The 207,331-nt window shown below is 41.7% G+C and overlaps 1 protein-coding gene across 1 annotated transcript; it reads right to left on the bottom strand.

The window, feature by feature from the left end:
• Positions 1-17,393: 17,393 nt before the first annotated feature.
• ARHGAP28 (Rho GTPase activating protein 28) lies at positions 17,394-151,697 on the bottom strand. The gene is made up of 18 exons (XM_068993659.1): positions 151,576-151,697; positions 75,750-75,952; positions 70,289-70,506; positions 57,880-57,972; positions 52,439-52,528; positions 47,961-48,045; positions 45,459-45,601; positions 44,835-45,000; positions 44,645-44,736; positions 41,904-41,981; positions 36,767-36,929; positions 31,494-31,576; positions 28,475-28,672; positions 28,010-28,123; positions 23,584-23,640; positions 21,493-21,617; positions 19,798-19,862; positions 17,394-17,488 (listed from the first exon to the last, which is right to left on the bottom strand). Exons 1-18 carry the CDS (start codon positions 151,695-151,697, stop codon positions 17,394-17,396), a joined length of 2,190 nt encoding a protein of 729 aa, XP_068849760.1.
• Between the last annotated feature and the right edge of the window lie 55,634 nt (positions 151,698-207,331).

Genomic DNA, 207,331 nt, shown 5'->3' with positions numbered 1-207,331 from the left:
AGACAGAGCCTGGTCTAGAAAAAGCTTTGTTCTGAGAGGACCTAAACTAACAGAGAATTTTGCAAGATTAAAAAGAGAAGTGGCATCATAACTAGATAGCTAGTTAGCCCTTACTATTTTAACTGTTTTTAAGTGTACAGTTCTCTGCATGAGGTACATTCACGCTGTTGTACAACCGTCACCACCATCCAGTTCCAAGACTCACTCCATCTTGCAAAACAAGCTCTGTACCTACTAAATACTAATTCCCAGCTGCCCTCTCTCCCCAGCTCCTGGCATCCACCATTTTTCTTCCTGTGTGCATGGGTCTGACGACTTGAGTCACTAGAATCATTCAGCATTGGTCAGTCTGTGACTGGCTTATTTTTCATGGCATAAGGTCCTGTAGGATCATCCATGATGGAGTATGTCCTTTCTTAAGGCTAATTTCCATATTTTTAATTTATTTTTTATTGAAGGATAATTGCTTTATAGAACTTTATTGTTTTCTGTCAGACCTCAACATGAATCAGCCATAGGTATACATAAATCCCCTCCCTTTTGAATCTCCCTCCTAGCTCCCTCCCCACGCCATCCCTCTCGGTTGATACAGAACCCCTGTTTAAGTTCCCTGAGCCATACAGCAAATTCCCATTGGCAATCTATTTTACATATGGTAATGTAAGTTTCCATGTTGGTCTCTCCACACATCTCACCCTCTCCTCCCCTCTCCCCATGTCCATAAGTCTATTCTCTATGTCTGTTTCTCCATTGCTGCCCTGAAAATAAATTCTTCAGAACCGTTTTTCTAGATTCCATGTATGTGCGTTGGAATATGATATTTATCTTTCTCTTTCTGACTCACTTCACTCTGTATAATAGGTTCTAGGTTCATCCACCTCATTAGAACTGACTCAAATGCATTCCTTTTTATGGCTGAGTAATATTCCATTGTGTATATGGACCACAACTTCATCCATTCATCTGTCAATGGGCGTCTAGGTTGCTTCCATGTTCTAGCTATTATAAATAGTGCTGCAATGAACAATGGGATAGATGTGTATTTTTCAACCCTGTTTTCTTCAGGGTATATGCCTAAGTGAAAGAAAGAAAGTAAAGTTACTCAGTCATGTCTGACTCTTTGCAACCCCATGGACTGTAGCCTACCAGGCTCCTCCATCCATGAGATTTTCCAGGCAATAGTACTGGAATGGGTTGCCATTTCCTTCTCCAGGTAATCTTCCCAACCCAGGGATCGAACCCAGGCCTCCTGCATTGTAGATAGATGCTTTACCGTCTGAGCCACCAGGGTATATGCCTAGGAGTGGGATTGATTGCTGGGTCGTATGGTGGTTTTATTCTTAGTTTTTTAAGGACTCTCCGTACCATCTTCCATAGTGACTGTATCAATTTACATTCCCACCAACAATGCAAGAGCATTCCCTTTTCTCCACACCCTCTCCAGCATTTATTGTTTGTCGACTCATGTACCATATTTTTGTTTATTCATTCATCCATCAATGGACATGGGGTTCCTTCTACCTTTTGGCTATTGTGGATAATGCTCCTGCGAATATGAGCATACAAATAGTTCTTTGAGTCCCTAATTTCACCATTTTAGGGTAGAGACCCAGAAGTGGAATTACTGGATCACACAATAAGTCTATTTTTAATTTTTTGAGGAAGCTCCATACGTTTCTCCCCATAGTATCCAGTGCAATTTTTAAGCTTCAGTTTTCCACCTGTAAAATGTGGTTATGCCAACAACCGCAAAAAGGTCTTTATTTGGAAATATTATTAAAATTGACTTAGAGAACATCTGGATAAACCAATAACATCGACCTTAGTGAAATTTAATCCTCAGTCACATTTGCCAGCAGAAGGTACAAAAATCAGTTGGTTTAAAGACATGCTTTATTAAACACCAGGAACAAGAATAAGAAAACTAACCAATGCATTTAACACAGCTGGTATAACCTTTCTGAGAGGCCTGATTTATATAACACCTTATTCATTTTCCTGTATTGTGTGTCTGTGCCACCACCTCTAAAAGGATGCATCGTAATTAGGAATGATACACTCGTGGCTGGATATGGAACAACCACATCCAACACAGGCTTAGGAATTAAGGGCCAATTTAGTGTCCAAATCAGAAATTGCAATGAAAATGATTAAATGCTCTGTTAGAAATGCTGGACCAGAAGGCACATGTATTCTCACCTTAGAACACTATAAATCAAGGGCTAAATTGTGGTACCAAGTGAAAGACAGATCTGGGAAGGTTGACAGAGGCAGCTAGAACTAGGCTTTGCAGAATACACAGTAGTAGCAGCCAGCGTACTAAGTGCTTTCCTACGCACAGGCTTCCCTGGTGGCTCAGACAGTAAAGAATCTGCCTGCAATGTGAGAGACCCAGGTTCGATCCCTGCATCAGGAATATCCCTTGGAGAAGGGAATGGCTACTCGCTCCAGTATTCTTGCCTGGAGAATCCCCGTGGACAGAGGAGCCTGGCAGGCTATAGTCTATTGGGTTGCAAAGAATCAGACATGACAGCAATGAACACTTCTTATGCAAGGTGGTGTTCAAAGCTAGAGGGGCAGTATGGAGGCATGACACATGGGTCCAAGCCGCCCTGCTGAAGGAAAGTGGACTGATGGGAATATTAGGAGGTGGGTGGGGGAACGAGCAGGTGGAGAGAGAACAGAGTGGATTGGGTCTAACCTTGGAGAGTAGAACATTTAAGCTGGTAGGAAGGAGATTGGATGCCATGCCTTATGAAGCATCTGGGCTTTCCATTAGGAGCGTGTTGTGATGAAATGGTGCATTTGAAATCATAAGCTAGCTGGAAAGGGCAGCCCGAGTCTGCCAGTTGAGCAGCACTGATTGAGTGGCAACCGATTCCACAGCAGGGATAAAGACAAGATAATTGTATAGGAATGTTGGAGGCTCCAGCAACGCGTTAGCTTTAGGCAGTAAAAGATTATGAGACTCAAGCAGGGAGCTTGGACAATGAGAATGCAGTTCCACAGATAGGCGGTAAACACAAGCTCTGAATGTATTGAATTTGAGAGACTGGTGAGACAGTCTGAAGAGAGGTGTTTCAACTGGCTGGCTGGATTATGGACTGGCCTGGGACTCTTCTCACAATGCAAGCTATGTTGTTTATCTATCAAACAGTATTTGTCTTTCTCTGTCTGACTTATTTCACTAAGCATAATACCCTCTAATTCCACTCATGCTGTGCAAAGGGCAGGTTTTCATTCTTTTTCAACGGCTGAATAGTTTTGCGTTGGGGTTTCCCTGGTGGCTCAGATGGTAAAGAATCTGCCTGTAATGCGGGAGACCTGGGTTTGATCCCTGGGATGGGAAGATCCCCTGGAGGAGGCATGGCAATCCACTCTACTATTCTTGCTTGGAGAATCCCATAGACAGAGGAGCCTGGCGAGCTATGGTCCATAGGGTGACAAAGAATTGGCTATGATGGCGACTAAGCACAGCACAGTATTGTGCTGTATATATATCAGTTCAGTTCAGTTCAGTTCAGTTGCTCAGTCGTGTCCGACTCTTTGTGATCCCATGGACTGCAGCACACCAGGCCTCCCTGTCCATCACCAACTCCCAGAGCCTACTCAAACTCATGTCCATTTACTTGGTGATGCCATCCAACCATCTCATCCTCTGTTTTCCCCTTCTCCTCCTCCCTCAATCTTTCCCAGCATCAGGATGTTTTCCAATGAGTCAGATCTTTGCATCAGGTGGCCAAAGTATTGGAGTTTCAGCTTCAACATCAGTCCTTCCAATGAACACCCAGGACTGATCTCCTTTAGGATGGACTGGTTGGATCTCCTTGCAGTCCAAGGGACTCTCAAGAGTCTTCTCCAACACCACAGTTCAAAAGCATCAATTCTTCAGCACTCAGCTTTCTTTATAGTCTAACTCTCACATCCATACATGATTACTGGAAAAACCATAGCCTTGACTAGACGGACCTTTGTTAGCAAAGTAATGTCTCTGCTTTTGAATATGCTGTCTAGGTTGTTCATAACTTTCCTTCCAAGGAGTAAGTGTCTTTTAATTTCATGGCTGCAATCACCATCTGCAGTGATTTTGGAGCCCCCCAAAATAAAGTCAGCCTCTATTTTCACTGTTTCCCTATCAGGTCCCTATATGTGATGGGACCTGATGCCTTGATCTTCGTTTTCTGAATGTTGAACTTTAAACCAACTTTTTCACTCTCCTCTTTCACTTTCATCAAGAGGCTCTTTAGTTCTTCTTCACTTTCTGCCATAAGGGTGGTGTCATCTGCATATCTGAGGTTACTGATATTTCTCCTGGCAATCTTGATTCCAGCTTGTGTTTCTCCCAGTCCAGCGTTTCTCATGATGTACTCTGCATATAAGTTAAATAAGCAGAGTGACAATATACAGCCGTGACGTACTCCTTTTCCTATTTGGAACCAGTCTGTTGTTCCATGTCCTGTTATAACTTGCTTCCTGACTTGCATACAGATTTCTCAAAAAGCAGGTCAAGTGGTCTGGTATTCTCATCTCTTTCAGAATTTTCCACAGTTTATTGTGATCCACACAGTCGAAGGCTTTGGCGTAGTCGATAAAGCAGAAATAGATGTTTTTCTGGAACTCTCTTTTTCAATGATCCAGCGGATGTTGGTGACTTGATCTCTGGTTCCTCTGCCTTTTAAAATCCAGCTTGAACATCTGGAAGTTCATGGTTCACGTATTGCTTAAGCCTGGCTTGGAGAATTTTGAGCATTACTTTAATAGTGTGTGAGATGAGTGCAGTTGTGTGGTAGTTTGAGCATTCTTTGGCATTGCCTTTCTTAGGGATTGGAGTGAAAACTGATCTGTTCCTGTCCTGTGGCCACTGCTGAGTTTCCCAAATTTGTTGGCATGTTGAATGCAGCACTTTCACAGAATCCTCTTTTAGGATTTTAAACAGCTCAGCTGGGATTCTATCACCTCCACTAGCTTTGTTCGTTGTGATGCTTTCTAAGGGCCACTTGACTTCACATTCCAGGATGTCTGGCTCTAGGTGAGTGATCACACCATCGTGATTATCTGGGTCGTGAAGATCTTTTTTGTATAGTTCTTCTGTGTATTCTTGCCACCTCTTCTTAATATCTTCTGCTTCTATTAGGTCCATACCATTTCTGTCCTTTATTGAGCCCGTCTTTGCATGAAATATTCCCTTGGTGTCTCTAATTTTCTTGAAGAGATCTCTAGTCTTTCCCATTCTATTGTTTGCCTCTATTTCTTTGCACTGATCTCTGAGGAAGGCTTTCTTATCTCTCCTTGCTATTCTTTGGAACTCTGCACTCAAGTGGATGTATCTTTCATTTTCTCCTTTGCTTTTTGCTTCTCTTGTTTTCACAGCTATTTGTAAGGCCTCCTCAGACAGCTATTTTGCTTTTTTGCATTTCTTTTTCTTGGAGATGGTCTTGATCCCTGTCTCCCGTACAATGTCATGAATCTTCATCCATAGTTCATCAGGCACTCTGTCTATCAGATCTAGTCCCTTAAATCTATTTCTCACTTCCACTGTACAATCGTTAGGGATTTGATTTAGGTCATATTTGAATGGTCTAGTGGTTTTCCCTACTTTCTTCAATTTAAGTCTGAATTTGGCAATAAGGAGCTCATGATCTGAGCCACAGTCAGCTCCCAGTCTTGTTTTTGCTGACTGTATAGCGCTTCTCCATCTTTGGCTGCAAAGAATATAAGCAATCTGATTTTGGTGTTGACCATCTGGTGATGTCCATGTGTACAGTCTTTTCTTTTGTTGGAAGAGGGTGTTTGCTATGACCAGTGCGTTCTCTTGGCAAAACTCCATTAGCCTTTGCCCTGCTTCATTCTGTACTCCAAGGCCTAATTTGCCTGTTACTCCAAGTGTTTCTTGACTTCCTACTTTTTACTTTTTTTTACTTTCCTATTTTTAACTTTTTCTGTATGTTGGATATTGTAAATGATGGTGCTACATCGCTGTATTGCAATGCTGTAGAGGAGTGCATATATCTTTTCAAATTAGTGGTTTTGGTTTTAGTGGTTCTTATTTATGCTCATTTCCCCCCTCAGACAGCATGTGCATCTCAACAATCTAATTGGCCCACAACTCCTGTAAGAGCTATATCGTGTCAGATATTTCTTGGGCATTTCTCTCAAAGCTAACATAATTAGGGCTTATGGGAGATTATTAGTAGATAATTGTTGAGTTGAATATTAGTTTGTCATTTTTTCTAAAAATACATCAGCAGTGTAGCCCTTCATATAAATTTCAAAAGTTCTTTGCAAACGTAATTCCTCTGAGCCATCTAATAAGCATAAAACAAATGGTGGAGTAAGCCTCTTTTCCAAGATATTCCCAAAAGAAGTTCTATAGGCTTAACAGTTTTCATAATATGTAGTGAAATGTTCAGCATAATATACTCTGATATGCCAAAAATATCAGGATTTTTTTTTTCAAATGGTGACAAAGGCATAGCTCATGTTCCTTTCAAACTCTTTCAGTGTCCAGCAAAGGGACCCATTGCTGCTGTCTGAAGCAAGGACTTGAGTAAAAACATAATGGAGAGAATTTTTTTCTGAGTAACAAAATTTAGAAATGATACTTTGTTCTCAGATTATATGGTGTAATAATTATAAAGTATTACAAGACAAACTCCATCTTCAATATTGAAAAGCTGTGGTTTCTGTTTACATAATTAGAAGAATTTCATAAACATGAAAGAGTAAAGTTTATGGCAGTTTGTTTTAGCCCGAACCGTTATAAGCATCCAGCATTTCATCAATAATTTAATTTTTAGCATGTGTCCAAAATCCAAATGTGATTGTCTGTTATGAATAAAAAGACAGTAAAAGCTTTGATAAAAATGGAAGAGCATTGCGCTGTGTCCCCATTAGGTGGTCAGAAGAGGAGATTTAGGGAAAGAACGTCAGTCAGTCGAGCAGATGGGAGCTTGTGAAGTACAGACACAGCAGAGGTTACAACGGGGGCTTTGCAACCAGCCTAGAAAGGTAAACAGGATTTAGGTGTGGTGAGGAAGTCAGTGGGGCTTCCCGAGTGGCTCAGTGGGTAAAGATTCTGCCTGCAATGCAGGCAATGTAGGAGACTTGGGTTCGATCCCTGGGTTGGGAAAATTCCCCTGGAGGAGGAAATGGCAACCCACTCCAGTATTCTTGCCTGGAGAATCCCACGGACAGAGAAGCCTGTGTGTGATTTAAATGTAATTGTGTGTTCTTGAAGTTTGATTAAATTGATCGTGGAGTTTAAGAAGAAATATGAGTGAGAAGGGCAAAAAGTAGAAAATCATCTGGCACGTTAACACTCACTAAGTCTGGCTGGAAAAAAATGTTCAAACTTGGAAAACTGCGAAAGTCTCTCAGTCTTCTAGGTGAGATCAGAAGTAAACTGAAGAAAGCACTTCTTAACAGGCTAACCTAAGAGAGAATACTTTTTCCTCCTTTCACTGTTATATTAGAATTGAGTAATGTTGGGAGTGGGGAGAAAGGAGAGGAATCCTGAACTGACAAAATGAGAAGGCAAATCAATGAATTATTGCTGACTCTTATAGCAGTTCCCAAAGTCAACTGAAAGGTATGCATCCATGTGTGTGTTTTAATTGCTATAACCAACAGAAAATGGGAGAGAACTTATGGTCTGAACACAACCTAGTCAATTTCTTACCAAAATCCAAAACATCAACAATTCCTCAGTGACTTATAATAGGACCCAGAATCTACAGCACATTCACAATATCCAGGATACGATTCAAAATCTTTCTACACACATCCAACCAGGAAAATAGGACCAATTCTCAAGGGGAAAAGATGCCAACCTCAAAATGAAATTATTAGACAAAGACCTCAAAGCAGTGATTATATCTATGCTACATAAGGTCAGAGTAAACACATTTGAAATGAATGTAATGACAAAAAAAAATTCTCAGCCGATAAATGGAAAATAGAAAAAGGAACCAACTGAAAATTACTGAACTGAAAAATACAATATCGGAAGTGAAAAAAAAAATCACTGGATGGACTCAAGATCAGAATGTAGATAATAAAGGAAGGGTTGAGTAAACCTGAAAACAAAATAATGAAAATTATTCAGCAAATTAAATAGAGATGAAAGACTGAAAAATAAAAACAAAAACAAAACACCAGTGTCAGGTAGATAACTTCTAAACTCTAACATAGAATAATAGGAGTCCCATATGGAGAAGAGAGAGAGGCTGGAACAAAAAAATTTTTTTTGCATTAAGACATGGCTGCAGATGCCCCTGGCATGCTGGGCCATCTCCCAAGAGGGAGGCCGGGACTATGTCTAGCAGCGCTACCCAAGGTGACATGCAGGAGAACACAAAATGGGAAAACTCCCTTGCCCGCCCCACCCCGCCCCACCTACTTTTCAGTTCAGTTCAGTTCATTCACTCAGTCGTGTCCGACTCTTTGCGACCCCATGAATCGCAGCACGCCAGGCCTCCCTGTCCATCACCAACCCCCGGAGTTCACTCAGACTCATGTCCATCGAGTCGGTGATGCCATCCAGCCATCTCATCCTCTGTCGTCCCCTTCTCCTCCTGCCCCCAATCCCTCCCAGCATCAGGGTCTTTTCCAATGAGTCAACTCTTCGCATGAGGTGGCCAAAGTACTGGAGTTTCAGCTTCAGCATCATTCCCTCCAAAGAAATCCCAGGGCTGATCTCCTTCAGAATGGACTGGTTGGAGCTCCTTGCAGTCCAAGGGACTCTCAAGAGTCCTCCAACACCACAGTTCAAAAGCATCAATTCTTTGGCGCTCAGCTTTCTTCACAGTCAAACTCTCACATCCATACATGACCACTGGAAAAACCATTTTTAAAAGTATGAAAGCTGATTTTTATCTGGGAAACATTGTTGAGAGATTAGCCTTCTTGGGGCCTGAAGTTTGTCAAGGTGGCTCAAGCTCTCCAGCAAGCCATCCTGGCAGTTGGGAGCCATTATCTCCAAAGAGCACTTTGAACCCTGAGTCACTTTGCAAGGAGACTGTGCTTTTGCTGTTATTTCCTGAAGGTTGCAAGGCACCTGTCCAGTGACCTTACCCAACAGGGTAATTTCTCAAGAATTGTGGCAATAATCAGAAGCCCTCTCTAGGCATCAAATGTAACAGAAATTTCCTCTCCTTTGACACTTCCATCACTGCAGGCAGATCAGACGAGGGTTCTTTCTCTCTGGCATTTCATCCCCACTTTATATTACTGAAGCTGCTTTGATAATTCTTCTTACAGAACCTGGGGCTTGTGACTTCAGATCATTAGTGCTCCAGAGAGGAACCCTGGCCCAGTGGTTCCATTCATCTGGGACCCCAGGGAAGGCTTAAGTAAAACTTCTTTTCCCCTATCATGTCCCAACAGGCTGTGGGTCCAAGGACTCCAGAAACCTCTGTGAACCATTTCTGTTACTGCTACTGTCCAGTGTTGGCTATGATGCGGCCCCTGGAATCCCAGCCACGGCCCACTCAAGAGATGAGGTGGCATGCGCTCCTTCACACTGACCTTGGAGTCATTGACTGGGGAACCGTGGGGGCTCTGGCCTCCTGGGCAGTTTCACAGGAAGACTCAGTCTCCTTCCAGGAATTTCTCCAGTGAAAATCATCATTTTTGCACAGGAGATATTCTTGACTGTCCTTCTGGGCAGCCTCACAATTTAAATGTCATCCCCACATTTCCTGCTGGGTACCACTTTCCAGGCATGGGCAGCAGGGGTGAGGCCTAGCTGTCTCCTAGGGTCCAGTCCCTGGGGAAACTGGGGCACACGTGTGGGAACCCAAGCTCAGAGCCTAGGCCTGAGTGTATGTCGCTGTGTTGGTTTTTTTTTTTTTTTTTTTACAGGTTCATTGAGGTGTCACTGACATATGATAAACTTGATAGCACATATTAATATTTAAAGCGTACAGCCTGATGACCTTGATTGTATGTATCCATCCTCGTAATCATCACCTCATTCAGGATAAGTAACACACCCACTACCCCTGAAGTTTCCCCCTGCCCCTTTGCAGCCCCTCCCGCCCACCCCTCCCTGAAACACGTCACACACTGTTACAAAGTTGAAGACAAAAACAGGAAACAGGAAAGCGACTCTACCCATTGGGCAAGTCAGCCGTAACTCCGGCTCCAAAACAAGGTAAGGAAATTATAAGACAATTTACAGGCCAATTTTTCTTTTGGACCTAGATGTGAAAATCTTCAATAAAATGCTGGTTAGTTGAATTCCTCAATTAGGGGAAAAACATATGACCAATTACAATTGCACCCCAGACTCCCTTTCCTTTTTTTAAAATTCTCCTGTGTGTTACATATTTTTCACCGAATCTTTGTTCATTTTCGTTTTCCTTCCCATTTCCCTGCAGTAGTCAATTTGGCTGATACTCTCATTTTATCCTGACATTGCCCGAGCAGCTTGGCTGTTTTCTCATAAGCTCCTGGAGGGGAAATGTGTCCTGGAGGAAGAAAGGATGCTGGTGGGTGGCAATCACCCAGATTTCAAAATGAAAGGAGCAGAGGAGGAGGGAGGTTGCGTTCAATTCCAGTTTTCTTAGGTCCTTTTATTGCTTGTCAATCTTGTGAATGGGTCTCAAGAAATACCACTAAAGGACCTGGTATAACTGGTATAACTTTGTGTCAAAGCTCCAGAATACAAAGGCTGCTTCTTTGATCTGGAGGTTAGGGCCCAACAATTCGGGTTTCTAGGGTAAGGCATTCATTTTCTGTTCCCTCAGTCTGGGCAGCTGTCTTTAACACGACTCATGGTATTGAGGACATAACACATGGTGAAATGTCGAACATCCATTTATCAACAAATATTTATCAATTAAGTGTGAACTCAATTAAGTGTGAACAGTTTGTGAAGATGAAAATGAAGACAATGCTCTATTAAAATTGTTTGCATCAAGAAGCACACGTGTACCTTGTTTGCTATGTGTGTGCTCAGTCATGTGCAAGTCTTTGCAACCCCATGGACTGTAGCCCACCAGGCTCCTCTGTCCATGGGATTTCCCAGGCAGGAGTACTGGAGGGGGTTGCCATTTCCTACTCTAGTTAAAACACTATAAAAGCAAGGGCTATGTTGGGGTGCAGTGGGGTAGAAAGGGATGAGAAGGCTTTAAGATCTTTGCAGGATCTGCCACGGCAGCACTTGAGGAATGACAGCCCAGCTTGCAAAGTGCTTTCACTGTGGTAAGGGGCAGGCTGGAGATGGGGTGGGTGGGGCGTGGGCACAGCTGTCCTAAGTTGCCTATGGAAACAAAGGGGCTCCAGTGTGGAGTACCAGGAAAGCCTGCAAAGTGGGCTGGGCCTTCTCATGGAGAACCCAGAAAGCTACCTCATGCCCGTCTCCAGCCAATCCCAAGAGGCCACCACTGTGGTGTCTGTGGCCACATAAGGTAAGTGTGTGATTGATTATCCTTGTACTATTCTACCAGTTTTGCAAAGTGGTTCTCCCATTTCACACGCCCACCAGCAATGAGAATGCCAGTTATTAACAGGGATATTCTTGTGTTTACATAGTGCTATTACATTGTAGTTTAATTATCATTTTCCTGAGGGCTGATAGTGTTGAGTACCTTGCCAGGTATAGCGACCATTTCTATACTTTGGCAGAATGTTAGTTCAAGTCTTTCGGCCATTTAAAAACGAGTTGTCTTTTATTTTTAAGTATTTGCTGCGTCAGGTCTCAGTTGCAGCACGTGGGGTCTTCACTGGGTCATGCAGGGTCTTTCCTTGCAGTGCATGGACTCTCCAGTTGTGGCGCTCTAGCTTAGTTGCTCTGCAGCATTTGGGATCTTAGTTCCCGAACAAGGGATCGAACCTGTGTCCCTCGCAATGTGGCTTCCTAACCACCGGGGAAGTACCCGCCTCCTCCCACTTTTTTCTTTTTTACTCTTGAGCTTTGGCAGTGTATGTTAAGAATTCTTTACATAGCCTGGGTGTCACATGTGCATTTGACATACACACACACAATTTTCTCTCAATATGTGGCTTGCCATTTCATTAACGGTTGTTGTTTCGTCGCTCAGTCGTGTCCAACTCTTTGCGACCCCATGGCTTGCAGCACGCCAGGCTTCCGTTTTGTTCACTGTCTCCCAGAGTTTGCTCAAACTCATGTTCATTGAGTCGACGATGCCATCCAACCATCTTCATTCTCTGTCTCCCCCTTCTCTTCCTGCCCTCAATCTTTCCCCGCACCAGGGTCTTTCCTAATGAGTCGGCTCTTCGCATCAGGTGGCCAAAATAATGATATATTTGCTTAAAACCTCGTGGATCCAGATGATCAATTATTTCCTTCTATGGCTAAGTGTTTGCTATCCCATTGTACTGTGATGTGGTGAGGGTTACGTGGTAGAAAAGCCTGTTCCCAGTTTGTCATCTGAGTACATGGAGCCAAGAACCACAGCAAAGCCCACTGCTGTGCCGTAATAAACACGTTGTACAAATGCAGAGCAACTGCTGACAATGAACTGTTATGGCATTAAAGTTCGTGAATAAGATGACAATGTGTAGAGTCCACATGTGATTATTAGTTGATAAAACTCAGATGAACCTTTGGCGATGCCCCCCCTCCCCGCCCCACCAAGATCTGTCTGGCCTGTCAGGAAAGGTGTCATTTCTTGCTGGGAAGATGAGACAAGCAGATCTGGGGGGCCCCCAGCACCCCAGGAACTCCAGATTCTTTTCCATCTGCTCGTGTGCTCTGCTGTCAAAGCCTATTTGGCAGAGATCTTTGGAACGGAGCTAATGTACTTCGTCACTTGTTACAGCCAGCCAGATTCCAAATTGATCTAGTGGAAGAGATGGCAGCTGGGCTCAGGCAGGGTGAGAACCTTCCAGGACGGCCAGCAGAGAGAGCACACACTCCCCAGTCGAGAGCCATGGGAAGGGAGGGTCCTCGGAGCAACTAACCGGGGGCCTGGGATGACAGCTTCATCAGCCATGGAGCAGGAGGTGTGGATTTAATCTGCATCCCCCAGTGGCACACGATGCTGAGCATTTTAAACACGTGGTTACTGGCGATTTGTATATTTTCATTCGTGAAGCATCTATTCAAATCTTCCCCCATTTAAAGAAATTAGGCTGCCCGCCTTTTTTTTTTTTAATGAGTTCTTAATATAGCCTGAATATCAGTCCTTTGTTAAATATATGCTTTACAATTATATTTTTCCCAACCTGATTTTTATATAATAATCTTGTACGCCATGACCTTGCTAAATCATCTTATTAGTTCTAATAGTTGAAGATACCTTAGGCTTTTGTATATAAATGATCATATTATTTGCAGATGGAGACTATTTTATCTCTTCTAATCTTTATGCCTTTTTATTGCTATTTTTCTTGCCTTTGGTATATGGTAAAATGTTAAGTATAAAAAAAATGAATGAGTCAAATATTCTTTTCTGTATCTATTGAAACTATATATATATTTTAAAAAGCACATATTAAAAGGCAGTAACTCAAACAAGTTTAGTAAATAGCTTTGCACAAACATCCACCATTACCCCAGTGCCTATAACATCACAATTTATGATAGATGGCAGAGACTGGGGTCAAAACACAAACCTTCTGACTTTAAGGCTCTTTATCTTTCACCAGCACCATGGTGTCTTCGGACTAGTTGAACATAAGAAATCTCATGATAATGCTTTTGTTTTTTTCCTCTTTATTTTTATGAATAAAATGCAACATACATATTATACTTGGCAATGAAACTGACAGGATGAAAGAACATTAACTCTTGAGATGGGAGACAACATAAAAATTGGCATCCTAGGGACAACATGACTTTTCAATCAAATCACATCATTTCCAAGAACAGCTGGAAAATACCTGAAAGAAAAGATGTCATTTTAAAATTAAGGTAGTGTGTGTATGTGTACAACTGTTGAAAAATGTCTGAAACATTTTAATCCATGTCATATTATTTTTTATTAAGTGACATGTTTATGAAAAAAAAACCAAACAAACAAACAGCTGAAAGTACCAGACAGAAAACAGAAACTACAGAGCCCCAGAATATATATTCCTTTCACATGTGTAATACATTTCTGTAAAACAGTTGAAATATGTTTGATAGAAAGAAGGGGCACTTTAATCTCACGTGACTTTCAGTCAAGTGCAATGTGGGGAAAACAGTTGAAAATGCATGAAATTTGATGAAGTAAATTCCTACATTTGAAAACCTGTGACTCCACTGGGTTAAACACACGAGACGACGACTAAAGGACAGATTCTCTCAGCCTCTACAACACACATCACAATTACAGAGTATTTTTGGTTTACAGAGTATTTTTGGTATTTAAAGCTTTTGCTAAAAATATTTTACATCATTAAATGCATATTATTAAATGTACATTGAAAGCTAACTGAAGTGACTTAAATAATAAGATCAGGGACCATTTGTAACAACAGTTGTTAACGTCTGTCATTTTTCCCCCTCCAGGAAAGACGAGTGAGGTAGTTTATACTGTATAGACATTGTAAAGAGATTAATATTCCAGTTTGTTCAAAGATCTCCCCTTGAACTCACTGAATTCACTGTTCAGTGACCTGAAGAATCATATCCTCAAGGGAGTTGTTTAACAAAGGAATCTTCTTTTACAGACTGGAGGCAAGAAGGAGCCCGTTCTAGGGTCTTTTTCTGAATAAGCATTCCTAAAACGTTAACTTTCTCTAACGCTCTCCTAGATTTTATTTTCCTAACTGCACACCAAGAGCGCATGAGACAAGGTGAGGTGGAAGCTTCCAAGAACAGAATTTAGAAGCCCAAGGTGTGACTCTTCTTTTGCTTGCAGACACACTATTCATGTCTGCCTTAACACTATTCGTTTTTACAGATGACTGTAACTATTGCAAAAACAACTCTTCATAAGGCGAAGATCGTTTTCTCAACACTTAGGTGACTAGCATTTTTGAGTTTTAGATGTATGGGTTTGTTTATTCACTAAGAATAAACTTAAGTTTAAAAAAAAAGTAATAAAATCAGTAAAAAGAACTTTTTTAACCTCAGAAAAATTAGTTTGTGTCTGTCTACCAGAAATTCTTCTCTGATCAGATAGTTAATTCTATGACTAAGAAGTCAAGTTACATCCAATATATTGGTACTGACATGGGCTTCCATATTTTATAGTTAAGATTATTGACTGGGCTGAGCCTTTGATATCTAAATGGTGTCACATCTTACCCATATCAAAGGATAAGAAGTTCAGAAACTTGTTAGCCATTTATTTAAAACTAATGACTAATGGGGTAAATTTTAAAACTTTTAGAAGTCTTCCACCAGTACTAATGTGCTTTCAGTCAAAAGAAATAAAAATTCTGAAATGAAAAATTAAACATAAAAATTGGCTAGGTCGGTGAATTTTCTAAACACAACAGTATTTATTCTAAAGGAAATTCAGTTCGAAAAACCAGTCATTGTTTTAATATATACACAGAAGTGTAAGGCACCTAATTTGAAGAACTTCCTTGTATGTGTGCATCAGTTACAGCCATCTTTTGTCTTGGAACTTAGCAACTAATACACGGAGTAAAATGCTTACTCCTGTTGTTTGAATTGCAAGAATGATAGCTGCATTTTCTTAGACCCTCAAAGTTCATTATGCAAACTCACATGCTGTCAATTAGCCATACGTTGAAAACTGATGAAATATAGGAATAAATATAAACCAAGAGAATGCATGTTTTTCTTCCACTGGGTTTTCAAGCAAAGGAAATAAAAACTCTCAAATAAACAAAATGAATGGATATTAGCTCTCCACAAAAATATAACATAGCTCCAATGGCCGGGAACGTTGAATATAAATCAAGGTTTTATAGATATCAAGGCATAATGAACATGGAAAAGATTTCTTCTATAATATAGGCTTAAATTATCATCACATTATGTTCTGAGACTTGGTAAGAAGATAAAGGGCTTCCCAGGTGGCACTAGTGGTAAAGAACCCACCTACCAATGCAAGTAGATAAAATGTTTTCTGCCTTTGTGAGCAACTTTGTCTATTGTTTGAACTGCAAGGGAGAGTCATTTGGATGTTAAATTTCATTAAAACTCACATAAGCTCGTCAAAATCTCAAGCTGTAGATTCTAATCCAAAGCACACATGTGGGATCAGCGAGACCTTTATCCCCGTTTCTCCATGCTGCAGTCCCCAGAGAAAAGGCAGGGCTCCCTGACCTCTCAGCACCTGTTAGATCTGCTCTCAGAATCGTGGAGAACTGTGCTTTCTCACCAACTGCAGGCCTGGAAAAATGGCTCTGTGGGCTTCTGGAAGCGAGGCAGTTTTCAGGTCACCCAACATGCATCTGATTCTAAAGCCTGATCCTAATCCACGGGGCCTGGCCAAGTCTATGATGGATGAACACAAACAAAATCTGTTTTTATAGCATAGGAAGTCTGGATGGAATGGTATTTTTCAGAACTCTTGGATAAAGAGCAGTTGGATAAAGGCAGTTCTGCATTTGAACACTGGGGCTGCAGAAGTGATTATCTACAGTCATGAAACTTAAAAAATGATCTGTTTGGGGAGGAAAGACAATCTGGGCCTGGCACATGGAGAGCTATTCACTGAGCACCATCATCATGATGAGAAACAGAAGCTCCAGGACTGCTGACTACACTGAACATTATGGAAGCACAAGAAAATCCTTTGTAAATCTGACCTTAACTATGTGTTCATAACAGAGTAAGCTTTACAAGTATCCGTTTTCAATAGTCCATGATGGAGAAATGTTCACTTGCACCAGAAAGCAGACAGTCACAGCATGCTACAGCATACGTAACAATACAGTGGTCTGCAGACAGAAGTTCCTCCTCCTCCAATTCAGGAGCAAGCCAGAGCATCAATACTGTATGTGTGACTTCGGAAACAGATTCTCTTTGGAAAGGAGATCTAAATTACTGTTCAGAGAAGAAATTTTTTTTTTTCTGGCATTCTCGTTCAAAAAGGTCAAAATATATATATATATATAAAACATAGGTATAAAAAAAGTCTCTTCCACCTCTTGTGTTTGGCAGCATTTGCTACATCGAGAAGTGCCTCTTATCCCCAGGTGTAAAGACCAAGCTCATTTCTGTTGTGAGTCAAAGTATCAGAAATGATGAGAGCTCCATATTCTATGCTGGCCTTTCTTCTGGAAGGATCACACCCTCTTTCCTTCACTCTTACCAAGGAACCACCATGAGATGGCTTCAGCTCAGATGGTCAACCAGCTCCTCTTCCACGATTCATGCTGGCAATTCCGGGAGACACCAGCTGGGCTGAGAAACACCGAGAGGGCCTAGGGACAGACATGTCAGAAGCTTGTTTTTTCCCTACTGAATGTAGGACTCCTTGGTGTGTAATACATGATAGCTGCCATCTTGGGGGGTGATTTCAAACACTCTGTTGGGGTTTAATCACCCATTCTGCCTGGGGATTCACATGATAAACATCCAATATATAAGCATCCGGATCCAAGCAGTGCTGTCCTAAAAGAAATGAAAATCGGAGAATGTTTTCAAAAGGCCACACTTCTGTGCATGGGCCTATTTGTGTGTGTGGGTGTTTCGAGTCTCAAATAAGGCCAACATCATTCTCTCAGCCAAAAGCAGATTCAGTTTAAAGTTTCCAGCACAGCCAACCTACCTTCCTTCCCTCTTTATTTCTTTCTGACTGTGAAGTACTCCAAATAAACCCCATGTGACACTGTGGAAAAAAACAGACTAAGCCCAGGAAAACTGCTCCCCAGATTCTACACCAATTAGAACAACATGGCAAGAACCTGTTTCAGGCATTTACTCATTTATCTGATGATGATCACTGATGATCATTTATGAGATAATACATGTCCTCTAAATTTTTTTTTTAACAGATTGTACCTTGACTAAGGATGAACATGAAATTTTATTCTAGGAGTGGTCATTTCATTTCTCTCCTATGGGCAGAAGATCTGGAATAACAACAGAAAGGGGCAAATGCATTTGAAAATTCTTATGTACAGTGTGTTTGAAATGTGCACTAAAGTCTCAAAAAAAAATACCAAGATTACATTGCTTGCTTGACTCATTCATTCAGTTTCAAGTATTTCTTGAGCCATTATGGTGTCGAGCATTATTCTAAGGGCGAGGCCACAGCAATGCATCAGACAGGTAAAAATATCTGCCCTCTTGCTTATATTCTGAAAGTGGTAAAAGGCAACTAGCAAATAAGAAAGTATGATGGGAAGTAAGCCCGATGATGATAAGGATGTGAGAGAACAAGAAAGCCAGGAAAGCAGAAAGAGGATCCCGTCCAGGAAGCTCTCCGTGAGAAGCTGATACAGCAGCAAACACCTGCCAGGTGAGGGAGTGAGGAGAGGGCCATCCGAGGGAGGGTGCTCTGGGCCCAAGTCAGAGCAGAGGCGAAGGCCCAGGACAAGATGCGCTGGTGACCAGACGTGAAGGTGGGTGTCGAGGTGAGTCTGGACGTTAACCTGAGAGACGGCACCCAGATGCCTCCAGAGCAGGGAGACAGACGAGCTCACCACGGAGACAAGTGCAGAGAGAACCATCCCCCGCGCTCAGAGGGCGAGAGGATGAGGAGTAACAGGCAGAGGACACGCAGAAGGAGCGGCCTGTGAAGCGGGGCTGGAGGGTGGGGGAGCCAGGCGCCCAGGGGCCCTGGACACCAGCGGAAGAGGGCACTGTTTCCAAAGGAGGGAAGGATCAACTCGGGTGATTATGAAGACAGAAGGAGGCCCTGCATTTCACACCTGAGAGTCCTCTGGTGACCTGGACGAAAGAGCAATTCTGGTGAAGTGTCGAGGGGTAAAGCCTGAGTGGAGCGGCTTCAGGAGAGAAGGAGGGGGACAGACTGGAGCACAGACGACCAGTTCAAGGAGCCGTTGCAGAGAAATGGGAGTCGACGAGATGGGCGGAGTTACAGAAATGTTTATGCAGAGAGAAATGGTGGGCTTGGGAGGGGAAAGCTGACCACAGAGGGGACGATGACCACAGCCCTCATCAGCAGGAGGGACGCGCCGGCCACGAACAGCAGCACGAGGATGTCATCCCAACCATGAGGGGCAAGAGGGAGCTAAGGGCACACGCGCGGGGACGGAATTTTCTTTTTATTCCTTCCCGTCCCCTCAGGGGGAGAGGATGAACCTGGACTGAGAGCTGAACAGCGAACTTCAACCAAAAGGATGTCAAGACTCTGAAAGCGCCACAGCTTTTCCTTTCATTTGCCCGAATCTCCAGAGACACTCTAACTTTCAGAGTCATCTTTAAAAGACTCAGAAACCTACTCCATGTCAACTACAATATTTACATGTAAATTTTGAAAATATTTTAGGAACACTTTTTTAGGAAAGTTACACTATTCTTATGTGAAATTAAAAAAAAACAGACACTTTGATTTTGATTTTATATCTAAGAAACTTGTAAAATATGCTTTTATTAACACAATTGTTCAGTGGCTCAGTCGTGTCTGACTCTTTGCGACCCCATTGGACGGCAGCACACCAGGCTTCCCTGTCCTTCACTATCTCCCAGAATTTGCTCAAACTCATGTCCATTGAGTCAGTGATGCCATCCTACCATCTCTTATTAACACGATAATAGCATCCTGTTTCCTTTAGAGCATTACTCAGAGTAATCAGTAGATTATTCAGTTTCTCCGCTCCAGGAGATGGTGAAGGACAGGGAAGCCTGGTGTGCTGCAGTCTATGGGGTCACAAAGAGTGGGACATGACTTAGTGACGGAACAACAACAGAGTAATCAGAGCCTGTAGGAGTAAAAATCACCGACAAATGCTTACCTATATTACCTCCGATTTCATATAGCCTTTGGTTCTGGATCTTAATGCATTCTGATGAACCATGACTGAGAAAAGAAGAAAGCGATATAATTTCAACCCTCTTCAGAGATTCTTAGGTACACCTGTGGATTAAGTATCATAGCAGCAAACAATTCATTCTGCCTTGAGTGGAATACACCCCACAAATCATGCTGATGACTGAAGGGAGGATAAAAGCTTTTTTTGGTCTGTTTGACACAGCGAAGCATCTGAGGCAGAGAGGAAGAAGGATGCAGCTGGGCTCCACAGCCGCCCCAGCCTTTCCATCCACAACTGTCACACTGTCAGCTCCACTCGAGAGGGGACACTGTTGCTGGCACATCAAGGCTGGCCAAGGAGCAGCTGGGGGCTTCACACTGCCTTGTCGTGGGCCGCATTACTCTCAGTTCAAAGGCAGTCCAGCCTCATTTCTGCAGTTGTCAAAAATCGAATGGGGCTCTCTCCTTAGCCCATGCCACATTTCTAAGCCTGCCCAGGGCTTTGCAAACTAAGGCTGACTTTGTTGTATGTCTCTGCCTGATAACGAAAGCAAGTTGGAGCAAATAATTGGCAAATTTTAATTTTCTACCCTGGACTAGGCTGCCAGGATAGAAGAGTCTGAAAAGGCCACTGCTGAGCTCCAGTTCCTTGAACTGTCAGCCTGGTTACTTACAGATATGGTTACAGACTATCCTCTCTCTGCCCTGTGAGGGAGAAGGATATGCACCCTCTTTGTTTAATTAAACATTTTATTTGCGATAGTTGTAGATCTGTATGTAGATATAAGAAAACATACAGACACATCCTGTGTACTTCTTCCCATCTTGCAATGTCTGAGTGCAATGTCACAACAGAAGGGCCCCATGGATTCAATCAAGCTACAGTGTTTCCTTCCCCACGTGGTCCCCCTAGTTCCCACTGATAGCCCCACACCCCGCCCTTGTCCTTATCCTCCAACATTTACCATGACTTAATGTTCCTTAGGGTGACTTAAGGCAGACATGGCTCAGACAGTAAAGAATCTGCCTGCAATGCAGGGGACCTGGGTTTGACCCCTGGGTCAGGAAGATCCCCTGGAGAAGGGAATGGCAATCCACTCCAGTATTCTTACCTGGAGAATTCCATGGACAGAGGAGCCTGGCGGGCTACAGTCCATGGGGTCACAAAGAGTCGGACATGACTGAGCAACTAACATCTTCACACTTTCAAGGTGGTCATGCAAAAATATATTGTCAACATCACTCTGATCCTAAGGTTCATTGATAGTAGGTTTTATGACGTTCACTCCACTACATAAACTGTACTTGTTACAGTCATGTTAAAGCCCAATGGAGCCTGGAATAACAATATTCCTGGAAATCTATCAAGATATATAAAAAGTAACTTGCTAAAATTTTTATCCAAATAAAAAGTAAAGCTCAATGAGTAAATGAAGCCACCAACACAGAAAATCTACCTATTTAAGAATCTCAATTGTAGAAGTTCCTTGGGAAAAAAAAGCTTTTGTTATTGATAATTCTACGGTATATTTCTTTCTCTACTTTTGATTCTTCAGTTACTGGTGAAGTCCTTAAAGTAACAGGTTCTAATTTTTCGAAAAGGTCAAATTTTCAAATAAAAGATTTGCTCATCAGATAAAAGCCCATCTGCCTTACAGAGACTCTCACATCTACTCACCTGTTCTCACACTGAAATTTCGCCAGTATGTCTTTGACTTTGGTTTGACTGTTGAGTTGAATGGCCATGGACACCTTGGAGAGAAGCGGCGCGTGGACCCTTATGACGCCCTCTGGCACGTCGGACTGCCAGGGAGGAAAAAGGCAGCACGTTCTGTCAAACTCAGCGATTGCACTTAAGAGACGCAGAAATCAGTGGCGTTCCAAAAGAGGGAAACGTGGGAACATGACGGGGCATGAGCCAGAACAGAACACTGCTTCCTTTCTTACAGGAGATTCGCTAATGACTAAACTTAACCTGGGGTTTTACTTTTGTTACAGGCTTAGGTCTCACTATAACGCCTTAAAGTCACAAGAGAGGGGGCTTCCCTGGTGGTCTGGTGGCCAAGACTCTGCGCTCCCAATGCTGAAGGCCCACATTCGATCCTTGGTCAGGGAACTGGATCCCACCTGCTGCAACTGAAGATCCCATGTGCTCCAATGAAGACTAAGAGCCTGCGTGCCACCGCTAAGACCCAGTGCAGCCAGATAAACAGATGGATATTTTTTATAAGTCACGAGGGAAGTGAGACTGGATTGTGACAGAGATCTAATGTTTCTATCCGTGCATTTTCTTGAACAATGTCCTGAATAGGCCTACTTGAAGCAGGATTCTGTATTTCAATTTTTTTAAGAAAGTCAACCTTCTGAAAATTTAAGGATCTATTTGAAAATGTGCCTTTCAAATATACCTGTTTCTTTAGTCAGCAGCAATGAATGGTCATCCCAGATTACATTCCAGATGGGCACCGAACTCGACCCCTCGAAGTGTGCTAGGAACACTGTGAAGGACGGGGTGTGGATGGCTGGGGAGGGTGTGCGGCTCTCATGGGCCCTGGGACCTCAGAGCTCCCGTCTGCATGAAATATTCGAAGAATGGTGCTGTCTACTGGACAGTAAAGTCTGTTCTGTTCTAACTGGATGGAAAATTCCCATTGTTTCAAAATTTTGAGTGTTTTAAATATTAATTATCTATTTAGAGATGGACAGAAATAAATAAATTTCTGAGGATGTGGCTATACCTCAGGTAATTGTTTTAAATAATCTGTGCATTATCAAAGGATGGTATTGTTGATGTAGAAGGTTCATGTGAATTGACTCACTATATCCCCTAGAGGAAATATGGGTTGAATTGTGTCCTCCTAACCCCATCAAATACGTAGAAGTTCTAAGCCCCAGGACCTCAAAATGTGACCTTGTGGAAACAGGAGTACAATGTGCCCTTAATCCAAGGACCGGTATACTCTAGTGACCAGCCACTGTACTCCGGTGACCGCTGTCCTTATAAGAGGAGAACACACATACACGTGCACACACTCACATGCACGCAGGGTGAATGCCAAGTGAGGACAGAAGCAGAGATTGGATGATGCCTCATCCACAGCTAAAGAAGGCCCAGGACTCCCGGCATCGCCGAAAGCTAAGAATGACGTCAGAATCACATCCTCCTTTCACAGCCTTCAGAAGGAACCAACCAAACAACACCTTGGTTTCGGAGTTTCAGCCTCCAGAACTGTGGGAAAGTAAATTCTATCACTTCAATCCACCCTGTTTGTGGCACTGTTACTGCAGCACTAGGAAGCCATTCTTAAAGGGTCAATTCTTACAATACATTTCTACTATTACCAGCGAGAACCAGGAGAGCATGCAGGAATGGCCAGTGCCAGGGTTCGGGAGCTGGGAGGGGGCAGGGAGCTAAGAGCACCCTCCTAAAACACTCTTTGGGGCATTTGATGTCCCTCCCCTACCAGTGGCCCCCAGAAGCCTCTTAAGATGAATTCCACACTCCTGACATTATTGAGACTGTTATAATGATCACAGGCTCCCTCTAACTTTCGAGAGTATTCACTCTTGTGAACAGAACCCCTAGCCACAAACTCCAAGTCATCAGTTAGTTGAGTCCCTATACCATTCCTTCACATGCTACACTGAAAATGTGAAGTGTGAAGGGATATCATGACCAAAATTAGATACAGATAAGGTAGATACAGCCAAAGAATACTACGTAAGGAGTTAATAATTAGGGAGGAGAGGGAATAATTTATTTTCTTACCATTCTTCTTGTAGAGGCTGATTTTTGCAGTACCTTTGATGTCTTGGGGCTTGTAACCTAAAAAAAAAGAAAAACCAACACATTTAATCTTTAGAATTGATGTTGAGAAAACAAACACACACTGGTGCTAGAAGTGTAAACTGGTACAACCTTTATGGAAAACATTTTGGCAATATTTACCAATTATAAAACATATTCACTCTGACCCAACAATTCCACATCTATAACTTCATCCTACAAACAGTCTTCCTTTGTGAGAAATGACATATGTGCAAGTTTATTCACTGATGCATAAACTTTAATAGCAAAAGGTTGGACACAATCTAACTATTCAACCGTCTGGGAATATTTAAATAAGTCAGTGTGCCTTTGGAATATCATGCAAAAGGAGCAAAGGGGAAGGCTTTGTGGACTGATGTGGAATAACCACTATGATTCCATAAGTCATTAAAGATGGTGCGGGAGAGCTTCACCTACATTACCATTCGTGTGAAAAAGGTGAAGACCACGTCCTCATGTTTGCTTGTATGTCACAGCACCTTTCTACAAGTAAATATACCTGTGTGTTCCCGTGCACACATGCTGTCATTGGTTATATTACTTGTTCTCAGGAGGGGAAGTCAGAGCTGACCAACTTTTTTCTATAGTTTCTCCCCTTCCAATCTTTTGAATTTTGTAAACTGTCAATCAACTATCAGTCTAAGTCAAGAAGTAAAACTACGATATAGTATAAGAGAACCAAAGAAAGACTATTTCTTCATCTTTAGGGGCTGGCTTCCATGGTATGTATAACCTTTTAAAATTCTACTTAGTTCTACTTATAATTAAAACACTAACGCAACTGACTTGCATAAAGCATCACACAGTTCTTTACACCCACATTATATGTGAGTTGATGCTGATGACAACTCAGTGAAATAGGTAGGTATCATTACTTTTCCCCCCAAAGTGAAAATGTAAGAAAATTGAGGCTCAGAGATAGACTTAAACTTGCGTGGGCTCGCAAAGCCTGACCTGACCTCAGATTCAGCTCCACAAACATCATACTAACATTAAAATTTTCCAGAATGAAAATAGCAAAGAGTAAGAAGTCTGTCCCTCCATAAAAGCAATGAACAAACTGGAAAAACCTGTCACTGTCAACTTCTTCAGAACTCTAGAAAGTGGCAACCAGGGGAGGTGCTTAAGTAAGAAAAACAACTGAGTCTTGATCAGAATGGTGAACTCAGTGGCATCTTAGTTTACACTTTCCCATCTCTGCTCCACAGCTCAGTGACAGCCTTGAAAATAACCGCCTGCATTCCTGGTGCAGGTACCAAAGGGCGTGGAAGGGACCTCATTCACAAGGAATTCTAGTTATTTGTTCCCTGGAAGACTGGCTAGCCTTTATCTTGTCTGACTTGGAACCTGACCAGTGCTAAAGCGGTGTGATGTTGAAAATATTTATAGGCAAATGTTTTACTCACTGCTGCCTGATGCAGTGCCTAAGAGCAGGGGAAAATATAAACTAACTAAAAATCTTGGGAGGCAAGCCTAGGGAACTAGATGCTTTGGGGAGTAAGGTCTTTGAAAAGCTCCAACATATTCTTGAGAACCTAGAAGGTCATGTGCATGCTCAGGGCTGTGCACATATTCAGGAAAGACCTAAAAAGAACCTAAGTGCTCACCTCTGGCTGACCTTTACTGTCCAAACAGGAACTAAAGTTCAGGCCAAGTTGTAAGCTGCCTGGCTGAATGCTGAAGGTGTCTCAAGCACACAAACACACAGAGCTCATCTGCAAAGACTGGGAGATATTTTTCACTCCAGGTATCTAAGAAAATCTCTGTGCAAACACCAGCAAACCACTAGGCTAATGGAACAGAGATTTGAGCAGCCACAGAAAACACAGAGACATAAGAAAATTAGTTCAGCAGCAAAGTCATTAACAAATATATAACAGCTATAACAGACAGCAACCCTGGGGAGGGGGAAGAACCTGAAGTTGATCTAGGAGACATCTGTAGGACAGTGACAGCAGAATCCATTCTTAAGCACATATAAAACACTGTCCAGGATAGACAGTATGTTAGACCACAAAACAGGTCTCAGTCAAGTTTAAAATATCAAAATAATACAACACATGCTACATAGCCACCATGGAATAAAATTAGAAATCAATAACAAAAGGAAATTTAGAAAGTTTATGCCTAAATAACCAATGGGTCCAAGGGAAATTAGAAAATACCTTGAAATGAACCATAATGAAACGCAGTACACCAAAACTTACTGGATGGAGCCAAAAGTACCCAGAGGAAAATTTACAGAAGTACATGCTGACTTTAAAATAAAACCTCAAACTAGTTGCCTAACTTTCCATCTTATGAAAGTGAAAAAAGCCAGCCAAACTCAAAACAAGCATAAAGAAGGAAAAAATAAAGATCTGAGTTTTAATAAGGGCTAGAGAAAAACAAAAAATAGAGAAAATCAATGAAACAAAAGTTGGCTCTTCAAAAAGACCAAACAAATTGACAAACCTTTGGCTAGATTCACCAAGAAAAAAGAAAAGATTCAAATTATTAATCAAGAGTATGAGAGGGAACATTAATACAAACCTAAAAAAGATTATAATATAATATAATATTTATAGTATTTCAACAAATTAGATAACCTAGATGATATAAAGTCCTAGAAACACGCTGACTATCAATACTGACTCAAAAAGAAACAGAAAATCTTGAATGGAGCTATAACAAGAACTTTAGTAATAAAAAAATTCTTACAGGGAAAAGTCCAGGACCAGGTGACTTCACTGGTGAATTTTACCACATGTTTAAAGAAACAACACTAATAATTTCTCAAACTCTTCCAAAAAATAGAAGGAGGAACCACTTTCTAACTCATTCTGTAAGGCTATTATTTCCCTAATACCAAATTCAGACAAAGGCATAACAAGAACAAAAAACTAAAGGCCAATATCCCTTATAAAAGTTGGTGCAAAAATCCTCAACAAATAGAGTTGCCATATGACCCAACAGATGTCCAAGAGAAATGCAAAACAAACAAACAAAAAAAGTGAAGTAGTGATACATGCTACCACAGGATGAGCCTTGCAGTCATGATGCTAAGTGACAGAAGTCACGCACACAACAGGCCACATATTGTATGAGTCCAGTTACATGAAAGGTCCAGGTAGATAAATTCATAGAGATAGAAAGTAGAGGAGAGTTTGTCAGGGATCGTGGGGAGGGGCGTAGTGAGGAGTGAATGCTTAACTGGTACGGGGTTTTTTTGAGGATGGTAAAGATATTCTGAAATTAGATAGTGGTGATGTTGTACAATACTGCGAATTATACTAGAAATAGATACTAAAAATTACACATTTTGAAATAGTTAAAATGGCAAATTTTATATTACGTGAATTTTTTCTCAATGAAAACAAAAAATTTCCCCCAAATTTAGTATGTTGGTTCTACTGAAATCCCTTTACCTGTATATAGTGAGGGAACGCAGCCATCCATCCGGACTGTGATAGATCAGTTAGCAATACCTCTACCTTACTGCCTCGGGATTCACTATTTCTTTCCTTGAATGAACTCTCCTCTCCTTGTTCCCTTTAAAATGCTGTCCATCCTTCAAGGTGCAGTTCAAATGCCACTTTCTCCACGAAGCCTCCACACGCTCCACATTGGACACACTTCCTTCTCCTCTGTGTGAGCCCCAGGCCGCTATCTGCATAGCACGCCTGACACGGAATGCGTATCCATGGCTCTTGTGTACACTTCTCTATCAGATTATCTCTCTGCTGGATACACATTCCTTTAAGGACAAAGTGAGTTTCCTGTACTCTCCATCCTCCTCAAGGCCAAATGCTATGCAATCGTCCTCAGAGATCTTTAAAGCAGTAAAGATAATTCTTCTAAAGCCTGTTCCCATTATGCATCTCCACACAAACAACTGTGCTAAGGCAAAAATTCTTTGAAGTGCAACAAATTTACACTAAATGACTTGAGGATTAGATATCCTTTCAGCATCCACTCACCATGGAAATCTCAGTCTCTAGCTATTAGATACACTGACAGCTGGACCACCCTTAAATCCAGTTCACAGGGATTAAAATGTTGACTCTCAGCATCCGTAAGAACCATTTGCCCTTCAGTACTTGAGAGAATATTAACGGAATTATCTTTATTAATATTAATGAATTATCTCTCATGATGACAGACGGAATTCAAAAACTTCAAGCAAAAAGCACCTAATTCAACAAAATGGAAATACCATAGCACTCTGTCATGAATGCAATTTCCACAGTGTTCACAGTCACAAGAGTGACACTTTGTGAGAACATAACAATTCTGCTTCATGATTACAAGCTACTTTGTGCATCACTTTGAGACAGAAGAGCCTGGGTGGTCATGACATTCGTGCATTTATTTATTGTCTCATTACCCCTCGCTCTATGGTCTTCCTCCTTAGCAGCTTTTTGACACTTGGGAGCGGCTTCTTTAACAACATGGTGGCTTCATTCATTCTTCTGACTTGAGCGATTAAGAAAGACGGAACCTGAAGAAGAAACAGAGCCTGAATAGAAGGAAAACATGTGGGTTGACCCGCCCTGGTAGAGTCTGTCTTCAGTTATGTTTACTCCTTCTGGCCACTCAGTATCCAGGAACCAGGAACTGTGGTTCTGTCCTCATAAAGATTAGGAAAATCTATTAGGATTCCTGTTTAAAAGAAAATAAGTTTGGGAGCGGGTAGCCCTGTGGAATGCGAAAGATGCCACCAGGAACTCGGGATCATGTCTCCTATCTCCCCCTGTGACTGAGGGCACTGCTTGCTAACCAGCCTCTATGTTTCCTGGGTGGGTGCCGGTAGACGCAAGAGGAACATCCAGGTCGTCACATTGGTACTCACTGTCCATAACATCTCCTGGTACTTGAGCATCAGACGGATGATGTGGGCAGCAGTGTTCGCTAAGAGTAATTCTTCACAGTCAGAATGTTTGCTTCTACTGAAGAAAAGATTCGGTGCCATGATGGTAGAAATGTTCCATATACTCATGCGGTTTTTTGATTCATTGGCAATGACTTTATTGAAGAATGTCATGAGGGCCTAATAAGAAGCAGCACGGTGTCACATTAGTTGTAAATCATAAAAAGGCATCGCTGATTACTGTCATTCATTTCTATACTCATTCACCAGGCCTCTAGAAAATGGTCAGAACTACAGAATGGCTAAACATGTCACGTTTCTTCTTTAACTGCTTGAAAGTGTGAATGAGAAATGTGAAGAATTTATTTATTTCTTTGCTTCATAACAGCTCCATTTTTTATGGAATTTGTCATATTGGGATCGCTATAAATAATAGTTTGCGTTTTCTTATTTTCTTTTATCTTAAGGAAGTTTGACAGATATTAAAATTAAACAATAAACAAGGGAGAAAAAACACTACAGCTCAAATAAACATGAAATGCAGTTTTGTTGTGAAGGAGGAAAAGTAACTCACTCTTAATTTAATTATTGTTTAAAATATTTTCTGTTTCCTTGGGAAAGAAAAACACATTTTAAAAAACTGAGCTTTAAAATAAATAAGTTATGAAGTAAATAAGTTATGGGGATATAGCACATAGCATGATAACTGTAGTCAATAATATTGTATTGCATATTTGAAAATTACTAAGAGAGTAAATCTTAATAGTTCTCTCAAGAAAAAAAGATTTTCTGTAATGGTGATGGAGGGTAACAAGACTTAGTATGGTGACTGCTCTGCAGTACATACTAATATCAAAACATCATGCTGTATATTTGAAATCAATATGTTATGTCAAAAGTGAAGGTCACTCAGTCAACCCCTGGACTGTATAGGGGTCCAGACTGTATAGATTCTCTAGCCATTCCCTTCTCCAAAGGATCTCCCCAACCCAGGGATGGAACCCATGTCTCCCACATGGCAGGCGGATCCTTTACCATCTGAGCCACCAGGGAAGCCCCAGAATACTGGAGTGGGGAGCCAGCCCCTTCTCCAGAGGAGTGTATGTCAATAACTCAACAAAAATTTTAAAAACAAAGAGATTAAAACAGTTTAAAGAACAGCAACAACAAAATGAGTATCTAATTCCTCAGTTCACAAATATGTCAGTCGAAAAGCAGAAAACTTTTATTTCGGGGGTGTCATTTTTCTGCTGCTTTTCAATTTTGGAGTGTTCAGCAGACCAAAGGGAAATGCTTATATGCAGTTGCTCTCACTATCGAAAAAAAAAAAGAGAGCTTGATAAAAGTTTGGCGGGGCCACCAACATATAATAGCCCATCAGAACTTTCTGAAATTCACCAAGAGGGTTGAAATCCTAAAAGGAGATGCTCTTCGGTTTTCCAAGTTTGATTTCTGTACAGTATCTGTGACATATGCACATACTAGTGATCACAGCTACCGTTTATTTGTGGGTTAACTGAGAGCCAGGTATTATTTTTAGTACTTTACATACATCCACTCATTTCATCATCACCTCAAAGCCTGGGAGGTAGGTACTATTATTTAATATTAATATTATTTTACAGTTACAGAAAGTAGGGCGGGGAGGGACTGAGTAGCTTTGTCCAGTGTTATGTAAGTAAATGGCAGAGCCAGGACTTGCCCAAAGAAGCCTAACTCCTCAGCCAGAGCTCTTGATCTGCACAACGCACTAGCTTCATCTTCATTCCAGTCACAATTCACAGTGGAAGAGAGCGAGTGAAGAGGGTGTTCTATTAGAAATGGGCTGAATTCTTCAGTCATTGCTCCATCCTTGGTGATATGAAAGGGGAGATGACATTCTGACCCAGATATCTGATACCAAATTAATTTTTTTGGAAAGATAAAAATTGTTCAGATAAAGGAAAGAAAACAAAGCTACTAAATTTCTAGCTTTTGAAAAATTACCAAATTGTACTAGAAACAGACATTTGTATGCCTCTGCCTATTCCTTGTCTTGGGTGGAGGATGTAATACAATTGGCAGATGGTTTCACCGGAGGAGAAAAGGTCCTCATCAAGCTGAAACGTCTGACAGGAGGCAGCACGAAGGATCAGCTTTGTTTTCAGCATCGTGTTTACTGGCCCCCAAATGATGGGCTCTTTCCAATTCATCCTCATCTCACCTCAATTCACTTAAAAGAGCCTGAGCAGCTGCTGTACTTATAACTGATTTCCTAATGTATGCAGAATCAGGATCAAAACAGCAACAGAAACCCTGATCTTTGCAAACATAAATAAATGAATCTGAAAGCAAAGGAGGAATATTTTGGGTGGAGATCTGTGGAATATAACTCTATGAAATGTTCTAATGTTTTAATAAAGGAGAAATAACTTTTCTCAGCTTAATTTTCTTAATCTGGAAAAGGTCAAGGTCCAATCAGGAGATCTCTAAAAACCTGATTCTATCATTCTTTAAATTGAATTATGGTAAGACATGAACATTCTAGAAACTTCATTTAAATCAGGGTTTCATTTACTTCTGATGTTATTCCATTTAAGCCTTCCATCTTGGCTTCTTCCTACTCCTAACCCTAGCCCAGTGCCTGGCACATCATAGACACTCAGTTTCTCTTGATAGATTGAATGAATGAATGAAATGGAAATGTTCAAAGATTCTGGGACTCACATTCTTTCCTGGCTTCCTCTGGAGAACAGGAGTGGGTGTCAGGAAAGGCAAAGGGCTTGCGGCAGGCTCGACTGGTTGATAAAAGTTTGGCTGGGCCACCAACGTATAAATGCCTATTAGAACTTTCTGAAATTCACCGAGAAGGTTGAACTCCTAAAAGGAGATGCTCTTTGGTTTTCCAAGTTTGAATTCTGTACAGTATGTGTGACATACACACAGTTTTCATTTTTCCACCTGGGCCATTTCTTCTGACCAGTAAGAGTTGATGGCAGATCGTGAGGTTGATACAACCTACCTGGGCTGTGTCCCTGTTGGCATCAGGCAGTGCCATGACCATGAGGTGTAAGGCTTGAAACTGTACTCGGATGTGAGGCCCTCCTGACAAGAAAACAGAAATAACCACGTGTTGAGTAACGCTAATGCATCCCGACAGCGTCTCTTGCTAACTAACGCCTAGTGGCACAGGAGGGCCCTGACAGCTTTCAGTGGTAAAGACTTGGGTTTTGTGACCAAGAACGTGAGTCTGTTCACTTGGAGAGGAGACGGGCTCTATCAACTCCCTTTTAGCATCCCAGAATTCCAGTGCTGGGGCAGGTGGCCAATGAGACCCTCAAAATAGTTCTAGATCAGTGTGACAGTTCCCTTTTCAAAGCACTTGCACAGACCTTGCTTTTACTTTGATGCTATGAACAGTTGGCCTAAAGCTCGATTCAAGACAACATAAATCTTATTTCCACATAATGAGACAGCCAGGCACAATTATTAGGAACACAGATTCTAGAATCAGATTCAAACTCTGCATCGACTACTAAGTCCCTGAGTGACCTTGGGCAAGCTATTCAACCCCTATGCTTCTATCTTATCACCTGTAAAATGGGGATTGTCATCATTCTTACCTCACTGGGCCCTTACCAAGGTTAAACGAGTTACTGCATAGAGTGTTCACATCAGTGCCTGCACAGTTACCTCTGTAGGTGTCATTCTGATCAGTGACACTGACTTCAGATCTTAAAGGGATGTGGATGGAAAGTGAAGTGAAAGTCACTCAGTCGTGTCCGACTCTTTGTGACCCCATTATGGACTATACAGGCCAGAATATTGGAGTGGGTAGCCTTTCCCTCCTTCAGGGTATCTTCCCAACCCAGGGACTGAACCCAGGTCTCCCGTACTGCAGGCAAGTTCTTTACCAGCTGAGCCACAAGGGAAGGTGACCACAGCTGGATCGCTGGAGATTCTTGACTATTTTATTCCTCGGCAGTGACAGAAGGTGTCGCCAGAGGGTTGGCGTCCTACTTCTGTGTGCTCTCAATACTGGCTCTTTCCCTGTTTTGGGGAAAGGATTTTAGAAAAATCCATCCAACAACGGGAAAATCCACAACCCGCTGTGCTGAAAACGGAGGGTAAGCTGGAGCATCCAGCTTTGCCCGGTTCTCTCTATTTTCTCCTTGAAGTGGTCTCTTGGTGGGGAGGCCCTGGAGGGAAGTGTGCAGTTCTGTAATCCCTGGGGAGCTCTCAACTTGCAGGAAAATCTATCAATTTACGGCTCAGTGGATAAAGGCAGTCAGCTGCCTACAGTTACTTGGCTTTACAGTAGTGGAAACACTCTTGCGACAAGTTCCTAGGTCACAGGAGGTTATGGGCACCCGAGTCAGGAGTGGATGACTGATGTGAGTAACCACAAAATGAAGGAACAGTTGGCAGGAGTATTTATAGGCTCATGTCATATTGCCCAGCAAATCCTCATGTGGATTTTTAAAAATTTATGTCAGATTTGTAAACAAAAATGACACAGGTCCAGGTTGTTTTAAAAATGGCTAATGCATGCTGACGTGACTTTGTCTGAATCACAGGCACCATCGGGAGTATGTCTCAGTATAAATGTTTGGGGACAGAGAAGACATGATTTTAATGCAGATCTTGCAGGCTATAGGCTGTCTATAATTTTCTAATGCAACCCAGAAAACCTCTGGAGGAAAACAATAGATGCAGATGCATGCTCTGTATTTCCATCAATTCCAGATAAATTACGAAATCCCCTTTAAGATTAAAAATCTAAACTGGCAAATAATCCATTTTCATTTCCCTTAGGAAACCTGGCCCTGCACTGTTTTGTGGTTAATCGTTTTGCAGTTAATTCATTTATGGCATCCTAGTTGAGTCTTTTTTCCCCCCTGCCCTGAGGTCATTATTTTCCCAGAAAGTTATTAAAGTTTTCATGAAAGTATCTAAGGTTTGATTGATCCTTAGTCTTCTAATTTTATGGAAAATTTTTGGACCAGGTTTGAAAAGAGAAAATACAAAGTGGAAAAGACTATATTTTAGAGTAAAACTAGGGGTGGCTTAAACACACAGATGTTCACTGTTCTTCCCTTCAGAAATCTCATTAAAACTAGAGCTTACCCCAGGTGGGAAAAAGGCCATTTTCCCTGCTGGTCACAGCCCAGAACTCTGGGTTCCCTGCAGGGTTGGCTGGTATCAAATTAATCACTGCAATCTAGTATTTTCCACTTTCAAAGTCACATAGAGAAAACTGGACCCTCCTGTGAACCTTCTCAGGATCTTTTCCAGATTCTCTCCTTTCCCTGAAGCACACTGGCTTCAACATCTGAATAGAAGTATGAAGAAGGACTAAATATGATTTCCTTCTTAAACACAATTCTCTGAACAGATCTTACATGGGAGACTGATTCCTCCTTGCATAATTTCCTGAGACCAAAAGGAAAAAAAAAAACAAAACTAGAACAAAAAATCCCTCTGTGGCACCATTTGTTTTGATGAACTGTTCAGTATATAAGCTGTAGATCAAGGTGAAGCTAAGACTTCTGTAGCCCATTTTCCAGGACAGCAAACTTTACAGAAACTCCTGTGTTTCTGACTTACAAATAAAGACTTTCTGCTTCTGCCATGGCTAAGTAAGCTCCTTGCCAATCAACTCTCCCTAAGATAACTATAAACTCTGGGCAAAGTACAAAAAGCAGCCACACAAGGCAGTGGAGAATGAACAAAAGCAGGCAGATTCAGGACAGGACTGGACACTTAGAATTAGGGAATAGCGGAGGGAGAGTGTCCAATTGCCTGGGTTTTAGTCTGAGGTCAGGCCAAAGAGAGCAAGGCATGAGGTGGCTAAAATTCCAAAAGAAAGCCCCAGTCTTTCTGGCCTGAACAATGAGAGGGCGGGGTTCAGGATGACCACACTGGGGAGTTATGGGGAATCCCAGAAAGGTCAAGAGGTAGAATGCCCCGATTCTGGTTTAAAATCCACCCAAATCTTGGCTCACCCCAGAAATCGTGCATATGTGGAGTAGCACAGGTAAAGATTAAATAACAAACTGTCTGCCTAAATACAAACAAAAAGCAAAACCGACCAAAAAACCCCATTCTCTGGAGAAATATTACAGAGTTCAGGGTCTCCAAAAAAAAAGCCACCATGTTACAGATACAGTTTAAAGTTACTTGACATAAACAATAGCCCATTTTCAAGAGAAGAGACAATCAACAGAGACCAACCCTCAGATGACCCAGATGTTAAAACTAGTTATGAAGTAGCTATCATACTGACAGAACTAGTAAAGTAGTTATCATATTGATAACTATGCTCAAGGATGTGAAAGAAAGCTATGCTCAAGGAAAACATACTTACAATGAATGAAAAGACAGGTAAGGTCAGTAAATAGAAAACAGGTGTAAAGTAGCCACTGGAAATTCTAGAACTGGGAATATATTGGGTTGGCCAAAAACTTGGTTCAGATTTTCTATAAGGCGTTATGGAAAAAACCTGAACTAACTTTTTGGCCAACTCAATACAATATCTGAAATTAAAAAAAAGAAAGAATAAGAGAAATAGTCCTCTCTGTCATAAAACAAAAACGCTACATCTTACAAAGAACAGAGACACTGGTCACAGCATGTCAATTAAAGCTTAGAAAAGTCTCTAATCATAGTCTCTTCTCTGAAGACATAAAGCATTGTTTTATGAATCTGGTTTAGTTAAACATTTTAAAGATTGAGAACCAACTAATTTTCAGGACAAGTTTTGTCAAAAAACTTCAGATGTTGTTATTATTTTCTTTCATCGTGGTTTTAAGGATTTGATGGTTCTGGCCAACCTGCAGAAGGTTGTAAGCTGGAAGATACCGTTAATACTTGTTATGCTCGTGTAGTGTTTTAAAATGTCAATTTTTGGCTCATGTTCTCAAATTACTAATAAGACTTTCATCATTAAGGCCTGCATTTTGGCTCTCACTCCTGTGTGGTAACCTCTTCGATAACTGAGCAGTGGCCAACCCCTTTATATGGATATATCTTCTCAATCTGGCCACGGCCTCTTTCTGTCCAAACAGAATCACCATTTACTTAGCAAGCTTATACATATGTAGGCTGTGAACCCTGAATTCCTCAGGTTAGTGGTCAAAGCCCACACTATGTAACCCCTTTCTACTTTTCTAAATTTCTCTCATCACACCTTCTTGAATGTTTAACACTTAGGATGAAATTACTTTCTTACTGCCAAATACAACACATGCTGTCCAGTTTCTATACTTTTTTTATCCAAATACCTCAGCTAAGAGCTTCCCAGGTGGTGCTAATGGTAAAGAACCCACTTGCCAATGCAGGAGACCTAAGAGACACAGGTTCAGATCCCTGGCTCAGGAAGATCCTCTAGCGGAGGGCATGGCAACCCACTCTAGTGTTTTTGCCTGGGAAATTCCATGGACAGAGGAGCCTGTTGGGCTAGTCCATGGGGTTGCAACGGGGTCGCAAAGAGTTGGACATAACTGAAGCAACTTAGCATGCATGCACGCATGCATCTCAGCTAAGGCCTCATCTATGTGACTTCATAAGTTTCAGAAACACTATGCTATATAGTAATTTTCAGAGACAAACACTTTCTTGTTTCATGCTACATCATCGGATCTAGGACACTGGATTTAAAGAAGGGAGAGATCTTATATTTCTTGAAGGACTGTTATATACCAGTCACTATCTTAGATGTCTTCATTCAATATTCACAACAACTTTGACAAGTAGTTATTATCTGTAATCTATAGGGGCAGCCATAAAGCTCAGAAAGGCTGACTGCATGGTTAACAGATGTTTGAGCAGGAATTCATATCTCAAGACCTTGGTCCTACTACATCCCTCTCCGCCTTTTAATGATTATGAAGTCACTCAGTCATGTCCAACTCTTTGCAATCCCATGGACTGTAGCTCACCAGTCTCCTCTGTCCATGAAATTCTCCAGGCAAGAACACAGGAGAGGGTGGCCATTCCCTTCTTCAGGGGATCTTCCTGACCCAGGGATAGAACCAGGGTTTCCTGCATGGCAGGCAGATTCTTTATCATCTGAGCCACCATTATAAAACTCTCTAAATCCTAATGACCAGACTTTAAATATAAACATGCAAAGAGATGACAGTTTACCATCAAACTCAATACTTCGCCAAGCATTACCAGGAAGCAGCAAATGTATACACTTATGATCACATCTGATTATGCATCTTTATTCTGCTCTGTGCCACTTCATTGACCTTGTATCTTATCCATTCACATGTAACTTCTTCCACCTACTTTCCATTAGCGTGATGAAGGCAGGTATATATTCCACGGGAAAGAGAGAGGTGGGCAGTTCTCTGAAAAAGGCTTTCAGCATTACTGCAGCTTCTCTATGGCACATTTTCTCCCACTTAAACTTGTCAGCATTAAACTTGGCATCCAGTTCTTCACGGTATTGCTGAAAATCAAGGAAAACAGTGAGTTTACAACCTGATCCCCCTCTCTTCCCCTTTAAAAACTGTCATTACACAAACTATTTTTGTAATTAGATTGAAATGCCAGTATCTACTAAGCTCCTCTTTTTCAACACGATTGAAGAACTGAAATAGCTCTTTCTGAATGTATTTTTTTAAAAAAACATTCTCTAAAATCCTTTTAGAATAATGCTAATCTTAAAGTAATTTGCCATCTGTACAAATACAAAAGTTCTTTCCTCAGATCATAGCTTCATTTATGTCATTTTGGCAGAATACTGTCTATCCCCACATGATAAATGCACTGCTAGATTTTGACAAAGCCTCTATTTCCTTTTTTCCCCCCCAATGATTCCTTCCTTCTGCCACCTCATCTTGTACTAATATTTCTAAATACAATGAAGGATGTATGCCTCTTGAAGGATGTATGCCTCTTGGCTGGTTTACATACAGAATGAAAACTAACCCAACAAAGGAACTCTGACCTCACTCCAACATGCATACCCATGACATCTTCCTGGAGCAAATACAGATGTTTCATGCCAAGATGGACACATGTCTTCCACATGCCTGCATGCTTGCCCGGTCCTTTGTAAGGCTTGGAACACTGTGTTAATACTTTTTTAAAAAATCACTAAATGTCCTTAAGTTGATTTGGGTTATCCATTTTAGATTATTAACTCATTTGATGGCCAGTACCCTCCGGGCATTCTACTGCTCCCTGAACTACAGAGTTTACCAATAACACTAGGCAGTTATAGTCAGCTCCCCAACTGACAATAACTGCTTCAAAAAGGATGCTTTAAAAAAGAAAACTGTGAACAATCCTTAAGGCCTTTGCTTTATTCTCACGAGAAGCCTAAGTCTTCCAGCCTTGAACGTGCAAGAGAAGCTAGAGGATGACAAGGTGAGATTTATATATCTTTTCTGGTGGCCGGGTGGAAAAGTGATCTGGGTCGGGCGGGGTGGCGGCGGGTGAGGGGCTCGGTGCTGGTGGGGATCAGGCTGGGGAAATGGAAAGCAGCCATTGGCATTTCTGGTGACGGATAATCCACGACTAATCTGGGTGAGCAGCTGCAGGACAGAATGAAGAGGCGGCATTTAAGAAACGCCCAGGAGGGAAAATTCTCAAGGAGAGGCGATGGGTTGAATACGAGACTCAGAGGGAGAGAGACAAGTCCAGGATGGCCCTCAGATTGCAGGCTGGGGTAATGGGCAGAAGGAGGTGCTGTTGGCAAGAAGTGGAGGGGGAGGAGTCAACGTTTCCCTGTCCCACTGCCCGGAAGCCAAGGGGAAACTGGTTTTCAGGAAGCACTGGCAAGAGCAGGATAATTCAGATCCATTTCCACAGACCTATGCCACAAGAGGCTGGCTGAAACTCTAGGTTACCGTCGTTGAAACCTGCCAGTGCTTCCCTGTCACCTATGGGGAAACATGGCCCCAGGGTCAAGGGCAGGCTCTAGAACGACGCTCATTAAGAGCTTTTTTTTTTTTTTTTACTGTGGTAAAAGTCACGTAATATAAAGCACACTATTTTAACCATGTCTAACTGTGCAGTCCTGTGGCACCAACCACATTCACATCGTTGTGCAGCTCTCACCATCACCCACCTCCCGAATGTTTCATCTTCCTAAACTGAAACTCTGTCCCCAGTAAACACTAAGCCCCCTGCTCCCTGCCCCATCTTCCAACCGCCCCTCCCCCAAACCCCGGCATCTACCAAGGTATTTTCTGACTCTAGGAATCTGACTCTTAGGTACCTCGTATAAGTGGAATCAAGCGGCATTTGTTTGCACCTACTGTATACTGGAATGCATTTTATAACCACATTCTTTAGGTGTTTATCCCAGTTCCACAACAGTCTAGTTGAAGGCCTGTGAAGTTTCCCACTGCATAACAGGGATAGTCAAACAATCTCGCAGAGATTAAACTGGATAACACAGAGCTCAGGGGGCGGGACGTGCACACAGAGAGTGCTCAGTAAGTGCTGGCTGCATTTACCCACCTCGTCTCTGCTACAACCTCTACTGTTATTACCACGGGAAACCTATGTGTATGTGGAGTGCTATTTTTGCACCTCATTCTGTCTGGAGGGCCAACAGAAAGGAGAGGAAGGACGCCCTCCCTGAGTTTGGAGCAGAGCACAGAGGAAGCTGGTGCAGAGCTCCACGGTGTCCTAAACAAGGGACCAGTGTCCTAAACAAGGGACCGGATGAACCAAGGGCTGACTCTTCCTCACCAGAGACAGGTGGATGTTTAAACTGTTAATGAGGATGCTAGGCAAGGATCAGGAGCCAGGTCCTTAAAACCTCATCTGAGCAAATATCCAACCCGCTTCTCCTCCAGAGGTAATTTTACAAAAATGCAAATAACCCACCTTCAGCCTCAAAAAACCAGTTCAGGGTGGGAAACCAGCAGACCAGGTAACATCCTCACAAAACATTTAGAGCAGCCTCTGAATAACTGAAAGGAGTCAAAAAAAGAAAGCCGTGCACGTCAAAGCAGTCTGCTTTCTTCCATAAAATATATTCCCTGGTGTTTGGCTCAAATTTCTGTCATTTGTGGAAAAGAAAATTACTGGAAACACCGAGCCATTAAATTGGTTCCAAATGAACAAGGCCTCACGTCCAGGATGGGCTCGGCGGTTGGTGCCCTGTGAGGCTAAACCCGCAGCGTCCCCCAAGGTTGCTTCCCTGTGAGTCCAACCAGGCTCTGAAAGTGCAACCCACAGTGATACCTGAGGGTTAGAGTCGCTACTTGGCACAACTTGACGATAATTATGAGGGAGATTTTTTTTAAAAAAACTTTCTTTCCCCAAGCACATTTCTGGAAAAAAACAGTCTAACCGATGAAAACATTTTTTTAAGTTTCAAGTTTGAACAAAGGGAAGAAATAAAGACCCCTCGGCTGTATCAAGTTGCAATGCCTTTCTAACTGCAGTATTCCCTTGTTTCTGTTCACTGACCCAGGGTTCTTCCACACTGGTTTTCCTGGAGCTCAAACCACGAAAACATCTGGAATACATTTTTCGGACGGACAAGAAATGGAATAAATAGGCTGAAACTACGTAAAACCGATTAAGGGCCAAAAGAGACTTTTACCTAGTGTGGTTCAGGAATGCATGCGTCTATTAGAACACGTTAAAGGAATTACTGGCCTTTGATAAGTGCTTTTCAGTCAAAGATTAGCTAGAGAAAAGCAACGTGTGCTATGATGTTAAACTTCATACACACAAGAAACATTGTGTAATGTTTTCTCCTTTGAATTATTTTCAAAAATAGAAAATTTAAATCATATCCATTATGTCCCACTCTTCCTTACTAATGTGTGCACACACACATGCACACACACACACACACACAGAATAAGTCAGTAAGAACATGTACAAATACAGCTTCCCTACTATGGAGGGAAGTTTAGAGGGATGGAGTCTGATTCGGTTTAGGAAACTTATTCTCCTGACTTCATTTTGGTTTTCTGACTCTACAGATATAACCACAAAGACTTAACCAAAAAGTGATAGCTTTTGTTCTTGGATTTAGGACACATTTATTTAGAAGCATATGTAAAAACTGTTCCTGTGAGAACCTAAAACAAAAACCAGATCCCATTTAGCAAGTATTAACCTTAAGGAGCCATTAGGAATCTTCCTGCCTTTCAAGTGAACCTGTACCAGGATTTAGTAATCTCTACTCCCAAGGAAGTCACGGGTCCCGGAGACATGCAGTGACAAAGTGTGGACCACCACTCAGGTCTCCCTTCAAAACAGAACTGGCTGTTCATCTGCAAAAACTCCAGGCGGACGACTCCCCAGCTGCTGGCACCTTCTGCTCAGCCTCAGGCCCTTCCCCAGGGTGGGGGCTGACGGGGCACAGGGTGATGGTCCCGCCTGCACCACGTCTGAGGCTTGACACCCCCAAGTCCGCCTCCCCCGACCCTCGATCCTTGAGAAGCTAGGTCCCCCTGTAATCCTCTTCTCCTCCTAACTTGGTCCCAGCACCTGCCTTCTGGAGCTTCCAATAGATACAGCCTACTGATTCTTAGTTTCCACCTTGAAAAATATCTCATCATGCTTCTAAATAAGACTGAAATTTCTGATACAAATAGAATCTCCCAAAGCATATGCCAAAATGAATTAGGGAAGAGATGCTTTCCCGCCCCTACACAATTCCTTTTAATAGTTCTGAACACAGTCAAGTTCCCTTTTCCCTCTCCTTGAGGTTTTTTCCCTTAAGGATTCATTATTGACAACTGCTCATGTCTCCAAGTCCACCCACCAGGGAGTGATCCAGGGCAGAGAGGGACTCTTCATCTGTGCACCAGGAGAGCAAGTGGGATGTCTTGCTGGCAACTGATGAGCAAAGCTTTCCTTTAATTCTTTTCTTTGCTGAACTGAAGACTTAGCCTCCATACAGAGGGAAGAAAGCAAAAGAATTCCCACTGCACGGTGGTTTTAGATGTAGACGCTAACATTACCTTAAATGGAACTGGGTTTCAGAACTGCTGAGGGAGTATTTTAGTGGTTACAGCCATTCCTACAAATTCCTATAAGGATGTCCATTAAAAGGAAAGCCAGAGAATGTCTCTAAGTTTAAAACAACTGACAATAGATACCAGGGGTCATCTAATACTGGCTCAGTGAATTCTATGACGTAGAGTTAACATAAAAAAACTGAAGCATTTAACCCCCAAAATAAGGGTGGGACAAGACAAGCGGCGGTTTCTGAGAGTGAATCGATGTGTTCTTTCACTGTTGTTTGCTTTTTATTGTTGTTGTTTTAATTTAAAAGAATGCACAACTCAGGATCATGGAATAACATTTAGTCATAGGTGTTGAGGAATGCTCTACAGCGCCAAGTGATAGAATCAGCAGTGATGACACCACCACACACAATGCCTGCAGGAACTGACCTAGCTAGCTGAGATCTCTAACAAGGAAGAGAGACAATGTTTGGTACCTTGACTTTGGCAGTACATCCTGAAAGTCGAAAGATCCCTTCGGATTCCAGACCCGATTCCTCAACTTTCTCAAAGAACTAGAAAGCAATGATACAAGACAGAAGTAAATACCTCCATATGATTATGAGCATTTAAAATAACAACGATGATGAAAACGATACATTACCAAGCATACAGACATGCCAGGTACTTGAATACCTAGTTAAACATTCACATGCTCCCAGGAGGTCAACACTAGCCTCCGATTGGCAAATGAGGAAATAGAGACTTAGGGTTGTTTTTCACTTTCCCAGGGTCATCCTCAAAAGTGACGGCACCAACTCTGTTCTTAACCACGAAAGCACACTGCCCCTTAAATATTTCAATATCTGATTACTGTATCTTTCTGCAGGTCAACCAGTAAGCCAGTTCAGTTGCTCAGTCTGACTCTTTGTGACCCCCATGGACTGTGTCATACCAGGCTTCCCTGTCCATCACCAACTCCCAGAGCTTGCTCAAACTCATGTCCATCGAGTCAGCGTCACCAACCAGTAAGAAAAGACCCTAAATTACTATCATTAGTTACTCTATTCTAGCTAAGACACTGTGCATGCATGCAGGCTCAGTTGTGTCCAACTCTTTGCGACCCCTGTCCATGAAATTTTCCCAGGCAGTAACACTGGACTGGGCTATCATTTCCTTCTCCAGGGGATCTTCCTGACCCAGGAACTGAGCCTGTGTCTCTTGCATCTAACCTGCACTGGCAGGGGAGTTCTTTACCACTGCACCACCAGGGAAACCCAAGACACTGTAGGGCTTCTCAAAATCTGCCAAGGAATTAGAAATGGTAAAGGCTTATCTGTCTCATGGTAATGGTGATGCTTTACTATTAAATAATAATAAACACTAACACTGATTGTGCACTTAGGGTGTGTCAGACAACATTCTCAGCACTTTACATATATTAATGCATGTGACCCTCGCGATAATTCTGTGGTGTCCCCATTCTACAGCTGAAGAGACTGAGGCATGGGAGCAGTAAAGATTTGCCCATGTTCACACAGCAAGAGCAGGATTCTGAGTCTCTGCTATTTTCCTTTTGAAAAATGATGATGCCTGGAACTAAGGCAGCTCCTGCAGGTATGAAGAGAAGTAAGTATTTAGGGAGAAGAGACTTCTTCCTGAGAAAAGCCTCTACCTGCAGTGGAAGAACAACACCTCCAGCTGTCTTTCAAGAGCACCGCTAACCTCAGCAGTACCCAGAGAGAGGCTCTATTGAGGAGTTAGTATGAGATGAACCAGGCAGTCTACTGTGCGCCTTCTGTGTGCTAGGCGTCTGTACCTACACAATAATACAAACATGTGTTGAATCTTCTCAGTCAGATTTTTATGTGTTTTCTTCAGACCGTGTCCTTTTCCAAGAGGAAAAAGGACATAATAATGGCTCAACGCAAGGACAGAAAGGAAACCTTAGAGTCACCATGCACTTGCTTCCTTTTGCATCTGTCTCTTGCTGGCTGTGTTTCTGGGCATGTTATCTCACCCTCTGATGCCTCAGTTGCCTCACCAGTAGAAAGGAGATGACCATAGCGACCTCCTGGGGCTCAGAGATGGTCAGATGTGACAGGACACAGAGATCACGTGTGGCCCAGTGAAGGGAGGCACCCTGTGGTGCACACACTGGGCAGGCGTGGGCATCCTCTGGACCCCGGCTGCTATCCTCCCTGCTCCTATGGGCGGCCAGTCAGGCACCTGACTGGAGTAGCTCAGTTTGAGGTACTGGTACCCAAACTGAGGAAGACAGGAAAGAGAATTGCTGTTGTGAATAAAGTACGTGTCCTCTGTCAGTATTTTCACATATCATTTAAAAACTGAATTTAAGGGACTTCCCTGAAGGTCCAGTGGTTAAGACTCTGTGCTTCCAATGAAGAGGGTGCAGGTTTGATCCCTGGTCAGGGAACTAATATCCCACAAGCCACAGGACACAGTCAAAAAAACCCCTAAAAAACTGAATTTAAAATTCAACAAGATTTGTATTTAGAGCTTGGAATTTTACTTGTACCACTGGATATCCCTGTTGAATAAACCAGTGTTAAATTTTGGGCTATAAAAAGCAGGGCTTAAAAGCAAATGAGCCATCCACCAGTAAGGGTCACTGAGACAACTGTATTGTTCAGATATCATTTTCACAACTTCCTAAACCAGAAATCTTCTTTGTCTCAACGTATACCTTCCCAAGCACTCTGAAAACACCACCAGGATAAGCTGATTTCTAGACTTTATTTAGCTTTGTCTGGAAAATTCATTTAAACAGTAATACACAAACATCATAAAACACCCAACCTGTATATATCTCAGCAAATACTTGTATGATTAATAAATGGACTATTAGTAATTAGCAGTCATCTTTTATCCAAAAGAGAATAATCATATATACACACACAAACACATATATACACACAAATAACATTTTAAAAATATCGGAACAAATGTAACAGAAGGAAGCCATGTGACAGCATCTGTGTCTATAACCTGATGCTTTCCGGCTGGACAATGCAACAGAGGTTCTTAGCAAGGCAAACACACCCAGGTGCCTTAGATGTCACGTGGATGCAAGAAGGGAAGCCGGAAGTCACAGACACTCGAGTCCTAAAAGGGCCTTTGTGTCTTTAGATCTAAGAATATTCATCAGTGGGTTTCCAAATAGCATGCTACAAGCACAGAGCTCTATGAACTCCCCAGTTATGTACACTGAACTCACCTTTTGTAACACAAAGGGAACTTTGACCCCAGAGTCTTTCCTCCTGTCATTTTCTAGCAAGACTGTGAGGGGAACTCCAAAAATCCCAGTGTCTTCATTGTAAAACACCAGGGAGAGGAAAAAAAGAGTCAGAAAAGCACGGTCTTATTCCCATGTGTCACAATGTTAGAATCAGAGTAAGTCTTAATACCTCGTCCTTTTACTTTCTCTGTTTTGTTTCTTTTTAGCTGAATTCGAAAGGCGTCAAAAAAGGCCGTCAATTCGATTAGAGAGAGATGGCGGATTTTCTTCATGTCTTCAGCAGACAGATCTTCTGCTTTGGTTAGGCCAAATCTGGTTTTCTGAACAACAAATTTCTAAAATACATATTGAGGATATTTATTTTTTTATGGCAAAGGAAAATTATTATACCTTCATTCAAAGGAGACCAGGACCTTCCAAATCTATACAGCTTGACATGCTTGCTATTCACAAAAAAAGATATGTGAGGCACATGCTGCGCCATAGAAAGGCCATGAATATGACTGTTAGAACCTCTGATGATCACAACTACACTAAACCAAACACAAAACAGTCACCCGAAGTATATTATAATATCATCATCACAACTGTGATGCAAAGAGTGCAGGTAATTCCCCTATTGAAACTGACTGCACATGCTTGCTGAGACAATAGCCATTCTATCTTAAATATCAAATTTAGATAATTAAAAATATCCTTAAAAAAGCAAAATGCACAGGAAGTGCCAAATAATCCTGCTCTCATTTTGAAGACAATGCCATTGCTATATTCTCCATTTCCACATTTTACTTACAGGTAAAACATAGTCTTCTTTCTTAAAATCTAACTTCTTAAATCTGTTCCTTTTTGGAGCCTGTGTTAGCTTTTCTGAGTATGATACTTCAAAGGACAGCTCTTCAGCTTCTACCAGAATGTTTTTTTCCAGATATTCATCATCTAAAGAACAAAGGATGTGGAATATTTAATATGCCATTTAATTGATCAATACCATTGACTGTAAAATAAGCATAAAATATTGATGAGTTAATCCACAAGCACGTTAAAATGTTTACATCCCTGGAAAAGCATCAGACTCACCCAGAATGATCTCGGTTAAACAATTAATAGTGTCATCAGACTTCCATACAAACAAGCTTCTACAATCGTTATGCAAACTTCCTATTTAATCTGATGTTTTTAATTTTAGATGTTTATTTCTCATGAAAAGCACTGAAGACTATCAGATAATTAGAAAGTCCATAATGAAAAGTTTCTATGTACTCTCATACAATGACGTCTATCCATACACAACACTGCTGCTACTCGGGAAGCAAAAGCCTAAAGCAGAAGGAGGAAGGGTGGAGGCCCCACAGAAAAGTTCTGCCTACTTTCACTCCTCTTGAGTTTTTATCCCAAACTGTGGAACTATGCCACTCCAGATTTGTTCAGGTGAATTAATCCTGATTCCTGTGACTCTGTCCTGGTTTTCTGGTCTTGGATGGTGCACATTCCAAAGATGAATGGGTGACAAGTCCTGTCTCCTATACCTGTTTCTCTCAAGTTTGAAATTAAGACAATAGATTCCTTACCAAAAGCAAGGGAAATCACTTGAGTAATCCTAAATCTGATTTTTGACTGAGAGTCTGATTTGCCATCTTGTTTTATTGCCTGGCAAAACTGTTCCTATGTCATGAAAAGAATTATTTGACAACAAAAAAAGAACTCATCAGCTTTACCCTCTGCTATATTAAATCATTGTCCAACTCTTTGCAATCTCATGGACTGCAGCCATTAGGCTCCTCTGTCCATGGGATTTTCCAGCCAGAATACTGGAGTGGGTTGCCATTTCCTTCTCCAGAGGATCTTCCTGACCTGGGGACCGAACCTGCATCTCCTGCATTGGCAGGTAGATTCTTTACCACTGACCTGGGAAGCCCACCCTCTTCTATAAACAGTGACTAAAAGAAAGCAAATAGAACAAAAGGAGCAACAGACAGACATGACAGAAGACCTAGTTTATCTCAGTTAAAAGTTCAGCGGAGAAATCTGTCAATCAAGAGATCTAAAATTCTAAAAAATAATTTTGATTTAAAACACAATAAATGGACAAGAACAAGGCAAAGTTACGATTTTCATACATTATACAGAGGCTTGCATTCAAATCAGAGTAATAGCTAACTGTTAGATAAGACTCTACTTGTTCTTCTTTTTTAAATATTTACTTGGCTGTGTCGACTCAACTTTCAGCATGCAGGATCTTTCATTGCGGGGTGTGAGTTCAGTAGCTGCGGCACGTGGCATGTGGGATCTTAGTTTCTAGACCAGGGTCAAGCCTGTGTCCACTGCATTGCAAGGTGGATACTTAACCATTGGACCACCAGAGAAGTCCCAAAACTATAAATTCTTAAGGCTCTATGGGCAGATTCTTTGGACAGTGGTGATTCTACAGGCTGATGCACCAAATCACTGGCCTACTCCAAGTGGACTTTTACCTCTCAGTGGTACGATTCAAACTGAATAACATGGCAGCAAACAGAATGATGTGGAATAATTTATGGTAAATCCATTATCTTTAATTTTTTTTATAACGGTTTTATTAAAATGTAATCCACATGCCCAACAATTACTTATTTGAAGTGCACAATGATTTTTATCATATTTGCAGCACTGTGTAACCATCGGTCAGTGTTAGAACATTTCATCACCTCAACTTATTTGAATTTTGAAGCAAACGCTTAAAGTATGGAGCTCTGTTGTGCCTGAGAGGAGCGTGTATCTTTAGGGGGACCTTTGGGGAACCACAAAACTGTGGCCTAAAGGGGACCTACTTCTTACAAGGAGGATTTGAGATTCCACTCTGAACCCACGAAGAGTACCCAGCTCTCAAGTGGAGGAGTCCCCATTAAACATTCACCCTGTTATTTTGTAAGGAAACATCACAAGTGTCTCTGGTGCTGCATATACTTGAGCATAACTAGAGATTTTTAGAAGGTATCTACTTTCCGGCCTGCTTGATGCTATTTAGCAGATCCAGGTTACCTATAAAAGAGACCCCAAACCAAAGGCACTGCCTGAGTGAGTAGTTTCTAAATGACACAGTGGTCATCAAGGTGGAAACGATTCTGCTTGCAATGTGCCTACTGGGTATGACAGGACGGGGTGTTCGGAGGTAGAGGGAGCAGAGGTCCAGGGTGACAGAAATCAGAAAGGGGAGAAAAACACACATACGCTTTGCTTCAGAAATCCACTGCTCACGGAACTGAGCGTCAGCACAGAAGCAAAAAGACACCCAGGCTGAGGAGGCTGTGTCACTCACCACTTCCCGTGTTCCGTGCTGACCGTCCAGGGTCTGCCGCGCCGTTGGAATGAACTGGCACGTCTGGAACGGCCTCCAGGATGGACTGTGGACCAAGGGAAGACGAACACAGAGCAGTTCACCAGGAATGCAGGCCACCCTGCGCTCCAGCCTGATTCATGCTGGGCGGTGCGCTAGAACTACTTCACCAAAAAGCAATTCTTGACTCCATGAAGCACTGGCATCTGATTTCCCGTTTTCTCACTCAGTTCAGACCCGTACAGCCCACACAGTTTTCTCAAGAGAACTAAGCCAAGGTCAGAATAACCACGCCTCCTCAAGTGTTTGCTGGCATATGTTTCCTAACATGTAAAAATGACAAAACTTGCAGTCACATAGGTTGACGATTATGTTATCATTCTGACTTTTTAAATAATTTTTGATGTGGACCATTTTTAAAGTCTTTATTGAATTTGTTACAACATTGCTTCTGTTTTAATGCTTTTATTTATTTATTTATTTATTTTTGACCGAGAGGCACATGGGATCTCAGTTCCCTGATCAGGGATCGAACACGCACTCCCTGCATTGGAAGGCAAAGTCTCAACTACTGGACCGCCAGGGAGTCCCTGTACTTGTTATTCTTGATGCAGCTGGTCATACATTTTGGTCATAAACCTAGAGTCATGACATATCTCGATGGTTAAAAGAAGGGATGCGGGAGCCAGGCTGCCTGGATTCTAATCCTGGCGCTTCCACTTCACATGACTTCAAGTTATAGAACTCTCTATTAGTTTCCCTGGTCTGTAAAGTGAAAATGATAAAAGAACATATTTCAACAAGTTTTTATGAATTTTAAATGACTATAAATCACATGGGACAACATCTGATGCACAGAGATTACTGTATGAGGGTTAGCTTCTATTAATATACTAATACATTAACTTCTTCACGACAAAATACAGAGGGATAATAACTACCAAAGGGTTCAGCATGTTTTCCAGTTGTGTCCTCTCCTAATTAATCTGCTATTTTCTTCACTGTGACCCTGCCACACTGCTGCACTCCCCTGCAACGTTATCAGAAGCTGGGTATGTATCTTCATAGAGTTTGGTGTTACTACTCTGATTGTATGCTGGTGGTGGTTTACTTGCTAAGTCGTATCCGACTCTTACAACCCCAAGGAATATAGCCCGTCAGGCTCCTTGAGGTGGGTACTAGTAAAAACTTTAACAAATACCACTATTTCTATGAATATGAATTTTAAGGTGGAAGTTATCAGCCATGAGTATGCTGAGGGTGAAAATTGGCTACTCCATCAAGAATCCTTTATAAGCTCTTTATACATAAGTCAGTTCTTTTTTCCCCAGAACCTGGTGTTGTTTCTCTTATTCTCATATTTATTCAGCAATATGAAGTGAACTGGAGAAGGAAATGGCAACCCACTCCAGCGTTCTTGCCTGGGAAATCCCATGGACAGAGGAGCCTGGTGGGCTACAGGCCATGGAGTCGCAAGAGTCAGAAAGGACTTGGCGGCTAAGCCACCACCACTACAAACTGCACAAAGGAATCTTGAATGCTGAACTTTGTTTTCTCTTTTCCCTACTTTATGCCAAAGAGATGACATATTTTATTATGTAAACAGAATGCAAAGCCATACCCAATTATTTTAACACACATGCCCAAGTATATATTTGGTGGCTCTAAAAACTAATACCACAGAATAAAGATTACCCCACAACAAAATCTTCAAAAACGATGTGGAACACTTTTCAGTGGTTTCCTTAAATTTTCCTACAGAGCAATACTTCATTAAACTTTGAAATAACTCATCTATAGTAGAGAATGCTCCTTAAAAATTGACATTCATGCTGGGCTTGAAGCTGATGGTTTGGGAAGCTGAAACAACTAAATGTCAATTTCACGATCTGTAAAGTGGAGGTGTCATCTGCTCCTTAGGTTTACATGGCCTCCAGCCAGCCTACAGTATTGAACAAGGGCCCGCTCTTTGCAATGTAAATGATTCTGGGACTTTCCTGGGGGAAGAAGAAATTTAAATTGTGACCCTTGCTCTTCAGCTATTTATAATGAGAAGAGAGTAACATTTATGGAACATTATTAAAACACAGTCCACTGCTAAGAGTGAATTTCTACACTAAAATGCAAGTGTTTACTGGAGAGTAATGGAAAGCAAGGAGGTGCTGCCCAAAAGGTCTCACTGAAGAGGCTGTTGATCGTGTGCTGGAACTCGAGGAATGATGAAAAGGACTTACAAAGGCAGGGAGGTGGGCAAAGCATTCAGGCCAGGCATGGAATTCTAAATTCCAGGTATGGAAATCTGAAGCATTTCGTCTTCATGAGAGGATCAGTGGAGAGCCTGATTTGCCCGGAGTTAAAGCCTGGTAAAGGTGCTCAGACTCACACTCATAAGGGTTAAAACACAGCAGAACAAAACAAACAGAAGAGCGTTCTTTTCTTATGTGTTAAAGCAGGAGAATGACTTGGTGAAAATGAAAAGGAAGATCTCACTGCCAATAAAGGGAGCAGGAGTTTTGAAACACACTGAATGAAAAGGCTCAGTGCTTGGTATTCACGCTTGTTTGTTTTTTTAAATTCAGTTTTAAAACATCCCTTTACTCATTAAACATATTAGTATTAGAATCTTAAAATATTTTTTTAGTGATTTTAAAGTATTTCAAACATATATGCCACTCCCACTTAAAACAAACTTCTCTGGCTTGTCCATAATGGATCCTGCCACCTCCCTACAATTCCAACCATGAGCCTTTTCCACTGGGGCCTCAGCTGGTTTAAGAGAGGCAAAGACACACAGCCATCAGGGCTCGCCCTGTTGCCCAAATCCTATTACACTGGGACTGCACAGTCAAGGCTGAGGGATTAGTATTTTAAATTTCAAGATGTAGAAGGTTAGCTCTATCTGCTTGGTGGTTTGGTTGGTAAGTCATGTCCGACTCCTGTGATCCCATGAACTGTGGCCTGCCGGGCTCCTCTGTCCATGGGATTCTCCAGGCAAGACTACTGGAGTGGGGTGCCATTTCCTTCTCTAGGAGGATCTTCCTGACCCAGGAGTTGAAACTGGGTTTGCATTGCAGGGAAATTCTTTACCAACTGAGCTATGTGAGTTCCCTTAAAACTAGACTTTGACTATGGCATATTTCCTTCACAGTGAAGAATCACCATACAAAATATTTTTCATGTTAATTACTTAAAGGAGAAATTTATCAACTAATAGATGTTCCTCACTGTCCTGACTGGCTGCTGGGTTTTTTTTTTCATGGTGTGAATCTACGGTTTGTAATTCCTGATACTAAAGCTGCCTGTGCTGGAGTCATTACAGAAAACATGGCTACCATATTCCTCTTCTGCACCTGAGATGAGAATGGAGAAATTCACCTCTTGTAACCACTTTGTGCCAAATTCCCCAGAGATGAACTTAAATAACTCACATTCATGGATGAATATGCAATCAATTTTGAAATTAAAAAAACAACAATTACAACATCTATCCAAATGTGAAGTTAAAGGCAACCTGATGACATCGCAGATTAAATACTGAATCACATCTGAAATTATAAAGTAAATATTAAAGACAGTGAGAGTAATAAATTCCCAAAACCATGAGAATAGCCAAAGTATTCAGATTACTTCTTACCTTAAATGCAAGTAAGAAAGTTTAAAAATAAATGAAATAGGTCTATAATCTAAGAGACTAGAAAAACTTGTCCAAGTAGACTTGAGAAGGAATGAAAAAAATAATTAAGATTAAATAAATTAATATGATTTATATTAATTTAATAGAAAAAGTAGGCTTAATTAATTAAAGATAGTGACTTAAAAAAAAAATATTGCCCACACAGGCAAGTATTTACATTCTGATTGACATAAAAGACATAAATCTTAGGAAGAAAAAAGAAGTAATAGCCACCTGCACAAAAAATGTTAAAATTATACATCTAAATAAATAAATATATTATATACAACTATATGTTTATGTACACACACACACACACCCCAACATATACTGAACTAGACATTTTGCTAGAACAAATATACATTATCAAATTCATACAAGTTGGAGTCAAAAGGAATATAACCCCCAGACCCTACCCACTGAAAAATTAATCAAAGCATTATGGCTACAATAATGCCAGGCCTTGGCATAAAACTACACCTAACAGTTTTTACAGATTATATATTTACATCAAAGAATAACAAATTCCTCCATGTTTGGTCCTCATAAAGAATGTTGAATTGGCATTAATTCATGGAGTCCTCTTTCAAAATGAGATCTAGTCACTCCCCAGTATTTTGATGTGCCTTCTTCCTAATCATTCCCTGTTGGTGGGTCCACTGGCAGCTGTGGTTTCCTTACAATACTAGCTGAAGTTCATTTCATCTGTTTGAAGAAATTGCTTCTTCCTGCCTTGAACCTACGATTCTTCCCTGACGCATAGCTGTCTGGGCAGGTGATGACTTACCATGGAGCCACTCCTGGGAACGGTAAAACTCCACTCTTCATCCTGGGACCCATCTGACAGGGCACTACTGTTAAGAGAAGCACCATCTGGCTAAATGGAGAAATGAGAGCATGGTTCTTATTTAGGCAAATGCTTTCTATCATGTTTGTGTGTATTCCACCACGTGTACATATGTAGATACATGTGGCAATACACAAAGCTGTGACTGCGGGGCTGGGGTCGGGGGGGGGGGGACTGCAGCAGCCCCTCAGGGATCGTCACCGTGAGCCACCCGAAGGCCAGGCCTTCTGGCAGACCCTGGCCCCTACAGCAGACCCTGCTATCATCTGCCACAAACTCCGTCTTCCTGAACAATATCTTGGTTTTATTCCAGGGAGCTAGATGTTAAACCAAAGAATTTGATTTCTGGGCTTCTTTGCAGCTAAAAGTGACCGTGTGACAAATGTGGTCAGTGAGGTGTAATTTAAGTGTAATTTTACCAAGAGTGTTTTTAGAAAAGCTAAGTGTTTCCTGACTGGAAAGAGGAGGGCCAGCTGCTACATGCCTCACGGGGTCTGCAGTATCTGGCTCCAGAGAGGATGCTGGAGGCCAGATATGGGTGGGTCTGTGCTGAGAGCATCATGTGGCTGCCCTGTCAGTCCTGGACCATCCCTCATAACCATCTCCACGTGAAACAAAGCAACTCCTACTTTCCTATTACATGCAGCCAAACACAAACTTGTCTAATCTTATTATTCTTTTACTATATTCTAAGACTTTTTTTTGCAATAATTAGAATTCAGTAGCAATAGTACCAATATGCTTTTTCATTTATAAACTTCGAAGAAGGAGATTTTTGCTTTAATGTACAGTGGTGTTACTGAAATTTAAGGCATGACTATTCTTTTCTTTCACTGAAAAATCAAATATACTTGATACTTATGAAAATGCATGATATTTTGTCTTTTAAAAAACTGTCATTCATCTGGATTGACCATATTTTCTGAATTTTCTATAGATGGCATGTGTTATTTTAAAAAATGAACAAAGGGCTCTTTTTTTCTTCAAAGGAACAAATGAAACACAAGAACTAGCACAAGAAATTTAAGTCACGATGGCAAACTCACCATCACCCAGCTCCCCTCTCACCCCAAATTACTAAAAAATGATGGAAAAAACACAAATTTTTAAAGGAACAGGTTTTTAACAGCACTGGAAACCAGCAAAGAATTCCAGAGCTGATAGACATTTCTAGATGAAAAGCAAACAGAACTGGTTGGTAAAACAAAACCTCTAACTGAAAGCAGCATAAAAGAAAAGTTTTCAGACAGGAAAGATAAAAACAACATGATGTACAAAGAATAGGAAAGGGCCGCCGGCAGACAGTCAAGAGTTGTTTACAAACCAGGGATGAAGCAGTCAATCATTCCTTAAAATATAGACAGCCCCTAAATATAATCTGAGGAAAAAAACCCAAATTCAGTCTAAATAAAATGAACTAACTGCTTTGGGATGGGTGGGCTCCTGGTTTGAGTACACTTGACTCTCTGTCTCCACAGGTTTTCCATTGGCAGATTCATCCAATCCAGATGGATAGATAACGTTTGACGTATTTGAAAAAACAAAAACCCCAGAAAGCTCCCAAAAGCTAAAGCTTGAGTTTTGCACATGCCAGTAACCATTTATATAGCATGTACATTGTAATAAGGATTACGAGTGATCTAGAGATGGTTTAGGGAAGGTGTGTGTAGGTCATCTGCTGGTACCACATCATTTTATATAAGGGATTTGAGCACCGTTGGATTCTGGTATTTTAGGGGGTCCTGGAACCCATCCCCCATGGATACTGAGGGAGGAGGGGTCTAAGAGAGAGGCAACTCGGAAGACCACACAAGATGTGGAGGGGAGATGGAGAAATGACATCAGCTTTGCCCTTCATTAGTTTTGTATCTGTGGAGTGTTTACTAACCTACCTGCACCCTATATGCACTTTTACCCCTTTAAAGTTAAGTACACCCAATCACTCTGAAAAACACACAATCACCAATTTTGGCCTTTAAAAAAAAATCAATCTACACGGCTGCAGAGGAAACATATAGCAATTTCCTACAGTAATCAGTTAAAAATCAATAAAGACTTGCACAACGACTGCAAAGAACTTTACGGACCCAGGGGCTGTGATCCCCTGCGAGTGTGCTGGCATCTTCTACTTTGTTGAACACTTTCTGCTCTGTTTCCCTTTGGTGGGTCCTCCTACCCTCCTGCTGTGACAGGATTCGGATAGACAGGGATAGTATGAGGGAGGGGCTAGGGATATGGACAGGAAGAAACACCCAGGATGCATAGTCTTGGGGAGAAGCTCTCCCTGCACTGTAAACCGGGGGACACTTGCTTTCCCTTCCTCCCCACTGCAGGGCCCCCCGGAGGTGTGCACTTCCCTCATCAGATGGTCCTCCCACTTGGGCACGACTCTGCCGCTTATGTCACTTACTGCTACACATGCCAGAAACTAGCATGTTCTCCACACAAGATGTTTACATTTGGGAAATAATTGGGAAAAACTAAACATCTGTTTCTTAGTTGATACTGAAGATACTGAAAAGAAATTTACATAGTAGTCTTAATTTTCTGTACAAGCTCACTCACAAGGACCAAGCTTTAGTTGGTAAAGCGTCCGCCTACAATGAGGGAGACCTGGGTTCAATCCCTGGGTCAGGAAGATCTCCTGGAGAAGGAAATGGCAACCCACTCCTGTATTCTTGCCTGGAAAATCCCATGGATGGAAGAGCCTGGTAGGCTACAATCCACGGGATCACAAAGAGTCCCGACACGACTAGGCGACTATCACTTATCACTTGCCTTAAAATACACATTTATTTAGTTTTTTAGTAAAAAAAAAAAGCTATTTATTCCAATTTATTTTCTCAGGATAACTTGCTTAAAATACACATTTAGATATCAGTTTCTTGTAAAGCAACTATACTCCAATAAAAAATTAAGAAATGAGTTTATGTTGCTGGTGTTTCTGCCTACAGAAGCTTTCTCCAAAAGACAGCATTCAGTTATTTTTGATTTATTGAATTATTCCTTGCTGAATTTAAGAGTTAAGGGTGATGGGGCTGGGGGTGGCTTGTTTACCAAAAACCTGAATTATATTGTGTGTTTAGCCAAGAGAAATGAGAGTACACATCCTTTCTACTGTTACAAATGAATGTTCACGGTGGCATTATTCATAATGGCTCAAAAGTGTAACTAATCCAAACGCCCATCATCAGGTGAAAAGATACACCAACAGTAGTATATCTACACAATGGATTATTGTTAGTGATAAAGGGACTAAATTTCTAACGCATGCAACAAGTGGATGAATCTTAAAATTACTTTGCGTGCAAGAAGCCAGACACAAGAGTGCATACTAATCCCAACAGGGTCGGCCTCTGCCAGAGAAAGAGGACAGTGGGTGGGAAAAAGGCCTGAGAGAAACGTCTAGGGTGACTGGAATGTTCTTTGTTTTGACGGGCTGTGATTACACAGGTAAAAACACTTCTCAAAATGAACTGAATTATATACTGAAAATGCAGCCACTTGTTTTAAAAATATGTAACAGTAAAAAAAGAGGCAGAAATAATCCCATTCCTTACAAATAATATAATTATCTTCAAGGGTCTATAGCTGCTATGAATCAAGAACTTACAGCTACCATGATGGGTAAATCACAGAGAAAAAAGTTGTTCTTGGGAAATAAGAATATGTTTGCTGAAATTTACAAGGAGTAAGAGAAGCTAAACAAGATAACAGGATCATGACTAAGAAAGAAATTACTAACCTGGAGCATAAAGATGAAGAAATCTGAGCAAAAGAGAGTAACGTGAGAGAAAATTTAGGATACTGAAATTCAATGCAAGCAAAGCGAGAGCCATCTAATACGTGTTTGCTAATCATCTTGTGAATTTAAAGATTAGATCCACATGCTATGGTGGCGGCATGGAAGAAAAAAGCCAGAAGTTCACTCTAAGGTTGGCACTGCACTGTACTGAAGTTGTACCAGCTTGATTTACCCACCATTAGTCGCTTCTTTGTGATTAAAACAAACTCCTACTTGTTTAAATCAAGGTTTCTTAGATTTTCTTTTCTATAAAGCAAACACAGATGTAAATGATCATTTTTAACAGATGGTGTGATTGTATTTTGCAGTGAATTATAAATCAATAGCAAATGTAGCTATTTGATTTTTACTTAAGGCATTGGAAATAAACCAGACTGACTACTTTGCCTTCTGAATTAACTAACACCTCAAATGACTAATTCCTTTATGTCAACTACACACAAGGAAAATGTTTTCGCTTATCTATATGAATGATCTGTAGTTTGTGAGGATTGTAGACTGGGTTGTAAGCCTTTTTGTAAATAAATCTTTTGTAAAGGCCTAGATTTAGTGGCATTTATGATTTAGAGTCAAGACTCAGCCTCATATAATATATAGACAATAGGCAATTATATATAATAGACAATTCCTTTATTGTAGGCAGCTTATTGCAAAACCAACACATTGGACATTAACAAAAGCATAAAATATTATATGAACTCTTCAGATGACCAAACCTTTCTTTCCTAAAACCTAGTAGCATCAACAAACATAACTGGAAAAAAAAAAGTTACACCACCAATACTGTCTCAGCAGGGAGGAGGGAACCTTCTGGGATTCAGCATTCCCTCCCCTAACTTCCTTAGGAGAGGGAATATGAGGATGGAAAAAGTAAAGAAAAAATGAAGTATACACATTTCACCAAGGGAGAGAAAAGACAGCTCAGGATAGAACGGCACGTAAAAACAGATGTGAGAGAAGGCTCTGTCTGGCTAAACCATGAAAAAAGCAACCTTCCTTGTCTATAAACTGACAGATGCTGGATCCTTCTCCCGGGGCTTGCCTGAAGTCTGCTCTGGGTAAGTGCGGGGAGGAGTGTCGGGGGTGGGGAGTGGCTGTGGGGAAATGCAGGTGGCGGGGAGGGAAGGGAGCCCTGGACACCTGGGGTGCAGAGTGCACTCAGAGGTAAGGTGCCTGGTGTTCGCCCTGCACTGGGGAAACACGTGCTGCTGTCCCATGACTTGACATCTGTATCCAGTGGACCTGGGACCCAACGGGACTAACACTCATAGGAGAATACTTTAAAATAAGAGAAAAATGTAAAGGGACTAAATCCGTCATAAAGAAATGCCTACCCTCATTGGTCTTCTGGTTTTGTGTCTGTTTTAATAGAGCACGTAGTTATTTGTGGCTGTAACTATTAACCTCGGTTCACTTCCCGCTGAATGACTTCCTCCGAATAAAGGCAGCCCAGCGTGCTGACAGCTGTGCTTGTCCAGCTACCTTAACTATGCTGCCCTGTGGTGAGGTTTTGCGCGGCTGTCTTGAAAGACTGGCTGCCCGTCTCATCCCTCCCCCATCCTCCTCTATCACTTACCAAGGGGCCGCTGGCTTTGATGATTCCTGGCAGCGCTTTTCCCTCCTGGGCGCCATCCAGCTCGCTAGCATGGCTGTCACAGGTATCACCTGGCTAAGGAGAGAAGTGAAGTCACTTTTATCCAGGCACGTCTTTCCCAATAAGGGCTTCCCAGGTGGCGCAAGTGATAAAGAAGCTGCCTGCCAATGGAGGAGACTTAACAGAGGTAGGTTCGATCCCTGGGTTGAGAAGATCCTCTGGAGGAAGGCATGGCAACCCACTCCAGTATTCTCGCCCAGAGAATCCCCATGGACAGAGGAGCCTGGAGGGCTACAGTCCATAGGGTCTCAAAGAGGTGGACATGACTGAAGTGACTTAGCATGAACGTACATCTTCCCCAGCGTGATGGTTTACTCAATTATACATTACACTAGAATCGGTTTAAAGACACAGCCCTGTGGAGATACAGAGTTAAGGACTGAAATAACGGTAAGAGCATTCACCAGTTCCTCCGAAAGGATGCTGATCCTTATAAGTGTCGCGCACTGGAAGAGAAATGAGTCTCAAAAGCAGACACTACTATCTGCCTGCCACAACTTGCTTTTCTTTTCTCCTCCAACATACGAATATCATGACCTTGCTGTAGGATGCTGTGTGTCTGTCTACGAGGACCAAGTGTGATCCTGTGATGGTTCGGTCCAGTGCGATTTTGGTTAAAATGCTACTAGGGAGAAGAACTGGGAAGGCTTGTGTTCTCTTGCTGACGTGGACAGAATCAAGCTGACTGATGCTTCTTCCAGGACGTGGACATGACACGTGTGATGCCCAGACATCCCTCAGCATTAAATATTACCCTGCATGCTACATGGAACACAATGGAAAGATTAAAAAATTGCTAGGTCCATGAGAGAGGTATTAGTCATACCAGCCTCAGAGTCCTTATTTTGTAAGGAAAACAAACCTCTAATTGTCTAAGTCAGGAAGCTTACTGATAAAACTACGCCACTTAAAAGTCAGACTTTATGAGTATATTTTGGAATGATTTACAAATCAAAAGCAAGAGCATTCAGTGCTCTTTCGATTATGAAACTAGAAAAACATTAGACCGATTATCTCACAAACACACATAACTGAGCCAAATATTTCATTCCCATTCTCTGAGATTTGGAAAGGCTCTGATTTTTCACTATGCAACTATGCAGCAAATGTATTTGAGACTGTAATGCACTGCTCTGTAGGCCTTGTGTATATGCTCTAAGATTTTCTTAGCAGCATTTGTGATATAATGGCAAATCTCCCAAAATAAGATGCAAATATCCTATCCATGATTAAAACAATGCTTTGCAAAATTAAACATGCTGTGTATTAATGAAATAAACTTTCACATGAGACCTTAGAAACTTCTTTTTCTGTATTCTCTAACTTTCCCCCAGTGTGTATGTATGCTATTCACGTGAAGAATACACGTCTCTTTGGAAGTGGAAACAATGCTAAAACGCAGTACAAGAAAACTTAGGTCAGGATGGGGCACAGAGTGAACCACTCCCAATAGAGAAAGGGCATATTTTTATAGGTACAGCTCCAAAGGGCACTGAAAACCAACAAAGTATTCTCCTAACAGATGAACAATTGTTAGAAATTTCTGGAAAGTAAAAAATAATTTGCTTCCTAATCATAGAGAAATTCTCAGCCTAAGAAGAGCATAAGACAACACTGCTGGCAAGCAAAGGGCAAATCCACAAAAAGCAGACAAATGAACAACCAAACTTAGACTGATAATTACACAGGACAAGAGGCTCCAGGGTGACAGCTAGGAAAATTCAGTGTGAGGGGTTTCCTCAGTGAAGGGGCCGAAGACCTCCCGACAGCCCCCTTTATACTGAGCAGCAGGCAGAAGCCAGGCATAAACCCAAGGAAAGCCTTCTGGAGGAAGTGAACCACCTGCCTAAGAAAGAGGCCGAGCATTGGGACCATGACAGACCTCAATATCAGGTCACTCCGGACCTTCATGAAAGGTATGGGTGGGAAAGTAAAACGGAAACATGAATTTTAGCTGGGAATGATGTCATCTGTTACTTTCCCTTTGGAATTGAAAGTGTGTGTGCTCAATTATCTGTGTATGTGTACATGTCTACACATACACATGTGCACAGACCCATCCATGTATGCTGTTAAAATAACGTCCCTTCACAGACTGTTCACACACCTTACTGACTTACAAAGGACCCAAAGTCAGCCCTCTTGGTCAATAAAGAGCTCTGTGGGAAAACATCTATATAATGGCAGAGAAAGCTATACAGCAAAGACATGTCCTAAAAGTCACTAACTAGGCAATCCAGCCAATCGCCAAGTATCATCAGTCACTGGAGAAAAATCAACACTATAAAAAAGTTAGCCATGGAGAAAAAGCAACATTTTGGGAAAAAAAGAAGTATACAGATAATGATAAACATTCTGGGAGAAAGAGATAATTGAGGGAAGAGGAAAAGGCTTATGATGATGTAACAGTTTCAGAGAGATTTGAGAGACTATTGCAATCATCAATCAGGACTACCTATAACAAGGAAGGGTAAATCAGTGCAAAAAGCAGGAGTTCTTATGAATTAACAGGATGACTGCTGAATTTAAAAATCAACAGGGACCCAATTATAACCACTCTTGACAAAAATTAGAAATAGGTTTCCACAGGATGATGTGGACAAAATCTGCTAGCATACAGAACAAATGGGCAAAAAGACAAGGGAAATGTAAGAGACAATTTAAAAGCTTTGTGAATTTAATGCAAGAAATGAAAAGAAGAAAAGGGAAAATGGAGATAATCTGCAAGGGACAAGGGGCTGGTCTGTAAAGTGCTGACAGAGGGCCCCTCATGAGACACACTTAAGGGCAAAGGAAACTGCGGAGAAGCTAAACATCATTGTCACCATCGTCTTCATCAGATCAAGAATGGCACACGGGGCACTCCTCGACCAACACAGAACCCCTCTCCCTCTGCTGGGAAGGAAAATAAAGGGCTAAGGAGAAGGAAGCATAGAAACATGAGAGAAGCAAGTCTCTCCCTGTAGATTTTTGCTGCCAGGAGGCCATATGGAGACAGATGTCAATAACCCATGTCCTTCTCAGGGTAAAGGGCGTGCTCAGTAAGAGGATCCAGCCTCACACCAGGAGGTACAAACCACAGCTTGAGAGTCTTCTCTTTTGCTAAAATAGCCTCAGTGGCAGTTCTGAACGCCAATCAGCACTCTGAAACTCTACTAACCTGGGCGAGGTGGGCTCTAGTGAAGCCCATTTACCTCCTGCGCAAGATTCTGTGTTTTTCCCACTTACTGTGACACATTCCAGAGGCTGCAGTGCTGTGTCCCCATGACAGATTTACATTTAGAAAATAACTGAAATGTCAAAATATTTCTTATGGTGAGAATTAAATTAATTCTGAAGGATTCAAAGAAGGTAGCCTAAAATTTTCCACTGTGCACTCAGCAGAGAGAACAATGGCTCAGCTGACGGCCTCCCCCAGTCCTGACTCCCGGCAGCCGCAGCTGTGGTTGTTTTTGTCACTGTAGGTACAAGGAGGCCCCGACGACGTTGTTTGCGGGTTTAACTATTTAATTATTCATTCCTGAGTCTGAGACTCTTTTTTCTTCCTCGTTACAGGATAAGTTTTTTTTTTCCCCTTAAAATTTTCCAGGTTGCCTTGAAGTAACCACTTCTCCTGACCTCCGGGCGCTCGCACCCGTCTCTTTGTCTTACCAGCTGACCATTTCTGCAGGGGACCATTGGCATCCTTCCTTCATCTGGGCTCATATCCAGAAGAGGAGCTGGGACACAACAAAACTCATCTGGCTATTGAGAAAAACAGAGTGCATTTTTATTCAGGCATGCTCTCCCAGGGGTCACCGTGCATTCAATCACGTATTATGCATACAGTGTGCACGTTCACCCAGACTTGGTGAGACACCCACAGATACGACTGCCTGTGCACCCAGCACCACATGTGGCCACTTGGCAGCCAGTCCTGGGGCCTCACCACACACCAGGTGCAGCGACAGACACTGGTCTCTGTGCAAGACACTGTAAATTAGCCGCCTGCCCCAAACCTAGTTGCCTGTCTTCCTTAATAGGGTCTTATTTTTTTTTTCAGGAATGTTTGTGTACAATTAGAAAGTATTAATTTCCCAGGCTCTCTTGTAGCTAAGAGTGATCATATAATGTTTCCAGGCCATGAGAGGTAACTGGAATTCTACCAAGTAAGATTTCTGGGAAATTGAAGTCAGACAGAGACAGTCAGGAGGTACAAGTACCTGGAGCTGCCAGGAACATGGATGTGGTTGTCAGGAGTGGCCCAGCCCCCTTGGTGAGCAGAAGGATGAAGGCCATGCATGAAAGACACAATACAAAGACGGGAGGAAGCTGGATCTATGCTAAAGCAAGGGAACACCTTCTTTCAGTTTCCGCATTTGTACTTGTAGAACTCTTGGGTTTTCTGTACCATGCAGTCAAGTGTATATGTGTGATATAATCATGTTTTTTTAAAAAAGGACTGTATACCTATATTTATACAGTTAATTGTGAGTTAGTCCCACCTTTAATTGTTTATCAGTTATGAAACTGAAAATAGATTCGGTTGACTATTTTGCTCAGTGAAATGTATTACTGGAGGTAATATCTGATTCACAGCTTCTGAATATTAGAAAAATTCTGTTTGGGCTCATGATGAAATGGATTTGAGATCTTGCACTATGTACCCAAAGGCTGACTTAGTATCTGTGATTTAGTGTATAAGAGTTCTACTAAAACAAGGCTTAAATAGTCTTTTAGAATAGAATTTCACTGAAAATTATATTTATTGACTAGTCAATTAAATCACAAAATTTTATTTGGGCCCATAGAAATACTCATGTTTTTCCTTGCTTGTCCATATTTTCTAAATTTCCATTATACACTGTGTATTACTTTTATAATAAGGAAAAAGACCACATTTTTTGGAAGAAACACATACTACTGAGAAATTGACAGAAGAAATTTGGATCAAGATGACCTAGTCTCCTGCTCCTGTAAATTACTTAACATGTCAGAGATACTTTTCTCAAAGAGTATATCTAGAAACCACGAAACACTTCCATTAGCAGAACAGAAATTGCTGGATGTCCCTGGAAGATGAAAAGCAAGCAATAATGGTTTGATAAGGGTAGAGAAAAACTTGGGCCTGAAAAAAGAGTACAAGAGAAAAACGTGTGGAAGGTCAATGCTGATCAAGAAAAAGCACATCTCCAGGATGCAAATGTAATGAGCAGGAAGGCGTCGCCTAATTCAGAAGACAACAGCTGTTTAGGAGAAGACCAGGCAGCAGCTAAATATATTCAGGTTTCAACTTAACTGTCCCCATGGTGACAGACTGACTATCTTCTTCTACCTGCGACCACTTGGCCTGCCTCACTCCCCACTGTCTCTAGAGCTGGACCTCCAGCAGTAAGACTGGGTGGAGAGAAGAGGGAGGTGCACAGAAGGCAGGCCCCGGGCCACTCCCCTGGCCCACCAGGAATGTGGTCATCTCTCTGCCTTTGCTGGAGTCAAATATTGAACAGTTTACTGTACTTACATGCTACGGAAAAATAAGACTGTTCATAAGACTTAAGCCTCAGTGGGAAAGTGCCCACATTATACTTCCCTTCAGGGTCTAAGTGAAAGGAGAAGCACTGTTTCTATGTGGCTACAGTGCGACGTTTTAGGAAACCTAGAGAGGCTAGTTATGCATTTTTCTTGAGTACCTGGGGGACCCAAGAGAAGCTACAGACACTTCTATATTTTGCAGTTTGCCAGGGAAGAGGAATTGGTGCTTTTGAACTCTGGTGCTGCAGAAGACTCTTGAGAGTCCCATGGACTGCAAGGAGATCAAACCAGTCAATCCTCAAGGAAATCAACCTTGAATATTCACTGGAAGGACTGATGCTGAAGCTCCAATACTTTGGCCACCTGATGCAAACAGCCAACTCACTGGAAAAGACCCTGATGCTGGGAAAGGCTGAAGGCAAAAGGAGAAGGGGGCAGCAGAGGATGAGATGGTCAGATACCACAACCAACTCAAGGGATGTGAATTGGAGCAAACTCTGGGAGATGGTGAAGGACAGGGGAGCCTGGAGTGCTGCAGTCCATGGGGTCACAAACAGTCAGACACGACTGAACAACAACAGCAAGGGGAAATGAAAAATCTTAGTCTGAAGTAGCCAGAAACAGAAATGGGGAAAGAATGCGTGTAGGCCAAGTGCTTAGTACTCACTCAAGATGATCTGGGCAATAACTGGAAAATGACACTGGGAATTTAAACCCGAAGGGCAAACCTTTCCTTTGATAGGCATCTAGTCCAGGACTTGTGTGTATGGAGCCTGGCCTCAAGTTATAGGCATTGCCTGTACCCAGTTCCAGCTGAGGACAATCTCACCTTCCAGGAAGACACAGGTTTCAACCAGGATGAAAGTTCAAACAGCACAGAACTCAGAATGCCTTCCCTCATTCTGCTCTAATATGGCAGAAGATTCTAGAACTGTGATCAATATACTGGCTACAAACCATATGTGACAACTTAGGTTTAAATCAATTATGATTGAACAGTTAAAATTTTCATTCCTTACTTACACTAGCTATGTTTCAAGTACTGATGCCATATGTGGCTGGGGCTATCACACTGGAGAGCATAGAAATGGGTCATTTCCACTACTTTAGACCGTTCTAAGAGTTGGATAAAGAAGGCTGAGTGCCAAAGAACTGATGCTTTCGAACTGTGGTGCTGGAGAAGATTCTTGAGTTTCCCTTGGACAGCAAGGAGATCAAACCATTCAATCCTAAAGGAAATCAACCCTGAATATTCATTGGAAGGACTGATGCTGAAGCTCCAATACTTTGGCCGCCTGATGCGAAGAGCTAACTCATTGGAAAAGACCCTGATGTTGGAAAAGATTGACGGCCGGAGCAAAAGGGGATGACAGAAGATGAGATGGTTGGATGGCCTCACCAACTCAATGGACATAAGTTGGAACAAACTCTAGGAGATAGCGAAGGACAGGGAAGCCTGGCGTGCTGCAGTCCATAGGGTTGCAAAGAGTTGGACGTGGCTGAGAGACTCAACAAAAACAAAGACAGGTCTAAAGGCCAGGATTCTTCTGGGATGTTGTAAACGCACAGGCAAAGCTTAACTCTGTAGACGTGAGCTGCTCTGGCAACACCCCACTCTGGTTAATGTATCTAAGAGAAGACCTGACTGACACACAACCTAAAGTAACTAAAATTAGAATTGTTTTCATTTACGTCAGTTACCCAATAAGCACGCAAAAGCATGATGGCTGTGACGGACCACGCAGAAGCATGGCCAAGAGGAGCTACCCCTTGCCCAAGGTCAGGGACGGTGGCTGAGAGGAGGTACCCCACGTCCGAGGTCAGGGGCGGCAGCCAAGAGTGCCTGGCTGCGACAGCACAGGAGTGGCCAAGAGGAGCTACCACACACCCGAGGTCAGGGGCAGTGGCCGAGAGGAGCAACCCCATGCCCAAGGAGTGGTGGCTGCACAGAGGGCCGAGAGGAGCTACTCCACGTTCAAGGTCAGGAGGGGTGCCCTCGTCTAAGGTAAGGAGCAGCAGCTGCGCTTTGCTGTAGCAGCCATGAAGAGATGCCCCACGTCCAAGGTAAGAGAAACCCAAGTAAGACGGTAGGTGTTGCGAGAGGGCATCAGAGGGCAGATACACTGAAATCATAATCAGAGAAAACTAGTCAATCTAAACACACGGAACTCAATGAAACCAAGCCATGCCATGTGGGGCCACCCAAGATGGGCGGGTCATGGTGGAGAGGTCTGACAGAATGTGGTCCTCTGGAGAAGGGAATGGCAAACCACTTCAGTATTCTTGCTTTGAGAACCCCATGAACAGTATGAAAAGGTAAAATGATAGGGTACTGAAAGAGGAACTCCCCAGTTGGTGGGTGCCCAATATGCTACTGGAGATCAGTGGAGAGATAACTCCAGAAAGAATGAAGGGATGGAGCCAAAGCAAAAACAATACCCAGTTGTGGATGTGACTGGTGATAGAAGCAAGGTCCGATGCTGTAAAGAGTGATACTGCATAGGAACCTGGAATGTCAGGTCCATGAATCCAGGCAAATTGGAAGTGGTCAAACAAGAGATGGCAAGAGTGAACATCGACATTCTAGGAATCAGCGAACTAAAATGGACTGGAATGGGTGAATCTAACTCAGATGACCATTATGTCTACTATTGCAGACAGGAATCCCTTAGAAGAAATGGAGTAGCCATCATGGTCAACAAAAGAGCCCGAAATGCAGTACTTGGATGCAATCTCAAAAACGACAGAAAGATCTCTGTTCGTTTTCAAGGCAAACCATTCCATATCACAGTAATCCAAGTCTATGCCCCAACCAGTAACGCTGAAGAAGCTGAAGTTGAATGGTTCTATGAAGACCTACAAGACCTTTTAGAACTAACACCCATAAAAGATGTCCTTTTCATTATAGGGGACTGGAATGCAAAAGTAGAAAGTCAAAAAACACCTAGAGTAACAGGCAAATTTGGCCTTGGAATATGGAATGAAGCAGGGCAAAGGCTAATAGAGTTTTGCCAAGAGAACGCACTGGTCGTAGCAACACCCTCTTCCAACAACACAAGAGAAGACTCTACACATGGACATCACCAGATGGTCAACACCAAAATCACACTGATTATATTCTATGCAGCCAAAGATGGAGAAGCTCTATACATTTAGCAAAAACAAAAATGGGAGCTGACTATGGCTCAGATCATGAACTCCTTACTGCCAAATGCAGACTTAAATGGAAGGAAGTAGGGAAAACCATTGGACCATTCAGGTATGACCTAAATCAAATCCCTTATGATTATACAGTGGAAGTGAGAAATAAATTTAAAGGCCTAGATCTGATAGATAGAGTGCCTGATGAACTATGGATGGAGATTCGTGACACTGTACAGGAGACAGGAATCAAGACCATCCCCATGGAAAAGAAATGCAAAAAAGCAAAATGGCTGTCTGGGGAGGCCTTACAAATAGCTGTGAAAAGAAGAGAAGCAAAAAGCAAAGGAGAAAAGGAAAGATATAAGCATCTGAATACAGAGTTCCAAAGAATAGCAAGGAGAGATAAGAAAGTCTTCCTCAGAGATCAATGCAAAGAAATAAAGGAAAATAACAAAACTGGAAAGACTAGAGATCTCTTCAAGAAAATTAGAGATACCAAGGGAACACTTCATGCAAAGATGGGCTCAATAAAGGACAGAAATGGTACGGGCCTAAGAGAAACAGAAGATATTAAGAAGAGGTGGCAAGAATACACAGAAGAACTGTACAAAAAAGATCTTCATGACCCAGATAATCATGATGGTGTGATCACTCATCTAGAGCCAGACATCTTGGAAAGTGAAGTCAAGTGGGCCTTAGAAAACATCACCATGAACAAAGCTAGTGGAGGTGATGGAATTCCAGTGGAGCTATTTCAAATCCTGAAAGATGATGCTGTGAAAGTGCTGCACTCCATATGCCAGCAAATTTGGAAAACTCAGCAGTGACCAGAGGACTGGAGTTTTCATTCAAATCCCAAAGAAAGGAAATGCCAAAGAATGCTCAAATTACCGCACAATTGCAATCATCTCACACGCTAGTAAAGTAATGCTCAAAATTCTCCAAGCCAGGCTTCAGCAATACATGAACTGTGAACTTCCTGATGTTCAAGCTGGTTTTAGAAAAGGCAGAGGAACCAGAGATCAAATTGATAACATCCACTGGATCATCAAAAAGCAAGAGAGTTCCAGAAAAACATCTATTTCTGCTTTATTGACTATGCCAAAGCCTTTGACTGTGTGGATCACAATAAACTGTGGAAAATTCTGAGAGAGATGGGAATACCAGACCACCTGACCTGCCTCTTGAGAAACCTATATGCAGGTCAGGAAGCAACAGTTAGAACTGGACATGGAACAACAGACTGGTTCCAAATAGGAAAAGGAGTATGTCAAGGCTGTATATTGTCACCCTGCTTATTTAATTTCTATGCAGAGTACATCATGAGAAACCCTGGGCTGGAAGAAGCACAAGCTGGAATCAAGATTGCCGGGAGAAATATCAATAACCTCAGATATGCAAATGACACCACCCTTATGGCAGAAAGTGAAGAGGAACTAAAAAGCCTCTTGATGAAAGTGAAAGAGGGGAGTGAAAAAGTTGGCTTAAAGCTCAACATTCAGAAAATGAAGATCATGGAATCTGGTCCCATCACTTCATGGCAAATAGATGGGGAAACAGTGGAAACAGTGTCAGACTTTATTTTGGGGGCTCCAAAATCACTGCAGATGGTGACTGCAGCCATGAAATTAAACAACGCTTACTTCTTGACGGAAAGTATGACCAACCTAGACAGCATATTAAAAAGCAGAAACATTACTTTGCCAACAAAGGTCCATCTAGTCAAGCCTATGGTTTTTCCAGTGGTCATGTATGCATGTGAGAGTTGGACTGTGAAGAAAGCTGAGCACTGAAAATTGATGCTTTTGAACTGTGGTGTTGGAGAAGACTCTTGAAAGTCCCTTGGATGCAAGGAGATCCAACCAGTCCATTCTAAAGGAAATCAGTCCTGGGTGTTCTTTGGAAGGAATGATGCTAAAGCTGAAACTCCAATACTTTGGCCACCTCATGTGACGAGTTGATTCACTGGAAAAGACTTTGATGCTGGGAGGGATTGGGAGCAGGAGGAGAAGGGGACGACAGAGGATGAGATGGCTGGATGGCATCGCCAACTCGATGCACATGAGTTTGAGTGAACTCCGGGAGTTGGTGAAGGACAGGGAGGTCTGGCATGCTGTGATTCATGGGGTCGCAAAGATCGGACATGAGTAAGCAACTGAACTGAACTGCATTGAACTGACCCAATATCCTTGAAGTTTTAATTTATGTCATTATTGATATCACAATTAAGCAGAAAAGAAACCTAAATCAAAGTGATTAACTAAAAAAAAGTAAGAGCCACTGGATGGATTCTCAAGCTCTTGCTCTGCCACAGAGACTCAGTGCCGCACGGATGGAATCCGGCTCCCAGGGCCCCTGGGTGGGGTGCGCAGCAGTCACACCCAGAGTATGACTCCGTTCACGCCAAGAAAGTTCCTGACAGACGTAGATTCCCTTAGCCAACTTTTTCTTTGCCTGCACTAGAGTATCGAGTTCCCCTTTTCCTATGTATGAATTAGGTCCATGAATCCTATCTGCATAGAAAGTGAAGTCACTCAGTCGTTTCCGACTCTTTGCGACACCATGGACTCTAGCCTACCAGGCTCCTTCGTCCATGGGATTCTCCAGGCAAGAATACTGGAGTGGGTTGCCATTTCCTTCTCCAGGGGATCTTCCCAACCCAAGGACTGAACCCGGGTCTCCCACACTGGAGGCAGATGCTTTAACCTCTGAGCCACCAGGGAATCCCACAGTGGGACTTCCCTGGTAGTCCAGGGGTTAAGAATCCACCTTCCAAAGCAGGGAAGGTGGGTTCGATCCCTGGGTGGGAAACTAAAATCGCACATCCTGTGGGGCAATTAAGCCCATGAGCGGCAACTACTGAGTCCCGTTGCACCTCAGCTACAGAAAAAGGCCATGCACTGCAACTCAGAGTTACATGCTGTGACTCAGACCCAACACAGCCAAAATTAATAAGAAAAAAATATTTTTTTAAAAAAGAATTGCACAGAGGACGTATCCAATAATTATCTGTTGCATCAATGATGCAACAAATGGATGAATGAAGTAGATCAGAGCTAGCACTGAAACTACCACAGAAATAGGAGGACGTGACTCACAGCCTTGCAAGTAAAACTGTGGCCCAGGAACTGCCAAGGGTGACGTGGAATTTCAACCAGCCATGGCTCAGAAAACATTTGAGGCTGCCCTGATTTTTTTTGAATCATTATCTAGCTCACTTGATTAATGCTGTATCTCACTTTTTACCATTTTAATTTCTTTGAACATAAAGGGTACCCTAACCACTCTCTCATCCCCATCCCCAGTTAAAGCAAACCACCCAGATGTGCTCATGAGACTTGGGTCCACTTTTTCAGGAGTGCATTGCCTGTCCACAGAGCTTCCACTTAGCACTCAGATTTAAGTAAAGGCTCCCTGGAACCCATCCACAAAGACGTGCTCCATTACCAAAGAAGTTATCCTCCAACTTCAAAAGAAGGGAATAAATTTTGTGTGCAGGGAGCGTGCTGCATGGGGAATAAGAAATAGTCACTTAAGTTTATAAAATCTTGCATGGTGCTGTCTGCTTCAGTTTTCTCTTTTAAAGCTAGAGGATGACTATGAACTTTCCTGATATTTTTCCCATATTCTCCTCTGCTCCCCTAATCATACCTTTTGAGCCCTGTCCATTACTTACAGGAGATTCGCTGGCTCCGAAGATGTCTCTGACATCCCTGACAGATTGCTTGTTCTTTTTTCTCAAGGTTTGTGTGTAAGTATTGTATCTCTTCTTCACTGCAGCTGCCTGGGTTCGAGTCAAAGTAGAGAGCAAGGCTTTGCCATCTTCCTCCTCATCACCCGAGATCAGGGTTGATAAACCCACATCTTGCAACCACTCTGCTTCAAGTTCTCCTTCTGTAAAATGAAGTTGCCAAAAGAAGGTGAGAATATTCTGTGATTCGATGACGAATATATCTGTAAGTCTGTAGACATCAGTGAGTAAGAAGTATCAGTAAACAATATTAATAAGACCATCCTGGACCCTGAGGACATTATGCCAAGTGAAGTAAGTGAGACTGAGAAAGACAAACACCAAACACCATATGATCTCATTACACGTGGAGTTTAAGAACAAAATGAAGCCAAAAGCCCAAGTGCATAAATACGGAGAATAGACCGGTGTGCTTAGCAGAGGCAAGGGGTCGGGGTGGGCAAGATGGGTAAAGGTGGTCAAAAGGTACACACTTCCAGTTATAAAATAAGTAAGTCATGAGGATGTAATGCACAGCATGGTGACTATATTTAATAACATTCTATTGCGTACTTGAAAATTGTTAGGAGAGTAGGACCTTGAAAGTTCTTACCACAGGAAAAACAATTTTGTAACGATGTGTGATAATGGATATTAACTACATTTACTTTGGTGACTGTTTTGCAACCGTATATGTATTCAAATATCTAATCATTATGTTGCATACCTGAAACTAATATAATGGGAATAGAAGGCCATTGATAACATCTCTAAAAACTTAACAGTTACAACCATTTTTTGTGGTGACTATTGAACCCTTCCCCTGCAAAACCGGGATCACAGCAAGGATATAAACTGTCATTACTTACTTTCAATCAACTTATATGGAGGCCTTACTGGTATGATAAGGCAAGATTATAAAAAACAACAACGTAGAAGTCAGAAAGAAAAGAGTAAAACTGTCTCTATTCCTCAAAAATCTCTCTGTTTATTTAGAAAATCCTAAGACATTTAGTAGCAGACAACTACTGGTAAGTGAATTTAGAAAGATAATGAAATATAAGGTCAGGTTACAAAAACCAATTGTACTTTTGCACAAGGAGCAAACAATGGAAAAATGAGAGAGGAGCGAGAATAAAAGAGAGACACCAATTTACAAGATCCCACAAGGACTTTCCTGGTGATCCAGTGGTTAAGATTCCACCTACCAATGCAGGGGACACAGGTTTGATCCCTAATCTGGGATGATCCCACAAGCTGTGGAGCAACTAAGCCCACGCACCACAGCTACTGAGCCTGTGCTCTAGGGCCCAGGGGCCAGAACCACTGAGCCCACGCACCCCAGAGCCTGTGCTCTGTCGCAAGAGAAGCTGCTGCAACAAGAAAAGAGCCCCCAGTTACGGAAACTAGAGAAAGCCTATGCGCAGCAGTGATGATCCAGGGCAGCCAAAAGCCAATCAGTCAATACTTGCACTTTCAAAAAACGAAAGGTGAAAGATTTATATGATATTAACAGAAACCAAAGTATAAGCACAAATAAAATTGCTTCTACCAATAAAAAATAAATAAACAAAAATAAAAAACAACCCACTAAGAATATGAATAGGCAAGCCACAGAGGGTGAGAAAGTATTTGCAATACATATATTTGACAAAAGATGAATCCAGAATATACAATGAATTCATAGAAGGCAGTAATAGAAAGATAATTTTAAAAAACAGTCAAAAGATTTTACAAAAGCCAGATATAGGAATGGAGGAGAATAAGCACTAGAAAAAGTGTTTGACATCATTAGTCATCAGTGAAATGTAATTACAACCACAGTGAGATACCTCCACATGTCGCTAGAACCATTCATGTTCACAAGTCTTAAAGCATCAACATGTTCAAGGACTGAAGCAACTGGACTTGTTGTCAGACACGGCAGGGAGGAATGTGAAACAGTACAGCTACATTGGGAAAAGAGTGGCAGTTTCTCATGTATGTAATTACACATATTCCATGAAAAACGCATACATCCAAGAGAAACACAAATACATTTCCACCAAAAGACTTTCACAAAACTGTTTACAGCAGCCTTATTCATAATGGCCAAAGCTGTTAACAACCCACAAGTTCACTAACAGTTAAATGAACAGACAAATCATGGCATATTCATACAACAGAATATTGCCATTATGGGTTGAACTGGGTCCTTGGAAGATACATGGAAGTTCCAACCACCAATTCAGGTGAATGTAAACTTCTTTGGAAATAAGAGTCTTTGCAGGTATAATGAGGATCTAAGCTGAAATGAGGTCATACTGGAGTAGAGTGGGTCCTTTATCTGATATCTCTCTCTAGTCGCTCAGTCAACTCTTTGCGACCCCGTGGGCTGTAGCCTGGCAGGCTCCTTTGTCCATGGGATTCTCCAAGCAAGAATACTGGAATGGGGAGCAATTCCCTTCTCCAGGGGATCTTCTCGACCCAGGGATCAAACCTGCATCTCCTGCATTGCAGGCAAATTCTTTACCATCTAAGCTCCAGGGAAGCCCTTATCCGATGTAGCTAGTGTCTTCATAAGAAAAAGAGAAGGAACATGGACAACAACACAGACAATAGGCTATGCGACCACAGAGGCAGAATGGCATGTACTGTCGACAAGCCAAGGAACAGCAAGGATTGTTGGGAACACCAGAAACTAGGAGAAAGACATGGGACAGGCTCTTCCCTACAGTCTTCAGAGAGCGGAGGGCCCTGCTGACCCCTTGATGTTGGACTTCTAGTCTCCAGACCCCAGGAGAACAGATTTCTTTTGTTTTTAATCACCTAGCTTTGTGGTACTTTGTTACAGCAGGCCTTGGAGACTGATGCAAACTATCCCATGATAATAAGCAGTGAAACAGTGATACACAGAAGGAATCTGAAAAATACAATATTTGGCAAAAGAAGCCAAACCCCAAACTGATCTATGCTGTAGAAACATCAGAAGTGTGGCTGTCTCTGGCCAGGGACAGCAAGTCACGAGAACAATGAGACTGGGGAAAACCACGAGGAAATTTTCTGAGTTGACTGGAGTGTTATTTCGATTAGTGTGTGGTTACAAGGTAGCATTCGTCAAACCTCATTGAACTGCACACTTAAGATCTGGGCATATGCTTCAAGAGACAAAATATCAGTAAAATAAAATTTACACTCGAGTTAGCTTTTTGTAGACGTTTCTGTTGGTTAACCTTGAAGATGTTTTTTTGCATGCTCTAGGCTGGAGCAAATGAAAAAATATATATATTGAAGAAAGAAAGAACCAGGTTTCTCACCCTTGGAGAAGGGAGTTATAAATACAGAGAAAGGGGAGACAACAAACTTTGTTGGATTGGAATCAGAACTTATCAGTAAGAACTCACAATTTTTAATACGGATAGTGAGCTAGCTAGTGAGATGGAAGAAGTGGAGAACAAGAGGCACTTTTCTTTATTTGTCTTTCTGGATCCGAAAAGGCAAAATGTAAGGACATAAGCAAATGGCGTAAAAACAGCCTTCTCTGAAGGAGGATGGTTCCCTTAACTAGATTCTTATTAAATGTGTGGTGGGCTTTTTTATTTGTAATCCTAAGTGAAATATCCTAATTGTGGTAAACCCAAACTATTTTTCTTCAGATCTAAGAAGGACAGACTTGGAGAAAAGAACAAAACTTTTTTTTTAACATTTTAGTTTATCTTGATAGTTGTTTTGAGGTTGCTGCTGCTGCTAAGTGGCTTCAGTCGTGTCCGACCCTGTGCAAGCCCAGAGATGGCAGCCCACCAGGCTCCGCCATCCCTGGGATTCTCCAGGCAAGAACACTGGAGTGGGTTGCCATTTCCTTCTCCAGTGCAGGAAAGTGAAAAGTGAAAGAAGTCGCTCAGTCGTGTCCGACTCTTTGCAACCCCATGGACTGCAGCCCACCAGGCTCCTCCTTCCATGGGATTTTCCAGGCAAGAGTACTGAAGTGGGGTGCCAGTCACTGGCTAATGGAAACATTCTTAGATAGCTACTTACTCAACCACCTTCAATTTTCCTTTGCTTTTTTTTTTTTCTGTTTCTTTGGGCCATGCTGCAGGGCATTCAGGATCTTAGTTTCGCAACTAGGGGTCAAACCCAAGACCCCTAAAGTGGAGTCTTGACCAGTGGACTACAAGGGAAGTACCAAACTACCTTCAGGTTTTCTTACACATTTACTTGTGGATAGGTAGTACCTGGAGAAGATAACCTATGCTTTTTTTTAACTTTTTATTTTGTACTGTGAAAGTCACTTAGTCGTGTCTGACTCTTTGTGACCCCATGGACTATATAGCCTGCCAGGCTCCTCTGTCTATGGAATTCTCCAGGCAAGAATATTGGAGTGGGTAGCCTATCCCTTCTCTAGGGGATCTTCCCAACACAGGGATCAAACCCAGGTCTCCCACATTGCAGGAGGATTCTTTACCATCCGAGTCACCAGGGAAGCCAATTTTGTACTGGACTATACCCAATTAACAATGTTGTAACAGTTTCAGGTGGATAGCAAAGGGACTCAGTCATGCACATCCATGTATTCATTCTTCCCCAAACCCCTCTCCCATCCAGGCTGCTACATAACATTGAGCAGAGTTCCCTGTGCTGTAAAATAGGTCCTCCTTGTCCCATGCTTTTAATCTCAGGTGAGTGATTTTGTTCTTTTAGAAAATTATGGGCAATAAAGATTGAGGGCAGGAGGAGAAGAGGGTAACAGAGGACAAGACGGTTGTATGGCATCATGGATTCAATGGACATGAGTTTGAGCAAATTCCAGGAGATAAGGAAGGACAGGGAAGCCTGGCATGCTGCAGTCCCTGGGTCGCAATGAGTCGGACAAGACTAAGAGATTAAACAACAACAAATACTTTTTTGGTTCCTCAAACTTCTTGTTTAATTTCATTGGAAACTAGTGAAACCAACCGATCTGACATGACATTTATCTTGTGAAGTACAGATTATCCATTCTCTAAATACATTAATACTAGTAAGTGCTTCAAAGTCAAATATTTTTTTTCTCCAGAATTATGCTGGCAATTTTTCTTCTGTATCTTTCTTTGGTAATTAATAGACAAGTGTGCACATGTAAAAACCTCAAAATTAGAATACTCAATCTGCTAGACAATCACGATTCTAATCCACAGCCAGGTACAGCCTCCCTAAACGGTGATATGTCAGGGATCAATGTGGATGGTTGATAGCCCCCCTTCAGGTTGTGTCACCTGCCGAGAAGCCACCCTGAGCCAGACCAGCAGATACAAACCAGCGGGAGCAGGAAGCTGGTACACCACAGTCTATCAATTCACTGGTTAGGCTACTCGTGGAATGACGTCCACCTGCCAACAGAATAAGAGAGCATGTACGAGGCTGCACAGTGGGGACCAATCTGGCATCTCACCGTCCGGGGGCTTGGCCTCGGCAGGCGTCTGCTCCTCCTGAGCCCCCAGGCTGGTCTCCTTGATGCTTTCTATTTCCCGCCAGAAATCCTCCATGGAGGCGCTGTCTACGGAGGCTGGAGAGTTGGAGCGGCTGAACGCCGGGGACTGAAGGGACTCATTGGAGAGCATCCTGTTGATTCTTCGGCAGCGAGGGATGGACTTTCTGAGGAAAGAAAAGCATTGAGTATCGGTCAATGGAAATCAGTGTCTCATGTTATAAATCACGCTAAAGTTTGGAACTAAGGGAGAGAAGGAGTTAGTGTGACGGAGAGAGGTTTGAGGGAGTCAGGTGGCCCCATCCTTTCATCCTCTCTAATTCACAATGACTTTGTGGCCATGTGGGAATTTTTACAAAAATACTTTCTATGACTTTTACACACCCATAAGGAAGTTGCTTATATTAATCAAAACACATATACTAAAAGTTAGCTTCTATAAATGTCCAAAGAGTGAAAAAACAAAAAAGCTGGCTGTGCTTGGAATCCTAGATTTCTCAATCACCTCTAGTAGAAATTTCCAGAATTTGATCACTGATCCTGAGACTGTACCTGACTAGAAGCAGTTCTAGGTTTACACTGAGTTAGCCAACTTATTTTCAAAACTCAGAGCATTTCAGAAAAATGTAAGATATCCACTTTAATTTTTTTATTCTGTGCTGTGTAATAATTTGAGGTAGTTTTGTTTGATAACTAGGTCATAAGAGTTCTTCACTGAGTTCTTTATAGCTTGACAAGACAGACACATTCTAGTGATTGAAATGCATATGAAATCAACACAGGTTACCCAGACAGCTATTGCTTCCTGTATTATTTTTGGGCTGTTAAGTCTTTCCCTTTTCCATCAAGACCAATACTGAAAACCACCAGCAAATTCATAGAATTATAAGACATCTACTTCTCAAAACTGTAATCAATTACCACTGCTCACAAAGCCTACTGCCCTCTGTAAACTGTTCAGAAAAAATATATAGATGCCTAAAACTTTCTCTAGTTATAGAATTTTTGGAGGGAGAAGGAAATGGCAACCCACTCCAGTATTCTTGCCTGGAAACTAAGAGTTTTTTTAGGTTTATTGTTTAAAAATGAGTATGACTGACATAAAAGTCTAAGTAATACCCAATTTATAAAGCAGAAACTGAAGGTCTTTCCCTTCTGTATCACATCATATTGTTTTACGAGATGCTTTGTTTTCACCACTCAAACCATGTCATAGATATCTTTTCCATGCCAACACAGACATACCATCTCAATGGCTGCATGGACTAGAATAATTTATCTTAGAAATTAAGCAAACACGCAGATATACCTCAGCACCGCAAATATGTGAAGAAGTGAGAAATCTGGGAACTATTAAGTGAATCTTAGAAGATAAGGAACATATGTACTTAGGATTAACAAGGACTGTTTTCATTTACTACAGTTTCTTACTCATGCAAAGGGAATACTGGTGGAATCTCAGAGAAGAGATCATTATAAACTTCTGCTGAGAGCAGGGCGATTAGATGAGCAATGCAGGTCACGAACATCTGCATAACACACTGGTCTCATCTGAGACAACCCACCCCCCCAAAATCCTTTAATTGCAACGGTCAACTGTTTTTTTTGGCAAAGAAGTCAGACAGCATTTTTGGGATAAGCACATTTGGAAGGGTTCTCGCTTGTTTGGTGAGGGATCCGAATACTTCCCCTTCACCCCAGGGTAGAGTAGGGACCGTGACCTTCCAATCCTGAAGTATTACATAACTGCAACGTTCCGGCTCATCCAACACTTTGAGGAGACTTACAGCTTCATACCTCACCATATTAGGATAAACAGAGCTTCAGTTTCATCAGCTGTTTGTAATTTTTTACTCCAAAACAATACCAGGAAGACATTATATGGAAAACAGAATGAGACCGTTACACAGCGCCATATAGCAACTTTTGTTGGGAAACACCATGAGGTTTAAAATTAGATTTTCAGTGGATGGTTAATTACCACAAAGTCAAAGTGCCATTAATAAAAAAAAATTATTCCATTTCTCCTCCATATCTTTTAAGAAATACCTTATATAACTATCTGCCTTGAGTTAGTATTTTACGTCAGAACAACGTAACTAACATGTGAGTGTAATTCTCCCTTCATTCCTTATCATGCCACTATTGTCATATATGTTACTTCTTCACGTTTATATCCCACAATAGTTATTATAAAATCCTTATAGTATTTGTCAATCATTTACAAAAACAGTAGGTGAAAATAACTTTTTGTCATCTTTTAAAAACACTGACTTAAAAAATGCTGAACTTTATCAAGCTCACATAAATGAAATAAAGTCAACAATTGTTTCAAAGTTAAACAAGTAGACTTTTATGTTTATCCTTTATGGTGTGCTTCATCCTCCCTACAAGGCAATGTAGCTGTAACAGATCACTCTAATCGGTTTTGCAAACCTCCTTTGATATTTCTTCAGCATTTCTTGTACTACGGATCTGCTGGCAACAAATTCCCTCATATTTCTTTCTGAGTGTGTCTTTCATTCACTTTCATTTTGGATGAATATGTTTGCTGGGCTCAGGACTCTAAGCTGGCAGTTTTTATTGTCTTTATAATCCTTTTAAAGCTGTCATTTCATTGTTATCTGTATTCATGATTCTGATGAAAAATCATTTATAATCCTTCTTGATATTCTTCTAAGTATAATGTTTTTCCTCTCTAACTGCTTTTAATACATTTTTTCCCTTTACCTTTTGTTTTTAGAAGCTTAATTATGAAATGCCTAGATTGTGATTTTATTTCTATTTATTCTGTATTGTGGCTCAGTCGGTAAAGAATCCACCTGCAATGCGGGAGACCTGGGTTCAATCCCTGGGTTGGGAGGATCCCCTGGAGAAGGGAAAGGCTACCCACTCCAGTATTCTGACCTGGAGAATTCCATGGACTATATAGAGTCAGACATGACTGAGTGACTTTCACTATTTTGCTTAAGGTTTGCTGAGCTTCTTGAATCTATGGGCAGATGTATTTCATCAGTTTTGGAGTAGTCTTATCCATTTTTTCTTCAAATATGTTTTCTGTCCAAATTTCTCTCTCTTCTTCCGGAACTCCAATGACACAACCATTTGACATTGTCCCAAGTGTACTGCACCCCAACCCTCCCCAACCCTCACCCTTTGTGCTTCAGTTTAGAGAATTTCTACTACCCTCTCTTCAGGTTCGCTTTTCTTCTACATGTCCAGTCCTTATTATGTCCAGCCGGTGAACGCTTCAATTCTGATACAGTGTTTTTTCATATCAAGAATATTCAATTGGTTCTTTTTAAAGGTTCTATTTCTCTGTTGACATTATTCACCTTTTACCCATTTTGTCTCTCTTCTCTAACAGATTTATTGTTGTCATTTAAAAGTTTGTGTCTCTTAGCACCAACATTGCTGTCAGTGCATCTGCTAATATTGATCAAAAAATAGTCAATTCCTTATGGGTTATATCCTCCTGTTCGTTTACAAATCTCACAATTTTTTGTCGTATGGCAGGCATTATGTTTGAAAGAACTCTGGGAAACAGGAATAAGTAGTAAGATCCCCAAGAAGAGCAAGTCTTCTGTCTGGTGGCTGAAATGAGGTACAGATCACTTCAGTCCATTAAGGAGCTGAAGTGGGTCTGAGCTGAGTCGCAATTTTAATCAGTTTTAGGTTACCGCCGGTTCCAAATGCTTTGAGGAGATTTGCCCTGTGTGTATTACAGGTCCCTCTCTCAAGAGGGCTTTAAGATAAACACCATGGGATTACAGGAATTGCTGTCTACTTTAGAGCCTTTATGAGCAAAATCCCAAGGGAGAGAGTTGTCAGAAGTGGAGAATCAGCTCTGCAATTAAGCTTCGACAGATTCCGACCTCCAGGGTGTCTCCTCTCCCCAAAAAGCCCCTCTGCTTGGGCAGGTATCATCGTCTGCCCAACAGTGCAGAGACTCAGGGAGAGACACACACAAAAGAAGGAAGTGACTTCCGGGCTTTGCTCATCAGGAAGATCTCTTCCCTCCTGGAACTGAGTTCCCTTAGACTTTTTTGTGTCCATAGCTCTCCACTATAGCTCTTAAAACATATGATTTTACATGCATCCTCTCTTCTGTCCTTGCAGAGAAAGATAATCAGCCATAACCTAGTGTTTGTTCTAATGGAAGTGGCACTCCCACAGAACACTGTAAAACACATCAGGTATTTCTTAAACGTTGCATTCACTAATGAACCGCTTGTTCTGTCCAGTCACAAGTTCAGTTGTTTTTAGTGTAGTCCACAAAGCATTTATAAGACATACTTCTTGCTAAGAAATACTTACTCTGTGGCCTTTACTATTTCTAATTTTATAAAGAATTTCACACAGAACAATCTACTGTCACACACATTCCATCATTTGATCCTCACCTGAACTCTATGAAGTAGTCAAAGCAAGTATTACATGTCTCATCATACAACAGGGAGAGGTTATGGAGAGTGAAGTGAAGACACAGTAACTTCCCACCACGAATACCACAAAAGGCAAATTATTGCCTCTGACTTTGAGGCCGGCATTTCTGTCCCCAACCATCTGATCCATCTCACCTTCTACCATTCTCCCCTGGCATTAGCACCAGGCCTGCTAATCTCTTCTCAGTTCCTCTAAAACAGCCAAGGTCTTCCTTCCCTCAGGGAATTTTCTCTTACTGTTTTTTTTTCTGCCAGGAACATTCTGTGTCTTTCCACAGAAAGATGCTTCTTGTCACTCAGCACCTAATGTAAATGTCACCTCCTCAGGAAGATTTAGAGAACAACTCTAAAGCCTAGTGGGTTCAGGTTTGAATGCGGACTCTGCCACTTCCTAGAGCAAGCTCTCAACCTTGAGCAAGCTACTGAGCCTCTGGGCCTGCATTTCCTAATCTGTAAAATGGACTATGATTCACATACATGCTCTGCATTATTATGAGGATTAACTGAGTAAATATATGTAAATGCATGGCACATAGTAATCCCATGTGTTATTACTAAAATTTAACTTATTAGCATTCCTCTGGCTAGGTATACAGTCAGGCTATAAAAGGCACTAAAATGTTACTAGGAATACAATGAAATAAATAAAACTGCACTTATCAGAACTCATCTCTGATCCAACCCCATTCCCAAGCCTGGTTTCTCCAACTCCCTTAGGTCAGAGTGACCACTTGACACAATTCTGCCCAAGTCACATAAGAACAATCTCTTTCCATGGTTTCAGTGTAATCTTTTGTTTTCCTGATTTCACTGCTATCCTTTTCTCTTCCTTCTTCTTCTTTACTGGCATGTAGACAAGATGACTAGTGCCTCAGCAGCCCTCTTGCAACCATGAGAGAAAGGCTATAAAATTGCACTAATCAGCCTTGATATTATTGAATCTCGGAAACAACCCCAGAGGCTGCCTATTCTCTGGACTTCCAACAATGTGAGAAAAACTATTTTCAAAAACTGCTCTATGTTGTTGTCATTACTATTTGCAGTCCAAATGATTCCTAACTGATGTAAGTAGAAGGAATACTTTAATAAGTAATTTGGGGTGGGGTGAGATGAGACACCACCTCCACCCCACTCAGGGGAATATTCAAGTAAGATTAGTCAGTCAGTAATGTGCCTCCTAAAGGAAAGTGGGATCTAATATAATGATTTTCCACTTTTTCAGTTCAGTTCAGTCGTTCAGTTGTGCCTGACTCTTTGCGACCCCATGAACTGCAGCATGCCAGCCCTCCCTGTCCATCATCAACTCCTGGAGCCTACCCAAACTCATGTCCATTGAGTTGGTAATGCTATCCAACCATCTCATCCTCTGTCGTCCCCTTCTCCTCCTGCCCTCAATCTTTCCCAGTGTCAGGGTCTTTTCAAATGAGTCAGCTCTTCACATCAGGTGGCCAAAGTACTGGAGTTTCAGCTTCAAGATCAGTCCTTTCAATGAACACCCAGGACTGATTTCCTTTAGGATGGACTGGTTGGATCTCCTTGCAGTCCAAGGGACTCTCAAGAGTCTTCTCCAACACCACAGTTCAAAAGCATCAATTCTTCAGCACTCAGATTTCTTTATAGTCCAACTCTTACATCCATACATGACTACTGGAAAAACCATAGCCTTGACTGGATGGACCTTTGTTGGCAAAGTAATGTCTGCTTTTTTACATGCTGTCTAGGTTTGTCATAACTTTCCTTCCAAGGAGTAAGCATCTTCTAGTTTCATAGCTGGAATCACCATCTGCAGTGATTTTGGAGCCCCCAAAATTAAAGTCAGCCACTGTTTCCACTGTTTCCCCATCTATTTCCCATGAAGTGATGGGACCGGATGCCATGATCTTCGTTTTCTGAATGTTGAGCTTTAAGCCAACACTTTCACTCCCCTCTTTCACTTTCATTAAGAGGCTTTTTAGTTCCTCTTCACTTTCTGCCATAAGGGTGGTGTCATCTGCATACCTGAGGTGATTGATATTTCTCCTGGCAATCTTGATTCCAGCTTGTGCTTCTTCTAGCCCAGCGTTTCCTATGATGTACTCTGCATATAAGTTAAATAAGCAGGGTGACAATATACAACCTCGATGTACTCCTTTTCCTATTTGGAACCAGTCTGTTTTCTGCTTTAAGGGTGGCCAAATTACCACATGTCTTGGTCTGGCCTTGATCAGCACACTGTGGTGCACTGTGTGTGCACTCAGTCATGGACGGCTCTCTGTGACCCTGTAGACTGTAGCCCGCCAGCTTCCTCCATCCATGGGATTCTCCAGGCAAGAATACTGGAGTGGGTAGTCATTCCCTTCTCCAAGGGATCTGCCCAACCCAGGGGTCAAACCCATGTCTCTTGTGTCTCCTGCATTGGCAGGTGGATTCTTTACCACTAGCAACACCTGGAAAGCCCCAGTACACAGTAGAGTTAAACTTCAATCTGGCTGAAGATATCCCTGCCTAGATATACAGGGAATATATCTATGTTGCTCTCAATTCAAACATAATCCAAGAGATTTTAGGAAGAATGTATCAAAATCAAAGATTTCCCCTTTTCTTTCTGAAAGAAAGGACTGAACTCTCCTTCATCACAGTCACTGAATGATGCTGGTGGTGGCACAGCCTGGCCATCTTGAGAAATCATCCTGGATGCTGACCACGCCGGGGCCTGTGCAGCAGGGTTCCTGCAAGAGAAACCTCTCACTCTCTGGGACAGATGCTGGGCACAGCCAGGATCATGCAGCTGTCTGCCCTCTCAGCTTCCTGGGGAGGCCACCCAGGATGAGAAAGATAGAGGATAAATACCTTGTTTTCAGGCTCTGGCTTCTCAATATCCTTGGATTTTAACATGCTTATAAACAGGCTCAACTTGGATGCCTTGGAGAAAGCACTTGAAAGGCGATGGTGATAAAAAGAAGCTATGGTTTCAGATTAACAGAAGCGAGAGCACAGAGGAGATGCCCGCTCTTTCTCTGGCCCCCGACTCGGTCTCTCGCTATCATTCTGGCAGCCTCTCCTTCGCCGCCTGCCAGCCCCGTTTTCTGTTCTGTTCCCACCTTCCTCCGCTCTCTGAGAGGAGTGAGGAGAAAGCTGATGAAGCCTTTCCCTCAGAAGGTAAACAGGTCTGCCTGAACCTCCCTGTTGGCAGAATGAGATACAGAAAAATGTGTTTGTAGATTAGAGGAGGCTTAAAACAGCAAACAAATCTCAGTCACTCAGCATGGAATATTTGAAATGGTTTTGCAAGCTAGAATTCTTTTTTAACCAACTGAGGTGCAGAGCAGCAACTAAATTCTTCTGCAGCTATATATCACTTTTGAGCACAGGCACTGGGCTAGAAATGGGAAAAGTGACAATGAAGAAATAACTTCCAATGATTACACGCTGCACCCCAGTGTTTATGAAGCAAGGGACTCAATGGGGCCACAGTGGGTAATGGGGGGCAGGAAAGGAGGAATGAACACATGGAATACAAAGGGTCTGTGGGCAAGGAAACCGTTCCATATGACACTGTGTTGTTGTAGTTGTTCAGTAGATAAATCATGTCTGACTCTTTGCGACCCCATGGGCTGTAGCCCACCAGGCTCCTCTGTCCATGGAATTCTCCAGGCAAGGATACTAGGGTGGGCTGCCATTTCCTTTTCCAGGGGATCTTCCCAACCTAGGGATCAAACCCATGTCTCCAGCACTGGCAGGTGGATTCTTTACCACTGACCCACCAGGAAAGCCCATACACTTGTCCAGACCCAGAGAATGTAAACTATGGACTTTGGGTGATTATGATGGGTCAATATCAGTTTATCAATTGTAACAGATGAGCCACTCTGGTGGCGATGCTGTTAATAGGGGAGGCTGGGCATGTGAGGGGGGCAAGAAGTATATGGGAAATCTCTGATACTTCCCCATAATTTTGCTGTGAAACTAAAACTGCTCTAAAAAGATAACATCCTTTTTTAAAGTACTTGGGAATTTCAAAGTAAAGGCAAACTTCAGAAAAAGCAAAAAAGAATCAAATTTTCAAAAAGGTCCACAGGTTTAGAAAGAAGGAAAGCTACTTCTATGAAAAGTTACTGGTTTTTCTGAGCAAAGGATAAGAATCACAGATGGGAACTATCATGTCTGCTCAAACAATAATCATTTAAACAAGAGACAGGCTGAAATGTCTGCTGTGCAGGCAGAGGAAACCACCGCTGGTCATTGTTGTATTTTCTGTTTTAAAACTAATACGCGGTTTATGAGTTTGACGTATATATTGATGTCGAGGTATATACTGATTTAGGTGAAGCTCACTCAACCACACGAGTGACTCCTACCATGCTATCTATGAGGATAAGCTAAAATTATGAGTGAACCACTAGTTTGGTGACACCTAATCATCGCTCAGAGGCTCATTTTTTTTTTTTTATTAAATTAGGAGATGTTCAAGAAAGACTCTGTAAAACAGAATGCAAGCAAAAAGCAGCGTTCCCACATTCTCTAATAGAAATCTATCCTTTATCCATTCAGTGATATGTGTCGCCACAAGTCTGCTTTGTGCTTCTCAGATTACTATTCTCCATGTCACCTGGGTAAATAATTTTTAAAGGCTGTATTTTTACATCAAAAGTAAGCTACATACATGCAGATGGTACCACTCTAATGGCAGAAAGTGAAGAGGAACCCTTTTGATGAGGGTGAAAGGGAGGAGTGAAAAAGCTATCTTGAAATGCAACATGAAAAAATACTAAGATCATGGCATCTGGTCCCATCACTTCATGGCAAATAGATGGGGAAAAAGTGGAAGCAATGACAGATTTTATTTTCTTGGGCTCCAAAATCACTGCAGACAGTGACGGCAGCCCTGAAATTAAAAAACAGTTGCTTCTTGGAAGGAAAGCTATGACAAATATAGACAGTGTATTAAAAAACAGAGACATCACTTTGCTGACAAAGGTCTGGCTGAAGCTGAAGCTCCAATACTTTGGCCACCTGATACGAAGGGCCAACTCATTGGAAAAGACCCCGAGGCTGGGAAAATATGTCCTAGTCAAAGTTTTCATTAAAGAACAAGAGGAGAAGAGGGCAACAGAGAATAAGATGGTTGGGGGGCATCACAGACTCAATGGACATGAATTTGAGCAAATTTTGGAGACAGAAAAAGACAGAGCAGCCTGGCATGCTGCAGTCCATGGGGTCACGAAGAGTCAGACATGACTTAGCAACTGAACAACAACAATACCAACAAAGCTACAGAGACCCCGTATCTTTTAGAACCAAACTGCAGAACTGCAGTGTACACGTTATTACACACTTCTGAGGAGCCTGCTGTGGCTGTATTGCTATGTCTGACTTTCAAAGTGATTAAACAGATGAGCCCCCTATTCTGGTGTCCTCTGAGGGTCTGCCTTTGTTTTCCAGCTCCCTGTGTGCCTCTGTGTGCTGTGATGATTTGCTGGAACACAACTGGTGACCTCTGTTTCCCCCACATCTCTGGTCTCTGTTTACTGTCATCACTACCCAGCCACTGACACTCAGCCGTGAGAGGAGAAAATGTTACTCTACAGCCTCCTTGTGCCGTTTTCCAATTTCTTTTGTCTGTTGCCTCCCTCCAGCTCCAAAAATTCAATAATAGCAGGACAGAGGCACACACAGGATCTCTGGGATTATCAGGCAGTCTCTCTGGGCCATTCTCCACATGGATGGGCCTTAAAGAGCTCTATGGTTCCTCCTGACAAGACTTTCCCTGAAGTGGAACTGGCCTTCTTCCTCGTGGGGCCCTGGAACCAGCTCAGCTTTAACCTATTTGGTATAGAATGAAAAGCAGAACATAAATCCAATGTATTACATTCTGATGGGAGTGACTGGCCTCTAGATGAATAATTATTAACATTCTTAGATTCCTCTCCTTTCACGGTATACTTTTCTACACTCAGACTCACATCATGATGGCTTTCATTACACAGGGTCCATTTGAACAATTACTGTTTGTGTTCCATTTGTTTTCACTGTCTAACTTTAAGATGACTGTTTCCTAACTTTCCTACAAACAGCTTTGAGAGCCGTAAGTAGGGTTTCCAATGAAACAGAGGATCCAAGGATTTGAGAGCTAAGAGGGAATCTGAGAAATGCCAATAAAACACCACATTTTATAGATAAGAAAAATGAAGCTCAGTGAGGTTAAGTAACTTCTCCAAAATTACACAGCTAATTCCTGAGAACTACAAGGACAGGGAAGCATGGTGTGCTGCAGTCCATGGGGTTGCAAAGAGCCAGACACGACTTCGCGACCAAACAACAAGAACTACAAACCTGGCCTCCTGATGCCTCGTTCCATGCTCTTTCCTCCATGACCACCAGTCTACCAATTCATTTACACTGTATTCTTTACTCACTCACCAAACAAATTAAAACAAAACAAAGCTTCACACTTTCACACTGGAGATTATCCTGTGTCCCCTTAATGTATTCCTGAAACAGCACATGATAAAATAGGTGGATTATATTTTTATCATAAAAATGTTGGAAATTATGTCCCTAGTCAAAGTTTTCATTAAAGAACAAATAGATCTACACGCAAAAGTGTCCTACAAAATAAAGATTAAAAAAAAAGAAACCAAAGGCAAGGTTCTCTAAAAGTTCACTAATAATATTGACAAGTATAGCAGACCAAATACACTAAGATATATATAAAATATAGACAGTTAACACACATTAAAAACATCTGCTATATAGCCAATAGAAAAGGGATATATTAGCAGTATTAAACATAAGTCACATTTTAAACTATCTATTGGTTGGTATATTAGAATACATTAGACTTTATTGACTAGAGTCAATAATTCATTCTATTTTAAAACTATCCAAGGAAGTAGAAGCTAAGACTCCCATTTAACTCAGATTTCCTCACGTCATGTAGGGACAATTTCCAAGTACCCTAGCCAGGTTGAGCTACAATAAATTCTACAGTCACACTTTTATTATGATCGCCATTAGCAATTATCACCACAGGCATCCAGCTAAAGGCATTTTGGATTAGCTCTCTACCTCATCTTGTCCAATTTACTCAAGACACTGTTCATCATCAGATAAATTCCTTGAGCAGATCCAAGAGCCAGCAGTCAGAGCACTTCACACTCTCTAAACGCTGTAAAAACAACTGTCAGGACAAGGGTCCTCAAAGCCCTCTCACAGGATGACAGGTACAGACGTGTAACCTGAATGCCCATGTTAAACGTGAGCTTTGGAGACAAGAGCTGTTATTGTCTCTTTCATAATGGCTGGCTTGTGGTGAGCTTCATGTGGTGGGGCTCTCGTAGCCAATACCTCGGAAGCTCCCCCTGCACTGGTGATGAAGACCCTCAGCAGTTCAGTATCTAATCCCTGATGGCAGACAGTTCAGTTCAGTTCAGTCGCTCAGTCGTGTCCAACTCTTTGCAACCCCATGAATCGCAGCACGCCAGGCCTCCCTGTCCATCACCATCTCCCGGAGTTCTCTCAGACTCACGTCCATCGAGTCAGTGATGCCATCCAGCCATCTCATACTCGGTCGTCAACTACATGTCTGCAATCAATACTTCAGGCCACTGGGGTTGGACAGGGATTTCAACATCCGTCATCTTAGCCAGGTGAAGCTTTTCCTTCCCCAGAGGCGTATACCAGCCAGCCAGGTAGCTTTCCCTCCTCGAAGGCTTACTATTCACTCACTTTCTAAGAACATTACCTTCTTTCTTTACCACTGACTGGGATTAATTATGATAGTCAATAATCTCCTGAACAGACTCTGTTACAAACAAATTCATCAAGCTTTCATCCCCTTAAAAAAAATTACAAATGACACAAAGGAATTAGGTCTTGCATTTCACTGTATCTACTTTCATTTCTTTAAAAAATAAGCTGCCATTTAATATTTTGGTTTTTATTTTCTTTGTTGAATGGGCAAGAGAGTTTTCATTTCTGCTTCCAATTTCCATGCAAAAGCTCTTGTGTGTGTGTGTGTATGTGTGTGGTCTCTCAGTTGTGTCCAACTCTTCACGACCCCATAGACTGTACTTGTAGCCCACCAGGCTCCTCCGTCATGAGATTCTCCAGGCAAGAATACTGGAGTGGGTAGTCATTCCCTTCTCCAGACGATCTTCCTGACTCAGGGATGGAACCTGGGTCTCCTGCATTGCAGGTGGATTCTTCACTGTCTGAGCCACCAGGGAAGCTCTGCAAAAGCTCTTACAGTAAAGCAAAAATTACCCAGTTTTTGCTTAATAGGTATTTATATTTCAGTAGAGCTATAAAATAAGTCTACCAGGGCACCTGCTGGCCCATAAAGCATCTATGTATGCACTCAAAAAAGGCTATCTTCTCAGGGGAAAGTGGTTTGCCTAATGGAGGAAGGTTGAACCTCCACCTCACTTGATCCCTAGACTTCCTTATTCGATAAACAACTGATACAATTCTATTTATTGTCTGAAGTTTATTTAATCTCTGAAGTCTATTAAATGACTCACACTTTCCCATTTGTTTCCAGTATAGAATTCTTCGAGGAAAATGCCAGTGTCCAGTCAAACTTTTAAAATCATAAATTCAACAAAAATATTAGTTTCCTAAAGTGTTTGTAAATGTGGACTTACATTAATTCATTGAGGAAAAATGAATTAATTACGGGTACAGCTGTGAGTATTAGTTACAGTTAATAGGACTTGGACATGGATTTGAAGCTTCAATACTTTAAGATGTCAATTCTCCTCAAATTGATCTATAGACTTACTGCAATCTCAATCAAAATTAAAGTCAGATTTCTCTGTAGAAATTGACAGGCTTTCTAAAGTTCACATGGAAATACAGAGAACCTAAAATAGCCAAAAGAACTATGGGAAAAGAGAACACTTGTTACCTAAATTCAAGATTTGTAGAACTACAGTGAAAGCAACATAGCATTGTCATCAAATAGGCACACAGATCAATGAAACAGAATAGAGTCCAAAAATAAACCCACAACATAATGTCAATCCATTTTCAACAAAGGTGCAGAGGGATTCAACAGGCAGAGAATAATTTTTTCAACAAATAGTCATGGAACAAGCAAGAACCATAATCAAAACAAATATAAACAAACACAAAAACAGAAACAACTTCTACGTTATATACAAAAAACAAAAACAAGCAACTTCTACGCTATATACAAAAAATTAACTTAGAATGAGTCATAGAGCTAAATGGAATACCCAAAAGTTTTTAAAACCTTTAGAAACCATTACGCTTCTAGAAGAAAACATAAGAGAAAACCTTTGTGACTTGGGTTTGGTGAAGATTTCAAAGCGGTCATAAAAAGCATGATTCATAAAATAAAACTGGAGTTAAAACTTGCTCTTCAACTATACCACCAAAAAAAAAAAAGAAGAAAAAGATACATACGACAAGAAAATATTTGCAAATCACATGTCTGAAAAGGTACTTGTATCAAGAATATTTAAAGATTTTCAAAATTCATTAATAATAATAAAGAACTTTTTTATTTTTTAACTTTTTGAATTTTTTAACTGAGGTAAAGATTTGAACACTTTACCAAAAAAGGAAATTTTACACAACGTTAAGAGAAAAATGAGATTTTCTTTTCTCCCCCAAATCCCCCCTCCCATCCAGGCTGCCACATCACAATGGGCATAGTTCCATATGCTACACAATAGGTCCCTGTTGGTGATCCATTGAAAATATAGTAGTGTGTACATGACCCATCCCAAACTCCCTAACTATCCTTTCCCCCTGGCAACCATAAGTTCGTTTCCTAAGTCTGTGAGTCTCTTTCTGTTTTGTAAGTTCATTTGTATCATTTCTTTTTCCACATATAAGGGATGTCATATGATATTTCTCCTTCTCTGTTGGACTTACTTCACCCAGTATGACACTCTCTAGGTCCATCCCTGTTGCTGCAAATGGAAAATGAAATGTTTTACAGACTGACTGACATATTACTATCTCTGATAGTGTCTGATATTGTCCCCGATCTTACCAGATGAAAATTATCTGCCAACTTACTTTCTTGTGTTACACTGACTTGAAGATAGGACTCACTTCAACTATTAGATTTTAAACTTAAAATAAAAAATTATATCAGATTTATCTTGACATCCCTCAGTCTTTCACCTATCACAGGTCCTGGCTTGATGCCTGCTTCACTGATGTAAATAGTAAGATGAATGGTGGGTATGCATGGAAATGCTTTTGTAAGTGAATGTTTTATTGAACAACCATGTTACAGAAAATTATTTCATAAGTATAATTTATTTTCTAGAAAATTTTGAATTTCATTAAAGAAAGTAAGTACCTGTCTTCTTCTTCCTTCCAAATTTAAAGCTTTTCCTTTGAACTCAAGGTTGCATGAAAAGATGCAACACATGCAAACACATGAAAAGATGCTCAACATCACTCATTATCAGAGAAATGCAAATCAAAACCACAATGAGGTACCACTTCACACCAGTCAGAATGGCTGCGATCCAAAAATCTGCAAGCAACAAATGCTGGAGAGGGTGTGGAGAAAAGGGAACCCTCCTACACTGTTGGTGGGAATGCAAACTAGTACAGCCACTATGGAGAACAGTGTGGAGATTCCTTAAAAAATTGCAAATAGAACTACCTTATGACCCAGCAATCCCACTGCTGGGTATACACACCGAGGAAACCAGAATTGAAAGAGACACATGTACCCCAATGTTCATCGCAGCACTGTTTATAATAGCCAGGACATGGAAACAACCTAGATGTCCATCAGCAGATGAATGGATAAGGAAGCTTTGGTACATATACACGATGGAGTATTACTCAGCCGTTAAAAAGAATTCATTTGAATCAGTTCTGATGAGATGGATGAAACTGGAACCGATTATACAGAGTGAAGTAAGCCAGAAAGAAAAACACCAATACAGTATACTAACACATATATATGGAATTTAGAAAGATGGCAATGACGACCCTGTATGCAAGACAGGAAAAAAGACACAGCTGTGTATAACGGACTTTTGGACTCAGAGAGAGAGGGAGAGGGCGGGATGATTTGGGAGAATGGCATTCTATCATGTATACTATCATGTAAGAATTGAATCGCCAGTCTATGTCTGACGCAGGATACAGCATGATTGGGGCTGGTGCATGGGGATCACCCACAGAGATATTATGGGGAGGGAGGTGGGAGGGGGTTTCATGTTTGGGAACACATGTACGAATTAAAGATTTTAAAATTTAATAAAAAATAAAAAAAATAAAAATAAAAATAAAAATAAAAAAAAAAAAAATAAAAACCATTATCTGAAGTTAATCACTATTTTCTAATTTCCTTTCTCTCGCAGACCTCCAAGTTGTAGAAATCGGTTCCAGGCAGTGCCAGCTCCTGAGAGATAACAAAGCTATGCTATTATGGAAGCAAAGAGGAAACAGAAGGCTTGGAGAGGGAGGGGAGGAAAGACCACATGAACCTGATGGAAACCCAGAGTCCCTGCGTGGCATGTATCGTCCCAGAGACCAGTGCCAGGAGGGTTCCGGCCTCAGCTGACATACTGAAGAAAGGCAGACGCCTGGGCAACAAGAACCTCTGGAAGGCAGGCATCTGCATCAACGGCCACCTTTTCTCTCCCAGTCTCAAAGCAACAGAGAACAAACTCCAAAAGCGTCACAGTGATCTGGGTTTTCCCACGTCTAAAGTGTTGCTTCAGGTGGCCCACAGTGATGCCAAAGGGAAAATAAAGGCTGTCTTCCACAAAGCAAGATGGATTTTGAAAGTGGATATAGGTGACCTCAGAATGTCAGGCTTACCTGACGACAGAACAGTAACAAGCAGGCAGGGACTAACTGACCCCTACAGTCTGTTCACCTCCAGTGAATATTAACTGGACACAGACATATAGATGCTACCCCACTCTGGTAAACTCTGAGGTCTGCCTCAATAAACCTTATTTTATTATCATTATCAGTTTCCAGAGCTCTGCACCAAACAGACACCCTGGCTAATGCTCAGTTCTCCATTCTCATTTTCCATTTGTTATTTGTTAAACTTATAATTTTGAATGAAGAATGAAATCACAGAAGTTTGTGTGTATATTTGCATATGTGAAAAGGAGAAGCACAAACTGGCAGTTTTAGACTAACTTTGCTAGGGCTTTGCTTCCTTAAATCACTAAAAGTCTGATAGGACTTCAATAGGTTAACTTGCCCATCTCATTTGTTAAGACCTACAGGATATTGTGATGAGGTGTTTTGGAAAGTGACAACAAAGTTGAAATAAACAGAATTCAGAGGGGAAAAAGAGACAAGTCAATTATCTAAAAAGTGCAGTGAACTGACTGCTACTGAATTTCTTAGCCTGTGTGGCCACCTAACTTTTCTGAAGCAAATGACTAACAAGTTGTTATGAGGAAATGTTGTACTCAAATAAGTGGCTATTGATTTAGAATGAGGATAATGTGAGCATCTCTGAAGGAAAGAGCAGGAAGCTTTTAGAAAAGGAGAGATTCGCCCATAAAAAAGAAAAAGATAATGCCATTTGCACCAACATGGATGGACCCAGAGATTATCATACTAAGTAAAGAAAGCCAGAGAAGTGACAAATATCATGTGACATCACTTAGAAGTGGAATCTAAAATATGACACAGAAAACAGACTCACAGACAGAAACCAATGGTTACTACAGTGGAAAGGGGGGCAGGGATAAACTGGGAGACTACATTTAGTAGATATACACTACTATATATCAAACATAAATAATAAGGTCCTACTGCATAGCACAGGGAATTATATTCAATATTCTGTGATAAACTATAATGAAAGAATATGAAAATGAATATATGCATGCATAATTGAATCATTTTGCTATAACAAAAAACTAACACATTGTAATCAACTATACTTCAATAAAAGAAAAGAAAAAAGTAAAGGAGAGACTGATCTCTAAGGGAGGGGCTAAAGAGACTGAGCAAAACTGCCAGTGAGGCAGGAAGGTGGGATTCAGTTCAGTTCAGTCGCTCAGTAGTGCCTGACTCTTTGTGACCCCATGGACTGTAGCATGCCAGGCCTCCCTGTCCATCACCAACTCCTGGAGTTTACCCAAACTCATGTCCATTGAGTCGGTGATGCCATCCAACCATCTCATCCTCTGTCATCCTCTTCTGCTCCTGACTTCAATCTTTCCCAGCATCAAGGTCTTTTCCAATGAATCAGTTCTTCACATCAGTGGCCAAAGTATTGGAGTTTCAGCTTCAGCCTCAGTCCTTCCAATGAATATTCAGAACTGATTTCCTTTATGATTGACTGATTGGATCTGCTTGCAGTCCAAGGGACTCTCAAGAGTCTTCTTCAACACCACAGTTCAAAAGCATCAATTCTTCAGGATTCAGCTTTCTTTATAGTCCAACTCTCACATCCATACATGACTACTAGAAAAACCATAGCTTTGACTAGACAGACCTTTGTTGGCAAAGTAATGTTTCTGCTTTTTAATATACTGTCTAGGTTGGTCATAACTTCTCTTCCAAGGAGCAAGCATGTTTTAATTTCATGGCTGCAATCACCATCTGCAGTGATTTTGGAGCCCCAAAAAATAAAGTCTGACACTGTTTCCACTGTTTCGGCATCTATTTGCCGTGAAGTGATGGGACCAGATGCTGTGATCTTCGTTTTCTGAATGTTGAGCTTTCAGCCAACTTTTTCACTCTCCTCTTTCACTTTTCATCAAGAGGCTCTTTAGTTCTTCACTTTCTGCCATAAGGGTGGTGTTATTTGCATATCTGAGGTCATTGATATTTCTTCCAGCAATCTTGAGCTTAAGGTGGGGTTCAAGCTCAGCAGAATTCTGTTTTTCTCCATCAGGAACAGAGGGAGGGAAGGTGAAGAGCTGTAATGGAGAAAGGCAATCCTATACAGTCCCGAACAAATGCATGCATACGTGTGCATCTCTAAATGTACGTAGATACATGCGTGTGTGTGTGCAAGTGCACATGTTCAGACCGCTTCCATTTAATGAGAACTTCTTTCCAGTGAGTTCCAGCCATAGATCTTGGCTGGCTACCACCAGGGCACGCTGCTTTTGGTATACACGCTTCAGATTCAGTAAATACTGGGAATCTCACCCTTGCATGTTCCATACATTTTGTTAAGCACTTCTATCCATCTGTTTACCTGACTGTCCCCAAACACAGGACAAGTCCACAGGCCTTAACTGTGATAGTCCACCTTGTGCCACGAGCTATAGTGTGAATCTAGTCTTCCAATGTCACACGTGAAACGTAAGGGTGTAACTTACTTGGCTATGGTTTAAGACTTTCGCTGGAAAGCCCCAAGCTGTGGCCTGTATACCACAAGTGCTTTAGGAGGCCCAGTCTCTAAGTGTTGGGTCACCCTTCGTGTAGATGGGAACCAGGCCCCCAGATGCTCCTTCTCGCCTTAAGGCTCAGGCTACACCCAGGTCACACAGTAAGAAGGAGGCTCATTAAACCACATGTGGACAAAGGACAACTCTACTGACACCCAGCCTCTCCCATTGTCAAGTACAGCCCACAGTTGCATCTGTGTGGCAGTGACAGTGAATACTTGGCACAGAGGTGCTGCTATTGACCACAAATCTGAAAGCATTTACATCAGACTTCTTACAGGAAATGTGCTGCTGACCCCTGGCCCACAGCAAAAGAACACGTGCTGGGTGCAGGCTGCAGCTGTGTGCCACCTTAGACAGTCAAGAGATAACTCTCCCTCCCCCAGCTTAAGAGAGCAGACCGCTGCTGGGGAACCGAGGCTGTGGATACACCCCCACCCCCCGACTTCTCCCCAGGGGCATGGGCTGTGTCCTTCTGACACACTGAGATTCTCTAATGCCTGACTCTCCTCACTGGACCCCAGGAAGAATGGGAGGCCCCACTAAAACTCGCCTGTGCTTTTTTCATACTGTGAGTTGGAATCTTTGTATAAAGGTCCACTCATCTAGAGAGAAGAGTGCTCTAAGTTCCAGTCTTGGATTTAGAAAATTAGTTTTTAATAACCCAAATGTGCAGGAAAATACTCCAATGGCAATCTGGGAAAATAAAATATCAATGCTTCAGTTGATTTCTCCAGAAAGCCTGTTTAAACCTGTTTAATCTTCCTTGATATATCCAGGAAAGGCCATAATTGAAAAATTCAGTCATGTGACATTAGAATTCAGAGGCTTGAATTCTTCTGTTGAATGAGCAAAAAGCAAGGCCTGGAAAGAAAGACTTTAGCCCTTAAAGTGAACCTAAAGCATGTACAAGAAAACTGAAAACCGTGAATTTTCCATATCACAAGTTAAGGAAGACTGACTAAAACAAAAGCACAGGATCAAGCTCTTCCTGGCAGGGCTGGTTAGTCCCAAGACCTTTCCGCAATTCACAGGACTGCTGCCTCATTTTCCTATTACAGCTGAAGGCCGATGAGTCAGTTTTTAAGAGTGACATTTTTTTCTCGTGTTTGAAGACAGGCAAAAACATCAAGCAAAAACCCCTGCAATTTACTTACCACATTACAAAGCAAAAAAGATGGATTCTAACAAAACTTGCTGGTCTATTATGATACTTATTTTGTGGGGAGGGTCCAAGGGGTTGGGAGAGAAGTAGTGATGGTGTGCAGTGAGATAAACTATAGAAAATATAGAGCCAACCCGACAGTTATCTGAACACAGTTCCTCTTCTGTGCATCTGTTCTGCAACATTTTAAGCTTAGGACTGCACACCACTGCACATTCTCTTAAAAAGAAACATTGTTGAAGTGGAAAAACAGCTTAACAGTGTTTGCTATTCAATATTTTTATTTTTCTTAACTGTAAATGAATAAAGAATTCATATAATTTATTTCACCACTGAAATCTACAATGGATAACCCCGCTCTCCCCTTCATAGCCACTGCAGGAATGATTTAATCAAAACTCGAATCCAGGATAACCTCATAGCTGATGGGTGACTTCAGGTGTCAAATTTTCTTTTTTTAATTGGAGGATAATTGCTTTACAATGTGTTGGTTTCTGTTGTACAACAATGTGCATCAGCTATACATATACATATACCGCCTCCCTCTTGAGTCTGCCTCCCATGCTGGGCACCCATCCCATCCCTCTAGGTCATCACAGACCATCCCGCTGAGCTCCCTGTGCTAAGCAGCAGCTTCCCACTAGCTTCTGCTTTACACATGGTCGTGTCTATATGCCCCTGCTACTCTCCCAGTTCACCCCACCCTCTCCTGTCCCCGCTGCGTCCACAAATCTGTTCTCAATGTCTGTCTCTCTACTACTGCTCTACAAATAGGTTCATTGGTAACATTTTTCCAGATTTCATATCAAAACTATAGTGAGGTATCATCCCACACAGTCAGAATAGCCGTCAACCAAAGATCTACAAACAATAAATGCTGGAGAGGGTTGTGGAGAAAAGGGAATCCTCCTACACTGTTGGTGGGAATGCAAATTGATACAGCCACTACAGAGAAGAGTATGGAGGTTCCTTAAAAAAATGAAACATGTAACTACACCACATGACCCAGCAATCCCACTACGGGGCATATATCCTGAGAAAATCATAACTCAAACAGACACATGTACCCTAAAGTTCATCCATTTATATTGTGAATTATATTTTCTGAGCCATTCTGGATCACTCTTAACCTTTCTGGATCTCCCTGAACAAACTGGAAGCCAATTTATAACCTTTACCAATGAAAGCAAACAGAGGAAAACTTACTGTCTTTTCAGTATCACTGCCCAGAAACACAGGCAGTGTTTTACAGTTCACAGCGCGGCTTCATGTGCAGTTGAGATGAGTGAAAAAACGAGAATACGAAAAGACACTGAAACGGTTCCCTAAAAATTGGCTGCAATTCTTTATTCTCCTGCCACTCAGAACATAACCACCAGGGCCCTATGTCTAATTCTTTTCTTCTACAATGCTTCCATCCATCCTAAACTTACCTGTTCCCCTTGGGCATGAAAAGACAGAAGAGGAAAAACTAAACATGAAATCGAGTTAAATGTAAGAGGACCTGTGGTCTGAATAGTTAAAATAACACTTTAAAGAAATACTAGAGGAGTAAGTTTCTTTAAGTGCCCTTACTTTGAGCATAAGAAACCCTTATTATTCCCAAATTCTAAAGTCTTCTATAGTCAGCCATAGTCCCATACCAACTATTGACCTTACACTTTACAGTATTTTAGAGTTTCACATTTATTATGTTTCATATGTATTCTAATCATGAAGAAATGGAACCTGCCAATGTTAAGTGACTTGCCCAAGGTCGCAAAGGAGAATAGTCTCCTGGGAAGAAACAAGGAAAGCTTCGGCACCCAAATGATCACTATAAAGGCCACACAGATCACCCAGAATAACTGAGGTGTTTCTTTCAGGATCCTCATTATGTTCTTCTTAATAAGTGATTATAAGCGTTGGTCTGGAAACAGCTTTAAGGAAGAGATTTAGTTTGTATGTGGGCTAGATACTGCTCTATCAGTCTTTGCTAAGGGGAACTGCAGTACCTGTACATCTAGTGAATTAACCCAAGAACTTACACTTCAGTGAGGAAAGAAGGAATTGGGGAAATTTATGTAGAAAGGGCGGGGAAAAACTCTATAATCATTTAAGGAGGGAAGAACCAAGAATTCTATGGAGGTCACGCATCACGTTAATTCCCCTCCATCTCTTGCTTAGCCTGAACTCTTAAAGCTAAAGAATTCTAAAGACAAAGGAGGGACGTGTGACACCAGGAACCCATGCTTCTCGCTTGGACTCTGTCACGCCGCAGGGAGTGCCCTGGAATGCTGTAGGAGAGCTTTTTATTGTCAGAACAACTAGGGGCCTTCTGGTATTTAATCAGCAGGGCCAGGAATGCTAGGAGTCTTACGATCCAGTGCACAGTCCTTCACCAAGAAAGAACTGTCCTGCATCACATGTGACTTTCAAATGCCCTGCTGGACAGTGATCACAGGTGAGACACCCATTCGTAATCACTGCAACCTGATTCAGTGATTCAGAGCCTGATTCAGTTTCAGACTTAATACAAAGTATTTTGCATACACAGAATTTTCCAGGAACACAACTATAATGTAAGTGGAGGGAAAACTATACTTTGTTTTGTTCAAATATTTACTGTTCTGGCAATTCAAGTCCTATGCAGCAAGGCAGCAGGAAGCCCAGGCAGCCTGATTTCCACGTGCAGAGGCCCCATCCATGCTGACTCTGCCCATCAGAGCAGCCATCCAGCTCCTTCATAGTCCCATCTGCTTGAGTCGTGTCCCAACGTTTATGCATTGAGATACTTGTTATATAAAATATACTTTATTATTTTATCTCACAGTTGGAGCACTATGTTGATGTTTAACATTATGTGCACAAGTTCCCTGGTGGCTCAGATGGGAAAGAATCTGCCTGCAACACAAGAGACCAGGGTTCAATCCCTGGGTCGGGAAGATTCCCCTGTAGAAGGGAATGGCTACCCACTCCAGTATTCTTGCCTGGAGAAGTCCATGGACTGAGGAGCCTGGTGGGCGACAGAGTCCATGGAGTCGCAAACAGACACAACTGAGTGACTAACACTTGGTGCTGCTTGCACAAGCAGCACATGTTATCGGTAAATTTCATCATGGGATGATAAATGGAACAAATTTGTCTGATAAAGTTGAAAGCCAGGGTTGTAGCCATTGTTCCTTCTCTGGAAAATCTCTCTTTCCTGGCTTCTTGGACAAGCTATCTCCTGGCCCTCCTGAGCCCCTTTCTTACTCTATTTTACTGATTCCTTTATACCCAGCTCTAAGCTGCAGTGCTCCGAGTTTCATCTGCACCCCCCACCTTTTTAACTGATTTATGTCCCCTGCTTACTTTGACAGCTTTGACTAACACTTATTTGCCAAATGGCTATATGTCTAAAATTTAGAGCACACGTTTTTGCACTTTTTCTAAAATACAGGAAGCAGCATTAAAGACAACATTAAGTGTTGCTTAACTCTTTGATTTTACTTAAGTTATATAGCCTATAAAAATGGTTAATTTATACAACTTTATGCACAGAGTTGCTAAATAGAAGGTTATTTACGAAAATTTGGAAGTAATCAGTTAAGGGAATGGTTTGGTATTTTTATTGTGCAACCATCCAAAAGTGATTTTGCAGCCATTAAAGTTATGCTAATGGATGTCTTTATTATAATAAGACGGGTTCTCATAGCGTTAAACGAAAAATCAGGCTCTAAAATTATCTTAACCATATAAATTATGCAGGGAAAAATGACTGGAATGAATCCGCTAATGGTGGTTATCTCTCGGCAAAGGAGTATAGATGATTTGTATTTTCCCCTTCATGGTTTCGTTTTTCCATTATCTTCATGATTTTCCACCACGCTCAGGTTTTTCCTATAAGGAATTACTTTAAATCCTTTCCGAGCCTTGTCAACAGCGTCTGGACCATCGTCCCGACCATCGTCCCGTTATTTGTGACAGCCTTCCTTCCTGGGCATTTTCCCCTCTGTCCATCTTCCATGCTGCATTGAGATGAAGGTTTTCAAAGCATAGATTTGTCCCTTCCCACTAGCTCCCTGGCAGGGCAAAGGTCGAGGAGCAAATGCATAGGCATGTCATGAAAAGATCAGAGAACTGCTCTCCCAAGTCTGTTTTTTCAGCCTTGTCCTCTGCAATTCCGCACCAACAAACAGAAACCTGCCACTTTTGCTTGAACACGCCGTGGACTGTGGCATTTTCTACAAGGCTGTTTTTCTCTGACAAGAATGTCTTTTTTCTCTTTTGCTGCCAGGTCAAATAGCACATTTATCCTTTAAGACTCTATTGAAATGCCATTACAGCCTGGAGCTTTTGCCCACAGAGTTAGCAGCCACTCAAACTCTTCCCAAATATCATTGTGGATGCTCTGTGGTAGCACTTATCTCTTGGTATAAGAGAGAAATGACTGCCAAGAGTTCCTCTTCCTGGGAAAACACTGTGTTTTAGTCATCTTTGTGTTCTAAGCCCTGATGCTGAGTTTGCCTGCAAGAAGTACTTGACGAGTGACCAAATTAATGTAAGTTGCCAAAAGCTGCAGGAAGAAAATCTTCAAGCACCTCACATACCCAGCTGGCTTGCAGGAGCTGAAGCCAGGTTTCTGACAAGACAAAAGGTAGAAGGAACCAGAATGTGCCAAAAGAAGAACACTAAGTCAGGTTAGTTAGGAAGAAATGGCAGCTGGATCAATCAATGATTGATATAACTGGTACAGAGTGTTAGAAAAGATGAACTAAGCTTCTACATTAAAATAATACTTTGTGCCTATGTATTTACAATAGATGAGTCTTTGAGAGTTGTGCTTAACACTCTGGTTAAATCTGTGTCTCTGAGTAGTAAAGTAAAGCACTTGAGGGAAGCACTAGGGTATCGCTTTGCACATACAGCTTTTACAATCTTAAAGCCCGGAGCACATTCCAGATCAACTGGATCGTCAAAGGGGTGCAGCCCAGATGTCAGTATCAACCTTTTTTAAAAGTTCCCACTGTTGAGAATCACTTGCATACGTGAAAACATCTTTCCTCAGCTGCAGATCAGACTCACAGAAGGAAGTGAATACCTTCATAATTATTTTCACTGTTAACTCATTCCTAAAAAGTGACATGCGTGCATGCTAAGTTGCTTCAGTTATGTCCACTTCTGTGCGACACTATGGACTGTAGCCTGCCAGGCTCCTCTATCCATGAGATTCTCCAGGCAAGAAATCGAGTGGGTTGCCATTTCCTTCTCCAGGGGATCTCCCCGACCCAGGCTCAAACCCGGGTCTCTTATAGCTCCTGCATTGGCAGGCAGGTTCTTTACCACGAGGGCCACCTGGGAAGGCTGCAAGTGGTAATTCTGTTTTCAGTTTTTTTAAGGAACCTCCATACTGTTCTCCACGGTGGCTGTATCAGTTTACACTCCCACCAACTGTGTAGGAGGGTTTCCGTTCCTCCACACCCTCTCTAGCATTTACTGTTTGTAGGTTTCTGGATGATGGCCACTCTGGTGTGAGGTAATATACTTCACTGTGGTTTTGATTTGCATTTCTCTAACAGTTAGTGATGCTGAGCATCTTTTCATGTGTTTCTTGGCCATCTGTGTGACTTCTTTGAAGAAATGTCCAGTTTCTGATTGGATTTTTTTTTTTTTTTTGATATTGAGCTTCATGAGCTGTTTGTATATTTTGGAGATTAATTCTTTGTCAGGTGCTTCGTCTGCAAATATTTTCTCCCATTTTGAGGACTGTCTTTTCTTCTTGTTTATGGTTTCCTTTGCTATGCAAAAGCTTTTAAGTTTAGGTCCCATCTGTTTATGTTTGTTTTCATTTTCATTACTCTAAGAAATGGGTCAAAAAAGATCTTGCTGAAGTTTATACTATATGACCCAGCAATTGCATTCCTGGGCATGTACCTGGAGAAAACCATAATACAAAAACACACGTGCATCCCAATGTTCACTACAGCACTATTTACAAAGCCAGGACATGGAAGCACCTAGATGTCCATCGAAAGAAGAATGATAAGAGAGATGTGGTACTTATATACAACGAAATATTACTGAGCCATGAAAGGGAACAAAATTATGCCATCTGCAGACACAGATGGAAACAGAGACTGTCATATGGAGTGAAGTAAGCCAGAAACAGAAAACAAATACCATTTAATATTGCTTATATATGTGGAATCTAGAAAAATGAGAAAGATGAATTTATTAACAAGTAATGAGTATGTGTCGAGTGACACACCTGGTCCTCTTAAAAGAAAGGATGAATAAATGAATGGTTAAATCAATATTCATAGTCCAAAGTTGGTATTTCTTATTTTGAAAAATCATAATGGTATAAAAATCGCCCCCTCCCCATTCTGCTTGGAAAATTTGGCATCTGTGTTATTTTATTTACATAGATTATGCAGTCTTGAGTGGGAGAGCTGCTTACAGGTAACAAAGGATGAGGGCCTCATTAAGAACTCCAGTGAGAACCTTATGAAAGGGAGATTTAGATTCTTTAACAAGCATTGAAATTAATTCCAAAGACAGCTTAGGAGTTGGTTGGTTTTTCCTTCATGAATTTCCTTTCAGAAAAAAATCGTCTCCTTCATGTCCTTTAGGATCTGGCTAGCCGTGGGCATTTGCTGCTCAGCAGACACCTCAGTACAAACAAGACTGACTCAGCAGACTGCTGGCTGGTCCTGGGAGAGACGCTGCTATTTGTCAAAAGTGACATTAGGATGAAGTCCGAGGACAGGGGATTACAACCAGATATCTGTCCTCAAGACTTTCAAATGTGACTAAAATTGGAAAACACAAGGCTTTTCATAGAATTTTATAGACAGACTTCCTCACATTCAGCAGTTTTGATACTTTGGCCTTTTAACCACCACATTTTGTTCCCGTCTCTGTTACAAGCCTGTACCTTTTACTGTCTTCACACTGACTGTGAACAAGTCTTCATTCCGTCACTAAATCCAGCTCAGAGCAAGGAGATGCCATCTTATTCTTTTATTCTTAACACCTAGACAGTACCTAAGGTTGACAATGTGTCCAATGGCGGTGGTGGTTTCGTTGCTAAGTCGTGTCTGACTCTTTGCGACCCCATGGGCTGCAGTCCACCAGGCTCCTCGATCCATGGAATTTCCCACTGACATTCCATGGGCTGAGAGTGAACCAAAGAATACTGGGTGGGTAGCCATTTCCTTCTCCAGCTAAGTCGTGTCTGACTCTTTGCGACCCCATGGGCTGCAGTCCACCAGGCTCCTCGATCCATGGAATTTCCCACTGACATTCCATGGGCTGAGAGTGAACCAAAGAATACTGGGTGGGTAGCCATTTCCTTCTCCAGGGGATCTTCCTGACACAGGGATTGAACCCGCCTCTCCTGCATTGCAAGCAGATTCTTTACCAACTGAGCATTAGGGAAGCCCTATGTGTGCAATACCCATAAACAAGTATAACGAGGCTAAGAGGGATGTGAGCTTTGCTCAGGATGAGGAGGTTGGAAGCAGGACAAGAGGAGCCAGGAGAGTTGTAGACTGTCCCTATAATGAAATGAAGGAGACTACCTTCAGAGTAACAAGCCTCAACCCAACGGGAGTCCTGGCCACTTACTTCCTGAGAAGGAACTTACCTTTAGAGCAAGGCTTCCCAGTTTCTAAGGTACACATAAATCACTTGCGAATCTTGCTAGAACAAAGCTTCTGATTCAGGAAGTCAGAATCCTAGAGCCTCGTCTTCTAGCAAGCTCCCAGGAGGTTACAGATGTGCTGGTCCACAGTTCAGACACACCTCAAGCAGCAAGGCTGCCTCAGGACCTGTGCTCTGAATGTCTGTAACTCATGAATTCAACTGGGGTCGTGGAAATAAGTAGAAGAAGCAAACTCAAACAGGTTAACTGAGCAGCCCTAATGTGAGTAGCATTCAGAGACGCCAACAAGAGATTAAGGACCTTAGGACTTGGAACCAAGAGGATGCGCCAACACAAGCCCCAGACCAAAAGGGGCAAAGGGAGGGAGAGGCAGTTTACTAGGAGTGAAGAACTTCAAGGCTGGAATAGGAACAATAGCCGTTCCTGAGTATCTTAAAAGGAGGAGCAAAGGCATCTCCCAGGGACAAGGACAGAGAATGGAGGTCCCAGCCACACTCCCTTCCCATCGTCTGATCCCCTCCCTTGCCTCCCACTGGTTGGATGCAACTGGAGGACCAGGGGGCCAGGGGATGAGCCTCTAGAGCCACCCAGAACGAAGAACAGAGGACGGAGTGACCAGCACAGGGAGCCAGCAGACACAGGAACTCCAATTTAGCAAGTCACTATTTCCTGTGGTTCAAAGCAAACACTCTTAAAACAGGAGTCCGGACTTGTCTAAGGGGGCACACGAGAAAAGACTGCGAGAGTCTGTGCTGATTCTGTAGGCAATCTTGAAGAGGAGAAGATTCTCAAGGGGCTTGAGAAACAGGGGCAACTTTGAAGATAAAAGAAAAACAAGCTGACTGCCTGAGGCAAGGGCAGAAACGAAGTCCTGGGAAGCCATTAGAAGACCAGCCCAGGGACTTAAGAACAGAGGGGCCTCAGGATCTCTCAGAGTAACAGGACCAGTAGGTTGGGGCTGGAGGCAGGCAAGCAGACTAGCCTTCACTCTAGTCTTAAGAGACACTTTGTCTAAAACCCTCCAACTCCTTTTTAAAAGTTAGACGCAATATCACTGGTGGAACTTCAAGATCTGGGGAAGAAAGCAGACCTGAGGAAAATCAGAAACAATAAGCACAGTAAATGCTAGCTCCTAAAAAGTCCAACCAGAAGTTTGTTAGAGAAATATGATAAAAATTATATATGTGTGTGTGTATACATCTATACTTACACACAAAGAATATACACACGGTTCCTCATGAGAGCTCTAATCAAGGCTCTCAGGCAAACACTAAAAAATGGGAAAACTACATCCGCATTAATTGGATTTTCAGCATGCTAAAAACCAGCATCTTTCACACTAAAAGACAGTGTCACCCCACAACCCTGGGGGATGTGATGCAGTCCTTCTCGAGGGTGGAGGGCAATCAGAGACGGCTGGGCTCCCAAGGAAGTGAGAACCCAGTCTGGACCTCGACTGATGAGTCAGAGCTGGTTGCCCTTTGCCAGGATGTTATGATATACTGTTGATGAATGAGTCCCCTCTTCACCACCGCCACCTCCTTCCCTAAGTCCATATTCCGAGAGATACCGGGTGGCTAGTTCACCACTTGCCCCAGGGGGAACTGTCAGAAGGAAAAAAAAAAAACAGAAAACCAGTAAATAAAGATTCCAAATTCTTGGCTTTAGTTCAAATGAGGGACAGAAATAGTTTTGAAAAGAAATATGAACTGGCAGAACGAGTTTTGTTTGTTTGTTTTACCACCCCACTCCAAACTGGGGAAAAGGGAAGACTTAAGAGAGGAAAAAAAGCTCAGTTAGAGGCTGCGCACTGCGTCCCATCCCCAAAATAGAGCCCCACGTACCAGATGAGAGTTGGGATCACAGGCTTCCCCCCAAATCTGGGAGGCTCTAGGAAGATGCTGTTCCCTCCTTCCCGTCTTTAATCATTAAGGAAGGCAGATGCAGAGACTGAGAGAGGGCAAGAAGAATCTGGATAGTGGAGCCTGGGGGGCTAAGGTGGATGGGCTCAGGGGTTCCCTGCCTTGCTGAAAGGTGCCAATTTTAGCTGAGAGACGGAAAGAGGAGACTGACTGATTCTACGTCTAACAAGACACTGCTGGCTTGAGGTTACAGGTCCTGATGGCAGGCGATGCCCAGCAGGTAGTTTAGACCAGGAAGCCAGGTGGGAGCTGCCACAGATCCACGCCTACATTCCAGGAGCACTGCCTCTGAGTCCACTGGGGTCAGGGCTCAGCTCCCGGTCCCAAGAAGTCAGGGGAGGGGAAGCGGAGTCCAGAACCGAGGTCCCTGACGCCCCTACAGAGGCGGTGCTACAGGGAGGGGAAGGAAGGTCGTGGAGGGGAAGGATCCCAAATATTCCTCTTAACCAGAAGCAACTTGGCCTGAAATCAGAGGAGGCGGATGGGCTGTGTCCGTGACTCAATTCATTTATTCTGCTCTCTGTCAGAAATGGGGGCTTGGAGTTAGAATACAAAATGTGTTGCCAGAAATAATGAACAGCTATGTCCTGTGACTGTGAAGTTCATACGCATTACAAGTGGTTGATTTTTCTTAGCCTCTACCGCTTAGATGTTCTATGTGAATATTCAGTGAAGGTCAAATCCTATCCAGAAAGAGCAGCCCCGTGGTCCGACCTGTGCCAGCAATGGACAAGCAGATCCTGGCTGGCCCTCTGGCCTTCATCTCAGTCCCACCTGAGCTCTGACTCAGAGCTGGGAGGGTCTCGCAGGTCCAGCCCACGTGCTGTGAGCAGCAACACTGCCTGGAACCACCTGCCTTTCCAGCTGCCAGGTCCTGCCTGAGAGGTGACACACACGGTCATGTCCCATGACACACGCTGCACGGCTGGAAGCTCCTGGCTTCCCGGCCGGACCGGACCCTTTGGCTAGCCTTTTCTTCGTGATGTCTTTCAGTGCAGCTTCGTGTTCCCGCTGCAGCTTCCTGAACTGTCCCAGTTCTTTTAAGGATCTCTTCTACATAAGCTGGAGAAGGAAACAGCAACCCACTCCAGTACCCTTGCCTGGAAAATCCTATGGATGGAGGAGCCTGGCAGACTACAGTCCATGAGGTCGCAAAGAGTCGGACACGACTGAGCGACTTCACTCACTTTTGAGTTCCCTGAGAGTGACACCCTGGCTTTTCTCTTGTAGAGGGATGGTTGCACTTCTGCCAGAGAGTTGTTAGAAAAACACACACTGGCCAGAGTAATTATGAAGCAATAAATAATTGTCACAGGCACTACTAATGGATTTTCATCACTAACTAAACATCTTTCTTGATAAGGACTTGTTCAGTTGCTAAATTGCATCCTGCGTCAGACTCTTTGTGACCCCGTGGACTACAGCATGCCAGGCTTCCCTGTCCTTCACTATCTCCCAGAGTTTGTTCAAACTCTTGTCCATTGAGTCAGTGATGCAGTCCAACCATCTCATCCTGATAAGGAGGATAATGGTCAAAATGCTTCACGAGAGCAAGAAAACATTTCTGTGACTGAATGTGACCTTTGCTCTAGCACCATAGCAGACCTCGCTCATAAATCAGCTGTCTGGGGATCCTGGCATAACTGTACCCTGGGAGCCACACGCTGAAGCTTTATGGAATTCTAATAAGAACAGTCTGGAGAGCTCTGAACATAAACACAGTATTGATACTCGGTTGGCAAAAACCAACTTGTGCAATGGTGCAGATTCTCGCAATCTTGCTCTATCCAAGAAAATGTGATAAATGGTTTCCATTCCTGAAAATGCCCAGTTTGCCAGCACTATTATTCATTTTCTATCATGGAAATTCCACAGTGCTGATCAGCAAGCCGAGGAGGACACTTCTGCTTGCTTTGTAGAGCTTCCATGTCTATCTGAATACTGCAGTTTGTGGGAATTTCCCAGATAATGTGATATATGATTGGCTCATGGCACCCCACTCCAGTACTCTTGCCTGGAAAATCCCATGGGTGGAGGAGCCTGGTAGGCTGCAGTCCATGGGGTCGCTAAGAGTCAGACACAACTGAGCAACTTCACTTTCTCTTTTCACTTTCATGCACTGGAGAAGGAAATGGCAACCCACTCCAGTATTCTTGCCTGGAAAATCCCAGGGACGGGGGATCCTGGTGGGCTGCCGTCTACGGGGTCGCACAGAGTCGGACACGACTGAAGTGACTTAGCAGCAGCAGCAGCAGCTGGTAAAGAATCTGCCTGCAATGCGGAAGACCTGGGTTTGATCCCTGGGTTGGGAAGAGCCCCTAGAGAAGGGAAAGGTTGCCCACTTCAGTATTCTGGCCTGGAGAATTCCATGGACTGTATAGTCCATGGGGTTACAGAGTCAGACATGACTGAGCAACTTTCACTCACTCACCTATATGAATACACAGTGCATCCTTCAATAATACCTGCATCCAAACTACATTTGATTTTTTAACAGCCTACTAACAGGATAAAGAAATTCAAGAGGCAAAATGGATGCCCCTCCCAAGGAAAAGAAATTTTAAAAGACAAAATGGTTGTCTGACGAGGCCTTACAAATAGCTGAGAAAAGAAAAGAAGCGAAAGGCAAAGGAGAAAAGGAAAGATATACACATCTGAATGCAGAGTTCCAAATAACAGTAAGGAGAGATAAGAAAGCCTTCCTCAATGATTAGTGCAAAGAAATAGGGGAACACAATAGAAAGGGAAAGACTAGAGATCTCTTCAAGAAATTAAGAGACACCAAGGGAACATTTCATGTAAAGATGGGCACAGTAAAGGACAGAAATGGTATTGACCTAACAGAAGCAGAAGATATTGAGAAGAGATGGCAAGAATACACAGAAGAACTATACAAAAAAAATCTTTACGACCCAGATAACCACGATGGTGGGATCACTCACCTAGAGCCAGACATGCTGGAATGCAAAGTCAAGTGGGCTTTAGGAAGCAACACTACGAACAAAGCTAGTGGTGGTGATGGAATTCCAGTTGAGCTATTTCAAATCCTAAAAGATGATGCTATTAAAGTGCTACACTTCATATGCCAGCCAATTTGGAAAACTCAGCAGTGGCCATAGGACTGGAAAAGGTCAGTTTTCATTCCAATCCCAAAGAAAGGCAATGCCAAAGAATGCTCAAACTACTGCACAATTGCACTCATCTCACACACTAGTAAAGTAATGTTCAAAATTTTCCAAGCCAGGCTTCAACAGTACATGAACCGTGAACTTCCAGATGTTCAAGCTGGATTTAGAAAAGGCAGAGGAACTAAAAATCAAATTACCAACATCTGTTGGATCATTGAAAAAGCAAGCGAGTTCTAGAAAAACATCTATTTCTGCTTTATTGACTTTGCCAAAGCCTCTGACTGTGTGGATCCCAACAAACGGTGGAAAATTCTTCAAGAGGCAGGAATACAAGACCACCTGACCTGCCTCCTGAGAAATCTGTATGCAGGTCAGGGAGCAACAGTTAGAACTGGACATGGGACAACAGACTGGTTTCAAATTGGGAAAGAAGTAGGACAAGGCTGTATATTGTCACCGTGCTTATTTAACTTATATGCAGAGTATATCATGTGAAATGTAGGGCTGCATGAAACACAAGGTGGAATCAAGATTGCCTGGAGAAATATCAATAACCTCAGATATGCAGATGACACCACCCTTATGGCAGAAAGTGAAGAAGAACTAAGGAGCCTCTTGATGAAAGTGAAAGAGGAGAGTAAAAACGTTGGCTTAAAGCTCAACATTCAAAAAACTAAGATCATGGCATCTGGTCCCATCACCTCATGGCAAATAGATGGGGAAACAGTGACAGACTTTATTTTTGGGGGCTCCAAAATCACTGCAGATGATGACTGCAGCCGTGAGATTAAAAGATGCTTGAGCCTTGAAAGAAAAGCTATGACCAACCTAGACAGCATTTAATAAAAAGCAGAGACATTACTTTGCTAACAAAGTTCCATCCGGTCAAAGCTATGGTTTTTCCAGTAGCCATGTATGGAACTATAAAGAAAGCTGAGTGCTGAAGAACTGATGCTTTTGAACTGTGGTACTGAAAAAGACTCTTGAGAGTCCCTTGAACTGCAAGGAGATCAAACTGGTCAATCCTAAAGGAAATCAGTACTGAATATTCATTGGAAGGACTGATGCTGAAGCTGAAATTCCAATACTTTGGCCACTGATGCAAAGAACTGATTCATTGGAAAAAACCCTGATGCTGGGAAAGATTGAGGGCAGGAGGAAAAGGGAACGACAGAGGATGAGATGGTTGGAGGACATCACTGACTCAATGGACTTGAGTTTGAGTAGGCTCCAGGAGCTGGTGATAGATAGGGAAGCCTGGAGTGCTGCAGTCCATGGGGTGGCAAAGTGTTGGACATGACTGAGCGACTGAACTGAACTGAAGTGAACAGAACTAACAGGATGGACCCTTTATGTCTGCGTGATTCTAAGTCATGGACATTAAAGGAAACACTTCTACTGGAACATCTGGGCAAGCATGCTTTGGACCTGCACTGGAAAAGAAAGGACCGTAACAGAATTTCAGTCCAGCACCTCATAGCTTCTGACCCCTGCTTAAGCTGCAGAGTTAGGCCAGCACTCTGCTTACAGATGTGAAGTGGTAATTCTGTAAGAGGAAGGGAGGGATGCCCTGAAAAAGTATAGTCTTCCAAACCTGTCAGAATGAACTGCTGTGACAGTCTAATATCCCCTAACACCAGAGAATCTATTACTTGCAGGACATCCATGTAGGAGCTGTATTATACTCAGGAAACTTAGAGCATTCCCTGATAGTACAAGACTCACAAACATACAAAAACAGAATAAAAGAGAGAAACTAACTCTAGTCAGCGTGCACTTACACCCAGTAATTATAAACAATACTCTCTTGCCCAACGTGGGTAAAATATCTGTTGAACATCCTCAATAAGCCCATGAAAAATATTACAGGAACTGTCATAATTCCTTTACACAGGTTTAAGAAGAGTTCATCGCTGGCCTGAGGATTCCGAGCTGGTAAGGGGAAGGTCTGAGATTTCGAACGTGGGCAGTAGGACCTCGCAGACAGAAGGCTTTGCCCTGTCCCATGGGCATTTCCCCACAGGCTACCTGCAGCACTGATGCTTCTCATGCAGTGGTCATCGCTAAGCAGTGGTCTATGAAGGGACAATATGACCAAGTTTTAGGTCAGTTACCACTCATTACTGGAAGGGCACGCCACACTGCAATCAAGGATTTTTAGGACCTGGAAGCTGTCAGTGAAGTTTCCAGGAAATTTGGGAAGGAACGTGGAACTCATTAAGGAATCGTCCATCATTTCATATGGATTCCATTACCGCGCTAACTTATTTTAAAACTAGATCACGCAAACTTTATTTTCTAATGTCCTACAGAAAAGCTGGGACATCTACCAACCAACTTGTGAGTGAGTTACACATATCTCCAGATGATCCCAACCCTTAGTCAATTTACAGAGAGCAAACTGTTTCCCAAGTTCAGAGTCAATTCCCTGAGAGTGAAACAAGTACAGATCAATGGCCGAAGGCTTAGCACTGTCTAAGGAAGCTCCCCTGAAGGATGCTTACAATACTTACAATCACGATGACTGAGGTTTGGAAAACACCTACATCTAATCTGAGTCCTCGGTGTAGCCACCAGATTGGCACACTGCTGAGGAGAGTCTTACCTTCAACAGTGGTGTCTTTCCTGGGTTGTATCCTTTATCCTCTTTCAGCATCTCTCCATTCATAGCATCCCCAGCTCCTCCCGGTGACCTTATCCACTGTCATGGCAACACTCACAGGCTGAGGACCACTAATCTCTGGCCTGGTTGCTCTTGAGCTCTGGCCTTTCAGGATGCCAAGTTTTTCTTCGGTATGTTCTCCTTTGGTATGCTTCCCTGGTGGCTCAAGGTGGTTAAAGAATCCACCTGCCACGCAGGAGACTCTGGTTCAATTCCTGGGTTGGGAACATCCCCTGGAGGAGGGCATGGCAACCCAACTCCAGTATTCCAGCCTGGAGAATCCCCATGCACAGAGGAGAGTGGTGGTCTACAGTCCACGGGGTCGCAAAGAATCGGACATGACTGAGCAACTAAGGACATACATGTTCTTCTTCACCTGCAACTCAGGTCCAGAACTCAGCCCCTCCCAACTGTAGTCACTCATTTTCCCCCAACTTCAGGAATGACATCACTACATACCCTACCATTTTTACTATATTCCCCTTCTTTGCCCTCCATTCTGGACGGGTCCATAAATCAGGGGGCATCTACTTCAGACACGTCTCTCAATCCATCTTCTTCAATGCTAATGCGTGTCCAGTGCACACAGTTAGACTACCTCTTGGCTACTGCACACCTATCTTAACTCCCAAGATCTTTTCTCCCTCCATTTTTCTGGCCACACCACACAGTTTATGGGATCTTAATCCCCCACCCGGGGATTGAATCCAGGCCCCCTGCAGTGAGAGCTCAGGGTCCTAACCACTGGACCACCAGGGAATTCTCATACTTGCCTCTTAGTTTAGTATCCTTTACATACACTTGCAACAGTTAAGTTGCTAAAACAAAAGTTACATAACACTATTCTCTTGTTAATCATCAGTTGATGAGGCGTTCTCTACTGCTGGCAGGATGTTCCAAACTCATTAGTTTTTTATAAAAGTTTCTTTACAACCTGCCTTAGCTCAAGTTTCAGACTTATCTCGTGCCCTACTCCAATCACATGCACTAAGGTTTTGTCATAACCATCTGCTGTTAGGTTCCCTTGAATAGGCATCAATAGAGACAGGAGAATACAGTGGTTAAGAAAGAGGGCTTTTCATTTGGACTGACGTATACTGAATCACAGATTTACCTCTTACTCATAATATACTATGCATCCATTCTGAGACCCAATTTTTCCTCCTCTCAAAAAAATGGAACAATATTGCAAGGTTACCATCAGAATTAAGAAAATGTGTTAGCTATTACAGTCCTCCTCATCGTCAGATATATCCATATCTATTACTTAATGTACAGCAAATTTTCAAAGAAGAAACGCTTTGTACAAATATATTAGTGTTAGTTGGTTGATGATGTCCTCAAGGCTTGTATTCTTTAGTCTAATAGAATGTCTTCATAGTTTGAGGAAAAAACTGAAACAGATTTGTAGCAATTAATAATTACTTTGTTGAAGCTCTTGGAATGTCTACTTGTCTATACCACTGACTTAATAATTCACTGAGTACAGAACTTTCATATAATATGCTGTACATTATTATTTTACTTACTATGTGCTATATCTCCAAATAAATCTGAATATAGAGCATTCATCTTATAATTCTTAACATCTCCACACTACCTAACCCAACACAAGATTCTTGGGAGTCCTTCAATAAATACCGAGGTCAGAGTGAGTTATCCCCCTAAAGACTGCTGCTCCCCATGACACCAAAAGTTAAATGCATGAGTTTCTGATATTGTTTGACCATGATGGTTTTTTTTTTCCCAAGAGAAGAAAGGAAAACGTTTGCAATTTCTTTTATCACACTATATAAAGCAAAATGCAAACTGGCATGATCCTACAGGCACACAGATTAAAATTAGGCTTTGAGTAATTAAGTATTTTAATTACAAAGTTGATAAGCAGTTCATAACATTGAGGGTATGTTTCTCCAGACTACCTGCACTCCCTGATACCCGTAAGCATGCACAGTGCTTATAAAAATGGTGGCTGATATCTGACTGCAAGCAGGAAAAAAATCTGTGTGCTGGCTCGAGTTGGAGACCATCGCACAATGGCTCTGTGGGAAAAATGCTGTTCCTCGCCAAGATTCTGTCTCCACAGATTCACACCTATTTCCTCTGATAATCATGGTTTGAAAAAAATTTTTAAATCATGTTCATGAGTTATTCTGAGCTTCTTCAGTAAAATTCGCTGTCATGAAATTAAAAGATGCTTGCTCCTTGGAAGGAAAGCTGGGACAAACCTAGATGAAGTGAAAGTGACAGTGTGAGTCGTTCAGTCCTGTCTGACTCTTTGCGACCCCATGGACTGTAGCCTGGCCTGCCAGGCTCCTCTGTCCATAGGATTCTCCAGGCAAGAAAACTGGAGTGGGTAGCTGTTCCTTTCCAGGGGATCTTCTCGACCCAGGGACTGAACCCAGGTCTTCCTCCTTGCAGGCAGATTCTTTACCATCTGAGCCACAAAGGAGAAGCATCCCTTTGCTGACAGAGGCCTGTATAGTCAAAGCTATGGTTTTTCCAGTAGTCACGTATGGATGTGAAAGCTGGACCATAAAGAAGGCTGAGCACCAAAAAACTGATGCTTTCAAGTTGTGGTGCTGGAGAAGACTCTTGAGAGTCCCTTGGACAGCAAGGAGATCCAACCAGTCAATCCTAAAAGAAAATAACCCTGCATATACTTGGAAGGACTGATGCTGAAGCTGAAGCTCCAATACCTTGGCCACCTGATGGGAAGAGCCGACTTCTTGGAAAAGACCCTGATGCTGGGAAAGACTGAAGGCAGGAGGAGAAGAGGGCAACAGAGGGTAAGATGGTTGGATGGCATCACGGACTCAGTGGACATGAGTTTGAGCAAAGTCCAGGAGATAGTGGAGGACAGAGGAACCCGGCATGCTGCAGTCCATGAGGCCACAAAGAGTCAGAAACGACCTAGCGACTGAAGAAACAAACAACGACAGAGATAGCTAACAATTATTGGCAGCTACTGTGCAGCAGGTACCACTGAAAGTGCTTTAAAAGGTACTAACTGTTTCAATTCTCCTGACAACCTTATAAGGTAGGTACTACGGTCTGCATTCTACAGATGTGACAGCCAGAGGTTAGGGAGAAACGCCCCTGTGCCCATGATTATATCACTGCTGAGGGGTTCAGTCTGGACAGCACTCAGACAGTCCATTCTCAGGGCCTCTGCTCTCCACCACCACGCCACTCCGCCTCATAAAGTAGAATTCAGGAAGTGCTACGAGTTTTAGACAACATTTCAGGAACTCAAAGGAAGGAGAAATGACTCCCTATTAAACTTCAGGGAAGCCCTCAAGGAGAACATATGCAGGATTCAGACAGGCAGATAGAGGCATGTGGGAATTCTGGGCTCCAGGTGAACAAAGCCAAAGAGCCAGGGAGGTGCAGAATCAGAACGGGATGGACAAGGACTCCACTGTGGCGAGTGGTGCACCAGAAGGCTCAGCGGGACGACCCTTCAGGTACCCCAGAAAGACGCTCTGGGCCTTTAACCACTAGGCCGTGGAAAGCCTCTAAAGTTTCCCTCAGCAAGGTGACATGAGCAGAGACAGTCTTTGGGAAGAGTTATTAGAATTTTTTAAAAGATTAAACCTTTTTTTTTTTTTTTCCCCCTCAGAAGATCATTTTCCTTACTTCTATAAAAGGTTATTTGGGGATAATAATCCCAAAGTCAAGACATTCTCCATTGGGAAGACTGAAGCTCCAGTGGAACTGAAGCTAACAGGATGAAACTTAACAGGGATGAGAACAAAGTTCTGCAACTTCAGCTGCACACGTTTAGGATGACTGCTTTCTGGCATCAGTAGACGTCATGTGAAAAAGACAAAGAGATGTGGGCCAAATGGAAGGTGAGTATAAGCCAAGACCATTACATGGAAGCCAAGAAAACTACGTAATTGAGTCTTAAGTCCCATAGATGTACAGAAAGAAAGGGGAGACGGTTGTCCTGAACGCAGCAGACCTGGAATTCTGCTCTGGGCACCACACAGGAGAAGGATGCTGATGTCCAGGACTAAATTCAGAGCAGGGTGGATGAACGGAGATCATCAAGGAGCCACATCACAGGCGGAAATGCTGTGGAAGCACTGGAGACGTGGAGAAGGCTCCAAGGACGCGTGCGGTTTTGAATTACGGTGTTGGAGACGACCCTGGGGAGTCCCTTGGAGACTCCAGTCAGTCAAACTCCAGGAGATCAAACCAGTCAATCCTAAAAGAAATCAACCCTGAATATTCATCGGAAGGACTGATGCTGAAATTCAAGTTCCCATTCAGACCCTTCTGATACTCTGGAAATTATACTACTTCCTGAAAAAGTTTAGGACGGGATTGTCTAATATTGATGTCTGGGTTGTTTCATAGATTAGAATGCACTTCGAAGGGACTACAACCTCTTACCTGTAAGGGGTCTCCACAGACTTGCCTAATTTCAAAAGGAGGCTGTGCTTTAGGCCTTTTGTTTTGTCAGAAGGACAAAGAGGAGGAGAGCACAAGCAACAGCAGCAGCAAACAGAGATGGATCAAGTGATAAATCCTGGAATATTTGAACTAAAATACACTTAAATATTCATGCGTGTGTGCGGGCTTAATCATTTCAGTCGTGTCTGACTCCTTGTGACCCTATGGACTGTAGCCCACCAGGCTCCTCTGTCCATGGGATTCTCTAGGCAAGAATGCTGGAGTGGGTTGCCATTCCTCCTCCAGGGAATCTTCCCATCCCAGAGATCAAACCCAAGTCTCTCAGGCCTCCTGGATTGGCAGGTGGGTTCTTTACCACTAGCGCCACCTGGGAAGCACAAAATATTCATACCTACTGAATCATTTGAGGTTGTCAAAGAATGAGAGAAACTGATGCATTACACAAGAAGAATCTTCTGAAGTGCGCACACGCTCTGCTGGCCTCATGACAATTACAGTTATATTGCTACAAAGCCCCTGGCTGACTATTCCTGTCACTCCTGTGGCTGCCTGACACCAGGCTCTCTAACTACCTTCAGCAGGCAGGACTGGCATGTGGTTCCTGTCTCCATAACTCCAAGACTCCTTTCCAAGTTCACGGAAGCACTATTTGGGATTAGCATTGTAACTCATGGAACAAGAAGGAAAACAAGGTGAAAACAACTCTACTATCACCTACTTATTCCAGAAGTTTCTGACAGTTAAATACCATTTCAGTACACAAATAACTGAACCTTCTATCCTTTAAAGCAAAATAATGGACTTTTCTTGTCCCAACTAGTGATTGCTAGACTCCTGGAAAGTCTAAAACAGAGAACTGCATTTAAGCAGGAGATTTTTTTACATATCTGACCCCAATTTTACTGCCTATTTTCATAAGAGAAGGAAAAACAGCTGAAGTCTTTGTGTTCATTTACTTGTCTGTATCTAACAAACAGACAGTGCGTAACAGGGAGCTTCATAGCTCACAGAAACAAGACCTGTTCACCCTGCTCACGTACAAGACCTGAGCCTGTCTGGGACCTGAGCTTTGTAGGCTTGTTATTAATTCATCACCCAAGTTGCCTAGCAATGGAAGTCCACCTCATTAGCACTCACTTGGTCTCGATAGTTTTTCCCCCTTCAATGATCTACAGGCTTCTCTAGCACTAAGAAACGAGACCCTTTCTCTCGATCCTCTGTCCTTCTGTTTAGACAAGTACTTGGAGGCCATGGTTAGTGCTATTTTCTCTGTGAGTGGACTCACCTCCAGGTTGTAGACACCTTCAGAGTGAGCTGAAAGGCTTTTGCGCTCTGTCTCCCAAGACGGCAGTACTCTGCTTTCCGTGTCTTTACCGTAACGATAGCACACATCTGAGCTGCCTTCACTCCCTGCTTCTGGAAGATTTCCAGGCAGGGTCTGTGTTTACGTCAGCAAGGCTGACTCAGAACACTACCTCTGGGGGTTTAACCAGGCTTTGAAACACATTCCTGCACTCAGCTCAGCTGGGGTCAGTAGGAGGCCTTCCAGTAAATCTGGTACTTCACTTATTCATTCTGCTTATTGCAGAGGGACACTGATATCCTTTTAGCTCATCCTCTAAGCTATTTTATTACCTTTCAGATGATTTTTGCTGGGATCTTCTCTACTGGAGCCTTGCATTATTATGCCCACAGCCTTTAGAATTCCTTATCTGCAAAAACTGTGCTTTCTTGGGTGACCTAAGCTTTGTTCTTGTTCTGCTTTCCATCTGATTTTTTTTAAACTTTAGGATCATAAAAATTAAGTCCTTTGTTTATATATTTTCAAATCTAAACAGAAGTCCTATCTTGTTAAATTTGCCTTTGATTAGCACAGCTGCTCTTCAATTCATCCCTGGGCTTAGAGTTTAACCAGGGCCTTACTAAATTTGTCAAGATAGAACACATATGGAGAGGGCAGGGTTGTGATTAGATACAGAACTACAGGGGCTATCACAGTGAAACCATAGAATGTGAAACTGAAAATTATTTATAAATATAAAGCAAATTCCTTATTACTTCCAAGATTCAAAATTACATACTCTTTATTTAGTAATAATCATCAAAGCACAAAAATGGAACTTTATTTTCACAAATAAATGAGTGCATCAAGCTATTTCCACAATCCTAGATATCACACTGAAAACTTATCTCCTGTCATGAACCTTGGTTATGCTTACTACCCCCTGAAATCTATGATAAAACTAAAAAGAAATAAACAAAAAAACCAGTATTTCAGTTAAGCAGGCTTTCTTACCACATTCTAATCTAAAAAGAAGTCTCAATGAGGCCAAAGTAGACTTTACCTTTGATGACAAAATACACTAGTAAAACAATTTAAAAACAACAAAAAAACAGACTTGCAAAATATAAAGATGATGCTACTTAAATAAAAAGAATCCAGAACACAGTGAAGCAAATGATTCTAATCCGATTCAAAGGAAATGAATTTCAAATAAACAACAAAACCATTGTCCCTGATTCTTCACTTCCCCCCAAAAGACAACACAGAGGACAAGAAAAGGCAGAAAAAGAAAACAGAAGTGCGGTAAGTAGCCTTGACAAGTGGCTGTACAGACAGCAGTGTTCTAAGAGTTAAACAGGAAACGAGGCAAGCAGACCAGGGAAGTCTTCCGGGGACAGCATGCACTTGTGTTTCTTGAAGTAGACCCTCCGCTTGCATTTAATCAGAACTTTGGGTGTTGTGTGTACTCTAACTCAGGCACCAGTGTCTCAAAGAAGGTGCCTAAGAGAAGAGCAGACGGAGGGCAGGAAAAGATCAGAGGAAATGGACAGAGGCAGTCACACAAACCCCAGGCCAGATCAGGGCAGGCACAAAAACAAGAACCCCTTTCTCACCCACATGTCCTCTCTATGAACCAGGCCAAGAGACTCAGCCATTTCCCCTTGGCGCCATTTGCCCCAGCACTGAAATCAGAGGAAAGACTGGTAGCCCCACCAAAGAAATATTTTAATTCCATTAAAGGGTAGAAGAGCTTGCTTGGGTAATGGAGTCTCCCTCAGCAGATGTTTCTGAGATTAGATAATCATCTGGAAAGATTAGATCAGTTTAAATGCTCCCGTGCAAAAACAGGAACTGGAAGCAAAACACCTCCAAGTCATTCATTTTTAAGCATCTATTAAGATCCCATTTTAACCAGTCTTCTCAAATTAGTAACAGGGCGTACCTACTTCCCTTCTATATTTGGGCTTTAGAAACTTACATTCACACCATAACAAAAATTGTGAAAGGTTCAAAAGTTAACAGTTTACTGTCACTTAATACTATGCACCAATAATCTAATGAAAAAAAAAAACTATGAGCACCCATGCATTCACCGAAAAATGGATTTAAAACGAACAAAAAAGTTACAGCAACTGTCTGCTTTCTCCTTGCCTAAGTGAAAGGAAACAAACAAACAAACAAACAAACAACCAGTTAGCAGAAGGAAGCCTACAGCCCAAAATATTGATTGAGGAAATGCTCTGAAACTTACCTCTTAGCAGGTTAAGAGGGTCACGAATGCCATCAAGGGAGATGGACACTCAAAACATCTCTGTGGCTCGGTGTCCTCATGGCCCAGGGGTGGGGAGGCCATCCTCCAGCCCACTGCACCCCCCTCACCTGCAGAGTTCTGCCTCCTACTCCACGTGGGAGCCAGGACCTGTCCCGCAGCTGCCTCCAGCTCTGCGGGCCAGAGAAACAAAGGGCTGCGAGGGAGCTTCTCCTCAGAGTGGAGAACAATTCCCAGCGCACGGGAGCTATTTAAAGAGATGGTGCCTGTGAGACCAATGCTGCCTCAGAGCCTTCCTGTTTGTGTCCCGGCTCAAATTTTCATCCATTTCCGAATGAAGACTGCAGAGTGTAATCAGCTCTGAGAAGGCTGAGATTTATGCACACCCATGAGGTGTGCAAGGGTGATTTTCAGAAATGGTTTTTCCCTTTCCTTCTCTTCTCCACTAAGTAGATAGGAGGCTTTATTAAAAACACTTTGAAAGTCAAAAGCAAAACCTGTACCTGTTGTGATCTGGTAAAAGTTGTTCCAACTCCTGAAAGCTTCTTAACCTGAAGTGTAGAAAGGAAAGACTGTGGATGATTGATCCAATGTCTATCAAGTAAGAACACGGAGAAAAACCATGAGATTCATGGTCAGAAAGCAAGGGTTTGATTCAAAAAACCTTCACCGATTACTAGCTAGCCTTTAGTAAAGAAATGCACCCAATCTCTCTGGGCTTCAGTTTCTTCGTCTGAATAAATAGGACCGATAACACATGCACCGTATGTCTGCTTGTGAGAACTGCGTAAGATGACTGGAAAAGACCCCACACTGGGCTTCGATAAAGTAAGAGCACGCAGTCATTACATCACGGCGCCCAGATGCCCAGTGGCTGTTACAGACATTATTAGTAGCTGGGTAAAAACAGATAAGCCTGGCGGGCTACAGTCCATGGGGTCGCAAAAGAGTTGGACGCAACTCGGTGACTAAACAACAACAAAAACAGTGAATACCTCTCACTTTTCTCCAAAATTATACAAAATATAAACTATACAAAATTATACAAAATATTATTTGCCTGTGGGCTGGCTGCCTCCCCACTGGCACCCAGGCTGCCAGAGAGTCAAAGGCTTCACTAGGAATGCTGGTTTTTAACAATAGTCCCAGTACCCAGAACACTTTCCCACATATAGTAACATGCAATAAATAACTGCTAAATAAATGAATAGATAAATGCAACATTTCGGGCAAAATCAAGCACAAAGCTCTACACATGGTAAACCTGTAGCAAGTATGTATCACATTAGTGAATGTACAACCATTTTTTTTTTAATAGAAAAACATCCCAGGAAAAATGTAATAGGATAGAATTTTAAGACAAGTTGGAACTCTGAAAAACATTTTAGATAAATATGACTGTATGTTTTGTTAGATCACCCAGTTCTAAATACATTATTAAGATGGTTCTTGGAGTGAAGTGAAGTTAAAGTGTTAGTCGCTCAGTCATGTTCCACTCTACAACTCCATGGACTGTAGCCTGCCAGGTTTCTCTGTCCATGGAATTCTCCAGGCAAGAATACTGGAGTGGGTTGCCATGCCCTTCTCCAGGGGATCTTCTCCACCCAGGGATCGAACCTGGGTCTCCTGCATTGCAGGCAGATTCTTTACCATCTGAGACACCAGGGAAACCCACAAACTTCTTACTCATGGATTAAGGATTTCAAGAAAAAACTCAGCTAAACATTTTCAGCAAATTAATTCATATTGGATACTGTACCTAATATCCACAAACTTTTTATCTCATGGATACTAGGTACAATATCCAATGTGAATTAATTCGCTGAAAAAGTTTAGCTTAATTTGTTCCTAAAATCCTTCCTCGGGCCTGTTTTTGTTCAAAGTGGAAACTCTCTTTCTTTTGTTGCCCTTTAAGTCAGAGCTTGGTGGTGATGGGATTTGATGAGAACTCACTGATTTTTTTAAGAGCATTACCCAGACAAGAAGGCTAGAGATGCGCGGTCCCTTATGGCTCTTATGATCTGAGTGCTGATGTTATATTAATAACAACGTGCCTGGATACAGGACAGTCATGGGGACCTGGAACAATAGATTTCGTTTTGAGCCTTCACATTATTGCCTGAATCCAGGTCAGGCTAGTTCAGGTCACTAGAAACTAAAAATCAATTCTTTGATGGCTGCTCATTAATCTATTATGTGTAAGGAAGAAAGCAACTTGAGTGGATATTTGTTCATTCTATACAATTGCCAGGAGAGGCAAGATCCTGAATCTTAAAAGATCCTGTGAAACGTAACCTCCTCTTCGAAGGGTTTCTCTTGCTTTGCTTAAGAAATAGGACCCCACTTCCAAGTTTCTCTTTCCTTCTCTGCACTCTTTCTGGCTCCTGCTTTACAGACAGAATAAGAGCTGTCCTACTACAGGTCTTTCCACAAATGTTAAAAGTGGAATATCAAGATTTAAAGTTGCTCACTTTGAATGAAGTCATTTTAGTTCCAAAATATGAGGAAGCATCTCGTGATCACTGAACCTGAATGTTCTACAGGTTTTGACCAGCGAAGAAGAATCTCTGAAGAACAGAGTCACGACCAAATAAAAACAGAGTTTATTACCTTTAATAACTGTCTGTTCTGTTTTTCTAAGTTAGAATTTTAGACACTGATGATAAGGCTTTCTATATCCCTCTTCCTCCTCTCATGGCGTCCCCCATACTAGAGGCATTTTTAATTGAGTAATTAAAGATTTAAAGAAGTTTCTAAATTGAATTCTGACAGCTTCCAGCAACAAGGATTTCTCACCTTACCTGTAGCTTCCAGTCTAATAAATATCAGACTACATGGAGTTTGTGAGTTCAGCCCTGAGGGTTATCAAGTGAGGCTTAAATGCCTCCAAAAACATGCATGATTGTGGGGAGTGGGGGGTGAACTGTGGAAACTACCATCCAGTCGTCAAGTTTCTTCTTCATCTAATGAAGAAAGAACCTCTTTAAGCAGTTCTTTGAGAAGTTCTAATAACCTCCCCCTTCCCTGGGGAAGCAGATGTACCCTGCTAGCTGTTTTCTGTAAAACACTTTTATTGCCCTAGTTATTAATACTAACAGACTTAGTCAAGATATCATTGTGTATGGTTAATGAATAAAAAGAAAACTTCAAGTTACTGATTACAGGGGTCTCCTTATGCTTATTTCTATCATTATTTGAGACTATATATCTCATTTGAATAAATATTTATCTAATGCTACAGAAAGCACAAAAATGAATCTGGTAAGGGACAAGAATTTACAGGCAGGACTAACAGGAGCAAATATCACAGAACACATTATCCCAAAGAATGTCATTACTAGGTATAATAAACTGGACAACAGAATAATAATGAATATTTCCTTTCTGCCATCTGTTGTTTTATAGGACAGCACATTTCCCGTCAGCTGACTCTAATGAGTAAAACAAAGTCACATTGAAAGATTAATCTTATTGATAAGGATGCATTTTGATGGCAATTAATTCTAAGAGGTTAGGACTATTTCTTTTCCTAAATGAGGAACGAAGAAGATACTATTTCTCTCTTTTCCTCCCTCTCAACTGGCTGTTGGGTAAGAGCTCCGTTAAACGCTTTGAAGACATAATGTTCTTATCTTCCATCAATTCATGAACTGGTGAGACAGGTACAGAAACATCAAGTACAAGGTTCAGTTCAGTTCAGTTCAGTCACGTCCGACTCTTTGCGACCCCATGAATAGCAGCACGCCAGGCCTCCCTGTCCGTCACCAACTCTCGGAGTTCACTCAGACTAGTACGTAGTGAAAAAGAAAAGGATCACCAAAGGTCAAGAGTGCAAGGGAGGAGACGGGAAGGACACAGGGCCAAGGGCTTTGTCACTTCCAAGCTGCTTGATCTTCCAGAAACTTCATCCCTCTAAGCCTCACTTTCCTCGTGGGTAAAACAGAGATCATACTAGTATCTGCTTCCCAGGGCTCTGATGAAAATTAAATGAATGTATGAATTCATTTCACAGCCTGTGTGGCAGCTGAGCCTGTGGACTGAGTGTACGACTTTGGGGGAAGGATGTCTGAACAGTACAGCTCTATGACTTCCACATTTTAGGACAAAGGGCATACCCAAGGACAGAGAGAGAGATTTTTTTGAAGATAAAAAGCTAAATAAATTCGTAAGAAGACCCTGACAATCCTAAATGTGCATTCAATGAAACAAAAGGCTTCAAAATATTTGAAGTAAAAACTCTTGGAATGGAAATCCCAGTAACAGTTGAAGAGTTCAATACTCCACGCTCAGCAACAACACATAGAATGAGACAGAAAATCAAGAAAAAGAGAAAACTTAAATAGCATCAACCCAATCAACTTCATGGATATTTTTAGAATACTCTTACCCAAAAGAGCAGAATATATATTCTCTTTAAGTTCACAAGGAGTATCATCGAGATAAATCATATGCCAAATCACAAAACAAAGCTTTATAAATTCTGAAGGACTGAACTCATACAAAGTGTGTTTTCTGATGACAAAGGAAGTCATTTAGAAATCAGAAAATAAAAATATCTACAAAATTCCTCAACATTGAAAGTTAAAGGACACACTTTTTAAAAACTCATATAGCAAAGAAGAAATCCCAAGGGAAATCAGAAAATATTTTTAACTGAATAATAAGAAAACTACAACATACCAATATTAGTAAGATACCGCTAAAGCAATCCTTAGAGGGTATTTTATAGCATTAAGTTATTAAAATGGAAGACAGGTCTATAATGAATGACCTAAGCTTCTATCTTAGTAAGCTAGTAAAAGAAGAACAAATTAAGCCCAAAATAAATCAAAGAAATAATTGAGATAAGAATGAACAAAAATTAATGCAAGAAAGATTAAACAGAGGAAAGATAGAGAAAAATTATTTAAAAGCTAGGTTTGGGAAAAGATGAACAGAAATGGTAAATTTGTAGCTATTTTATCAAGAAGAGAGAAGACAAAAATTAGCAGTATTAGGAAAAGAAAAAGAGGATGGCCCTAAAAATCCTCAAGACAGAAAATGGATATTAATGGCATACTATAAACAACTATGGGTTTCCACAGTGGCTCAGTGCTAAAGAATCCTCCTGCAATGCAGGAGACACAAGTTTGATCCCTGGGTCAGAAAGAGCCCCTGGAGGAGGGCATGGCAACCTACTCCAGTATTCTTGCCTGGAAAAATCCCATGGACAGAGGAGCCTGGTGGGGTCACAAAAGAGTCAGACACAACTGAGAGACTAAACAACAACAACAATAAGCAAGAAACCCGAGAAAGTCAACAACTTACATGCAATGGACAGATTCCTTGAAAGACACAAACTACGAAAATTGACAGCAGAAGAAATGGAACCTACCTATATTCCTGTTGAACACTGACTGATGATTTCACTCTACTTTTCACACAGCAGTAATTTATTCACAGATAAATGAAAACTAGCCTCACCAGTGTCATAATCTCAGCTTCAAAAGTTCTTATGCCAACGAAAATTAAAAACCTGAAAGATACTGCATGGTTACAGATTCAGCAGGAAGGGAAAATGAAGAGACAGCCAAAGTCATAGCACTTGCATAATTAGAGCAAAATTATTATTATTTAATACTCTTAATTACAAGTAGGTTTTAAAAGAAGTTTTAGTATGTGTCTAGATCTCAACCCATCTCTTTTTCGGAATTAAAAAGTTTGGAAGTGAAAGCATATCTTCCATCACAACACAAATGGTCCTGAGCAGATTCCTAGGAAGGAAAGAAGCAAGGTGATTGACAGGAGGAGTGTGTTTTGAGTCCAGGAGAGCAAACAGTTCTTGTTTGCTGCAAACCGTGAGCAGCCAGCTTTGACTATTAGCAGCTATCTGCCAATGATTACTAACTCAACTGCATAGTGAGGGCAGGAAGTCACAGGATGATTGTTGCTTTTATGCTGTACTTCTACTAAAACTTGATTTTATTGCCCATTTCCAATAGCTCTTGGGCTTGGGTGGTAAACAACAGCCTTTTAGTAATTCTGCAAAGGATACAGCTGGTGAGAAAAATGTAATCACATATGTATCCAACAAGGAAGAACAAATAAAAACAAAACACGATTCTCCACTTACAAGTCAAACAAGTTATGTGCCTTACCTAAGAGGTTGTCTTTAAATTCTAATCATTAGTGATCATTAATAAATGAAACATTTTATATTTCTCAAGTGTTTATATTTCTTATATTGGGAAGTCAAACAATAGGCTAGAGTTTTCATAGGGAGATATGTACAATCAAGATGTCATGCAGGCTTAAAATAATGGCAATAATAATAAAACTCTTTAGGCGTTTGCTAGGTTCTGATTAGGCATTTTAAGTGCTTTACATGTACTAACTAATCTCATACTCTGTACCACCAATGAGATTGAACTGCTACTTCCATCATTTTACAGATCAAGAAATAGAAGCACAGAGAGGTTATGTAACTTGCCCAGGATTGCACAGCTAGGCTCTGATGCTGTAAAAACTGAAGAATAATTTCCCAATGTGCCAGTTACTACCTCTGCTTTCACATTACAAGAATTAACATTTTTACAAATTTTTTTTTCTTTTTTACTTCTGGGAATGACAATTTTTGCCTGTATGGTTTTACCCTGAATCAGGAAAAATACGGTATGAGGAAACATTACTACAATACAGGTCTGCGAGCTTCTCAGTAGCAGGCCATTTGCTGGGATGAAGAGCATTTTCAATAATACAGCAGCACACTCCCAAGGCAACAAGCCCATCTGTGAGCAGTGTAGTGAGAAGGTGTTAACATTAAAAGGCAAGCAAGGTGGAGCTGAGACCAGCGCAGCTCCCTGTCTTCCCCGACCCAGAGGAGAAAGAAATCAATTCAGTCTCAAAAACAAAACTTAATCAACCCCCACATCTTGGAATGAGCAAAGGATGTGACATCCGTCTACAGAAACTTGTCCTGGAAACTCGATCTGTAAGACGAGAAAAATCGTACTTGCTCAAGTATTCTCTTTGAGTAGAAGACCTACAAGGAAGATGCAATCACTAGCTGATGTTTACATGACTTCTGGAAGGGAAAGGGAAAACACTAAACATTTATCGAGCCCCCAGGTTGAGCCAAACACTGTTATGTCGTTCCCATTTCACCTGATTAAATCTTAGAAAAACTGAGGACAAAAGAGGTTATGTGAAGTGCAAGCAATAGACGTTAGAGAAAATTCTGTACCTCAAACCAGATAACAGAGTCTAGTTCAGCAGGTAAAGAATCTGGCTGCAATACAGGAGACACAGGTTCCATCCTTTGGTTGGGAAAATCCCCTGGAGTAGGAAATGGCAACCCACTCCAGTATTCCTGCCTGGAGAATTCCATGGACAGAGGAGCTTGGCAGGCTATGGTCCATTGGGTTGCAAAGAGTCAGACACGACTGAAGCAATTTAGCACACGATTTAGCAAGATTAAGATTAAGAAATTAACTCATATATAAATCTTACTGTGTGGCAGTAATTGTTCTAAGGTCTTTGCTTATAGTGATGTATTTAATCCTCATAAGTCTATGAGATTAATTCTGCTATTAAAATTATCCCCAGTGAGGAAACTGAGCAACTGAAGAGCTAAATAACTTGCCAAAGTCAGTAGCAAAGCCAGAAAAACGTTCTTCAACACTGATTTGGTTCTTTTAAAGCTAACAGAGGGGAATTCCCTGGAGGTTCAGTGCTTACGACTCCACGCTCTCTCTTCCGGGGCTATGGGTTTGCTTGCCGGTCAGGGACCTAAGATCTAGCAATTTGGGATAAATAAAAACCTGGATCTCTCCAGGTTCAGGACACCTCAGCCCTCTTCAGGATGACAGTCACTTCATCACTGAGGCTGAGTTTAAAGATTAACTTTTTGGTATCTTTCTGCATTCTTGCCTAAAAATAAAGTTTGCTCAGCAGATTAATTGAATAAATAAAATGAAAGAAGTCCACTTTAAAAAAAAAAAAACGCTAACAGACTTGATCATTTCAATACTGGAGAGGCTGAAAGTGAAACTGGCATAGGACCAAAATGGCCCGATTCCTTTGTAACCAATATATGAACCCCAATAATTGAGACATATACTAATTTAACTGATTTTTGTGTTTCTTGATAATACAGGAAAACTACTTAAATGTCGTCCCAGAATGATACTCATTTTAGAAAACACAGGATCCATTTCAGAGCATCTGGGCTCAGGCATAGGATGACCATATGTGCTGGCTTGTTTAGAAAAATCCCAGTTTATACCTGCTGTAAACAGTGAAAGACTATTTTTCTTGGGCTCCAAAATCACCGCGGACAATGAGTGCAGCCATGAAATTAAAAGACACTTGCTCCTTGGAAGAAAAGCTATGACAAACCTAGACAGCGTATTAAAAAGCAGAGATATCACTTTGCCGACAAAGGTCGGTATAGTTGAAGCTGGTACTGGTGTTTCCAGTAGTCGTGTATAGATGTGAGAGTTGGACCATAAAGAAGGTTAAGCATCAAAGAATTGATGCTTTCAAACTGTGGTGCTGGAGAAGACTCTTGATAATCCCTTGGACTGCAACGAGATCAAACCAGTCAATCCTAAAGGAAATCAACCCTGATTATTTATTAGAAGGACTTATGACCAACCTAGATAGCATATTAAAAAGAAGAGACATTACTTTGCCAACAAAGGTCTGTCTAGTCAAGGCTATGGTTTTTCCAGTGATCATTTATGGATGGTGAGAGTTGGACTATAAAGTAAGCAGAGCACCAAAGAATTGATGCTTTTGAACTGTGGTGTTGGAGAAGACTCTTGAGAGTCCCTTGGACTGCAAGGAGATCCAACCAGTCCATTCTAAAGGAGATCAGTCCTGGGTGTTCATTAGAAGGACTAATGTTGAAGCTGAAACTCCAATACTTTGGCCACCTGATGCGAAGAGCTGACTCATTCGAAAAGACCCTGATGCTGGGAAAGATTGAGGGCAGGAGGAGAAGGGGACAACAGAGGATGAGATGGTTGGATGACATCACTGACTCAATAGACAAGGGTTTGGGTGAACTCTGGGAGTTGGTGATGGACAGGGAGGCCTGGTGTGCTGCGGTTCATGGGGTCACAAAGAGTCGGACATGACTGAGTGACTGAACTGAACTGAATTGATGCTGAAGATGAAGCTCCAATACTTTGGCCACCTGATGCAAAGAGCCAGCTCATTGGAAAAGACCCTGATACTGGCAAAGATAGAAGGCAGGAGGAGAAGGAGACGACAAAGGATGAGATGGCTGGATGGCATTATGGACTCAACGGACAGGAGTTTGAGCAAGTCCAGGGAGATGGTGAAGGACAGGGAAGCCTGGCGTGCCACAGTCCATGGGGTTGCAAAGGGTCAGACACGACTCAGCAACTGAACAACAATACCTGCTGTTCAGACATGATCAGATAGCACTTGCTTTCACTTTCAAAAGTGTCCCATTTTGGACAATAAAGTATATAGTCATCTCACTTCGGCACAACCAGTGGAACTGGCACAAGTCAAACTGCACAAGATTCAGAGCCAATCTTCTTTTCATATGATTTTCAAGTCATTTTTTTTTTCAGCAACTTCAGAAGCTATTGGTCTATGCCAACAACAACCAGCCCTTGGTTCACTGTTCACTGTTAGTACTGACTCTTTTATCTTTATGTACATTTTCGTTTGTTTGTTTCATGGTCCCATCTCCATGCTTTCTATTTAACAATAATTTTCCACTTAGTTTTTCCTACCAATAAAATTAATTAGGATTACTGATTAACTCTAAAACTTCTAAAAGGCAAAACCAATACAAAACAAACACCCTCCATCCCCAATTCAAAACATACCTAATTTTAAAACTTTCTGGGCACCTAAAGTCACGTAGCGTTGTCTCTATAAACGCTAGTTTAATATCATATCTGCTTGCAAAAGAGAGAGTTCTACTGACCTTTCTGTCTCAAACATTTTACAGATTTGGTACATCACCACAGGAATTTCAAATGATCTCACATTTACCTTCTGAGAATTAGAATCTGTATGAAAACTGTTCTGTGTTGCACTTGGTTTAAATAATCCTGATTCTTTCATCTCCTCATCCGAAAATCTGTCATTTTTACCATCATGAGCTCAGGAGTCCTCTTTCCCGTTTCTCTTTTTTTCTGCCTCTTCCTACCTTCAAACACTTCATTTCCCTCTGGCCCTTTGGCCAAGTTACTGTCTTTCCTCCTCCAATACTTCCCAGTCTATGACGACCACTCAAATGACATTTCTGTCCTTAAAGATTCCACTGTCACTTTCAAGAAACAAGTAGCTATTCAGTTTCACTCTCTGACACTGTGCTTCCAGTAAGGCCCCCAACTTGGCAATTGCCTTAGTAGGCCTGTGCTGTCTCCTTATCACTTTATAATTCTTCTGAAAAATTACTTACCTTTGGACTCCTGGCCTCTCCACACGTGGATCAAAATTATCCACTCAGATAGTCTCCTTGGGAAACAACTGACAATAAAGTTTCCCAGCTCCTGGCCTTCACTCACCTTATTGTTTATGAAGATCCTTGGGCAACTGGGATCTTCAGAAGGAAGGGACGCGATCCCTGCCCTCCATTCATAGAAGATCGGTTTACGTGTCCTGAAGCACTGGACTACACTGCTTTACTCTAACCTTGGTCCACACAGTCACTGATGCTGGAAGGTACAGTCACAACTAGTCATCATGGAGCCAGTGGAAAGTTGCACTATGCCAGTGTGAGTCAGGATGATGGAGACAACAGCCTACCACGCCCTGCTTAGGGACTTACACGTCTTAACAGTGTTCTCTCTTTCCGAGCCAGCACGGGTTCTTTAGATCTTAGTATTTAAATTCACCCTGATTATGATACCCAAAATTGAACCATATTCATCTTTAATTTCCACTAAATGGCCTCAACTATCCAAGGAAGTTTAATCTCAGCGTGATAATGACGTATCATTTAGAGGTTTCCCTATAAAAGTTGGATGTGTGGTATCTTCTTGGGAGAAATTGCTATAAGGTTTGAAGATCACATTTAATAGAAGTGAATTTCATTAAAGATGTAAGAAAAGTAATTACAGCTTCAGAGTCACATGGTCAAAGACAAATTATACATTCCATTCTATAATAATGTTTTAAACACACATTTCTTCCTAACTATCTGTTACCTTGCTCCTTCACGACAACGGTCTTATTTGTGATAAGTAGATATCCAGAACAGAGCTGGAGTCCTTGCAAACAGAGAATCAATTGTATCACGTATTTTAGAGCTACTGAGGTGATACTTAAGATAAGCACATGTTCACTAACACGTAGACCAGAATTTGACCAAATCTCAATCATGAAAAATGAGTACGTCTCTGTGTGTCAGCTTTACTATTAACACTCCTACAGGAACTGCAGCAAACTCTTTGTCTTTTATGGACAGAGATAGTATTTACCGAGACAAAATCGGTATGCTTGGGGTGAAATGTTTTTTACTAGAGTCAGAAACATGCAGAAGACACAGCTCTGGGAAGACCATCAGATTTCAAGCTTTAAAACAACAAAAAGAAGACACCTCAAATCATTCCACTTCATTTCTCCAAATGTTATCCTTTCAATTGTCTTAAAAACATTCATTTTACTAAAAGTAATTTTTAAAGATCACTCTCTAACTAAGCCACATACTATGTGAGGTTTCATGTATCATATTCTTCCAACTATGGGCTGCATTTACTGAGTAAGCTGAAAATTCACAGTGTGATATAGAATGAATCGTAGGACTGCACTATCCCTAAGAATCACAAACAAACAAAAGGGACAGAGAAGAAAAAAAGGAACTCGATTTCAATTTGGTCTCACTGAAAACACGGTACTTGCTCTTACTGTCACTTTACATTAGATAGAATAGAAATGTCTAAACAAAATTTTTGAAAGGGTAATCTGAAGATTTATTTTTAATTAGACACAAGCAGTGACTCTCACATCAAATTAATTTTTTACTTTGACCTTTTATAACTGCTGCCAAGTATCGCAGAGACAGCACTATCGTTTTCTCTGTATGGAGCCGCTATGACGGAGCCACCACTGCCCCCACAGGGTCTGGTAGGGCCATCTCCAGGTGGGGCACACCAGGAGAGAACCAGGAGATCCTTCAGACACCCCAGTATAGTATGTGTGAACCCATCGGTTTGAAGTTTCTTGTTGACTCAGCTGGTAGGGCTCATTTTGCCTTTCAACATCCCAGGGCCAACAATCTCACTTTTTGTGTATGTTCCTCATGGCCATCATTTCCCAGTCTTTAAAATTATATCCTCTAATATCCTGTGAATCATCCCTGGTTATGGAGTCCTAAATTAGACACTGCATTTTAACTAAAGGAGACACATTATATCCAAGAACGACTGCCTCAAATGAGGTCATAGACACTCTAGTTTTACAGCATGAAAAACAAAAGGCATTTCCTTTTTCTTTCATGTCCCAGGGAAGTTTTTTTTTTTTCCTTTACAAGAGAGAAAATCTAACAAAGTGAAAGCATAAGCAACTGATCATGTGGAACCTGACCCTGATTAGCATTCTTTGTGCTTCTTCAGAGTTTCATTTTCTCTTTCTCACTGTGAGAAACTGCCTTCTATGATAAATTTAAAACTAGAGTTGATTATCTTGCTTTCTAGTTTGGGGGAAAAATATCATATATGGCCCCCTCCGCTCCACTTCATAGGCGTCTATGGGGCACGCTGCTGGACAGTGAGAAGACAGGGAGGCGTAGCAGCTCCAGCGCTCAGGGGGCTGCACACACTGTGGGGGCAGCTACAGAGCAGTCACGGCATCTTTTTCATTGCGAATAATGACTGGAGGGCAGCACGGGCCCCGGATTCACCAGGAGCACGACAGAGAGAAACTGGATACAGACTGGAGGCGAAGGAAGAGGAAAAGGCACTAGGGCGGATTTTCCTAGACAACATAAGCTGTGGCCCAGCCCCCGGGGATGACAGGACTGAAGCAGCTGAGACGGGGAGGAGGCTCTTCAGGTAAGGGAACGAGGGTGTGTAGAAAGCAGGCAGAGAATGCAGGTGATGAAGCACAGGCTCTGCTATATTGTGTGTGTGTGTGTGTGTGTGTGTGTGTGTGTGTGTATGTGTGTGCATGCGCATGCCCAGTCACTCAGCTGTGTCCGACTCTTTGTGACCCCATGGACTGTAGCCCGCCAGGCTCCTCTGTCTATGGGGTCTCCAGGCAAGAAGACTGGAGTGGGCATACTCCAGGGGATCTTCCTCAGCCACGGATCGAACCCATGTCTCTTGTGTCTCCTGCACTGACAGGTGGGTTTTTTGCCGCTGCGCCATCCAGGAAGTCCAGGATATGTGTATTTTACCACAGTTAAAAAAAAAAAAAAGCAGCAGCAGCAGCATGGGTTTTGGAGTGAAGCTGCTCTACTTTACTGGGGCAAATTACTTACCTTCTGCATCTGTTTCTAAACCTACAAAATGAGAGGCAAAACAGTACCTACTTCTTGGGAGTGAAAGTCCCAGGGTTTTAATCCACAGAAAGCACTGGCAGCTGAGCTGGCTTTATAGGAAGTGCCCAGAGATGGGTGAGAGCACAGTACCCTCACAGGCTGAAGAGTTTAAGCTGTCTCTTCCTACAGAGAAGTCCAGGAGACAGAAGAAGAAAGCCAGGAAAGAGAATTGAGCCGACGGCCATTGTTTTGAAAAGACATTTTTTCTTTTTCTTATTGTGTATCTACATGAGGCCATGGGTATTAACTATAATCATTTCACAATGTATGTAATCATTTCACAATGTCAGATAACTGTGCTGACACCCTAAACTTATACAGAGCTACATGTTGATAATATCTCAAAAGAAGTGGGAAAAAAGTTATTTAAATTTTTTTTTAAAGAAACCACATTTTGAAGGTAGCACTTTGTCCTTTCTGAGGTCCTCACTGAACTTTAAATGAGCACCAAGGGTATATCTGTGAAGCTACCTACACTTAACAATATGAGAAAATCTGTCAGTGCAAAAGAATTACGTCTTCCAGTGTTAAAACACTTCTTTTCAAAGGACAGACTAACCACACTATACTGAATGTGCCTTCTGTCCCATGACCTGAGAAGGGCTGCAGTCCTAAATCAATTGATGCCACACATCCCCACGAACACCCATGTCTGGTTACACACACACAGTCGGTGGACAGAGGAGTGTCCTGTTGGAATAGCACATGTTCTATGGAAAGGAACGACAAGACAACATGAGAAAACATAAAGAGTCCTTCCCATAAAAAATAGAAGAGAAATGTTAGAATAAGGGAGGCTTGAGCTGCTTAATATCTGTTTCCTCATTGGAAAATAAGGTTAGATGTTTTCTAAGGACTCTTGGGACCTCAAATATGCTATGAACTGCTTGATGGACAGGCTGTGTGTAATCAAGGCACAATATAAAACCCTGTATAAGGAGAAACAGCTGTCCGGTCCAGAATTCTGTCCGACAACACCACCAGGGAATCACTGTAGGCAGTGAGAGCAGTATCTGTTTGGCTCCTTCATTTCTAACTTCCCTATAAAGACATGCTATTAATTTGCAACTCCTGACTTCAGTTCACCTTTCCTGAATCTATTTTCACTGTGGTACAGCTACTGAATAGATAATGTGCAAACAGACCAGGTCAGTTGTTTGGTCTAATTAGCTTTCAGCTCAAACTTTTTTTTTTTTTCCTTGTGGTTACAACTATATTGGTCAGAGATGGACCAGAAGCTTTAACTCCAATCTCAGAAATGCTTCATCGGCATAAGCAAACATCTTCCTGTCTGTCTTGGCACACAAGACTAGGGACCAGTAGTCTCAAGTGCAGAGTACACACCTGCACAGAGATCCAAGAAAAGCACTAGAAACACAGAGCAAATTCCCATTCAGGACACCGGGCTTGGACTATGGGAATGAGGGTCCAGAAAAAGCCAAAACGGAACAATTTCCCTCATCTTGCTATTAGAAAACAGTTACGCAATCCCCGCTCCTCACATGTGAAATACTGAAAGATTTCTGCTCCCTCGAAACTTTCCTTGAGAAGTGGCTAAAACTCAGTACTTTCGTTAGATGCTGACTGCCAAAGTTTTCAGCCCTGAGAACAGAAACACCCCTTTCATACAGGGATTATTCCATAAGCTCAAGACACTCCCAGCATCTGCCCCACCGAGTTTCTCACATCAGCTGGAAATGCCCAAGTCCAGACACTGGCCATCATGACCAGGCCACCCGGAAGTGTCCTGCCCTTGTGGACACACACAGGACAGCAGGCATTCTAGCTGTTTTTATACTCAGCTTGTCCGCACTTGTTCAGAGTTCATCTCTAGGTCCTGGGAAATACACTTGATACCATGAGAGCTCTCTCCAGGTACATGAAATGGTCGTGCTCACTACACGTGTAAAGATATCCTGGATGGAAGCAGAGAGGAAATTTTGAATAATCTGACCAACATCTTCTTAACCTGTGGTCCATGTACCATCTGAAAAATGCATGCAAACTTGCACAGCATACATATGCGTACTTTTCATAGAGGTCACTCGTTTTTATTAGCATCTCAAAGAGCTCTAGGACTTGAAAAAGCTGAGAACTACATGATAAAAAGTAACCCTTCTTGTTTCGATATGTGAAAATATCACTCTGGTCTCCACGCTAGAGATATCAAGAAAACATAAAGTATATCACCTTCGGTTCTCATTTGTGTATCTTTGAGCAATTAATTCTAAATTAAAAGATAGCATTTGCCATGCATGCTGTTTGTGAAGTTATCTTGCTTCAGTAGTTCATCAAATAATTTTGACAATACAATTTGTAATTTGGCTTTAAATAAATGCATCCTCTCACACACACACAAAGATATTCTCTACATAAAATAGTTCCCCAAAATAGGTATTGATGCAGTAAATGGTTCACTTAATTGGATACTTGCTAAAATTGAGGTCTAATCCCACTTGGGTATGTGGAGAATTCTATTCTAGGGGTAGCATAATTCCAGGAAGATGGAAAACCTGTAACTGGATCTCTTCCACTACCTTCCGAAAACAAATAGGGGTGCATTCCATTGCCCCAGCAGTCACGGGCTTAACTGCAGCTGACCAAGTTTGAGACAACCTACAAAATCTGCTCTGTTATTAGCAACATTCTTGCCTTCATGGAATTACCAGAATGCATGTGACAGTCAGGGTTTCATTAGTGTTGAGCTAGTCTTCTCCCCACCTGCCTGTATCCCTCTGGTGCACAATGCTAGGAAAATTCTGTCATCCACAACACCCAGCTGTGTCATCCAACCACAAGCCAAGCTAACGGGGGTAAGAGCTACGCTAAATGTGAAGCCTGAGGGTGGGACTCTGGCTGAAGCACTTGGATTCTAGCATATGCTTATGATTACCATTAAGCCAGTGACTCCCACGGGATCAGCTATTTTATATGGGTTATTTTGGTTGCAAGGGGGTGGGGTTGAGTAGGGGGTGGGTAATAAACTCTCCTACAGTTCTAAAACAGTTAAGTTTATGCTCTGATCTGATTTTCGCAAAACTAGCTTTCATTCATTTTGAAAGAAATCTATACAGAGTTGAAGACACCGTCCCATGGTGAGGTACTCTCATTAATTTACTTCCATTGGTTTGGCCTTAACAACTGACACATCTTTGACCACTCGTTGAGCCAATCCCACCCTGCAAATAAAATCTTGCAAATATTTTTATAGACGTTTCCACTACTTCCCTCACCAGTTCCTCAGGACATCCGAGCTAGTTTATGAGACCCCTTGTACATCCTCTCTACCCCACACCCTACCCATACACCAATATACCTACATTACCCAGTATACCCACGCGCCCAACTTAAACACCATTCCTCAAGGAATTAAAGCTTGTGTCCTCTCCAGAAGGCATGAAGCTGAATAAGACATGGTTCCCAAAGCCCTCAGGCTCCCTTAAAAGCCCCTCAAGCACAGAAACTCCATCCTGTTTAGTTGTGATCCTTCACAGTGCCCTCAGGAGAAGACACTCAGAAGACAAGTGCTACAAAAGAAATGCAAAGAAACAACAAATGGATGGATGAACTGAACGACAGAGACTCTAGAGATCTATTTTCTTAGTTAATTTTCTTATTTATTTTTCTCACACACATTGTTAAAACAATTATTTGGACAAAAGTGTTTATTATACTCACTGTTTAAAATCAATTAACGTGTTTGCTAAACGGAAAACTCTCATTCTTTCCTAGCCAACCCTTGGTTTGATTTTTAGAAGTCAAAGCAAACTGACCAGGAACCAAAAACAAATGTGCTTACTTCCCAATTTTGCCTGGGTCTACAACAGAGTTGGACTGTGAAGAAGGCTGAGCGCCGAAGAATTGATACGTTTGAACTATGGTGTCGGAGAAGGCTCTTGAGAGTCCCTTCGACTGCAAGGAGATCCAACCAGTCCATTCTGAAGGAGATCAGCCCTGGGATTTCTTTGGAAGGAATGATGCTAAAGCTGAAACTCCAGTACTTTGGCCACCTCATGTGAAGAGCTGACTCATTGGAAAAGACTCTGATGCTGGGAGGGATTAGGGGCAGGAGGAGAAGGGGATGACAGAGGATGAGATGGCTGGATGGCAGCACTGACTCGATGGACATGAGTCTGAGTGAACTCTGGGAGTTGGTGATGGTCAGGGAGGCCTGGCGTGCTGCGATTCATGGGGCCGCAAAGAGTCGAATACGACTGAGCGACTGAACTGAACTGAACAACAGAGCTGAGACTCCAGATTCTAATCCGGTGGCGAGTTTTCATCTAAACCTGCTCCCTCACTTGAGCCTCTCCTCTATGCAACAGCCAATGCCTGAGGACAGCTGGATGACAAACACTTATAACAATAAAATGAAATCATCAAAAGGCCTACATACACTTTTTACCACTTTCAAGCTCTAATGAAATGATGTTTGAATCTCAAAAACTATTATTCTGAGTAAAGGAAGGCAGACACAAAACAGTATCTACTGTAATGTTCTGTTTATACGACTTCCAAGAATAGGCAACACTAATGTATGGTGGTAGAAGCCAGAAACTGGCAGGATATAAACGGGGTGTGAAGGACATTTTTAGAGTGATGGAAATGTTCTGTATCTTACTTTGGATGGTAGTTACTGGGTTAAAAGTTAACTAGCTGAATCAACTGTGAATTTTACTGTATATTGAGCATATCTCAACTTTTAAATGTATTAAGTACATTTAATACATTAATACCTTTAATACGTAAGTACATTTAATACTGGAGTGGCTACCCACTCCAGGATTTTTGCCTAGAGAATTCTATGGACAGACAGCCTGGTGAGCTACAGTCCATGAAGTTGCAAAGAGTCAGACACGATTGAGTGACTAACACTTTCACTTCTTTCAAGTGACTATTAGCACTAAATAAAAGCTTTTTTGAGGATGTGTCTTCAGAAATCTTGAAGATCTTTAGGATCATTGCCATTATATTAATTTCTTGCCATAGGAGAGGTTGAGGTGACGAGAGAGAGAAGAAGGCAGGGGTGGGTGGTTCTTGGCCTCCATGCCCATCTCTCTCACAGGCACGTGCTAGCAATAAGTCCTCAGATATCTCAGCTGGGGGACCTGATCTTTCACAAAAGCTCAAAAGCAGAAAATGAGGAAAAGAGTTGAAACATATTTTCCTCCTTAAATTGCGTGTTCGTGTTGCTGGACTATTGAAAAACACAGAGAAAACATAGAACACGCTCACATATTTCTTGGAAATCTCTGCTTTATTTAAATTATATTAAATTTATTCTAATTTTGTGCCAATATAACTAGAAGTATGATATTAAGAAAATTTATCTTTCAAAAATTAAGTTATGAATAAATGCTGTTTTAAATGCGAACAAAAAACCATAAAAGGCCATGGCACTCTTCAACAGTACCTAACACCCCTATTAACTGGGCAGTGTGTGTCTTAGTCACTTAGTTGTGGTCGACTCTTTGTGACCCCATGGACTGTAGCCAGGCTCCTCTACCCATGGGGTTTTCCAGGCAAGAATACTGGAGTGGGTTTCCATTTCTTTCTCCAGGGGATCGTCCCAACCCAGGGACTGAACCCAGGTCTCCTGCATTTCAGGCAGATTCTTTACTGTCTGAGTCACCAGGGAAGCTATTAACTTATATCATATGAAAAATACAAATCAGTTCTGCTTATTGGACCAGCTGTATTTTTCAAAGAAAATATGAAAGACAAAGACCTTACTGACAAGTCATTCTAACTTTGGTAGCTTCTTTGAAATGAATCAAATTCTGGTTAAGAGTAATCAAAGGTACTACATGAGACAACAATACCTGCTTCCTGCACAGACCACAGAAGTACCCAAGAGATCATCTACATAAGCAGAGTTAATGGAGAAGGGGAAAGATGTTATTACAAAACGAGGACAGGTCGGAATCCATGTTTTGTTAAAAATCCAGGATTATCTGATTGCCTTCTTTTCCAAATTAACTATAGAGAAGAAGAGAATTTCTATGTTAGGAGGGATCCTAGAGGTCAGCCTGTAGAAGTCCTTCATTATGCTAATGAGAAAACTGGACATGTAGCCAAGTTCAGTCTGCGTCCATCATTTTCCCCAGACTGCCGTGAGTGGTCCCTCCCCACCCTGGCTGGTCTCCTGTTACCCAGCCTCAGCACACCAGCAACCACGGCTATGTGTGCCGCTCCTTTTCCCCAGACTGGTTCTCCTGACAAAACACTCTTCCCAGTCTCCTTCCTCCTGCTAATCCAGGCTCATTCTTTAAGACTTAATCTAGCTATGACCCCTCCCAGATGCCTTCCTTAATCCCTTCTTATCCTCCACAATGTAGCCCCAAGTGTTAGTTACACCTTCTGCTTTCCCAGAGCATCTCATGCGATTTTCCTCCATCATTCTTCCCACCATTCAAATACTGAATGTCCACTCTGGGGGGCCTGGGGGCTAATGCTGGGACACAGAGAGAGAGAGACATCACTTCTACCCTCAACGAGCTGTACTTCGGATGCCACTGAAATGCCTGATGACAGTCCATCTATTCTCACAGAAAGACTAGTAACCATTTTTGCAGCCCCAGAACCTGATAGGGTATATGGCACACAGAGGCTCAGTAGAAGGTTGCTCAATTTCTCTTTTATTGTAAAAATCAGTTTAAATTCTTCTTGTTTTAATAAGCGAAGTGACCCTTGACCAAAATTTAATCTTTAAAACAATGGAGGCTATATTTACCTTCTTCTCATTATCCATGCTGCTCTCAGTTTTATGTGTCAAGGCATGTTCATTTACAATTCTTGCCAGCTTTGACTTCTATCTTTACTTCATAGCATATCACCAAAGAGTCTCAGTTATCCTATGACCAAAGGCTAGTTTAGTCGATTCTGGGAAAGCAGTTAATATGCAAAATCAGGATGCTATATTCTCCAACACAACACCAGTCCAACATTTCTAATAGTTCTAGGCTCAAAATTATAGTCAATTATGAAAATATGGTCATATATTTAAAATACCTTCCCTATTATTTAGTGAATTAATTGTTCACTTACTCAATAAGCATGTATGTGCCAGGGACTGGAGATGAATACGACATGGTCCAGGGCATCAACAACCTGCTCATCTTTAGAAAGGTCAGCCACATAAGTCTTACTATTAAGTAGCAGATAAGCGTAATAAGAGGAATATAAAGGCAGAGAAGGCACAGAGGTGGAGTGAGCAACTTGAGGAGGAGGCAGCCCTCACAGAGGAAGCGATGCTGAGATTTTGGAAGACTTCCCTAACAGCTCCTCAGCCCAAGGAGAGGCCACATCTACACAGATCAGCCCCCGCAGGGTTTACTCAGCAGCAATTTGTTAAGACTCTTACTGAGTGTCAGGCTCTTCAATGGGGGAGGGGGAAGGCAGTGAAAGAGTCAGCCATGAAGTAAACAATGTTCCCTTCCCAGAAGGGCTGACACACCACTGTGGGCCTAGTGATAAAGGCTCATCCTCCACGCAGAAATGTTATCACAGGATTATAAGCAGGAGCTCAAGTGTGTTCAAGTCTTACATTTTACAAGTGCTAGGTTTCTTTGTTGATTTCTGGCCAATGTTCAGTTCATTTTAAAAGCTCCGCTCTTGCTCCTGCCTTCCTCTCTTTCCACCTTCCCACAGCTAAGCTTTGACAATAGGTTCCCCTGGCTGCCTCTGCTTCCTGACCTCAGTCACTCTCCAACCTGCAGCAAATAGGCTTCCCCCTCTCACTTCCCTCAGACCCAGGCTAGCAAAGGTCTCCATTGTTATCTACACTACAAAGCCTGTGGACAATGTTTAGTTTTGACCTTACTGATCATTTAGATACCTGATACAGCTGTCCACTCACTCTGAGTCTGATGCCTGGGCTTCCAGAAAGTTCCCAAAGAGTCTCCATCAGAGGCCCCCAAAGCTTTGCCTCACTCCACCTGGCGCTGCTCCTTGGGTTCCACCTTCGCTCCACAGCTCTCTCTACAGAGACCCTATAATCTCCTGCCAGATCTCATCCAGTCACAGTTTTAACTGTCTCTCAAATGTTGAAGTCTCCCATGAGTAAATAGCTTAGAACTCTCAGCCTTGATCTCCTGCCCAAGTTTCCAACTTGTATAGCCAACCATCAGCTGGGTACCGGATGTGAAGAGCCGACTCACTGGAAAAGACCCTGATGCCAGGAAAGATTAAAGGCAGGAGGAGAAGCGAACGACAGAGGACAAGATGGTTGGATGGCATCACCGACTCAATGGACATGAGTTTGAACAAACTGGGAGATGGTGAGGGACAGGGAAGCCTGGTGTGCTATAGTTCACGGGGTCAAAAAGAGCGGGACATGACTTAGTGACTGAACTGAACTGAACTGAGCTGGGTACATCAGCTGAGTTCCAAATTTCACAGGCTAAATTTCTCCTGGTCACTTTCTGCTCATCCATTAGAATTCTCAATTTTAGTTCTTTGAGACCCCATGGACTATACAGTCCATGGGATTCTCGAGGCCAGAATACTGGAGTGGGTAGCTGTTCCCTTCTCCAAGGGATCGTCCCAACTCAGGGATGGAACCCAGGTTTCCCGCACTGCAGGCAGATTCTTTACCAGCTGAGCCACCAGGGAAGCCCAAGAATACTGGAGTGGGTAGCCTATCCCTTCTCCAGTGGATCTTCCCAACCCAGGAGTCGAACCGGGATCTGTGCATTGCAGGCGGACTCTTTACCATCTGAGCTACAAGGGAAGCCTCAGTTCATAACACTCCAAAACAAAAACTCAGAAGAGTTTTTCCTGGTTCCCTGTATGCATTAATCACCAAATCACACCAACTTCATTGCTGTTTTCCCCACAGGCTCCCTTATTATTCCCTTCTATCTGTATCCTCATCTAGACTCTCATCATCTTTACTTGGATCAGTGCATTAGCTTTCCGAAGTGTTTCTCTGCCCCACAATCATGGTGCACCTTAAAGCTATCCATTCCTCTCCCGAGAAATAAAGACACAGGGGGATCCTGGAACAGAAGCAGCAAACAGTTACAATACCACAACTGTGAATTTATGGATTTTAACCCAACAGCTCTGAAACCAGATTAAAACTATAATGGTCTGAACTGGGTATGAGCGGAGAGGTAGGGGTGGAGAGTGGAAGAGACAGAAGAAAAAAGAAATCAGTGTAAAATTTAGATTAACTGAAAGAAGAGTTCCTTCTTAAGACCCCCTTCAAAAGTCCTCTGAGTAGCTAAGTATTGTATTAATACTTCCATGAACTCTAAAGAGAATGGGTGCTAAGGTTCCTTAACTTCCACAATAAAAACTTTTTTAGAGTATAGATAAGAGTAGTATCGTGTCTATTTAGGACTGTATAATTGAAATCAGCTTCTCCTGGGCTTCTTCTAAACAATGACTCATGTTGTTTTAGCTGGTGTTGACTCACTGCCCCACAAAGGATGACACAGCTTTAAACAAGCAGAGCGTGGCCTGCTTTTTCCAATTACCAGCTTCCAGCAACTAAAGAGGGGGGAGTCCTCTGGCATGGGGCTTTCTGCAACTAAGCACAATTTTGATTTTACCAAAATAGTTGCCAAGTGGACCTTGTAATCACTGAGCTTTCTAAGTGAGGAGGAGAGAAGTGAAGTCGTGGTATGTTAAAAATCACAGGGGCTAGGCATCATCTGTTCTTTCAAAACAGAATCTGCGGAAACTTAACAGTCAGCGCTTTTCCCATTTAATTGCCTGCTCCACTGAGGTCAGCAAATGTTTTTCTTTAAGATGCCAATGAAAAGTCACAGTGAGTGTGTTTTCCAGACTCTCCAAGTTACGTCTGGTGAGATAACGAGCATGGGGAGTCGTAATAGTGTTTGAAAGGAAGCTAAGGAAATGTCGTTCTCTTAACGGTCACCACCTTTTCTCCAGTTCTAGACATTTAATGGTCTCTCATCAGGTCTCCGGTTTCCCCCGCCTCCATGTTTTCCTTGCTGTTGGCCTGACTGCTCCCAGAACACATTTGTCCACGCCTTGGGCCAGCGTAGGTGCCGCGGTAATGCAAGCGGGTGACCAGGGGTCGGGAGGACAAACTCAGACCCCTGACGCATTCCACAAGGCCCTTTTCCATTCTTTGCTCCCCAGCTGAACCACAGAGATTAGTCCTCACTCATCACTTTTTTTTCATGATGCTCAGTTCCTATTAGTAATATACTCTGAACAACTCGGCTGGTTAAAAATACAGAACACTTCTAAAGGCATGGCAGTTGGCAGGGAAGCCCAGGCCACACTGTTTATGTATAACTAAAATGACCGTCTAGTCTTTAATAGTTTCAGTGTTCTGAAAAACAAAGCTAATCAAAATGAATCCCCTGGAAAATGAACACAAGTGCCTGGAGGCCACTCTGTGGACTCTGACCTCTCCAGAAGATTCAAGTCCAGACTAAAATGAACCCTGGGTTTGTTTTCTAAACAGAAATCCTTGAAGCCCAATTTCGGTTCAGCATCATCTGTGGCTCCAGGGTCACCGAGGGACACGGACTGTGCTCAGGCAGACAGGAGACCAGGGATGGCCCGGAGTCCAGACTGGACTGCACAATCTAGCTCAACTTATCCTAAGTTTCCGAGCAACATTTACAACAGACCTGGTCTGCACAAAGGCGTGGTCCAGGAGCTGCTTATCCCTTGGTTGGTTTCAGTCAAGATAAAGTGAAAGCCTGACTGAATATCAGGAGAGACAAAAGGAAAACCCCATTAATTCTCAGGGAGCCTTGTTTCTTGACCTGCATTAAGAACTGTATGTTATAGATCACATGGAAAGAACAAAATGAAAAATACGTTTTTAGCCATAGAAACCTGTCTTAGTAGTTAGAGAAAATAATTGATAAAACTAAAATGAAAAAATTCTAAGAACGTGAACCTACAGGTTAAAGGATTTAAAAAATGCCTTCCTTTCCTTCTGCCTAAAAAAGAGCCCTAGGAATATTTCCTATAACTCAAAATTGCTTGGATCTCACTTCCATGGTCAAGCTAATTGACTTCTATAATACATTTTGTCCATTTTTAAAATACCATTACCTAAATAAGACTGCAAGAGGGCAAGAATACAGCTTTTACATTAAAAAAAAAAAACACCATTATTTCCCTTCAAGGGTTAACAAAATTTCTCAAACTGTATCCATTCACAATTAACTCACTCCATGCTTATTCCATTTAAACAGAATAGTCATGATTGCAAAAAATGATTAAATCAACACTAAGCATAATATCTATTGTGGGAGAGTTACTATTGCTGGTTGCTAAGTGGGGATATGATAATACTGTCCCTGCTCTCAATAAACCTATAACCAAATTGCAGCAGAAAAACACTAAATCCATAATATACAAAATAATGTTTCAAGATTTAAATAACAGGTTATAAGCACCAGTTTTGGAAAGACAGTCATCATCTTGCTATGTGATCTCGGGCTGATTCTCTGTCCCTCAGTTTCCTCCTACGTCACTGGATTGTGGGAAGGATTAAATGAGATAGTGTATGCCACGCACGGTAAGCTACCAATAAAATGAGGACTTTTTTGGGGAAAAAAAAAAAACAGAATTGACACCACAGGACAGCATGTGATGAATTACAAAATGGTCATTATTGTTATGGTAGGTGAAAATTCTTCTGGCTACAACTGTCAAGGAAATCTTTAGAAAGGAAGCTTAGTCCTTACTGCTTTAACTACATTTATCCTCTTCTGTTTTGCTTTATATCCCCAGCCACTTAAATATGGATTCAGTCCCAACCACTGACCTGTTAACTTTGGCTACTCTGTGATTTTTTTCAGTATGGTAATGAAAGCGGGGAAAAGTGGGAAGGAAAGAGATCAAACATCAAATTATTAGTTAAAATGGCATATTAGTAAGTTAAACCTTTTTGTTCTAAACACCTGTCAGGTTTCTCTATAGCTCTATAAAAATATAAATCCATTGATAGGTCTTTGTATAAAGACAAATGCATGTCCATTGTTTTCTAAATACTGAACAGGAAACTTCGAAGGAATTCTTGTCCTTATACATTACAAGAGTTACAAGAGCAAATCTGGTCCACTGACCAGAAAATTTAACATAGGAATAAAGATTTCTCTCTTATACATAAAGGATATACTTAGAATGACTAACACAGTATATATAGATCTCAGGTGTTGGACAATTTAAAACTACTACATACTCCTCTCTTTGGTTTCCAGTTCCTCCTTCTGCTTCCTGTCCTCGGTATTACGTGTTTGTGTGCAGTCATCATCTATCTGTCAAAGGGATCAGAAATGGAATGCACAGGTTTAATCAGTTATTAAGAGCAATACGAGACACCACAGCTGGTTCTCAGCTTGACATTAGTAGATGTCCTCCCACGCTTGGAATTACTTGGCACTGAATGTCTGTCAAATGGATAGTTTTATCTGTAATAGTCATTTACTGAAGACTGATGTAAAACATCTGATACTCAAAGAATATGTCATAAACTGCAAACATTTAGGAAGATGATACATAATAAAAACAATCCACTACTTTCTTTAGTTTGCACTCTAAGTTTTCCGACACAATGTTAACATTTTGATGCATATCCTCTAATATTCTCAGAACAATGGATGCATGGAATTCCATGTTATAAAAGACAGAACATTATACAAAACTCACTAACTCCAGTAACCAGAACACAGAAAACATGAACACAAACAAGAAAACCAAAAAATCCTCAAAGAAATGGAAATAAATGCTATCAAAATTTCTCCTTAGATTATATATTTTAGTCATTTGAAGAGCATCTCCTTTACACAGTTCTAACCAGCTTGACTATCTAATCAAAAGTAAATCACGAAGCATGTTAAAAATAGCACTATTAGAAAGAACAAAAGTACCGCTAATGGCTTTAAGATCTGCCTGAAAATAAAGAAAAAAATAGCAACAATAAATAATATTTAAATTAAATTACATAAGCAATAAAACAATACACCAACATACGCTATTTACTTTTTTTATCCTTTAACTTTATATTGGAGTACAGTCAGTTAACAATATTGTGATAGTTTCAAGTGCACAGCAAAGCAACTAACTCTAAGCTATTCACTTTTAAAGCAAACAACTTCCACATCAGTCAGTGCCTATACTATAGCACTGTAATTCTCGTCTTAATGATGACAGTCATTTAGGAAAAGTTCTTTTCTGCACTATTTGAAGATACATTTGACTTAATATTTTCATCCAAAGAGACTTAAAAACAAAACAAGTCTATCGTTTAAATAAACTTTATTGCCAAAATTTTCTTCTGAGAAACACTTTATTCCCTTCCATTGCTTTTCTATAGACCATTTTACTTCTATTCTTGGCTAGAACTAGTATCAAGAGACCACAGATTGAGAAAACAGAGAATGGAAATGATTTCGGAAGTGCAATAACTTGATTTAAGGATGAAATGAGAAGAAATTCTGATTATATGCAAACTAGAATGTTTATTTTCGTGTGACACATGTGCAAACGTTCCAGTAACATCTCAGCACACTGCTAAGCGGAGAAGATGCCCACCAGAGCATCCTCGGTAACAAATCCGACGAAGTGGACACTGATGCCCACCCTCCCCGCACACAGCATTTAATTCAGCAACTTTGCTTCCATCGTGTCTGACTCTTCGTCACCCCGTGGACTGAAGCCTGCTCCTCCGTCCATTGGATTCTCCAGGCAAGAATACTGGAGTGGGTTGCCATGCCCTCCTCCAGGGGATCTTTCTGACCCAGGGATCAAACCCACATCTCACGTCTCCTGCATTGGCAGGCAGGTTCTTTATCACCAGCACCACCTGGGAAGCCTCTTTCATACTAACCGTGGAATAAAATTTTGCTTCCAAAAAACAACGTATTTTGAAAATTAGGAAATTTATCATTATAGGTTTCATAAACTCAGACTAGGTAAAACTAACCCTTTTTATTGTATGCTGTGGCAAAGCTGAAAAAAAAAAGTAGGTTAAAATATATTGGTTGACTTTTTAAGGGCAAAAACGGCACATACAATAAAACTAGGGAGAATACTGAATGTAGATTTTATAGTTTGTAAAACAAATTAAATGTAGAAGGAATGAGAAAAATAGAAAATCATTAGAACATCACTGTAATAAATGTCATTGGCAAGATCCATATATGGACAAGAAAACCAGAGGAAGAAAGTTTGAGGAGTTAACAGGATGTTAGCACCATCAAAAATTCTCCCAAGATACTGATTAATTTACATAGGGAAACCTGTAACAACCTGCAGGCAACACCTTAACCAGGTGATGAGAGCTAACATCAATAAGACTGTGACATAGTGAACTCCCAAAATGATGTACTGAGAAAGGCCTGACATCATTCAGTGAAATTCTCGCCCAAAATGCATAACTTCTATCCAATCAAGAGAAGACATTAAGACCAATCCAAAGTGAGGGACTGCCTACAACAACCAACTGCTCCTTCTAAAGTGCCAAGGTCACAAAAGACAACAGACTGTCGTGGACTATGCAGGAGGTTTAGGCGTCATGACTAAGTGCAATACGGGATCCCAGATGCAATCCTACAACAGAAAAATCCCAAGTCTAGTGGAAAAAAACTTGTGAAATCAGAATAAATTCTATAGTTTTGTTGCTAGTACTGTTATTGTTTAGTCACTCGGTCATTTCCAACTCTTTTCAACTCCATGGACTGTAGCCTGCCAAGTTCCTCTGTCCATGGGATTTCCCAAGCAAGAATACTGGAGTGGGTTGCCATTTCCTTCTCCAGGGAATCTGAAGCAGGGCACTCAAAGCTCTGGGACAATCGAGAGGGATGGGGTGGGGAGGGAGGTGGGAGAGGGGTTCACGATGAGGGGACACATGTACACCTTGGTGGATTCATGTTGATGCATGACAAAAACCACCACAATACTGTAAAGTAATTAGCCTCCAATTAAAATAAATTAATTTTTAAAAAATTAAAGTTAAAGAGTTAAGGGAAAGTTAATGATTCTACAACACTCTAAGTTCCTTGAATTAGTTTGGAAACATTAAGGATTAATGATCAGAGAGAACAGATCAAGATAAAAATGGACAGGGCAACTGGCAAAAAATTTAGCCAAATGACACGATCAAAGGAAATGCGCCAGATGTTTTCCGACAGCTCTACACAAGGAGCCACCTACAGTCAGCAAGGACCCCGCTGTAAAAAGAAACCAGAGACACCCACTCCAGTTTCAACTATCACAGGAGTTATGATCTCTAAATACCTTATTCTCTCCCAAGAATTCTAGTTCCATTATTCTTTCTGAATCCTCTAGAAAGTATACCTACTAGGCCACAGAATTTGGTGTACCTGTGTACATGTTTGTAAGCTCACATGGACCTCCATTAATACTTAACTGAATGAGAGTTGGCACCTTGAAATAAATGTCTTTTTATAATTAATTCATTTTTTCCCAGGGAAGTACCCATAAATATGTCACTAAAAGTTAATTTTAGTCTTCTCCACAAATAAAATATTTACTTTCTATTCATCACTAATTCTAGTTTAATCAAATCATCCCCATTAGGACGAATAGTTATGCTATTAGGAAACAATATGCCCTGGACGAAAGTTTTAACATTGCCGTAGAATTAGAATTCCTAGGATAACCTTGGGGAGCTTCTCTATTTGTTTTTGAGGAACAGCTGGCTCTTTTTCCTACTCTATTTTTGTCCTCTTTCAGGAAGTTTATGGTATCTTTGGAAAAACATCAGAAATACTCATGGTCATTTAAACTGTACCTTCACCAAAAAATGTTGTGTATGATATTTGCATATAATTTAGGAAGTCTTTGAAAAACAAAATATCTACCTTCATCTTCAGCTACTTTTTATTTTCTAAGTGAAATCATTTTGAACATACACTTGACTCTCGATTCTGAATAAAGGTCTAAGAACTGAGCTTCCTAAAAATCACATGATTCTAAGGACAATTCCAACCATCTGTTTTAACAGAACTGAGAATTTATAATCCTTCATTCTCTTTTATCCTTACAACAGAATGTTAATATAGATGTTTGTGAAATAAGGAATTGCTTTTTCTCTCCCAACAAATGCTTAGTACTTGAGTCTCTTTCCTGCATGAGTAAGTATGGGAGATAGGTATCAAAAACATTTTACTCCTCTTGGCATCAACAACTGTGATTAAAAGTGGTAATAGCAATAAAACAGCTAACAATTATCAATCAGATGCTTCCTTGGTGTCAGACACTAGTCAAGTAGCTGAAGCAGTCTCTCCAAGGTCACATGGTAGGAAATGGTGTAAGTGATGAACACAGTCTGGCAGTCTGACCCCAAGGCTGAGTAACTGGCAAGAGTACTTTATACTGGATACTTTAATAAAATAAAATGGGCAGGCCCCCCAAAAAATTACAATGGACACCCATCTTCAGTGTTGAAGAGTAACAGGGAGAGGTGTGAAATGGAGAAGACACTACACAGCTTCAGCCTGTGGAGGCCTGAGTTGTTGGATCCTTTGGGGTTTTTTTTTTAATGGGAAACTGAAGTTCATATCTGAAGCCTCTTGATTTTGAAATGTTGCCATTTATTTCCAACTTTTTTCTAAAAATCCTACTGGTCTGAAAGGTACAAGGCTACATTCATTCTCAAGGCGGGCTCTTTCACTTCATTCATCGTTGTATCACTAATGCCTACTGTGTTTCTGGGACATAGTAGGTGCAAATAGGTTGACTCGTGCTGTTAAAAATGCTTCCATTTTACCTTGGCTATTTGGTAGGAATTCATTAACTTATTGAGCTCCTGCAGCGGCTGGACACTGATCTGGGCACTCAGGATACAATAGTGAAGAAAAGAGAATAGAAGAGAGGGCGAGAGAGAAAGAGAAAGGGAGAGAAACTATATTTTAGTGGGAAAAAATAGGCCAAAAGAAAAAAAAAGTCAAAAGCACATAAAGTTAGATGAAGTATAGGCTTGGAGAATAAGCAGATGACTTGCTCTGAAATAAACTACGCTACCCAGAGCTAAAGAATGCTGATACTCAGGAAATCAGATACAATAGCCCATGCTTCCTAGTGCCACCCTGGTCACTACTCCACAAATATGCTACACATATGTAAGCAATTTCAAGGAGAGGGTACTCTTGAAAGAGAGAGTGCTCTCTTCATAAGTGGAACAATACATTCTTGCTCCTTGGCTTGAAAGGGAGTATTGATCAGTAGTTAGTGAGTCAAAGGTTAATAATTCAGGCCTGATTATTTCTGTTATCAGACACATGATTGATGGTGTCCTCGGGCTCCCTGTAGGAACAGGGACCTCCTTTGGATTGCTGTTACTGAGAACCGAGGAACTGAGCTATTCTCTCACAATTCGGTTGCAGGGGGCAGGGGTCATCTATCTCTTGGCTCAGAGGGTGAGGGACACAAAGGTTCCCCCACAGGGGGTGCAGGGCAGTCACCAAAGATGCAAAGTTGGGGCAACATAAGTCTAATTGGCAACTGTACGGTAAAGCACCAGCTGGGATAGGCAACTCCTGCTCTCGTGTATTATTATCCCAGAAGACCGCATGCTGAGCAGATGGAACTTCTCCAGTCTGCTTTGGAAAGGGATGTAATTTCGGATAGCCCAAAGGGCATGATCTGGCTCCACTCAGACAGCTGCAGAGGGCTACAGACGGGGGCAGCCATACCAGGACCAGCTAGCAATGTGCAAACCCGGCCCCCACCTCTCACCAGTATGTCTGTTTAGTTACTCATAATCTGAGTGATGATAGAGTCGACCGTCAGGCTTAGAAAAGAAAATACCCGAAAGACAAACACATTTGTACCTTCAATTAGCCTTTAAAATAAAATGTACGGCTCTTAAAACTGGGAAGAAAAATTGTTATTTTCTCATTGTCTTTATATAAAAATTAGATTTCACTCAACCTGCTCTCTTTGAAAGAAATGATATTTTCTTTGTTAGCCAAGCCCAGCCCAGGTCTCATGCCAACGCAGGTTGTTCTTCTCATGGATGTTAGCCAAGAGGATACTTCTTGAAATAAAGTCACAATCTGCTAAAAGCCTTGCAAGTCCATTAAATTAGGAAACAAGTAATCCTTATCACAACTAAAGATAAAAGCAAGAGAAAAAAATTACTGAAAATAAACATGCAGAAAAGCACACCACTCAAACTCCCCATTGGTAAAGAAAACCATTGCTCAGTGGATGCATGGCAGATAGTCACATTTAAACAAATACTATTTCCCCTAAATATGTGTCAGAGACATCAAATACTATACCATCTCACTTACTAGTGTAATAAATCTGAGCATCCAAGGTAACTTTTTGAGGGTCTCACATTTGTTTACTTAACAGAAGTCTTGCCAGCCTTGACCTTGCATCAAATAGATGAACACCAATAAAGTAATTAAGCTAGATCCCTGATTTATGAAATCTAAAATGCACATAGTGAAAAGCCTTCAGACCTCTTTTGACCCAAAGGAAAATTAGAATTGCATTTATAAACAGTCAATATTAGCAATAAAACAACAGTGACACCAGTGTATGTATACATTCAAAAGTTTTTTTTTTTTTAATCTACATGTTAAAATCGTTTTTAAAGGTCTACCGAGATTTCCTTTTTGGATAATCTCTCCATCTGTGTTTTAGCTAATGTGAAATGTTACTAAAAATTTCTCGATAGTGTTTGCAGGTTTAAGATAATACATTTTACTTTCTTTTCTATTTTCTCCTGCTGCTTCACTTTTTTTTTTTTTTAATTCCCCAACAGTTCAATAGATGAATCTGGCAGAAACGAGGCATATGCCTATTACCAGCAAGTTGTATCAGAACACAACTCTGCTAACCTCCCCTGGCCAACGTCTTCAGAAGACAATACAAAGAACCACAGGCTCACTCGTCGCGTCCAGCAAAACTTGAAACCACAATCTGACGATGGTGGTCCTCTGCTTTGGCGGAAAACCCAGCTGCCTGTGAAACCACCACCCCCGACCCCCCAGCCCAGGAGACCGGTGCCCGGTGGGCGATGTGGGTACCTGCTGCCTGGGAGGCTGGCGGTCGCCCGGGGCGCGCAGCGCGGCTCGGGGCTGGGCGGCTGGGGGCGCGCGTACGAGTGGTAGGCGGTGAGCACCACGCCGCCCGAGTCCTCCACTTCCATCGTCAGCCGCGCATGGCTCCGCTCGGGCCGGAGAACAAAGGCGGGGACCAGCATGGGCCAGCGCACCGGCCCGGTCCCCGGCGGGGCGGGGAGGCGCGGCCGTCGGGCTCCCGGGGCCGGGGCTCCTCCCGCGGCCGGGCTGTCAGGGGCGCGGGCTCGCCGCCCCGCCCGCCGCGCGGCTCATTAGCATGGATTCGAGTCCACGCCCACCAGCCCCGCGGGCTGGGACCGGGAGGGCGAGGCGGGGGGCCGGGGCTGGCTGGGGTGTGGGATCCCCGCTTCTGGGAAACTGGCAGCCCACCGCGATCCTCGGAGGCTCGCGCTGGCCGCTCGGGTCAAGTTTTTCTCGCTTTTGTTTCTTTCCCTTTTTCCCTTTCTCGCCCCCTCCCCCACCCCTTCCAGCGGGAGGCTTATCCCGCGGCCGGGAGCGTTTCCTGCTCTGCAGCTTGGAGCCGAGAAAAAACCGCGCCTGGGAGCCCGTGCTGAGCGGCCGAGGGGCCGCCTCAAGCGTGGGAAGGAGAGGGAGAAGATGGGACTCTCTCATTTAAAGCATCCACATCAAAAATTGAAGAAGCGGATTACGTTGCTGTTTACTTAGTCCGGTTACACTGGACTTGATTGCCTCTGGGGCAGGTACCGCCCTCCTGCGACAGGCTGAGAACCTCCCTCACCCTGGGTGCCACAACCACCAAACTCTGCCTGGCCCCGCGTCCCTGCCCTCCTCCTCATCCCCATCATATTCAGATACTGCCTTACGCATGTCAGAAAACCAGACTTCATCATTAGGAGAAGAGAGCATGTTCTTCCCAGAGGTGGTTATTGAAGAGGGGTCCAGGGACCCGGCAGGGAGGCAGGTAAAGGTGGCATATTCAGAAATTTGGGGTCTGAAATGCATCTTTAAAGAACACTCTTTCTAACCGATCAAAAAGAGAAGCAAAACCTCTCACCCTATAAAAAGGCCCACCCTGTCCAGGCGCTTGACTTGCTGGCACTTATTCTCCCCTGGGAACCTAGGTTACCCCTTACTAAGGGGCGACCTCTCAGGGTCTGTTTCTGTATCCCTGAACCAGAGCGTAATCTCACCAAGTACATGCTGGTTCTCTCTGTTGCTTCCTTCACTTTCACCGAGAAGGGAGACATTTGTTTTCATTGCCCTTTCAGAAACTAGGAAGACAAAAACAAACGATAATCCAAAATGGCTTTTTAGAAAATGTTTGGTTGATTAAAAGGTGGGATAATAGTGACTAACATTTACTGATCCTATACATTAGCTCTTTGAACAATCCTGTAAGGTAGGTAGTGGGGCTTCCCCGTGTGGCTCAGCGGTAAAGCAGGAAACACAGATTCAATTCCTGGGTTTGGAAGATTCCCTGGAGGAGGAAACGGCAACCCACTCCAGTATTCTTGCCTGGAGAATCTGATGGACAGAGGAGCCTGGCCAGCCTACAGTTCATGGGGTCCAAAGAGTGGTACATGACTTTATGTCTAAAACAACAACAACAAAAATCCATTTTATTTAGAAACCTGTCTAGTGCAGTTTGGGACAGCACCACTGTATTCAAATATTTTATTTCTTCAGCAAATAAATGACCCTAAGAGGGATAAATAAGGTCTACCAATAGTCTTGTATTTATCAAGGTCAGGTTTGTCACCAAATAACTTTTGACACTAAACTTTTTAAAAAATGTGTGACTTTTACAGCTTTTTGATTTTTGGAATTACCCTAAGAAATTAGAGTAGCGGAAACTTTCCCAGGCATGGGATTTCTCCTTGGCACTTTTTGCTTGTTTCTGAACAACAGACTCACAATTTTAAATACCTGCAGTGTACTTCCTTGGAAATATTTTGGCCATGACCCAGGTCCAACATGGCAGAGAGCTCCCTGATGCTCATTTCAGGGGCCTCCTCTGTTTTCTCTTGAATATTCGTATTTTAGACACCCTGGAGTCACTTTGGCTCCTCCCTCCAAACAGTGATCCCAGCTGTCATTTCTTTCTCAGGTTACAGTCAAGAGTCCCAGCCCTTCCTTCTATCATCATCACTGCTGTCCTTGTTCTCGCCTCGCCATCTCTTTCCTGGATGACAGAGATCTTTCCTCCCTTCAGCCCCCCAACCCCCCCCCCACATTCCAAGTGCTGGAAGCATGATTTTCCCTAAACACAAGACCCTCCCCCTACCGCCACTAAAAACCCTCAGTTGTAACCCACTTGCTGCAGAATTAAGTTCAAGTCCCTCACAACAGTTTCTTTCTTCTGTTTTGGTCACCTACTACTTTTGCACTTCCAAGTCCTCGAGGCTTACACCAGCCTTTCTCAAGTTCTTACCTTGCCTTTGCTCTTCCCTGTCCTTTTCCAGTCTGGAAATCCTTAAAACCACCCACCCACCCCCAAGAAGTCTTCTCAGGTGTTCCAAATTCTAAGGAACCCCTCCTCCTGCCCTCCTGAGGACGCTGCTCCTGCTCCTGTGGTGGGAACCGCCCCATCTTGCCATGCACTGAAAGCACAGTCAGCCAGAATCGTGTGTGCGCTGAGCACATGCCCGGTTCCTGGACCCTCATCACATGGAGCCAACAGGGCAGAGGAGTGCTCCCCACTGAGTCCAGACGTGGCCATGAAATCGTCTCAGAGGGAAGCCCACAGCAACGGGGCAGGTTTGAGATGAAACTTTGCTAACCCGGGGTGGTATTACTATTCCGCAACAAGTCAGTGTCTTCTCCTAAGTTGTTTTTCCTAAGTTGTAAGCTGTCAGAAATGCTAGTGTCCCATTTTTGTTGCTACATCCCAGAGCCCATGTTTTGCAGAGTCCTGACTCAGTAACGAATATTGCTGAGTGAACGCAGAAATCGATGAATCAGTGAATGAGATAGCACTCTTGAATACAACAGTTCCAATTTTCAGGGTAGCCAAGGGCTTATTATAAGTGGTTCATAAGTCTCTATGGGACTTCCCTCGTAGCTCAGATGGTAAAGAATTTGCCTGCAATGCAGGAGACCTGGGTTTGATCTTTGGGTCAGGAAGATCCCCTGGAGAAGGGAATGGCTACCCACTCCAGTATTCTCACCTGGAGAACAGGCACTGAAAAAAAAAAAGTTTCACTTGTATGTATTAATATTTTTTGAATGTGGGTATGTGCTGTTGACTTAATAAATGATGACTAAGCATTTTTGAGTTTTTGGGTTTCATAAAGCTGGTGGGGCACATGTATTAGATTTTATAGGATACATGCGTGCATGCAGTCGTCAGTCGTTTCCAATTCTTTGTGACCCCATGGACTGTAGCCTGCCAGGCTCCTCTGTCCATGGGATTCTCCAGGCAGGAAGACTGGAGTGGGTTGTCATACCCTTCTCCAGGGGATCTTCCCGATGCAGGGAGCAAACCCTCATCTCCTGCGTCTCCTGCATTGGCAGGCAGGTTCTTTACCGCTGTGCCACCCGGGAAGCCCCATTACAGGATACGCTGCCCTTTAGATCTACTCGCCACCCTCACACCCCTCCTGGTGCTGGTGGCTCACTTTCTGGTCTGCCTCAATGAGCTCTCTTGCCTTTGGCTTGCAGCATCAGCATCAGCAGGGTGCGATCAGAGAGACGCCAGCAGAAGATCTCGAGTTCAGTTCAGTTCAGTCACTCAGTCGTGTCCGACTCTTTACGACCCCATGAACCGCAGCACACCAGGCATCCCTGTCCGTCACCAACTGTCAGGATGCCAAGCCCATGTCCACTGAGTCGAGGGAGAAGGGAAACCCAGGGTGTGTGTATTTCCCAGGCTCTTCTCTGCGGTTCAGCTGCCAGCCAGAACTCTTGACTGTGACCTCCCTTGCTCTCTCCCTGGATTCCTGAACTCTGCCTCTGTCTGGCCCTTCACACCTGGGGCAGTACCAGAGCCTGCTTTATCACATAATCCCTCCCTCCTGCCCTCACGCATCTCTGCTGGTCCTTCACCCACCCACACAGTTACAGTCCTTTATCAAACTCTGCTCATCCACTGGGGCTGAGTACCCCAGACCCTGCCTGATAAGCAGCCCCACGAGATCTAGGCGGTGCCCTGTGAGCAGTAGCAGCAGCACATCCACAGGCACGTGCGAAGACTCCCACACGAGGAAGAAGTACACATGATAAATAAAGTCCCGTCAGGTCAGGTGCTCTGTCGCCAGCTAAGTCCAGGTCTGAACAGGGTTTTACAGTCAAAATGAGTTATGGAAAAGCTTCCAGACCTGAGGGCTTTTTGGATTTCAGAATGACAGATACGGGATTGTGGAACTAGTAGAGTCTGGATTGTGGACGGAGCGGTCACATGTTTGACTTGCTGGAACCACTGGGCTGGGGATGACCGTACAAGAATGTGACCGTTGATTTGCCCCTGGAGTGACCAGGGACCCTGGGAAAGATTCTCTATCTGGGAACTGGGTTGATATATTGCCCTTATGGTAAACAGCGGCCATTCAGCACACAGGAATAGCATTTCCAGTTTATTTAGACTAGGGACGATAACAGAGAGAACATGCTTGTTTGCTGCACAGCCCACTCCAGTATTCTTGCCTGGGAAATCACAAGGACAGAGGAGCCTGGCAGGCTATGGTTCATGGGGTGCTAGAGTCGGACACAACTGAGCATGCATGCGTGCATGCACATATATATAATATATAGTTTACCAACTGCTCTTAGAATTCACTGTTTCGTGCTGCCTTGTAAATCTGTCAGTAGAATCACTTGTATGAGGCATTAGAGGGTAGTGACACATGTGATCTACACGTGTACAAAGAGTCTGCACTTTCCAGATAAACAGAGGTGGAAGATTGGTCGACCAAAGAGGGTCAGACAGAGTTGAGTCTGAGTCTGAATTATGGATTTGCTACTCACTCTCTGTGTTAGTTTTTCCCTGTTTTAATTTCTTAATTTGAAAAGCAGGGAATCTCCAAGAGTTAACAGACAGTCAGATACATGAAACAGCATCTGCCAAACACCAATCCTGCCTGGTACTGAGCTTGTCACAAATGCCAGCAGATGTGGGGTCCCTTTTCTCTCCTACCCCCTCCCCTGTCACCTGTCCTCCAGCTCAGCCTTTCTAGAAGCATCATTTGTTTTCTACCTTCAAGACTAAACAGCCTCCTCTCCAGAATTCCAAAGGCATTTCATAACCTATACTCAGGGATGAGTCAGATTTAATTCACATTAATGAAGCTTATCTGGAAAATCCTCACGAACTCTGGGTGCCAAGTATAAGTGACAGGGCAGCAAGATTATGAAGCATGTACGTAGCCCTGCATAGCCAACCTCACCAGGAAGGGCAATAACACAGGGCCTTTATGCAGGAGTTCGTCATGGACAAAAGGAAAGTGTCTCTTGCGGCTGCTTATCTGGCAAAACTGCTGCTGGGATGGTCGTTTAGCACCAGAACAGGAAGACAGCTGTGGCTACAGGAGTCCCTGCAATGCTGACTGCTGGTCTCCCAGCAAGAGGGTCTGAGGTTTCAGAGCCAACAGAGCTGTACTGCCGGAAATGAAGGCACAGTTCTCACCTACCTAGAGAAACATGCTAATTCTGTCAAAACTCCACCTTACACACACATTCACCATTTCCTCAAAATCCTCTAGAAAAAATGGATAAAAGTAGGGGGAATTAATGCAAAATAATGGAAATCAGTCCTGAATATTCACTGGAAGGCCTGATGCTGAACCTGCAACTTCAATACTCTGGCCACCTGATGCTAAGAACTGAGTCACTGGAAAAGACCCTGATGCTGGGAAGGACTGAAGGCAGAAGGAGAAGGGGACAACAGAGGATGAGATGGTTGGAGGACATCACCGACTCAATGGACATGAGTTTGAACAAACTCTGAGAGCTGGAGATGGACAGGGAAGCCTGGTGTGCTGCAGTCCATGGGGTCACAAAGAGCTGGACATGACTGAGCAACTGAACTGAACTGAATGCAAAATTTCATTTATGTAAAGAGGAAATACTTTTATGAAACAAGTATTTTACAAGTATTTAAAAGTAATGAGTAATCCTCTGTCACTAAGTCAGCTGATAATTCTTAAATTTCTACCCTGAAACATTTTTTAAAACTTATTAGCACTAATTATACAGATTTATTTTCTGAATGCTCTATAGAGGACACACAATTTTTAGATTACTCTGAATTTCCTGTTGTTTTCTTAGCATCTAGTTTTTAAAAGACATCAGGACCTATTTTCCTTCAGCAACTGTTCTGTATTCTCTGATCAGTTTTGCAATCACATGAAGCACTGTCATGTGATCAGTGTCACTGTGAAGCAGTGAAGCACTGTGTCACTAAGAGAGCCTGTCAGCCAGGCCAAGACTTGGGTTATTTATGAGCCACTGGGAATGACTTAACTGAGTGGCTTAAGTGACTTTTACAAATAAACTGAATCATTATTGATTGGAAATGAATCACTACTAATAGAGCCAGGCAGGGTGGGAGAAGCGAACAGACATGAAGCTTTGGTCTAAAAAGATTTGCACTATGAAATATTTTCTACAGCACCGTGTTTTGCAATTATACAAAGGCTTTATTTATTTATCCATCCATCATAAGAACCTACAACCTCATTGGTACCTACAATGCTAAGCACTAAGAATATAAAAATGATGAAGAATTTGAAAGCACAGTCCCTGCAGGCGGTAGAGTGGGGCTTGAAGAAGTAGGTCTCCACAGAACCCAGAGGAGGGAGGTAATGCTAGAGATGAGCCTTAAAAGATAAATAACTGGTCAGCTCAGGAGTAGGTGACTGGAGTTGCAGGGAATGAGAAGAAGGGCAATTCCAGAGAGAGAGAGATTAGACTGAAAAAAAAAGCACAGAGAAAAGAAACAAGTTGGCACATTCAGGGAAAAGTGTTAGTCGCTCAGTCTTGTCCAACTCTTTTTTGACCCCATGGACTGTAGCCCACCAGGCTCCTCTGTCCATGGGATTCTCCAGGCAAGAATGGGTTTCCATGCCCTTCTCCAGGGGATCTTCCCGACCCACGGATCAAATCTGGGTCTCCTTCGTTTCAAGCAGATTCTTTACCGTCTGAGCCATCAGGGAAGGCTGCTTTAGTTTAGCTTTGCTGGAGAATTAAGAGTAAAGGAGAGAATGCTAGAGATGAAGCTGAATACAGTGGCCGGGCCCTGGGGGGATCTGAATGCCCAATGAGGAGTTCAAATGGGAAATCCATGGCAGGTTCCTAACAGGGTAGAACCAGGATGTATTAATACGTGTGCTTGTAGATGGTCCTTCCTGGCTTCTCCATAGTGTGTTCTTCTCTCAACTCTCCTGGGCTACATCTCCTGTGCTTTTTGGCCTCCTTTAGAGAAGAGTATACACTGTGGTCTGGGAAAGAAGGAAGCCGATTATAACTGTCCAGATGCTAAGCTCCAAACGGAATCCTAGTCCAAGAAGCACTTTAAACAGCTGTTGAGAAGTTTAGTTTAATAAACCATGTAAGCGCCTCAGAGGGGAAGCTGAGGAAAGACTCCATCTGCCACTAGCTCATCCTTACAGGTAAGTTACCTGACTCATGGGCTTCCCTTATGGCTCAGCTGGTAAAGAATCCGCCTGCAGTGCAGAAGATCTGGGTTCAATCCCTGGGTTGGGAAGATCCCCTGGAGAAGGGAAAGGCTGCCCACTCAAGTATTCTGGCCTGGAGATTTCCATGGACTGTGTAATCCCTGGGGTCACAAAGAGTCGGACAGGACTGAGCGACTTTCACTTTCCCTAACTCATTAGCAGGCACGGTGGGCAGTACAGACCACCCAATCTGGAAAGCGATGGAGTAAGGACACAAGGCTGTTGCTGAGCTGGTGACAGAGCTCACAACAGTGAGAGGCTTGGGGACAGATGCGGCCTGCGGGACTGCCAACAGGGAGGGAAGATTTATTACAAGAGTTCTCTGGTTGCAAACCACAAAAATACTTGATTCTGAAACAAGGAAGAATGTTTTAGAACGGTCGTGGGAATGGCACGGGATCATGATGGTCAAGCTAAAGAACAAGACTTGAGGCAGGAATGAGAACACAGACTTGCCTCAGTCGGTGTTTCTTGTAAAATGAACCGATTTTAACCTTTCTCCCATCCTTGCTTCCTTCTCAGAATACGGAGTTTCAGACTATTGCATCAGATTGCCTTAGGCTACACACTTACCTTCAGGAACCATGGAAATAAGGGGGCGGGGTCTTATTCCCTGAAGTTAACAAACAAATGGACCTCTGATTTTGTGATGAGAACAGGAAGGTTCAAATTCATATTGATGAGTCCGTCCTCAAATAGGTCTCAGACTACATCGTTCATTAAGACTTACATGACCTGAAGTGAGCCACTTGGGTCTGGAGAAGAATCATTGAAAGTGTAATCTTAATTACAAGATTTGAATTGTAGGTTTGAATTACAAGGTTTGAAGCAAGGCAGACATGCCAGTAAACCCTATTTTTTCCATTTAGTGCCATAGGACTAGGAGCCTTTATTTAATCTCTTTGGTATCTGATTTTTCTTATCTGTAAAATGAGATGACAATATTCAACACACAGGGTGTTGGCCAGGATTTAGAGAGGATATCATGCAGAATCACTGCACACATCATGTTCATATGCTCCTTTTATTATGTACTGATTCCAAGTCGGTCCTTTGAAACTGAGCAGGCATAGGCAGAGAGCAAGAAATTGATGTTTATTAGCTGAAACGTTATTCAGTGATGTCCCTAGTTATTATCATCATCTAGTTCAGAAAACTCACAGACAGCCCACTGCCTTGGCATCACTAGGCCAGAATCCTGGCATGGTCTCCGAAGAGGAAGTCTTGACTCACAACACTGGCATTCTGGATTGGTCATTTCTGGTTGGGTTCTCAGAAGCCTGCCAGCAGACTGGTACAGCATCTGGCACAAAGTAGGCTCAAATGGCTACTGAATGAATAAGAAGCCCTTGTCTATTCCATCCTCACTTTCTATACAGCAAATATAAGATGAAATTACAGGGCCGCTACCTCCCTGTGCCTCTCTCAGGAAAGTAGGAAAACTCCAAAGTCATATGAGAGCAGTTCAATGGCCACAAAAATAGAGACTTAAATGCTGTGTAACATATGCACTTACAGTTGTGGGATACAGCCCTGTTAGAATGCCTTTGAAAAAAGGAGGGTCAGGCTGAATTAAGTAATAGCTGTAGTAATAAAACTTGTGTTGGAAGGAGAGGACAGGGCTGATCTCTGCCCTGGCATCTGCTGGCCGTGAGACAATATGAATACATAATATTTATTCATCTTTCTTCTTGATCCTGGGAACCACTCTAGGTGTCTTCACGTAGGTACCCTCCTCAGGCCCTGGGTTTGGATGGGGCACACGTGGGTTCCTCAGTGTGCATCACATGAGATAGGCCTGGGGGCGGGACAGGAATAGGACCAAAGCTGGGTCACTCCCCTGGGACCTCTGCCAGGTCTTCGAAACAAGAATTTTTCCGTTCTCTGTGAGGATAATACAGCCCTGAAGTTGCACATAGCCCTCTTGCTTCCACAAATCTGATCTGGTCTATCCTCAAGCCAAAGAGAAGCAAAGATCCTGGGGGAGGTTTTGAACCTCTTTTCTAAGGCACGTCTGAAGCAAATGCTGCCGCCTTTTCTTTCGCAGCTTCAGCTAGTGTGAGCTGGGCTCTTATTACTTGCAACTACAGAATAATGACAACAGCCGGCATTCACAGGGTATTCAGTCTGTTCCATGTGTTGCGCTAGGATCTGGACTCACTCAGTACTGACGATAACCCCATGTGGCGGCACCACTGTTATCATCTTCTCCTCTTTGCAGAAGGGAAATGGGAGCCCAGGGAGGTGAACTTATCTAAGGTCACAGACCTAGAAAGAGATGTACTGAGGATTCAACCTGGGTCTAGGAACTTAGCAACACCACCATGCTGCCTCTTATGTGCCCAGACAAACACTGTGAACTTGTGCCAGGAATGTACCACCTCTAAACCTCCAACATGAGGAGGAAATACACAACATTTTCTCAGAGTGGGCTCTCAGTAAGCAGTAATGATTGCAGTGTTTATAATTATTTACTACTTCATCCATTTCCATCATTCCCTCCATTCCTTCATGAGTGGTGTTTGGTGAGTGGGAGTAAATAAGTTCATGTTTATAAACAGCTTTGAGGACTGGGGATAAAAGTTGGGTTCTAAGAATCATGGGGCTTCCCAGGAGACATAAGAGACATGGGTTCTAGCTGTGGATTGGGAAGATCCCCTGGAGGAGGATATGGCAACCCACTCCCAGGGATTGCCTGGGAAATCCCATGGACAGAGGGCCTGGTGGGCTACAATCTATGGGGTCACAAAAAGTCAAGCAGGACTGAAATGACTTAGCACGCAGCACACAAGAATCATGAGAGTCCAGTTCCTTAAAAACAAGTAGCAGTTTTGTTCATTGCTACAGAGGAAGAATGGAACATCAGTTTGGACCTGATGACTTGATTGTATCCGTCCGTGTTGCCATCACATGTAGAAATAAATGGTCACTTGAAGCTTGGCTATTTTTAAAAATCCTCTCAAAGTGACTGAAAGAGAGACTGAAGATGATGAGATACTTGAGAAAGAATTATTATACCCTTAACCGCAGTGCTTCAAAGATCTAGCAACCCTTTGTTCTGAATTCATTTCAACGGTTAATGGTGAAAAGGGGTGTATTTCCTAAAGTAGATGAATTTCTGTTCTCTACGGATCACAAATCTGATCCAAATGAAATACAAGTCTGAAAGTAATTTGATGAGTGGCAATTTACCTTCAGGTAACTGCAGGCATGGAGATTCTACCTCTTTTATGATTTTTCTTCCCTGCAGCTTCCCCGTTCTTATTGGAATCTGTTCTCGGCAGACAAAGGACAAACTAGCCTAACTGCTGGGTCTGTGGACCACTCCCCTCTTCATCAGTGGAAGGCTTCCCGTGGTGGACATCTCTACTTCAAGGAAAAGACTCTCTCCAAGTCTGCAAATACCTTCAACAACAATCGCATGTGATGCCTCTTCTTAAACTGATGACATCTAACAATCCTAAGATGGACTGATGTAACTGTGGACATAATATGACTTTTCATTTTGATTTTAACTGGGTTTAATTTTGGACTTCCCTGGTGGCTCAGACGATAAAGCGTCTGCCTACGATGCGGGAGACCCGGGTTCAATCCCTGGGTCAGGAAGGTCACCTGGAGAAGGAAATGGCAACCCACTCCAGTATTCTTGCTTGGAAAATCCCATGGGCAGATGAATTTGGTAGGCTACAGTCCATGGGGTCGCAAAGAGTCGGACACGACTGAGAGCCTTCACAATGAGTGTTTAATTGAGCCACATGCCCCTGTCTTCAGAGCTGTTCTAACAGAGCTGCATCACACACAGCTCTAGGGGTACACCTTATACAGCACCCCGTCCTCTGCTTCTGAGGCCCATCGGCGCTGCTCTCCTTTGACTCTTGGGTTCCCCTACTTTTCAACGGAAGTCACAGTAAGATAATAGCTCTATGTTGCATTTTACATTTGCAGGTGTAGAAACTGATAACAGGTTGTTACAGCTGGAAGAGACAAATGGCTAAGGTTTTGCAGTTCAGACTGTGTCTTGAGATTGGCTCTTGAAGGACATTCCAGATAAGATTAATCAAGACTTCCATGACTAGAACTTGGCACTTGAGTTTCCTAAATCCTAAAAACTCCCTATTAACCTCAGAAACCAAAGTCTGGGAGACTGAATGTGGAGACTATGAAGTTGCAGACAGTGATATAAACAGAAGGGCAGCGCTGCTTCCACACAGAGTGGTCTCGGGAACACATCATCTCCTCTTCAGAGACGGCATAGAAAGAAGACAGTTATACTCAAGAGGGGCTACCCGATCAGCCCCTTCCCGAGTTAAATCCTGAGCAACAGGCTTGAATACTGGAGGATGGAAAGGCTTCTATGCCATCCCCACCTGAAAGTGTGGAATGAGGCAGTCCAGAGAGAACCCGAGACCACCCACACGTCCAGAAACCATCGTAGAGGGCATGGCAGAGATCAGTTATCTCCCATGTTCCCCAGCGAGAATGGACTGGCAAGCTCTCAGAGGACTCACTGCAGCTGAGATGAAACAATCTTGTGACAGGGACTTCCCCGGCAGTCCACTGGTTAAGACCCCACACTTCCCCTGCAGAGCATGAGGGTCTGAGCCCACATGTTACAGAGCCAGAAAAAGAAGAAAGAAAATTTCTTGAGCTGAATAAAAATGAAAATGCAACATAGCAACTTATAAAAGGGAGACTTTATGGCAGAGGACCTCAGGGTTGACAGACCTATCCAAGGGGTCAAATAGTAGATCCAGCCACAGGGGACCCGCAAGGCCAGCGAGATCTCAGTCGGAGTGCCAAGGAGCATGGGGACGTGTCAGAGCTCATGACATACTGTGAGTGTGCAGAGAGCGACTGTGAAGCTCCACCACCAGTCAGGGCAACATGGACAGCCACCCTGCTCCGCTACCAAAGAGTAAAGTAGATGAGGGATAGTCTGGGAGACAGCACACAGCCCCCTGCATCCAGACACAATCTCAGGATCAAGCAGGAGATGAATAACCAGGATAGTTTCATCACAGAGAGGAACCATGATGGGAAGCTGCGATGTGAACTGACTGAGCTTCAGTTCTGAATTTAGTAATTTCCTAAAAAAGACTTTCAATCAGAAGATATTGAGTGTCTTTCAAGTGGTAAAGAGCTAAGTTGATTTCAAGGATGGATGTACACTTCTCGTACATCTGATTTGTGACTGTATTTGAAGTGTAAAACCTACTGCCTGAAGATGAATGAGATAAAATCTCTGCCTCAAGAACCTTATAATCTCAAGGTATGTTATAAAAGTAGGCATCGAAGCTGGGATTTTTCTGCCCTACAATTCTGCCAATGATTGATCTTGAAATTTTATGAATAAATACATTTCATGCTCATAAATTGGGCCTGTGGGGGTTAAAGTGAGAATCAATCAACAAAGCCTAGGGACAGAAGAGCTACTGCTCAACTGCAGAAATACAATGCCAACTGAGGAAAAACAATGGTAAAGAAAGGACAATGTAAGTGATCAATAGGTTGAGGAAAATGCTTTATGAAAAGAAATAGTAATATGATAAACTAGTCAAGAAATGCAAAGAAGGAACAGAAATAAAGTTTATCAGATTAAAAAAAAATGTTAAAACCATCACAAACCATTATTCAATCTTACTCCAACAAAATTTAAAAATGATAGCTCCAAGGATGATCTGGTTCACAGTGGCGATTTTCTTGACTCCATAAACCCCACACGATATCAGAAGTGACACAATCCCAGGTACTTTGTGTTTTATGTGTTAGGGAGGTGGTCAAGGTTCATATGGTATGTTTACTTGTGTTCCCCAGGAAATGCCCCAGCGATGGAGGATCTGTTTTCAGAACAGACAAGAAGGGATTTTCTTTCAAAACACCTTACAGTTAGACACTGAGAAAACCCAGATGCGATGCAGAAGAATGCTCATTCCCCAGTGAAATTCCGGCGCAGAGGCGCTGCCCACGTGGAAGACCTCGGAAAAGGCTCAAAGAGCTGCAGCCTTACACACACTCCTAGGGCAGACAAGTCAAGTCTCACAATTCAGGGTAGGGTTTGGGCAAAAAGGCACAAGCAATGGCCTTGCTTTGTATCCAGGACTTTGAAGCAAGCAGCGGACATCTTAAAAACAGAACAGATTTTGAATTGTGGCAACAATTTGGGGCAGCCAACAGAAGACGTGGCTGGAGCCAGCAAAGCTATTCATTCACGAGAGATAAAGCACTGTCATCAATTTCTTAGCAAAGAAGAAACAGACAGCTGTATAAAAACACATTCTGCCTCCTTCAGAGTTACTTTTGCATGTTCTAAATTGTAAGAGGTCTTATTACAGAGCATGCATGGGTTTAGTCATTCTCAACAAATGCTTTTGATGTTGCCATAAAAATCTAAGTTAAATATGCCCCTCTACACAGAGTCTGACTGGTTATTAAAGGCGAGATTCTGGTAAAGAGAGGCAGAGACTTTTACTTTTTGATGAGTATGCTAAATGGGCTATCCTTATTTATGCTGCTACAGCTCCTGTTCCCTATCATCTTTCCAGGCTGTTCAGTCTCGAGGTTTTGAATCTCCTGTGTCTCTTGGCTGGGGGAAGTGATTTCCTCCACATGCTCCTTTCTAAGTCAGCATATGAAGTCCTCATTCTTGTGTCAGTGGTGTGCTGGAGCCAATTTGTATCAACTCATAAAAGACTATTATTAAACTTTTAGGAATTTCGTGAATCAGTTGTTAGAACTGTTATTAAAATTGAGTTATATAAACTTACAGTTAAATAAATCATAAAAGTAGGAAACACTTTCAAATTATTTTATTATATTTTACTATTTTTTCTGCCTTTGAGGCTATTAACATGTAATGTTCCTGTATAGTGGAAATATAATATAATGATGTGCCACTGACAATCTCTTCCCAGTTCTCCTTTCAGGACATTATGTCTGCTGCTTGAAAGTGCTGTTGATGGTGGGTATTTATACCAAGGGAATCAGCAAACTACTATAAAAGAGGGCTTGATTATTTTGTTGATTGCCTAAAATTTTAAAGATGAAGGAAAAAGTCTTCATGATATAGTTTAATCCTAAAGCTATGCTTAGTATCCACAGCCATTACACTGCAAATAACACAAATAACATGAGGAAATATTCTTCCACCAGATTCAGCAAAGTGACTCACATCATCTACAAAAGAGATGTCCCACTCTGTCTTGTTTCAGTGCTGTCTTTCTGGTTAACATAAATGCAAGTATCACTCAACACTCATGTCCAAACTACACTCATTCATCAGTTGTTGCCATAGATCACCAAGAGATACAAGGGTTCAGAAAAGAAAAAAATTAATAGAAGTATTTTATGAGAATCAATGGTTATATAGAATTTATAATAAAGGGCACAGTTATATTTATTATCATTTATAAATCACATATAAAATTAACATATAGAACTTATACATTCTTTTCCAGAGAGACAGTCATCAGATATTTATCAGTATATCACTACTTGTGTCTCACTCTCATCTAGGAAAAGTGAATGATTGGTCCAATTTTTTTTTTTTTTGTTAGTTCTGTTTTTACTCTTAGAGAGGACAGTTATCTCTATTGAGAAATGTCCAATTTTGTATCTCTACCTACTGGCCCTTTATTGTTTTTTATGGTGTCAAAAGGAGCTTGCTTTAAGGTCTACATGGAAAAAGCAAGAGAGTTCCAGAAAAACATCTATTTCTGCTTTATTGACTATGCCAAAGCTTTTGACTGTGTGAATCACAATAAACTGTGGAAAATTCTGAAAGAGATGGGAATACCAGACCTCCTGACCTGCCTCTTGAGAAATCTGTATGCAGGTCAGGAAGCAACAGTTAGAACTGGACATGGAACAACAAACTGGTTTCAAATAGGAAAAGGAGTACGTCAAGGCTGTATATTGTCACCCTGCTTATTTAACTTCTATGCAGAGTACATCATGAGAAACCCTGGGCTGGAAGAAGCACAAGCTGGAATCAAGATTGCCAGGAGAAATACCAATCACCTCAGATATGCAGATGACACCACCCTTATGGCAGAAAGTGAAGAGGAACTAAAAAGCCTCTTGATGAAAGTGAAAGAGGAGAGTGAAAAAGTTGGCTTAAAGCTCAACATTCAGAAAACGAAGATCATGGCATCTGGTCCCATCACTTCATGGAAAATAGATGGGGAAACAGTATAAACAGTGTCAGACTTTATTTTGGGGGGCTCCAAAATCACTGCAAATGGTGACTGCAGCCATGAAATTAAAAGATGCTTACTCTTTGGAAGAAAAGTTATGACCAACCTAGATAGCATATTCAAAAGCAGAGACATTACTTTGCCAACTAAGGTCCGTCTAGTCAAGGCTATGGTTTTTCCTGTGGTCATGTATGGATGTGAGAGTTGAACTGTGAAGAAGGCTGAGCGCCGAAGAATTGATGCTTTTGAACTGTGGTATTGGAGAAGACTCTTGAGAGTCCCTTGGACTGCAAGGAGATCGAAACAATCCATTCTGAAGGAGATCAGCCCTGGGATTTCTTTGGAATGATGCTAAAGCTGAAACTCCAGTACTTTGGCCACCTCATGCGAAGAGGTGACTCATTCGAAAAGACTCTGATGCTGGGAGGGATTGGGGGCAGGAGGAGAAGGGGATGACCGAGGATGAGATGGCTGGATGGCATCATCGACTCGACGGACGTGAGTCTGAGTGAACTCCGGGAGTTGGTAATGGACAGGGAGGCCTGGCGTGCTGCGATTCATGGGTTCGCAAGGAGTCGGACACGACTGAGTGACTGAACTGAACTGATAAGGAAAGAGAAGGTAATAATTACCTTTCTATTTTCTTTACCATTAAAACTGGCTTTTAAGGATAAATATGTACACAGCACATTATTTGTGCTATTCAAGCTGACCTGAAACATATTAGTGTGGGCTCTGAAACTATTTTTTATGAGTTTGAAAAGGATTTAAGTTTGAAATAAAATAACGGCCTTTAAGAAAATGGTATGTGCAATGCTTAAAGGCAAGGACCTGAGAGCCAGAATACATGCATTTCAAACCCAAATTTGCAAACTGCCAACTCTACTATCTCTTTAGATAACCTCTCTGATCTTTAGCTTCCCTGTCTATGGAATAAACATGAGAGTACAATCTACTTCATAGGGTTGTTGTGGTGATTATAGGAACTGACGTGTGAAGTCTTCTGACCTGGCACACAGGTCTGCCATTTTCATTACCACTACTATCGTGGGAATCACAGCTGTAACGCAAAGCAGCCAAGGGACTGACTTACAGATACTAAGGTAAACTGTGCAGAAGGTACCTGATCTTAGGTGGACTCTGGTGCAGAAAAACGGACTTACCTAAGATCACACAACTTTTAGTATTAGAACTCAAAGTAGGTGCCACATCGGATAATCTGTTTTCTTGTTAAGCTAAATGGCTTCTTTCTCAGCTATATACTGTACTTATCTTGACTAGTTAATTAGTCCATTTCCAAGAACTATATTGTTCTTCATGAAAAAGAATGCTTTCATCTAATCATACTGGCATGCTTTAGAGCTGCACTGCCCAGTGTGGTAGCCACATGTGACCACTGACCATCTGATGTGTGACGAGGGTGTTTGAGAAGTGCTGTTCGTATAACGCACATATCGGATTTTGAAGACTTCATGTGAAAATAAAGTGTAAAAGTATCATTAATAATGTTTATACTGGTTAAAAGTTTAAATTATTAATACAATATTTTTAATACATTGGGTTAAATAAATGACTAAAAATAATTTCACGTGTTTCATTTAAGGTGGTTTCTATAAAACTTAAAATTATATATGTGCCTCACAAGTATGACCTGAATTATATTTATAATGGACAGTTCTAAGATTAATCTTCATGCTTAAATCTGAAAGCTGAGAATACTTTTTAGTTTAGTAAGTTAGGAAGTGTCCTCTGCCTTTGTTGAGAGCATTATCATCGGCCTGGTCATCCACGCCAGAAATCTAAGAGACATGTTGACTCTCCTCTCTTCCTCAAGTCCACATGTAATAATGGTTGACTCGTCCTCAAATTCATGCCAACGTCATCATCCTTTCTACCAGGCAGTCCTCACCATTCTTTATGTGGGCATTATAAGAGTCTTCACACCACTATCCCTATTCACCAGTCTAGGCTCCCCAAACGCATCTCCTACACTGTCAAATCTGGCCACTCCGGAGCAAGGTCCTTCCACTGGGCCTATTACTGTGTTCATAGACACAGTACATCCACCACCATCATCACCCCCTGCCCTCAGGCCCATTCGGATTGATCTCTTCTCCTCTGAACTGCTGTATTGGAAATGATGCAAAGAAATTCTTACATGTGTACATGTTGTTAGGTGTGCATTGAGTTGTGGGGGGTGGGCATGGGGAATGGAAGAGAACGGAGAGGAAATGTGGGCAGTGGTATGAAATAATCACTTATTTATAAACAAATTAATTTTTGAATGAAATACAGAACACAGATTCAACATCTTACTGGATGTCCTGGCCAATGCATTAAAACATTATACAGTTTTATCAGACACAAGAGTGATAATTCCTCCGATTTCCTCAGGACTATGACCTCCTCAGATGAAATCATGTATGCAAAGAATTTAACAGTGACTGGGACACAGTATTCATAATCATTTTCTATCCCTTTGCTCAAATCTTGCCTCCACCAAGCCTACCTTCCCCCGCCCCCACCCCAATCTTTAGGTGAAAGCCCAGGAACTGAAATTCAAACTTTCAAAAATAATGGAGAGTTTGAGCAAGAGATCATGTTCCAGGTCACAGACCAGTGATTACTGAAGAGCTTAAATATGTTATTGCATAAGACGATCTTATTCGTTGAGAATAGTGAAGTGAGAAAAAGAAAAGGGCCCAGGAGGCAAACTGAGTAATAATTGGTGAACAAGGGAAAACATGTTTCATGTCTGCTTCTTTCCTGAAAAAGTAAACTAACGAGATAAAAAAGAAAAACTGAAGGACCAAGTTATTTATCTCTGTATTTCAAAAAGCATATACCATAATGTATGGAGCTACCTAAGAGAATTTCATTTAGAATTATCATGAAGCTTTCATCTTGTTGACAGGCGATTTGCTTCCTACTAACATTCTCAGTAAGTATCCTGCTCAATAACTAATCTTTGTTTTTTCTCTCTGGTGGATTCTAAAAATTAAAAAGGATGAAAGTTGCCATCTTCACTTTAATAATTCTTAGACTTTTTCCTTCAAAGACATACAGTCACTTTTTAAAAATTATAAGAATTTTTTATAGTCATTACCCTTGTGACTCAAAAAGATTTGTGTTCAGAATGATGGATTATTTGAAGTACATAATTAATAATTATTTGTACTGTTACCAAAATGAAGCTCCATCTAGACAACTGAATTTCTCTATTATTTAGCAGTTGGTCAAAGCCAAACATTCTGATAAGTTCTGTTATGAAGCTGTCTTTATTTGTAGAATCTACAAGTCTGAAGAATATTTAGAATCCATTTAATCCACCTTCAGATCCAATTTAGGCATCCTGTTCAATTTATCAAGAGGTTTACCCTTTTGCTCTCAGATCTATTCAATAATTCACCAGACTTTCACGTAATGCTTGAAGAGCCTTTAAGCTTTCTATAACCTTAAACCATCAAAATGACAAGCCTGGCTAATTACCACACTAAGAGGCTGATTTCCAATATCAAAATTCCCCCTTTGCAAGAGTTCCAGCACAGGGTGGTGCCTGCTTGTAACTGGGTTAAGATTACCCAAGTTTCTGGAAGACTTAGCTTTTCCTGCTCCCGCTTGGGCAAGGCAAAATGAGATCAGCATTCTTTTCTGATTCCTACAACTCGTGTTTTTCAATAGAAAAGGTCAGAAGGATTCTGATCTAAGATTTACATACGATTTCTGTAAAGTTACATAGTGGGGACCACCACGCTACAAGTGTTTGCTCTTTGAGGATGCTAAAATAGAGGTTGTGCTGCTTTGACTTTCCCCCTGTACTTCCTAGACTCTTCTGTGTTTCTAACATCCCATCTTCCTTCCAATCCCAATCTTTTAGTTCAAGGAGAGGCAAACCATGGCACATGGGCCAAATCCAGATTGCCACCTGTTTTTGTAGATAAGATTCTTGGAACAGAGGCGTGCTCATTTGTTTCCCTATCGTCTATGGCTGCCCTCCTGCTGTAACAGGAGAACTGAATAACTGTGAAACGGATCATACACACACTCTCCGCAAGCCTGAAACATTACAATCCAGCCCTTTGAAAATGTTTCCTGACCTTTGGTCTGGCAAGATCACCGAGTCCTCTTACACCTTCCTTTTCACAACACATATGTGGTGGATGAACAAGTCAAGGGTCACTTTTTCATGAACATGTAATTTCATGTCATGTCTTTGTCTGACTTACTTCACTTAGCATCATGCCCTCCTAGTCCATCCATGTTGCTGCAAATGGCAAAATTTCATTCTTTTTTTTATGACCGAGTGGTAGTCCACTGTCTATATAATACCACAACTTCTTTATCCATAGGTTGCTTCCATATCTCGGCAATCGTCAATAATGCTGCTGCAAACTTTGGGTGCAAATACCTTTTTGAATTAGTGTGATTTTTTTTCAGCTATATACCCAGGAGTAGAGTTTCTGGGTGATATGGTAGTTCTAATTTTAGTTTTTGAGAAACCACCATACTGTTTTCCACAGTGGCTGCACCAATTTACATTCCCACTGTAATTTCCTTTTTCTCCACATCCTTGCCAACATTTGTTATTTGTATTCTTTTTTGATGATAGCCATTCTGACAGGTATGAGGTGATATCTCATTTGTGGTTTTGATTTGCACTTTCCTGATAATTAACGATGTTGAGTATCTTTTCATATTGCTTGTTAACCATCTGCATTTCCTCTTTGGAAAAATGTCTATTCAGCTCCTCTGCTCATTTTAAAATTGTGTTGTTTTGTATGATTCCACTTATATAAAATTCTAGAAAAGACAAACTATAGTAACAGAAAGCACATCAATGGTCACCATGGACCAGAAGCAGGAAAAATGGAATAACTGCAAAGAGGCACAAACAAACTTTTTGAGGTGAAGGAAAATAGTTTATATCATAGGCATGGTGGTATTTACATGTGATATAACATGTAGTGTTACATTCTTCAGAAGTCATCAAGTGATACAAATAAACTTAGCTAATTTTATTGTTTACCATGAAAGCTAACTTTTAAATTAAAAATTATTTTAAAATATAAGTAGTTATATATGGGAAGAGGAAATAGAAGGTACAGAGGAAGCTAAACTCAACTGCATGCACCTTATTTGGTATTTATACACATTTCACATAGTTATAAAAGAAAATTAAGCATTATAAAATCAACCACTTAAAATTTAATGCACAATAAAACAAGCTAACCTAATATGCACTCACTCCAAAGCCTAATTCTCTTTGAGGAGCTATTCCATGTGACCCTATAGCCCAATAATTTGACTATACATTCTGAGTGGGTATGCTAGTAGGACAAAAAAATGGTCAAAAAATTATTTTTAGTACTCATATTGTTGATGGCAGTGTTATCACACTAGAAGCTATCAGTAACTACTGAGTCTTACTAAGAATAGACTCAGGAACCAACAAGTGATAATCCCTCACTTGTCAAAGATAACAACAATATCAGTATTATCTTTATTATCAATAAGGATAATACCTACAATGCACTGAAACATGTCAAATATCTTTAAATCAATGAATTCCAAAAAATTCACAATTCTTTATTATTAAAAGTGCTACGTTTTTAAAAATGAATATTTATCCTGCCTTTATTTTAGGAACTTTACCTCAGGGAAATAAAAAGGTTGATGAGGGAATCTTTTCTTATAAGAGCAGTTCAACTAGTAACTGAGGAAGGAGTAATGTTATTAAAATTCTGTAGAGCACAAACACAACATGGTAAAGACACTAAACACCAATAAAAATTAATAAAAAATCCAACTTCTTTACAACTTCTAGTGAAATAATGAATCTAAGATATTGATCATCAGTGGCTACTAATATGCAACAAAGAAAAACACTAAATACTACATGTTTAGGTATTTACCTAAATAAACAATACTGCCTATGAAATAGTCTTGCCAATAAATAAATAAGTAACCTATATTCAATCAATCTGGATCTAACTACCAATACAATGAATAGAGGAGTATGTTAAATGACACCATGGGGATGCAATCAACGATACACTGACCAAGCGAGACTCTATAGGACTACAGGACAAACTTGATTTCTTTAGTAAGTGAGAAGTTTTCTTTTAAAAAAGAAATAGTGCAAAGATGGCAATATAGGAATTATTGTAGATTTGAAGGGGTATGGTATTGTGATAACATTTAAAAAGTAGTGTTTGTTTTAGAGAAACATATAGAAATTATTTAGAGACGAACTTACATGGTATCTGGGATTTCCATCAAAATAAAATGGAGGTAAAAGGGATATAGGTAAGTCGTTAGAGGAAGCAAAATTAGTAACGGATTGATAATTGTTGAAAGGTAGATGAAATTCTTCATTATATGATTCTATTTAGTGCATCTTTGAGATTTTCCATAATAAAAAAAGCTAGAAGATACTTGCTGTCATAATATAGTAGGTTAACAGTTAAATACAAAGAAGATACCTGAGAATAACTTTTAAATGCTTTTTGGAAGTCATCTTATAACTAGGATTTAGAGAATGAATCCTTTAAATAGTGTCGTAAGTAGCAAATCATACTTTCAGATTCAGGTTATTTCGAGGATAATATTTAAATGATAGACTCCCAATTGTTTATGAAACTAAAATGGCATGTAGAATGAAATCGGATTTTTAACTTGATATGAAACATTTTTAAAATGCCAGTCATTAATCATTATTTCCAAAATAAGCGTTATTTTTTTTATAGTACTGTAGAGAAGAAAGCGCTTATCAGATTGCAGTTACAAGTGAGGCAAAATAGCAATGCCGAGACTAATAAGTATTATTGTGTTCTTATGAGGTGCTCCATTGTTACCAGAATATGTGCTAGAATGAGTATATTAAACTGAGTTTTGCTAAGGAAAATAAACTGAAGTGAATTCACACAGCCCACCAGGTCTATCTTACTGTCATGGACAGCTGATGCCATCTGTGCCCCATCCCCTGCCCCCTGAGTGGTCGTCATGGACTGTGGAGCTGCATATTCCCAAACCGTCAGCCCTACTAGCCCATTAAATCCAGTGGAGTGAGAGATTTTGCTAATATTATCCAAGACTATAACTACCAATTTAACATCAAAACTAATACTAATTCTTTGTTAAACCTATTATGCTTCTCAAACTTGCTGATTATCCTTATAGCTGAATGCGTAGTACTGGATTATGTTGTCTGCTATTTTTCAGAAGCAGCTGTTTTTCTCATATCCAGCTTCCTACCACATATTCACACATACCAAAAACATCATAGGACTTCAGGGGAAGTACTGCTTGATGCCTTGATTCACTCTTGAGTCACAAAAGCAGAAATGAAATCTCCTCCTCCTACTGCCCCTCATTCAGAGTCTCCCCCCACCATTCAGAGCAATACCCGGAAACCTCAAGCAGCAAGGGTTGGCAGCAGCTGGCCCTTGTCTGAGACCTGATGTGGGGAATGTAAAGAGCTCTCCAGAATAAATGGGTTTAGTTGTTTTCATAATCTCCTACTGACCAGACTCTGGAGCAAGATTCTGAGTTCTTCATAAGGATCCACATAAATGTAACACTTAACCAAAGAAATGCACAGCCAAAATTTCATCAAAAATATTTTGCTAGTTATAAGAAGAATTTTACTTAATGCTCATTTTAACCTACTACAACCTACGCTGTTGAAGTTGTTTAGTTGCTAAGTCATGTCTGAATCCTTTGCGACCCCACCAAGCCCCTCTATCCGTGGAATTCTTCAGGCAAGAATACTGGAGTGTGTTGCCAGGTCCTTCTCCAGGGGATCTTCCTGACCCACAGACTGAACCTGCCCCTCTTGTTTGGCAGGCAGATTCTTTACCACTGAGCCACCTTGGAAGCCCGTACTGTTCTCATTATTTTATAAACACTAATTTAACATCATAAACCTATAAGGTAATCAGTCACAAGCTATCACATAATGAAACACCACAGTTTCATTAAAGAAGAAACTGAAGTTCTGCTGCTGCTAAAGTGCAGAGAGATTAAATAATTTATCCCAGGGCACACAGCTAGTAAGTAGCAGAGGTGAGATTCGAACCCAGGCTTAAGTTGCTTAACCACTGTATTCTGCCACCTCTCTGCTGAACTCCTCTGACACTTCAGCTATGCTATTTCACAGTACAAATTCCCTTTCCCTTTATAGCTAAAGGCCGTATTTTAAACATATCAATCAATTTAAGCTCATGGCAGTTTAAAAGATTATCTTTGAACATATTCTTAAAATCCACATAAAAGGAGACAGACTTCAGAGTAAGGGTCAAGGGGAATTTAAGAATAAGTAACTGAAGTAAATACACAACTCCTAATGGTTCACAGATGGATCCTTAACTGTTCACTTACCAAAAAAAACGGGGCAACGAAAAATGTACTCAATCTGCTATGCATTATAAAGGCAAAGGTTCATCAGTTTAAAAAAAAGTTGCAAGTTTATTGGCTTTTTTCCTTTCAATAAGGTAAGTGCATCTCATTTTTTATGCTAAAAGCTTACCAGCTCCTGGAAGATTACAGGAGCACTGCTTGTGGACAGAATTTTGGAGATCCACACAGGAGGAAAGATAGCCCTCTTCCAGAAGAGGCACAATTGAGACACACATGAAAGCCAGTGACTACACCATAGCAGAAATTTTGTAAAATGTAACCTATGTTCTACACACTTGAAGACATAATGTGAGAGACAGTTATACTGCTAGATAATTTATTTTTGTGGTTAGCCTATTTTACAATTAATTTGAGAAAATGGCCCAATTACTAGACAGTCTCTTGTACTTTGCAGCTGAACTATACACATTCTATTGCTGCATTCCCTACCCTTGATAATTTGTTGTTGTTCAGTTGCTAACTCATGTCCAGCTCTTTGTGACCGCGTGGATCTGTAGCCCACCAGGCTCCTCTGTCCAGAGGATTCTACAAGCAAGAAATGGAGTGGGTTGCCATTTCCTCCTCCAGGGGATCCCAAGGATCAAACCTGCATCTCTAGCATTGGCAGGTGGATTATTTACCACTGTACCATTTGGGAATCTCCCTTGCTAACTAGCATGTCTAAAAATATAAATATGTTGAAGTTAATTTAAACTTAAGGGACCAGTGATGTGAATATTCTTGTGCTAAATATAAGTATCCAATGAAAAAATGCCTTTGCAAGTCCAATTCATATACATGTTATAAGAAAAATGGAAAAGATGAGCAAAATTCCAAAAGCCTTTAAAAAAGATATAGGGTATCCCCAAGCAAAGGAGCAATACTCTTGGTCTTGTGAAATGAAAAAAAAAAAGGGAATTTAAATTTTCTTATAAGGAGATCTTAGAGCAGGAGGGGAAATTTAAACAATGGGGGAAAAACTCTATTGAGGGCTATAGACAACCAATAATTTAATCAACATTTTAAGAAATAGAAAATCAATTCTCCTGCTCTTAAGACAAAAATATAATAATCAAAATGTATTTCAGTTCACTATTCAGGCTAGACAAGGGGGAAAGATGACAAAAACCAGACGAAAGAAAAGACCATCATCTCAGACTTATTCTAATCATTTCTACAACCACAGAAACCACATATGGTACATCTTCTTGAATCAGCCCGTTTTCAAATATTCTGCACTAATGTTCAGATACATTCATTCCTATTTATCACATGTGCTGACTTTTGAAAAGTACTGTTATCAAATCCACTTGGACCCCATGCTCAGGTTCACTCCTGCTACAGCCCCAGTTCCAACTCCCACCGGTAGCTGGACACCCTTTGGTTCCCCTATCATTTCCCTCTCAACCTCCCCCATGCCCAGACAATCCCCAGCTCCAATCTGTTTGGGCTCCGTAACCTGACCTTCCTTCTCACTGTGGTAGCCAGGATTCCCACCCTACCACTCTTCAGACCTCCAGCCCTGAATTGTTCTCCCATCCTCTACCTCAACTGGACAACATTCATTTGCTGGCCTCTGAGCCTTGAACTCCCTATTATTCCCCAGCAGCTTTTTGACCACCAGTTCCCTTTCCACAAACCTCAACAACAGAAAAGAGAATTTTAGGTACTTACCTTGGTCACCCAACTAGGTCTAGTTCCTCCCTCTCTGAAAGGTTCTTTCATAGTGCAGTCAAGATGAAGAAGTAGTGACGGGAAAATCAGTTTGAGTTCTCAAATATTTACTGAGCATCCACTATATGTCCCAGGCTAGCACTGCATTCCTCATTAGCTGGTAGGGGGTGGATCTGACACACCCTGACATTCACTGATGTCTCATCAGTGAATGAGACATCTTGGGCTCTCGAAACCCTCAGAATTGAATGGGTAAGGGACAGGGGTGAACACTTAAATAGGATATAAGGGTGATCTTAAGGGAGATAGTCTAGCTTCACTGGCAGAATGAATTTCAAAGAGAAAGGGTGAACGAGGGACATACGCTTGCCTACACTGTGAGCACAAAAGCAGAAGCCATTAATTCTGAACAGAAGTCTTTGTGGTGGAAATGGCTTTCGGAGCAGCCTGGGAGGGTCAGCGGGTTTTCAGTGAGAGAAAGGAACAGGAAAATGTTCTTGGTATGCTTGCCCACGCAGTTGCCCCCTTGAATATGTCTGGCTGCTCTCACTCATTTTCCAGTGTGGACGTGTATTACTTTGCTAAGGCTGCTGTTAACAAAGTGCAACAACCCAGGTGACTTGAACAACAGAAATTTATTGTCTCAAGTTTCCAGAGGCCAGCAGTTCTAGGTGAAGGGTCTTAGCAGGGTTTGTTCCTCCTAAGGACTGAGAGGGAAAATCTGTTCACCCTTCTTGCCTAGCTTCTGGTGGGCTGATGGCCAACCTGTCATTCTTTGGCTTATAGAACCATTACCCCGATCTCCACTTCCCCCTTCACATGTTTTATCTTCCCTGTATGTCATTCTTCAAACTTCCCCTTTTTATAAAGACACTGGTCGCTGCACTAAGAATGATATTAATATAGATACATACCTAGAAAGGGACAGGTATAGTGAAATGGATTCTTCTGTATGGTTTGTAAAAATCACTCCATACTTACTATGCATACTGTGTAGATAAATTAGGAAGATTTCTTACAGTACAAAGGCATTTTCAGATACACAGATTTTTGTTTGGGGGAATATTGGTCTTTTGCAAATTCTTCACCTCAAGGCCCATAGCACATTGAAGAAACATCTCAAGTTTCATGTTTTTAGATTCTCTATATCTGAACAGACAAGAAAGGCATATTTTAATGCTTACAGATGCCAAGTCTACTAGTGACTTGTTTTCTTCCCGTGAGAGGTAAATACACAAAGGGAAAAGATAATGCATTTCAGTACAAACAGGATCCAAACAAAAATAGTAGAGCTTGGCTCCTGAACAAGTGATAAAAGGTTTGATGCCATCTACTCTTACTGTAAGTTCTGTCAAGAAGATACTCAGTTCAAAAGGGAGGAAAGTAAGAGAGGATATTTTCATCCTACCATTTCAGTAATAGGAGTTGGACAGAAAAGTGGTAATAATACTTTAGATTTTCATGGTGCTTTAGAATTTTCAAAGAGTTCTCACATACTCTTATTTCATTTGACTACTGTTTGGTGGGCAAAATAAGGGCAATGATCCCCATTTTAAAGATAATGACATTCAGAGAGTTTAAGGGGTCTCCCAACATGACCCAGATAATAAGTAATAAGAAACACAAAGAGTGCATCCAAACCTTCAGAACAGCTTTTTGTTAGCCTTTGGGAACACTAGCCTTTAGGGACAGCATGTAGCTTCTCAATGTCAAAACTGAGTTAACTTACGAAGTTCTTCACCAAGAATTTGTCGCAAAAGATGTTCATGCCAAATGTTTACTAGCTGTTTCAGGTCAAACTGTTTATTAGCTGTTAATCAAAGTGTTCCTGATAAAGCTCTGTATTATTTCATTAATGGCTGCCATACATCACACGTAAACAATGAGCTACAGAAAAAATAATACACAACAGGCCCCTGTCACTCATCCAAAGTATTAAAAGATAATTTAATTTATTTACTGAGTCAACAAACGAGTTGAAGGTTGAGCAACGACTCTGTGCTACAGATTGGGTTACATACTAGTGGTAAAATAAGTGCCAGAGTGCCCCATCTTCATGGAGCTCACTGTTTGGCATGTGTCTATGGGGGGGTACTTATAACTCTAAAATGATTAAATGTGAAGGGCACTAGGGAAGAAAACTGTGACAGAAAGACTCCCTCTAAGCAGACAGACTGGGATAATCAGGAAAGCCCTTTCTGAGGAGGTGACGTAGGGGCCAAGATTCGAAGTCTGTGGATGCGTTAAGAAGGACCAGGCGACTTCACTTTCACTTTTCACTTGCATGCATTGGAGAAGGAAATGGCAACCCACTCCAGTGTTCTTGCCTGGAGAATCCCAGGGATGGCGGAGCCTGGTGGGCTGCCGTCTATGGGGTCACACAGAGTCGGACACGACTGAAGCAATTTAGCAGCAGCAGCAGTGGTGTGTTAGGGGAGGGTGCAGTAGAGAGGAAGGAGATACGAGGCAGAAGAAATAGAGTGCAAAGGCCTCAAACTGGGATAGAACATAGCACATCTCAGAGTACAGAAGAACCGTCTATAACAGCCACCTCTACTTTCTCACCTGTTTCTCTCTTTAATACTCTTTAGCTGATTTCCCATCTCCACCACTCCACTCACCCTGTTAAGGTCAGCAATGACCACCATAATGTAAATCCAACCCACACGTCTGTCATGTTATTCAATCTCTCACTAGCATTCATGGCTGATCATTGGCCTTCCACTTTAAAAAGCTGGTAACAATCTCTGGGCTCACCTTCTCAGTCTTCTTTGCTATCTTCTTTTGCTTCACTTCTCAATATTAGAGCTACAGGGTTGGATCCTAAGTGCTGTACTTTTTTCTGTCTACATCTTTAAGAGATGTCATCCAGTCCCATGGCCTTAATCCTGCTGTATTGTGAATCTCAAATACTTACCTCTGGATCTGATCTGTCTACTAAGATGCAGATTCATATATAATTGCCTCATGTCTCTACCTGAATGCCAAATGGGTCTCTCAAACATATGGAAATAAACATGGGTTCCCATGCCCTCAAACCTGCTCATCTTCTAGTCTTCTCCATCTAAGGAAATGAGGAACTACTTTTCACACTTCTCTTCCCGTTACTCAACTCCCACTTATACATACTAACAAGTTTCTGTCTCCAAAACACATCCTATAACCATTCACTTCTCTCTACCTTGATTACCATCACCCTAATCTGACAAAACCTGTCCGGACAAGTTCATATATTCCTGCCAGTCTCCCTGCAGCCATTCCTTCCCTTTTGAAATCTAACTCCATTTTTATGGCTGAGTAATATTCCATGTATACATGTACCACAACTTCTTCATCCAGTCATCTGTTGATGGACATCTAGGCTGCTTCCATGTCCCAGCTATTGTAAATAGTGCTGCAGTGAACACTGGGGTGCATGTGTCCTTTTCAATTATGATTCCCTCAGGGTATTATAAGCCCAGCAGTGGGATTGTTTGGCAAATAGAATGTTTCTTTTAACATGCAATTCAGATCACGTCACTGTGTTTATTGAAATCCTACAAGGACTATTTCACTAGGAATAACATCCAAATTCCTTAATCTAGCCTACAAGCCTCTCATAACCTGGCCTAAGACCACCTCTCTAACCTCCTCTCCTTCAACACACCTTTCTTCCACGCTGCAGTAGGCAGGAATGGCCTCTCTCCCCAGGAAGTCCACATCAAAATTCCAGGAACCTGGAATTATGTTGCCTCACATGGCTACAGGGAATCACGACTGCAGATGAAAGCAAGAAGGCATAAGAAGGACAGAAAAGATGAATGCTGTTGGGTAACCAAGGCAAAAAATGATGGTAAACTTGGAGTAGGGAAGCAGCAGTGAAATAAGCTAATGTATTAGAGTGCAATTAGAGCTGTAATTTGGAATTAAAATGAACAAGACAAAGTGACAGACTGGGATATAACAAGTCCAAATGAATAGAGCTCAACAATGAGTTTCAGACTGATATTCTCAGCAACTTAGAAGCCTGCCTGTGTGCTCAGTCACTCAGTCATGTCCGACTCTTTGTGACACCTTGGGCTGTAGCCTGCCAGGCTCCTCTGTCCATGGTATTTTTCAGGCAAGAATACTGGGGTGGGTTGCCATGCCCTCCTCCAGAGGACCTTCCGGACCCAGGAATCACACCAGAGTCTTTTGCACTTCCTGCATTGGCAGGCAGATTCTTTCCCACTAGTGCCACCTGGGATGCAACTAGTTTCCTTATAACAAAATTATCTAAAACGTAATTTGTCAAAGATCCCTTCTCTCCAGGTGAACGTTACAGGCCACGGCTAAACTCAAGTATCCTGATGGGTTTCACTGTGGAGGTCACATAGCACCTCCCAATTCTGTGATCCAGAGATTCCCAAAATGGGAACCCTGGGGTCCCCAAGATCCTTTCAGGCAGTTGGCAAAGCCAAAACTATTTTCATCATCACAAGAACATGTTATTTAAAGCCTAAATGACAAGTGATATCACAGCAGAAGGGATGTTGAAAGAGACAATGCAGTAAGGTGACTGGCAAAAATGTAAAAATAATGCCACTCTTTGTTTGTAGAAATTATTTTTCACAAACATGTTAACATATAAAGAGTTCATTACTGAGTTTTAAGTAAACTTAAATAAAAAACTTCCATGTTTTAATTTCTGACAGTAAATATTAACGAATAAAACCCCAGATGAACAAAAGCTCTTAAAGGTCCTCAGTAATCTTTAGTTGTGAGACAAGGTCCTGGACCAAGTTTGAGAAGCAGTGTCCGAAAAGGCCACCAGAGGGTTCTGAAGATGGGGACAAGGGAAACAGTCTCCCATGCCCTCCCTCTGGCTGGCAGAGCCTCCTCTAGGCTGGAACTTGGGGATGCTATCTACAGAAGCCCCGGATTTCATATCCTGACCCCGGGTCTCACCTGGAAGCCTCGCGGCCTTGAGCCCAGTCGGTCTGTGGTCCGCTGACCGGGCCCAGAGTGCACAATGACCAGTCACTGTCGCGGGGTCGAGTGTCATCTACTCGCGTAAGGGATAATGCTGACAAACGGGAAAAGGAATCACCGTGGGTGGAGAGGGGCACGGCTGGGTGGCGGCGCGGGCCCTGGGCCGCGGTGGTCGAGGGCCCGTGTCCTCCCCCTGAGTCTGGGCCACCCCCTTCGACAGGCCACCCCGATCTGAGGAGTCCAGGAGCCCAAGTTCTCCGAGAGAGGAGGGGGCCCGGCCCTCACCCACCTGTTGCTCTTGATGGAATATTCAGAATATTCGACCCCACCATGATGGGCAGTTTCGTGGTTCTCTGGGGTCCTTCCATCTCCTTAGACAGGGAAATACTGGGCAAAGTCCTCTGGGACCCTGTCATAGTCATGTTGTCGGAGTTAACGTGGTGAGACACGTGAGGCGCCCTGAAGCACAGGAAGCGTCGTCTCTAGGTTCTGGCAGCTCAGCTGATAAAGGTCGGACTCTGAGCCTGCGCAGTAGCGACCAAGAAATCTACGCCTCACACACTCCCCTTCTTGTGACCCTGAGCTGGAGTGGGGCATGTTCGGCCCGGGGCGGGGTGTCCTCTAAAGAAGACGAGGTGTCCTCAAAAGAAGGCGAGGTTAGCAGGCTTCATTCTGTCTCGCGTTGATAAGAGTTCAGTTCAGTTGCTCAGTCGTGTCCGACTCTTTGCGACCCCATGAATCGCAGCACGCCAGGCCTCCCTGTCCATCACCAACTCCTGGAGTTTACTCAGACCCACGTCCATCGAGTCCATGATGCCATCCAGCAATCTCATCCTCTGTCGTTCCCTTCTCCTCTTGCCCCCAATCCCTCCCAGCATCAGAGTCTTTTCCAATGAGTCAACTCTTTGCATGAGGTGGCCAAAGTACTGGAGTTTCAGCTTTAGCATCATTCCTTCCAAAGAAATCCCAGGGTTGATCTCCTTCAGAATGGACTGGTTAGATCTCCTTGCAGTCCAAGGGACTCTCAAGAGTCTTCTCTAACACCACAGTTCAAAAGCATCAATTCTTCGGTGCTCAGTTGATAAGAACTGGGGTTATATGTTTGTTTTGCTTCTGTCTTTAGAAGGTGGAAATGTGTTTTAAGGATTAAAAACAAATACTCTAAGGAGCTGAGAATGGCACATGGCACGTATGTATAAATAATAGTTTGAAGGATGGTAGACGCAGCCTCCTCCACCTAAGGAGGATTGTGAAGAAAGAGAACTAGATGCAGGGGAGCAAAACTAATATCAACCAGTTCTGCATCTGAGGTTTCAACCAACCATCCATTGGAAATATTTAGAAAAAAATTTTCAGACAATTCCCAAAAGCAAAATTTGAATTTGTGGAGCACCAATAATTACTTACTTTAAAGTATTTACAACCATTAGCATAGCATTTACATTGTATAGGACTTCCCTGGTGGCTCAGATGGTAAAGAATCAGCCTGCAATGCAGGAGACCCAGGTTTGATCAATTCCTTGGGTCGGGAAGATCCCATGGAGAAGGGAATGGCTCGTTGTTCAGTCACTTAGCTGTGTCCAACTCTTCACAATGCCAGGCTTCGCTGTCCTTCACCAACTCTTAGAGCTTGCTCAAACTCATGTCCGTTGGGTTGGTGATGCCATCCAACTATCTCATCCTCTGTCGTCCCCTTCTCCTCTTGCCTTCAATCTTTCCCAGCATCAGGGTCTTTCCTAATGAGTCGGCTCTTCTCATCAGGTGGCCAAAGCATTGGAGCTTCAGCTTCAGCATCAGTCCTTCCAGTGAATATTCAAAATTGGTTTCCTTTAGGATTGACTGGTTTGATCTCTTTGCATTCCATGTACTCTCAAGAGTCTTCTCCAACACCACAATTTAAAAGCATCAATTCTTTGGCACTCAGCTTCCTTTATGGTCCAACTCTCACATCTGTACATGACTACTGGAAAAGCCATAGCTTTGACTATATGAAACTTTGTCGGCAAAATGATGTCTCTGCTTTTAAATACACTGTCTAGGTTTGTCATAGCTTTTCTTCCAAGGAGCAAGCATCTTTTAATTTCACGACTGCAGTCACCATCTGCAGTGATTTTGCAGCCCAATAAAATAGTCTGTCACTGTTTCCATTGTTTCCCCATCTATTTGCCATGAAGTGATGGGATCAGATGCCATGATCTTCAATTTTTGAATATTGAGTTTTATGCCTGGAGAATTTCAGGGACAGAGGAGCCTGGTGGACCACAGTCTATGGGGTGGCAAAGTTGGACATGACTGAGTGACTGACACTTTCATTTTCTATATTTGTAAGTATTATAAATGATCTAGAGATGATTTTAAATATATGGGAGGATGTGTATAGGTTATGTGGTTACATGCAAATATTAAGCCATTTAACATAAGGGACTTCACTATCCAGTGATTTTGGTATCTGAGGGTGTCCTGGAACCAACCCCCAAGTTACAACTATACTGAGTTCAACCTCTGTCAAGCAAACCCTGGGAATCACCTGAGACCATCTGGTGCCCACTGTCTGTCAGCATCTGAAAGAACACCTACCTTTTCATGTCCTGAGAAGCCACAGAGAAGTGTGTGGTCCAGCAGGAAAGGTTCCTATCTGCACTTAGAGATGTCTCTCCAGCTATGGACTACCTTTGTTGGAACACTGGACACCCTCAGTGGCAGTGGTGGTGTGAAACGGACATGGCTGGGAATTAAAGGACCAGCTCAAGATTTACACTCCTCTCAATCCAAGTCCAAGCCAGAATGGTGGTGAAACCTCCTCCCTCTTAGCAAACTCGAATCCGGAAGGTCGTGACCCAGAGAACATGATTACAGGCCAAGGAATGACTTTTAAGTTCAAAGGAGCTAGACCGGATCTGGTTGAGCAGAAGGCTTTGAGAGCTTGAGTTTAAAAGGAAATGATGGGAATTCCCTGGTGTTCCAGTGGTTGGGACTCTGTCCTTCCAGTGCAGGGGGCACAGGTTTGATTCCTGGTCCAGGAACTAAGGTCTTGCAAGCCACATGTAAAAAAGTTAAAATTAAAAAATGGAGTGGAAACCTTCTCTGACTCTCAGGGCAAAACTTGCTCTGTCTCACAAATTCTGAACATGGGCTATAATAGCCTCTCTAGCTCCACTCTTTACACTCTCTACTAGACATTTCCTATGTATATCTGGGTCTCTCAGTTAAAAAAGACGTCTTTCTTCTTGCAGCTTTTTGTTTTCCAATATCCAGTCTAGACTATCTAACCATTATAATTTTTAATATAATTTCTGATGCCAAAGTAGGGTCAACTCAACAAACCATGCTGACAAAATTCAGAACAACAAGCATATTAACAAATTATAGTTCTGTTCCTTCTATTGTTAAGTTTAATGATCTGTGTTAACAGGGCAATTTGATATATATATACATTAAAATAGATTCTGGATTCCCAGAGTGAGATCCATCTATCTATCTATCCATCTATGTATCTACCTATCAATCTATCTATCTGTCCATCTATCAATCTATTGAGAGATAAGAGAGCTACAGACTTAGAAGCAGGTGCCCTGGTGGAAACTCAGATTTTCACGTCTTACACCAAATGTTCATGGTCACTTGCAGTGCTAATCAATGCTGGATATTTTATATTGAAAAATATTACCCGTTTCAAACAATGACCTTCACGTTGAAAATGCAAATACTAATTAGAAACCCCTGAGTCAGCTAATGGAAAGTTTTGTATGTGTAAGTTCAAGGTAAATTATAATACACATATCTAAGGCACAGGAAATGTGAAGAAAATACCATAAGAATCTCTGAAGTATATTCCTAGAGCTCAAAAAAAGAATTTGGCAAACGTTAGAAGAACTGCATCCTGGCAGTTCTTCAAAAGCTTGGCAATCCTGAAAAGTTGACCAGTACTCAATCCCTAGCAAGAACTGAGTGAAGTCAGGCTACATATTACGTTCAGTTCGCTTCAACTTTTTCTGTGCTGTTGTATTTGAGAATGCAATAAGGGACTTAGAACGCTGTGTCACAACATATATTTTGACATCTGGGAGACTCTTTCACCTTATCAGATTACAAACATTATCAGGTATCATTGACAATGACACAGAGATTGTGGGATGTAGACAGATGATTGTGTTCTAAAGCACAGAAGCTGAAGCAGCAGGTAATTTATCACTCTCAGCTTTCAGAGTCAGTGTAGCATGGGGGGCTGGCAGTGAGCCTTGAGATCAAATACCAGTTTACACAAGGGAATATTGTACCCAAGTCCACGAGGTTTCTTAGAAAATGAGAACTGTCACTGCATTCTGCCTCTTAGGTTAAATATTATCCAGCAATGATAGATGCAGAGGGAGAAAACCGAGTTGAAAGGGAGGAAGGTGAGAAGGATGTATGCCGGAAGGAAAAGAAGCAATCTTATTTAGAAATTGACAAAAGTAACAATCACATGGCTCCCAGGTAGAAATTTAAGGCAAGTGGCATGATGGTTAAGTATCATCTTAACCAACTCCAACTCCTGGGAGTCCTGGGTTTGAATCCTGGCTTTGTCATGTCTCAACTTTACAAAATGGGCAGATGAATTTCAGCCTGGCTTCCCTGGTGGCTGAGATGGTAAATAATCTGCCTACAGTGCAGGAGACCTGGTTTCGGTCCCTGGGTTGGGAAGATCCCCTGGAGGATGGCATAGCAACCCACTCCAGTATTCTTGCCTGGAGAATCCTCCATGAACAGAGGAGCCTGGCAGGCCACAGTCCATGGGGTGGCAAAGAGTCAGACACTATTGAGCAACTAAGTACAGCATTAGGGATAATAATGATGGTATCATAAAGAATCGAATAAGGAATATGTAGAATGAGTAAACAACAAGGTCCTATTGTATAGCACAGGTAACTACATTCAATATCCCTTGATAAACCATCATGGAAAAGAATATGAAAAAGAATATATATATATATATATATATATGTATTCATACATGTACTGAATCACTTTGCTGTACAGAAGAAATTAACGCAACATTGTAAATATCATCAATAAAAATTTTTTAATTAAAAATAAATATTTAAATTGAACCGAATGATTCACTGTGGTAACAATTGATAGATATACATAGCATACACATATATGAATAGAATATCTATAAATACGCAACCAGAGCTTTATATTTAGAAATAAGTGACCTGGGGTTCAGTCTCAGTTCTGACACTTAAATTGCCCTGTAACTTTAAACTAGTTAAGCATTCTTCTCTTTTGTTTTCTCCAACTGAAGAACACAGATAATAAATCCCTAACTAACACCATTGTTCTGAGAATCAAATATACTTGGATGAAGAGTTTATGATTTCTTCTAAAAAATACAATATTAGCAATTAGAATCAATAAGAATAAACATTTTTAATTGTGGTAAAATACAACCAACATAAAATTCACCCTCTTTGTTTCTAAATGAAGAGCTCTACAGTGTTGGTCACGTTCACACTACCGTACAACCAACTTTCAGAATTCCAGAAGTTTTTCATCTTGCAAAATCAAAACTCTGTATTCATTAAATAACAATTTCCAATCCGCCTCTCAACTCACTTCTTGGAAACCACAACTATACTTTCTGTCTCTACAAACTGACTACTCTGGACACCTCACATAAATGGAATCATGTAATATTTGTCTTTTCATGACTGGTTTATTTCACTCAAGCATATCCTCCAGTTTCATCCATGTGTATAGAATGTCCTTCCTTTTCAAGGCTAAATATAATATCCCTCTATTGGATATTAATGTGAATAATGTTCCTTCTTTGGGGTGTTCATTATTTTTAACTCCTGTTCTTCATTCTGGAGACATTTTAAGCTTCAGCCTCTTACCAACATGTATATCTTTCAATGTGATTCATTTATCACAACCAGCCTGATAAACTCATTTCTTTCACACCAAACACTATTCTGCTTTCTTCTGAGAACATCTGGTTCACAAAAAAAGAGGAGCCTGACAGCAGTAACTATAATAGATCAGTGCTGTACCTACCTGACATAAAAAGCATTTCAACAAATTCAAAATGATTAATGATAGTCTCTTAATTTAGCTGTGCCCAGAGAAACTGCAATGATTTGGTGTGTCTGTCACTATCCTTGAAGAAAAGTCACTTTTCACAGGAGCTATCTTGTCTGTTGTTATAATTGATAATATGGTCTAATGCTAAAGTTTAGTGTTGCTACTTCTGCAAAGAGAAAAGTTTGCCTAACCTAAAAGCACTTGTTTTATACAATTTTTTGCAACTGTTTATTGAAGGAGAAAGACCGAAGCACACATACACTTACAGGATATAATACTCCAGAGAGATTGGTTACTGAGTGTTTTATTTCAAGGGTTAAAAAAATTATCTTACTTTCTCACTTCGTTAGTAAAGATACTTTTATGTAGCTTTTTATTTTACTACAGATAGAAAACTGAAAGCCAATCTCAAAACATAATAAATCATTTCTAGGAGTTGTTTGAATTTTTTTTTTTTCCAAATAAGGACACATCACTTTTTCTTTCTGAGCTTTTTATTTGCATGTGGTTTGAATGGTTTTCTCAAACAGGAAATGTTTCAATACACAGAGGATGAAATGAATTTGAGATGAATATCAAGGAACTTCCAGAGAGAAGTGTGAACCTTTCGTGGGTCTTGGCTTACCGTTTTCCACTGCAGTGTTCTCTCTCAATCTGAATTGATCATTTTCTTTGTTTATTTCAGCATACATGTGTGAGTGATGAAGAGCACAACATTGATTACAATGTGAAAGGAACTGCTTCTCATTGGTGTGTGTTTTATCCTGTATGTTGAGGAGGGGACGATAAGGTCCCTGGGTGTGGGGCACCCAGGATCATTCCTTCCAGGCTCAGACACACCCATCCTTAGCTGCTGCTTTGTTTTGAGGTTACACTTGTAAAATGGCTCAACACTTCTGTTTATCCAATATTGACTTTAGCTGTTCTAACTATTGGCTAATTTTTATAGGCCAAATACTACAGCATGTTCTCTACATGAATTATTAAGTAAATTCTGGTTGCTGTACCACTGAATTTAAGACTAGACGGAAATTGAATAACTTAATCTCAATGGAATCAAATTTGACAGGATATACCCATATTACCTGGATTCATGGACCTAACATTCCAGGTTCCTATGCAATATTGCTCTTCACAGCATCAGACCTTGCTTCTATCACCAGTCACATCCACAGCTGGGTTTTGTTTTTGCTTTGGTTCCATCCCTTCATTCTTTCTGGAGTTATCTCTCCACTGATCTCCAGTAGCATATTGGGCACTTACCAACCTGGGGAGTTCCTCTTTCAGTATCCTATCATTTTGCCTTTTCATACTGTTCATGGGGTTCTCAAGGCAAGAATACTGAAGTGGTTTGCCATTCCCTTCTCCAGTGGACCACATTCTGTCAGACCTCTCCACCACGACCCGCCTTTCTTGGGTGGCCCCACACAGCATGGCTTAGTTTCATTGAGTTAGACAAGGCTGTGGTCCATGTGATCAGATTGGCTAGTTTTCTATGATTATGGTTTCAGTGTGTCTTCCCTCTGATGTCCTCTCACAGCACCTACCGTCTTACTTGGGTTTGTCTTACCTTGGACGTGGGGTATCTTTTCACGGCTGCTCCAGCAAAGTGCAGCCTCTGCTCCTTACCTTGGACGAGTTGCCCCTCCTGACCTTGAACATGGCGTAGCTCCTCTCGGCCCTCCTGCTCCCGTGCAGCCACCACTCATTGAACCTCGGGCATAGGGTAGCTCCTCGCAGCCGCCTGCTCTGACCTCGGGCGTGGAGTAGCTCCTCTTGGCCGCTCCTGCGCCATCCCAGCCTGGCGCTCTCAGTTGCGCCCCTGACCTTGGGTGTGGGGTAGCTCCTCTTGGCCACGCTTCCTGCACCGCCCGTCACAGCCAACATTCTAGGAATCAGCGAACTGAAATGGACTGGAATGGGTGAATTTATATTCACCATTATATCTCAGATGACCATTAGATGACCATTATATCTACTACTGCAAGCAGGAATCCCTTAGCCATCATGGTCAACAAAAGAGTCCGAAATGCAGTACTTGGATGCAATCTCAAAAACGACAGAATGATCTCTATTCGTTTCCAAGGCAAACCATTCAATAGCATGCTAATCCAAGCCTATACTGCAACCAGTAACACTGAAGAAGCTGAAGTTGAACGGTTCCATAAAGACCTACAAGACCTTTTAGAACTAACACCCAAAAAAGATGTCTTTCTCATTATAGGGGACTGAAATGCAAAAGTAGGAAGTCAAGAAACACCGGAGTAACAGGCAAATTGGCCTCGGAGTACGGAATGAAGCAGGGCAAAGGCTAATAGAGTTTTGCCAAGAGAACGCACTGGTCATAGCAAACACCCTCTTCCAACAACACCAGAGAAGACTCTACACATGGACATCACCAGATGGTCAACACCAAAACCAGATTGATTATATTCTTTGCAGGGAGAAGCTCTACACAGTCAGCAAAAACAAGACTGCGAGCTGAATATGGCTCAGATCATGAACTCCTTATTGCCAAATTCAGACTTAAATTGAAGAAAGTAGGGAAAACCACTTGGAGAAGGCAATGGCACCCCACTCGAGTACTCTTGTCTGGAAAATCCCATGGACGGAGGAGCATGGTAGTCTGCGGTCCATGGGATCGCTAAGAGTCGGACACAACTGAGCGATTTCACTTTCACTTTTCACTTTCATGAATTGGAGAAGAAAATGGCAACCCACTCCAGTGTTCTTGCCTGGAGAATTACAGGGGGACAGGGGAGCCTGGTGGGCTGCCGTCTCTGGGGTCGCACAGAATCAGACATGACTGAAGTGAATTAGCAGCAGCAGTAGCAGCAGGGAAAACCACTACACCATTCAGGTATGACCCAAATCAAATCCCTTATGATTATACAGTGGAAGTGAGAAATAGATTTAAGGGACTAGATCTGATAGATAGAGTGCCTGATGAACTATGGACAGAGGTTCGTGACATTGTACAGGAGACAGGGATCAAGACCATCCCCATGGAAAAGAAATGCAAAAAAGCAAAATAGCTGTCTGAGGAGGCCTTACAAATAGCTGTGAAAAGAAGAGAAGTGAAAAGCAAAGGAGAAAAGGAAAGATATAAGCATCTGAATGCAGAGTTCCAAAGAATAGCAAGAAGAGATAAGAAAGCCGTCCTCAGTGATCAATGCAAAGAAATAGAGGAAAACAACAGAATGGGAGAGACTAGAGATCTCTTCAAGAAAATTAGAGGTACCAAGGGAACATTTCATGCAAAGATGGACTTGATAAAGGACAAAAATGGTATGGACCTAACAGAAACAGAAGATATTGAGAAGAGGTGGCAAGAATACACAGACGAACTGTCCAAAAGAGATCTTTATGACCCAGATAATCACGATGGTGTGATCACTCACCTAGAGCCAGACATCCTGGAATGTGAAGTCAAGTGGGCCTTAGAAAGCATCACTACAAACAAAGCTAGTGGAGGTGATGGAATTCCAGTTGAGCTATTTCAAATCCTGAAGGACGACACTGTGAAAATGCTGCACTCAATATGCCAGCAAATTTGGAAAACTCAGCAGTGGCCACAGGACTGGAAAAGGTCAGTTTTCATTCCAATCCCAAAGAAAGGCAATGCCAAAGAATGCTCAAACTACCGCACAATTGCACTCATCTCACACTCTAGTAAAGTAATGCTTAAAATTCTCCAAGCCAGGCTTCAGCAATACATTAACCGTGAACTTCCTGATGCTCAAATTGGTTTTAGAAAAGTCAGAGGAACCAGAGATCAAATTGCCAACATCCGCTGGATCATGGAAAAAGCAAGAGAGTTCCAGAAAAACATCTATTTCTGCTTGATTGACTATGCCAAAGCCTTTCACTGTGTGGATCACAATAAACTGTGGAGAATTCTTCAAGAGATGGGAATACCAGACCACCTGACCTGCCCCTTGAGAAACCTATATGCAGGTCAGGAAGCAACAGTTAGAACTGGACATGGAACAACAGACTGCTTCCAAATAGGAAAAGGAGTACGTCAAGGCTGCATATTCTCACCCTGCTTATTTAACTTATATGCAGAGTACATTATGAGAAACGCTGGGCTGGAAGAAGCACAAGCTGGAATCAAGATTGCCGGGAGAAATATCAATCACCTCAGATATGCAGATGACACCACCCTTATGGCAGAAAGTGAAGAGGAACTAAAAAGCCTCTTGATGAAAGTGAAAGAAGAGAGTGAAAAAGTTGGCTTAAAACTCAACATTCAGAAAACTAAGATCATGGCATCCAGTCCCATCACTTCATGGGAAATAGATGGGGAAACAGTGGAAACAGTGTCAGAATTTATTTTTCTGGACTCCAAGATTGCTGCAGATGGTGATTGCAGCCATGAAATTAAAAGATGCTTACTCTTTGGAAGGAAAGTTATGACCAACCTAGATAGCATGTTCAAAAGTAGAGACAGTATTTTGCCAACAAAGGTCTGTCTAGTCAAAGCTATTGTTTTTCCAATGGTCATGTATGGATGTGCGAGTTGGACTGTGAAGAAGGCTGAGCGATGAAGAACTGATGCTTTTGAACTGTGTTGTTGGAAAAGACTCTTGAGAGTGCCTTGGACTGCAAGGAGATCCAACCAGTCCATTCTGAAGATCAGCCCTGGGATTTCTTTGGAAGGAATGATGCTAAAGCTGAAACTCCAGTACTTTGGCCACCTCATGCGAAGAGTTGACCCATTGGAAAAGACTCTGATGCTGGGAGGGATTGGGGGCAGGAGGAGAAGGGGACGACAGAGGATGAGTTGGCTGGATGGCATCACCGACTCGATGGATGGAAGTTTGAGTGAATTCCAGTGTTTGGTGATGGACAGGGAGGCCTGGCATGCCTTGATTCATGGGGTCGCAAAGAGTTGGACATGACTGAGCCACTGAACTGAACTGAACTGAACTGAACTGAACTGAACTGAAACAGCTAACACTTTCACTTCACTCCACTTTCATACTTCAAAGAAATCTCTCATTTTTTTCAAAGTGGTTATTTCCAATTTTATTTGGAAATGAAACATTAATTTATATCCTGGGAAAGACTGACTGACCAGAAAATATACAGGAGCAACAGATGATTCAAGAAAAATGTGGATTTAGAGAATACATGGATATTAAAACTACAGAGAAGTGAAATGGCTGATCAGAGTTCAATCATTTTTTTTTTTTTATCTTACTTCAATTTTATCTTTTGCAGAAAACAAAATCTCTCTTAAGGATCTAATACGATCTCCAATGATTTTATATCAATTTGCTTATGACTTCTATATAACATAGAACAATGATTATGAGCTATGACTTTGGGGTTCAGACAGATCTGAATTTGAATCTCAGCTTTAGTGCTGAGTAACTGTCTTATATTGGGAAAGATACTTAAGTTTTATGGTTGTCAATTTACTAGTCTAAAAAATGGACCTGACTAATCCCACTACCTGTCTCACATGATTTTTGTGTATACTAAATAAATAATGCTTCTATGTACTTAGTATGATGTCTGCTCTTTGTCAGTGTTCAATAAAGTTCAGCTGTGGTTGATGAAATTATTCTGATGACAATGATTATCCGTATGATGAAGTTAAGAGTTCCTACTTCAAATATTTTTTGGGTAGTTGCTGAGAATCAAGCTTTTGATTGAAATTATTAAATACCATGTCATTACTTTTTGATTCATGAGAAATTTTCAGAAATTATAACTTCCTAATGCAGGATTTAAAGAAATTGTATGAGAAGAATAAGAATTCTTCACTAAAACAAAATTATAGGAACATTAGAGACTATTCTCTTTATAAATGATTTTAATTTGTCATCTTGTAAACTTTAATGTTCTAGACAATAATTTTCAGGGAAGTCTTCAATATTTCCAGTTTGGGTTCTGAAGATTTTAACCTGATGTGTAAGATGACTAATGTTAATAAAAGATGGTATTTGACAAAGTGTCTTTTGGATTCTAAAGAAAGAATATTTCTATTCACAGAAAGTGAAAATATATCTGTAGTGGGCAAAATCTACCTGCCTGAAGGTTGAAAGCTGAATTTAGTAATTACATTTATTTTTTACTGTTACATAAAACTTACATAAAGGACAATGCAAAAACAAGTAATCACCACCCAAGTCAAGAGATATAATTACTACAGAGGAAACATCAGAGCAAGAAAGACAACATTGCTAGAACCCCAGGAGCCAATCATAACACCATTTTATTTCCTCCTGGAGAAAACTACTAGCCTCATTTTCATTGTTTCCAGCAGGAGTGTTGGTCTAAATAATCTAGCTGGCAATTTGCAGAAATGGAAGGTCCGTGTGACTTTGAGACTCCTCTTAATCTTATCATTCAATGATCAAAAACAGAGGTCAACATGAGGCCAACATGTTCTGTAGAGGTCTTTAATGTCATAGACGGAGGCTACCCTCAATTTGGAGGTCAAGGACCTCCACTGGACTTTGGGCAAAATTCAGCTGAGTTGAAAGAAGGGAAAAAAGGTGAAGAATTCTTAAAAATAAAATATGTCTATAATGTAGTTATTCTTTATTACTCTAAATTTCTCAAAATTTGGGTACAACTTGAACATATTGGCCAAGAATCAGTGTGGTATTCATATTTTCATTACATGTATTTAATAAAGTAAAGTGACTGTAACTTACTCTCACTACTCCTATCCACACCTCTGCCCCATTTATATAAGACTTGGCATTCCTACAGTGTCTGTCCATCTTTATAACTTTATAGCTTCTAGCTTGTGATTGTTTGGGGCTTCCTAGGTGACTCAGTAGTAAAAGAATATGCCTGACAATGCAGGAGACTCAGGAGATGTGGGTTCAATCCCTGGGTTAGGAAGGTCCCCTGGAGCAGGAAAGAGACTCAACTGAGCACACACGCATGTAAGTGTTTAATAAGTGTTTCTTAAGTGAATTATAAAGCAAAGAAAGGGACATCTACTAAAATTTTGAGAAAAAAATGGATCACTGAAATTATTATTGAAAGAAGTTTATTGAAATTATTGAAAGAAGTTTCCAAAGAGAGTATTAGACTTAAATAGATATGTAAGATTTCATGATCAGAAAAGAAAAGAAGGGGCATTTGAGTTGTGAACAGGTCTATAGAAGTGAGATGGTGATTGCATCTGAAGGAGATGAGCACATAAATTTGATTGGATTAGACACAGATGTAGGCTCTACATGGTCCCCCTGCTAATCCAGTGCCTCTGCCATCTGTTTTGTTTATTGGAACATTGTTTTGTTGTTGTTCAGTTGTTAAGTCATGCCTTACTCTTTGCACCTCCATGGACTACAGCACGCCAGGCTCTTCTATCCTCCACTATCTCCCAGAATTTGCTCAAATTCATGTCCATCAAGGCAGTGATGCTATCTAATCATTTCATCATCTGCCACCCCTTTCTCCTTTTGCCTTCAGTCTTTCCCAGGGTCCTTTACAATGAGTCAGCTCTTCGCATCAGGTGGTCAAAGTATTGGAGCTTCCCAGCGTCAGTCTTTCCAGTGAGTATTCAGGGTTGAATATTGGAACATAGCCACAAAAAATAAAATAAAATACTCATAAGTGTCTCCCAAGATAAAGTGCCTTCCACTGGAAGGAATTACTGGTGGCTTCCTCTTTCACTGAAAGTGCCCAATATTTATTACACCTCCTTTCCTCTCATCTCCTCCCCCTTTGTCTACCTAAATCTCACCTATTCACTCACTTAGCAATTCACTGGGGAGCTCCAGAGACTTTTTGACTCTTACTTCTGAATTTTAAATTCCCTTATAAACAAAAACCCCTTTTCCTATTGATTTTGTCTCGGTTTTCTGGAAGCTCTAAATGATTCTTGGCTTTTCTACATCAGTCTCAGAGTAATCGTTCTCTTTTCCCTTTGGAGCTTCTTAAAACAAGTCAGCATAATTGTGTCTACTTACGCCTTTAGCATAAAGCCTTCATTCTAGTCTTTAAAGCCACTCAATGATCTTGGAAATGTTTTCTTCACATTTTTTTTGTTCACTCTTTATTTTTAAAGCAAGTAAAAGCAAGCAGTCCAAGTATGTGATTTATTTTTATGAACAAGAAGACCCAGAGAAAAGAAAACCCTTTCTTCCTGAGAAATAAAGGTCTAACTGACCATAACATTATTGCTTCAAATGTAATTCCTTAAAATATAAGGCTGTCTTTCTCAGGAGACAAGCACATTCAAAGCCAGCATTATTCCACTGAACCATGTCAGATGAAGTGCATCTTTTTCTTTTCTCCAAGATCAATATAATACCATATACAAAAGGAAAATTATATCCATGTAGACAAAAAAAGGGCTTTTCAGAGGGAAAACTAAAACATTAGATGCTCCGTTTCTCCTTGTAAACATATATACTCTGTTCTGGAAAGGGCCACACAGATCTTTGCAGTGGTTGCTTAAGATCATAGATGAGGATGCGAGTCAAAATCACTGCTCAGGTACAGCTAAAGGTTTCCAGCACAGATAAGGAATTTACTAAGTGTTTCCCATAAGATAAGTAGTCAGATTTACAAAAGTGTCAGGATGTTCACCACCATATTTCATTTTTTGAATAATAAATCCCAGAAGCAATCTAAAAATCCATTAATACAGAATTGATTAAGTAAACTACGGTTTGGTTAAATATTTGAATGCTATGTACTCCTTTGACCAATGATGTATATCTACATCCTTAGACAGGGAAGAACTATATGACACCTTGAGTTGAAAGCAGATTTTGGAATAGTACATAAAATTCACCTCATCTGAAACTGTGTGCTCCTGTATATGTATATGGGCTTCCCTTGTGGCTCAGCTGGTAAAGAATCTGTCTGTAATGTGGGAGACCTGGGTTCGATCCCTGGGTTGGGAAGATCCCCTGGAGATGGGAAAGGCTACCCAACCCAGTATTCTGGCCTGGAGAATTCCATGGTCTGTACAGTCTATGAAGTCACAGTCAGACACATATATACATATATGTATATATATGTGCAGAGACATGCATAGAGAGACAGTCCTGCAAATGTCTAGATGCCTGATTTAGGAGTAATGTTTGCTTTCTTCATATAGTTTTGAACTTCCTCAAGTTTAAAATTACCGACTGCGCATCCGTTATATGTGGAATCGGAAAAAAAGTGATACAAATGAATTTACTTGCAGAATAGAAAGAGACTTACAGACTTAAAGAAGGAATTTACGATTGTAGGGGGTTGAGGGGATTAGGGGAAGGGATAGTTAGGGGGTTTGGAATGGACATGTACAAACTACTGTTTTTAAAATAGATGACCAACGAGGACTTATTGTATAGCACATGGAACTCTACTCAATGTTATGTGGTAGCCTGGATGGGAAGCGGAGAATGGATGCAAGTAAATGTATGCTGAGTCCCTTTGCGGTTTACCTGAAACTATCGCAACATTGTTAATCTGCGATTAATTGCTCAGTCACTCAGCTGTGTGTAGATGGACTGTAGCTCACCAGGCTGCTCTGCCCATGGAATTTCCCAGGCAGGAAAACTGGAGTGGATTGCCATGCCCTCCTCCAAGGGATCTTCCAGACCCAAGGATCGAACTCCAGTCTCTTTTTCTCCTGCATTGGCAGGTGAGTTCTTTACTACTAGCACCACCTGGGGAAGCCCATAGTTAGTTATACTCCAATACAAAATAAAAAAGTTTAAAAATTAAATTACCTGATTGCTCTGTGACATGGATTTCATCAAAATAAAAGCCACGAGAATATATTGTAATTACATTACAATTAATTATAATTAAAATCAGAAAAAAGTGAAATTATCTTTATTTTGGAAAAAAATTATCTGGTTAATTGATTTAGTCATTCATTTTGTTTCAATAGTAGCAACTGGCTAGAAAGTGAGACATAGAGATTTAGAGACAGAATCTCCTTTACCATGGACTATATACACTGTTTTAGAAATGTCCCTATATTTTGGGGCAGATTTTAATTTGGGGAATTTTTACCAAACATTTAAACATTTTCTCAACATATAAAAGATCAAATGATAGTCAAATAGCTAATTATTACTTGATATTTCTATATTATTTCTTTTTTACAGCCTTAGCAGAAACAGTATTAAAGACTTGAAAAGTGCTTTGAGCTCTTGCTCTCTTGGTTTTTCTATGAAACTATTTTGGAAGACTGCCAAGCATATGTTCAACAAATGTTTTATACTAGAAATATTTTGCTGTAATCACAAACTGATGGAATAACCACGATAATTGAAGCGTTCTTTTGTTCATATGCTTCCACGTTTTGTTCATTTCTTGAAATATGTGCTTTGTTTTAGCTGAAATCAGGTTCATATGTGTTGAGAAATAAAGAGCTGTGTATTTCCAGAACCATATTCTTGTAACATGAGCTCTGTAAAAGATTTTAGAAAGAAGGTAATAATTACTTGGCATCAAGTGAAAAGAAAGCTATATATGGGATATGTTTTCACAGTAAGAACATTTGATTTTGGTCAAACTCATGTCAAAGAAGAATTAGAATTAATTTTAGCCTTGGTATGCCTAAGATATGGACAGCCAGATTATCTTAATAAGAAACATATTTATGCATTCAGAATTGCTTACGCTCAGGCAGACTTTTCCATTGCAAATACTGTAGCCTCATGCAGCAAATCCATCATTTATGGGATAACTTCAACTATTCGGATCACCAATGAAAATCAGGGAAAAAAAAAAAAAGAGTCCTGAATACTAAAATAGAAGTCACAAATGGTGTTCAGTACACTACCCCTTCTCTTAGAACTCTGCCATAGATTAAGAAACCTTAAATTCACAAAAACTCATAAAACTCAAACTGAAAATAGTATGAAGTAATGACTGTTGATGTTATAATAGCTCAAGAGGAAATGGCACAGCTATAAAGCAAGCACGATCAGAAAATTGAAGTCTAGGGCAATGTCATGTTGGATCAGTGTATTTTCTAAGGGCAATAGGGATGATGGCAAAGTACAGTTTGGATGTCTTAATGGCATTTATTATTTGCTCCCCAAATCCACATCCTGAAGTGCATGGGTATCAATTCTATGTATTCAGAGGGGAGAAGGATCATCCATGTGTCTACCCTCCTAGGTTATTTTGATTTTATTCTCCCTGCTTGTATTTCTTTGAAGTAACAGAATGGAAATAAAGAACACAATTTCAGGGACTGCCCTGGCAGTCCAGTGGTTAAGACTCCACCTTCCAATGCAGAGAGGGCAGGTTTGATCCCTGGTGGGGAAACTAAGATCCCATATGCTACAGGGTGCAGCCAAAAATTTAAATACATAAATAAGCAAATAACTAAATAAATGAAACTTAAAAAAAAAAACAACACATACAATTTCAGTGCACAGTGACTTACCAGTGCAAAAACAGCTAAAACAATGATACGTTTTGGCTTGGAGCATTCTCATATTTATATTGCAAGACATGTCTAGGTTTCTTGGGGAAAAAATTGGTCAAGTAGGATGTAATCAGCTTTTAAATATAGCTCACAAAATTATATGGTGATTTTGCAAGTGTGCTATTAGTTCCACTAAGAGAAAGATGACTGGGATGAGTTTGTTTTCTAATGAGCAAAGGCATAGAAAGATCAAGAAAAAGAAACAGGGATCCTGTCTGTACTTGGCACAGAAGCCTTTTTTTGCGATCACAGAAGGTAGAGATAAAGGCTATTATGTGTGTGCATGCGTACTCAGCTGTGTCCGACTCTTTGCTACTCTATGAGCTACAGTCTCATCTGTCCATGGGATTTTTCCAGGCAAGAATACTGGAATGGGTTGTCATTTTCTTCTTACAGCAGTTAGGAATTCATCGCGAGGGCTAAGGAAAGCAAAATCTTTCTTGGTTTGCTTTTTTGTGGATTGCATAACCCTCTCTTGCTAAGACATGAAGAAACATAGGTTTTACATGGATTTTTACATCTAGGATCAGGCTGACCTCATCATAGCCTTGATTGAAATCATATTATATTATTCATTTTGCTCTGGGTAGAAGCACTACAGTCTGGACATTGAGAGGTTCTGACCAAAGGTAAGAAATTGATGACACAAAGAGCAGTCAGCCTCGTGCAGAGCAGGCAAGCGGGAGTGCTGAATAAGTCTTACATCCCCAAAACAGGCTAGAGAGAAACCAAGCAGTCATGTGTTTCCTGAACAATACCTGCTTCCTCTTGCTCCCCATCACCCAGGCTGCCTTCTCTCCCCAGTGGGTACCACGAGGGCTGTGAGCACACTGAGAGGACACAGACGTTTGTAGTAGGCACCTAAAACCTATATGAATACTGTCTCTGGGAAACTCCATGGGGGAGCAGAGAGGACAGACAGGCAAGGACAGTAAAGGACTAGTGGCAACAGGAAAAGAGAGAAAACTGACCTTTCTGTGTATCCTGATACACAGATATGAATGGTGTTAAATATCAGTGTACAGCTATCAAAATGATTTTTAAATTCTTGATGCGAATGTTAATTGCAGATCCAATTATTAGCATCTATTAGTAAATGTCATTTACACTATTCTTTGTCAAGTGTGTTACGTGCACGCTCAGTCACTCAGTCACGTCTGACTCTTGGCAACCCCAGGGACTGTAGCCCACCATGGGATTCTGCAGGCAAGAATACTGGAGTGGGTTGCCATTTCCTCCTCCAGGAGATCTTCCTGACCCAGGGATCAAACCCGTGTCTCCTGTGTCTCCTGCATTGCCAGGTGGATTCTTTATGACTAGCAACATCTGGGAAGTGCCAAGCGTGCTATATTCTGCTACAATAGTCAGGAAAATTTTGGTAAAGACTTGCAGTAATTCCCTGAATTAATTTTTTTTTTTAACACTTGATGTTTTTCAGAAATAATTAGCCTTCATGGCTCACAGGTCCCAACTCCCTGAGCTAGTTTCATTTCTCCTTCTCCTTCTTCAAGTCTTTTCACTTTGGTGTCACCTGCTCAAGGAAGCATTTCCTAAAACTCCTGGTCTGGACTCCAGGAGTTTTGGTTGAATTTGTTGTCATACTGTTTCTGTTTCATGTTTTGGGACTTTTGGCTGCAAGGCATGTGGGATCTTAGCTCCTGGGCCAGGAATCAAACTCACACCCCCTGCATTGGAAGGTGAGGTCTTAACCACTGAACCACTAGGGAAGCTCCTGTCCTTTGATTTTGACTCTCTGTTCCATGAGAACAGGCAAGTGATAATTATGTGCCTGGGTTTTGGAGTGCATGCTATGTGCCTTGCGTTATTCTGACTTCTTTGTATAGATGAACGCTTCTAATCTCTGTAACCACCCCATGGGAAGCAGGGGCAGACAGAGGTTATCTTTCTGAAGGTCACACAGCCAGTAAGTGGCAGATCCACAATTTGAACTCTGGCAGTTATTCCCACACACCATACTCTTGATTGTAATAAAGTATTGCTTCTTAAATCAGAGCATCTTTGGTTTTAGAAGAAAGTCACTGCTTACTAGTTGTTTTGCCTGGGATCTTTTCTTCCCTGGATAAATCTGTTTTCTCATCTGAAACATGGGAATAAATATTAATAACAGTATTTGCTCTAAGAATTAAGAGGTTTCAATGAGATAATACATCTATAGACAGCAATAACACTCAGTGCAGGACTTGACATGTAATAATTGCTCAGTAATTGTGTGCTGCCTTTTTATCCTTATTCTTATAATCTTCTTCCTTCTGGTCTTCCTCCTCTTTCTTTTTCATCTCTTTTCGCTTCAGAATTGTGTCTTCAGCTCTGAACAGAGAACAGACACATGGGTATCAACAAATAACTCATGAGAGAAGATACAGAGGAGTGAATGAGTGAATATAGGAATGAAATAGACAGAGAAATGTCCTTGAAACCAGTTTGCATCAATGCCATGTGCCTTAGTCATACATTTTCCTCTTCAGCAGGCTGAGGGTGATCTTGCCGTGACATCTGCAACCCTGAACAGGGTTGGCCTGTCAAAAATTGGACCTCTTCTTCCTCACAGCAGCAAACTCTGCTGAAAGGCTGAGGCTTCCTAGGCTGAAAATGTGTCCCCTGGTTAAAAGAGGCTGGGTAGTCAGTGTGTCTTAGACCCAGAAAGTTGGTACGCAAGGTCCATTTGTCAGAGCTTTGGAAATACCTGTAATACCATCAGGTACTGTTTAGTCCCCAGTTTGAAATCAGCAAGTATTCAAAGAGTTTTCAAACAATCTCAAGAAGTTGCATTAAATTGTCACTATGATACACAAACATTTTGCTGAATTAAGCTAAGAGATGTAGAAGGAAATAACAACCCACTCCAATATTTTTGCCTGGAAAACTTCATGGACAGAGGAGCCTAAGGGGATATAGTCCACAGGGTTGCAAAGAATCAGAGACAGCTGAGCACACACGCGTGCTCTCACACACACACACAAGCTAAGGCAAGCATCTTGTTAGACCATGACTACAATATTATGTTGTGAGATATTAAGCAGTAGTAATGAAAATAGTTATTGTGACACTTGGTTACATTTATACAAAATCTTTATCTTTTTGGAGTGCATAGCTCCAAAATAGTGTCAACATTTTAAGCTGCCAGATTTTAAACGTGATTAGCAAACATTCTTTGCCTTACACACCCAAAGGTTAAACATAAGCCAGAAACCAACACTGAATGTAGTTCAGGCATTCCTGAATCAAATACCTTGGTGAAGAAAAATGATAAAATCTCAAGTGGTCTCATTCTTGGCAAGTGATTTGACATCTCTTTTCTAGTGTGGGTAAATATTTAGGAAGAATTCCCATCTAGGAGCAATTTCCTATAAAGTGGAAATTTCACTGGTGTGTGTTTTCTACTCCTCCAAAGTTAATTCACAAAACTTTTTTCGTTCTATCATCAGTGGCTATGATTCATCTGTCATCTTAACCTGTGCTTGTGTTCCCTGTGTGGCTGGAAACGTAACCCGTACAGAGGTGAAGATAAACATAAGTAGCACACACACCAGAGGGAGCCTGCGGGAGTCTGCTCAACTTGATTGCTATCAACTGGAGTTTTGCCAGTTCTTCTTTGTCAGCTCCCATTATTGCCCCCTCCTTTTTTTTTTTCTGGGCCCGCCACATGGCACGTAGGATCTTAGTTCCCTGACCAGGGATTGAATCCATACCACACCCCTGCTACGAAATCTCAGAGTCTTAACCACTGGACCACCAGGGACATCCCTTCCCCTCGTTTTGGTTTTGGGGAATATGCGACTCCTAGCTTTATTCTTTGGCTTCTTAATCATAAATGGCAAGTAAAAAGGAATCCAAATTTGCATGGAGACCCTGGGTGCCTTAAGAAAGTCCCTCTCCAGATTATTTTCATTGTCCAAGGGGAATATTTAGAATCACACAGGGAGCTCGGCTAGGTGTGCTGTGATGACCTAGAAGGGTAGGATGGAAGTGGGGTGGAAGGAGGGCTCAAGAGGGAGGGGATATATGTATACTTATAGCTGATTCATGTTGTTGTACAGCAGAAACTAACACAATATTGTAAAGCAATTATATTCCAATTTTTAAAAATTAAAAAAAAAGAAAGAACCATAGGCAGAGCTCCACTTTTGGCATTAAGTGTATCCTGCTCTCCTTGACAGAGTTAATGGGCCCAATGAAGTGAATTCTGTTTCAGCTCAATTCCTCGGCATTGTCTATTCCTGGCAGAATTCACTTACCTTGATTGAATTTGGCATATACCTGAAGGAATTTAAACTTTACCTTAAGTTTTAGATTATCTCTGATTTCTTTGGCCTTGGAAAAATAAAGGCAAGAGAACTTCTGGAAAAAAAGAGAATGTCAGTGGGATTCAGCCTCAAACCAATCAGTTTCATGAAAATTCTAATCTTTTATCCCCAGAGGATGTTAGGATACATATCCCTACCATTAAAAGGTTCTTCTATGTTTACAAGAAATCTGCATCATTATCTAATGAAATTCAAGCAATTTCTAAAGTCTCCATAAGTATACAGGGATTTAAAATCTTTTGCTCTTCATTTATAGAAAAGAAAACTGAATTGCTTAAATTTAGATTAATTAAATAAATCACAACTGATGACTTACATTTTAATTATTGAAGGTTCATGTCCCCAGGGGCCAGGCCTATGCTAAGTTTCATAATATACCATAAAGATTATGTATAAATAAAAATAATAAGGTTCAAAAAAGTGAAAACACTTTAACAGTTACTCTGGAATGTGGCTAGTTGCAAAATACAAAGTCTTATTGTTAAGGGCAGGCAAGTTTCTTAGGAAAGGAAAGATTCCTGTACGTTGTATGCCTGAAAGTAATATAATATCATATGACAATTGTATCTCAACTAAAAAAGAAAGAAGAAAGATTTCTAAAATTAGAGCTATATCATAGAAAGAAATTTACAGGAGAAAACCTCTCCATGATACATAAGATGTGTGCAAAATTTCATTAATCAATGATGTTTGAAGGGAAGTCCTAGTGAGTAAAGAAAAGCAAAATAATGTTAAGCCGACTCAAGTAATCCTACCTCTGTTAAGAACGTACACAGTGTGTCTGAGGCTGGAAATCTGAGCTCTGGGCAGCGTGTAGTGACAACAGATGTCACTCCTGGGCAAGACGAGACGGGGCTGGAAAGCGCACAAAGGTCAGACCTCCAGCGACGTCTTGTTATGTCTAGCGAGGACTTGTAGAAGCAATCAGTGCACGTGCATAAACACACACACACCACACACACACACACAAACACATTTTTTATTTTATGACTGTATAGTGCCTTAATGTCTAGTTCCTGTTAATTCCTCTCTGTTACCCTCTCTTAATTCATATCTGTTCTCTTAAGGGTCTGTATATTTATTTGAATCTTTTTAAATTTAATCTTTCAATTTGGGACTTGCTTTGAGCCATATCTTAACCTTCTCTCTCTGCAAATTCCAGAATGTGGGCCCAGATTCCCAGCATTGCCATTCCTGCAGCCTCCTGCTCAGTGAGATATTTTTGGCTTATTGTTTCCCTAAAGAAGGATGCCAGGCTTCGGCTTTGTGGGTTAGAGAAGTGGGAAGTCCCTGGTCACTGGCGTGTGTGTCCACCTTCCCTGTCTCTCTCTTCTATGCCTATGCCTCCATTTGTAGCCAATGAGTGGTTTCCCTAGGTAATATTTTTCACTATACTATTGACCACACTCCCTTCATTCTCTACCCTTCTCCCCTACCATTCTTCACACCCATTAACCAACATTTTAAAAACAAAACATTATAGAACTATTTCTAGTAGAAAGTACTTTTGCTAATTTGGCTGAAAGTATACGCCATTTTAAGTATAGTCAAGTTCCATTGATATGTGCACATAGACACACACATGCACATATACAAACACACACATCACAGTACATAGACACACCAATATGCACCACAACACACACAGACACACACAGCAATTTCCTGCTGTGTGTGTGTACTCAGTTGCTCAGCTGTGTCCAATTCTTTTGCAGCCCCATGGACTGTAGCCTCTAGGCTCCTCTGTCCATGCAATCTTCCAGGCAAGAATACTGGAGCAGTTTACCATTTCCTACTCCACAACTTCCTTCTAAGCAGCATCAAATTTAGAGACACCATTCTATTCCTTTTTGTCCTTAAGAAAGAACTTCAACATCTTTATATTTGGTATCTGTAACATTTGCAAAGAACCAACAAGGTGTCCAGCTGTAGAATTCCCAGTCTTAATTACCCTTGCAGAGATGAATGTTCCTAAAACCCCAACCCCAGGCTTTTGAGGAAGCAGATGGCACCTTTTGCCTTCCTCTGCAAAAGGGCTGGCTTCACTGCTCTGGTTTCTCCTGAATGCTTGTCTTTACTCACGAGGGCAGAAGAGTTCAAACAGAGCTTGCAAAATGGCAGCCTCCCAGCCAAGTCTGGCCTTCACATACATTTGAATGGCCTGCTCAGAAATTTAAAGATAGTTTTCAGTTAGGCTAACATTTCCAAATGAAGACATTTTTTGGAAAAATCTGGATTTCCTTTTTTCTTAAACAAGTGGGTGGTCTTACAACCCCAGGGCCATGCTCCTTCTTGGTAACAACTGGTAGGGGCCGCAGAACAGCTCATAGAAACCAGGAGATGCACCTCCTGTTTCCATCACAGCCTCAAGAATTCACTTCCTGTTAATGTCCATCCCAAGACGCTCTTGGCCTCACCTCCCTGACCCCTAGAGGCATGGGAGTTGTTCCTCTGATGGAGATGGCTTAAATCCGCCTGTGAACTGATTTGAGAGAAACAAACTGAACCTTATGTGATTCACAAGTGATGGTAGGTACTGGTGGTGAAGGTAGAGACTTCTGCAAACATGGAATCCAAGATCCCCACTGAACAAATTGCTGACTGGGGTAAATTCTGAGCAAATAGCCTATTGGTCAAAAACTGCTAATACACCAAAAATGGAAAAGTGGGGACAACAAAATAGGAGAGAGATACTGTCATGTTCTTACCAAATTCTAATTCTTTGCTCTTCTGGGCTCTTTGCCGATCACCCATCTCAGCTCTACTTGCACATGGATGTCTCCTCATGACCTTGAAGTTGAGCAGAATAAAGGATGCCACCTTCAGGCCTGACCCAGCAAAGCTTCCCTCACAATCTTCCCTGCAACCAAAGGAAGAGGACCCCAGGGACAGAAAGTGGGTGGAAGACGGAAAGGCTCTGGCAACCCGCCCCGAGGCCCAACCCCAGATCCCACCGCACACTGAATGTGGCTTGAGTGGGAAATGAGTATTTGTATTCCACAAAGATGCTGAGATCTGGGGATATTTGTTACAATACTTAGCCTACCCCCGATT

The sequence above is a fragment of the Capricornis sumatraensis genome, chromosome 21 (assembly GCF_032405125.1).
Source record: "Capricornis sumatraensis isolate serow.1 chromosome 21, serow.2, whole genome shotgun sequence".
In the NCBI taxonomy this organism is placed as follows: Eukaryota; Metazoa; Chordata; class Mammalia; order Artiodactyla; family Bovidae; genus Capricornis; species Capricornis sumatraensis.
The sequence above is the reverse complement of the archived record's forward strand: the minus strand, read 5'-3'. Positions and strand labels throughout refer to the sequence as shown.

Bases quoted from the DNA above. Each gene is read 5' to 3' on its own strand.
- ARHGAP28 (XM_068993659.1), bottom strand. From the start codon at position 151,697: ATGGAAGTGGAGGACTCGGGCGGCGTGGTGCTCACCGCCTACCACTCG. The intron at 75,953-151,575 runs GTACCCACATCG...TTCTTTCCTCAG, and splicing joins GCCAGCCTCCCAGGCAGCAG to AAAGTCCATCCCTCGCTGCC. The intron at 41,982-44,644 runs GTGAGTTCAGTG...ATTGCTTTCTAG, and splicing joins TTCCCTTTGTGTTACAAAAG to TTCTTTGAGAAAGTTGAGGA.